The 274188-nt window shown below is 52.1% G+C and overlaps 15 protein-coding genes, 2 long non-coding RNA genes and 5 other non-coding genes across 104 annotated transcripts in view; 14 read left to right on the forward strand and 8 right to left on the reverse strand.

Annotated features, from left to right (window-relative positions):
- Positions 1-16527: 16527 nt before the first annotated feature.
- LOC128085286 (uncharacterized) lies at positions 16528-27308 on the reverse strand. 3 transcript variants are annotated; one of them, XR_008208878.1, is made up of 3 exons: positions 25927-27308; positions 24057-24192; positions 16528-17025 (listed from the first exon to the last, which is right to left on the reverse strand). It is a non-coding gene; the product is annotated as an uncharacterized LOC128085286 (long non-coding RNA). The 3 variants fall into 3 exon arrangements; XR_008208877.1 differs by having other exon boundaries at positions 16528-17022; positions 24057-27308; XR_008208876.1 differs by having other exon boundaries at positions 24057-27308.
- Positions 27309-30323: 3015 nt separating this feature from the next.
- Positions 30324-64849, reverse strand: CCDC12 (coiled-coil domain containing 12). Its single transcript, XM_052692448.1, has 7 exons — positions 64698-64849; positions 43049-43119; positions 33723-33802; positions 31915-31976; positions 31798-31832; positions 31344-31420; positions 30324-31092 (listed from the first exon to the last, which is right to left on the reverse strand). Exons 1-7 carry the CDS (start codon positions 64818-64820, stop codon positions 31013-31015), a joined length of 528 nt encoding a protein of 175 aa, XP_052548408.1. The 5' UTR covers positions 64821-64849; the 3' UTR covers positions 30324-31012.
- Positions 64850-65275: 426 nt separating this feature from the next.
- NBEAL2 (neurobeachin like 2) lies at positions 65276-91472 on the forward strand. Its single transcript, XM_052692450.1, is given in 57 exon segments — positions 65276-65491; positions 69839-69927; positions 70175-70318; positions 71208-71289; positions 71615-71727; positions 71800-71882; positions 72383-72468; positions 73160-73433; positions 73525-73631; positions 74123-74206; positions 74290-74373; positions 74502-74600; positions 75334-75905; positions 75975-76107; positions 76177-76296; positions 76648-76975; positions 77063-77145; positions 77602-77694; positions 78148-78319; positions 78845-78978; positions 79056-79215; positions 79293-79395; positions 79882-80035; positions 80180-80338; positions 80419-80578; positions 80735-80820; positions 80928-81031; positions 81219-81351; positions 81354-81620; positions 81700-81878; positions 81968-82127; positions 83039-83176; positions 83269-83574; positions 84241-84390; positions 85188-85345; positions 85426-85550; positions 85626-85746; positions 85822-85979; positions 86288-86421; positions 86540-86647; positions 86761-86856; positions 86938-87062; positions 87135-87275; positions 87358-87488; positions 87563-87672; positions 87749-87866; positions 87932-88029; positions 88113-88229; positions 88301-88390; positions 88468-88577; positions 88698-88870; positions 89016-89110; positions 89216-89332; positions 89413-89574; positions 89657-89805; positions 90002-90137; positions 90929-91472. Coding segments are annotated over 57 exon segments (8067 nt in total). The 5' UTR covers positions 65276-65440; the 3' UTR covers positions 91034-91472.
- An 830-nt stretch (positions 91473-92302) lies between these two features.
- Positions 92303-98822, forward strand: LOC128085287 (D-threo-3-hydroxyaspartate dehydratase-like). 18 transcript variants are annotated; one of them, XM_052692445.1, is made up of 9 exons: positions 92425-92495; positions 92944-93625; positions 93730-93946; positions 94042-94322; positions 95673-95859; positions 96952-97073; positions 97143-97338; positions 97405-97510; positions 97578-98822. In XM_052692445.1, exons 3-9 carry the CDS (start codon positions 93798-93800, stop codon positions 97665-97667), a joined length of 1131 nt encoding a protein of 376 aa, XP_052548405.1. In that variant the 5' UTR covers positions 92425-92495; positions 92944-93625; positions 93730-93797; the 3' UTR covers positions 97668-98822. The 18 variants fall into 18 exon arrangements, with proteins under 18 accessions (XP_052548406.1, XP_052548407.1, XP_052548398.1 ...); XM_052692429.1 differs by having other exon boundaries at positions 92944-93092; positions 93531-93625; positions 97405-98822; XM_052692432.1 differs by having other exon boundaries at positions 92944-93092; positions 93546-93625; positions 97405-98822.
- Positions 98823-99390: 568 nt separating this feature from the next.
- On the forward strand, positions 99391-103982 carry LOC128086739 (death domain-containing membrane protein NRADD-like). The gene is given in 6 exon segments (XM_052695630.1): positions 99391-99592; positions 99595-99686; positions 101213-101348; positions 102106-102304; positions 102371-102516; positions 103465-103982. Coding segments are annotated over 6 exon segments (1080 nt in total). The 3' UTR covers positions 103770-103982.
- Positions 103983-104413: 431 nt separating this feature from the next.
- On the reverse strand, positions 104414-159038 carry SETD2 (SET domain containing 2, histone lysine methyltransferase). Of its 2 annotated transcripts, XM_052696962.1 has the most exons (21): positions 158897-159033; positions 146250-146265; positions 139043-143433; positions 137253-137384; positions 136266-136394; positions 133916-134039; positions 132792-132869; positions 132390-132487; positions 130127-130253; positions 128757-128891; positions 128138-128266; positions 125731-126366; positions 119139-119187; positions 117863-118040; positions 114455-115130; positions 113143-113277; positions 112443-112582; positions 111274-111385; positions 105615-105695; positions 105431-105532; positions 104414-105057 (listed from the first exon to the last, which is right to left on the reverse strand). In XM_052696962.1, the coding sequence occupies exons 1-21, from the start codon at positions 158932-158934 to the stop codon at positions 104896-104898; spliced, it is 7668 nt and encodes a 2555-aa protein (XP_052552922.1). In that variant the 5' UTR covers positions 158935-159033; the 3' UTR covers positions 104414-104895. The 2 variants fall into 2 exon arrangements, 1 of the variants encoding a protein (XP_052552922.1); XR_008209840.1 differs by lacking the exons at positions 104414-105057; positions 105431-105532; positions 105615-105695; ... (2 more) ...; positions 113143-113277; positions 114455-115130 and adding an exon at positions 122971-123138 and having other exon boundaries at positions 118009-118040; positions 158897-159038.
- A 2153-nt stretch (positions 159039-161191) lies between these two features.
- Positions 161192-184426, reverse strand: KIF9 (kinesin family member 9). 4 transcript variants are annotated; one of them, XM_052696964.1, is made up of 21 exons: positions 184327-184426; positions 181912-182008; positions 181174-181339; positions 180974-181080; positions 180106-180330; positions 178363-178446; positions 178149-178241; positions 177465-177612; positions 176896-176960; positions 175784-175861; positions 175118-175186; positions 174619-174723; positions 173467-173522; positions 172232-172322; positions 170998-171122; positions 170169-170351; positions 167879-168087; positions 166033-166212; positions 164245-164360; positions 162010-162114; positions 161192-161404 (listed from the first exon to the last, which is right to left on the reverse strand). In XM_052696964.1, exons 2-21 carry the CDS (start codon positions 182005-182007, stop codon positions 161297-161299), a joined length of 2409 nt encoding a protein of 802 aa, XP_052552924.1. In that variant the 5' UTR covers position 182008; positions 184327-184426; the 3' UTR covers positions 161192-161296. The 4 variants fall into 4 exon arrangements, 3 of the variants coding, with proteins under 3 accessions (XP_052552924.1, XP_052552925.1, XP_052552926.1); XM_052696965.1 differs by lacking the exon at positions 161192-161404 and having other exon boundaries at positions 162000-162693; XM_052696966.1 differs by lacking the exons at positions 161192-161404; positions 162010-162114 and adding an exon at positions 162580-163337.
- A 30-nt stretch (positions 184427-184456) lies between these two features.
- On the forward strand, positions 184457-205895 carry KLHL18 (kelch like family member 18). 3 transcript variants are annotated; one of them, XM_052696967.1, is made up of 10 exons: positions 184457-184725; positions 193173-193303; positions 193652-193792; positions 196013-196211; positions 197005-197165; positions 197610-197746; positions 198746-198983; positions 201009-201113; positions 201401-201512; positions 203887-205895. In XM_052696967.1, exons 1-10 carry the CDS (start codon positions 184582-184584, stop codon positions 204271-204273), a joined length of 1755 nt encoding a protein of 584 aa, XP_052552927.1. In that variant the 5' UTR covers positions 184457-184581; the 3' UTR covers positions 204274-205895. The 3 variants fall into 3 exon arrangements, with proteins under 3 accessions (XP_052552927.1, XP_052552928.1, XP_052552929.1); XM_052696968.1 differs by having other exon boundaries at positions 198761-198983; XM_052696969.1 differs by lacking the exon at positions 184457-184725 and having other exon boundaries at positions 193188-193303; positions 193623-193792.
- Positions 205896-206006: 111 nt separating this feature from the next.
- Positions 206007-209709, forward strand: LOC128087415 (cathelicidin-3). Of its 4 annotated transcripts, XM_052696974.1 has the most exons (7): positions 206007-207211; positions 207296-207406; positions 207477-207560; positions 207640-208786; positions 209173-209280; positions 209363-209446; positions 209544-209709. In XM_052696974.1, exons 4-7 carry the CDS (start codon positions 208619-208621, stop codon positions 209637-209639), a joined length of 456 nt encoding a protein of 151 aa, XP_052552934.1. In that variant the 5' UTR covers positions 206007-207211; positions 207296-207406; positions 207477-207560; positions 207640-208618; the 3' UTR covers positions 209640-209709. The 4 variants fall into 4 exon arrangements, with proteins under 4 accessions (XP_052552934.1, XP_052552933.1, XP_052552932.1 ...); XM_052696973.1 differs by lacking the exons at positions 209173-209280; positions 209363-209446; positions 209544-209709 and having other exon boundaries at positions 207648-208620; XM_052696972.1 differs by lacking the exons at positions 209173-209280; positions 209363-209446; positions 209544-209709 and having other exon boundaries at positions 206007-207406; positions 207640-208620.
- A 624-nt stretch (positions 209710-210333) lies between these two features.
- On the reverse strand, positions 210334-212042 carry LOC128086286 (cathelicidin-2). The gene is made up of 4 exons (XM_052694671.1): positions 211840-212042; positions 210864-210971; positions 210708-210791; positions 210334-210475 (listed from the first exon to the last, which is right to left on the reverse strand). The coding sequence occupies exons 1-4, from the start codon at positions 212005-212007 to the stop codon at positions 210371-210373; spliced, it is 465 nt and encodes a 154-aa protein (XP_052550631.1). The 5' UTR covers positions 212008-212042; the 3' UTR covers positions 210334-210370.
- Positions 212043-212264: 222 nt separating this feature from the next.
- On the reverse strand, positions 212265-213432 carry LOC128086285 (cathelicidin-B1-like). Its single transcript, XM_052694669.1, has 5 exons — positions 213329-213432; positions 212824-213184; positions 212655-212747; positions 212472-212552; positions 212265-212387 (listed from the first exon to the last, which is right to left on the reverse strand). The coding sequence occupies exons 1-5, from the start codon at positions 213430-213432 to the stop codon at positions 212265-212267; spliced, it is 762 nt and encodes a 253-aa protein (XP_052550629.1).
- A 1091-nt stretch (positions 213433-214523) lies between these two features.
- LOC128086287 (cathelicidin-1) lies at positions 214524-215635 on the reverse strand. Its single transcript, XM_052694672.1, has 4 exons — positions 215443-215635; positions 214949-215056; positions 214783-214866; positions 214524-214685 (listed from the first exon to the last, which is right to left on the reverse strand). Exons 1-4 carry the CDS (start codon positions 215608-215610, stop codon positions 214599-214601), a joined length of 447 nt encoding a protein of 148 aa, XP_052550632.1. The 5' UTR covers positions 215611-215635; the 3' UTR covers positions 214524-214598.
- A 1317-nt stretch (positions 215636-216952) lies between these two features.
- TBRG4 (transforming growth factor beta regulator 4) lies at positions 216953-226844 on the forward strand. Of its 4 annotated transcripts, none has more exons than XM_052694665.1 (11): positions 216953-217047; positions 217617-218085; positions 219106-219423; positions 220800-220971; positions 221941-222098; positions 222507-222617; positions 223423-223567; positions 224221-224463; positions 224855-224966; positions 225426-225540; positions 226712-226844. In XM_052694665.1, the coding sequence occupies exons 2-11, from the start codon at positions 217657-217659 to the stop codon at positions 226811-226813; spliced, it is 1905 nt and encodes a 634-aa protein (XP_052550625.1). In that variant the 5' UTR covers positions 216953-217047; positions 217617-217656; the 3' UTR covers positions 226814-226844. The 4 variants fall into 4 exon arrangements, with proteins under 4 accessions (XP_052550625.1, XP_052550628.1, XP_052550627.1 ...); XM_052694668.1 differs by lacking the exon at positions 216953-217047 and adding an exon at positions 217058-217081; XM_052694667.1 differs by lacking the exon at positions 216953-217047 and adding an exon at positions 217072-217096.
- LOC128087437 (small nucleolar RNA SNORA5) lies at positions 219929-220070 on the forward strand. Its single transcript, XR_008209852.1, has one exon. It is a non-coding gene; the product is annotated as a small nucleolar RNA SNORA5 (small nucleolar RNA).
- On the forward strand, positions 223852-223989 carry LOC128087436 (small nucleolar RNA SNORA5). Its single transcript, XR_008209851.1, has one exon. It is a non-coding gene; the product is annotated as a small nucleolar RNA SNORA5 (small nucleolar RNA).
- LOC128087440 (small nucleolar RNA SNORA5) lies at positions 224592-224726 on the forward strand. The gene has a single exon (XR_008209854.1). It is a non-coding gene; the product is annotated as a small nucleolar RNA SNORA5 (small nucleolar RNA).
- LOC128087439 (small nucleolar RNA SNORA5) lies at positions 226484-226619 on the forward strand. The gene has a single exon (XR_008209853.1). It is a non-coding gene; the product is annotated as a small nucleolar RNA SNORA5 (small nucleolar RNA).
- A 1168-nt stretch (positions 226845-228012) lies between the features above and the next one.
- NACAD (NAC alpha domain containing) lies at positions 228013-236202 on the forward strand. 50 transcript variants are annotated; one of them, XM_052694098.1, is made up of 13 exons: positions 228013-228209; positions 230138-233214; positions 233260-233355; positions 233404-233538; positions 233584-233628; positions 233674-234262; positions 234462-234710; positions 234791-234879; positions 234961-235044; positions 235337-235483; positions 235564-235695; positions 235862-235984; positions 236064-236202. In XM_052694098.1, the coding sequence occupies exons 1-13, from the start codon at positions 228164-228166 to the stop codon at positions 236076-236078; spliced, it is 4827 nt and encodes a 1608-aa protein (XP_052550058.1). In that variant the 5' UTR covers positions 228013-228163; the 3' UTR covers positions 236079-236202. The 50 variants fall into 50 exon arrangements, with proteins under 50 accessions (XP_052550058.1, XP_052550062.1, XP_052550063.1 ...); XM_052694102.1 differs by having other exon boundaries at positions 233260-233316; XM_052694103.1 differs by having other exon boundaries at positions 233260-233313; positions 233401-233538.
- Positions 236203-236563: 361 nt separating this feature from the next.
- On the reverse strand, positions 236564-262686 carry CCM2 (CCM2 scaffold protein). 2 transcript variants are annotated; one of them, XM_052694144.1, is made up of 10 exons: positions 262444-262686; positions 246119-246292; positions 245384-245467; positions 244675-244858; positions 243505-243641; positions 242700-242835; positions 242018-242075; positions 241259-241397; positions 240583-240721; positions 236564-239191 (listed from the first exon to the last, which is right to left on the reverse strand). In XM_052694144.1, the coding sequence occupies exons 1-10, from the start codon at positions 262471-262473 to the stop codon at positions 238911-238913; spliced, it is 1362 nt and encodes a 453-aa protein (XP_052550104.1). In that variant the 5' UTR covers positions 262474-262686; the 3' UTR covers positions 236564-238910. The 2 variants fall into 2 exon arrangements, with proteins under 2 accessions (XP_052550104.1, XP_052550105.1); XM_052694145.1 differs by lacking the exon at positions 262444-262686 and adding an exon at positions 248172-248322.
- A 220-nt stretch (positions 262687-262906) lies between these two features.
- LOC128086635 (uncharacterized) lies at positions 262907-264947 on the forward strand. Of its 2 annotated transcripts, XR_008209450.1 has the most exons (5): positions 262907-262948; positions 263360-263412; positions 263738-263796; positions 264249-264439; positions 264593-264947. It is a non-coding gene; the product is annotated as an uncharacterized LOC128086635 (long non-coding RNA). The 2 variants fall into 2 exon arrangements; XR_008209449.1 differs by lacking the exon at positions 262907-262948 and having other exon boundaries at positions 262955-263412.
- Positions 263455-263586, forward strand: LOC128087442 (small nucleolar RNA SNORA9). The gene has a single exon (XR_008209856.1). It is a non-coding gene; the product is annotated as a small nucleolar RNA SNORA9 (small nucleolar RNA).
- A 651-nt stretch (positions 264948-265598) lies between the features above and the next one.
- The window catches only part of MYO1G (myosin IG), a 9237-nt gene continuing 647 nt past the window's right edge, over positions 265599-274188 (forward strand). The window contains exons 1-21 of the mRNA XM_052695174.1: positions 265599-265748; positions 266234-266442; positions 266521-266614; positions 266959-267124; positions 267213-267266; positions 267768-267863; positions 267940-268056; positions 268661-268867; positions 268941-269086; positions 269786-269900; positions 270099-270269; positions 270346-270416; positions 271190-271264; positions 271418-271550; positions 271947-272113; positions 272184-272391; positions 272983-273206; positions 273291-273435; positions 273509-273613; positions 273691-273804; positions 274173-274188. The exon at positions 274173-274188 is cut by the window's right edge and continues 139 nt beyond it. Of these exons, the coding sequence (XP_052551134.1) occupies positions 265654-265748; positions 266234-266442; positions 266521-266614; positions 266959-267124; positions 267213-267266; positions 267768-267863; positions 267940-268056; positions 268661-268867; positions 268941-269086; positions 269786-269900; positions 270099-270269; positions 270346-270416; positions 271190-271264; positions 271418-271550; positions 271947-272113; positions 272184-272391; positions 272983-273206; positions 273291-273435; positions 273509-273613; positions 273691-273804; positions 274173-274188 (2728 nt within the window). The 5' untranslated portion in view covers positions 265599-265653. The remainder of the gene's footprint in view (positions 265749-266233; positions 266443-266520; positions 266615-266958; positions 267125-267212; positions 267267-267767; positions 267864-267939; positions 268057-268660; positions 268868-268940; positions 269087-269785; positions 269901-270098; positions 270270-270345; positions 270417-271189; positions 271265-271417; positions 271551-271946; positions 272114-272183; positions 272392-272982; positions 273207-273290; positions 273436-273508; positions 273614-273690; positions 273805-274172) is intronic.

Consider the following 274188-nt stretch of genomic DNA (forward strand, 5'->3'; position numbering starts at 1 on the left):
ATAACCAACATAATAGCCTTTTCTGTGTATAGATTCCATTTTGCTTCAATGGTCAGGTCACATTCTACATTTTCTCCCTCTTTCTTAGCCCTCACATAACCCTATACAGAAATATATTTGTGGTCAGATCCATAATAACTGCGGTCCCCTCCAACCTTAACAGATTGTGATTCTGTATTGCCCTGGTGCCCAGGTTATAGGCACTGCATATGCAGAATCTGTTAGGAAAATGAACAAAAACCTTTTTCTTGGATTCTCTAGGACATTTAAATAGAGTCAACGGGATGTTAATACTGTGATCTGGAAGCAAAAATGCAATAAAAAGGGAAGCTGAGAACAAGCAAGGTGGGAGCTGGGGCTGAATAACCTTTAAAGCAGTTACAATGGTCCCCCTTGTCTCGCTGCTGGAGTCTGGCCAGCAAGGTCATGAACAAGAAACTGCTCATTCCTCGGGTAAGGTATATTATTTCTTCACTTGGTTTTATTTAATGTGGCAATAAATTCACGTATCCTACATGACTGGAATGGTCTGGGGTCTTGCTTATTATAACAGTCTGACCACCTAAAGCTGCTGTTGTAAAAATGAGGACCCAGCCATTGACAGACATTTCACCACCACTGCAGTTGAGATAGAGACATTCAGAAGGTGATCCAAGGTGCAAAATTCTTACCATACGAACTTCTCCATGGATTGCAGAGAGAATCTTGAGGCTAAAGTTGTCAGTGATGATGCTGGTCCTAAAAACTATTAATCATCAGATCAAGTCACTTTTGAGGACATGGAAGATTGACTTTGCAGCTGGTAAGGGTCCAAACATTTTAAGTCACATTATTGGGATTTGGGGAATGTGTTCAGAAGGATTCATTTTGATAGACACAATTGTTTGACACTTTGCTATTTTTCTGCAGCATCCCCAATAGGCACAGGACCCTCAAAGTTCAGCGTAAGTCACGCTGGTGGAGAAGTGTGAAGTATATGCTCTTAAAAGCTCCCAAATATTAAGTCTGTCTGTATTCAGCTATTTTTTTGGAGGACATATTCTGATCTTCAGTTAAGAGTGGTGATGCACTGGCACAGCCACCCGGGGAGGTGGGGGTTCACCATTCCTGGAGATGTTTGAGAACTGTGGAGACGTGGCACTGAGGGATGTGATCAGTGGGCATGGTGAGGTGGGTTGAGGTTGGACTTGGTGGCCTTAGAGGTCCTTTCCAACCTTACTGTCTCTATGATTCTATGATCCAGCCAGGCATCGAAACTGAGCGATCAAATAGAATTTCATCAGAAACGAGCAGGGATGTGAACATGTCAGTAACCTGTTGGATCGACTCCATCGACTGAAACCCTCCTGCTAATTCTACAAGTGGTCCAGAAGAAGAAGAAGAAGAAGAAGAAGTAGAAGAAGTAGTAGAAGAAGAAGAAGAAGAAGAAGAAGTAGAAGAAGAAGAAGAAGTAGAAGTAGAAGAAGAAGTAGAAGAAGAAGTAGAAGAAGTAGAAGAAGTAGAAGAAGTAGAAGAAGAAGAAGAAGGAGAAGAAGTAGAAGAAGAAGAAGAAGAACAAGAACAAGAACAAGAGCAAGAACAAGAACAAGAAGAAAAACCAGACAACTCATATCTTATTTGTGCTTAAAAAGGTTATGACCTGTGAAAGTTTATTGATAATGATGATGATGATGATGATCCAGGATCAGGAGCAGGATCCTTGATGAGACACATGCAGTTGCCCATAGGAAGCCTAAGAAGTGGCATTCCAAGTTAATCAGCTCTCTCAGAATTGCCACGTGTCCCACAAGTTGTGATCTGCCATCCCTCATCTGCCAAATCAAGCAAGAGATGAAGACATCACACTGGAAGGCTGCCCTATCTTACACGCCCAGGTGCATAAGCACATCTCAGCACTCCAAAGCTACAAGGCTTTCTATGTGTCAGTGCTGATGAGCCAACTCTTCTCTGAAACACGTGGATTTGGAGTGAGCTGCTGGAAGGATGGAGCAGTTACTGTGTGAGGTGGTTGAGCTCATCTGACGTTCAGCGTCCATAATGTGGGCACTGTTGGGGCAGCTGATAGGGAAGGCTGAGAGGACCCTTCCTGGGTGTGGTGAGCACCTCTGCAATCATCATGTCCTGCAGGTCTGTTTTTATTGGGGTTTAAGAGGGAAATGTGGGAACAATCCTCCCCAGAGCATAGATAACGTGGCCACTTGTGAGATTAAGGCTTATAACATAACCCAGGCAAGAAACCTGGTCCAGAAATCAAAGCAATGTGATGAGAAACCTAAGGCTTCTAACCCTCATCTGTTGTAAACCCATAGTGATGGGTTGACAGATGGAACAGATGATCTTAATGGTCTTTTCAAATCTTGCTGATTCAGTGGTTTTATGAAAATTCTCAGGTCACTTCTCTTGTGCCTCAGTTTCATTCCCTTTTTCTCTGTTCAGACTTCACATCACTTTAGGCTGTGTGTTGCAGCAACAGCAGACCCTGCTTTTGTTTGTAGACCTCTCCTACCAGCTGTAACTCCAGTGAGGTACATATAATTTTATAGTAATACAACATAATGTAAGACACCGTTATGTACTAAACCACTACTCTAAAAATGATAATATGTTGTACAAAGCATGCAGTTGCATGCCAAAATGCTGGCTTTGGTGTTTCCCAGAGTATTTTAGTGACACACTGGGTCACACCGGTGTTCCAGCTCTGGACAGTGGGCTTGTTTTACCAGCTGTGCTATTTGTGAGCAGTGTCTCCTTCTCTTTGTTCAGTAGAGCTGCCACAGCTCTCCAAGCTCAGCATCCTTTTGTTGTGAAGCACAGCTGAGCCGTAGCACAGAAAGCCATTCCTGGCAAAGGTTTGTGCTGAAGCTTTGCTTTGTCTATTTGGCTTTTCCAAGCGAAATCTAATCTGTAATCTTCTCTGCTACTTGAAGGATATTACTTGGTGGATGTGGTTTAGGACCTGATCCAAAAAAAAAAGTAAAATCCGTAGGAAAGCTCCCATGAGCAATTTCAGCAAGGCTGAAAAGGAAAATCTCTTGGGGGGTTGCCATAACCTCCCATCCACCATGAGCAGCTATGATTCTACAACTCGATGGAGCTATTTAAAACCTCCCTGTGATGGAAGAGAGTATTTTCTTGCATTTTCCAGCTTCAAACTTGTCTGTCACAAAGAGACACTCCAAACAGAAGGAGAAGCTGTCAGCTCTATCTCGGATCCCCATTGGGAAGGGAAGGTCAGATTATTTTGGTCCTGTCCCTGTCTGTGGAGTCGCATACCAGCACGTGCATGCTTCAATTTGCAGATATCTAAGCTATGTGTGCAGAGACACACTGGCAGTAGCAATGTCTGGAAAGCATTTCTGGGGGCCCCGAAGCAATGGATATTCTTCCAAGCTGCCAGCTTTGGTATGGATGGAAGAAAAATTCTGACTCTGGACATCAGTGCTTCACCACTGTGTATTTTGCCCTTGTTTATCCCAGCATAAAATGAAGAGTCATTCTACCTGGAACCATGGTGACAGCACGCAAATGGGTTCCAGTCACTAAAATATCCGTCATGTTGCCTTGTTGATGACAAATGGGTGGAAGGAATAAAGCAAACTAAGCCTCACGTTCTTTGCAAAAAAGGTCATCACGTTCCTTGCAAAAGGGTCATCAAAATGAAGTTCAACTGTTTCCAATGCACTTTTGGGGTCCAGCTGCCTCTCCTTACACACTGCTTGATGCTCAAAAACCCAGCAAGGATTTCAACTAATACAGGTTGAATACACTGAGTGAAAAGATGAACTAACCCAGTGTTTCTCCCGCTCTCTGGCTAAAATGTGTAAGAAAAATACTTGGGAGCTGCAAGATTGCAGTGAGAAGGCTCCTAAAGATTCCAGCACTAGCAAACCTAAAGCTTTCCCTTTGAAGTATAGAATTATAGTCACAGAATCGGGTGATTCAGGTGAAGTCCTCACTGAAGAGATGCAGCAGAACAGCGGGACCTCAGGAGGTCAGGAAAGCAGTTGTTGCTCTCCCACACTTTCTGAAGACCTCAGAGCCAATCTTGATGCAGAACATAGGTGGAGAAGATCTGGGGAGCAACCAGCCAGACTTAGAATCATAGAAGCATGAAGGCAGGAAAAGACCTCTAAAGCCACCACATCCAACCCCATTGCACCCCACCATGCCCACTGACCGTGTCCCTCGGTGCCCCATCTCCATGGTTCTTGATCCCCTCCAGGGATGGTGACTCCACCACTTCCCTTGCATGGATACGGGATTTTTTTCTTCTAAACAAGACCTGGAGAACTGATGTTTGAGCTGTGGTTTCTGCATGGGCTCATCTGGTTTCTTTCACTGGGCTACAACATGAAGCATGGTTGGAAACTTGCCTTGGCGTGGCTGTAGGAGCAGCAGATCCCTGGACAGCAGGACCAGCCTGAGCTGCAGTAACTTCTGCAGCTCTCCCAGGCCCCTTTCAAGGATGCTTGGGTGATATTTTCCAGAGAGACCCAAATTTGTCCAAAATGGGAAAACTCTGATGGACTGGCTTTAATTTGTTCATTAAAAACAATGTGGGAAACTATAAAAATGTCAAAATATCTCATTTCTAAATGAAGATGCTGAGGACTGAATATTTGCTTACAAAATTTTGGAACCAAGTTTTCTGCTTTCAGTTTTGAAACAGTATTGATATTCTTTGAAGTGAGTTATATATTATGAAGAGTTACCAAACAACACGACAGAACAAATGTGTTGTTTGCTGTTTTGTGCATTTTTATTTTGTTTTAATTTCAGGCAAAGTGAAAAGTTTCAAGGTGATCTGAAATCAAACGTATTGATTTGCTTTATTGTCGTTGGGGAAAAAGACAGCAAGATGCAATATCAAGAGCTCTCCATCTCTCTGTCACATTCACCTGTTGTGTTTTATGCTCCTATGACAAGCTGAGCCAAACCCCCACTTGTGACACCGCTGACTATAAAGGAGGAGGGCTGGTTCACCATGAGATACTCAACTGGATGCTCATGATTATTCTCATGACAGAGTCTGGTTGCAATGAGCTCCAGGTTAAATTCAAACCCAGTTTGACTGGGCCCCAGTCCCAGATCTCCCAGATGGTGCCAAAAATACACCTGCAAAGTACCCAAACATCACCAAGATGAGGAATTCTGAATTGATCAGAGCTCATTTGGGGGATATTTCCTTTCTGTTTTATGGATGTCATCTGTCATTTCTTGGCTTCAGAAATCTATACCAGCAAAAATCTGACATACTCACAGACTTCTGATCCCCTTGGGATAATGACAAGTTGTATCTTCAATGTTCATTGATCCTCCATTACTCCTGGCACAGAGAAAGCACCATGGGATTGTATCCATCTAAAGGTCCTATATGAGCTTCCCACTCATTAAGACTGTGGCAGTCAAAACTCCTGTTCCGGATTTGTTCTAGTGAGTGAGAAGCAGAAATCAGCTGATCTCCACATACATCAGCATCTCCATGTCATGGGATGGTGTCAGTCACCCTCAGGAAATTTGGGGAGGTTTGGGAAGCCTCCAAAGTCAAACCCAGCCACTGATAGTTGTATTCATTTGGAAAACCTGGGAAAGAAGAGTCTAGGACAGAGATTTGACTTTACTCCTGGATCTTCTGAAGAACTCAACAGCCCCTAAGACACGTGGGAGGAGTAACTGTGAAGTTTGGTGGGGAAGAGGTTGGACATGGGGTTCGTTACCCAGAGGCACCCAAGGAATTGAGTTCCCAAAGGAACTGGCTGTGGGACATGCAGTCTTTGGAATGACATTCGTAGAGAATCAAGAGCAACTTCAATCTAATTAACTCCTAATGTGAAATTGAGCAAATCCAAATGAAGGGGAGTTTGACTGTAAATGAGACCATCTGGCTGTGATTTCATGTAGTTCAATTCATTCATCGCTTTACATGCATGCCTACCATGAATTTGCATCAGTTTTCCTAAGAACTCCCATAGTGATGGGCTCCATGTCACAGACCATAGCCAGGACCTGGCAGGTCTGAGCTGTCCTGGTAGAGGACAATCATAGAGCTGAGAGGGGGAATTTTGGGATGGGGACTCCATCATCACTTCCCTGGGCAGCCCATTTCAACACCTGACCACCTTCTCCACGAAGAAATTCTTCCTAGTATTCCATCTAAATCTTTCCTGGTGCTCTTTGAGATGTACAGAGCCCTGGGGTTGGAGGGGGGTGGAAAAAAACAGCAAAGCCCATCAGCAGGGAAATATCTGATGGGGACCAGGCAGAGGAGGCAGATGTACAAACAGAAGTAAGAACTGAGTCAGGTGTAGGGAATGGAAACATTTTTGGTGTTTATATCAGGGCAATCAGGTTGCAATGAACCTGCAAGCACAGCACAGCACACCTTAAAGCAGGTATTCGTATTTCAGCATTTTGTGCAGCCCTCCATCGCACTGAAATGTGCAGCATTTATTATTCTCTGATGCAAATTCTATGGTGAAGATGGAAAACTCAGTAACTCCTGCATGCTATAAATTCAGCTGAGCGTACGCCACGTTCCAGCCACAGGGAGGGCAGCTCCTGCTGCCTTCTTCCCACTCACATTCCCTCTTTCCCTTCCTCTAGCTTTCTTCTGATCCCTCTTATTCCCCCCCTACAGCTGAAACCACTCCCACTTCCAACTCAAGTAATTCTAAGATCAGAGATCTGTCTTAAAAGATAATCTTTACAAGGTTTATGCATGTTTATTTTTGTAAAAATGAGGTGAGATGATGAAGGAATCACTCTGTCCCAAGGAATCCATCCCCATGTTAACTGTAAGTGCAGATTCATCCCAAAAATCCCCCCACAACACGCAGTGCACCCAACACCCCATGCCAAGCTGTTTGGAGAAGGGAAGCACTTGGTGTGGGAACCATCCCCTCCTTAATGTGCATGAGAAACCTGATTAAGCATGCAAGCTTCATGGCAGGGGCTATACTTCATAGTAGAGCTGCAGCAGAAAGAGCTTTTTCGTGGCTGAGATTTTGGTTCAGATTACAGATGACTGGGATAAAGCTGTGAGATGCTTCTCACCATTTCAGCCCCTTTTTGTAGCTCTGATAGATGTTGGGAACTAGGGTTGGTTCGACTTCAGGAAGTGTTGCTCAGCCTGCTTCTGTAAGTTGAACTTTCTGGGGTCTCGATATATTTCCATTGTGCTTCCATTTCCACGTACTTGACTCCAATCATTGAACTGGATGGAGGAAATGGAGTTGGAAAATGGAAAACTGAGTTCTTTGGTGGGGCAGCACAGGATTTTATTCCCTGCAGGAGTACCCAAATACTCCATAAAAGGAATCAGAGAATCATTAACGTGGGAAAAGACTTCTATGATCCTCAGCTCCAGCCAATGCCCACTGCCCACATCCCTCAGTGCCACATCTCCATGGCTCTGCACATCTCCAGGAATGGTGAATCCACCACCTCCCTGGGCAGCCTGTGCCACTGCAGCACCACTCTTTTGGAGAAGAAATTGTACTTAATATCCCACCTGAACCTTCCCTGGAGCAACTTAAGGCCATCACCTCTCGTCCTAAATCCCCTCTATCTTCTTATTTTTTCCTGATGCTAAAATGCAAAGAAAAAGATGCCCTACAGCAACAACTTACTAAATATGTTAATATTTCTAGTTCCAATAATGATGTTAATATTTATAGACTCCAAATTTTGGTGAGATATACATATGCAAGTACAGTCTGCTTTTCTCCTGCCATTCATTTCCTCTTCACGCTTTGCCTGGGCACAAGCCAACAACAGGTGCCTTGCGCTGGGATTTGCCAGTCCAAGAGGAGAAAAACTCCTTCAACAGAGAGGAGAAAGCTTCTTCTCTCCATCTCAGCCCACCCCATTTACACATGGAGCAATGGTCGATGTCTCATTTCACGTGTGACAGCGATGAAGACGTAGCCACTTAACAGCAGCACATGGCGCGTGTTAAGCGGTCTTCCTCACTGTTTTCCTCCTTGATAAAATGACTCTCCTGATAAAATTCACTTTCCCATAGTCGTAGATTTTCCTTCCCAAAGACAACCCAAAACACCTCCATCACCTCTTCCCATTCCATCCCTGGACCAGTATGAGCCACAGGAACGGATGCTGCCTTCTCCCAGGCAGCTCACCGTAACGTCTGAACCTCCACACGTCTCCAATATTTAGCACTAACGTTTCACTTGCATCTTAATGCCTCAGATTTTATTACCCTGCGATCATAAAACCCCAGCTGCCGATCATGGCCCTGGCCTTCTTTATTTTACCCTGCTGAATTCCTGGGACGAAATCCAGGGTTGCTCAGTATAGCCAGGCGCTCGGTTGGTGTGTGGAGACAGCCCTCTACAGATTGTTGGCTAAACTCATTCACACACACAAAACATTCAGCTTGGCTGCTTTCCTCCTGCATCTGAAATCCCCAGGGCAACAAGGACTGGAGTATGGGTGGAGAAAAGACACCATGATCAGGTGCCCCAAGCTGGACCAGCTCCTGATTTTGGCTCAGGATGCACAGGTATTTGATGGCTTCCCTTAAATCCTGCTGTTCTGATGCCTCACAGGTGGCCAGGGGCAGGGTGGTCGCATGCTGTGCTGTAGAGAGCCCTGCTGCATCCCAAGGCCAGAGTTCAGGCTGCAGGAGAAGCACCCACTGCATCTGTTGGGTTGATCCCCAACAGCAATCAACCAGCGTAAAAAAATTTGTGATTGGATGGCAGCTACAAGAAAGGAAAAGAAAACTGCAGCCCCTCGTGGAAGTACTGATCCTTAATAAATCTTCTGTCTGAATCTATGTGAATTACTACCCCTGCTACTCAGGTACACAATTCAGCTGACTGCAAACCCAGCTGACCCACAGCTGAGGAGAAATGGCAAATGCTGATTGTTGAGTTGGAGGTAGATCACCTCACATAGGGCAGCATGGGCTCACAGCTGGGCAGGATTGTGATAAGGAACATTGCAGGACAGCAATGCAGATGTGGTAGAGAACACAGGGAACCCATTCCAGGTGTGTGTGTTGTTTCTCTGCCAGCATCTGGGCAGCCAAGATGGAGAAATTACCCAGAAATGGCACAGCTTTGCACACAGAAATGCTGGATTCTGTAACAATTGCCACTGTAAGCGAGCACTGATTTTCAGAAGTCTCTGGGAAAGTCATAGAAATCCCCCAGAGTCATGTTCTAGATTTCCCAAGTGATCTGGGGAAGGCCGTGTGAATCCAGCTTAAAAGGACAGAACTTTGGAGCCTGAAGGGAGACTTGATGTGAGCATGCAACGCCCCTTCTGTACTGGCATGCTGGATAATCTCACACAATCCACCCTGTCTCCCAGAGCCTACAGAGCTGTGAACTAAAGGGATGTGTGTCTTTTGTCTGACAAAAGCGTGGGCTTGTCCCTCTCCCCCATCTCTCCCCCCCCACCAGCAGCCAGCTGAAGTCTCCTGCCGCCGCTCTCAGTCCTTTCCCTCAGGTTTAGACAGCTCCATGCAAACCATAACTCAGTCTCCTGATGGAGAGCACGGAGGAGAGGATATGTAGAGGTGGGAATTATCCTCTGTACTGCAGAACAGTGTTGGCCACAGGGTGGTGGCACAAATCCATCTTCAGCCCGTGTCTCTGATGTCGTTCATCTTATCACCCTTTGCTCATAGAGTGCCTGACCCAAAGAGCAGCCTGGTACTGGAGATCCCCAGGTGGACCCTAGATGCAGAACCTCTCCACTGCATGTAGCTGGCCCAGCTGTCCACCTGGTGGTCCTTCAGTCAGCTGCTGAGTGATGTGACCTCCAGATCAAGGGAGAGTGGCTGAGCCGCACTGCAGTGAGCCCACAAAAGGTCCTGATGTGGAAGAAGGTGCTCGTGCAGTTGACTGAGGTCCAGCAGCGTGGCTGAGGTCAAACCACCGACTTCACACAACCCACAGGAAGGAGTGAAGCACAGGGCAGCTGCTGTCAACCCAGACCATGGCAGGAGGGAAGACCTGGAGGCTGCCATTAGATCCGTCTCTCTTCCACTAGATCTCTCATGTGACAAGAGATCTTTAGAGATAAGGAAGCTCCGACCTCTGTGGGCTCATCCTCTCATGAAGGAGATTGGACAACACCTTGACTTGGAAGAGACACATGGATGGCAAAGCATTAGGCCTTAGGAGGCAATGTGGAGCTGATGGAGAAACAGCCACTGAGGTCAGCAAGCTACCTGAAAAGCAGTTTTTCTGCAGCCACAGATACTAATGAGGCAGTTCATGGCTCCCTCCTCTTGGGTATGGATAAATGCTGGCTGTGATTGCTAGAGCTGCTAGAGCTGCTGTTTCTGATCCATTTCTCTGATAGCTTGGCAGCAATCTAATTAAAACACGGGGCTGATAGACAGCTTTTTTGCGCTGCCAGTTTTAGTGAAGAAGGGTGATTCAGATGTGCTGAAGCATGAGCCAGCCAGGAAATACAAACTGCATCCTGGAGAAAAAGTGGCCAGGGAACTGAAGGAGGTGTTGTTACCTGCAGATTGGACCCAAGGGGGGTGAACTGAGCTATGTGAGAGTGCAGTATGGACTGGAGCATTCCAGTATCCTGCCACTGGAGACCCGTCTGAGAGAGGGTGCAACCCTGGAGCTAAATGAGTCATACCTGCTTTTTACACCGTGGATTTTTTAGAACAAGATGCTTTCTTGCTGCTTGTTTTATGCAGAAATCTGAGCTTCACAGAGAGCCTCTGAGCTCCTCCTGTGGGTCAACAGCACAAAAGGTCCCCTTCAGGGAGTAAGTAAATGCATGAAAGATCATGCAAGAAAGAGGGAATGGGAGAGGAGAGGAGAGGAGAGGAGAGGAGAGGAGAGGAGAGGAGAGGAGAGGAGAGGAGAGGAGAGGAGAGGAGAGGAGAGGAGAGGAGAGGAGAGGAGAGGAGAGGAGAGGAGAGGAGAGGAGAGGAGAGGAGAGGAGAGGAGAGGAGAGGAGAGGAGAGGAGAGGAGAGGAGAGGAGAGGAGAGGAGAGGAGAGGAGAGGAGAGGAGAGGGTTGAGTTGGGTTAGGTTGGGTTGGATTGGATTGGATTGGATTGGGTTGGGTTGGGTTGAAAGGGACCTCAAAGATCATCAAGACCCAACCCCTCTGCCATGGTCAGGGTTGCCAACAATTAAATCAGGCTTGCCCATGGCTCCAAAAATAGAAGAGAAGCTGCAAGACGAAGAGAAAGGAGGAGGGCATTGAGGTCATATTGCACCCTTCTTCCCTGCCCTTTCAGTCATTGGTAGAACTGCTGTATTTGCTCTGAGAGCTTGTGTAGAGAGAATTTTTTCGTGTTAGCAGCACAGAAGGCTTTTACACATAGAAGCTGAGAGCCTGAATGGGCCATTCAGAAGGGAACAATACAGATGGTGAACCACCCAGAGAATTTCAGCAGGGTGGCAGGGGAAATTACACAGATTTTTCTCGCCAGGATATTGTGGATGTGTTTCTTGGTACCACAGTGTTCAGTTAGTGGTATATAATAGCAGGACTAGGGGAAATGGATCCAAGTTGAGGGAGGGAAGATTTAGGTTGGATGTTAGGGGGAAGTTCTTCACAAGGAGAGTAGTTAGGCCCTGGAACGGGCTGCCCAGGGAGGTTGTGGATGCCCCGTCCTTGGACGTGTTCAAGGCCAGGTCGGATGGGGTCCTGGGCAACCTGATCTGAATGTGTGTTTGGTGGCCCTGCTAGGCAGGGGGTTGGAACTACATGATCCTAGAGGTCCCTTCCAACCTGGGTGATTCTGTGATTCTGTGACTGCTGTTCATTGCTCACATGAAGTATGATGGAGTGGGTCTAATCTCAATTTAGGAGCAGATCAGTAGGTGTGCTCTTGTCATTTTCTAGCTGTTGCATAATCACAAATGACTGAACACAGAAGCTCCAGAGGAAGAACAACGTGCTAAAGGCAGAAAGTTCTTCAAAATCTCATCCCTTCCTTGTACCAGCATCATTTCTGACACACCGCAGCCTGTGAGTCTCATCAGTGCCACTTAGCATAGGGAAGCCAAAGGAGCGTGTTCGTTATATCAGGCTCTTCTAAAAGTTTGCTTCATTTCTCCTTCTGTCTCCTCAGCTATCTCTGCAGCTCCGGGCAGATGCTTGAGAATAAGATAGGAGGCTTTGAGTCTGGAGGATTTTCTGGTCAGAAAATCTGGCTGAGTCTTTTTTTTTCACATGAAATAGTGAAGGCAATAATGAAGTCGTTTAGTGTTCACTGGATTTCTTGCTTCTGCATTTTATCAAAGAAACAGACTGTAAAACCATGTGTAGGCTGATGGGTCAGTGGGGATTGGGCAGATAGGGGTGGGAAGATCATGGGCCCATTGATAGGAATGGATCTGTTTGCCCAAGGGCTTGCAGGACTTGACCTCTATTCCTATGGAAAGGAGAGAAGCCATCTCTATCTGATGCACCAGGAATGGTACCTAACTACTAATACAGATATGATTAATAGCAAGGAGTCTGGAGCCAGCTAGGAAAGATTAATAGTTGAAGTCGTTAAGATTATTTCTGCTGATGTTAATTAAAATGACAGGAGTGGAGGGAGAACTTCAGTTGCTTTGTAAGGTCAGGCTCCCTCTGGAAGATCTTGAATAATGAACACAGCTCTTAGTTGTGCATTATGTCTATGAGTGCCTGTTAGGCTCAGTGAGGATGTACGAAGAATTCATTTTAAAAAGAGGACTTTGTGGTTTGACCCTTGTTGACTGAATTCTCTACAGCCATCACACTGTATTATTAACAAATAGAGATCAAGTCCATCTCCTCCTGCCAAGGCATTCAGCAGCATGAAGAACAGTTCATTCATATGCTTTAGTTTTTAGTTAGATATGAAGTCATCAGGCAGTTGGATAAGGTGATATCTTTGGATAATCTTTGTGGTCCTTTCTAACAGAACTATTCCATTCCATTCCACCCCATCCCATCCCATCCCATTCCACCCCACCCCATCCCACCCCATCCCATCCCATCCCATCCCATCCCATCCCACCCCATCCCATCCCATCCCATCCCATCCCATCCCATCCCACCATCCCATCCCATCCCATCCCATCCCATCCCATCCCATCCCATTCCATCCCATCCTTTCCCATTTCACCCCATGCCATTCCATTCCATTCCATCTCATCCCATTCCATCCCAACCCTGAACATCACAGCACACATCCCACATCCCACACCAAATCCCATATCCCATTCCACCACCCCACTTCACACTACAGCTGAAACCTCCTGGCTCCCTTTCAAGTGCTTTCATGCTCTTCATGTTGATATGTAACCTATATCAGAAGATGTACAAGATGAACCCAAGCCCCATTTTTCCCAAATTCTCTTGACTTCCATCACTGGAAACTCAATTAAAATTGGAGAAAGAGATTAGATACACTCCTGTTTATTAAAACCTCTTTGAGGAGCATATGCTACCTTCTGAGAAAAGCAGGAGAAAAAAAAGCAGGGAAAAAATGACGTGGAAAAAAAAAATAGGACAATTTGTCATTGTTTAACTTACAACCACTTATCTCAGTGGGTGAGATGTTGTCTCTGGAGGGCCTCACAGGCAAATTAGTTCAAGCCTTGCTGCTGAAAAACAAACCTTTAAAGCCAATGAAGAGTTGCCTCCTGGCTAGGAACTCCACAGGGTTTCTTGTTGCTGGAAGGCGAGGAGAGCCCTGGAAGAACCCATTGAATGGCAGCTCCCTGTCTTAGCACCAACCACCCCTGCAGATTCCCAATGGGTGCCAGTGGGAACCATGCTTGCTCACCCTTCCCTGCTGCACAAAGTCCAAAGGGAGTGGGAGAGAGAAAAATTGTCCCATTGAAAAGGCTTCAGTGGCTTTTCCTGAGGAGTGACATCAGAAGCTCAGCCTAGGGCACAGTTTGAGATGTCTGAGGAGAACTGGGATTAGATTAAATGACTGAAGATGCCCCTTCCAACTCAAATTGTTCTCCAGTTCTGTCCCACTCTGCTGTCCCTGAAGGTGTTCCACAACAGTGGAGATGTGGGACTGAGGGATGTGGGCAGTGGGCATGGGGGGGTGGGTTGGGATCAGATTTAGTAATCCTAGTGGTCTTTTTCAACCTTAATGATTTTGTGATTCTGTGTGCCACTGAGAGCAGGAAGCCATGACACCCTGAGAACAGGTGGACATGGAGCAGAAGGAAAGAGATGAGGAGGGGCTGATGGAGAAGGCTGAGGCAAGAGGAGGGTTTGGGCATCTAGGAAGAAAGGATCCATCACCCACTTGTTTGCTGGTGTGTCAATGGCACAAGTGGTGAAAACAGGAGAGAGCTAAATAAATATAAAATCATAGAAACATTTGAGTTGGAAGGGACTGTTGAAGATCGTCCAGCTCCCATGCAATGAACAGGGATGCCTACAGCCTGACTGGGAATATCCAGAACATTAGAGGGGGTTTTGCTGAAGTCTGTGCAAGGCCTGGGTGCACCCTACTGCAGGGTCCTTTCTAACAGAACTATTCCATTCCACCCCACTCCATCCCATCCCATCCCACCCCATCCCATCCCATCCCATCCCATCCCATCCCATCCCATCCCATCCTACTGCAGGGGATGTTTCTTTGCCTGAAAAAGTCAATCAAAGAAAAGTAACCACTTCTGAAAACATTACAGCAGATGGGAATCAAAGACTAGACAAGGATTCATGCCATTCAGCTTCATTTCTACTAGCTGTAGACATCAAAACCCTGTTACTGACCAAGACCTACACTCCACAGATCAGCTTTTAGGGTTTTCTGGGGTGAAAGTCTCCTTCTCTCCCATTGAAGCTGTTCATAGAGAACTTTGTGTTCCATTGTGCAAAGAAGCATATGGAAATGATTGGGCTGGAGCTGCAGAGGATGACTACAGGATCCTACAGGACACACACAGAGGGTGACTGCAGCTGAGCAGCTACAACACTCAGCAAGACCTGAATACTTATCCTGTCCTTAAATCGACATCAGAAAAAAAGCTGCAGTAATTTGGGGGCATAGAAACCTTCCAAAGTTGGCAGCAGTCCTACCAAGAGGGGTGTTGAAACGTTGGTGTTGACCTTGGTCTTCTGGAGAACCAGTTGTGTGCTCACAGCCAAGTGCAACCGGGAGCAAGGCAGGGCAGAATGGCAGCATCTCCTACAGCAGCTTCACCTAAGCAGTACAGAATAGCTTACAATGGGGGAATGAGGCAGAGAACCAAAAGCAAGAACATTTCCAGCTCTCCCAGTAGCTCAAACTGGTGATTATCTCCACAGGTTGAGTGATGTGGTCTAGAGCAGCCATAGGCATGGATTGACCGTTGGACGAGGTGACCTCGGTGGTGTTTCCAGTCCTAATGATTGTATGATTGCATGATTCAAAGAGAGGGGAACTTCAAGTTGAGATCGTATATGAATCCCCATCCCCAGCATCTCTTGGCAAACAGCCTCTGCACTAAAGGTTCTGCTGTGGTTTTGCACAAAACTGCTTTGAAATGGCATTGCAGCTGTGCAGCACGAGAGAGGTGTGCTAGGGCCCCAGTCCCTCCAAGGGAGTGGGACTGCTCAGTCTAAGAAGTGCCTCCAGAAAGGTTCCATTTCTCATTAAAAGTCACTAACGAGGAGCCAAGCTGTGTCAGGACCCATGCAGTGCTTCAAGCTACCAGTGGGATTTTCTTGCAAAGCTAGATTGGATATTAAATTGGATATCAGGAAGAATTTCCTCATGGAAAGGGAGGTAATGCATTGGCACAGCTGCCCAGGAGGTGGTGGAGTCACTGTCCCTGGATGTACTTAAGGGATGTGTAGACATGGCACTTGGGAAGATGGTGGGCTTGGTTGTGTTGACAGTTGGACTTGATGATCTTAAGGGTCTTTTCCAACCTAAATTATTCTATTCAACAAAGACCAGGTGTATTCTACCTAGGTTCCCAGTTCAGACATCTCAGCACATCAGTAGATCTCTACCCCAGGGGTTGGTGTCACTCACTGCCACACAACCCAAGACCTTACCCACTAAGCAGCCTTTCATCCCGCGCAGAACCCAAAACACAGCAAGGACAACACAAAAGTTGTCCTCTCCTCCCCTCCTGCTCCAGGTCTTCTTCCACTGCCACCTTCTCAAGGTGCTGCAGCAGAGTGCTGAGCGAATTCCAGGACACACAACCCACACAGATTTGCAGAAGCACAAAGTTTCTGTCCATTGCAATGCTGCTAGCTCTGGAATCTTCTGCTTCTCCAGTGTACACAGAGTGACTGCAGGGAGGTGGGAAATTAGGCTGAAATAAATAAATTAAAACCAGCAGGAGGGGATCGGCATGCTGCTTGAATTAGTGTGGAGAGTAATTGTAAACAACTGGAGAAATGTGCCTTAAATTAATTTTTAGGACCTAATGGGATTTTGCTTGGACTATAGTCAGGAATGAAAAGCCTTCAATGGCAAAACAAGGCACTTTGCATAAATTAGCAGTTATGACATTAGTGAAGCTGACTCTTTTTTGGCTGGCAATGGAGAGCATGTGTGCGTATGTGCACGCCTGCACAGAGGGCTTGGGATTTGTTTTATTTATTATCGAGAGCTCGTTTAAAGGAGTTTAGCAGGAAGGGGTGAATCTTGACGCAGATGCTTAAAAGCCAGGGCTCTTGGGCTCTGTCTGCATGGGGAGAGAAGACAAGTCTTCAGTCTTCTACTGCCATAGGTTGCACTGGGGTGGAATTACTCTTCTTCAGAGAGCCGTGTTGGGCAATGTGACATCCCAGGACAGACAGAAAGGTTTCTCTGGAAGAAAGGATGCAGCAGCTTCAAAGAAACAATAAATATCATCCTTAGAATTAGTCTTCAGCCGAAAAAAAAACGAAAAAAAAGCCCTTTAAAAAGCTCAAAGCTCACCTGAACACGTGCAGAGATTGACCATGAGACCTCTTGCAAGCAGCGGAGCCAAAATGGTTCATGGCTTTTTGGCTCAGGTAGCAGTGAGGGCTTTTGGGTTACACATCCTCTGGGGGTCCATCTCCAGCTCCATGCCCAGTCCTACCAGTGGCTCTGCTGAATGAGGGTCTTTATTTCAGTATTCACACTTCAGCACTGCAAAAGCACGAACTTTTTTTGTACTTTTTTTAGTTGTTGGTTTTGTTTTTCTTTTTAAACTGTGGTCACAAAAGCAAGCAGGCGCTTTGCTCTTCTCTTGTGCTGTCTTCCTTAAGAACCACCTTTCTGGTCTTTGGTTTCTTTCTTCTGCTATGTTCCCTGCTTGGTGAAAGTGAAGGAAATCTACGCCTCCTTCGTCCAAACCCACCATAAACGTCATCGCCCACCACGAGGGGCTGCCTGTGATCCACTGGTCATGAAAATGATTTATTTTTAAGATGGTGTAAAACAAAATCAAATGTTTGGGGTTTGCTTTGCTTTGTCCTCTGACATACAAGCAACATCCTAGAAAGTGGATCTCCACATAACAGATGTCAAAATAACCCTAAAACAGAGACTAGAACTGGGAGCAAGGGATGGCTGTCCACCTTCACACCAAGTGAAGATCAGGGCGAGATCCCCTAAATGATATGGTAGCTCATAGAATGATAGAATGATAGAATGATAGAATGATAGAATGATAGAATGATAGAATGATAGAATCATAGGATCATAGAATCCTAGAATCATAGGATGGCCTGTGTTGCAAAGGACCACGATGCTCATCCAGTTCCAACCCCCTGCTGTGTGCAGGGTCACCAAGCAGCAGCCCAGGCTGCCCAGAGCCACATCCAGCCTGGCCTTGAACGCCTGCAGGGATGGGGCATCCACAGCCTCCTTGGGCAACCTGTGCCAGTGCCTCACCACCCTCTGGGTGAAAAACTTCCTCCTAATATCCAACCTAAACCTCCCTTGTCTTAGTTATTAGTTATTAGTGAAGCTCATTTGTTAATGTCCTTGAAAATGCCTTTAAATAGAGCTACTGGGATTCATTGTGCTCATGAACTGAATACCGCCAAGTTTAACAGGCCCAGACTTCCTTAACTGCAGTTTATGGAGGCTCCCACAACTGCATTTCTCCCAGTCTTGGCTACTCCATCACATAAGAAAGTTGTGATACTTATTTAAAAAATGAGTTTTCACTTTACTGCTTTCACATTACTAAATCTGTACTTAAAGTAAGCTTGCTATGAGGCTAATTTACCTTCCACCCCAGCATTCGCTCTGCTTGGAAATGGGATCCAGATGGACAACGTTTCAGAGTTTAATTCAAACTCATTAAAGGCAGTGGAAGTTTATTTCCACGAATTTGAAAAGGCTCTGGCTTTGGCCCCTTTATCACTTTGCAGCAAGATGCCTGGCTGCAGTCTCCATCTCTACAAAGCCAATAGCAATTATAAAAGCTGCAAGAAGGTTAATATTCCTTCTGGTTTTATTATTTCCAAGGAATGAAAACAGAGTTTTATTCTCAGTGGGGGCAATAAAGCCATCTCCATTTGATCAGCGGAGCGTATGAGTGCTCAAACGCCACCTCCTGCCAAGCCTGTAGGTCCTCCACCAGCCAAACTCCTACTGATATCAGCAAGACATCGCCAGCATCTACACAAAGCGGAGCAGCGTTTCCATGGGACGTCAGTATGAAGTTGTCTTCCAGTATGACCTTCAGAGCATTCATTGGGACGCTGGGAATGCTGGCATTTTCCTTCCCAAGAAACTGACATGTGATGAGCCCGGCTTCCCTGGAAGTGGCTGAGCATCTTCCTGCAGCTGGGCAGTACTCCACGCATTCCTTGCTTCGCTCTGCTTGCGCGTGTGGCTTTTGCTTCACCAATTAAACTGCCTTTATCTCAACCCATGAGTTCCTGTCCTATTCCCTCTCCAGCCCTCTCCCCGTCCCACCTGAGGACAGGGAGCAAGTGGCTGCGTGCTGCTGAGCTGCCTGTGGAGCTGGAGCACAGCATCAGCTCTCCGGAACTCCTCTTGATTTGACGTGATTTATTCCCAGCTCCAATGGAGACCAGCTGAAAAGCTTTTCTGCAACCCAAGTGTTGACAGGCATGGGAAGGCTCCTTTCCTTACATCTCCGTGCAAAACGCTTGGCGCTCCAAAGAGATATGCTTCATGCAGAGAGAGGGACAGGTCCTTAAGAAATTTTGCACATTAGCTGTTCTACAGTTTTCTGAAGGACAAAGTCTCAGTAGCATCAGTGCCTCAAGCAAGCATTTCACAAAATATCAAGCCGTGGTTACTTCTGCCAGGCACTCCCAGGACGTGAGCCACCCTCAGCTTACAAACAATAATACTCTTTCTTCTTTTTCTCCATCATTATTTTAGCAAACAATAGGTCAAAATCCTGCAGCCAGGCAGCTGCAGCTCAAACGCTCCCTCAAGAAATCGTGTCAAACCTTTGCTGCTGGATCTGAGGTGGAGTGATCTCCTCCGACCTCCACTTTGCAGTTTCTGAGATACCCAAGAGGTAAAAATCATGAACAGTAGAAAGCGTCCGTGGCTATTGGTTGGGTAGGTTGCTCCAAAAGTAATGCCTCCTGCTTATTTCCATGGAAGATACAGTAACAGTTGTTGATACAGCCAATTCTCAGCTACCAAGCATTATTCTTTCAGGGTAGCCACCACCACTAGCTATGCATTTTTATCTGTGATGAACAAGAGCCTGCATGCCACACTTGTAAATATCTGCACCAGCAGAGTTGATGCACTGTTTCACAGCTGCTGTGACGGCATCGTTGCCTACACAGTCCATCCTTCATTGACCTCAACAGATGGAGATCACAAGGTACCAAATCTGGATTACCCATGGGTGGGGTAGGATGGTCCAGCCAAGACTGGCAGCGTGCTCCACAGCCTTCAGACTGGTAGAGGGCCTGGCATTATCGCATTACAAGAGAAATGTCGTCTTCTCTTCTGGCCTGGCTGGAAGATTGAGTCACCACCACTAGGTCAGAGTTGATGGTTTGTCTGGCTTCCAGGAAATCCAGAAGGATCACCCCTTTCCTACCCCAAAGGACAGCTCACATCACTTTACCTGCTGAGGGCTCTTTCTTGAGCTTGTTCTTCAATGGGGAATTCACAACGGACTTGTTTTGATCCAGCTTGTAGTGTCACACCACCTCTCACCACCAGCAATGATGCGATCCAGGAAACTGTCACCTTCAGCTTCATTTTGGTTCAGTAGGTCCTGACACACTTACAGTGTTCCTTCTGTTCCTGTGTGAGCATTCACGGGACCCAACCTGGTGCAAACCTTGCAGAAATCCAACATTGCACCATCATTTCCAATGCACTGAAGCTGATATCCAGCTCTGCACACAGCTCCCTGTTCACAATCTGCTGATTTGCACAGACGACCTGGTTGAGAAGCTCTTCATTCATTTCATGGTACGACAGCTGTGCATGGCCATCCAGAACGTGGCTTATCTTTCATAGCAAAATACTGGTGGGAAGGCTCAACTTCTGCTGCCATATCACCAACATCTGCCTCTGACACCATGGGCCAACATCATAAAAATAAGAGGCATTATTTCTGGAGCAGATCTGGTGCATTCACTGTACCCAAATACCTTTAAGATGTTGTTCTATTGAACGCAGCTTCATCTGCTGCAGACACAGGCTGTAGGTTTTCCCGTTGTTGAAATCTGTCTTTTACAGGACATTTTCAGCCCTCTAACAATCACGTAATAAATTCAGCAGGAGTTTCATTAGAGCACTTGGGGTATTTTTCTTTCAAATATCGTAATATGAAAAAAAGATAGAGAATTATAGAGAGCTTGAAGCACTTCCTGGCTCCCTTTTATAACAAGATAGTTGAAAAGGGAGAGCTGCTCAGAAGAGACAAGGTGACAAGCACTGTTTAGGAATTGTCTCACTGGGCCAAGAGAATGGGGTTTGTCTTCTGCAGTAAGTTTTGCATCCTTCTGCTATAGAGGGTGTTTTCTTCACACGTTTCTGGAATTTTATTCTGCACTGTCAGGCTTTGCAGGACACATTGCTAAGCAAGGGTTTATTGAATACCAAAAGCTGTGCATGTGAAGGATTACCTTCTGTTTGCCCACCTCATACTTAGCCTTGAACATAGAATTACAGAATCACAGAATGGCGTGTGTTGCAGGGGACCTCACAGCTCATCCACTTTCCAATATCATCTGCTTGACATTGGTTACAGCAGGTCACTTGGAGGACAGAGCTGGTTTTCTGGCTGAATGAGGACATCTTTATGTTATGAAGTCCTCCAGATATACAAAAAACACAAGGAGCTTTGAGGAACCTCCATTTCATGGATCCTTTCAACTTCAAGAGATGGAAGCTGGACATTATTTCTGGTTCCATGGAAGCATGGAACCAGAAGCATGTGGAAAGGCTACAGGGAAAAGAAAGGGAAAGATCTGATCATTTTCACTTTCTCGTACCCCCATGTCCTGTGGGATGGGAATAGTAGACAAACCAAGGATGGATGGATGGGTGTGTGGATGGATGGATGGATGGATGGATGGATGGATGGATGGATGGATGGTTGGATGGATGGATGGATGGATGGATGGATGGATGGATGGATGGATGGATGGAGGAAAGGAAGGATGGATGATAAGCTTTCTGTTATTTCTTGATCAGGTATCCCATGCTATATGAAATACCCCGTGAGATCCCTCCACACTTCCACCTGCCATCACATAGGACCACAGATCTCCCAGAGTGCTCAAATCCCATCTGCAAGCCACTTCCACAGCATCTCAGATGGCGCTAGGAAGCATGCAACCATTCCTCAAGCATGGCAAACATTTAGGAAACTGAATTTGGTGGGCATGGTGTTGATGGGTTGACAGTTGGACTGGAGGATCTTAGTGGTCCTTTCTAATGTCAATGATTCTGTGATTCTATGAGTTCTGCACTACAGCCTCTGCTCAGTTTTGTAAGATGATAGTGGGGGGAAAAAGAATATTTTGAAGAAAATTGCTCTGGGGACTTGAAAACCTGGTGAGTCACGATGGTACGTCACCCAGAAGAGGGATTTTTTGTCTACCAAAAGCAGCAATGCTCCCAATTCTCCAGCCCAGGGGGCAGCCAGCAGAATCTCTCATCTGGACAGAAGTCTACCCAGAGACATCACAAAGGGATTTTTTCAGCAGCTGTCAAAAACTGGCCTTTTGCTTTGATGTTTCTGCAGCAGATGAATGCCTGAAACCATGGCCTCATCCATGCTCCTTGTACAACCAGCAGAAGGGTGTCACGTTGCTGTCTGCTATGTCACTCATCAATGCTGGGGCACAAAGAGCTCAGAAGTGAAGCCAATTAAAAGAGGCAGGAGCTGGCATTTCTAATGAGGGGGAGAAACATCACGATCAGAAAAAGGGCACTGTGTTGGCTGAGGATGAACTACACCAAGTGACCAGGAGAGTCCCATGGAGATGCACTTCCCATCCTTGCCGATTTTGCAGCATACCAGCACTTTTTGCATTGGTAAATGGCATCAACCAAGGGAAAACTGACCGTGGCACATTATTTAAGAGGAAGGCTGGGAGAGCAGCAGCACCAGCAGATGGTGTTTGCAAAAAACAGAGCCAGAGGTGGAGGTGTGGAGGCATCCCATGAGATGCCATCATCAGGACTCAACCAAGATCTTGGGCCCACATTGTCGTGGTGAGGGAAAGCTCCCAAAGCCTCCCCAGCATCTGGAGCAGCAAGACCAAACCCTACTATCTATCTAGACTCCAAACCCTGTGCAGAAAGATGATCCTTATAAAGGGTTTCTCTAACTTTGCTGTGGAAGTTGATTTTTGCACCAGCTCTTTGCGGCCAGGAAAGCCTTTCCTCCAACCAAACATTGCATCTTGCTCCTTAACCTTGCTACAAATGACTGGGATGCCAAACTGCTGCAAGGGGGCTGCTGGAATGCAACCAACAGATACATACACCTCTCCTGCATCTTCCGTGCACTCACTTTTTGTATTCATTTATAGATGGGTTTGAGGTAGATAAAATCTACCTATAGGCAGACAGTGTGCCCCAGAGCTTGTTAGCTGAATTCACCCGCATGGAAGGTGTACGAGAGAATTTCCCAGCTCATGGCTCTCCCTGTAGCAGGGAGCACTTCCACATCAATTAGGGCATCCCCAGCAGATGCACCCAACCTGCTGTTCCTCCTCCCTGCTGCACTGATGCGCCACCTCCAGCTGCCTGCAGGGCTGCAGAGCAAGCTGTGCTATTAGCCAGCTATGCATCAGGGTGAAAGAGCAGCCAAGCAAAACATGAGCAGAAAGAGCAAGCTTTAAAATGCTTTGTTTTGTTTTGTTTTTCATATCCTTCTGCATTTTGCTGAATTACCATGCACGTATAAGCAAAGTGTTGGCAAAATCCCACTTAAAATCTCAGCAGCTTAAATATAACTCCTGGATCCAGTCCAACTGCATCTCATGGCCAACACTTCTCCCCTAGTCACGTTTCAGCTGATTATAACTGACAGGCCAGGCAATGGGGCTGAGCCACACTCTTTCATAGAATCACAGAATCACAGAATGGCCTGGGTTGAAAAGGAGCACAGTGCTCATCCAGCTCCAACCCCCTGCTGTGTGCAGGGTCACCAACCAGCAGCCCAGGCTGCCCAGAGCCACATCCAGCCTGGCCTTGAATGCCTGCAGGGATGGGGCATCCACAGCCTCCTTGGGCAACCTGTTCCAGTGCCTCACCACCCTCTGGGTGAACAACCAGGACCATGAAGCCCAGCTGACCCCATGCAGATGTGCCCCAATGCACACAACCTCATCCATGAACAGCCTGAGCATCCATCTTATTCCGGGCTTCACCTCTGAGTCCCAATGAGAAGTGCTGAGGCTTTATGGTCTGGCTGTGGATGGGGCCAGAGGACGGCCTTAGTGGATCCTCTGTACAGATACTGTCCTCTCTGAATGCCATCATCATCATTACCACCATCATCTTCTTAGATGGCACATCAGGAGGGCCGTGACTCTCCTGTACCCAGATGATTCACCTCCACCATTTCCTGACCTCCCTCTTCACATCCTCAAATTCCCCAACATTACCAAAATTCATATTTATTTCGTTGTTTGCCAACCCTCCCCATGAACCCAGAACTCAACCATGATGGTTTCCATTCTTCACAGCAATGCCTGCAGATTCCCAGATGTCTTCAATCACAGCAGTGGATGGAAGAGCTTTCCCCAATTTTTCGGGCCCTGTCCTGAGTAGAAATTCAAAAGTTGACCTCAGGAATACCTGTGTCCAAGAGTGCAAATGAGCTCAAGCTCTGCTCTCAAAGCAATCCAGCCCAAACCACGTCAACCCACTGCTCCCATCCATGAGTCCAAGGAGCCATAATTTGATTTATGTAACTCATTCCTAAAATAAATCAGCCTAAAACAAATTCAGGCCTCTTTGGTTCTGAAGGCTCATCTACCCAGAGACACTGGGGAAAATTAATCTGAGTTAATGTACGCAGCATATCAGTTAAACTGCATTAAGACCCTGCGAGGATGTTCTCATTCAGAACTGAAGTGGCTTAATTTGATTTAGCTAAATTCACTTCCCAAGCCACTGCGTGGTTACTAAATCAAGATGCACTTAATTACACAGATGGGGCAGTGATGCTGCTAAAGTGTGTGGGGCATTCAACAGGTCATTCCTTGGGTCCTCCAGGGAAGACATCCTTGTGGTTCATGCCATGCTGTCCCAAGGCTTTGGGCATCCTTCTCTTCACACCCAATGAGCCATTCTGCACTGGCCAAGGTGGGTGATGAACCACCCACTTTCCCTCTCAGGCACAGCCACAAGTGGAGTAGCAGGAAAAAGGGATGCTGTTGGCCAGCCAGACCTCATGTGTACAGCAGAACCTTTCCTGGTTTAGCAACCTTAGTCCCATTCCACCAATACAGCCCCAAACTGGGATCTAGTAGACATACTTCTGCGTGTAAGACATAGAATATGGGAGGGTGGATAACACTATAGAGAGAATCACTTTTTCTTTCCTGTTTCATAGGGTGTATGGGAGCAAGAATTAAGTTTCCCAGTCTACAGCAACCTTCAGAATGATTCTGAGGCAGAGCTTGTGACCTGGAAGGAAAAAAATATGCATGGTACCAGGCTATCCATAGCACAATAAATCTGCCATGAACTGCTTAATTATCTAAGGAAAAATACCCCATTGGGAAGAGTAATATTTGATATATGGTGTGCCCTTACCCCAAGGGGTACTTTGCTCCCCAGTGATGAAGGAAAAAGAAATATTATTTCCAAGAAATAAGGAGACATTAAAAAAAAAGCAATTTGTGCATCAACCGGCATAGGGGTACATTGATGGTTTTCACCTCCTGGTGCTGCTAGGATTCCCCATGAAGCACAGAGCCCTAGATTGTCTGAGGTGGGAAGGTCCATCCTCTGACCAGCAGATACCAACAGCCAGGTGCTCAGGGCTCCTAATTTGCTAGTTCCTATATTCATAACCTGAAAAAGAGGATCCCCATCTCACAGCGGAAGTCAGTGGTCACCCAGGACAAGTATCTGGGGCTGATCTCCATTAGAGTGCAGAGCATCTTCTCACAGGGATTTGTAACCTTGGTCAGGCCAGATGCAGCATAAAAATGTCAGGCTGGATGGGATGTGGGGCAACTTGGTCTGGTGGGAGGTGCTCCTGACCATGGTTGGACTGGAACCAAATGATATTAAAGGGTCCTTCCAACTCAAATTCTACCATTTTATGACTATGGGTCTATGATTCTACTATAATTCATGCTTAACTCCATTGATGTACCATACTGCTTGTGTTGGTTGCTATGTAATCCCTTCTCCCCTTCCACGTTCCCCATGTCCAGAGTGAATCTGTGCACCACCCAGCAGCAGAAGCTCTGCCTCCACCATGGATTGGTTTACTCTGGACACTGGGAAAGACCACAAATGCAATGAGAACAGCCCAGCCCAAAGCTCAGAGGATCACTGCAGCCCCAGGGAGCTCACCATAGGGAAAGTAGGATGTAGTAGCAGCAGGATGGGACAAATCCAGTATTCAGTGTCTGCACCAACTTGGGAAAACTGCAGCTCACAAGGATACAGTTATTTCAGAGCTCAGCTGAGCTGAGCTTGCTCACAGAGAGGTCTGAGCACTCTTCAGTAAGAAGAAATAACATTCCTTGGGTCTGAAATCACAGCTTCTCCAGCACTCCCATAATGTGGCCGAATTGCTCCTGCAAGAAGCAAAAACCAAACTAAGAGTTTGATAGAGATGGGTTCTGGCACTGGCAGATCACAGAGAGCACAACTCAGCTTCAGAACGGCATTTTGATTGGCCCAATATGATTGTTTAATTTTATTCTGTCTTGCGGAGAGCTTTGAGTTTGGTTTGGTTTGGGGAAAAGAATCCAAAATCATGAGATTTCCCACAAAACAGGAAGAAAACCCCGTTTCCTACCGACTTCTATTATTCAGCCATGAAAGCTGACTGCTTCTGAAGGATCCCAGTCTCATTTGAAAATCTGCCCATAAATATTCACAGTTTATTTGCAGAGGCTCCTGCTGAAAGAATAGGGCAGAAATGTGACATCCACAAGCCACAAGCACTTCACAGGCAAATTTTCACAGCAAATCCTGAGTTTTGCACAGCACGGCCAGTGCATGGGACACCAAATGCAATGTTCTGAGTAACACCACCTCTCTGGGAGATGTTCCTACAGCAGTGTACACTGCAGGGCACGTTCAGGTTACGGTATGATCTACCTATGGCAATGTCATGTCCTGGAAGCACTGAATTTTGCACATTTTGGTGCACACTGTTAAGGAAGGTGCAAGGCGTTTGGTCATCTCCATCATCTCCAGACCTTGGCCACAAGGCTGCTTTCTGCAGGCAACACTTCTGGACTTGGGTTGCCCCAGGGGATGGGTCCATAAGCAGGTTAGAAACTCTCACCTGCTGACCAGAGGCACGGTCTCCTCCAAACTACATCTCAAAATCATGCCACGAACCTTCTTGCATGGACCTTCATGGAGCAAGGCAGGAGATAGAAGTCACCAAGTGGAAAACCATGTAGGTTCAAGCTGTGTAGTGGGATCATGTTCTGGGATACAAACCACCAGAAGAGCTCTCTCAACAAGGGCTTTGCTGGTTGCACATGGTGGGACTCCCTGTGCCTCCTAACATCCCCACATGCACTGCCCAAGGAGTGCTGGTGGGAAGATGCACTGAGATGCATGATCCAAGATCATGAGAAGGGGCCAAAAGAGAAACAGGGACAGCTGAAACCCAAAACCAAAGCAGATAGAAGGAGTGGGGCTGGAGTGAGAAGAGACAGACTGCTAAGGGTGTTAGAACTTCCAATCCATTCTGATTCTAGGAAATCCTATGATTCTATTCTAACAAGCCCAAGCCTCTCCAAGCTCAAGGTCCAAGTCTTGTCCTGAGACCTGTGCCTGCTACTAACACTAATAAGATTCCTGCAAAAAAACAAGAGCAAACATATGTGTAACTAACACAAATATATGCATACACAGACCAAGAATAATGCACCAGAAACTACAAATAATCACTGAGGCATCTTCCAGCGTGGCCAACTTTAATGGTCAAAGATCCATCTTGGGGGAAAAAAACAAACAACTCACAAAACACAACTCCCTGCAAGAACAAGTAAAGCTCATGGAGAATTAGGACCCCCCAGGATGGACACCCAGCAAGGGATCTTCGCTTTGGGCTGGCACTGGGGGAGCACCCAACCACTGCAGGCTGCCAACGTTCACACCAGCATTGGGCTGTGAGGAGCAGCCTCCAAAAAACCCCTCTCTCATGATGCCTCCCCCCAGCTCCATCTGTATTCAGGGCTTAGTCCTTTGTTTTTCATGAATATATAGGAAGATATATGGCCTATAGAATATTAAGTCGTAATTGAGATAGCTTGCTAGCAGGGAGTGCCTGGGTGGCTGAATTTCATTACATTAACAGATGTGTTCAACTCCAGCTATGGGATGCTAAGAAAGCTTTTTTTCTTTCTTTCAGCATCCCCAGTTCAGAAAGCCTGTTTCCCTCCAGGCCAGTCACAGGCAGATGCTGAGATGGATGCCACCTGACTCCAAGAGCTACACTGGTCAATTTTCTGCTTTTATAGAAAGAGACCAAACTGTCACTAAAAGTGAAGCAAAACTCCTGGGGCTCACTTCTTAGCTTTCTTCTTCTTTAAGAAATTGGGCTCCTGAACCTCAGCCTGCAGCTGTTTGATGAAATTGCTGCAAGCTGCAGCACTCCCACCCAAAAGGAGGTCAGGGTTGTGTGGTGTTCTCTTGCTGAGACAGCAGATCCCAACCCACTTGGGAAGGACTGACTGAGGACAGAAGTGCTCAAGCCTGAGGAAGGCAGAAGCAATGCAGCATGGCTGCACAGGCCTTCAAAGAGCCACTGTCTCCAGGAGTGGGATGAGGTCCCAGCTCCCACGTGCAGGTTTGGTGTCCATGATTCACATGGTCCAGTTGGGATCCAGCCTCTCCCTCATCCCAGCCCAGGAGTCTGGGCTTGATCCTTGCATCCTTTGAGCTGGGAATAGAAGCAGAAAGTCAAAGTGAAAATACTTTCTTTTGTCTTTTCCTAGAAGAAAAGGTTTTGAATTTTCAATTCCAAATGTCATTTTCACTGAAAGCTGAAAGAGAAAACAACTCTTGGGAGAATGGCTTTGACCTGAAAAGCAGGTTTTAATTGCTTTCATTTCGTTGCAGGGGGGAAATAACTACTTGAAATGAGCTCTTCCTCCTGCAGGGGAAGAGCAAGAAGGGCACTTCTGCCATCATACAGTGCACAGGTTTGCCCAGAGCTTAATGGGAATTTATATCCCTTTAAAGTCAACGAGGCAAAATTCTTCTGCTGTACAGCACTGCAAAGCAGAGGGCTGTCCCCTGTTCCTGTTTCCAGGTCCTTGGATGTGTGTGGCAAAGCATGTGCCACTGGATCCTATGCACACAGTCCAGCAGCTGGAAACAGCTGGGATGCAGTGCAGCTCTGCATGGAGATTTGCTGACATCTACAGGGCATCTCATAGGGAAGAGGCTGTGGCTCCATGGGGGACGTGAGATTCCCATTTCCTCCCCAGTGAACTACTGCACATCACAAATACATGCTGGCCATGGTAACTGATAACCACAAATGCACACAGATGGTGGAGCTACCATTAAACACTCATCTTGTTTATCAGCAGGGAAGGTCACGAGCATAGCAGACAGCTCTGCTTTGAGAATGGAGAGGCCATCCCTCTCATAAGTTGGTGGGTTCTGTTCATTTTCAAGCAGGTCATGCTCCAAGAAGCATCATCACATGCTCTGTCCCACGCCAAGCATGGCCCCACATCACCGTATCCACTCCCATTTTTCACAGAATTACAGCATATCCAAAGCTGGAAGGGATCCTTAAGGACCACCGAGTCCAACCTCTGGCTCCACACAGAACCATTCCAAACCTTAGGTCTGAGAGCATTGTCCAAATTCTCCTTGTAGCTGTTCACCTAAGCAGCACCTTCACAGTGGTGGAAACCTTCTGGGATTCCTGGCCAGAAAGAGTCTGGGCAGAAGCATGAAAGGCATTGGCGCTGTCTCCTGCCAAGAATGGGACAAAGCAATAAAAATGACCTAAAAACATCCCATGGGAAGGTGGTTGGGCTTTCATCCCAGTTGCTTTTCTACCACAGAGCCCAGAGGGAGCCCACAACCACACACCAACGTTGGAGATCACTGGGTGCCTTCTGGTCCAGGGGTGTACAGATCTCATTCCACACTCTGGGCACAACATTTGTCTCCTTGTTAGGCTCACTTGACCATCCATGTGGATGACCTTGTCATGTGCAGGGGCCTGAGTTTAACCCACAACAATCGTGGTAAGAAATGCAACCCCCATCTCTCACAGGCTGCTGCTGCCCACTCAGGCCAGGAGCCACGTTAAGGACCTCTCCCCCCAGCAGGCTTTTAAAAGATACATGCATTAGCAGGGACAGCTATTTTTATCACAGCTTAATTCTTCTCTAAACACTGCCAGCAAGGCTGTTCCATCTCAAGGCAAAAAATGCTTTCCAACCAAATGCAGGACAGCTTGGGAACCCACTTTGTTGGGCACCCAACCTGCAACACATCCAAGCCCCCCCGCTGCCAAGAGACAACAACATGGGCCTGGTGTCATCCAGAGGTGCAGGATCCACAGCACAGCTCAGACCCAGGAGTTCTAGGAGCAAAAAGTACAGCTCAGCCACCCCAAACTGACAACAACTGAAGCTGGTCCCCATCCCCAGGGCAAAGAGGGACCAGCAAATGGTCTGAAGCCACCACAGATGCGAGGAAGATGAAGTGAGCTGCCTCTGCACAGACCTCTGCAAACAGACCAAGCAACAGCTTCCTCCAAGGCAGGATAATTTTATTATGAAAATACTTGTTACAACAAACTTTGTCAATTATAAAACATCCAGAGGAATGGTGCACGTTGCACAGCCCGGAGGGTCTGGAAGCTTCAGCAAACAAAAAACACATGTTAGCCTCTCAGGTGGACATTTCTCCCAACACAGAGCAGCCAACAGGTCCTGAGCACACAGCACTTCCAGGAGAGTCATTCTGTACACGCTGGCTGTGACCATGGGGGAAAATATTGAGCAGATGTTTTCCAGACCCTGTCGTTCCATGTAACAGTGACATCAGTTTTCTGCAGAAAGGAGCACCCTGACAAAAAGCAGGGCCCCTAGGGGATGCTATAGGCTGTGTGAGGATCTATTAACCAAGAAAGTGAGAGGAGAGTTTCCTGGATGTTTCTCTTGCACTTGGCCCTTTTGCTCACATCTTCCCTGCCCCTGCCAAGTTCAAAGCAAACTGGATGTCTGTCCCACTCAACCCTCTGTAGTCCTAAAAAGTGGTCTGTGAAACAAGCTTCATCCACCAGCCACAGCCTCACAGAGGGAAGCACTGCTCCTCAGATCTGCCCCTTTCCTCCAGGACTCATGGGCTCCTGGCAAAATGCTGGTCAGCAGCAAGGCTCCTCTACCTGACAGTGATGGGATCAGTGTTGCTGGTAGAGCCCATGCCCAGATGGAGCAAATCAGTCCGAGTCACTTCCATCCTGCTTTGCTGACCCAACAGCTGCTGCCAACTCCTCCTCCTGCCCTTTCAATCGCTCTCCTGCAAGTGAGAAACAGCAGTTACTTAGCAATTCGCCCTCTGTACTGGTAGAAAAGCTGAACTGAAGCCATTATGCCTGCAAAGCATTCTTCCTTATCATGCAAACCTTCTCCCCTGGGAAGGGAATGAAGCTTCGCTACCCCTCCCTGCCCAACAGTAAGGCTCTGAGCTCCCAACAAGGACTGTTGGTGTGTCATCCCTCCAGGACAATTGGTGACCCCATACTCCATCCCCATGGTATCACCACGCACGGATCAGTTCAGCAATGGCTCTCTGAGTCCTCTTTTCCAGCTTCTCCATTTTCTTGGCTACGTCTCGTTTTAAATCCCTAGGAAGGAAAATGATGACATCAGCACACATCCGTGACCAGTTGTGAACACGGCCACGTTGCTCCCCTCCTAGCAGGAAAGAAACTCCTTTGCTCTCCTATGAACATCATGGAACAGAGCAAAACAACGCAGCTCGTGGGCAAACCAACATGATGATTCTGGCACTGAAGCCACCTTGCTGATAAGTACCTCAAAGGGACTGGCAGAACCACATGATATAAACAAAGAAAGGAGAGGACAGTCCCATGCCACGTGTTTCCCAACAGGTTTCCCATTTCTTGCACTTCTAGCCCAATTTGGACAACTTCCACGGAATGGCAACACGCAGGTGATGCAAACACTCCTTTCCCAGGAGCAAAGCTCAGCAGACACTCACCAGTCTGGCTTCCTGGGGGCCAGGTTTGTCAGATCCTAGGGACGAAGAGGAGACATGCAGTGAGAGCTGGAAGCAACAGAGATGTGTGTCCAGCACAGAGCAGCTCTCCATACGTACCACTTCGTCAATGATGGTCTCTGGCTTAGCTGCCTCCAGCTGGTCCTTCACCTTGTCTTCCACTAGATGGAGAAACAGGATCAGCATCAGCACAGCGGGACACCAAGGGGACAAGGCATGGGGAGACCCACCAGAGCCCTTGGAAAAGCTTTTACAAAAGCCCAGCTTGAACAGCATCACTTTTAACAATACAGTACCTACATGTGAATCCACGTGGGCACACACATTCCTTCACCACCCAAACTCTGGAGACTTATAAAAACTACCTGAAAACAACGTAAAACTAAAAATTAAACATAATAAACAGCAGCAGGAAGTCTATTGGGTTCAAATCCCATGTTAGCAAGGGCTGCATCCACCATCCATTCTGCATGTCCATAGGACTTTAAGTTGCAATTTGACTCACTATGATTCATTTATGAGGCCATGGTATGAAACCATGCCCCAGAAGTGACCAAGCTCCAGCCCAGCCCTTACACAAATGACTCCAGATATTGGGGAGCTAATGGCAAAGTATGCACTGGGAACAGCCCTCCGTCCATCAGTTCCAGCTCTGTGCAAGGTGACAGTGTGGCCACCAAGGATAGGGCACATCCATCAGGAATGAACAAAATCCTGCTTCCAGCATAAGCCCGATGGATAGGCAATGTGAACCCACTTTGGCACCTGTTTCCTGTCCTCCTCCCTGCCCAAAATGCCCAGGGTTACCCCAGACACAGGGAGCTGCACTACAGCCCCAAACAGGCTGGCAGAGAACTTGGGTTTTACTGGAAAGAGTCACAACTGCTGTTCCAATTCCAACCCACACACAGGGGAAGAGCTGAAGAAGTTTGAAACTTGAACAAAAGGATAAAGAAAGCGCAGTGTCAGCATTCCTACCTAGCAGATCACTGCCAAAGACAGTCTTTTTATTTAGGGCATTTTTAAAGAGATATATTCCAGGAGGACTTAATATCTCAAGATCAAGGGAACTCCTACCCTTTGCCTCCCTTTGTGCAGCAGTTCAGTGCTAGGAAACAACAGACTGAACGTCCTTAGACTCATGACTAATATTTGTTTAAAGGTAATTCAAACAAAACAGCCCCAATCTCCTTGAGAATCGTGCAGTGAGAGCCTGGCTCTTCCGAGCATCTGCCCTCTCATTTGGGCTGGACTGTGTGTGCTCAGACACACACCCCACTTGTGCAATGCAGGGTGTGCAACCCCACGGGGATGATGAAGCAACGGAGCCTGCAAGCACCACTCTCACTCCCAACATGGCTTGGGCATGCAGACACATCTCCCAGAATCTGAAGTCAACAGCTGCAACCAGAATACATCCTGGTGACTCTTCAACCTGGGGCTGGAGTTACACCCCAGGAGCACAGAGGTTTCCCAGATACCTGATTTTGGAAAGGAAAGGTGTAATTCATTCATTTGGCAACAGGCTGGCTGGATAGAGAGCACTATGCTGTTTCATATGCTCACAGCACCATGAGGGCTGGTGGGAGGAATGCTCAGGAGTGGGACGGGATCAGACCATAGAAACACTTGAGTTAGAAGGTCAATTTTCAAGTTTCAAGGTCATCTAGTTCAACTTCACTGCAGCCAACAGGAACTCCTACAACTAGATGAGAATGCTCAAAGCCCTGTCCTGCTTGATCTTGAATGTCTGCATCTCTATGGAGCATTAAAGTGCACCTCTGCAGTGCACACCTGCAAGGCGCTCTGCATGCTCTCATCCTTCCTGAGGCATCAGCATCATCACAGCAAGTGCTGTTGCTCAGCTCTTCCCTCATTTCCACTCTCAGGTTCCCACTCTCACTCACCTGAGGCTGGCTTGGCCGGGGGCAATTTCCTCTTCTTCAGCTCCTCATCTTCAGGGTCATAGTTTCGCAGTATAAGCTCCCTGGGAAGGAAGCATAGAGTAATGAGATCTGTGCATGCTAGCCAGAGACCAGCCATGACCAGACACAGAAATCCCAATATGGGAAAGAGGGGACCAAAACATATTCCTGGGTAGATGTTAACAGTTCACTGGAGATGCTTCTGGTCACGCCACAACTAGGGCAAAGGAGCTGCAAAAGGGGGAATGCAGGTTTCTGTGGAAGTGATGGTGACCTAGAAGCTCCCCCCAGACTGCACAAAACACAACACAACCATTTCCTCAATGTATACACCCCCCCAAATTCAGATACTATTTCTGCCCCTTCTAAAGGCTGTTCTTTTTTCACCTGGGTCATTTCTCTGCTAGACTATATGCATGGAGAAACAACAAGGTATCTGCTTGTTCTTTGTTGAAATATCATTTAAGGCTGGTGCCTGAGGTGACTGACATTTAACAGAGCTGTTTCAGAACACACAAACGCATGGATTTAAGCTGCACACCCTACAAATTTCCACAAAGGGCAAACCTTTGTCATTTGCTCTGCCACCATACCCAGAGGCAACATCTTGGTTTTCTTTCTGCCTCATTCCTACCTTGCCAGGTGTTACTGTTGAGCTCCGCAGTGACATTCATCTCATCTCAACACCTTTCCAGCATCCTGCACTGAGCAAACCCTGCTTGCCAGCACCCTACAAGCTCCACCTACATGCAAAGGGTCTGACCCACAGAGGTGGTGAGAGATGTGGTTGGATTTTATGGGTTGCTCACAGTAGTGGGTTCGTGCAGCTGAGCCCTCTGCAAATTTGGCTTTGCCACGGTTTCATAGAATCATAAAATCATTAAGGTTGGAAAAGAGCTTTCAGATCCCCCAGTCCAACCCCAGCCCAGCCCTCCATGCCCACTGAGTCCCATCTCCACATTCCATGGCCAGCCCCAGGGATGGTGACCCCACCACCTCCCTGGGCAGCCTATGCCAACGCCTGACCACACTCCTTTGGAAAAGCAATTGTTCCTAACATCCAACCTGAACCTCCCCGGCTCACTCATAGAATATTCTTTGTTAGGATGGACCCACAAAGACCATCAAGTCCAACATGAGTATAGTTGTTTCTCTGGTGTCAGCCCCCCACCACCTCACATTCTGTTCTGGCAGTCCCTCTGCAAGATATAACTCAGAGAAATGCAACCAGCAGTGGGAAGCAGGACCAGGCAGGTTAGGACATTGCAGAAATTCCTCATGTGTCAAGCTCTGGTTGCCCAATCCTCCACATCAACATAAGCCACAATAGCCCACGTTTCCCCAGCACTGTTAAAAGGAAGGAGGAAGCAGTTGCCCTGCATTGTGCAGTTTTATGGGTATTTTTATGTAAAACTGCCCTGGGAGAAGGCATTTATTACACTAACCTGGACTGTCGTCACTCCCCAGCCAGCATGGTGGCTCTGGTCTTCTATGATGCATAACTGCTTCACTGGACAAGCAAAGAGCCACTGATGTCATCCATTTGGATGTCAGTAAGGCCTCTGACTGCTGATCTGTTTTGATGGGATGACAGGAAATGGTTTCAAACTAAAAGAGGAGGATCGAGACTGGATATAAGGAAAGGGTTTTTATAGTAGGAGCGGTGAGGCACTGAAACAGGTTGTCCAGTGAGGTGGTGGATGCCCCATCCCTGAAGACATTCTATGATCTTGGGTGATGGAGTGGCACGCAGAAATCCTGGTTATTCCTTGGTTTTACAGGCTCCAATCAGCAGGACTGAGTTGGTAAGGAGGGAGAGAAGCGGCTAACTCACCCTGGAGGTGATGGGATGTCAGGCAGTGATGTTGGCCATCTGGCCACAGGCTGCGTCCTGCTCACTGGGGAGGATTTATCATACCAAGTGACAACATCAGAGCCTGCAGAAAGCAAACTTGCAACCTCTCCCACACTTTCTGCTTGTTTTAGCTCACGTATAGAAGGATTTCCCTGCAGCTGAATAGGAAGCAAAGACAGCCTCCCCTAAGGTCGGAGAGCCTAAAACAAAAGAGCTACGAGCTGAGCTAGCTGTTCTCAGCTCAGCAAGATGTTAGCACTATACCTTGAGAGGTGATATTTCACACCCACCATTTAGCACACGTTCTGGCGGCTGCTCAGTCACACCAAAGCCTCGCTGCCCAGCACTGCTCGTGCTCACTTGAGATTTATCCATGAGATTATAAAAAGGGGAGGAAAAAAAAGCATAATGCACAACTTGGCAACAGCAGCAGAGCAGAAGGGAAGCAGCCGCTTGCAGGGATGAAGAGCAGAAGTGCTGCACCCAGGTCCCCCCCCACCCTCCAAGTTTCCCCTGGTGCTTTCAGATCCTTATTAAAGCCATGCCCAATTGCAGGAGCAAAAACAAACACAGATTGATCCCTTTAATTAAATGCACGATGCAGGAGAAACTCTCACACCTGCCTCCAGTAATTGCTGGTACCCAGAACGCCCATGGTTGCTCCTTGGGGGTTTTGGCATGAGTGAACCCAGCAGAGCTGTGCTCCCCAGAAGCAGCAGAAGCTGCTGCCTTGGTCTCCCCATTTCACTGTGGTCTCTGCCATTTTCTCTGCATCTCTGAAAACGAGCAGATAGATGAGGAGCTAGCAGTGCTACACCCCTAACAATCTGAAGGAAGACAGGCAAGGGGTTAAAAACACATATTTAAGGAGACGTTGCTGGCCTTCCACAGAGTGGGTTAAATAAAGTTCAGGTGTCAGCAGTTCTTCCAGCGCTGCGTTCCACAGAGACAGCCCAGCATGCTTCTCAAATTATCAAAGTTCCCACGACAACAAAGAAAACAGAGTTAACAACAGGCTCTGTGCACAACGAGCACACAGCAGCCAGGTTAGCAAGAACAGCTTGTAGGATGCGATGCTCCAGCAGTAATGGCTTGGCTAAGAAGGAACACAGCACCCCACATAGAAAACACAGCATCCTGCATCCTCACCCAGGACCAGCAAGCACCAAGCTGCTGGGACATCACAAGCTTCAGGGGAACTGCAGGGTTTGCAAAGGGAAGCGATGCACAAACCTCTCGGTGCCTCACTGAAGCCCTACAGTGGTGGCAGGTTCCCTGTTTCAGACTCAGGAATGCCTCAAATCTGCTTCCCGTTGTGGTTCATAATGGGACACGTGTGGTGGGGAGTGGCTGAGAGAGCTGAGGTTGTTCAGTGAGGAGAAGAGGAGGTTCAGGGGAGACTTCATCACTCTCTGCAACTGAGTGGAGGTTGTGGTGAGGTGGGGGTTGGCCTCTGCTCCCAGGTAACAGCGATAGGATGAGAGGTGATGGTCCCACATTGTGCCAGGAGGTTCAGGCTGGATACTAGGAACAGTTTCCTCTCTGAAAGAGTAGTGATGCAGTGGCGCAGCAGCCCAGGGAGGTGGTAGAGTCACCATCCTCAGAGGTATTCAAGAACCATGGAGATGGCACTGAGGGATGTGGTCAGTGGGCATAGAGGGGTGAGCTGGGGTTGGACTTGGTGATCTCAGAGGTCTTTTCCAGCCTTAATAATACTATGATCAGTCCTGGGAAGAAGGAAGGACATCAGCCTTTCTTTGAAGCAGGAGTGTTGGAAGTGGCAGGGCACGCAGGTTATGTGTAGAATGCAAAGACTTATCTCACTGCAAAGCAGGACACTCAAAGCTAACTTTGAAGTTATTTCTGCTTTACTCCTTCAGCCTCGAGGGCTTTATGGAGCAAACACTGTTTTTAACTGATAAGAGGACTTCTCCAGTCTGGCAGTGAAGCACACGCATGCTGATGACCAGCCACTGGTGAGGATGCTTCCTCTGCTGCAGCCAACCCACCATCAAAAAAGAAGCCACTCTTAACACCCAGATCCCCAAAAAGAGACTTTTCAGTCTTTGGAAGCAGTTCAGGGAAGTGCTCCATCCCCACCTTGGCAGGTTTGAGTTATTTTCTTCTGAAGTCCTGGAGAAATACCATCTGGTCAGACAAATTGTTGACCTTTGCCCTTCTCAAGCTGCTCCAAAGCCTTCTACTCTTTTTTGACAACTACTTCAACTTGCTTGAGACCACACAGCCTGGACAACAATTTCCATTTCGTCCTTTCAAGAGCAACCACGGCAAGAATTTCATTTAATTTCTCAGCTTCTCCAAATTCCACTTACTGCTGGGTGGTCCTGAGAAGCACTGTTTGAACACGTTGTGAAGGTACTGCTACAGAAGACACGGGTGAGGTCCCAAAGCCTTGAAGAAGTGATGATTTATGGGACCATCCCCCGCTCCTTGTGCCACAGCGCCATCACCCTCCAGGAGCACTGCAAGACTTACTGTGCAGCACTCACCCATCCTGGTACAGATTTCATTTCACAGACCCTTCTTTTTTACACTCTCCATTCCTGCAGATGGCTCTGACATCTGTTCCTGGATATCTGGGAGCATCCCTTCCTGCTGCAGCCTGCCTGGGAGCTTCCCTACAGCTGGGCTAGCTCATAGCAAGATCCATACATTCTCCAGGCTGCCTCTTTATGCATGGTGACCTTTCTAGAAGTCTGCAAGGCAATCTGCACCTCCTCCAAGTTAGAAACAAATAAATAATTTCCACACCCCAAGCATTTGGTGAAGGCTCCCTTAAATCATCCTGCAGCAGGATCGAGGCATCTCCATAGAACACAACACAGAAGTCCAAAGCTGTTGTTTGGAAGCAACTGGATTCCTCACTTGGGGCTGAAAAGGAACAAGCAACAAACAGAGGCAGAGAGCAGTGGTTCCCACCAGCACCCACCTCGTGTGCTGCTCCTGCTCAAATAGCTGAGCGTGTTGGAGCACATCCTGCTCCTCGAGTGGCTGCTGAGAGGCACTTGAGGAATGCCAAAAAACAAGCACTCCTCTCCAAGCCCCCAACAGCTGGTTTCTCAAGATGTGCTTCTCGGGGCCGTATCTCTGGGTGCTGCATGAAGAAAGCTGTGAAACACCTGAAATGCAAGCAGGTGCCACGGGGCTGTCTGGCCTCCCACGCAGCTTTAGGAGGCACATGAGCATTTTCCAGGCTGTATATTCGTAAATGTGATGAGGAGGAAGCCTACACTCAAAGCTGCAGAACGGGATGCAGCACCAGGAGCTTGGTGATGGGCCCTGCAGCTGGCACAAGAGCTTTGTCCATATTTATGGGGTTTCTCCAGCTCCTTCAGCCAGTAGAAGGTCAGGAGCAATCTGCCATCCTTGAGGCTCAAGTCACAAAGAGGTCCTGAAGGTATTTTGGGAGCATCTGGGTGATTACAGGATGCTGACATCCCTTTTGTTGGCCTCCAAACAGTGCCGAACTCTGCAGCTCTGCCCTTCCTCCTTCTCCAGCCCATGAGCATGAGCCTCCAGCATGATTGAAGCTGGGAGGCTCCAGCTTCTCCCCTGGCCACCTCCAGCCCTGGCCCCTGCTCTTCCCTGCTGCAGGAGAAGCACCTGATCCCTCAGTGACACACAGTGACAACACAGCCTGACTCACCACACAGCTTCCACATCAGCCCAAGTCACAGGTTTGGCTGCTCATGCAGATTTCTATCAATAACACCACATCATCACATACATGTCAAGCTTAGCCTACACAGACAACTGCTTTTACCCATACACTTATTATTTTTTAATCTCTCCATACCACAGGATGTATGGAAGCTCTGCACAGTGGTTATCCATGCTCCTGCCTTGCTGCCCTGCCAGGCCAAGCCCAGCACATTCACTGCTGTATTATTTTTGTTACGCCAACACTGGAAGAAAAAGCCTTAAAAAACAAACAAAAAAAAGGAATGATCTGCCCCATGACATTCCTCCTATGGGGAAGAGCCCACATTTCAGAGCCCTGCCTCCCCCTCCTCCTCCTCCTCGCACTTCACCTCCGCAAGCAGCACTACATGGAGTTGTAATTTTAAAGGATGACTGAGCATTGAAATACCTGCAGCTGATTAACTGCAGTTTGCTGCAGCTTCGTTTTTAGTTAAAAAGAAGATTTTGGGGTCTCCTCCTCCCTCTCCAAGCCCTACCCTGGCTATTTATTGACATTTTTAACATCCCTGACGAGCTCTGCTTGCAGAACTGTGGCTGAACTTCAAAGCTCAGAGCAGAGCAGCTCATTTTTCCTGCAGGAATCAGGCAGAAGGGCCGAAGTCCATCCACACCCTGCAACAGCCAAAGCTGACGGCAGGCTGCTCCACAGCAGGAGGCATTTCCTGGTCACTGGGTTGAGCAAAACTGGTTAAAAAAATAATAATAATAACCCAAGCTCTTAGCAATTACAGACATAAGCTCCCCTGAGAGGCAGATGAGAGATATCCGGAGCTGAAATTGCTGCAAGCAGATTGCATTTTTCAGAGGGCCTCGTCAGCACTTGTTCCTGCGGTGGTATCTTGTAGTGTGAAAGATAAAAACAAGGAACAACAAAAAAAAAAAAGGGTGGGGAGCTTTGAGCAGGTCAGAAAAAAAAAAAAAAACAACAGGAAGCTGTTGAAAATTGTTTTGGTGCATTGGCAGCAAGAAAATATTCAGCTGTGCCTGCAGTGCAGGGTGTGAAGTCCAGTCCCCAGCATCTCAGCTAGGTGAAAACCAGCCCTAAAGCCAAGCTGCAAAGAGGTGAAGCAGCAGGCAAAGCTGTTCCTGACCTCAAGAAAGTCAGAAACAACTTCCAGGTCATCTGAAGTCTACATATGGGCCACAAGACTACTTATGGGTTTCACTGGTCTTGTGTTCGTGGTGGTTTTCAGGTTGAGGAAGCAGCAGAGCCAGCAGGGAAGGCACGTTCAGGCTACCAGAGCCCTTTGTTGCTCACATTAGCTCAGCTTACCTTTCACCACCAGCACACAAGGCATTAGTGCAGAGCAGTTCCCTTTTTCAAAGGGTTGAGAAAGCTCAGCTTTGCTACCAGGAAATGAAAATCTAAGATGAAATCAAGTTAGCAGCTTGCTGGCATTCTGCTTAAAAACACACATCCAATTTCAGCAAGAGAGAAAGAGCATTCAACAAGGAAAGCAGAAAGCAACAAAGTCCCTAGATGGGATGGAGTTCAGTTGTAAACCTAAGAATTGTCTCAGCCAAATTTGTGATTCAAACATTTCCTGCAAAGCAGATCTTGCTCTCATTTGCCTTGCAAATAGATGTTGAGATCCTGACAAAACACACAGCAGTTGGATAGAGCTGCAGGCTCCTGAGGAGAAATTGAGCTGGAAAGGGAACTTTTTGCCCCAAAAGTTGCTGCCCTCCCTAAAGGTGTTATTCCCACATATTGTGGATGCCCTGCACCCACATCTGCATCATGTATCAGTACAAGGCTGACTGGAAATAGAAGGTTCATACCCAACAATCTCCAATCTCTATAACCTCACTGAAGCTTCAGGGCATCTCCCACGGGCAGAAGAAGGCTTTGCTGCAAGAGGAGAGCTCACCAGTGTGCACTTGTTACAGGAAGTGACCTCCCAGCTTGGCACCAGTGATGCTGAAGATTTGGGATGACACTGCATCACCTCTGATACGCTTCAGCATGCTCAGCAGTGGTAAAAAGAAGCAGCCCCCATGCTAAAAATCAGTCCCAGTGGAGGAAAGGATTACTGTTGGGATTTCAGTGACCAATTCACACTTCCAGCTTGGGTGCAGGAGTGTCACTGCTAGCTTGGTGCTCCTCAGCAGAGAGCCATGCAGCGTATCAAGTGGCAGGGCTGGAAAGCAAGAGCTGATGATTCATTATTCATCATCGTTTCCAAGATCTTTAACACCTCTTACAGCCTAGACCTTCCAGCACAAAACCTTCCAGGTGTGCCAACGGTAAGAGCTCAGCTTAAAAAAAAATCAATCCAGAGTTTTGTTCTCTCCCAGAATAAAATGGGTGCTGGCAGTTTGGAGAAAGCTTGCAGCTTCTGCTGAGAGTTATCCCCTCAAGCAGGGGAATAGATTCTACTCCACTTTTTCTCACAGCAGCAGCTCTCATGCACAAACAGATGCTGTGATGAAAAACAGCAATGAGGAAAACCTACATCCCAAAAGTTTTAAGCAAACCTCACCCCCCTGTTGTCTCCAGAGCCGACCTGATAGCATCAGTAGAAACAGGAAACCAAGCGCAGTCAGCTGGTTCCGACAGGAGCAGCACCCTGCCTAGGTTAGCTTTGTGCTCACATTTTCCAGTGACAAGAAGGAACAGCAGTGAGCTGCAATTAAACAGCCATGTGCACATTGCAAAGCCCACAGGTCTCTGTTCACAGAAAAAAAAAAGTGCACTTTCCAAACCGTGCATGTGTAAGTGACAGAAAGCACAGCAGTGTGCCTGTGCTGCCATACAGAGAATCCTGGGCAGGCTGAGAGTTGGGCAGAGAGGAACGTGGTGAGGTTCAACAAGGGCAAGTGTGGAGTCCTATGGCTAGGGAGGAATAACGAGACACATCAATACAAGTTAGGAGCTCTGTTGTGAAGGAGCTGGGTGTTCTGGTTGACCAGCAGTGTGCCGTGATGGCCCAGAAGGCCTGGAGTGCCTTGCACAGAAGCACGGCAGCAGGGTGAGGGTGGTTCTTCTCCCCTCTGCTCTGCACTGGTGAAGCCACGTCTGGAGCAGTGGGCCCAGTGCTGAGCTCCCCGGTTCCAGGCAGACAAGGAACTGCTGGGGAGAGCACAGTGGAGGGCTGCAGAGATAGGGGGGGCCTGGAGCACTGCCTGGTGGGGAAAGGCTGAGAGCCCTGAACCGTTCAGCCTGAAGAAGAGAAGGCTGAGCAGGGGGGATCTGATCACGCTTATCAGCATCTGAAGTGTGGAGGCCAAGAGGATGGGACCAGGCTCTTTTCAGTGCTGCCCACCAACAGGACAAGGGACAATGGGCACAAAGTAGAACACAGAAAGTTCCACACAAACATGAGGAAGAACTTCTTTACTTTGAGGATGACAGAGCCCTGGAACAGGATGCCCAGAGGGGTGGTAGAGTCTCCTTCTCTGGAGATATTCAGGGGGGTTGGACTGGAAGATCTCCAGAGATCCCTTCTGACCTCAATGATTCTATGATCCTGGAAATGGCTCTCCAACTGAGGGGAATCTGAACTGCATCTGTCCTCCAGGTGTTTCTGAGAACATCACCATGCCCTTGCAACACTCTGCTGTAAGCCAGCCAGAGCATTCTCTTCATTCCCCTATCTCAGACTATTTGCAGCAAGTTATTCACACCAAAACGAAACAAAAACTGCATTTTTGAAGATCCTAATTAGCAAACAGGTGGGCTGTACTTGAACAATATACGAGAGAGAAGTCAGAATAAATAAATAATTACCTGTGCCTGACATTCTCCTCCTCCTCGTCTTCTTTGAACTGCTTGGCCTCAGGTTCGCCACTGTTCTTATTCTGGAAGGATGAGAAGTTATGTGTCAGCCTCAGCCCCCGGAAATACCATGGAGCAAACAGGAGCCCAGCACAGGAACCCTCCCCATGGCAGGCAGCAACACACAGCCTGAAGTTGTGGCTCAATTAGGACACCTTGAAATTAAGCCTGCCTTCCTTTTTCCTCCATTTCACCTGTCCAAATAGAGTGTTAAACGTTAGAACTGGCAAGGAGAATCAAATCCTCCCCTCAGAGGCAATCACACCATTCAGCTTTGATATTGCCCTTATCACTGAGCAACCGCATCAGTTCAGGGAGAAAACAACAGGTTGCAATCAATGACAGAGCTCAGGAACCTCATCCCACCTCCGCACTGAAACCTCGCAATAAAAGAAGAGCAGAGAGATGGGGGCCACCAGGCAAGGCAGAGGAGAGCCAGCAGTACCCTCAGGAGTCACCGTGGCCATTTTAACAGGCTGCAAAACAAATGGACAGAAATCAGAGAGCGCTCAGCACTGCAATGGGTCTGATTTCAGCCCCTGAAACTCTGTGCTGTAACATAACCAGATTTCTCCCAAACAGCACAGCAAAGAAGCACATTTTGCACCATTCATACTCCACCAGCAGCTCACCAGTCATGCTACTAGCTCTATTATTACCCAGACAAGTACTGAGCATTAACAATAATGAGTTTTGTTTGGCCTCCCACTGATGAACCAATTCCATTCAACTGCTGAACAAAGTTTATACGGTGGCAAACATCTACCCATGCATTACACAGTACATTGCTATAGGGAAGGCAATATAAAAGCTTTAAAATTCTGTTCTGCAACCTGGGTAAAAAAGAACAGACAACACTGGGAGAGGAGTCAGGCTTGGTTTGCTTTGGGCTCATCAGTGAATGGAGCTGTTCAGGTTCAGCTCCTGTCGGAAGTACAAGAGAAACAGTTCAGCCTTTCTAAAAACAAAAGGTCATTCCTACCATCAATATCCCATTCAGTTTACTACTCCTACAATCAATATCCCATTCAGTTTACTCTCCCTGTTTGAATGCAGGCTTTAGATTTTCCAAAGCCCATCCTAACTTCCCATCACTTGTGCAGCCATTGCTTGTTCAATGAAGAGCTCTGCTGAAGGAAAGCAAGGGCAGCGTGCAGTGGCTTCTTGCTGTCAGCTTGTGCTATGCCACGCTCAGCCAATGTTATTTCAAGGTGTGGGAAGTGCCTTCTTTCACTTTCTCATCCCTTTCATCTCCTCACACTCTGTACACACACACGTTCAGCCTACATCCTCCTCATTCTTGTTTGTATTTTATCTGCAAGGTTTATAAGCACATCCTGAAATACTACAGAGACATTTGGCAACAATATTCACACCAAGCAGTGGCTGTTCTTCCCACCACAAGCCTGCACGTCCCACAGCACTGCGTATCTTTCTTTTCCCCATAAGCTGAAATAACTTCTTATTCCCTCCTCCCCAGCCATAGGGCTTTACACCTGCTTTTGCTGAACCTCATGAGGTTCCCCTCCAGTCCGTCTAGGTCTCACTGAATGGCAGCACAGCTGTCAGGTGTGACAGTCACTCCTTCCAACTTCACATCAGCAGCAGGATGATAACCATGAACCAGCATGGCTCAATGTAACACTGCATCTCCAGCTCATCCCTCACACAGCTGCCCTCTGAATTTTACTCCCTGCCATCCGCTGCTGCTGAGGAGGCTCCATCAGACAGATCACAATGAAAGCACAACACAAACGAGGTCTGAACCAACCATCTGAAGTCAGGCCTCCCCCCCAGCACAACAAATTCATTCTGCCTCCTCATTTGCAAAGCTGGCTGGAAATGAGATTTCAGTTTCATAGCACGGTGATGAAAAACCCAGCGCTAAGCCACAGGGTAGAGTGAGAAACGTGAGCAGGGGAACCCCAGCCTCTGTGCAAAGGCAGTTTGTCACAAGAGTCACCCATATGGGTTGGTGTGGAAAGGCTGGATGGCTGCTGCAGGGCTGGACGGCGGCTGCCCTTCCAACTGCCAGCAAAAAGCTCAGCATTTCCAGCTGCACTCAGTCCCTATGCACAGCTTCTTGGGATGCCTTTGAACTCACGCAAGCTGAGAAAAGGCAAAGTGGTGAGATAAGGGAGGCTTACACCCAGTGCTGAGTGCAGGGAGCCATCATGGGTTTCTAAATGTACAAATTCAGGCTCTGAATCCATAGCTGGTTCAAAGCAATCCTAATGTCTTTACCTAGGAGCATGAAGGGAAGATCCCTCTTGGCATGAAGGCATGATTCCTCCTTCCTCACTTTCTCTCCTAAAAACCAGCAAAAGGCTGGAGTCACCAGAGCTCAGTGTATAAGCAAGCCAAACTCCAACAGAAAGAAAAGAGTGCAAATTCTTAAGGGAACAGCTACCTGAAATCCTTGGATCTGCATCTGAAGTGTTTCACACCATGACTGCTCTCACGCACAGAGCCAGCGGGCACAGCTGTACCTGCCCATCTGTTCCAGCACAGAGACAGCTCAGGCTGCATTCACCACAAATTAACAGGGTTAAGGTGTTAAGCTTCCCTGTTCACAGCCCCTTGTCTGAGCACAGCTGAGAGATGGCAGGAGCTAGAGGCTGAGTGGGGAAATAGCATTCCCTGGGCATTCTGCATAGTGCTGAATGACAAAGCCACTGCTGCAGGAGCAGGGGAGCTTCAGGGTGGGGATGCAGCACTGCAGCCAGGGCTGCACCAACAGGGAGCACAGAGAGCTGGAGGGCAGCAGAGCTAGCAGCACGGCATGGGACTCAGCTCTGCAGCCATGTGCTGTGTCGGATCTCATTACCACAATCATTTATTGATACAGACACAGGCACTCAGATGCATCTTATCTCACAGCTCTGTGTTTCACTGCCACCCCAGCTCTCTCCTTTCTTCTCTGCCCTTGAAGGATCGGTCTGACAGCTCAAAGGACTTCAACACAGCTGCAATGTCTTTGGGGTTCTCTGTTGTTCTTGGAGACCTGCCCCTTTGCCATCCCCCTTCCAACCCTGCTGTCCAACAGCTGTGTCACAGCCTTCATTTCTTCAGACAGGAAGCACTCCTCCTGGCACAGAGCTCAGCCTCATCACCACCTCCTGCTCCAAGCATTTTAAAGCATTTCCCTTTGCTCACTGGTGGTTGCTTCTCCCAAGTTTGCACCAATTCAGCTTTCACTGCTTTTCGCTTTCTACTTTTTCTGATTTAAAACCTCAAGGCCAAAAAAAGGGAGCTGAAAACAACCCCCTGGTCGTTTCACTCTCACAATTCCTCTTTTCAAGGCGAGGTGTTTGCTACCAGCTGCACCTCCCAAGATTGGAGACCCAGCCGCGCTCTGTGAGAGTGTTTGCCTGCAAACAAAGTCACTCCCACCCTTCAGTCTCTGCAAGGAGACAGTCATAAGATAAAGCTCCAACATTAAGAAGCTTTCTCTTGCTTGGAGTCTCCCAGCTATTTAATTTGCAGACATGGCAACTGGCAACCCCTGCCCCGTAGCTACCAACCTGCAGACTTCTGCTTGCCCGATTCCCACTCTTCACAAAGAGCTCTGAGATGAAAAGAATCTCATCCCCTGCCTGTTCAAGGCATAAATCCAACAAGATTTGCATCAGATTGTACAAAGGAGGGTGTCAGCTGCCTCCTCCAATACCTGCAAGGCACAGCAAACTTGACAGGGGACAAGTTAGAAGGCCAGGCTCCCAGCTTCTTCCCAATTCTCCCAAGGGTGAGAATTATGTGATGCCTGCCAGGCTGAGAGCCTGGGTCCTGCACAACACAAGCCATGGTGTTTGGTCAGCATAGATGCATGGTTTGCTTTCCTCCTTGCCAGCAGCAGGCAGAACAAGGAACGCATCTGATAGCCTCATGCAGTCAAGATGGATGCTGACAGCTCAGTAGAAGCACTCTGTAAGCACAGACAAGCATTACACATAGCATATTCATTTTCCCTCCAGCAAAACCAACCCTACCTGCAAGAAGCTTCTGCTCTGAGCAATCAGAGAACGTTCTGAGAAATGCTAGGCTTCCCCCTGGGCTTCAGCACATTATCATGACTTTTCCCTTCCTGGTAGGTGTCTTCACAGCCCTTTGGTTCATTCTCCCATAATAACAAGGGAAGCAATTTGCTTTGCATCGTGTTTAAGGATTTAAGGCCAAAAGGGATGTTCAAGTTGCCTAGCCCGACTTGAGAACACTTCTGATGTGGGAAGTCTCACCCAGCCATCCCTCCTCATCCCAAAGACATCAGGAGGAGCAGCTCTCCTTCCTGCAGCAGCTAGATGAGCAATGGGAATACTGGGTACACAAGTCACAGGCCCCCAAAGCAATGCTTCTGCTGGGTGACAATCCTCCATTGACAGCCACGGAGCAATCAGTATCAGTTACTTGTTTCAGAGCTGTAATTTTGCAGCAGCATGTTGTGCAATACCACTAATCCTTCACTAAATCACATTTACATGACAAAAATGACACTCCCTTTTTCCTCACTCTCCATTAAATGCATTGCAAATCACTCTTTTCATCCTTCTGCTCCACACTGACAGCAAACTGCCTTCACCCAACTCACCCATTTATTTCTAAGCAGTGGTGTTTTATTAGCACTCTTCCAGTCCTTTGAAACTTTTCCAGTATTCAGAAAAAGATTTAAATCAAAACACAGCAGGCTAACAATCTCTTCAACTGATGATTTTAGGATTCCTGGGTGCAAATTACCTACAACTGCTGATTTAAGTGTTTTTGCTGGATGTCTAACATCCTCTCATCACGCTGGTCTGGAAAGCAGCTCATCATTCCTCTATGAGGCAACCGTGTCACTTAACCCCTTCCCAAATAACACTTGATAAAGTCAAGCTTGTATTTGTTTCTTTCTTTCCTTTCCAATGTCTTTTCAAAGTCTCTGTCTGAAGGACTGCTTCCCCCTCTGATCAGACCTGGTCTCTCTCCCACATTCCAATAACCATACTGCAATGGTCTGATACCTGCCTGCATCTTCCAGCACACCCAATCTCCTTTTCCATTCCCCTCCAAGCCTCAGAAGAGCTGTTCTTCTGAAGCCCCCAGACTACTCAGCTGGCCCTGTGCACCCACACTAAATGCAATCCAGCAAACCTTCAGCAACCTTAAAAGTCAACAAAATGACCTCACAGTTTCTCCTCTTCCCAGAGAGGAGGGAAGATGCCTACCAACTTATTTTCCACAGGGATTGACCAGATTACTAAAGACCTCCTTATCTTTCATTTAAGGTCTGGTCATGTTATCATAGAGTGGCTTGGGTTGGAAGGTACCTCAAGGATCATTAACCAACCCCCCTTCCATAAGCAGAGCTGCCAACCTCCACATTTAATACCAGCCCAGGCTGCCCAGAGCCCCATCCAACCTGGCCTTGAATACCTCCAGGGATGGAGCATCCACAGCCTCTCTGGGCAGCTGTTCCAGCACCTCACCACTCTCACAGTAAAGAACTTCCCCCCGACATCCAACCTCAATCTTCCCTCCTTCAACTTAAAACCATTTCTCCTCGTCCTGCCATTATCAACTCATGTAAAAGTTGACTCCTCTCCTGTATGTAGACTCCCTTAAGTACTGGAAGACTGCAGTGAGGTCACCCCGCAGCCTTCTTTTCTCCAGGCTGGAGAAGCTTTGGAGGAGTTCAGTAAAGATCAGTGCTGGAACAAAGCAGGGTTGACCTCTCAGTGCTCAGCCAGCCAAGCTGGTGTTCAAAGCAGCCCATCCCACTTCTCATTCAGCTGGGAAGCACCTAGGTCTCATTTTCATTATGAAAACATCACCCAGGTACCGAGCATTCACCTTTTTCATGGTTACAGTCATGGTTTTCCTCGATTTCTTCAACCTCTGCACACAGTGGTCAGGTCAGCTGCACAGTGAGGATTGAGTCACAGTGTTCTGCTGGGAGCACGGCACATGCTGGTACTTTGTGCTTTCTGCTCAGCCAAGATTGCAGCTGAGATGTCCTTGAAACCTGGCAAGGTAACCATGCAACCTCAGTGCCCTCTCGGGATGTTTAATGCCAGCAGCCCTACGAATGCAAAAAGCTACGTCACAAAACACTCTGCACGTCACCAAGGTTTCCATCAGTGATAAAGCTTAAAAATGAATGCTAAAAGGATCTAATCAAATTGTGCAGCAAAAAGTTCTGAACATAAAAATGTCATTACAGTATATTCAGAACCTGAGAATCACCAATGTTTCTCAAAAGCTGTTTGGAAGCCAATTGCTCACAGCAATCTTCATGGTAACTACATAAAACCAGGCCTGAGCTCCTCTGACCCTGCAGCTTTTTCCATAGTGAAGCTTTAATCCTGGTTCAGCCCCAGCTGGTTACTATGGGAATGGTTAAATCAGCACAACTTCACGTGAGAAACAAACACAAGGAACAAAACTGCCTGAAAATTAAACACCTTCTTTCATGACCTCGTTGTGGCCTTCCAGTGCTTGAAGGGAGCGTATAAACAGGAAGGGGAACGGCTGTTTACGAGGGTGGATGGTGATGGGACAAGGGGAATGGTTTTAAAGTGAGACAGGGGAGGTTTAGGTTGCATATGAGGAGGAAGTTTTTCACCCAGAGGGTGGTGAGGCACTGGCACAGGTTGTCCAAGGAGGCTGTGGATGCCCCATTCCTGCAGGCATTCAAGGCCAGGCTGGATGTGGCTCTGGGCAGCCTGGGCTGCTGGTTGGTGACCCTGCACACAGCAGGGGGTTGGAGCTGGATAATCATTGAGGTCCTTTTCAACCCAGGCCATTCTGTGATTCTACAACAGTGCCTCCAAAATACAATTTTATTACTTTTTTTTTTTTTGCAATCTATAATTACATTGTTTATGCAGCAAACAATCGCAAGTATTTCCTCCCTTCCAATACGCCACAACAACACTGAAGTGGCTGCGGTTTGCTATTCAAAAATACACCCATTTTGACAATTTCAGACCCTGTGTGTTTGCACTTTGAGTGTGGCTCTTAGCCAGCAGAGCTTGGTGAATATTTCAGGCAGCAAACTGCTGTCCCCCATGAGATCGGTGTCACAAATGCTCCCCCGAGACCAGAACCACAAACCTTGTATTGAAGACAGCAGAGCAAAAACATGAGTCTCACAGTTAGTTAGATGCAGAAAGCTTCAACAGTAAGAGCACTCCATTGCAAAGCTGGAGCCCTCTTCCAGGCAATGACGAATCAGAAAATTGCACATTAACTTCTCCATCCCAACACAGGAGGAACATTGCTTCTGCTTCCCCTGATCATAAAGGTTGGAGAAGAGCACTGAGATCACCACGTCCAAATGTCACCACTATGCTCACCAATCTCCTACCAGGAGATACATCCAGCCTGGCCTTGAATGCCTGCTGCCACCTTCCTAGGGATGTCCATGCACCCTGGCCTGCATTAGGTGCTCACCCTTTACTGGGAGCTCTCTCTCAATCTCTATGCCAAGTCCTACTAGCCCCAATGCCAGGCTTTCCTTCTTGTGTGTGCATGCTCATGGCAAAGCTACATCCCTGCTGATTTACACAGCATCTAATAATTGATATTGAGAATTAAAGCAATGCTTTGAGAATGTATGAACCTGAAGTCGCTCCCCAAAAGGAAGCCTCCACCAGAATCATCACTTCAAATATTCATTAGGGATAACTTAGTATCTTGCATGCAATGGCACTGGAAACCATCCATCCTCTGCGTGGATACAGGAATGCAATTCAAGTATCTGGAGATGCTTGAGCAAAGCCCAAGTCCTGGTAACAGAAAGTTTTATGGAGTTTACAGAGGAAGCACTCATGCACTGCAGCTATTCCTCCTGGAACAGCAGGGCTGGCACCAGGAGAAGAGCCCATCACAATTCATTCTGCCAACAACAAAAACCCCTCCACGTGAACCTCGTCTATCAACTACATATTTGCAAGGCTCCTCAGCAAGAGCTGCTGATGTACAGCACCTAACACTCAAGAATCATCAGAATCTCTCCAAACAATAAAGCCTCTTAACTCAAGAATTAATTCTCCCTCTGAGTCCCCATCACGTCATCTTTGCTTGCTCACTGTGCGACCTTTCTACTGCACAGAAGAGGGGAAAAACCTTTAAAAAAGAAACAAAAGCACCTATTAGTGATATTCAAGCTACCTGTAGCAGGTTTGGACAATGCTCCAGTTATCTTGGAGAACTGGATAGGTTTTTTCCCCCGACAAGGGAGGGAAGAGAAAGCCAGGAGGGCTGGCCTGGAGTTGAGAGACATTCCAGTGGGTTAATGTGTCACCTCTGTTGTTCCAGAACAAAAGCAGAAACAAAACCAAACGCTACACATGAGCGGTTTCATTTCTCCCAAGAAGCAGTAGAAACAAAAAAAGAGATAAAGACCACAGCCAGGCTCATGCTTATACACCAGGACCCTGCTGAAGGAAGAACATCCATGCATTAATCTTTCCAGTTCCATATTTATACCAAAAAATAAAATCAAATCAGCAGGCATTTTCACAAATGCAAATCACAGCTCTGCACACGCTAATTACGCAGTGCTGCTTGGGTGCAAGACAAACCTCACTCTGCATTTTTGCAGTTGATGATTAACCTATTTTCTGGAGTCTGTTTTTCCCCTTCATAAATTAAACAAGGAAAAACAGAAAGGCAACACCAGCAGCACAGGCACCACTCCCCAGCCATGGTCTTCCCTGCACCTTGCATCTGACTTTGATCTTGCAGGCAGAAGGATGCTGGGGGAAACACACTCATGGAGATCACCAGGACCACCCCTGTTAGTCTGATAAATTGCTTGGAGGCTACAAGGTACTAAACGATGTTTAAAAGAAAACTTTGCTATTACTGAGCAGCAGCCTAATGTACAGATTGCTAAAAGATGGCCCAGCAACATACAGACATTCATTCGTGCTCTTTACGACACGTTATTCCAGCAATGAGATTTTAATTTCCCATCCATGAAATCAGGGTGTTTCAGTACTACTCCAGAGATATTGTGAGGCTGAACAAGCACAGCCTTATCAAATACTGATGACATAGGAGGTGCAACCCAGGTTTTCACATCTAGCACAGGAGTAATTGGGCATGGCAGGGACATGAGCTTTTAACAACTGTAGTTCTGTTCCATGCTCCATGCAAGGTCATGGTCAATGGAGCCCCTCTAGCCACACACGTAACAAAATGCTGAACTGAAAAGTAAGAGTTTCTTGCAGATATCCTGGCACAAAGCTTTCTGAGGTTGTTATGGGGCAGTGGTGAGCCCCCCTGTGTCCAACACAACAGCTTACAGTCCATAACTTGCCTGGAAATTCAGTTAAAGGAGATTCTGGATTTGGATGGATGTTCAGTTCAGGGTCTCAAGGTTTTAAAGAAAGGTATATGGAAAAATGGAGCTTCTGCTCTTCTCCAAATTCTTCATATAGCCACAAATGAGCTGAAATCACATGGGAACAAAGAAAGATTCCTCTCCTACCTGCATCCAAGAATAAGGCTGCAGGATGAAACTAACCCACTGCAATTCCCCAAACCAGGCACAGGCTGGTGAAAGCTCAAATCGTGCAGAACAAAGTGTTTCCTTCTCCCATACACTCCTGTCCACCTGCAATATTTGGAGCACTGTACATAATGGATCAGTACTGCTGTTCTCTTCTTGCTGGAGAGCTTTTAGTTAGCCATCCACTAGCTTTTCTATCACTGCTATCAACTGCAGCTTTAAGAGGGTGGGTTTAGATTAGACATCAGGAAGAGATTCTTCACCATGAGAACAGTGAGGTGCTGGCACAGGCTGCCAGAGCAGCTGTAATGCATCCTTGCCCACAGTACCCAAGGCCACAGATGGGGCTGTGAGCACTTGGGCTGCACAGGGGCTGGGCAGACTCTAAGGTCCCTTCCAACCCAAACTATGCTGGGATCCTGCAATAATCCCATCGCATTCCATTACTTCTATGTGGGTTCTGGTTTAGAAAAGAAACAAGTCACCTTTCCACCACACCAAGCCCAGCCCCACCTGCAGAAAAGCTCAGTTCCCACCAGCCCAGCTCAGACTGCTGCCCTCCAAGGTGACCATACCACCACCACCCATGTCCCCATCCAGCCCCATTCATTTCTGCTGGCCACACCTCACCTCGCCCCATGGGAAACCACTTCAAGGACTTGCCCTCCCACAAGCCCTAACCCAAACAAATAGAACAAAAGGAGACAAAAAAAGCCTCTTAGCTTCCTGAACCAGTTCGTACCAGGGTCACACACAGGCTATCAGCTGGAAAGGTACAACAGGTCATCAGACCAAACCCAAAAACCACAGTTTCACCAACGCACAAAATCCAGTGCTTAAAGGTAGGCATCCTCCCCACGTGCCAGGTCCAGGAACCAAAGCAGACAGAAACCAAGCATTTCATATTCCTGCTGGGTTGGTTTCCACCCAATCCCATTGATCTGAAGCTCAGTTCCCCAGCCCAGCACAGGACCTAGCAGAGCTGGCTGACATCTGCACAGAAACATCTTGGGAATCAGAGCAGAAGCAAAGAACTTGTCTTTATTTGGATCCCTTGCATAAAACCTGGCAAACAGTGCTCAGAGGAGCCAGCTATTACTATCACTGTTTGTCACAGCAAGGAGCTGGCAATAAGCAGACATGAATTTTTGACTATGCACATTCCTATGGGAAACAGATGCACTTTCCTATCCCAACAAGTGCTCCTCGTTCCACGGGGCTGACAGCAGAGGTGTGCAGACAGAACACTGCTCAGCTTCAGGGCAGGACAAACAAAGTGAGATCTTGAGAATACGCTGCTTTTTTAGATTTCTCTATTCACAGAATCATCCAATTAGGAAAAGACCTCCAAGATCACCTAGTCTAACCACCAACCCACCATGCCAACCACATCACTCAGTGTGACATCCACCCTCTTCTTGAAAACCTTTGGGGATGGTGACTCCACCACCTCCCTGGGCAGCTTGTTGCAACAAACAGCTCTGTCTGTGCATAGCAGGAAAGAAAGAGCTGCCTGCAGTTTGCCTTGCCAAGAAGCAGTTCCAGCAAGCTCCAGATCCCAGATAATTGCAGAAAGGCTTTGGTTGAAAAGGAATCTCAAGTGTTTTCCTGTTCCAACCCACTTGCCACAGACAGGATTGCCAACCACTACATCAGACACCGGGCCAGGCTGCTCAGGGCACCATCTAACCTGACCTTGAACACTTCCAGGGATGGGACATCCACAACTTCTCTGGGCACCTCACCACAAAACAGTGCCCAAGCCCTGCTCACTCTAGAGATGAGCAACAGTTGCACAGACCCTGAGGCAGCCTGTGGATGACCTGCTTCTCTCCACGTGGCATATTACAGCAGTGCCTATAGCAGCTCCAGAGACAAGAGGGCTGAGGAGCGTTTCCCAAAGCCATCCACCCGCTCCCAGCTGCCTGCCTATTTGTGCATTGCTGGTGGAAGCACGATCATTTTGTCTGCAGGCTTCCATCTCCAGCCATTCGAGCACTGCAGCGATAGTTTATTACTTTCCTAATAAAGCCTGAATAGAAATGAAGCCTTTGTAGCCCTAAGTGTGTGCTTTATTCTCGCTGTAATAACCTTACTACGCTCTGTTTCCACAGCAACTGTTTTCTCAGCCACTTCATCCCTCTGCTTCCAGGAACGCAGGCTGCTCGCTCCACTGACATAAAAGCCCAGCAGAAAGCACGAGGAGGGCAGCAAGCCAAGCTGTAGGGCCACAGACTGTCCTGGACAGGACCGTGAACCATTTGGTCACTCATTGGCACTCATGAATTCACCGACCCCAGGAACAGCAAGGATGTGACCTGCAGGAAAAGGAGCGAGAAGCAAGGGGAGGTAAATCTCTTTGGTGCAGCCCTGCAGAGGAAAACGTCAACCCTGCAGCCTCCCTCCTGCCTCCCTCGTGAGCCCATGCAGGCGTGGAGGGGCAGGGAGCCACAAACCGAAAGCAACGTTGAACAGAAACAAAGGACTGGGTGTGAGCCAAGCTGATTTTTTCAACGTGATGCATGACACAGCCACAAAAGCTTTAGTAGCAGCGTGGGGATGCAAAGAGAAAAGCAGGTGGAGGTGCTTCCTTCCCCACCACATGCAGTCTGAATGCTGTAGTCCCATCGGGAAGGCTCTCGTTTTTCTCCCTCTGGCTTTTCAAGCTCTGCTTGAGGCTTTCTGGCCAAGACAGCAAAATAACAGCTCTGTGGTTGTCACACTTGTTTGGTTTCCAAGGGCTCAGTGGAAAGGCCCCTGCCCTGCTCAGGTCAGTCCATACATTACCTCGCAGGCCAGGTTGCTCCATACAGTGTACCACTTTACTGATGGCTCCCTCTGGAAAATGAGTGGCATTCCCTTGTGCCACGACAGCAGATATTCTGCTCTGAAAGGATAGGAACAGGCAGGCCATTTAAATGGGAGATTATCTCAGAGGAGATCCCTGGCGTTTAGCTGCAATAATAATCAAACACTGCCTGAGAAGAGTTTAATAGCTGCAAAGCTAAACACAAAAGGAGAAAAGCCTGCACGTCCATGGTAGCATCTATCCACAACTGTAAAGGTCTCTTTGCCTCTTCTCTTCGTGCCTTCACACAAAATTCCCCACAGTCCCAAGCAGGATCCCTGCAGCACAGCTGAGGATGCATAGCTGGAGCCAAGGTATCTCCCTACAGGCACTGCTGCTGCTCCCCCCCACACCTTGCTTTGCACAAAGCAGTGGGAATAATCTGAAGCTGCCACGCATTGCAGCTTTAGGCACAAAGCCATAACTATCCCAAGAGAGACAAGAACAAAGGCAAAAGGAAGAGTAGTGTGTCTTGTCATACGTGCTGCACAAGATCAAATTGAAAAGAGCCATCTGTGTGGGTAAAATCTGGATATTTACAACATTTTCTTATTTCAGCTTGTCCTTAGCTTTTGGCTGGCCTTATATCTCTGCGCTGCTTTCACTATCAGCCCTGATTACACCTTCCAAATGCCTTGCTGCTAAAGGTCACTTGATTATTGCTTATTAAAGTGTCCTCTGCAGCTGCCCCAAATCCACTGAGGAATGCACTTGCTGCTTAGATCAGCTCTGGAGCCTCATTTCTGAGCCATGACTGCAGCTTAAGGGCTGTCTGAAGTTCGGATACGTTACTTTTCCCGTCGGCATTTGTATTTCAAATCATTTTCTTCCAGCTGAAAACACATTACCCTTGAAAGGCTCCCACTTTGTGCCAGACCAGCTGAATAGCAAGAAGATTTGCATTTGTTGTACTTCTGAAACAGAGGGCATCGGGAAAACAAGCATCAAGCCCCAGGTGGAAAAAAAACCAACCACCTAAATGAAATTGTGAGTTGTCAAAGGAAAGAAAAGCTTTGGAAGCACCCAAAGAATCCAAAATGGAATCCAACACTTCCATGGAAATACAAGTTTCCAACCGGCCTTTAACTACATTATTCTTTTTCAGCAAACACCCCCTTGAATTCAACCACCATTTTAAAAACTTAAGAGCTCAGGACCACACTTAGGACTCACCCAGGGGGTAGTGATGCACTGGCACAGGTTGCCCAAGGAGGCTGTGGATGCCCCATCCCTGCAGGCATTCAAGGCCAGGCTGGATGTGGCTCTGGGCAGCCTGGGCTGCTGGTTGGTGACCTGCACACAGCAGAGGGTTGGAACTGGATGAGCATTGTGCTCCTTTTCAACCCAGGCCATTCTGTGATTCTATGAAGCTTCATTCCCAGTAACACATGTTCTTTCAAGAAGAGATGCCAAGGGAAATTCCTGCAGCAACTGCTGTAGGTTTACATTCAGCAAAAGCAGGCAGGACTGCTTTCCTTCTGGATTTGTCTCATGGGTAACTGAAGTACCTACAGAACAAGGAATTTAGGGATGAGTTCATTTATTTGAATGTTAAATGAGATTTCCCCAAAGGAGAGTTTACACATGGTTTTCCCCAGCCACATTCCAAGCCAGTGCCACAGAGCAGCACATCCCTCTGGAGCTCCCACTATCAGCTGGAGATGAAAAGAGGCTCCATGTCACTCAGCATTTCCAAGGAGCCATTCAAAAGCTTCAGTAAAAAAAAGCCATAGCAGGAGGCACAGCTGGGACTCCTGTGCTGCAGATTAAAGGAGCCAAGCTTTCAGCACCGTGGTTGGTGTTGAAAAGGAACAGTTAATCGTTTTTCCTTTTTTCATGGCTTGAGATGAAAAGAGAAAAATTATGTAAAAACCCTCTGTCCATTACCATGGCAATGCAAAAGTAACTCAAGATTAACGAGCACCAGGGAAAATCGGAGCTTATCGACTTTCTGCCCCTTCCTGCTGCCTCGGCCTGAGCACTTCACACTCAGCTGCCTCCTGCTCTTCGTGGAGGCCAAACGCTGCACCCCACAAGCTGGATTTCCATGGGGGAAAAAAGCACTATGAAACCTAAAATCTGGTGGAGAAAAGCAGAGGAGCAAAGCATCTCTCAGCACGTCCATGGAGCTCAATTCACCCAGCCAGCTCGCAGCCGAAACCTCTGTTCACAGTGTCACAAAGGCAGTTGTAGGAAGTTTCCTCTCAGCACTGTCCCTCACCACCCAAATGAACACAATAGCAAATGTGCCACAGCATTTCCTCTCGTTTCAACAAGCAGGAATTATTTCGACAGCTCCAACAGAAGAGCAAAGCCAGGTTACATGCAATAGCCAAGACAGAGCTCACCAGCACTCCAGTATCTACAGCTAAAAATAAGCAGCTGCAGGGAAAGCACTCGGCTCCTTGCAAGAGATAACGCGTGGGCTTCTTTATTTCACTAATTCTTTGCTCTGCTGGTGCTATGCAAAATGCCCTTCAAATCCTTTACTAACTATATATAGACTTCATTGAAACTAAACTCCTAAGGTAAAAGCATTTGAGACACTGCATGAGTGTATTCAAGCCAAAAGAGAGGCCTGAGATCTTCCCTCTCCCGTCCCTTGAGCTGGACTCAATGATCCTTATGGGTTCCCTTCCACACTGCACCAGTGTCCACCTAGCTCCAAAGCAGCAGATGTGGACACATCAGAGTGCTGGTTTCAAGGGCAACCTGTGGGTAAGCGTTTCATAAATACAAATAACTGCAGTTAATTATCAACTAGTTTAGCAGAAAGTTGCTGGTTTTTGCATGCTAAGGTGTGGAACTGCTACAATCCTCAGCTTTCCAGATTCAGAGAGGTTCAGGAAATCAGGCTTCTTTGTGTTCTGCTTCAAAACAGATCCTTGGCTAATGGTAAGAAACAGCTACTTACCATTGTATTTCACGTCTGTAGAGTGAGGTCAAAGCTCAAAAAAATCAGCAAAAAGAGGGGAAAAAGTCTGAGAAACATAATGTTCTAATCTGATTTTCAGCCATTAGGCAAGAAAAAAAGATATAGGAACCAGCAGATAATCTGGGTTTACTACACAATATGAGGATAAAGCCTCAGCTTTAGGTGATATCAGCACAAGTCTCAGGCAAACAGAGCATTGCCAAACCAGTTCAATGCAAACCTACATTCAGCAGAAGTCTTCATTTCCCCCCCTGCTGCCCCTCAAGAGCTGGCATTGCTCGTTTCTCACTCCCTTCCAAACCAAAAAACCTTATGCCGGGAAAGACCAACGTCACTGCGTGACTTCCACAGAGCTCCCAGCAAAAAGAACTTGGTGGGGTTTTCCTGTTCATTGAAGGCAGCAGTGAAAACCCCAGCCAAGCCTGGACCGTGGAACTGGCCGGCTTCAGAGAGCTGTTCAAACATTCCAAACTGGCAAAAACATGCACAGCTCTGCTCAGTGCTGCACAACTTCCCGGCCCGCTTCCTCTTCCCCAGCACAGAGGCAGAGTTTACCTTCATGACAACTCCCAGCAGCTTTTCCCATGGCTTCCTGCAGGCTTGCAGATAAAGGCTGCTGGGTTTGTTTTCCCTCGTTTCGCCTTCCTCTGTTTCAGATTTGTTTGGGTGTAACACAGGGATGGACAATCCCAGAGCTGGCAGAACTCTTTGAGATTCCTTCCTAAATCATCCCAAAGCCAGCCTGCATGACATCCTGACACCCAGGGAAGAATCCAAGGGCTCCAAAGTACCAAACGAAGCCTTGCTGCCATCCAAGAAGGTGAGACAGATGTGGAAACTTGGGAGCAGCTGCTATGAGACATTCTGATCTGACTTAGGGAGGAGAAAAGAAAAAGAAAAAAAAAAAAGAGGAAAGCTTGCAAAGTAAAGATTTCACTCAATTTGAAACGATATTTCTTTGCCAGAACAGGAAGTAATATTCTGTATGCCAACAAGTCAGAGCCACAATGTGATTACGTGTGACTGAAAGCCAATTCAATTTAAATTTAGGAAGGAAATGACCTCTCTGATGCTGTACCTGATTCTGTGTATTACCTTGCAACTGCAAACTTTGCTGTTGCCAAGGCTGGGCATTTAGTCCGGAACTTCAGCATCACCTTGTGTGCTATTTTAATCACATTTATATAAGCAAACATCAACTGACACGAGCCTCACGTGGAAATTATGCCCAGAACCCAAAGAATCCCAATTTTTATGGAGTAAAAAGAACATTTCCTGGCAATAAATAAAAAACACAGTGCACAAGAGGATGCATCAGGCTTTGATACGCTTGGTCATTACCTCATTCATTTCCTCACTAATTGGGAAAAGATGAGCATCACCTTCAAGCCAAAATGGAGTGCACTGAGTAATTTACAGAGCAGAACAGGAAGAAGTTCCTTGTTTGACCTCGAGCAACGTGTGAATTGCAGCACCTGCCGTCCTGAGAGCCCAAGCACTGCACCATCATGGCAGGAGAACAGCAGCAGTTCCCATCTTCTCCCCTTTCAGGGTTTGGGGGCTGCAGAAGGCATGGGAAAGGCACGGGTGGTTTGAGGACAGCACTTGCAGGCAAGATGATTCACAATGAAATCCAGCAGCAACTCAAGTCTTGCAGAAGGGTTTTACAAGGACGCATCACTGAGCAATAAGGCAACAAGTGAAATTCAGAGCCTGATGTACAGCAATGCACAGGGGGTAAAAATATATATATATCATTCTGGCAGCACTTACACAGGGAATGGGTCCCCCAATGAGCCTTGCTGTTTGGGAGGTGCTGGGACAGCTGAGGGGGAACCCATGCAAATGTCAGCTCAGTGCTGAGCAGCAACCAGAAAAATCACATCAGGATTGCACTGAGCACTCATACGTGTGCAGCCAAACAGCCTGGGCAGTAAGGAATGCAGTGAGGAGAGGTGGGATCTTTTACACAGAGGCTGGTGGAACTGGGAAAGAAAAGTAGGCATGCCCTGATAAATAAAACTAGGAAATGGTGTGCCAGCACTGCAAACCAACACAGCCCCCACATGCTGAGCACCACACACAGTCACAGAGCCCCTCTCAGCAAAGGGGCATCTCTGAAGTCAAGAAGATACACAGGAATATCATAAAGACAGTTCAGAGATATCTGTGTATGAAGACAGACCCCACAGACCCCAATTTGCATCTGGATGAGATGAACAGTGCTATAAGATCATGAAGACAAAACAGCTATTTCATGTTTCTCATTAGATCTGCAAAAGGAGCATCCCAGCTCCTCTTTAGATGAGAGTTGTGAAAACTCTCATCTAATAGGTTTAACAGGTGAAGTTGGGTTTTTTTTTTTAAATTAAACTGCAGAACTCTGTCTTGGGATGCTGCAAAAGCCAAGTGTAAGCAGAGACTTAAAGGGCTTGGATAAACTCAGCAGGACAAGTCAACCAAGAGCCACTAAACACAACACATCTCCGGTGTGACTAAGGAAGTGTCTACCTTCCCTCTGTAGGAACTCGCTCCTCTCTGCTGCAAGCAGGCTGCTTCTGGCAGTTAGGAGCTCACCCTGTGGATCCTGCCTCCCCTGGTCCTGCTGCAGCAGCAGCCACCTGTTTTAGACTCTTCTGAAATAATTCAGAAGGCTCTCAGCCACCAGCTGATCCCTGTCAGCAAAATCAAGAAGTCACCGTTTAGCTCACACTCATGATGACCTAATGTGGGCTTATTTACCAGGATACATTTCTCAGGAAGCTCTGCTCCCTCTAAACTTGCCAGAAGAAAGGAAGGAGCCTTTCGTTTCAGTAGCTTTTCTTCCCAGTGAGGCTAAGAAGGGCAGCATCCCACTTTGCCCCTGGCCTGTCCACACAGCTTCTATTGGAGCTATCAAACCCCAAAGGAAATAGACACCCTCCCACATTACTGGACTAACCCTGATCAACAAATTGAGGATGATGTGGCAGAAGGGGAGCAGAGCTCACACCTTAGTAGCCTGAGAGAAAAAGAAATAACCAACACAAGGGCTTGCAGAGACACACTGAATCACTGCAGCCTTGCTTGGTATCACCGCTGAGGCACTGGCTGCCAAGTTTCTCCCATTTGCTGCATTCTTCTTTCATCTGCAGTAAAAATCCCTATTTTGAAGTAACAAGAACAGATATCACACAGGACAGAGACCCAGAGACACCACTGGGGCTCGGCAAGAGGGTTTGGTCACACAAGAGGTAGGTCACCAAGAAAAACATGGCACAAGCATCCCCACCACGCCTGCTTCTCTGCTCCTCCCATCCCTGCATCCAGGGACAAAAGGCTTCACTCCAGAGCACTGTGTTGCTCCACACCATCTTTTCCCCTCAGAAAGCCCTGGTACTCCTCACTGATCTGCAGTGAACCCCAAATCCCACCCCCTCCCCCACTGCTTGCATCCCCTTTTATCAAATCCTTTCATTCCAGAACCCATTCCTCACGCTGAGGATGCCCTCTTAACCCATTCTCTGTAATCTCCACTTTTCCCCTCCTATCCCAAGCTCCCTCACTACTCCTTCCCCACAATCATCCCTTCACCCTGCTCTCCTCCTTACCCCCCACGCTCCTAAAAGCTGCCTGGCCACCTCACACAGCCTCAGTCCCACTACCACTCACAGCTACACTCCAAGCACCCTAACAAACCGCCTGCACCAAACACCATCATTTTCCCCTAAACACGACACAGCCTCCTTGCTTACCCATCCTCTGCACTCCACAACTTGAACCCTCAAACCACAGACTCAAAAGCTTTTCCACACAATGGAACACAAAGCCTTCTATGAACAGCTCTCTTTACAAGGAGCCGCTGTATCTTCACCACTTGTGTCTTCTTCTTGCTGATGCCACCCCAATGAACAAGTGGCTAATACATCTTTTCTTCCTAGACACCAAACCCTCCTCCTTGCCTCAGCATTTTCCATCATCCCTCTCCTCATCTCTTTCCTTCTGCTCCACGTCCACCTGTCCCCAGGGTGTCATGGCTTCCTGCTCTCAGTGGCACACAGAATCAAAGAATCATTAACACTGGAAAAGACCCCTAAGTTCTTCAAAGTCCAATCATCAACACATCCACACCACCCCACCAAGCCATGTACCCCAGTGCCACGTTTCCAACAGTTCTTGACCACCTCCAGTGACAGCAACTCTACCACTTCACTGGGAAGCCTCTTCCAGTGCCTGACCCACCCTTCCTCCCTCCTTGTTCCTCCACTGCTGATGGAGCTCTCCCAGGTCTCCATTTCTCCCTGTCCTATTTACAGAATCACAGAATCATTAAGGCTGGAAAAGACCAGTAAGATTATCTAGTCCAACTGTCAACCAATCATTATTATGGTCACTAAACAATCTCCCCAAGCACCACATATCCATCTCCAGGGACAGTGACTCCACAACTAGAATCATAAAATCACAAGGTTGGAAACGACCCGCAAGATCATCTAGTCCAACCGCCCTCCCATTACCATTGCTACCACAAACTGAACTGTATCTCCTCATCCAGCCATCTCCTGAACACTGCCAGGGACAGCAACTTTTCACCACCTCCCTGGGCAGCTTGTTCCATTACCTCACCACTCCTCCTGAGAAACTTTTCCTCATACACAACCTGAACCTCCTGTGGCATAACTTGAAGCCATCACCTCTTGCTTTATCTACCATGCTCAGTGGTAGAGTCCTGGGAGAAGCTCTGCAAGCCTTGTTAATCACAGAATTGACTCCCTGTTATGAGGCTTGCAAAAGCATTGACACTTCTGAGGTTTACCTTTCCTGGAGTAGGGTGTATACAGGCCTCACTCAGACTTCAGCAAAACAGCTTATTTACATTCCTCCTTATTGTATCTTCACCACTTGGTGGTCTTCCTGCCATTACCAAGGAACAAGTGGCTAATCATAGAACCACAGCATCATAGAATGGGTTTCATTGGGCTCCATCAAAAGAGGGGTGGCCAGCAGGGACAGGGAGGTGATTGTCCCCCTCTATTCTGCTCTACTGTTGTGAGGACCTATCTAGAATACTGCATCCAAGTGTGGAGCCCCCAGTCCAAAAAAAGACAGGGAGCTGTTTGAGAGGGTCCAGAAGAGGCCACAAAGATGATCAGGGGACTGGAGCATCTCCCCTGTGAAGACAGGCTGAGGGAGCTGGGCTTGTTCAGCTTGAAGAAAAGAAGGCTGCGGGGTGACCTCATGGCAGCCTTTCAATAGCTAAAGAGACCTTCTCCTGGCTGGTGCCCATTGTGCGCACGCTCATGGACCAGTGCTACGAGACACTGCAGTTGCAGCAGTTCCTGCCCTCGTTGCCTCCCACCAATGGCAGCCCCACGTTCTATGAGGACTTCCAGCAGTTCTGCACCACCCTTGAATGGAGGAGCTTCATTGAGAAGCACGTGGGTGCCGTGGGGTATGGGGTGGTATCGCTGGGGGTGTTGGGGAACCTCTCTGAAGCTTAAAGAGGGTCCAGAGGAGGGCTGCAAAGATGATCAGGGGACTGGAGCACCTCCCCTACGGAGATAGGCTGAGGGAGCTGGGCTTGTTCAGCCTGGAGGAAAGGAGGCAGCAGGGTGATCTCATTGCAGCCTTTGAGTACCTAAAGGGAGCCTACAAACAGGAGGGGAATCAACTCCTTGAAAGGGCAGATAACAGCAGGATGAGGGGAAATGGTTTTAAGTTGAGGGAGGGAAGATTTAGGTTGGATGTCAGGGGGAACTGTGAGAGTAGTGAGGTGCTGAAACAGGCTGTCCGGAGAAGTCGTGGATACCCCATCCCTGAAGGTGTCCAAGGCCAGGTTGGATGGGGCCCTGGGCAGCCTGGTCTGGTATATAATGTGCTCCAATAAATGTGGAGCTTGGTGGCCCCGCATATGGCAGGGGGGTTGGAGATTCGCGATCCTTGAGGTCCCTTCCAACTCTGGCCATTCTGTGATTTTGTGAAAGAATGGCTTGGGATGGAAAGGAGCTTATGGATCATTAAGTTCCAACCCTGTGCCACACGCAGGGCCACCAAACTCCACATTTAATACCAGACCAGGGCCCCATCAACCTGCCCTCGAACACCTCCAGGGATGGGGCACCCACAGCCTCTCCAGACAGCCTTGTGCCACAGCATCACCGCTTTTCAGGAAAAAAAAGTTATTCTTAATATCCAACCTGAGCCTCCCCTGGCACAATACGAGCCCACCGCCCCCCAGGACAGATCCTTTCTCCCCCCACCCTCCCTGGTTACAGGCCGCAGCCAGGCCCACCTCTACAAGCCGTACCCCGGAGCCCAGCCGCTCCCCCGTCCCTCCACCTCCCACCTGCATAGCTCTCTGCCGCAAGGCTCGCAGCCTTTCCTGCCTCCGCCGCGCTTCTTCCTCCAACCGCCCCAAGACGGGCTCAGCCTCCTCATCCTCCACGCTCCCTCCGCCGGGCGCCGCCATCTTGTCTCCCTCCCTCCCCGCCAACCCCAGTGCGCATGCGCGGCACTCGGGGGGGGGGGTGGGAGGGGGAGCAAAAAGGGGGGGGGGGGGTGTATTTGGGGGGGCACCCTTAAAAATTCAACATTAATAAATAATAAATAAAAACAAAGCAAACATAAAGATGGTTAAAAGGGCCCCCAATCTCTCTCTTCATTCAGTTGGGGGAGGGAGGGGGGGGGAAAGCTCTGTGCTGCGCTGGGGGAAATATCTTCTCCTTTACCCCCACCCTCAGAGATCTGCGGAGTGAGAATGGGGAGGAAGGGGGAATGGAGAAAAAGACGGGTGAAAAGCGCTGCACCCGCCATCTCTATAAGCTGCCTGACTGCCACCTGCAGCCTATGGGGGGGGGGGGGCGTGGAGGTGCCCCCCCGTCGCTGGGGGCGGTCCCGGCTGTGGGGCGGAGCTGAGGGCTGAGCCGTGCCGAGCCGTGCCGGGGCACCGCCGAGCCCCCTCCTACCCCTTACCTTAACCCGTCCCCCCCCCCACCTTCCCTTTCCCCCCCCGAGTCCCCGATCCCCAGTTATGCCCCCCCCGGGGGCCGCAGGGCCCTGAGCGCTCCTCCCGGCCCGGCCCGGCCCGGCATGGCGTCCCGGGAGCGGCTCTACGAGCTCTGGATGCTGTACTTCGCTAAGGTGAGACCCCCCCCCCCCCCCCCCTCCTTTTCCCTCCCCCTCCAATCCTCCTCATCCTCAGTTTCGGGGGTCCTGCATCCCCCCCTCAAAGCCCCTTCTCCATGTTAGCTCTCATTTTTGCCAGCTGTATCTCTACCAATTTGGGGCTCTGGATCCTCCATATTCCACCCCCCCTCCTCCCCCAATTTAAGAGCTCTGAGACCCCCCTCCTTACACCTGCAATCCCGTATTTACAGCTTTGAGACCCCCCCCCCCCCCCGTCCTCATCCCCAATTTGGGGGCTCTGCATTCCCTCATTTGCACCTGAGACTCCTCAAGAGCCACCCACCACCCTCAACCCCCCCATTTGGAAGTACGTGTCCACCTTTCACCCCCCCCCCCCCATTTTGGAGGCTCTGTGAACCCCCCCTGCCCCCTATACCTTCACTCCATCGATTTGACCCCCCTCCCTTCACCCTTCCATACTTTGAAGGCTCTGAAATCCCCTCCCCACCGCCCCAAACCCTCATCCCCTCTTAATTCAGCTCCTCTCCCTGTATCCTTCCAATATTAGGGACTCGGTGACACTCCCCCTGCCCAAATTCCCCCCCCCCCCGCAAAAAAACTCCAAATCCCCCTCTATCCCCACCCCCATTCAGAGCTTCAATGCCCCCCTCCCCAGGAGGGGACCATTCCTGCCCAAGGCGGGGAGCACACCCCCTTTTTTTTCTCCCCCCACCCCATTACTCACACTTGGGGAAGGCTCCATAACCCCCCCCCATCCCCCTCTGCTTGTGTCTGTCCCCCCCTCCCAGCAGCAGGTGCGGCCGCGATGACATTGGAGCCACGTCCTGGGCTCATTGCTCTCCATTGGAGCAAGCAGTGGGGGGAGGGGGATCCTACACCTTTGTGGGGGTCGTACACCTTGGGGAGAGTTCCACTCCATTGCGTTCTCACCCCCCCCCCATGCATCAGATTTAATTCCTCTCAAGCTGCCAAAGCTTTGTTCATCCCCACATGGCAGGCATCCCCAATGATTGGAGGACAAGGGGTTCCCAACCCCCCCAAAGCCACCACCTCTGGGGATCCCTTCAGCTGTCCCCACCCACCCCATCCTCTTTCTGGGTCCAAACGTTGGGTGGTGGTGGCATCGCAGCGTGGCTTTTAAGGATGAGTGGTGAAGCCTTTCGGTCTCACACTGGTGTCATTAGGACCGAGGCTTGTTAGGTGCAGGGGGGGCTTCGTCTGGTTCAGGATTGTCCCTGCACAGAGCTCCGGGGGTCTGCAGGTTTCCCCTCTTCCTCCCTGCCCCCCAGTAGCAGCGCTGTGAGGAAATCCTTGAATATTGGCAGAAAAAGGGATTTGGGAACAGTGAAACACAGAGGAGGAAGTGGTGGCAGTCAGTAGGGGAGGGGACCAGTTTGGAACTGGGAGGTGCTGGGAGGTCAGGCTGGGGGATACATGGGGACGGGTGCAGTGCTTGGGGGTGTGCATGCACATTTGTATGGGGGCACGTGCCGTGCCATAGGGATGTGCGTGCTCTTATGGGGACAGGTGCCATTGCCATTGAGATGTGAATGCTCTTAAGGGGACAGGTGTCACGCCGTGGGGCTGTGCTTGGTTCTGTGGGGACTTGTGTTATGCCATTGGGGTGTACAGACCTTGTATGAGGACTTGAGCCGTGCCATTAGGATGTGCATGCTCTTATAGGGACGTGTGCAGTGCCTTTGGGATGTGCACTATGCTGTGCTGTGCCATTGGGGTCTATGTGCTCTTATATGTGCTTTTGTCATTGGGGTTTGCACTCCTGTCTGGGGACATGTGTCGTGCCTTCGGGGTTTGCATGCTCTTTTGGGGATATGTGCCATGGCTTTGGGTGGTTGTGCCCTTGTGGGAACGTGTGCTGTGCCATCAGGGTGTGTGTGCTGTTATAGGGACAGGTGCCATGCTGTCGGGGTGTGCATAGTGTTATGGCAACATGTGCTGTGCCATCGGGGTGTGCACAGTGCCATCCTCACACTTCTGTGGGAACGTGTGCCATGGCATTGGGGTGTGTGTGTGCTCTTATGGGGCCATGTGCCATGCCAGCCAGTGCTGTTAGCCCCCCCAGGCAGGTTGTCCTTAAGCAGCCACCCTGCCTGCCACCCATGGATGTGTCCTTGTCGAGAAGGAAGCTCATTAATTACCAAATCCCACCTGCTGAGCAGGGGGACTTTGTAGAGGATGGGATCTGTCTCTTGGTGGGCAGGGGGGTCATCATTAGGTACCAAATGCCAGCGGCATCTCAGGACCGCTGGGGTCCAGACCCTAACCTGAACTGCCGTGGGGACCTAGCTGTAGGATGCATATGGACACGGGTCACCCCTCGGGGACAATGGCACAGAGGTGCTGGCGCTGAGAGCTCCGTTCCCAGGCGGCTCCGCGCCATGAGCCCCAAAGCCACCCAACAGGATCTGCCAGCGGGGCGGGCACGGCGGGGGCGAGCGGCGCACCATGGGACGCCGGCATGGGGACAAGGGGCACGCGGTAAGGTGACAGTGACAGCCGGACAGGGGGACAGCAGCAGGGTGCCACCGAGGTGAGATGCTGAGAACGGGCCAACTCGCTGCACCCGTGGGATTGGGTGTCCCCAGGGCGGCGGTGGCACGGCGGGATGCTGCCACAGCCCCGTGTGCGGCGGTGACAGTGGCCCCGCGTGAGCCTCCCCCGGAGGAAATGTCGTTGGGGCCACGAGTGACTTGGCATTTCCTGAGTCTCTCGTATGTTTTAAGCAAACTGAAGGGGAGGGTGGAAGGAAAAAAATAATAACATCACACACACATACACACCCCCCCCCACGGGTCCCGTCACTGCATGTCTCCGCGCGCGTTTCCGCTCCTCGTCCTCGCTCCGGCGGTGGCGGCACCGGGGGCCATGGAGCCGTGCGGGTGTCCCATCATCACGTCCCCCCCACAGGTAATGGGGTGTGAGCCCCCCCCCCTGCCCCTGGGGTGCTGGGGAGGAGCGCTTCTCTCCTCTAAATGGGGCTGCGGAGGGTTTGTGAGCTGCTGAGGGGAGAGCGGGGCTTGCGGGATGCTGGGCTTTGGGGGGCTGGTGCCAGGGGGGGTGTAGACCCACAGGTGGTGGTGGAGGGACAGTCCCTGCCAAATTGGGGTATGTGGGAACAGGGTGAGCCCAGAGTGCTCCGTATGGGGTGCACAGATATCCAAGGGTGCTTTGGGGGGTGCACAGGGGCTTGGACATTCCACAGTGCTTATGGGGTGCAGAAGGATGGGGAGATCCCATCCATGAGATGCATGGGAACAGGGGTGACCCCAAAAAGCGTGGGTCACCCTGAGGTTCTGCACGGGGCTGTAGTGCTCCGTGAGGTGCACAGGGACGTGGGTCACCCCAAGGTGCTCTGTGGGGTGCACGAGGGCATGGGTGATTCAAATGTGCTTGCTGTGGTTTGTGGACACCATGGGGTGCCCCACTGGGGTTATGCATCGTTCCAAAGTGCTCTGTGGGGCACACATGGGTTTGGGTGATCCCATAGTGCCTTATGGTGTCCGTGGACACCCAAAGGTGCTCCATTACTCCCACAGAAGCATGGCATGACCCCAGGGTTCTGCATGGGGTGCAGAGGTGCCTGGACACCTCAGGCCTCTCCGTGGAGTGCATGGAGATGTGGGTCACCCTAAGGTGTTGCTTGTTGTGCAGAGGGATCAGGTGACCCTATGGTGCTCTGTAGGGTTCATGGAAACCCAAAGGCATTTTGTGGGGTGCAGAGGGACGTGGGTGACTGCAGAGCGCTGTATGGGCACAGGGACATCCAGGAACCATGGCTGTACAGCGTTGGGTGAATCACCCCTTGCACAACCCCATGAGGAGTGGGGCCCGCACGCTACCTGCTGATTGGCTGCACCATCCTATAGGGCCAGGTGCTGTTGCTGTTGATTGGCTGGTAGCTAGGTGCTCTGCTTGCTGATTGGTTGGCAACTCTACAGGTTTTGCTTTTGCGTGCTGATTGGTCAATAGATCCACAGGTTGTGCTGTTCTGCGTGCTGATTGGCTGATGGCTCCAGGGGTGTGTGGCCACTTGCTGTGCTGATTGGCCAACCGTTCTGGGGGGATGGGGGGGAAGGGGTTGGAAGGAGGGAAGGATTTGGAGGGTTGTGATTGTTTTGCATGTTGATTGTCCAGTCTTCATGGCACTGGATCCGTGCCAGGCATCCATTGGCCAACAGTTCCCAGAGGCTGTGCTGATTGGCTGGAGGATGGATCCCTAGCGGGAGCTGATTGGCCACTACCCAGCTGCCCTTCGGGAGTGGGCACTACAAGGGTGCCCCCACCCCAAAGAAAAAACCAACTCAAGCCTCCCTGTTGCAGAAGGACCTGGCATACCTGCAGCAGTGGCTGGAGGCCTTTGTCATGAACTTTGAGAAGGTCATTGCCGTGCCCTCGCTGGAGCCCCGCAGGTGAGGGTGACCCCCCTTCCCCCTCAAAAAAAAGAAATTAAAAATCCACCACTTCCCTCTCCCTTTCCTCCCTCCCCCACCCAGTCAGAACTCAGCTCTGGGGTTTTGCTGCAGCTCATCCGCTGCGGTTTGCAGCCATCCGGCCCCAGATGGGAGGTTTTTAGCACCGGGCTGGGGTGGGGGTAAGTCCCATCCTGTCGTTTCCCCCTTCTCTGTTCACTTATTTTCCTCCCCCCGCCCCCATCAGGCCAGAGGAGGCAGTGTCAGAGATCCCAGTGCTGCCACGAGAAGTGCTGCAGGTGCTGAGCCAGAGGCTGGCACAGTGTGTGGGGCAGGGTCCCCGACTCGGGCAGGCACTGCTGCTCCTCAAGTTCTTCATCATCATCTGCAGGTGGGTGCAGGATTCCCCCCCCCCATGGACAGATCCCAGCTGCACCCCATCCTCCCCCCCCAAAGTGCATCACTCCCTCACAAAAGTACATATTCCCCTCTCAAAAGTCCACTCTGAAAGTTCATTGTGTCGTGTCCCCCCCAAAAGAGTGCATTGCGTCCTCCCCATTCCCTGCCCCCAAAAGCACAGTCTCCCCCCAGCACGTGCTGTACCCCCCACATGCATCATGTCGCCCCTCAGTGACATTGTCCCCCTCAATACACATCACATTCTGACCCCTAAAAAGTGCATCGTACTCCTCTAAAATCTCACTGAGCGTTGTGACCCCCCAGAAAAGAAGCACCAGTCTCCCTCCCTGAAAGAAAAAAAAAGATGCATCTTGTCCCCTTACGTTCCTTGTGCCCTCCCCAGGTGCATCATAGCCCCTCAAGTGCATTGCATCCCCCACTCCCCCCCCTTACTCCTTTCCATTAAGCAGCCACTCCCTGCCCATTCCTGTTCCTCTCCCAGGGGGGGCCCTGTGGTGGCCGTCTGGCCCCTTCCTGCCTGCTGCTCTCCTGGCGCCGCTGCCTGTACACCGCAGATAAGGCTGTGCTGATGGCAGCCTGTGCTTGCTCCCACCCAATCCCTGGTTGCTGAAACATCCCTAGAGGCTCCCCCGGCAAGAGGACTGTCCTTCTGTCCCCCCTCCCAGCCACCAAAGCCTTTATATTTAGCACTGGATAGGAGCCAGGTCCTGAACAATGGGGCTGCACTGGGCTTTGAGGTTTGGCTGCGTAGCGTGGGAGGATGGGGTCAGCCCAGGACGTGCCCTTGGTCGGCAGTTATCCACCTCTCTAGGTGTGTTATTCCCCCCCCACCCCTTCCCCATGGCATTTGCACCTTGCAGAAACCTCGAAAATGTCCAAACCGACAAAACCCCCGGCTTCATCCCGGAGGTGCTGGCGCTGCTGCGGATCTGTGCGAGCAAGGTGAGCATTGCCATCGTCACGACCCCAATCCCCAGTGCTGGGAGGGCAGATATGGGGGCAGGATGAGGAAGGGGCTGTTCTGTACCCACCTGACCCCAAATCGTAGCAAAGAGGAGGAAAGAAGTGGGATGGGAGCAAGCGTTTGGGCACCATTTTGGGGTGCAGGCTTAAATCCTATTGGGTACCATTTGGGGGCAAAAGGATGCTTGGGTACCACTTTGTGGCATCTTTGTGCACAGGGATGAATCCCAATTGGACAAAGCTGGCATAGGAGGGTATTGGGGATATTATTTGGGATTAATCTTTCTCTGCCTGCCCCTGGCAGCTACGCAGTGGCCAGGAGGATGGGGCACAGCTGGAGAGCGTGATGCTGTATGCCCTGCACCTCTGCGAGTGCCTCTTCGACCCCTACCAGACCTGGCGCCGGCAGCTGAGCGGGTGAGCACCAGGGGCATGGATCCCTGCATCCTGTACCCTTCTTCTCCCTGCTCCTCATTCCTCTCCTTCCAGAGAAGTTGTCAGCACGAAGGAGAAGAGCAAATACAAGTTCGCCCCCGCCGCTTTGCCCCCCGAGTTCGACACCTTCTTCCAAGGTACAGCCATCACTGCTCCCTGCAGCCCCCCTGCTTTGTGTGGTCTGGGCAGCAGTCCCTGAAAGCTGAAGTCTTTTTATTATCCTGTGATTAACCCTGAGTTTTAAATCCATTGGTTACCCACCATGGTGTACAGTGCTGGGCCTATTTTATTAGCACCTGACAGAAACACAGTTTGGCTGGGGAAGCTCTGAAAACCCCATCACTGACCTGTGAAATAGAAACCCTCTCTGGGTTAGGGGGCTGCAGAAAGCACCTAAAGTCCCAGCAAGCTGTTAGTGGTGCTGGCTGTGAATCCCCATTCCCCAGCTGAACCTGATTTTAGAACCAAAACCTCTAGATTTTACAACAGCAATCTTCCCGTGCTGCAGCCAAAGCTGAAAATAGCTGAGGGGTTTGCACTCCCTCCCCCCTCCATCAACAACAAGGTCAAGGTTGTGGGATGGGTAGAGAGGGGAATTTCTGCCTTTTATTTTCTGCCACCTCTCTTGTACTTGCAGAATGTTTCCAGCCTGGTGGGCAGCTCCCCGACGAGCTCCAGCTCCGGCTCATCCACCTCTTTGGAGCCATCCTCTCCGGGGCCAAGGTGGGATGGGGGCACGGGAGACAACACTGCTCTGCCAAACCTTCACTCCCCAAACTGTGCTGAGACTAAACGGCAAAGCCTTATTTATTACAAGTGAGATGCTTTGCTGCAATTAAACACCTTAATTCTGCAAAACCTTATAGAATCACAGTTAAAATTGCAAGCCAAAATTCATGGTTTTACCTTTAAAAAGCAAAAATTAAGTTAAGGAGATAACTAAACTGAAACTGATCCAGAAGAGCTTGCTCACCAGCAATAACATGTTCAAATCTGGGATGCAGCTGAGAGCATCTCAGCTGGAAAAATCAGTGCTGAGCACACGCAAGTTCTAATCAACCCGGTGCTTAAGAAAGCAGAGCTTGATTAACAGCTCTGAAATGTGCTTGGAGTTAATTTGCATATACCAGAAGCAGGCAGGAAAGCAGCAATGCATTGTGCAGATATCATAGATTCTTAGAATCATAGAATCACAGAGTGCCTTGGGTTGGAAGGGACCTCAAGGATCATGAAGCTCCAACCCTCCTGCCGCAGGCAAGGCCACCAACCTCCATATCTAAAACTAGACCAGGCTGCCCAGGACCCCATCCAACCTGGCCTTGAACACCTGACCTGACTTAAATATGGGATTTTATGCCAAATTAAAAAGAGATTTGTTTTCTTTTCTTTTTAATTTTCTTTTTGTCCCTGACAGTCCAACGCGCTGCAAGCCATTACGCCGGCAGCATTGGAGGTGCTGCTGGGAGTGCTGCGCCGGGTGAGCTCAGGGCCCCCGCCGTGCTTTGGGCTGCTGGGTCTGACACTGAGCAGTGTGGTGGCAGCAGTGCATGCCCTACATGCCAGCAGCCCTGGCCCTGTGCCCCTGCGAGTGCTGCTGGATGGATACTTCAGAGTGCTCAACGCTGACCCCACCACTGTGTCACCGGAGGCGGCCGGAGGGCTCATCGCGCTGCGGGTGCAGATGTTGGGTAAGTTGGGGTACGGGGAGCAGGGTTTGGGAGCATGGGAGAAGGGTGGCAGGGTGGGTGCTGAGCCCTGTTCCCCACTCTGCCATTGTAGATGCCATCCCGGCCATGCTGAGCTGTGATGACCGGCCGGTCCTGCAAGCCGTCTTCCTGAGCAATAACTGCTTCGAGCACATCATCCGCCTCCTCCAGAACAGCAAGGTACCAGAGTGCTGCAGTATGCCTGCACACAGCAGGGTTGGGCTTTGAGATGAGGCCGTGGAATGAACTACAGAATCTTAGAATGGTTCCAACCTTAAAGCCTATCCAGTACCAACCCCCTGCCATATGGACACCTCCCATAGACCAAGCACCTGAAGCCCCAGCCAGCCTGGCCAGGGATTACAGCTGCTTTGAGCAGTCTGTGTAAAGAATTTACTTCTAACATCCAACCTGCATTTCCTCTCTTTTAGTTTAAAACCATTTTCTCTTGTCCTATCACTATCTGCCCATGTAAAAAGTTATTCTTGCATGCACTGCAGCATCCTCACCTGCACCATCCTCAGCCTCTGTGACTGTAAACACCCTGAGCAGTGCTGGGATGGAGCCACTCCAGCACCATCCCTGTACCCCAGAGCAGGACAGGAATGGTGCATAACCCTATTTTTAATCTCTCCACCACCCGCTATTGGTCTCTGTCTTCCTCGCCCCAGCTCTACCTCAACAGTCCACAGGACGCAGGTGAAGCCTACAACAAGCTCTCTGTGCAGCCACCAGCCAGCAATGGGCTCCAGCAGGTATTCTGAGAAACTACCCCTCACTCAGCTGCCTGGTAGGATTAGGGGTGATGCCCACAGCTGACCCACCACCTGTCCCACAGGTCTTCGACAGCGGCTCCGATGCCATCGCAGTCCATGCCATCAGTGTGCTCACAGCCATCATGAGCAACTCACCCTCTGCAAAGGTGGGAATGGGAGGAGGATGTCCCCAAGCACAGATGGGGTTTGGGTTTTTCACCCCAAAGAAATGCCTTGGGGTGATGCAGCTCGTCCTAGGGCTTTTGTAGGACCTCATGTACGTGCATGCTTGCAGGAGGTGTTTAAGGAGCGCATTGGCTATGCCCATCTCTACGAGGTGCTGAGGAGCCAAGGCCAGCCCACGCAGCGCCTGCTTCAGGAGCTCCTCAACATGGTAAACACTCCCTTGGCTAATCCAGAAGCCTTCCCATCTCCCATAAGCCTTCTTCTCCATCACTCTAAGCAAAATATTCTGTGCTGGCACCTCGGTGGAGCAGCTAGGCTGATCTCAGCCCTCTCTCTCATCTCCAGTCCCTTCTGGGTCCCCCTCCTAATGTGGTCACACTGTCTTCAACTTTGAATCATGCTCAGCTTTGGGGAGATTCGAGCCCATTTGAATGCTGTGCTCTTTGCTCTGGGACTGCTGGGTGGGTATGTGGGGGTCTTCAAGGTGCTTTATGCAGGAGGTTCTCCCCAGGTGCTTGGTGCACAGGGTTGTCTGTCGTTTGTTGCACGAGGGTCTCCAGGAGTCTTGGTGCAGGGGTTCCCCAAAAATCTTGGTGCACAAAGGGTTTTGCTTTGCAGAGGGTCTCCAAGGCACTTGGTGCAGGGAGGTCTCCCAGAAGATTTCATGTACGAGACTCTCAAGATGCTTGGTGCATAGGGGTCCCCAGGATGCCTTGGGAAGGGGAGTCTCCAAGATACTTGGTGCATGAGGGTCTCCAACACACCTAAAGCATGGGGGCCCAAAATGATGTGCACAAGGGCCTCCCAAGACACTTGGCTGACAAGGGTCTCCCAAAGTGCTTAGTACACAGAGGTCTCCACCACGTATCCAAAATGGCTAGGAGAGGATTCGTCTCTCCATGTGGTGAGGACCTCACCAACCATCTTCTGTATTCCGACAGGCAGTAGAAGGTGACCACAGCTCCTTCCCAGCACGCCCCATCCGCAACGAGCAGCCCCTGCTCCTGCTTCTGGCCTGGCTTCCAGCACTGGCGTGCCGTGAGCTGCAGCTCTTCCTCTCAGAGCGGCTGCGGCAGCTATGCGAGGCCTCTCTGCCCAGCCGCCTCACCTGCGTCAAGGCAGGCATGGTGGGCAGCCTGCTGGCTGCTCTGGCCTCAGAGCCAGCACTTCCACCTGCCTGCTCTGAAAACCTGCTGGAGCTGCTACGTGTGCTGGGCAGGCTTTCCATCCGGCCTGGGGAGCTGCGGCAGCTATTGAGGCTGCTGCGGCGTGAACGGGGCCGGGGCCCCCACCCCTACACAGCTCCAGTCCTGCGGGTGCTCTCAGGAATGGCACGGGCTGAGGGACCCCCACGGGCACTGCAGTACTTCGACCTGACACCTGGCATGGCAGGGATCATGGTGCCTGCCGTCCAGAAGTGGCCTGGAGGTGCCTTCGCCTTCCATGCTTGGCTCTGCCTCAGTGAGGAGGAGTTCGAGCCACCGTCGAGACCGAAGAGGAGACAGCTTTACAGGTGAGGATGGGGTGGTGAGGGTGAGGATGGTAAGATGCGACTGTCCCCACTGCTCTGTCCTCTCTTCAGCTTCTTCACAGCCAGTGGGACGGGCTTTGAGGCTTTCTTCACCACCGACGGCATGCTGGTGGTAGCTGTCTGCACCAAGAAGGACTACATGACGGTGGCACTGCCGGAGGTGGCCTTCAACGACTCATCCTGGGTGAGTGATGTCCCCATCGCCGTCCTCGTGATGGGGAATACCCCTCACACCTCTTGCTTGTCCCCACAGCACTGCATTGACGTTGTCCATGTCGCTGGCCGCCGGCCTTTCGGCCAGAATGTGGTCAGCATCTACGCAGATGGACACCTACGGAAGACAGCGCAGCTCCGCTTCCCATCCCTCCACGAGGTCAGGGCCATCCCCAGCACTGCACCATCCTTCTCTGTGACACTGACTGGGAACTGGATACTGCTCCTTAACAGGCTGCCCAGGGAAGTGGGGGAGTCACCATCCCTGGAGGTGTTTAAGAACTTAGGAAGAACTTCTTTACTGAAAGGATTGTGTAGAATCGGAACGGGTTGCCCAAGGAAGTAATTTGAGTCACCATCCCTGAAAGTATTTGAAAGACTTGTAGATGTGGTGCAGAGGGAGCTATTTCAGCTATTTGAGCTAGATTTGACAGTTCTGGGTTCACAGTTGGACTTGATGACCTTAAAGGTCTTTTCTTGAAATGATCCCATGATCTCTTCTCCCATGCAGTCCTTCACCTCCTGCTGCATTGGCTCTGCGGGGCATCGCACCACCACAACAGCCTCCAGCAGCAGCCACCCACCGCCATCCCATGGGCTGGAGCTGACCTTCCCCCCACATCCCGTGCTCTGCCGCTCACAGTCCTTCCCTGCCACCCTGGGACCCCACGTCTGGACCCCTCTACAGCCCCCCACCGAGGGAGTGGTGTCCACCACCGCAGCTGGCAGCCAGGATACTGAGTGGGGCACCCCTACTTCCCTTGAGGGCCACCTGGGCTCTGTGGCTATCTTTTGTGAAGTGCTGCAGCAAACCCAGGTCAAGGCACTCTTCTGCCTGGGTACGTAAGGGCTGCACACGTCCGTGAGGCTTCTGGTGGCAAATGCATCCCCAGCCCTTCCCCACTGACCCCTCTTTCTTTGCTCAGGTCCAAACATCGCGTCTCCATTTACACTGGAAGGTGACCTTGTGGAGCTCAGCAGCAAGCTTCTGCTGTACTACACCCCACAGGTGAGGACAGATCCATGAAGAAGCTCTCACTTCACCTGAACTCACCAGGATCTTTCTCTGTGTGGGGGATGTTGAGCCTATGTCCATGCCTTCCCATCTTTTCCCACTGAGATTTCTTGATGGGTCACACACTGATCATATCATAGAACCATAAAATCACAGACTGGTTTTGAGTTGAAAGAGCCCTTACAGCCCATCCACATCCAATCCCTGCCATGGGGAGGGTCACCATCCACCAGATCAGGTTGCCCCAGTCCCCAGCCATACTGGCCCTGAGGACTGCCAGGTGTGGGACATCCACAGCTTCTCTGAGCAACCCGTTCCAGTGCCTCACCACTCTCTGAGTAAAGAATTTCCTTCTAATATCTATTCTAAACCTTCCTTATTTTAATTTCCCTCTTGTCTTGTGCCCAGCAAGTGTCCACTGTCTTCATAGATTGGGATGCTCTCTTCTAGGCCTGCAGAAATAACATCTGCCTGGACCTCTCTCCCAGCCATGGTTTGGACGGGAGGCTGACGGGCCATAAGGTGGTCAACTGGGATGTCAAGGTATGTTGGGTGCCAGGTGGCCCATCCTGACCCCATGACCTAGGGTACCTTTGGGTTCAGGACAGGACTTTTGTGAGGTGTTACATGGCCAAGGTGGTTCCCCAGCAGGGGAGCTGGGGGAGTAGATGGTATTGGTTCCAGCAAGGACCTACGGCTCCACCGAAATCCAGCTTATTCCATGGCCCTCCCAAGGACCTCTGTGCCTTGTGGGCTCTCAGTGTCCAGACTGGGCTCCATGAATGGTCACTGCAGGGGAACACATGCTTCTGAGCAGCCTGTTGGAGGTGTGTGTTGTAGGATAGGTCAAGGCATATTTCACTCTTTGCTGGCCTTAGGGCCTTGTCCCTTGGGCAGGATAGGTCCTGTGGGTGGATATGCAGCTGCCTTCTGTACACGACCATCACCACGCAGCACTCAGGAGCACACAGCAGACCTTCTCACCTCTCTTGGCAGGACGTGGTCAACTGTGTGGGTGGGATGGGTGTCCTGCTGCCCCTGCTTGAGCAAGTGGTGACCAAGAAGGAGGAATCTGAGGACGAGCAGGAGACCAATGACCTCGTAGGGCCAGAGCTGACGTCCTCCAGGAACGCCCAGGGCATGCTCATCCCACTGGGCAGGTCCTCAGGTGAGGACTCTGAGGGGGATGTGGGGCAGGAGCCACACTGCTCAGGTGGCTGGAGGTAACCCCACTGCCACATAGATGCTGCCTACGCCTGGCTGGTATTGTCTTGCCCAGAACACCAAGATTTATAATGTTACGGAGAAACCTTGCTGTTGCTGACGTATTTTCAGGTTATTATGACCAAATTAGTCATAAGTGAGAAGTTCTGGGAAGATGAAGGTGATTCAAGCTTGCTGACCTCCGTTTTGACTTTGCTTTTAGTCTCTGATGTCTTATCGTACACTTAGGTTCATGCAGAAGCCTTAGCCCCCATAGGAAATGAGAGATTTCTTCCTACTAACTTTCAGGGAGCTCAGAGCAGCTGAGGTTTCCACTCAGTTAAATTGGAGGGAAATGGGTGAATGGGATGGCAAGTATATGGAGAAAAGTCAGTGACAGGGTCACCAGGATGCCCATCATGGTCAGAGGTGGGAAGGAGCCCGCAGGGAGCAGGGCTGATGGCTCCCAGCTCTGCCCTGTGCCTTGCAGAGAGCAGGCTGGAAAGGAACAGCGTGGCTGCCTTCCTGCTGCTTGTGAAGAACTTCATCCGCAACCATCCAGTGAACCAGGAGAGCCTGGTGCAGTGCCACGGGCCGGCCATCATCGGTGCGCTGCTGCAGAAGGTGGGGGCTGCCACAGCTACCAGGCTCCGTCCTGGATTTCTCCCCATGCTACAAACCTTCCCTCTCACCCTGGGCAGGTGTCCAGCCCACTGCTGGATATGAGCACGCTGATGGCCTCGCAGATCCTGATGGAGCAAGTGGCCTCTGAGGGCAGTGGACTGCTGCTGCACCTCCTCTACCAGCATCTCCTCTTTGATTTCCGCATCTGGAGCAACAGCGACTTTGCTGTCCGCTTAGGTGGGAGCAGGGGCATCTGCAGGGATCTCTGGGATGGTGGTGTGGCCACCAGGGCCGCTCACGGCCTCTCCATGCAGGTCACATCCAGTACCTGGCCAACGTCGTCAAGGACCACAAGCAGCGCATCCGCAAGAAATACGGGGTGCAATACATCCTCGACTCCATCCGGACGTACTACGGGTGAGCTGCTGCTTGTAGCTGGGGCATCTAGCCCCCAGGCACCAGCACCGTGGTGGGCTTGGTCTCTGGGAGCTGCACATTGGGTTGGATGCTTTTATTTGGGATTATATTCCCCCTGCAAGCATATCAAGGAAGCATTGCCATAGGCGCTTCTGCGCTCTGTGCCCTGTCCCTTCAGAGACCCAATACATGGGGTAAATGTTGTCTTGTGAAGGGATGTTCACTGTCCAGGAGTTGCTCAGGCTTCATGTTGGGATTTGGGGTTGTGCTGATGATGAGGGACAAGAAGAAAGAGGGTGGCTGTGGACTACCCAGTGGGAGTATCATAGAATATGAGTTGAAAGGGACCCCTAAAGGTCATCTGATCCAACTGCCCTGCAGTGAACAGGGACACCTACAGCTTGATCACGTTGCTCAGAGCCCCACACAGCCTGACCTTGAGTGTATGCAGGGATGGGGCATCCTCCACATGCATCTCTTCCTCAGTTCCTCCAGGGAGAAGTCCACAGCTACTGATGACATCAAAACGGTACAGACATCCCTCTTCAGCCTGGTGAAGGATTTTTTCTGCAGGAGTTTCTCTGGGGAGGAGATGCAGAGCTTGCTGAACTATGTGGCCGCAGCACAGGATGAGCAGCAGGTATGAGTTCAGGCCATCCAGGTCCCACCAAATCACCCTAAACATTGTCCCCAGACAATTAGGGCTGCCCCTGCTCTTGGCAGTGGTCAACAGGCAAGTGGGGGTGCATGGAGGACAGCATGCAGCCGTCCCTGTTGCCTGTAGGTCTGCGGAGCGCTGGAGGTGATACACAGCCTGCTGAAGGGCTCACCCTCCCAGGAGCAGCTTTTTGCCTTCCTCTTTGAGCCAGGCCATGTGGAAGTCCTCTTTTCACTGCTGGTACAGAAGAAGTTCTCAGATGAAGTACGGGAAAGAGTCTTCAGGGTGAGATATGTCTCTGGTATTGTCCCTTGGTGCTGGGGGTGTCCCTACAACAGCATCACCATCCCTCTCTACCTTGCCAGGTGCTCTACAAGATGCTAAAGTACGAGAAGGTCCCTGAGCGCTGCAAGAGCCGCCTGAAGTTGAAGGACATTGGGTACCAGGGGCTCATTGCCTGCCTCAGCGACATCCCCAGTTCCATGTTGCTCTTCCGCTGCCTCTCAGAGCAGGTCCTTGGGGCAGGTACCGTGTGTCCTGCCCAAGTCCACCCTTGTCCCATCCTGAATCATACCACAAAGGCCATCCTGTTGGCTTACCACGGGGCTCAGCTGGCTGGGGGTAAGCCTGGGGACCTTTTGTCTCTTTGGGAGACAAAAAGCCCTCTCTCTTTGCCTGCAGATCCTCCTAACTACAAGGACCTGGTGGCTGTGGTTTACCTGTCCCACCGGGCTGACCTGACTGTCCGGCTTGATATCTGCCGCAAGGTGAGCAGAGCCTTTGGTGGTCATCCATCCCCAGCCATTCAGAGGGTCCAGCTACCCCAAGAAGAGCTGAGGTGACTCCATTGGATCCCTCCTCTTCTCCTTTGCAGCTCTTCCACTTGATCTACGCACAGCAGGACATGGTGAGGCAGCTGGCCAGGCTGGCGGGCTGGCAGGACACGCTCACCAAGCTGTATGTCAAGGAGTCCTACGAGTCCCGCCAGCACAGCCTCAGCCACTCGGGCAGTGGGGGCTGCCTTGAGCTCCTCCGCTTCACAGACCACCCCAGCAAGGAGACTGAGGTGGGCAAGGACAACATGGGCAGCATGAGCCCGCTGCCAGCTGAGCTGCAGGAGGTGGACGTCTTCCTGCCACTGGGATACGAAGCCTCAGACCAGGAGCTCTCTGAAGGCTTCTCCGACCACTCCATCTCACCCAGTGGTCGCACCAAGTCCTTCCACTCCTACAACTTCAAGTCCTTCGACTCCTCCGACCGGGCAAGCCGCTCTTCCTCCAACCCCGGCGATGTCCCCTTTGATGGGGTCTACCACCCACTCTCACCTTTCTCCACCTCACCCTTCGACCTGGGGCTTGACCTGGCCAGCACCAGCTCCATTGCCACAGCTGAGAGTGGTGCACAGACACCTGCCAGCGGCCCCGGAACCCCTTCACCCCTGGAGAGCTTCAAACCCTTTCCAGGAATGCGAAACCGCAAGAGCTCCAGCCTCTCCAATGTGCTGGATGAGAGCAGCTACCAGGATACTCTGCCCAGTGACAACATCTCCAACACCAGCAACCCCCAGGTGAGCCCCAAATCCATAGCACTGCCCAAAAAGGTGATACTGTTGGGAATCTCTAATGCTTTTCCCCCTCCCGTGGTAGCAAACACCTGAGGAGGAGCTGTGCAACCTCCTGACCAACATCATCTTCTCGGTGACGTGGCGCGGGGTGGAGGGCTGGGATGATGCTGCATGGAGGGAGCGTGGCCAGGTCTTCTCCGTCCTCACCAAGCTGGGCACGGCGTGTGAGCTGGTGCGGTCCCCCGATGAGATCAAACGCAGGTTTGCAGGGGGAATACAGGCTCTGTGGGTGTACTGTGGGGCTGTTCCTGGGTGGTGGCCACCCTGCAGAGCCACCTGCTGTCCCACAGCTTGCTGGAGATGATGCTGGAGTCAGCGCTGACGGACCTGAAGGAGTCGGGGCCAGCTGCCCTGCCCGGCCTCACCCACAATGCACTCAAGCTGCTGCGACTGCTCCAGGACTTCTTGTTCTCCGAGGGGCACAACAACCAGGCCCTGTGGAGTGAGAAGGTGCGTGGCTGCAGCCAGGGTCTCAGGTCGAACCCTACACCTTTGTGCTACTCTCTAACCCTGGAATCAGCCCTGACCCTAAACCCAGCCCCTAACCTGTAAACCACAAGCCTAACCCTAGTAAGTAACCCATGGCCTAATTCTGAAACCTAGTCCATAACCTGTAAATCCAGCCCCAACCTCTAAAACTAACCCTAAATCTAAGCTCTTGCCATAAGCCCCAGCTCTAACCATAGGTCTTAACCCTAAATCTAACAGAACACCCTGTTGTAAACCTAACCCTAATGCTAACCACTAACCCTGTTAATCCTTGACTCTCAAACCTGCCATTGACCTGTAGCCTATAAACCTCATCTTAGAAACTAACCCATGCTTTAATTCCAAAACCTTGTCCTAGCCCATAATCTATAAATCTGACCTCTTAACCTGATTCTAAACCTTTACCCTAACACTATACTCTAACTGTTAACCCCAATCCTATAACCTAGCCCTACACCCTCATCCTAACCCCTTAACCTTACACAACCACCATGTGCCCAAACCCTATATCTAGTCCTATCTCTAATCCTATACCCTGTCCCTCATTTAAAACCTGTAATAAGACCCATAACCCTACCCCTATATTCTAAACACTAACTTAACTTATAACCTGGAAATCTAATCAGACCTAATCCCAATCTTAACACTTAATCTTAGCCCTACACCATTACCATAAGCCCACACTCTAAGCCCCGACCTGCTACCCTGATGCCAAACGTGCTTTCACCTAATTCCCTGCCCTAACCCCAACCCTCATCCCATCCCCTACCCATAACCCACAGCAAGCAAAGTCAGTGAGGTCTGGGAGCTGGGGACAGACCTGCTGACTTTGTGAGGACTCACTGTGTCCCCCTTTCTCCCCCCATCCCAAGATCTATGAGGGGGTGAGCAGCCTTCTGGACAAGCTGGGCGTCTGGTACCACCCAGCCAATGGCACCTCTGACCTCAAGGAGATGGCCCAGACAGGGCTGCGCATCCTGGTGGGCTACATCCTGCTGCAGGACCCCCAGGTAGGTCACCCCTTCCCTGGGCTCCGGAGCAGACTTCAGTGCTTTTGGGTGGCTCCATCTAATGCCCCATCTGTGTGTTTGTGTCCTCTAAGCTGCACTCACTGGCCTACGTGAAGCTGCACAGTTTGCTGCAGACTTCCACAGCCCCCAAAAAAGATGAAGCTTGCTACCTGCTGGGCAAGCTGGAGACCCCACTGCAGCGTTCACTGGATGCCAAATCAGAGACCTTTTCCTGGCTGGTGCCCATTGTGCGCACGCTCATGGACCAGTGCTACGAGACTCTGCAGTTGCAGCAGTTCCTGCCCTCGTTGCCTCCCACCAATGGCAGCCCCACGTTCTATGAGGACTTCCAGCAGTTCTGCACCACCCTTGAATGGAGGAGCTTCATTGAGAAGCACGTGGGTGCCGTGGGGTATGGGGTGGTATCGCTGGGGGTGTTGGGGAACCTCTCTGAAGCTTAAAGAGGGTCTAGAGGAGGACTGCAAAGATGATCAGGGGACTGGAGCACCTCCCCTACGGAGATAGGCTGAGGGAGCTGGGCTTGTTCAGCCTGGAGGAAAGGAGGCAGCAGGGTGATCTCATTGCAGCCTTTGAGTACCTAAAGGGAGCCTACAAACAGGAGGGGAATCAACTCTTTGAAAGGGCAGATAACAGCAGGACAAGGGGAAATGGTTTTAAGTTGAGGGAGGGGAGATTTAGCTGTCTGGGGGAAGTGGTGAGAGTGGTGAGGTGCTGGAACAGGCTGCCCTGAGAAGTTGTCCCTAGAGGTGTTCAAGGCCAGGTTGGATGGAGCCCTGGGCAGCCTGGTCTAGTAATAAATATGGCAGGGGGGTTGGAGATTCGTGATCCTTGAGGTCCCTTCCAACTCAGGCCATTCTATGATTCTGTGATTAACATTGAGTAACATGTTGGAGCTGGGTTCCACCGTTGCCACTGGGCTGGGACAGCACAGTTCCATGCAGAGTTGACCTCCAAAAAAGAGATGCTGGTAGCTGGATGAACAATAGATTGTGCTGGTGCCAATGTGCCCTGCAACATCTCTGTTTTCCCTACTTGCTCTTCAGGTGCAGCCCACCATGGCCCAGTTTGAGATGGACACATTTGCCAAAAGCCACGACCACATGTCCAACTTCTGGAATGCCTGCTACGATGCCATGATGAGCAGCTCCCTGCGGAGGGAGCGGGACAAGGCAGACAGCAGGAAAATGTTCCAGGTGCTGCCTCCTCCTGGCCCCAGGGACTTTACCATGGGGCTGGGCTCCTCGTCCTGTGGCCGTGGTCCTAAACCCAAGGATGTCATTCTGTGGGCATGCTCCTTTCCCTCACCCCAGGGTCATGCTCATCACTTTGGGAACGTAATCCTGGAGACGTGCTCCTCACTCCAGAATGTCATCCTAGGGTTGTGCTCCTTACCCTGAGGGCATACTCCTCACCCCAGGAACATGCTCCTCGTCTTGAGGACATGATCCTTGAGATGTGCTCCTCATCCCAGAGATGTTATCCTGGGGACGTCCTTCTCATCTCAGAGATACTGTCCCAGTGATATGCTCTTCGCCTCTGGATGTCATCACAGGGATGTCCTTCTTATCCTGGGGACATCATCTGCAAGACATGCTCCCCACCCCAGCATCGTGCTCTTCACCTTGGGGACATGATCCTGGAGATGTGTTCTTCATCTCAGGGTTCTCATCATCCCAGTAATGTACTCCATACCCCTGGAGCACAGCTGCATGATGATATCCCTGACCCTAGGAACATGCTTCTCACACCAGGGACATCATTTGAGGGTCACCCCAGAGTCATGCTTCTCACCATGGGGACATGATCTTGGGCATGTGCTCCTCATCTCAGGGATGTTATCCTGGAGGCATCCTCCACACTCCAAGAGATACTGTCCCAATGATATGAATGTTATGCTCTTCAGCTCTGAGATATCATCCCAGAGATGTGCTCCTTGCCCTGGGACCTCCCCAAGTCCCATCTTTACCTCACCCTCCCTCTCCCTTGGCAGGAGCTGGTGCTGGAGCCAGTGGCAAAACGCACCAAGGCTGAAAATGCCCGGCATGCCAACGTGCTCAAGCAAGCCAACAACCACCACAGCACAGTGCTGAAGCAGTGGCGCTCCCTGTGCCGCCTCCTCACTTCACCTCGCTCCGCCTGGGCTGACCGGTGAGCACCCATTGTCCCCCCCTTGGATGCAGGGGATCACAGATGGGGGCCTGGGCTGCCTTACTCCATCCCGCCCTCAGGAACCCACCCGAGGTTCGCTGGAAGCTGTCAAGTGCTGAGACTTACTCCAGGATGCGGCTGAAGCTGGTGCCCAACCTGAATTTTGACCAGCATTTGGAGGCCAGCGCTCTGCGGGACAACCTGGGTGAGGCTCCTAGGGGCTCCTTGACCCCTTATTCTCCCTGCCAGTGTGATGCTTACTGACCCCTCCGCATTTCAGGAGCTGATAACCTCCACAATCCTGCTGAGTCCCTCCCACTTGCCATGGCCAAGGAGGCTAAGGTGAGCGAGCTGGAAGACGACCAGCTGGCTGAGGAGGATCTCCCCATCCTGGACATCCAGTGAGTGTCCCCATTCCCTTCCATTACACTTGGTCCCCCAGGCTGGGAGTGTTCTCACCACCCTGTGTCACTCAGGGCCGAGCCCAAGGAGCAGAACCAGCGGGAGAAGCTGGTGGTCTCAGAGGACTGCGAGCTCATCACAACAGTGGCTGTTGTCCCTGGCCGCCTGGAGGTGACAACCCAGCATGTGTACTTCTACGATGGCAGCAGTGAAAAGGAGGAGACAGAGGGAGGTAACAACATGTGCCTGGGAGAGCTTGGGATGGGGTGACTGAGGCTCAATCTCTGTTTAATCACTGGTCTTAGAAAAGTTAGAGTGGGTCCTTGCTCCTCAAGTGGAATGAAGATGCCTCTATCCATCCCCTGTCCCCCCTGAAGTCCATCTCCATGCATGCTGACCCTTTTGGGGTGCTTTCTTTGATGTGGGCCAGGCCCAGGCTGCTCCCTGGGGTGGTGCTGTCCCCAGTTTCTACCTCATCCCCTGCCTTGTCTCCGTGCTGTGGGTCATTGAAGCCTGTGGTGCTCTGTGCTGTCCCTGCAGGGATTGGCTACGACTTCAAGCGCCCCTTGTCCCACCTGCGTGAGGTTCACCTGCGCCGCTACAACCTGCGCCGCTCTGCACTTGAGCTCTTCTTCATCGACCAGGCCAACTACTTCCTCAACTTCAAAAAGAAGGTGACAGCACCCCAGATCCCCTAGTCTCCAGCCAGGCACCTCCTCAATGTCCTAGGGCTATGTTAATGTCTGCGTGGGGACCTTGAGCTCACCAGGGCTCCTGTCTCCATCCCTGCAGGTGAGGAACAAGGTCTACTCCTGCATCCTGGGTTTACGGCCCCCCAACCAGATCTACTTTGGCAGCCGCTCACCTCAGGAGCTGCTGAAAGCCTCAGGGCTCACCCAGGTATCCATATACTCCTGAGAGAGGGTGAAAGGTTGCCCCTAGTGGGGACAGCTATGGAGTTTGTTCTATCTTCTGCCCCCACATCCACCTCTGCCATCATCTCTTTGCTCCAGAAATGGGTTCTGCGGGAGATCTCCAACTTTGAGTACCTCATGCAGCTGAATACGATTGCAGGACGCACCTACAATGACCTCTCACAGTACCCCGTGGTGAGCACTCTGCGTCCCCTCCCCAAACTGAACAGTGGCCCTGGAAGCCCCCCAGCCTGACTCACTTCCTTCCCCACCCAGTTCCCTTGGATCCTGCAGGACTACGTCTCGGAGACGCTTGACCTCACCAACCCATCTGTGTTTCGGGACCTGTCCAAACCCATTGGGGTCGCCAATGAGAGGCATGCACGGGATGTGAAGGAGAAGTGAGTGGCTCCAGAAAAGAAGGACCAGGGGATCAGAGCTCCTAGCCTGACACCCCTGCTTTGCCACCACAGGTATGAGAGCTTTGAAGACCCCACAGGCACTGTGGACAAGTTTCACTACGGTACGCACTACTCTAACGCAGCGGGCGTCATGCACTACCTGATCCGTACCGAGCCCTTCACCACGCTGCACATCCAGCTTCAGAGCGGCCGGTGAGCACCCAGCAATGGGACCCAGGGCCTGGGGCAGAGCCACTGCCACCCCCAGGGTCCCACAGATGCCCCGTGCCACCAGGTTCGACTGCTCGGACCGGCAGTTCCACTCGGTGCCAGCAGCATGGCAAGCCCGCATGGAGAACCCTGTGGACGTCAAGGAGCTCATCCCTGAGTTCTTCTACTTCCCCGAATTCTTGGAGAACCAGAATGGTGATGGAGGGACCGGGATGGGGATGGGGACAGGATGGTTGTAGCCTTGACTGCTGGCTGTACTCTGCCCACAGGCTTCGATCTGGGCTGCCTGCAGATGTCCAACGAGAAGGTGAGCGACGTGGTGCTGCCACGGTGGGCACGCTCCCGTGAGGACTTCATCTACCAACACCGCAAAGCCCTGGTGAGATGCTGGAGTGGGATTGTTTTGGGGAGAAAACGGGCATTCCCAGCCCTGCTGACACCCAGTGTCCATTCAGGAATCAGAGTACGTCTCAGCTCACCTCCACGAGTGGATCGATCTCATTTTTGGGTACAAACAGCGAGGCCCAGCTGCTGTGGAGGCCCTCAACGTATTCTACTACTGCACATATGAGGGTGAGCCAGGGGGACAGGGTGGGGGGGGTGCCCACTGGCAGCCTCACTGACACCCCCATCCCCAGGTGCTGTGGACCTGGATGCCATTGCTGATGAGACACAGAGGAAGGCTTTGGAGGGTATCATCAGTAACTTCGGGCAGACACCCTGCCAGCTGCTCAAGGTGGCTCATTCCTTCCGAAAAACCAAAGCCCCCTGCCTCGTTTGAGGAGGTGCTACCCCGTTTTCATGGCTCTCTCCCCCCAGGAACCCCATCCTGCCCGGATGTCAGCTGAGAGTGCAGCCCGAAGGCTCGCACGCCTGGACACCCGTCCACCCAACGTCTTTGAGAACTTGGACCAGCTCAAGTCCTTCTTTGTGGAGGTGGGAACAGGGACATGGGGTTGCAGGGGCACCAATGAGGAAGGGACCCACTGACTGTGTGTTCCCTGCAGGGCATCAGCGATGGTGTGTCCCTGGTGCAAGCTGTGGTCCCCAAGAACCAGGCGCACTCCTTCATCACTCAGGGATCCCCCGATGTCCTGGTGAGCAAAGGGGAACTGGAGGATGCTGGTGTTGGGTGTCCCTGGGCCGTGTCACAGCTGTCACCACCTTTGCCCAGGTCACCGTGAGTGCCAACGGCTTGCTGGGGACCCACAGCTGGCTGCCCTACGACAAGAACATCTCCAACTACTTCAGCTTCACCAAAGACCCCACTGTCTCCAATGCAAAGTGAGCCCGCACGGATCTCCTCTGTCCCTGGGTTCCTTGGGTCACACAGCATCGTGGGGTGCTGGTGGTGCCATTCACCTGCCTGCGTCCTTGTCACCATCCCATGTCCCTCCACTCCAGGACCCAGCGTTTCCTGCAGGGCCCCTTTGCCCCCGGTGCTGACCTGTGCTCCCGCACTCTGGCTGTGTCCCCCGATGGGAAACTGCTCTTCAGTGGGGGACACTGGGACAACAGCCTGCGCGTCACCTCGCTGGGCAAGGGGAAGGTCATTGGGCACATCACCCGGCACATAGGTACAGTATCCCCCTCCACGGGGTGCCAGGACTGTGCAGGGACATCTCCACAGACCCCATCTCTGCGTCTCTCTCGGTGCCACCTGATGCTGAGACACCTTGGCACAGGAGCAGCAGCTCAACGGTGTCTCCCTTCATGTCACAGATGTTGTTACCTGCCTGGCACTCGACCTGTGTGGCATCTACCTCATTTCTGGCTCCCGGGACACCACCTGCATGGTGTGGCAGGTCCTGCAGCAGGTAGGGAGCTGCACTTTGTGCCAGCTCTTAGCATGAAGACAGTCACTGCTGGGAGTGTGCAGTGGCACAGCAAGGTCCTTGAGGTCCCTGTGTGCCCTCCAACAGGGCGGGTTTTCCAGCGGCTTGGCCCCCAAACCCATCCAGGTCCTGTACGGCCACGATGACGAGGTGACGTGCGTGGCCATCAGCACCGAGCTGGACATGGCTGTCTCAGGCTCCAAGGTCAGCCAGGGCAGGTGGCGTGGCTCATCTCTAGGTGTTGGCAGCACCAACCACGGCTACCTTGTCCCCTTTCTCCTTAGGATGGCACCATCATCATCCACACCATCCAACGGGGGCTCTTCATGAAGTCCCTGCGGCCTCCCTGCGAGAGCTCGCTGCCCGCTGCCATCACCCACCTGGCTGTGGGGCCGGAGGGGCAGATTGTCACCCAGACCGCTGTGGGTGAGCGCGCTTCCCTGAAGGTGAGGTGGCACGGCAAGGCTGCTGTCCCCATGTCCCCCACTCCCTCCTCTCTGTTATCCCTCATTTTGCTCTCTTTTGAAGGATAAATTCGCGCTGCACCTCTACTCAGTGAATGGGAAGCACCTTGCCTCCGTCCCGCTGGACCAGGAGGTGACGGCCATGTGCATGACGGAGGAGTTTGTGGTGCTGGGGACCATGCAGTGTGGGCTGGAGATCCGTGACCTCCAGAGGTGAGGGGGAGAATAATTGAATTGTTAAGGCTGGAAGGGACCTCTCACATCACCAAGTCCAATCATCAGCCCATCACCACCGTGCCCACTGAACCGTGTCACTCAACGTGACATCTGATGTCACTGTGCCCGTCCTGCTGACACCCCCTTGAGATTCCCATAAGTTCCAGTCTGCCACATCTTCTCTTCTTTGCAGCCTCCAGGCAGCAGTGCACCCTTTGCCCATGCGAGTGCCCATCCACAGCGTGTCAGTGACCAAGGAGAAGAGCCACATCCTTGTGGGGCTAGAGGATGGCAAGCTGATTGTGGTGGGGGCCGGGCAACCTGCAGAGGTGAGCACAGCCATAGGGATTGGGAGGTCAGGGCAGGAGGTGGAGGGGGGCCACAGAGATGCACCCCCTGTGCTCAGCTGGATTGGGGAGCTCTGCTTGTCCTCATCGCTCCCAGAGCAGGGAGGGATGGGGATGGTGATGGGGTAGAGTATGACTGGATTGGGAGGGAATGGGGTGGGTTGAAATTGGTCAGGATGGGATGGGATAGAATGGATGGGTTGAGGTGGGATGAGATGGGACAGAATTGATAGTTTGGGGTGGTTTGGGGTGGAGTGGGGCAGAATGAGTGTATTGGGTGAGGATGGGGACTGTTGGGTTGGGTCAGAATGGTTGGGATGGGATGGGGCATGACAGAATGGATGGGTTAGATTGGTACAGGATGGGTTGTGTTGGGATGGAATGGATTGGGGTAGGACAGACAGGATGGGTGAGATGGGGATGGGAATGAGGATCCACCCAAGGGTAGGGTGTGGGGTTTGGATGGAAGTGGGAGAAGAGAGAGAGTTGTGGGTGGGGTTGAGGAAAGAATTGGGGATAGGGATGGGGATGCAGATCAGGAAATGGATGGAGAAGATGGAGGAAGGACTGGAACGGGAACTTGGAATGGGATGATGGAGGGGTGAGGATGAATGTGGAGTTGGCGGAAGAAATAGGAGACGAAGATGGGGACGGAGTTGGGGATGTGAAAGGAGATGAGGATGGGCTTGGAGCTGTGGAAGAGGGTGGGAATGGAGATATGGAAGGGAATGGAGATGAGCTGTGGGGTAATTGCTGACCTCCCCCTCCCCTAGGTGCGCCCCGGCCAGTTCCACCGGCGGCTCTGGCGTTCCACCCGCCGCATCTCCCAGGTCTCAGCTGGCGAAACGGAGTACAACCCCACCGAGGGCAAGTCCTAGGCTGGCAACCCACAGCCGGCCCCAATGGCCTTCCTACAGCACCCGGCCCCTCCTGGGGGGGCACGGCATGAAGGGGGACACCGATCCTCCTGCAGCAGCGCCCCGAGCCCCTTGCGAGCCCGGGGGGGTGAGGATGAGGAGGGCTGAGCCCCACGGGGGCTGCATGCTCGGCCCCATGCCGTGGCCTTATCCAGCCCCATTGGGATGGGGGCAACAGCACGTGCACGGGGGGTGAGGAGGTGCTGGGGGGGGGACCCTTGCTGGGAAGGGGGTACCACATCCCCCCCCCTCACGCTCGCTGGCCAGGAGCCGGCTCCATCCCCCCCCTTCCCCCCCAGAGTTTTTTTCTATCGATTTCTAGCTCTTTTACAAAAAAAAAAAAAAAAAAAAAAAAAAAGAAAGAAAGAAAGAAAAGAAAGAAAAAGAATAATATATCTGTCTATAAGAAATAAATGTGCACAAGGCCTTTGTCTGCCCCGCGCTGTCTCTGTTAGGGACATTCGTTCCCCCCCATGCAGTGTTTTTGGGATGCCGTGAGGGCACGAGGCCCTTCTTTTCTTCCTGCCCTACATAGCAGGGCTGGTCTGGCACTGGCTGTGCTCCGGGCGGGGGGCCAGTGGCCCCATGTCCCTGCAGGCTGTCTGTGCTGTCCCCAGCCTGCCTGGCACACGGGTGCACGTGGCAGCCACCTCCTGTCTCATGTCACAAGCTGGGGGAATCTCAGCTGTGTCCCCACGTGTCACGGGCATGGGAGGTCTCAGCCTGGTCCCCACATGTCACCATCGTGAGGTCTCAGCAGCCGTGTCCCCTGGTGTAACGAGTGCAGGGGGTCTCAGCTATATCCCCTCATGTTGTGAGTGTTGACGGGGGTCTCAGCTGTGTCCCTCTGTGTCACAGATGTGGCAGCCTCCGCTGTGTCCCCTTGTCACGAGTGAGGGGATCTCAGCTGTGTCCTCGCATGTCATGAGTGTGATGGATCTCAGTCCCCACATGTCATGAGCTTAACAGCCACATCACTGCGTGTCACCGTCACAGGATCTCCGCAGCATTGCCCCCACTGGTGTCATGAGTGTAGGGGGCTCAGCAGCATTGTTCCCATGCGCTAGGAGTGCAATGGATCTCAGCCACATGTTACAAGCATGCGGGGTCTCAACTGTATCCCCACGTGTGCCCAGCACAGGGGTCTCAGCAGCAAGGTCCCCGCATGTCACAAGTGCCCAGGGTCTCAGTGACCCCGAATCCCCACCTCCTTGCTGGCATCCTATCCCCATGCCTGTCCCCAAGCACTGTCAGCGCCCGTGTCCTCCCCTGCCCCTGCCATTGCCGGGGCCCCACGGCTGGCAGCGACCTCTGTCCCTGGGCAGGGCTGGCCGCGGGTGCCCACGGCATCACGTGGAGCTGCACCAGCACAGCCACGGCCAGAGGCCGCCGGAGCCGCGCCGAGAGCAGCCACGGCAGTGAGGTAAGGACAGATGGACGGGAGGGCTTGGGGTGCTGCTGGGATGGCCTTGGTGGGAGCCTGTGGGGAAACTGAGGCACGGGGCGCTCCCCGAAGGACGTCAACCTCTGCTCCTGCTCCTGCAGGGACAGGGAGAACCCCGTGGCAGTGCCAGGTGGCACTGTCCCCGTGTCCCTGAGGCCAGGTCCTGGGCCCGGCTGTCCCACTGTCCCATAGGTCCCGGTCCCATAGGTCTACGTTCCAGGTGTCCAACTCCCAGGTGCTCCTGTTCGCTGGGTCCCTATCCCGGATTTCCCTGTCCCAAATGTTCCCCCGTGTCCCTGTTCTCATTATCTTAGGTATTCCTGTCCCAGGTGCCTCTCTAACCTCTAGATGTCCCTGTGCCAACTCTCCTGTCCCCAGGTGTCTCTGTTCCAAGTGTCCCAGCTGTCCCTGTCTCCGTGTGTCTCAGTCCCAGGTGTCACACACTCAAGTGTCCCTGTCCCAGATGACTGAGGTGTTCCGTGTGTCCTGGCATCAGAAATCCCAGTCCCAGGTGTCCCTGTCTGCAAGTGTCCCTGTTTCCAATGTCCCAGCTGTTTCCAGGTGTCCCTCACCCAGGTGACCCAGGTGTCTCTGTTCCCTTATATCCCCATTCTGCTGTCCTTGTCCCAGGTGTGCTGTCCCTAGGTGTCCCCGTTCTTCATGTCCCAGCTGTTGTTGTCCCCAGGTATCCTAGACCCAAGTGCCCCTGACCCAGATGTTCCTACTCCTGTTATCCCATGTGTCCTCATCCCAGCTGTCCTGACCCAGGTGTTCCAGGTGTTCCAGTCCCACATGTCCCTACTCCCAATGTCCCACGTGTTCTTGTCCCAGCTGCCCTATCACCCAGAGTCCCCATTCCCAACCTTCCAGGTCACCCAGGTGTTCCAGGTGTCCCAGCATCAGGAGCCCCTATCCCCCAGCATCCGTTTCCAATCTTCCAGGTTTCCCACAACATCCCAAATGTCCCTGACCCGGCTGTTCCAGGTGTCCTAACATCACATCCCTCTCCCTCAGTGTCCCTGTTCCCAGTCTTCCAGGTGTCCCCGAGTGTCCCAGTGCCACAGCTGTCCTTATCTCCTAATATCCCAGACCCAGGTGTTCTAACCCAGGTAATGCAGGTGCTCCAGCTGTCCTTATCCCAAATATCTCTGCTCCAAGACAGCCAATTCTCTCACCCCTGCCATCTGGACCCCTCCTATACACACACCCCCAGCTTGCAGGTCGAGAGTGGCGACCAGCAGCCCCGGAACCCCCTCAAAAAGTGTCTCCAGAAGAGTGGCCATGTGGTTGGGCGCCCGCCTGGACACACTGCCCACCCCAGCACTGACCATCGACCGCAGCACGGCGCGTCGCAACGCTGAGCGCATGCGGGAGCACTGCCGGACCCTGGGCGTCCGCCTGCGACCCCACGTCAAGACCCACAAGACGCTGTGAGTGCCACCCTTTGTCCCCAGTGTCCCCCACAGCCCCGTTATCCCCATCGTTCCCACCGATATCGCCTCGTCCCACGGATGGTTGCCTAAAGGGAAGGCGGTTTGTTGGCCACCGGCGGCACGCGGCGCGGCATCGCCGTCTCCACGTTGGCCGAAGCGCGTTTCTTTGCGGACGGTGGCTTTGATGACATCCTGCTGGCTTACCCATTGCCCACCGCGCGGCTGGAGGAGTGCGCAGGGCTGGCGCAGCGCCTCGAAGCCTTCCACGTGCTGCTGGACCGCCCCGAGGCGCTGGCCTGCCTGCGGCAGCGGCCACTGGCCCATGGCAAACGCTGGCTCGTCTGGCTGAAGCTCGACTGCGGCAACGGCAGAGGTGGGGATGGCGATTGGGGATGGGGTGGGGGGTCTCCAAGGCCTTGATTCCCGTGGGTTGGGGAGGATGGGGTGGGTCAGCGTCTCCTAAATATCTTTCTCACCATTCACGGCAAGCTCACCTTGTAGTGAGCTGGGGGTCGGCCTCTTCTCTCGTGTCGTTAGTGATAGGACCAGAGGGAATGGCTTCAAGCTACGGCAGGGGAGATTCAGGCTGGACATTAGGAAGTATTACTTTTTAGGAAGGGTCATCAGGCACTGAAATGGATGCCCAGGGAGGTGGTGGAGTCACCGAGCCTGGGGGTGTTCAAGGAAAGGCTGGATGTTGTGTTGAGGGACATGGTTTAGTGGGAGCTATTGGGAATAGGTGAACGGTTGGACTGGGTGATCTTGAAGGTCTTTTCCAACCTTGGTGATTCTATGATTCTATGATTCTATGCTCCATGAGGAGATGGCCCACGTTCCCCCAAAAGCCCCAGCGGCTCAAGCCAACGTGTGCCTATTAATCCCCAAAAAAGATTTCATCCACCCCAAGGATCTTCCATGGAGAGATGTTCCGTGCGTCCTCAAAGCCCCCAGCCCTTGTAGCACCGTGTGTCCATGAATCCCACAAGCCCCATTTGTGCCCACTCCAAGGCTGTTTCGTGGAATGATGGTCCACGTGTCTCCAAAGCTTCCTCTAGCTCAAGTTACTTATGGGTCCATCAGCCCCAGAAGCCCTATTTATTTATCCAGCCACCCCAAGGATGGTCAGTGAGGAAGGGAAGTCCCTTGTGCCCCCAAAACTCCCAGCTCCAGCTTACCAATATAGGGCCGTCAACCCCAAAAGCTCTATTTGCATCCAAGCACCCCAAGGATGGTCAGTGAGGAAGGGAAGTCCCTTGTGCCCCCAAAACTCCCAGCTCCAGCTTACCAATACGGGTCCACGAGTCTCAAAATCCTCACTTACACCCAACCACCCCAAGGGTGGACGGTCAATGGAAGAATGATGTTCCCAGAGCCCACAGCAGCTCAAGCCAATGCGGGTCCAATAATCCCCAAAAGCCTTTTTCATTCACCCCAAGGATGCTCCATGGAGAGAGATGCCCCGTGTGTGCAGGTTTAGGGTTAGGCATTAGGATTAGGGTTAGTGTCAGGGTTAGGGATTAGGGATAGGTTGAGTTAGGCATCAGAATTAGTGTTAGGGTCATGTTAGGGCCAGTATGAGAATATAGGGTCCATATTTATGTTCCATGCAGGAAGGACATACCCAACCTTCCCCATCCATCACAGAACCCCCAATCCCACCCACCCCGTAGCAGCATCCCGCTCCCATCCTTACATCCCCATGACCCTGTTTCCTTGCTGGCAGCTGGCGTGCGCCCGACGGACCCTGCAGCCCTGGAGCTGGCCAGGGCCATCGCCAACGATGCACCCAAGGAAGTGACATTGGTTGGGGTCTATGCACACTGTGGGAACACCTATGGCTGCAGTGGGGCAGACGCCATCCAGGCCATCGCCAGGACCACCACCAACGCTGTCCTCGGCTTTGTGGCTGCGTGAGTGCGTGCCCCAATAGGGACCCCATTGTACACAACGCCCGGCCCCAAACCTGGCTAGAATTAAGGGGAATTTTTACAGGGGCTGAGCCCTTTGCTCTGTCCATCCCATAAAACCACCAGCCCCAATGTGCTGGTTGTAAATGCAAATCGCCCGCTTCCTGCCGGCCCCATAAAGCGCGGCCCCACAAAGCCCTGAGCCCCAGGGGGCCGGAGGGGATGGCCCCAAACCCCTTTGATGTGTCCCGTCCCCAGTCTGCCCACCTCCCTTTTGTCCCCCGGGGGAAGAGCTGAGTGGGGTTTCACATCCCAGAGTGAATTGCAGACGGATGTTTCTCCCTTCCCTTGAGGTCAGTGGGATCTCTGGGTGCACGGGGACGTTCTCCAGCTCAAAATACCCTAAACATTCAAGGAGTTCAAGGCCAGCTGTGTGGGGTTCCCCTTATGAGCCCCCATTTTTCAAGATCTGGGACATATTCCCCTAAACCCAGCTTCAGAATGCACTGTGCCTGACACATGTGGGGTGCATCTGGGGGGGGAGGGGGGAATGAAACCCAAGAGGGAGACCCCAGGCACAACGTGGGGGCTCCCTGCACATTGGAATTTGGTTCCTGCACAATCTGGAAAGATGCTGAGCACATTAGAGTGTGTGCTCTGGCACATCTTGGGATGGTAATTGACCTTATCTGGGTATCCCTTGTAACAGTCAGCTCTGGGAGGGGTGAAAACCTCCACACTTGGATGGCCATGGCACATCTGGATTGTCCCTTGGCACAGTTGTGGTTGGGAGGGAACTTCTTCCACGTCAGGATGGTGCCTTGGCACGTTTCATGGGGGGACCTCTTCCACGTCTGGTTGGTGACTGCACATCTGGGTGGGCCCCAGCACATTGGGGGGGGAGGGGGGGGTGTTAACTTTTCCACATCTGGATGGCTCTGCCATCACACCTGGACGGTTCCCCTTCCACACCTGGATGAGACCCGGACTCCCTTGTGGTGTCGTTCCATTGCGCGGGGGGCACATTTGGCCCCACTCGATGGCACGACAGCGGTGACACCCAATAGGTGACATTCCCCTTTTCCCCCCCCCCAGGCTGAGGCAGGCTGGTGTGCCCTGTCCCCACGCCAGCATCGGCTCCACTCCCTCCTGCAGCCACCCCATCCCTGAGATGTCCCAACTCACCGAGCTGCACCCGGGCAACTACATCTTCTACGGTGAGTGCCCACAGCACCCCGCTGCCCCACCGTGTCCCAGCACAGCCCCGACCCCACGGCTCTCTGCAGACCTGCAGCAGACACAGCTGGGCTCCTGCCAGCCCCAGGACGTGGCCATCCGTGTCCTCACGAGGGTTATCGGGCACTACGCGCACCGAGGGCAGCTGCTGGTGGACTGTGGCTGGACAGCACTCAGCCTGCACGGGGCAGGAGCAGGACGGGGCGCCCAGGGCTGCGCTGCCATCGATGGGCACCCCGAGCTGCGGTGAGTGACGGGGTCAGGGACGGGGTTGGGATGGTGGCCCAGGGACATGACGGTGTGACCTTGCAGGTTGGTGGGGCTGACGCAGGAGCACGGGCTGCTGGAGCACGCTGATGGACAGATGGATTTTGGGAAGTTCCCCGTGGGCAGCGTGCTGGCGCTCATCCCATACCACGTGAGTGCTGTCCCCCATCCCCTTGTCCCCAGTGTCACCCCGTGTGTCACCCTACTCTCCCCCACAGGCGTGTGCTACGGCGGCCATGCACCCTGTGTACTACGTGCACGAGGAGGGGCAGGTGGTGGCCCTATGGCACCCCGTGCGTGGCTGGTAGGGCCCCATCCCACTGCCCATAATGAGGACCTGCGCCCACAGTGAGATCCTATAGCCATAACGAGGTCCTGTGCCCACGATGACATCCTACACCCACGCCGAGTTCCTGCAGTCACACCGAGATCTTGCAACCCTGCTGAGATCCTCATGGCCAGCACGAGATCCTGCAACCACACTGGGATCCTGCAGCCGTGCTGACATCCTGTGAGCATCACGAGGTTGTGGAGCCATGATGAGACCCTACATCCATGATAAGAGACCCTACACCTATGATGAGAGACCCTACACCCATGATGAGAGACCCTACATCCATGATGACACCCAACACCCATGATGTGATCCTACACTCATGACGAGATCCTGCACCCATTATGAGAGACCCTACACCCATGATGAGACCTTACACCCATAATGAGAGATTCTACACCCATGATGAGATCCTACACCCATGATGAGAGACCCTACACCCATGATGAGATCCTACACCCATAATGAGAGATCCTACACCTATGATGAGACACCCTACACCCATGATGAGATCAGATCCTACGCCTACATCAAGATAATGAAACCACACTGAGATCCTGCGGCCCTGATCATGTCCTGCATCCATGCTGAGATCCTGTGCCCATCTGCAAGTCCTACACCTACACCAAGATCCTGCTGCACTCACGCTGAGATTCCACACCTACACCAAGATCATGGAATCATGGAATGGTTGGGGTTCGAAGGAACCCAAAGGATCATGAACTTCCAACCCCCTGCCACAGGCAGGGCCACCAACCTCCACATTCAATACTAGACCAGGCTGCCCAGAGCCTCATCCAACTTGGCCTTGAACACCTCCATGGACGAGGCATCCACAGCCTCTCTGGACAGCCTATTCCAGCACCCATGTTGAGATCCTACACCCACACTGAGATCCTACACCCATAACAATGTCCTGCATCCCTGCTGAGTTCCTATACACATCCTAAGATCCCACACCCAAGACCCTATACTCACATTGAGATCCTACAAACCTATGCTGAGATTCTACGCCTACACCAAGATCCTACACCCACGCTGAGATCCTACAATCATGCTGAGATCCCATATTTGTGCTGAGATTCTGCATCCACTTCCTCAGGAGGGGTCAATAAAGTCGCTTTTCTCATTTCTGGATGCTTTTCGGGGGAGCACTGGGACTTTCTGGGGCTCAATGAAGGCCGTGAGGACGACATCCTACTTGTCACCCTATAACTGCCCTGTTGAAATCACCTGGCCCAGGAGGCTCAGCCGTGGGGCAGGGTGGGTTGTGGAGATGGTGATGGGCATATGGGGGGAATGGGGATTGCTCCATGGGGTCCTGGGAGAACAGTGGGGTTGAACTGGGACATGCAAGGCCACATGAGCCTACAGAACCCGGGCTGAAAGTGGGGGGAATTGGGTGAGCTGGGATGAACCCGGCTGAATGGGGCTGAACTGGGATGAACCCGGCTGAATGGGGCTGAACCAGGCTGAGCTGGGCTGAACGGGGCTGAAGCGCGCAGGACGCCATCTGAACACAATCGGAACCATTTGAACTGGGCCGGACCTGAGCTGAACGAGGCTGAACTGGGTTCAAACAGTCCAAAATGCTCCGGACCAAACCGAACCAGCTGAGGTCCGACCCGACCCAACCCACCCCCGCCTCCACCGTCCCGAACCCCGTCCCGAACCGCTCCGGACCGAGCCGAGCGGCGATGGGCGTGGCGTCCTTTGGCCCCGCCCACACACATCAGCCAATGGCGTGGCGCCGCGCCCCTCCCTGCGGGGCAGCGCCGAGCCGAGCCGGGCCGAGCGGAGCGGAGACGAGAGCGGGCGGAACCGAGCGGAACCGAGCGGAGCCGAACCGCGCCGAGCCGAGCAGAGCCGAGCCGGACCGAACCGAGCTGAGCAGCGCCCCGTGGGGCCCGGCCCCGCCATGCGGTGGGGCTGCGCGGCGCTGCGCCTATCGCGGGCGCTGTGCCTGCTGCTGTCCGCGCCGCTCTGCCCGCAGGTCCGCTCTTTTTTTCTCTTCCCTTGTGGCGTTATTCTGCTTTCTTTCTCTCTGCCCTATTCAAGTTTGTTTTACTTTCCGTCCTTTCCCCTTTTCCTTGCGTTACTTTGTCGCATTCTGCTTTCTTTCGGCCCGTGTTACTCTGTTTCCCTGCACATCGCTGCGCTTTCTCCTTCGTTTTGCTGCCTTACTTCGTCTCGTTTTACTCTACTGTAAATTTTGCCCTATTTTCCTTATTTTACCATATTTTACTGCACTTATTCTTAACATTCTTCACCTTTCTTTACAGTATTTTAATTTATTTTTACTTATTTTGCTGCATCTTGCTCTATTTCTCCTTATTTCACAGTATCTTACTGCATTTTACTTTATCTTATTTTACTTCACCTTTTTTTACTGCATTTTGCTTTATTTTTCCTTTAATTTCCTTAATTTTCCTCTATTTCCCTTCGTATTCGACTTTATTTTCCTGCATTCTTTATTTTCCTCATTAATTTCCTATATTGTTTTCCTCTGTTGTTTTGTTTTACATCATTTAACTTTCGTTTATCTTACTTTGTTTTGCCACACTTTGCCCTATTTTGCCCTATTTTGCCTTATTTTGCCCTATTTCCCCACATTATTTCCCTGCATGTTCCCCAACCCCCTCCCTCTCCCCCTCTCCATGCATGGGACCTCCTCCCCCTCCCCTCCCCTCCTTCCACCCCATCTGGCTGCAAGCTGAGGGCCAGGGGCACCGTGTGGGACCCACATGGGACTGGGACCCCCCCGACCCTCCCCATCTCAGCCCCACTCAGGATACGGCCCCACACAACCCTGGTGGGGCCAACTGGGTTTTTTTTTTGTGGGGAGAGGTAATCTGAGCAGCCCCCAAATTGGGGAGGGGAGGGGGGGGGGGGTTTCTTTGGTGGGGGGACAGATGGAGGAGTTTGTGGGTTTTTGAGTGGGGGATGCAGTTAAGGTGGTGGGAAGGGCAGAGTTAAGGGGGTATGGGGCAGAGTTAAGGGGATGGGATGGGCAGAGTTTTAAGGGGATGTGCTGGGCAGAGTTAAGAGGATGGGATGGGCAGAGTTAAGGGGATGAGATGGGGAGGGTTAAGGGAATGGGATGGGCAGAGTTAAGGGGATGGGTCACAGTCGATGGGGTGCACAGAGTTAAGGGAGTGAGACCGGGCAGAGTTAAGGGGATGAGATGGGGAGGGTTAAGGGAATGGGATGGGCAGAGTTAAGGGGATGTGCTGGGCACAGTGAAGGTGATGGGATGGGCAGAGTTAAGGGGATGCAGGGCAGAGTTAAGGGGATGCAGGGCAGAGTTAAGGGGATACAGGGCAGAGTTAAGGGGATGCAGGGCAGAGTTAAGGGGATACAGGGCAGAGTTAAGGGGATGTGCTGGGCAGAGTTAAGGGGATGTGCTGGGCAGAGTTAAGGGGATGTGCTGGGCAGTTAAGTGGACGTGGCGCTGTGGGTTTGGGGAAGCTGTGGCCGCTTGCAGGACGCCCCACATGACTCCCCCATGTCTCTGGGCAGGTGTCGGCCCGCAGCCCGCCGTGCCCCAGCGGTGCCTGCACTCAGTCTGGCGAGTGCTGCTCCTCCTGCCCTCCAGGCTTCGGGGCGGCCGTGCCCTGCGGCCTCACCGACACCCAGTGTGAGCCCTGCGCCCAGAGTGAGTGCCACCCCAGAGCCCCACGCCTTCCCCTGTTGCCACCCACTGCAGCCTGGCTGTGAGCCTGGCCAAGTGATGCACCGTGCGTGCAGCCGCCTCTCCAGCACGCTCTGTAGCACTGAGGCGCGCTCCTCGCTCTTAGGGTGCACAGCAGAGAAAAAAGGAGGTGCATTGTGCCACGGGGTGACCCCAGAGCTCCCCTTATCCCCACATCCCGTACTCTGAGCCTCCCAAATCACTAAGGTTGGAAAAGATAAGACCCCCGAGTCCAACCCCAGCCCACCTTCACCATGCCCATTGACCACATCCCTCGGTGCCACATCTCCACTGTTCTGGAATATATTCAGGGATGCTGACCCCCCCCTCCCCCCAGTCCTGGGCAGCCTGTTCCTGTGCATTCCCACTCTTTCGGAGCTCTGAGCCCCCCTCAGAGCCCCCCACCACCCACATTCCCCCCTCTCCACCATCGCCAGCTGCTGCCCCATGGCTGTCATCACGCCCCGCATGCAGCAGATGCTCCCGGCGCTGCCGGCATTGGGGCTTTGATGTGGTTGGGAAGGGATGGGGGAGGTTCGAAGGGAGGGGGCACCTCTCCCTTTAACCCCATAGTACTGGATCTGATTTCCTCCCATCCCAAGACCTACTCTGGTCCCACCTGGGGTTGCCATTTTGGGTACCCCCACCCCATTCCAGGGGGAAACCGAGGCAGCGGCATCAATGGGAGCATGAGGGGTTTTCTAATCCCTCATTCCCACAGAGAAGGACCCGCATATCCCAAAACGGGCCGAAGGAAACCTCCCCAAGGAGAACAGCACAGGCCCCACCGCCTCAGCCACCTCCGCCTCCACCTTCGTCCCTCCCCTCCCTGAGGACGTGGGGCAGAACATCATCCCCGTGTACTGCTCCCTCCTGGCTGCTGTGGTGGTGGGTCTCCTCGCCTACGTGGCCTTCAAGTGGTAGGTTTGGGCTTTCTGGGGGTGGGGGGTTGGGGGTGAGGGGACGGTGGGTTTGACGTGGCGCAGCTGGCACACGTGCAGGCAGAAGCAGCAGCTGGCCAAGGCACGAGCAGCCGAGCTGGGGACGGCGGCCGAGGGCGAGAAGCTGCACAGTGACAGCGGGGTGTTCCTGGATACACACAGCCTGCAGGAGCCACACCAGATCGGCAAGGGTGAGCATCACCCATAGCTGGGGGGGAGTGTGTGTGTGGGGGGTGGGGGGGTGGGAGTGGGCTGTCCAGTCATTTCTTTGGCTGTGGTGGGATGGGGTGAAGGAGCACCCCGTGTCTGGAGGCATCTAAGGGAGATGGAGGTCTTGTGGAGAGATTGGTGCTGCCCAAATTGGGTTGGGAAGCATCCGTACCTTTGAGATCACGCAGGGAAGCACCTCATCCTTGGGGATAATCCAAATAGGGCTGCGGAGCACCCATACCTTGGGGATCATCTGTTGGGACTGGGGAGCACCCATGTATTGAGGATCATTCTCATAGGGCCGGGGAACACCCATGCGTTAGGGACGAGACTGAGGGCCAGCCAATGCTTGGGAGCCATCTAATGGGGTTGGGGGGCACCCAGACCTTTGGGGATAATGCTGACGGGCTTGGGGAGCACCCACACGATGGGGATCATGGATTGGGGTTGGAGAGCACGCATTCCTTCCTTGGGGATTGTCTGGATGGGATCGGGGAGCACACGGTACTCGGGGATGATCTGGATGAGGTGGGGGAGCAGCCATACCTGGGGATCATGTCCATAGGTTTGGGGAACACCCGTACTTTAGGGATGATTTGGATGGAGTTGAGGAGCGCCCATGGTTTGTGGATCATGTCGATGAGGTTGGGGACCTGACGAATGATCCGGATGGGGCTGGGGAGCACCTGTAGTTCGGAGAGCACCCAGATGGGGTCGGGAGCACCCAGATGGGATTTGGGTACGCCCATCCCTTAAGGAGCATCCGAATGGGGGGTGAGGGTGCACCTTTGCACAGAAGGACACTCAGTTAGGGTTGGGAGCACCCATGCAGGGAGCAGGGGATGCCACAGGAGCGGCAACACCATGGGGAGGCTGCTGGGGTCACCGGTGCAACTTTTGGTGCGTCAACGCTGACCTTAAACCCACAGCGCCCCGTCTGGAAGCTCGAGCCTACAGCTCAATCCCACAGCAGCGACGGGAGGAGGTGGAACGGCTGCTGGAGAGCGGTGGTCCCAGCGGGGACTGGCGTGGGCTGGCCGCCCGCCTGGGCTACGGGGATGAGGCCATCGGCACCTTCGCCCGCGGCCAGGCGCCCGCCCGCACCCTGCTCGCCACTTGGGCAGCCACAGAAGGGGCCACCGTGGAAGCCCTGTGCCTGGCTTTGGCTGCTATGGGACGGCAGGACGTGGCCGAGTGCCTGGCGGGGCCGGGAGATGCCAGCTCAATGGTGTGAGCCCAGCCGGGGGGCTCCTGGTGCCTCCGCGGGGTGAGGAGGAGGAGGAGGATGGGAGGCGGGGATGCGCGGCCCCGTTGGGTGGGTGAGGCTTTGGCCACCAGCAGCTTTATCCTGCCGTATTACTCTCGGGTTGTTTTTTTTTTTAAGTCGTTTTTGTACTTCAGGGGGGTTGGGGGAAATGTCCTTTTTTGTATTTTTGGGGTCCCAGCGTGGGGTCGGGACGTCGCGTGCCTGCTGCCTTGTGGTCTTTGCATTAAACAGCCGACGTGCCTTCGTGTCGCTGGTTTGTCGCGGCCGCTCCATCCCACGGTTCCCCACTCCCTTCGTGGGCCTTGCTTTGGGGACAGCCCTGAGCCCAGCAGCGCACAGGGACACAAAGGAGCACTTCCAACCCCCCAGCTGCCAGCGAAACCCAACTCCCTTCATCCTGAGGGCAAAACCAGGGCGGATGGGGATCCCAACCCCAAGCGAAGGGCTGCTGAGGATGGTGGAATACCTGGAGTTGGAAGGGTCCCATCGGGACTCGTGGCTCCACACAGCAGCATCCAAAAGCCAAACCCACCCAGCTCCACACCGTGCCATCCACAGGTCCATCCCCAGCCCCATCCTCTGCCCAATACCCTCCCAGGTCGGACACAGCATTGATTTCATTTTATTTTTATTTTTTTTAATTTTTTTTTTTTTTTTTTTTTTTACATAAAAAGTTCAGTAAAAATTGGATAAAGTAAAATGATTTAAGCAGTAAAATCAATCTTATCAACATAGCACAAGGCTGCCAGAAATTCAGGGGCAACCCGTTCCGGAATATTTACATGAGAACAGATTTAAACCTCGCAGAACAAAAACAAGAAAACAAAACAAAACGAAAGGAAATAAAACAAAACCCCCAAAACTATCCTTACAAAGTGTTCCCGTGATAACAGCACGTGTTGGGCTAAAAGCAAAAAGGAAAACGAACCGACGAACGAACCAACGGAAAAGAAAACCCTCAATATATTCACATATAGGTTAAAATATAATACACATCTCCGTGGTGGCTGGGCGCCGAACGGGGCCCCACAGCACAGCACCCCCAGCTGGGGGCAATGGCAGCGCCGGGGGGGGTCGGTCGGGGTCGAGGCGGTCACTCCAAATCCGTGTCCTCTTTGGGTTTGTAGATGGCCCCGAATTTCTGCATGTATTTCTTTATGTACTCCTTCGTTTTGTGTTTCACATTCTCGTTGCACTCCAGGTCCTCTGGGTTCTTGCAGTATTTCAGCTCCTTGTTCATGACGCCGTGCGTCAGCTGGGCAACGCAGGGGTTTGGTCAGAGAGCACAGAAGCACAGGATCACACCACGGTTAGGAAAAGACCTCTCGCATCCCCCAGCCCTGACCACTGACCACATCCTCAGTGCCACCCCTCCACACTTCAGGAACACCTGACCCCACCACTCCCTTTGCTGCTGCATCACCCCTCCCCTGGAGAAGCAGTTCCTCCTCAGATGCAACCCCAACCTCCCCTGGCTCAGCTCGAGGCCATCTCCTCTCAGCCCAAGCACCCCTTTCCCTGGTATTCCTACTCAGCCTCCCTCTCAGAAACCATCCCTACTTCCCTCCCCTGCTCCTCGACGACTCCAGAGCCCCACAGCCACCCCATAACCCACGGGGTGCCCTCACCTTCCGTGCCAGGTGCTTGAAGTCCTCGGTGGTGGTGATGCGGCCGACCTTGCAGTCGGGTTTGCGATAGGGGTTGAGGCACTGCACGATGAACTGAGACATCTGCAGGAGAGGCACAGAGCTCAGCCCCAGCCCTGCCCAACGCCGTGGTGCTGGGGCTGGGGGTTCGCTCAGGATAACTCACCTCTTTCCTGAAGACTTCCTTGCTTTTCTTGGCAAGCTCGCTCGACGTGTCTGCTTCCGCAGTCTTGGGCTTCTTGGAAGACTGGAGGGAGGGAGGGGAGATAGGAAGAAAAGATTGGAATTAATGAAGCAGCTTTGCTGTGTCAGCTCTGGATTGAGAGAGGAGGGCACACCTCACCCCAACCACCTCCTACACACGGCGGACATCACAGCCATACCCCACACCTCCCCCCTGGGGGATGCCATCCCCTGACCCCAATAGAAACACAGCAGCCAAAAAGTGTGACTTCAGCAGCACCTGCATGCCCAAAGGTTTCACCAGCAAGAATGTGTCCACAGAGCCACACACAGACCCTCTACCAAGCCGCCCAAGAGCCCACCCTGCATGTCACCACTGCTGCCATCTCTTGTCTCCTCCCTGCGCTCCAACAGCACTGAGAGGTACAGGTGTGCTGCCCACCTGCCCCAATCCACCTCTCCCCGATCTGCCTCCCTAAATTCACCTCCTCAAATCCACGTTTACAAATCTGTCTCCCCAAACCCCCCCTTCCCAAATCTCTCTCAATTCTCCTCCCCAAATCTGCCTCCACAAAACCACTCCTCCAAACGCAGCTCCCCCAAATCCACCTCCTAACGCCGCCCTAAATCCACTCCTCCAAATCCATCTCCTGAGATCCAGTTCTCCAAATGCAGAATCCCAAATCCACCTCCCCAAATCTGCCTCCTTAAATTCACTTCTTCAAATCCACCTTCCCAACTCCGCTTCTCCAAACCCACCTCTCTAAATCTGCCTCCCCATATCTGCCTCCACACATCCACTCCCTTCAAATCCACCTCCCCAAATCCGCCTCTACAAATCCACTTCTCCAAATGCAGAACCCCAAACCCACAGTCCCAAATCCACCTCCCCAAATCGACATCCCCAGACTTGCCTTCCCAAATCAAATTCTCTCTGTTCGCCTCCCCATATCTGCCTCCACACATCCACTCCTCCAAATCCACCTCCCCAAATCCACCTTCTCTACATCCGCCTCCCAAAAACCCTCTATCTAAATCCCCCTCCCCAGCCCCCCTTCTCAAACCCAGCCCCTCCACGCCGGAACGAACCCAACAGGAGGAGCAGGGCTGCAATGCCCAACTCTCACCCTATTGTTTTCTATGGGAAAAAAAAGCAGAATGGCCAGAGCTGCTTCTGGGGCTGCTTTGGGGAGGGAGGGGCCGAGCGCTGCGGTCGGCATTAGGAGTGCTGAAATATGTTTAGCTGGAGGCGAGGGGGAGGAAAGCAGAGCTTCCCCCTTCCCCGTTTATTTCATGCCTGTGAAAGCCTAATTATGATCCATTGGCTTCATCCTAACAGCCAGCATGGCTCGGTGGCACGGGGGTTTGGCTATGCTGGGCACCAAGCTGGGGTGACCACAGAGCCACATCTTTGCTAAGGGATGGGGAAGAGCAGCAGAGCTGCAAAGTCCCACAGTAAAAGCAGCTCTGGGCTTCAATAAAACGCTCCCATGGAAGTTTTATGGCTGAGAGCAATCCCTGAGTGGAGTGAATTAGGGCCGGGGCGTCCCTGCTGGCTGCACATCAAAGCCCTGCGCCGGGTACCTCCATCAAAGGGCCCTAATGGGGAACACATGGCTCTGCACCACTCCCTGCGTGCCACGCGGGGTCCCCTCGGCTTTGGGGATGGGTCCTAAAAGGGGGAGGCAGCTGTGGGGGTGACTTCCTGGGAAAAGTGGGGGACGTGAAGCTGGGAGCGACAGCTGGAGCAACAACTGGGGTCAGATCACAGAACGTGCCCAGTTGGAAGGGACCCCCGATATCCTGAGTGCAAGGGGACAGCAGGATGGCAGCATTAGGATGGCAGCATTAGGATGGCAGCACTAGGATGGCAGCATTAGGATGGCAGCGTTAGGATGGCAGCATTAGGATGGCAGCACTAGGATGGCAGCATTAGGATGGCAGCACTAGGATGGCAGCGTTAGGATGGCAGCATTAGGATGGCAGCGTTAGGATGGCAGCACTAGGATGGCAGCATTAGGATGGCAGCACTAGGATGGCAGCATTAGGATGGCAGCGTTAGGATGGCAGCATTAGGATGGCAGCATTAGGATGGCAGCATTAGGATGGCAGCATTAGGATGGCAGCATTAGGATGGTAGCATTAGGATGGCAGCACTAGGATGGCAGCGTTAGGATGGCAGCGTTAGGATGGCAGCACTAGGATGGCAGCATTAGGATGGCAGCATTAGGATGGCAGCATTAGGATGGCAGCATTAGGATGGCAGCACTAGGATGGCAGCGTTAGGATGGCAGCATTAGGATGGCAGCACTAGGATGGCAGCATTAGGATGGCAGCACTAGGATGGCAGCATTAGGATGGCAGCATTAGGATGGCAGCACTAGGATGGCAGCGTTAGGATGGCAGCATTAGGATGGCAGCATTAGGATGGCAGCACTAGGATGGCAGCATTAGGATGGCAGCAGGGAAATGGGTTTCCCATTCAGCCAGGGTTTATCCATGAGCCCCCAGGAGTCTGGCAGTGAGTTTCTAACCAAGCCAGTGACACCTTACAGAGGAGAGCACTGCGACGGGGTGGTTTGAGCCAACCCTCCCCCACTGAGGACCCAAGGCTCCTTGATTGCTGCTGCTTTTCCTCTGCCCAAACCCAGAGGGGAGTGCAGCCCATCCCCTCCCTCTTCCCAGCCTGGCCACACCGGTTCCTGGAGCTATGTGCAGCTATTTTGGAGGCACAGCTGTGAGCACAGAGGCCGCAGAGTGGGGAGCAGCCAGCAGGGCCCCGCAGGGCTCAGGGTGCGAGCTCCAACAAGCCTCAGCTCTGCATTAACAACCCTCACGTGAGCCTCGTACCTCCAGGTTCTGTTATACCCCCAACGCAGCCAGAGGCAGACAGAGGGAGGCCACAGCTGATTTCCAGAGCAGCCACAGCAGCGTAGGCACATGGGAGCAAATGATGGAAGACAAAAGCCAGCAGCATCACCTGGGCAGCCCCAACCCTCTGCCCTCAGCCTGGCTGTGGGTCCCAGGGCTCTGGCTACAGCTGGAAGGCAGGGATGTCAGATCACGAATGGAGAGCAGCACCAAAGTCAGCCAGGAGAGCACAGCCCAGTGCAAGAAAACAAACTGAGGCCCAACCCCACTGACATCCCAAGCTCCCACGCTTGCCCGGGTCAGAGCTCTGTGCTGCTGCCATCCACCCACACTCAGCACTGCAGGCTGAGCCTCTCTGTGCAGGTCAGTTCTGCAACAAGGGGATTTTGATTTGGCCCTTGGGGAGCCCCAGCGACTCGCATTCATTGGGTGGCCGAAGCGGAGCCGGATGATGCGTTCATGGAAAAATGACAAACCTTTGGTTGTCTGCTTTGATGAGAATTCTCAAGTTCAGCGTTTTTTTTTTGCCACTGGCTGAGGCAGGATTCCTTTCCCTTTCCACGGAAAAAATGATGGGGTGAGCAACCCCAGTGCAGAGGGGAAGCCAATGCCTTGCCAGTGGGTGTGTGGCAGGGCAATCCCCAAGAGACAGCCGTGGTGCAGTGTCAGCAATGGTTCCTTCTCAGGAAGAGCACAGACTGCCCAGGGAGGTCGTGGTCACTGTCCCTGAAGTGTTCAGAACCCTGGAGATGTGGCACTGAGGGATGCAGGCCCGGTGGGGGTGGGCTGAGGTTGGATTCGGTGATGTTGGAGGTTCTTCCCAACTCGGATGACTCAATGGCAACGCAGGCACTGAGCAGCCAGGGGCAGGGATGTGGTCCTACGAGGGGCTGTGCAGGCACCCCAGCTGATTTCCCAGCTCAGGAGAGCCCTGTGAGTTGTGCAGACTGCAATGGTTACCTCTGAGTTAGAGCACACTGGAGGATGGGAGCTTAACACTGCCCTGCAGGGGGGAATCCCTGTGGCATCAGGGCAAGAGTGAAGACAAGAAATGCTTAGCTGCTATTGGTATAAGGGTGATAATTTCTGCCTATGCTAAGATTAATCTTGATTTCAGCCTTACTGAAAGCTTGCTGCTCGAGAGCTGCACTTAGGACAGAAGTACAGTAGCAATGGGCTTGCAGTGCAATGACAGAGAGCTGTGGTTACCATTACTCAGAGATTGTTCCAAGGCTTTGGCCTGCCCTGGTCTGACCACAGCTCATTCCTCTGAGTTTCTCCAAAGCACTGCTGCCTGCCAGGAAAACTGCAATGCAAGGAAATGCAAAAAAATAAAGGCACGCAGTGCTTTGAGGACATCCATAATGCGAGTTTCACTGCCCTACAGAAAGGCTGCAGAGCAGAGTTGGGCTGGATGGGACATGGAATCACAGAAGTGTAGATTCATTAAGGTTGAAAAAGACCTCTGAGGTCCCCAAGCCCAACCCCAATCAACCCCACCATGACCACTGACTACATCCTTCTGTGCCACTTCTCCAGGGATGGGGACTCAACCCACCTCCCTGGGCAGCCTGTGCCACTGCATCACCACTCTTTTGGAGAAGAAACTGTTCCTCATATCCTACCTAAGATGCTAGGGGGTGGAAAACCATGCTGGGGATGGAATGGGAAGGAGGAAGGGAGCAAGAGAAATCAGCCAGGGGGAGATGCAGTGGAAACTCATTGCATAGTACTGAATGTGTGCCCCAGAGGACCTAAAAGCTCAGCAGCCTTTGCAGCCCCAAGGCATACGTGTGCCCATGTAGCTTTGGGGATGTGACTGTTCACTGTGCTCCTCTGCAGCAAGGTCCCATGGCTCCCAGAACAGGCAGACCCAGGGACAAAATCCATTAGGAAGCTCCTCTGGACCCCTCTGCAATGTCACAGAAGCAAACACTCAATGGCGGAGGCATCGTGTGCCAGGCCTTCATTCGTTCTCTAATTAACATTTTTATAGGCAGATAAATATTTGCAATTAATATTGCTTAAGTCAGCTCTCCAAGAATTCCAACTGAAGTGCTTGGAGGCATTACACGAATTGAATTAACCCTCAGCATCCCAGCAAGGAAACAGAGTTGGGAAAAGTGACTGCAGCAGAGCAGGGAGACGTGGCTTTGTCAGCAGCACAAAGACTCTGCCCTGTAACAGCATGGCTGGAGAGGATGGGGACTGCTCCCAGAATCACAACCCAGCAACAAACCCTCTCTCCACGGCTACTCTCTGTGCCCCACAGTGCCCCAGGGCACACCCACAGCATGATTTAGCTGCCTGGAGGATGGCAGTGGGGTTTAACACCTGGTTTGGTCCTTCCATCCTCAAACCTATGGCCAGACACGTGCAGTGAGGCAGCCAGAGACATCCTGCCTGCAGATGGGATGCCATCGAGGAGATGCATCTGCTCCCATCTCAGTGCCAAGGAGCTTCTTCAGATCCAACACAGAAGATACCCCAGACCTGAAGGGAAACCCCCACCTGACTGCAAAAAGCACCACGTGCTGAGAAAACAACAGAACTTCCTTGATCCTACAGCATCATTTTGAAGCCCATAAAGCCTATGGCCAGCACAGCTGTTATGGCTCATCTTGGGTCGCTGCTGTCCCACTGTCACCATCCCACAGCCACCACTCTGCAGCATGCACACAGGCTGCTTTGGCAAGCTGGCAAGCCCAGGATCATCCGTGTGGGCCACCAAGATGTTGGCAGTGAGCTTCCCTCGTTGACTCCATGCTTACCTTCATTGGGTTTTCATCATACGTTGGGGTCCCCAGGTCCATCTCAGCTTCGTGTTCCAGGCTGGCATCATCCCCTGGGCTGTCCCACGTCGGAGGGTCCCACTGGGTTTGCCTGGAGAAGAAACAGATCACATCACCCTCAGAAAAGGAGCCATTTGAAAAAAGAGAGTTGTACCATTTTCTGCCACTGGTAATGCTTGCCATGGCACCAAGGGCAGCTGGCCATGGACATGAAACACAGAATGTCCATGGCTGGTGAGAAAAGGCAGGAGACATCCCATCAGGACTAAGGGATGGGTTTAATGTCTGTTTCTGCAGGATAAAAGGCAACAACACCTGAAAATATCTCACAGCAGAAAGGATGCAGAGCAGAAGTCTTGAGAAAAGCCCCAATAAAGAACCTGCAAGGCTCAACACACAGATGACACTCAGCTCGTCTGTGCATCAGGAGAGCATCACAGCTTGCTCTGACTCTCAGGCCACCTGAAAAGCAGACTGAACAAAAGGGATGGGAAGAGCCCAGCCCTGCAGCAGCATCTTTAGGTACAGAGGTGACCTCCCACAGCAATTATTTCCCAGCTGTGAGCTCTGTAAGGTGGGACATGAGCTCCTCTGCATCGAGTCAGCGCTCTGAGCCTCTCAGGTTTGCTTTCAAGGAAAAGCAATGGGATCGTGCCTGTTCCAAGCAGCTCTGTGTGCTTCAGCACAGCACTTAATTCTCCAGATGCTAATTACTGTACATGATGTCAAATAACTACCATTCAACTGCTAAAATGAATAATTCAAATATGGAAACATATATACAAATAAGAAAATGCATGGAGAAGTCAGATCTCCTTTCCTCTACTGGCCCTGTCCAATCTGAAGATATGCCAAAAGAAGGATTTATGGAAATCTCCCAGCATGTGTTCCTCTAAAAAAGTTCCAGATTCACTGCACTCAATCAGCAATTTCTGGTGTAATCGCAGAGGAATGATGAAGGAGGCACTCCTCACTGACAGGTAAGGTTGGACTCGATGATCTTAGTGCTCTTTTCCAACCTTAATCACACTGTGATCAAGCTCAACGTGTCCCCATGTCACAGAAAGACTCAAGCAGAGCAGCACCCCACCTGGCCTGTGCACCCATCTGTTCCCCACCCACCCAATGCTTACCTCATTATCACTTACCTCGTTACCACATGGTAGTAGTAGATTTTCCCCTCGGGGTCTCTGGCTGTTTTCCAGTTGGGAGGCAGGACAATGGTTTTGGGTTTGGGAGGGGATGGAGGAGGCAGGTCCAGGAGGTTGTTGGTCACCACAAGCTCTGGCTGAAAACACACAGGCAACAATGTCAGAGGGCAGAGCAGAGCAGTCTGACAGCTCTGTCTCCTTGCAACAAAGCCTCTGTCGAAGGTAAAACTCAAAAAGGACATCAGCATTGACCCAGGAAGTGACAATAGATCATTTCACCCATTTCTATCCAATGGTAGCTATTTGTTCACATCCTGACCATATGAATACAAGCACTCTGTCAGAAGGGCTCTTAGATAGCAGGTGGTTGGGTAGAAGGTTCTATGAAAGATCACAGAACCAAAGAACAGCTTGGGTTGGAAGGGTCCTTAAAGGTCACAGAACCACAGGATCACAACGTGGCTTGAGTTGGAAGAGATCTCAAAGCCCATCCAGCCCCAACCCTGCTGAGGGCAGGTTGCCACCCACCAGATCAGGCTGCCCAGGGTCCACCCAACCCAGCTTTGAGCACCTCCAGGGATGGGGCTTTGGGCAGGACAGTTCCCCAGTCCTTCTGCCAGCTGCCTGTGCCCCAGTCCATGCAGAGACGAGCAGCTCAAACAGTGCCATCCATTCCCAACCCCAGAGTGAGCCATACCTGCTGGATGGGCTGTGGCTGCCCGGCTGCCACGATGGTGGTGACGGCAGGAGGGGGCTGGACGATCACTCCCTGCGGGTGGGCTGTGTAGATCTGCTGCCCCTGGATGTACTGCAGGCCTGGCTGGGCATAGCTCTGCAATGGAGAACAGGGGTTGGGGTCAGCATCCTCCCCTGGGGTAGCCAAAGAGGCTACAGAACATCCAACCTACAGCTTTCAAAGGAAATCACTTGCACAGGACAATTGCTCCATCAACAGTGGAAGAAAGTGCAATGCTGAGCACAAAAGACTATTTCCCAGTGTGTGTACGATGGAGAAATCTTCTAACACATCAAATGAGAGTGGATATTTCACAGCTTGTAAAGCAGGACAGCATCAGTGCTTGCCACTGGGACACAGCCTGTATCCCACAACAGACCATGAGGTCTGCCCACAGCTGGAGTTAGGACAGAACATGAAGCAGCTGGCAGTTCTGCATCCTCCTTTAGGTAAACCCCCACCTTTACTGCTTCACCTCACTCCCAATGTGCAACGATGGTCCACAGACAAAGCAGAGCAATTCTGATCGAAGTGAGGTTCTCTGTGAAATCACTGGGAGGCCAAGAGAAACTCAGAACAAAAGGATTTCAGCACTCCACTCAGCCTCACTGCAGCACCTCTGGGTCTGCACTCATCCAAAATTCAAAAATCCCCTAAGGTGGCAAAATACAGGAAAGGTAAAAGAGAGAACCCCAAAATGCTGGAAGACATGGACATTTTCCTTTCCAGGCACTGAGATTCAGAACGTGTCTCCTCCATGAGAGGTAGGAAAGTGAGTTTGGGTGACACTGAGCTTCAGTGCTCAAAGCCATCAACCAGGAAGAATTCCAGACCAAAAGAATGGCAAAGTTTCACTTTCGTTCTTTTTAAAGCAATCTGTGATGCCCCTCACTGGAAAGAAGCTAGCAAGATGTGCAGGAACATCATCACTGGATAATCTGAAATGAAACTTAGGTACACCCTAAAAGAAAAAACTGATGGGGACTGATGGGAGTGATGCACCCATCAGGGGGAAGGAACCCTCACATGCTGGAGGATTTATGGGAGATCACATCCCAACCAAGCAGCAGTAACCACAAAGCAAACCTGTGCTTGATACAGACTCTTAGATGGAGTTATCTCAGCAATGCTGCCCAACACTACAGCACATCAGGATGGCCCCTGGCACACGGTGAGCACGCACAGCATTCCAGCTGCAGGCTGCCTCCCTTCCTTCTGCGGGTGCTCCGTGCCACACTGTGCCTGAAAAGCTCACCCTTCCCCCATGGGTTACCTGCACAATCGGCGGGGTCGTCTGCGAGTAGGGGGACGTCACCCCATAAACAGTCTGACAGGTCTGGCCTTGGTAATATATGGCAGGCTGGGACTGGGCTGGCGAGTACTGCTGCTGCACGGCCACAGTCTGCTGGCTGGAATCCCACACCCCGTAGCTCTGCCCCTGCACTGGTCCTGTGGTGGGCACGGGCAGGACGGCCACGTTGGGTTCCTGGTGGACCACGGCGTCGTTTTGTGCTACATACTGAGGAGTCGTCACCTCCATCGGCGTTGCTACATGTTGGACTACTGGGACCGGCTGGGGAGTGGGCAGGGTGGCTTCGACTGTGTGCCCCACCATGGGCTGAGGGTGCTCGTATGCTGCTGGGGAGCACATAGAGTCCATGCTCGGGGTGGGCAGCAGCACCTTGCCCGCGTTGGGGTTGCTGGGGTCCACGTAGGCCTGCATGGGGTAGCCGGGCGGGTAGCCGATGAAGCTGTGGTGCGGTGTGCCGTAGCCCATGGAGTCGTAGGGAAGGGGGGAAGTTATGCCCAAGTTCTGCAGTTGTTGTTGCTGCTTTTGGGCCTCTCGTTGGGCCACCTCCTGCTCAAAGAGCTTCCTGCGCTCCTCTGTCGACAGCTTGTTGCGGTCCTTGAGGCGGACTTTCTTCTTTGAGGATGCTGGCGTGTCATACCTGCAACAGAGAGAAGAGGAACCTCAGAATCAGAGAACAGCTGGGTTGGAAGGGACCTTAAAGATCACAAATCATGGAATCATAGAATCATGCAATGGCCTGGGTTGAAAAGGACCATGATGCTCATCTGGTTCCAACCCCCTGCTGTGTGCAGGGTCACCAACCAGCAGACCAGGCTGCCCAGAGCCACATCCAGCCTGGCCTTGAATGCCTGCAGGGATGGGGCATCCACAGCCTCCTCGGGCAGCCTGTTCCAGTGCATCACCAGCCTCTGGGTGAAAAACCTCCTCCTAATATCCAACCTAAACCTCCTCCCCCCTGCAGTCCCAACCCCTGCCATGGGCTGGTTGTCCCCTCCAGCTCAGGCTGCCCAGGGCCCCATCCAGCCTGGCTTTAGGGAGCACCAAGGATGGGGCACCCACCACTGCCCTGAGCAGTCCTACGACTAACAGAACCCAGAGATGCATAGGCAACAGCAGCAAGGAGCCCTCAGACAGGCTGGGTACCACTGCTTCAGCCTGCGCTCAATTCTCCACTCCAGGTTCCAAAAAGCAGGAGCAAGGCACTCCAAACATCCCACAGCTTTATCTCCTTGCCTCAATTCATTCAGCTTCCAGGTGGACATCACCCTCTGAGCTGTGCCATGCCGAGCCCCCGCATCCCCCCCACTGCAGTCAAAGCCCCAAGCACACAGAGCCATGTGCCCTTCCTGTGCTCCAGACAGATGTGCAGACATTACTAAGAACAATGGAATTGCAAGCAACACGCTGCAGTCGAGAGTTTTGCTATTTACTAGACCACAGTTTTAGCTTGAAAAAAATATAATAAAGTGTGGATGGATTTTTTTTTTTTAAAGAGTGAGAATTTTCACCCTGAGATGCAGAGCAGCTGCAGGGATTTTTCCAAGGACTTAAAATATTACAAAAAAAAAAAAAGAAGCCTAAGGACTTTGATCAGACCTCAACCATGGAAAACTTCAGATCAAAGGTGGATATTTTGAGAAGTTACGAGTGTGGTAAAACAGGGATTACAAGCAGAAATGTTTTGCAGCCCTAAGAGGAGTGGGATTCTACAAAGCATCCCATATATTCTTAATATACTAACTTGGAGTTCATGTGTTCAATTTACATATCAAAAGCACATTGCTACCAACACTTAAGAAGTTTCCTCACATTCCCAGAGTAGCTGCAAGCATCTGTTAATGTGAACCTTATTGACATGAAGAGCTCAATTTAAGTAATTAAAGTCTTTCCTGGCACTGCCTCAGGAGTTTACATGGGAGGCAGCTGGCGAGGAAGGACAGACAGAGGAAAACTGAGGATTAAGCACAGAGTGAGTCGCAGCGTTCTGTGTTCATGCAATCCTTCTTCTTCTATCCTGTTTTCTGTTTCGTCCAATTCTTCATCCTCCTTTTCCATCCCTTCCTCCTGCACTCAGACTCCCATCACTGCGGTTCTGCTGTAAGCCTTCTTCACAAATGTACCTAAGGGAGAACTGAGGCAAGCTTAGGGAAAAGGCAGCACTCCTGGGACTGCTGGGAACTCCAGGCGTGGGCTGCAGCTTCCCAAAGCTTCTGCTCACATCTTCCTACCTTGCTTGTTGAAGAGCTGCTTGTTTGCACCCCTGCAGCCTATTTTCCTTCACCTGAGCACGCCACTTTCACCCAGAGGGAGGTGATGCACTGGCACAGGTTGCCCAAAGAGGCTGTGGATGCCCCATCCCTGCAGGCATTCAAGGCCAGGCTGGATGTGGCTCTGGGCAGCCTGGATTGGGGGTTGGTGACCTGCACACAGCAGGGGGTTGGAGCTGGATGAGCATTGTGGTCCTTTTCAACCCAGGGCATTCTATGATTCCCTCCATCCTTTCTCCTGTCTCCACAAACAATGCACTTACTCAGCTCTCTCCTTCTGCCCCCAGCCCTCCGTGATGTTTACATCCTCCAAATGGGTAATTACAGTATTGTAGATTTCTGGCTTGTTTTTAATGCAGACATCTCAAACTTTCCCACTAGGAGGGAAAAAAGGATGCTGGCATGGCTGACTCACCAGCAATTGTTCCCTAATTGCTATGTAGCCTTAGATCCTATTTAAGAGGGACAATGGAAAGCTGACTTCTGTAAAGGAGATTCCTTGGTACTGCCTTTAATACGATTTCAAGTCTCCCTGAAACACGAGACATGTAATACATCCTTTCTCTTCATGAACAAGGAGTAAAAAGAACACAGGAGAGAAACAATGAAAATGGCAACAGCAGAAGTGCCACTGGGGGTCGTCTGTTCTGCTCAAGGAGATTGGTTTGTGTTAGAAATCCTTTTTGGCTTGGGCTTGCTGCAAGTTGAATTTCAGACCCAAGTGGACTGGCAGGGGAGAAGGGCAGAGGCTTAGGGTTTAGTGGGCACGATGGGCTGATGGTTGGACTTGATCGGAGATCTTTTCCAACCTCTGTGGTTCTTTGCATGCCAGTGATGGCTCAACGGTTGGACTTCATCACCTCAGAGCTCTTCTCCAACCTTAATGATTCTGCAACACTGAAGACCCCTTTACACCTTTGCTCACTGCAGCACCAGAAGCCACAAGAAGTACCACGAACACCCAGGAGCAGCACAACTCCCAGCTAACACAACTCACCGCTCAGAATTCAGCCAAAACGCTCTCTTCCCCATCCCTGCGTGTTTGCAGAGGCCACCCGGGCCAATTTCCCCCTGTTTTGACCCTTGGCAGGGCCCAACTTGCCTGTCCTCAGGCCTCTTGGTGCCCCGCTCATAGGCTGATGCCGGAGGGGACAGCGAGTCTCGCCTCCTCTTCTTCTCCTTGCTCAGGCTCTGCCACTCGGGGTCTGTGCGGCTCAGGACGGGGTTCTTCGGTGTGGGAGTCTGATCCCTGAGGCCAGCTGCCTCTCTGCCTCGGTCAGCTGTTGGGAAAAATGGGTAAAAAGAGAGAGTTTTTATAATTCAGAGTATATTCCCAGCTCCCTCTTGGAGTTTCAGTGGTTCCTCTGTGTCGGCCAACAGAGCGCCCATTCAAACAAATTACAGGTTGTCCAGAATCAGCCTCAGGACTGCAAGTGAGGTTGAAATAAAGCTTCTATTTTCACTTCTATTTTTAGACACTACTCCAACTTCTGAGCTGTTACCTAATGGATGAAAATGCATCACTCGTTTCATTCGTTTCCCCTCCTCCCATTCTATCAGCAGGAAACCTATCTGAGAGTGGAAAAGACTCCAGACCTTAGCACAGATCTCCTGTAGTGCTCTGACATTCTGAAACCTGACTGTAAAGCAAGAACTTCCCCATGCTTACTGTCATTGACACAGAGTCTGTACTGAAAGACATGGAGCTGGAGGGCTCAGGCCTCAAGAAGCAGCTTTTAGGACGATGAAAAACCCCAAATGCTCTCTTGCATTCTTGCTTCCAGCCTCAGAGATAACTTTAGTTTTCAACTCCAGGTTCTAAAGGGCTCTTCTTCCCACAGCAAATGCATTAACAACCTCATTACTTCCTCCTGATTCTAATGATGGTTCCTGGGCATGTTAACACTTCAGTGCAGAGATGTGCTCCAAGGGAAGCCCCAAGCTTAAGAGAACAGCAGGACAAGACCTCCGTCCGTGCGTCCTGCATGTGGGTCACCAGGTGTGGGGCCAACAGCTCACGACTGCCCTGGGATCACTCGGTGCCTTCCCAGGGTTTGGCTGTGATACAATCTGTTCTGGGTGCAGCTCCATGGGTGATGCTTGTCCCTCCATCAGCCACGAGACCACATGAGACCACAGCACAAAGCACAGGGAGAAGCCTCCACCTCAGAGCTCCTCTCTGCAAACCAATCTCACCTCCTTTGCTAGCAGCTGCTCATGCATCAGATGTTTTAGGGATTTAGGGAGCAGACTGGAACAGATTTAGGGCTCCGAGGTGGCATCAGCAGCTCAGCTACCAATTGGGAACCTCTCCTGACATCACACACTGGGAAAATTAATCTGTTTTTTGGAATACATGGAAAAATGTGAGTACATACCACTGCTCTCCTTCTCCGCTTGACTCTTCTTTGGGATTCGGTACACCTCCTGTAAAACAAGCCAGAGGACAGAGTCAGGTTTTCAGCAAAAACATCCCTGAGTCTACAGGGCTGCAAGAATCAGAACTCATCATTCTAGCAATTCAATCACAATTTTAAACCAAACACCAAGAAATGGTATTTGGAAGCAAAGTTTTAAGCAAGTCACTGTGGTGCTTTCTATATATTGTCCTTCATCACCAATTTGTGTCTGTGGAGTCTATGAGGCTTTTGTGCCAAACAGGGCAGCTGTTGATCAAGGACATCCCACTCTGTACACACTTGGATTTTGGCTGAGTGTTGCTTTGCTAAGCCCCATTTTAGAGGTGCTACATCACTAAAAGGTGTGACATCACTTCTAACGGCTCAGTGCCTTCCCAACAGCCCAGCAGCCCTGGGTTCCTGACTCCTGCTCCATGGCAGCAATGCTTTGTTTGCTAAGTATCATTTAGTGCTCAACAGCAAAGCCCAAACCTGAGCAAAGCCACTTTTTCCATGAGCAGCATTAGTCCTCTGTACCTAACCCAACAGCACAGGCAGCAGCAGCACCATGATGCCTCTGGGGGAAAAAGCACCACGGTGCCTTCAGTGCAGCAGCAAAATCTCCTTTAATTCAGGGCATGGATGTTGCCTGTGCAATTCCCAACCCTACATAATCTTTAGTTTTGAAGAAATACAGGGATGAAATAACACCAAGGTCAGGTCTGAGGCTGGCAAACCCGTGCCTGTTTCCAGCCTGCTTTTCTAAAGGCTCAGAGAAAATCTCAGAGCAAAACAAACCATTTTCTTTCAAAATATTAACCATCAACCTTGATTTGATTCAAGCTGGCTGGAAATGACACGACCACTCCATGGGGTCACCCAGCTGCAGCATGTTGCATTAGCTACATCAGTTAATGAGAGCCCAGGTTTAGGTTCCACCTGTACTGTTTTAACCTCTGTGCCCCATGGGCTGAAAAAGCTCAACTTTCCTTTAGTGAAATGAAGGAAAGATAAGAAAGCCCATTGTGGTCTGGCCACAAGGCACAATCACCTCAAAGGTGCTGCTGTAGGTTGTAAAATGTGATAGAAGCAGAGATGATTCTTTTAAATAGGGTCTCATGCCTATTTTGGTTTTGAAAGGAAGGCACAACCCTGTGTCTGTTCAGCCCCAGTCATTGGTGATGGGCTGATGGTTGGAATTGATGATTTTGGAGGTCTTTCCCAACCTCAATGACCCCTTGAGTAGGCATGGCAGTGATGGGTTGATGGCTGGACCAGATGATCCTGGTGGTCTTTTCCAACCTTAATGATTCTATGACTCTATTTTCTCTCTTGCTTGTGCTAGGAGCTTCCACAGCCCCCAAAGCATCCGAAGTGCTGCATTTTTCCCTCTTATTTTCTTCCCTCCTGCACCACCAGTCCCTGAAAGCTCATCTTCAGAGAGCAGCATGCAACAAAACTGAAGCTGCTGGCTCCCAAGTAGCAGCACCACACTGAACTGGAACCAGTGAGCCAACCCAGACTGCTCAAGCATAAAGCAGCATGCAAGAAGAGAAGAGACATTAGCTAAAACAGTCTTCCCAGCTCCAAAAGAGAATTCTCCTATTAAACAGCAGAACATGCAACATGAAACTACTGGAAAAAAAAAACGATCCGAGCTAATTATGAACTGCTGCATGGCAGCCAGTTGTTTATTTCTGGACGGCGGATGCAGAGTGCCAGGATCAGGCTGGGGAAGAGCAGATGCAGCAGAGCCTTGGGAAGAGCAGCAGGCAGAGGGATGTGTCAGCACCGTGCTATGAAGAGCAGATGGGGGCCAAACAGACGCTCTGAAGAGCCTGGTTTATTCTGGGAAGCGGAAGCTGCTCGCTGCTGCATTAATCAATGGGAGCACTGCTGGCACAGCCCAGGGGGCTCTGCACCTTTGAGAACCATTTTTAATGAATTACACACAAAACGAGATGCAGAAAGTGAAGTGATGTGGGTGTTACAAGCATAAGGAAGGAAAAAATCCCTGTTGGGTGCACACACACCATCCTTGAGCCAAGAGAGAACTCTCTAGTCTCAAAGGACGCAATGGCACATGGAAGGGAAGAATGGGCTTAACTCAGCTTCTCCATTAGCTCTCAATTATTTCTGCTCGATGGAGCTGAGCTGGAGAAATCCAACTGCTACAGGGCAGAGAGGCTCATCCCAAGAGCATGCCCAGAGTGCTGTGGGTGCCCATTCCATCCCTGGAAGTGTGCAGTGCCAGGTTGGATGAAGCCCTGAGCAACCCGACCCGGTGAGGGCAGCCAACCCACAGCAGGGACCTGGAACTGGGTTATCATTAAGATCCCTTCTAACCCAAATCATTCTGATTCTATGACCTCCAGCCCTGCACACAAGCAGGAAGCTATAGGATGGTGCCAAGGTAATAAGGACTGACCCCAAAGCCTTCCTTATGTAAAGATCAAAAAAACCTCAGTTCAAGCAACAACCTGGCTGCTCACCAATGCCTATTGTTTCCACGAACTGCTGGAAGTTATAACAAATATTCTCATTAAGGCATATGATGCACGTGCCAGGATGGGAGCCAGTCACTCCAGGATGGCTGTGTGGTGTGTGACTGGGAGAAGAGGCCACCCAAGCTCTGCTATTCCCATCAGGCTAATAATTATGCTCACAGAAAGAGTGTTTTGACTGTAAAAGACAAAGTCCACCTTGCCAAAGCCAAACAGTGGGGCTATCACCTTAGCCCTGAACTGCTAAATACTCATGAAGCCAAAAGCGTTCCACTAAAACCCATAAAATTCAAGTCATTTGGATCTCTCAACAAGTTATTCTTAAAAAAAAATCTTCTCCAACTACTAAAAAGAAGGTTTGCAGAGCCTCAAAGCTATGACTGTTTGGAACAGGCTGCCCTGAGAAGCCCTGATGCCCCACCTTCCCAGTGCCCAAGGTCATGGATGGGGCTGTGAGCACCTGGGCTGGGTTGGGTGGGCTGTAAGGTCCCTTCCAACCCAAACCACCCTATGATTCTATGACTCCTATCCAGCTCTGGTTCTCTTAAAGGATAGATTTTAGATGTGCAGACAGCAGACCATCACTGGATGTCTAAGGAGAGGGACATGGAGCTGTTGGATCTGCAGATCAGCTTTGGGTAAGCGGTGATGGAACCCAATAAGCAGACAGCCCTCAAACTATCAGCACACTTAACACCAAACGTGCCTCCTGCCCCTACTGAGATTTAAATCTTCAAAAGGAGAAAAGCTTCACGACAGGTTCTTAACAGCTTAGATCTCAGCCACCAGAGATGTGCAAATCCCCTTTGTGGTGCCAACCTTACTGAGAAGGTGAGGGTGATGCTGGAAGATGTTTTGAGATGCTGAGAGGGGACAGCACCAGAGCCCTCCACCATCGCAGCACGTGTTGCTCTGCTGTGGGTCTGACTGCTGTCCTTGAGGCCTTACCTGCACAGGACCACAGCACAATCCTTGGGGTGCAGCGGGGTCTGATTTCAGCCTAGGTAAAGCACTCACCACACGTTTGGAGAGCAGGGCACGCAGCCCAGGCTGAAAACTTCCCCCGTGGGACGTGGTGGGTGTGTGATGTGGTGGATGTACGGCGGTGGCATTGCTCCTTGTGGGGCAAGGAGCAGCCCTGAGAGCCAAGGCAGCTGGCCTGTGTGTAGAGGTATAGAAAAAGATAGCTCACTTAATCCTTTCGTGCCAGGGGTGGGGATTTTCTCGGAGCGACGTCCATTGCCGGCAATGGACGCACCAAAATAACGTCGGCATCACTGAGTTAACCACCTCTGTCCTCTTTTCACCTATTAAATTGCTCATGCACCATCCAGCTTCCCAACCATCTTCCCGTTTCTTCACAGCACGCACGCTACGTTCTCTCCCTTCTTCAGCACGGAGTTGAAAATGGAGTTGAGAAAAGGTGACACATGGTCAGCTGGTGATGTTAACAAGCTCCTCGCTGCCCTGAGAAGCTGGATGGAAATGGGTGAAATTACAAAGGGGGTCATCAGCACCACTGGAGAGGACAAAGCTTAAGTCCCGAGGTTTCAGACCCCCCTCCCAACCACCCCAGCCAGCTTCCTTTGGTCATTTAGGGCTGCACCACCGTTAGCATTGGGCAGCGTCCCTACAGGTGGAAGGCGGACAGAAGCAGTTAACTCAGAGTGCCACGATGGGGATATGGTTTGTAGGAGAAAAATGACTTTTTTTGGTATAATGCTGCTTGAAACACCCTCACCCCGAGCACACGCTGCAGTGGGTTGGTGGCATCCTCACAATCATCAATCCCTTGCAACAGACACAGAGGGGATGCGAGTCCACATCCCAAACTGACAGCTGAGGACCCCCACTGTGCCCAACCTGAGCTCCTCCTGGCTCCAGAGATAACTCAGGCTGGGATGCAGCACGTGGTGGTAGCATGGCAGAGCAATATTCAAGGGAAGTTCCTCCTTTTATGCAACTTCCCACTTTTTTTCTGAGCACTTTTGAGCATTGTTTGTCTGCTGCTTGAAGTTTAAACGCTGCAGCATGTAAAAACCTCTGGCTGCAATTAAAGGATTGTATGGGTGGTCCAGAGCAGGTGCATCTCCAGCACAGCAACTAGCTTAGCTCTCAGTTTCAACAACCCCAAGTATAGTGGTGAACAAGAAAGGGCTCTGTTTCAATGTAACCCCAAATTTAACCTGACAGTGTCACTTCAATAACCCATGAGGCACACACAAGGAGTCTGCAGGTTAAAACCTAGGGAGCAATATGCCACAGATCGACTTCGTGTAGAGGAGAGGGGAAGGAACACGAAGCACAGCATAACTTCTCTGCAGATACACACTTTAGTTCACATTCTATATGGTAAAGGCTTACTTCTTCCCCCAGTTAGAGGAATGATTATGAATCACAGAATCAGAATGGCCTGGATTGAAAAGGAGCACAATGCTCATCCAGTTCCAACCCCCTGCTGTGTGCAGGGTCACCAACCAGCAGCCCAGGCTGCCCAGAGCCACATCCAGCCTGGCCTTGAATGCCTGCAGGGATGGGGCATCCACAGCCTCCTTGGGCAGCCTGTGCCAGTGCTCAAACAATTCTTCAAAACTTGAAGAGCATGAGATTGTTCCGAAAAATTCAGAGATTAAGGTAAGATTGATCTTAAGTAAAACTCAAGGTATGTTTTACAGATGTTAATGAATGCACCTATGACAGCTAAACAACATGAGTGAAGGTTCAAGGACCCAAAGCTCACTGTAGTCTCCTCCACCTGCACATTATGGGCACCAACCATTTTTATCAACCTAAATCATTTTGCATTATCCATTTCAATAGGCAAAGAACTCTTGACCCAACTGATGCACTGTAAAATGTAAACGTGCTTAAAGATTACTGATTAAAACTGGGCAGATGCTTGATTAGGAGAAGTGCAGAAGAGCTCCACCAAGACATCCTCATTTGGTCTGGCAGGGACTCAGCTGCAGGGCAGCAGCACTGGGAAACTGCAAGGGTCCCTTTTTTCTCACCTGACTTTGGTGACGTTGGTGAGGACAGCACTCAGAGCCTCGTGGCAGGGAACTGCCTTGGCTTTGCAGGGTCCTCAGCAAATGCTGCTTTAATACTTACAAATTAAAGCTCCCACCCTCTTTGTTTTCCCACGAAATACAATCCTATAGAAACAGTTGATGGATGAAAGCTCTCAAAGACCTAATGAAAGCCCCAGAAAATGCCTCATGCACGGAGTGGCAAGTTACAGATCTGTGTCCTCAACCTCATGCAAGATAGTTGTTGACTACAGCTGTTGAGCTGTTGGAGTGGCCAAGAAGGCCATCTACAGTGCTCAGGGACAGTTGCTCAGTCCTGGAGAAGGCAACCAGTAGCCCTCAAACCCTTCTCTTGAGTTATCTGCTCTAAGAAGAGCTCAGTGGAAGCAAAACGGCAAGCAGCTACCTTCAAAGGCTCAGACTAACATCCAAAAATCTAAGTATTCACCTGATCTAAACACCAACTACAAACACCTAGAGGAGAACCCAGCTTTAAGCTGCCACCAAGAGAATGGAAATTGCCAACCAATGGTTTCTGGGGGCTTTCTACATTGCAGATGTGAAACAGATGTTTGCAGAACAGGAAACACTGACCATCTTCTGATAACTCGAGAGCTGATGGATGGTCAGTTTCTATCAGCAGTGATGGATACTGGGCCATGCCAACCAAAAATGCTTGTGGCACTGTTGCTAGCCTTTTTCTGACTAGCTGAGAACTCAGAGCTGCCCTCTCCCTAAACAGTCTAAAAATTCTAACTAGGTGGTTAAGATGCCTTTGTGGTGGCCATACTAAGCTGCTCCTTTCAGAGCGCAGCACAGAAAAGCCTACTGTGAATCACAGACAGGGTAGCTTGCAATGAAAGGCTACATACAGAAAGCACCTGGAAAAGCTCATCACATAAAAGTGGCAATCCCAGTTGTCAAGGTTTACCAACAGAATGCACCTTAGCCCTGCGTGCGCTCAACCACAACAGCGCTGCGTGCTGCTCAGCAAGGACAGAGGTGCTGCAGATGCAGGTGCAGCAGGGTGCTTCTTACCTTCAGGTCTTTCCAGCTGTCGAGCAGCCTGGTGGCCAAGTCGCTCACATCCACAATTTTGTCTGTTTGCTCTTGGCTCCTCTCGCTCTCGACGTCAGAAACGCCTTCCTCTTCGTCCTGAGATGGCGTTTCCATCGTGATGGGCTCCTCCAGCTTGGTGCCATTGCTCTCCTTGACCTCTGCTTCAGGCTCAGCCTCCAGCTCCTGAGGCTTGCTGCTCTCCACCGGTGGATCCGTGGCCATTTTCACCTCCTGCTGCGCCTGCTGCTCCTCTGACACCTCCGTCGGGGGAACCTCCAGCTGGTCCAGGTCCTCTTTGCCTTCCTTCCCCTCCAGCTCACTAGTTGTATCCGAGATGGCACTGTCCATGCTGTTCTCACTGATAATTTTGAGCCTCCGGAACACCAGTTTCTTGGGGGTATCCGTGTCTCCCTCAGCACTCTGCTTGGCAGACAGCTCTGGCGTGTTGAGCGGTGTGTGAGCGCGCGACGTGTTCTCACTCGAGTATCCATCGCCCTCACTGAGCTGTGGGATGGCACTCTTGGTCTGAGCCCAGCGTTGGATGATGGGAAGCACCTTGCTCTCCTCCAGCATGTTTTTGGTGGGTATGGGCAGCAGCTCCAGCGTCTTCATGATCTAATTGCAAAGGCAGAGTCACCGCTGTTAAGAGCTGCAGAATTCATAGCTCCCTCACACCTGGAACAATTCCCCTTTCTCAAGAAATAACTGATGTGAACAGGATCATAAAACAGAATCACAGCATCATTACAGTTGGAAAATACCTCTAAGGTCACCAAGTCCAACCCTAACCCACCTCACCATGCCCACTGACCACGTCCCTCAGTGCCACGGCATCACCACTCTTTGAGAGAAGAAGTTCTCCCTGATACCCAACCTGGTCACAAGCTGGGGACAGCAGCGTCTCTTTTTTCTCCACTTTTTTGTTGGAGAGCAAGCAAACCAGAAGCAGAAAGCAGTGAGCACAAACAGAGTTGCAATACACCACGTTCAAAGAGCTCAGGACTTACAGATGGCCACAGCCATCCTCAGGACAACCAGCACAGCTCAGCAGTCGCTGGTCAAATGTGCTGCCACGTGGCTGGATGGGCACTAAAGAAAATCTCAGAGACTTCAGAACATACACTATAGTGACTTCAGCAGCCTCTCTCTCAGAAGCAGAGGTCAGATCCCTAACAAACAGGGATTTGAAGATTTGATTCTGAAGCAAGACACAGCCATGCTTTTTCCAGCGCTTGAAGTTGCCCAGCTTTTCGACTTGCTCCTCCTTAAAAATCAGTCCTCCAGGAGCAAAGGACAGAAGATACTCTTAGGGCACTGTGCTGGTTTCTGGCCTTGGGAAGCTGGTGACCAAAGACCAACTCTCTTAAAACAATGTAAAAACTAAAGGAGAAAAAAAAAATGCAAAGTGTGACCTGACCTTTATCACAGCCTCACTTGTTAAGAATTGCACAGATTTTAAGAGTATATTAAAGCCATAAAACTTAAACCTGTACAGTCAGCATGGTGTGATCAGATTCATGAAGAGTGGAGACCAAGCCACCAATGACACAGTGACTCAGATGCCCTCTTACACTCGTGGGGAGCAGCTCTGGCTTTGAGAACAATGATGCTGAGTGCCTGAATCTACTCTAATGCAACAGGGCAATCAAATCCTAATCTGAACAGTGTGCTGGATACTTCTGAAGAGGAGAAGCATATGGCTGCCAAAGGTGGCTTGCCTTCAATGCCATCTCTTCAGCAGTATGGGGCTGTCAGAAATCATTCCTCTTGGGATCAGGAGGATGGCACAACTCATTCAGAATGCTGAAGGAGAAAAACCACGCTGAGCTAAGGAAGAAGAGCTGCCAGGCATTGCCACCACCTCGGGGACACGAAGCAGGAGTGACTGATAGGATGGGCTCCCTGAGCTCTGTTTTCTGTCCTTGGCCTCAAGGCTGGGCACGCTCTCCGAAATCCACAGCAAAGTTCTGTAGATGCATCTTTAAGAAAGGAACTTCCAGATGGTTTTTTTGCATGCGATGCTGAAGTGCACATAGAAGACAGAAGTATTAAAGTTCCACTTCAGCCCATCAAAGCAATACCTCAAACTGCCTCTGTAGTTCAGTATGGAATAAATAAAGATTGCTGCCACTGCTGTTTAAGTCTGGCTCATGTCACTAACTCAGAAATCTAAAAAGAACCACAGAAGCAAATCCTTCCATGTATTCAGAACATCCTTTAAAGCAGGAGTTCCACGCTGTGGCTGCGAGGATACCTGCAGTTTGTTTGCACCAACACTTGGTGTGCAATACTATCACATACATAATATTTAAATGGACGTGCTGTGAGCAATTAGCAAAATCATTAGGAAAGCTTCCAACCTGACAGAATTAAGGGAACCACTGACCTCCAGTTGCAGCTTGAGGTTGTTGGCGGTGCTTCCCCTGCTGTCGCCCAGCTCTGTCATCCAGATCCACAGCAGTGACAAGCCGTGGCACTCCAGGAAGGACTTCAGGCAGGACTGTGAATGCGTGTTCTGCGTGGGCCAAAGTGACACAGAAGGGTCAGCAACTCACCAGCAAAGCCTACATTTGTTATCCACACCCTGAGGTGGCCAGTGCTGCCTGTCAGACTCACTGCCACATGAAACACAGAGCCAGAGCCAAGACTGGCACGTGTCTGATGCAGCTCAGCTGGACATGGCTGCTGCTTTGGGGGCAATAATGCATGCAGCAGAAGTTTATGACTATTAATGAGTGGCTCATGCTGCAGAATAAAACTTCACAAGGTAACATGCTGCCCTGTAGGTGGGCTGCAGGTGACTTGCACTGATTCAGAGGAATCACAAAACCAGGCCAAGCATTACACACCATCTATCAATGAAGCAGAGCCGCTCTGCTCACACTTGGGGTGCTGGCACCACTGAGACACCCTTTTCATCTTACTTTCTCCTTCTTCTTCGAATGATGGCTACAAGGCACTGCTTACCCAGCAATTCCCTCCCACCCCAGCCTGGAGCTGCTCACCTGGATGAGCTTGAGGCAGGTGAGCTTCTGCTCCAAGGTCTCGATGCGCACCATCAGCCGGGACAAGCTGAGAACTTGGTTCTTGTCTGAGAGGCCCTCCCCGTTCTCCAGCAGTGCCTCCAGCTCCCCATCCACCTACAGGGAGGACAGAAAGCCATGATCAGGCCACCCTACATGATGCTAAGAGCTCCTTCCCTTGGCCCTGAAGGGCAGCTCAAGTCCCTCCCGATTCATTCTCACATATTGTAAGACAGAAGTCTGGTTTTAATTTGACTCAGTTGGGTTGCTTTTATCTGGAATATTACGGGTTTCATTCAACATTGTTTAGACCTGAAATACCATACAGAAGTGCAGTGTTCCCATCAGCTCTCTTTACAGCACCCCAAACGGAAGGCACAGAGGGTAGTCTGTCCTGTAACTGTACCTGCACGCAACACCAAGGCATCCCCAGCCCTAACGAGCATTTCTCCTAATGAATAGCACATCTGAGATGCAGATATACATCCGTGCCATGTGCACAGTGCTCTGCAGGGGAATTTCCAAGCGTGTGCCCGAAATGCTTCTACTTGGAAGTTTACCTTTTCACATAGGAAAACAGATGTGCACCAAATGACCATAACTGTTTAACTGCAATGATTCCTTAAACATCCAATTCACATTTATAGCCACGACCAGTGTTTGCACTGCTCTCCATGCAGACACTGAAACACTGACCTTCCCTGTTTAGCTCGCTGCTCAGTGGCACTAATAAGCATGTTAAAACCACTTACAAATGACTTCTGATTTCTTGGCTTCCTGACTCTCAGGATTTCAGCATGCGAAAATGAAGCTGGCATTTTCAAAGGCAGCACCTCCCAAAGGAGCAGGTAATAAATGCTACTAGTAGGAATGGTGCTTTCTTTCCTCAGGCAGAGAAAAATTCTGTTTTGTAGGAGCTAAAAGGAGTGCACATCACTTCTTCCTGAGTGCAAAGTGCTTCTAAGAACTCGTCCTGACTGCTTCCTGCATTCATAAATCCATCAGTGCCATTCAGGGCAGAGAATAGGCTCATGTAACCACTTGAAGAGGCTTATATGCATGAGGAGCTATAAAAAGGCTTTAAAAAGACTGGATTTCAATCCCTTATTTCATTCACATCCAGCTGCAGACACAACTGGAACTAACTCAGAGAGAACACAGTGCTTGTTCACACAAGCTCCTCAGCGCTGACTTGCCTCTAGGCCAAAGCAATTAGAGGTTCAGATTTCACATCCCAGCTTGAGGATGGCAGCATTTTAGCTGTCCAATTTCAGGTAATGTCCTCAACAGAGCTGTGTTTCAGTGACAAAACCAACAAAAAAACCCCAGACACCCAGGTGAATCCCACTCACCGAATCCTTCTTACGGGAGCGTTCCTTCTTCATCTTCCCCCCTGCAGCCCGGATGCTGACCCTGTTCTCTCCTCCCAGGTAGCCCCGGCAGTTGGCTGAGCCACAGAAACATTTCTGAGCTTCTTTGCTGTTTGGGGACAGAAGTAACACACAGTTATATAAGGAATCCATTGCACTCACGGCCCGCTGTCGTATCTTAATCCTGATACTGCAGTGAGGAAAGACCATTAACCACATTGCCTTGACACTTCTGGCACTTCTTTGTCTCTTTTCTTTCCATTGTTCTTCAAATTCCTGCTAAGCAGCTAGAAGGAAATATGGAAAACATTCACATCCCATCTTTGCAGATGGTTTGCACTGTCTTGCAAAGCAAGGCTGCCCAGACCCAGACTGCTACTTCCCCAGCTCTTCGCACAGTTCTCAGCTCCATGCCTTCCTGCACGGCGAAGCCTTTCATTCCACCCACTAAAAATTCAAATAAACCCATCAATTCTTAACCAGCTGTTGTGATTCCCTGTTGTTTCCACAGAAAGCCAAAGCCTGGTACACTTCCAGGCCAGGTCAAGATGTAAAATCCAGCAAGGAAAAGGCTGGAGAGTTGGATCCATTAACCTCACACCACACCTTGCAATCAACCAACATTGCACAGTGGTGGATGCCCAATGCCTGGAGACATTCAAGGTCAGGCTGGACAGGGCTCTGAGCAGCTTAATCGAGCTGTGGGTGCCCCCTGTTTGTTGCAGGGGAGTTGGACCAGATGGCCTTTATGAGTCCCTTCCAACTCAATGATTCTGTGATGATTCTATGATATGCCAGAACTGCTCGAGAGCATGTCTTTTGATTGGAGTAGTGGGGATGGGCTGATGGTTGGACTTGGTGATCACAGTTGATCCTTTCTAGCCTTAATGATTCTATCATTCTGTGTGACATGCAGAACTGACTGCAGGAAGTTGGCCGTGCAGTATCAGCAGTAACTAACAGAGAAGCTGCAGTGTCTTACATGAAGCAGAAGATGAGGAAGGAGACATGTGAGACGAGATCTAAAAACTCCAATGAGACAGAGACTAGAGAGACTGACCTCAAATACAGGAGATACCAAGTCAGCCAATACAGCAAAAGACCAGACCAGGTGGAAGATGAGTGCAATGAGCAGCCACTTGGAACCTGGGCTGATTGGGCACTTGGCCACCTACCTTTAGGGTAAGACCATCAGCCCCTAGCAAGGCCTAGCCCCCACCATTCACAGCACATAGCTCCACGATAGCTTGCAAGGGCTGATGCACTTTCTGATAAGCAAATCCAGGCAGACAAATCCCACCTGGGGATTCTAAAGAGCCATCAGGCCTGTCTCATCTTCAGAGATCTGAGCTTTCCAAGAAAGGAGCACATGTGGCACTACCAGGCATGGGTGAGTGGGCATGGTGGGGATGGGTTGGGTTGATGACCTCAGAGGTCTTTTCCAACCTCAGTGATTCTATGGTCTATGCCTGACTGCCACCTGGAACAGAAAACTACATGGCAGTATCTGAACCTTAGCACAAATCAACCTACAACTAAAAACTCAGTTCTGATCCTTATATTGCTGCAGAAAGCAGGATCTAGAAGGAAGAAACACTCAAAAAAAAACAACAGTATTTGGTAAAGATGCCTAGGGATTATACAACAGATCTACAGCTAATCTCATAATTGCACGTTTCAAAACAGCTAGATGCCATTTTGTGCTAATCATGTCAAAGAGAGTGAAATACTTTGCAGGATGCCTGGATGAACAGCAATAGAAAATACTGAGCTCAAGTGCACGAGAGCAAAGCCCACGCTGCACTCTGCACATGTGCAGTCAGACAGAGAGAAGGAATGTGCTATCTGTTGGGCTTTCACAGCTCTTGCAAGTATTTGCAAAGTTGTAAAACAGTAGTGGGTGGGAAAGAATGAAGAGGCTTTATTTAAGAACATGGCAAAGTCTAAAGCTCAGGCAATTAATAGTTAGATTGAGGAAAGAAACAGTCAGATCATTATCTGGGAAGTTTCCATTGGGGAGAGATGGTATAAAGTGGGAGAAAAAGAAAATAAAGTGATTTCAAATCTCTTCTGTTTGAAACAGAGAAACTTTATCCAGGAAGTATTTCATGCAGTTGAATTCCCATTGATTTCTAACTGTTCTGCTAGATGAGGCTCTGCTTTGGAGCATGATTTCTTCACTGCATCAATGCTCACAAAAATTGTAACTTGCAACACTTGAAGCAGAGGGAGAGATGGAACCTACCCGTATCTCTGGAACTGGTAATCAAAGGTCAGCTCGGAGCCCGAGGGGACCAGCTTGGTGGTGAAGAACCCAACTCTGAGCTGCCCATTCACAGTCCACTAAGGCAAGGAAAAAAAAGTGACAATGGTTATTGAAACAGCCAGGCTCGGCTTCTTTTTTTGCATGAAATTAGCAAGACAAATCCTCAAAGCAACAGTGTTACATTTAAGCTTTGCTAACTGAGCCCGCCATACTTGCCCATTTCAATGGTGGCTGTTTATATTTGACTAACAAGAAGCTACATCAAAAAAAAACAAAGAGACAGAAAGATAAAGGAGAAATGCCTTTCACTTGGAGCTTGCTAAATCACAGGGCAGCCAAGTGAGAGGCAGCAGCAGCAGCAGCTTTGATCCAGCACTTTACCTTTTGTGTCTCACAGTTCGGTTCACAGCTGTGGTTCATAAAACGAGAGCAGTTTCCTTTCTGGGTAGCATCTATTATCTGGAAAGGAAATAACAAATATAAGAAAACAGACTGCCCTCCCTAGGCACGAGGCAGAAATATGGAGCAGCATATCTGGAAACACAGCACGGCTGAAGGAGAACGTGATCACTGTCAAAGTCAGCACCCTTTCCTCCTGCACTGTTAGCATTATTTAACTGGGAGAGAATGGATTTCATAGGGATAATAAGTGCCCCTCAAAAAGAAGAAATGGTACGTGGTTCTTAGTTCTTGTCACAGATTGATACTGAGTTCTTTGGTCTGGTGGGGATTCTGAGTTTGCAGCATCAGTTTCTGACCCTCTGATACAGAGTATGGGTATCAGGGCTGGTGGAGCCCCACAGACTGTGCTTTAATGGGAAGACTGCCCCATGGATCACTGTGCTCTTCCTTTCTTAACTGGGCAGGACGCCTTGTGATCACATCACAATCCCATGGCACCTACCAGAACTGCTTACGTGGAGGGCAAAAAAAGGAAAAAGAAAAAAAAAAAAGAACTTGGGAGTATTTTTAGTTCATTTACTGTAAAAATCCCAAGACCCAAAAAAATCTCGACAGAAGTGATGAGCAGAATTGGGTATTGCATTTCTATTTATATCCCTTGTTCCCAGCGAGCCAGAGCTCAAGGTAGGCAGTGCCACAGCTCTGCATCACAGCTCCATCACTCCACAGACCCCAAACTGCTGATAAGCTGAAGTACATGAAGAACTTCTGGTGAGGACTCTACTGGCTCAAGGTGGACCAATGAAGTTACTTCTGTAAACTGGGGAAGTAAGAAAACTTGGATTCCTGTTGATACGTCTCTTAGACTGGTTTATTTTGGTAACAAATAAGTAAATAAATTCAGTTCCAAGCACCTCACAGAGGTGTGGTTTCTCCCAGCAGAGCCCATCGCTCCATCCTTTCCAAAGCTGCTGGACAGAAAGACAAATTCTCTTCTCCCACAGCACCTGCTCTGAGGACATTGGGTGCTCACACTGAGCTGGATCTAAGCCCACCAGCCAGCCCCTCTGGATGCCCAGCATTCTGGTGGGCTCCCTGCTCACCTCGTCGTTCTTCAGAGCCATGAAGTAGTAGTGGATGTTCTTGTTGCGGGCGTATTCCTTCACACGTGCCTTGAACTCTTTGTGGTCCAGCACCTCTCCGCAGTACTCCAACACAAAAGTGTTTCTGGAAAGCACAGGGGGAAAAAGCATCACTCATTAGCACCAGAGAATGGAAATTAACTGCTCCTGAGACAAGCTTGTCCTCTTGGTACAGCACTCTGTACCAGCTCTCATCTCAGGCCGTTCAGATTAACTCATTTTTGACACTCGAACCACCAGCAGCATCAGAGTGAAAGGCCCAGAGGCAAGAACAACACTTCCCTACAAGCAATGATTGTTCTCTAAAAGAACCAAATTTGGGGGGCAACATGCAGAGGACAACAAAGAAAGTTAAGGAAACACACTGCTGCTGGATGGTTTTCCTAAAATGAAATGGAAAACCTGCCTGCACCTTGTTGATATGGTGGGCAAAACGTGGGGTTGATAAAAAGCCCTTTTTGATCCTAGGAAAGAAGAAACTTCAAGCAGAGATGGAGGAGCACAACCAGTTACCCCAACCCCAGCCTATCACAACGCACTGCTAAGCTACTTGTCCTACATTTTCCCTTGCTTAATGCCACCCTGAATCCTTCAACTCTCTTCCCTTGTGCTTAAACAGCAGAAGGCAGCAGCCCCTGCCCAGCTCCCAGTTGGATGGAGCACTGCTGCCCACAGAACTCCAAGCCTGGAAACCTGAGGGCAGGAGGAGAGCAGAGCAGAGCTAGAAATGTCTCTGACCACCCCCAGCCAGGTGGCAGTGGTCTCCTTCTGGCCACATCACCCCTCTTTGGCTTTGAGAGCCCCCATATCTGCCTTCTGCTGCTAGGATTCTCACTGTCTTTGCCCAGGGAAATGGTGAAGTCACCACTCCCAGAAGTGCTCAAGAACCATGGAGATGTGGCACTTGGGGACACGATCAGTGGGCATGGTGGGATGGGCTGGGGTTGGGCTTGCTGATCTCAGTGGTGTTTTCCAACCTAAACGACTCTACGATTCCATTAATTAGTCTCACGTATTTAATACAGCAGTAAAAAAAGATCTACATGAGATCTACAGTTTTCCAAGAGTGCCAGAACCCAATCCTGGATTCCTTACCAGACATCTGTCTTTCCCTGAAGCAAAAAAATCAGTCTCCAAGGAAACTCACTAAAATAACCTGAGTTACAGAAAACCTTTGCACAATTAAACTCTTGTCTTAAAGATCACAGTCCCTCATGCCCTTGAGACTGAACAGGCTCACCATGCCCATCCCACAGCTTTCTGAAATGCAAATCAGAGCCTGGTGAAACTCCCAGAGCACAGCACTGCTTCTCACAGCAAGGTGAGCTGTCCTACAAAGCCTTTTGTTACTCATCTGCTGAGCTTCACACCTGATTCCTGCACGACAATTCCAGAGTGTATCCAGGCTCAGACATACACGCTGCTATTCTGTTTCTGGAGGCCTTACCCAAAGCTCTTTTTACTGCTGTGATGATATGAAGGCACCATGGCAAAGGCTCCCAGCACCTCCTCGGTCTGTCCTACCTCTCTCCCATGCCTGTTCCCTGCACCACACCTGCACAGGAAAATGGGCCTGGCACTATGCTTCCTCCCACTTAGCTTTGGAGTGTGCCAGGTTCAGAACAGAACTGGAATTCCAAAAATACTGGCATCCATTCTGCTGCCAGCCTAGGAGGAAGCAGATGGGTTCATCCACACTGCAACTTTCAGCGTGTTCAGGCCCTGGTAGTTCTTTTGTGTCAGACTCAAGGTAACAGCATGCAGCCAGCCATGGTGTGCGAGTTAACATCTGGGGTCAGCTCCACGTAGACAAGTCAAAACCAGAGTTGGACCTGTGAGCACCACCAGTGTAAAACAAGCACTCAGAAGAACAGCAGTTAGCTAAGGATGGACTAACAAGGGAGGAAAAGCCCCACGGGTTCTCCATGTAGTCCTTCATAGAAGGAAGCAGACTCAACAAGAGGGTAAGCTTAGAGGTGGTGAAGAAAATGGATGCAAAGAGAACATGCTCCTCTTAAGCCAAGTGACAGGGAGAAGGGAACACACTAAATACATGAGGAAGGTAGAGGCAAGCCTGCCAAAAACCCTACTGAGAACTGTAGTAAACTTTGGTGGAAGAGAGTAAAACCAGAGTGGGTGATCCAATGCACAGCTGGGACAAATACGTGCAGGTAACTGAGAGGAACCCTTGACAGAGCACGAGGGCAGCATGTAAAACTGCAAGGATAACATCAGCAACTTATTTCCCATGCACGAGGGAATCAAAGGAATCAAACAACACAACTACATCATCCAAAGAGCAAAAGCTTACGATGGGAGATCTTTGGCAGCTCTGAGTCCCCAGCCTTTCTTCTCAGTAAGGATTACTTCGACATCTGCGTGCTGCTTCTTCTGGAAGCGTCGGTTGGAACAGAAGTCACCATTTGGGCACCTGGAAGAACTAGGAGAAGGAAATGGAACAACTCAATTCTCATCGTCACAACATGGGCAACAGGAACAGCTGAGATGGGAAGGAGATGCCATGTAACCATAATAAACTCAGTGTAAAACTTTCAAATGTGTTTTGCTATAAAAAGTATAACCATCTGACTGTCAACATGTAAATGCAGACTATTTCTGGAAAGATAAAAACATTTCCAATGCAAATGCCACTATGCTTGTACATTGTATAATCAAAGTGGGCTGAACTAGCTAATTCTCTCCATATTTCCATGAGTTCTCATCTCATGATCTCCCATTTCATTGTACCTGGGCTAAATTAACTAAGGGCAGCTAACTTCTACCCTTCCACCCAGCTTTATGACCTGCATGCTGTGCCTACCAACCTCAGCCCCAGGCACCCATCCCTGCCTCCTCCTCATGTAGGCAATAGCTCCCTTGGCCTTCCAATCCCAACCAGGAGGGGAAATAAGATGATAGCAGTGGCCTGCATGGCCCTGGGGAGAGCACAGATGCACAAGGAAAAATGAAAGAAAATTAGCAACTCACAGAGAGCAGTACTTGCATTTCTGACACTCTCCCACCAGCCATGCTTACAACCAGGTCGAATTAAGCCCCAGGAGCAGAGGACTCCAGGCCTTGGCAGTCAGTTTTACAGGAGAGCACTAAGAAAAATACTCAGTTTGGAAGACCTAAGGTCAGATGTAAATGCTCTCTGCAGGCTCTGAAGCTGAATCCACACTAGTCAGTGAAAACAGGAGCACGACGACAGCTTGTGGCCAGCAACCACAAAGGTGTGAATTCCTCCAGGTGCTCCCAAGTCACCTCATGCTCCACAGAGGCTGACTGGCCAACTCACCACTCGATCATGAGCAGGCGGTTCAGGCAGTCTTCTCCACAAGCAACCTCCCCCTGGGCTCGTTCTTCCTTGGAGAGAGGAGGGCATTCACACAGCATCCGCTTAATATCCCGGTGGGATTTGCTCTTCTTTCTGTTGGAGACAGGTCATTGACAAAGAGTTAAGACATTATTCAGGTACAGAAATTAATCTTTTATCAATCGTTACTGAAGGAAATGAATGTATCCTTCAGAAACTGGACTTCTCTTTGGACAACCACAGAGAACCTCTGGGTAACTACGGCCACGGTTTGAAGCAGGAGGTGATGGCTTTCTGATCACGTCAGGTTGTTCCTCAGAAAGCCATTCCCAGGATATTTAGCTTTCACTTATCCTTAATGTACACAACTCAGTTTTACTATCAACATAGATGTGTACACACACACCCCCACACACAGAGGCTGGACTAAAAACCCTTTATTTTGTCTTACGAGTGAAGAAAGCCAAGCTCCAGGGAAGCCACTCTTGATTCTTACAGCTAGATTTCTCACCACATGGGACAAATTATAAGGTTTATATTAGAAAGATAGGAGGCTTTGATTAGCCTCTCTTGAAATACTATATTCTATCAGCATAAATAATGCCATGAAGACAATCTCCAAGAGCTCCCTTCCAGTTCAATGCTCTCTTTGGTTTCACTGATACAAAGCCAGGAGAAAATCTATGTTCTATAATTTTAACATATAAACCACTGGAGAGCACACAGATCATTTTAAAACAGATGAATTTTAACACAGCAAACTGAATGGTTTAGCTAATTAAATCTGTTTTACTGTCAAGTAAGATGATGTTAAAAATGCAAACGTTTTAAATGGGCATGAATTATCAGAAGGGCTGCACAAAGAATAAGACTTGGTTACAGACTTGTTAAGGACTCTTACCTGTATTCTAACTCCAGAGGGAGTATTTTTTGGCACAGATGGAGGTTGCTGAGCTCTGAAGCAATGCTCCTATTGAATAACCCCACAGTTCTGAACTAAGACTTTTCTTTCAAACGGTCCCCACCCTGGTCTATATTCCCACTAAAGGATAATCTACGATCATTACCCTCTGCTAATTTAAATCACAGCTGTCAGAGCTGAACTAACTTGTCTGAGATGACAAATCATTACATGCAATTACCCAAAGCTTTTGGAAAGGCACATATCCAAAATACATATCCAAAACTTTTCCCACGTCCTGACTTCCCTTTGGGGACACTGAACAGATGCAGACAAGCCCAGAGATGATGCTTCTATACACTGCTCTGGGCTCTAACGTGGTCTCACCTTGTTCACATGAATGAGAGAGCAGAGAGAGCAGCAAAAAGAAGGAAAAAAAAAAGGAAGAAAAAACTGGAAGAAAATCACTTCTGCAAATTAGCATGGGTACAAGAACAAAGTGTTTACTCAGTGCTGATGGCAGGAATCTCAGGTGAGCAAATCCCTCCTGCAACCCTCATCACAGGAACTACAGGGGATGCCACGTGGAACAAGATACACAGTTTAGAAGTGATTCTTCTCCTGCACTCTCCCATCCCCAGCATCTCTCTGGGCCCATCACTGGGAGAAGATCCAGCGTGGTTACAGCTCTGGTACAGCATCTTGTCCTCTAAGAGCAGTGCTGAGATGCAGGAAATGTGACGTGCCTCTTCCCTGCTGTACCAATTGCAAGCATGGCCTTAAGAACCCTATCACAGAATCTAACAGAAGTTGCAATCTAGAACAGTTATATGCAAAACTTAACAAAGAAAAATAAAAAATCTCCAGTTACCTTTCAGTCAAGTAGACGTTTTCCTCAATGAGGTCGAAGTAACAGGGCATTTTCCCCTGCTTGGCAAACTCCTTCCAGCGCTGCGGGTCGCGGAAGTCGTCCATGATGCACGGGCGGCCGACCATGGAGGAGTCCTGCGGTGCCACCTCCTGCTCACCCTCCACCTTCACCTTCTTCCTCTCCCTGGAGTCTGCATCGCTCTCAGAGTCACTCTCCAGCTCCTGCCGTCGTTTTTTGGGAGGGCCTCGCTCCTTCACGTCGTTCTTTTCCAAAGACTTCACCTCCTCCTTTTTCTCAGCACCGGACACCGGCTCCTTGCTCGAGTTGCTGCTGATTTCATGGGCTTGCACGGAGCCCGTCTCTTTCTGCCCGGGAGTGTGGAACTTACTGGAGGGGCTGGGAAAGCCAGCCTTGCACTCATCATCCCAGCGGTCATCCTCGTACTCCTCGTGATCCTCCGTTAGAGAATCCGGCACTTGTCCTTGAACTCGTTCATAGCTGCCTCCAGCAGGCCGCCCAGCAGACCTCACATCCCAGTAGCCATTGCCCTGCCAGCAGTTCTGAGAACTGCTGTAGGCTCCTGTGCCTGGCTGGTACACATAGCCCGAATAGACCCCGAAGCTGCTATCTGGCTGCTGATAGGTGCTGCTGGGCTTCTCTGCCTGCAGCTCCCAGCTCACGCCACCCATTCCCTCCCCTGGATGAAAACCGTCCTCCCTGGAGCAGTCTCCGAGGCCAGACTGATGGAGACCCCCACTCCCCTGCCAGCTGTCTGGCTTAGAAAAGCTCATCTGATGGCAAGACTCATCAGTGCCCTCAAAGCTCTCAGGCACGCAAAATGGCTGCTCCTCCTGCCGGCCAAGCGGCCGACTGATGGACATGAGCTCATTAAGCATTCTCTCGTCTGGGTTGGGTTTGCCTTGAGAATCCACCGCCAGGTCTGCCTGGCTCGTGCTGTCCACGCCATCACTCTGCGCCTGGCAGACGTCTGCCCGCAGCTCTTCGCCATCTTTCCTGCTGAGCTCAGTAGATGAGGCCGGACTCTTGTCCATCCCTCTCGGAGAGCACCTGCTCTCAGCCTGGGACCCGTTGTTACTCACTGTAGCCTCTGGCCTGTCCTCATAGTAGGGCCTGCTTGGTTCTGGCCTCTCGACATCCCAATGGTCGGAGTAGTGCCGCGTGCCCTGGCTGCTCCGCGAGGAGCAGGGGCTGCTGTCCTCCATCACAATGCTCGAGTTCTTTGGGACGACCACAACGGACTGCAGCCGCTTCCGTGGCACGCCATCATCTGAATCAGAATCCTCTGTCTCACTGTCGTCGCTGCCCGGCTCGCTGTCGCTTTCAGCCGTGTCAGAATAGTCATCATGGGGGGCGGGAGCGAATTCGGAGGCACCACCACTGCTGTCACACGTTGGGGTTTGCGTTACGGCTTCTGGTTCTTCCGCAGCCACCACAACATCACAAGATGGAAACGAAGCGCCTGGAAAAGCTGAAGCCACCAAGGGCTCATTCCCTCCGTCATCCTCGGCAGACGCTCCCTGCCCTTGCTCATTCAGATCATCAGGACCAACTCTCTCCGTAGTAACGGCCATTTCTTCCACTGCCTCCTCTCTGCTGCAGCGTTCCAGTGGCACTTGGGAATAATAGGAATGCTCATCCTTCAGCGACAGCTTGCCCTGCGTTGAGTTCAGGTCAACGTGCCGAACGTCCAACTCCAGCATCTCCCCAGCGCCCGAGCAGCTCGGCGGGGCCCTGTCCCCCTCGGAGGGGATGTTTTCCTCCAGATGCTGAGTAACAGGACAGTCCTGCGTGATTCCGAGTGAATAGCAGTCCTGGGCAGAATCCCTGCTTGAACTATCCACAGCTAGGCCAGCTTGATGGGGTGGGTTAATGTGATACTGCTCCTCTTCGCATGCAGACTTTGAATTCGGATCCTCTGTGCTTTCATAGTCGCACGTCACCGTCTGCGGTTCAACGTGCAAGTCCAGAAATGCCTCGGAAGTCACTTTTACATCTGCTGGTTCAACTTCGATTTCAACTTCTGAATGATACAAAGAAGGAGCGGCATCATCTGAAACGTAGCAAAAAACTGGTTCTTTGGTTTCGTCACAGGGAGCTGCCTGATCATCCAGCTTCTTCACTGACATTTTGGAATCATCTACATTCACAACTGGTGAAGGCATAACTTCACTTTGTTGCTCCAGGACCAGAGCCTCTTCCTCCTTGAACAGGCTGCTACACTCGCTGGACTGTATGTGAGAATCATCAGGCTCGTGCTCTTGAGGGGCGTACGTGCCCTCAAATCCATTCGACGGCAGCGGATACGAGCTGCTCGTCCTCCCAGTGTGTGATGCTTCCAACCTGCACAAACTATCATCAGAAGATACTGCGACATCCTCTGCTTTGGAGGCACTGGGAGCTGCCACATCGTCAGAGCTACCCTCTGGGGACCCATTTATATTCATTTCTATAGGGAAACATGTTCTCGGTTGCTCGTGCTTTACCCTTACTAAAGTCTCTTGTTCCTTAACACTGTCACGGCATTCGTTGCCTGCGAGTTCCTCAGACCCTGAGTGAGGGAAAGCAGCTTTTGATTCATCTGTCTTTTTAAAAGTGGGGGAATCATTTAACTGATTTAATGGAGAAAGCGTCTTTTCCCTTTCCAATCTTTTTGCAATGGACACTCTGATCTCACTGCTTTTTAAACAAGAGGTCTCTAAATCTAGAGAATTAGACTGCTGTTTTATTTCTTCAACTGATTCTGTACAACAGAAAGAACTTTTAAATTTATCAGGCTTTGGTGCAGGGGTCTTTGAAGGGGTGGACTTATAACGGGAAGAATTCACATTGCTGTCAGGCTTAGAATGGGAAGTCCCCTTTCGATACCCGAGCTCGTTAAGGGGAGAGCACCTTTTGGTTACTTCACTTTCTGAAGTCCGTTTTGAATCTCTATCCGCTTTTGAAGAAGACTTTCCTCTCCTCTCCACGTCAGCATGAGATGACTCTACTTTGCTGTCCCTGTCTGACTTCGAGTAAGAAGTCCTTGACTCTCTGTACGAGGAGGAGTGGGACGACGTCCGCCTCGAGTCGCTGGACCTGGAATGCGTCCTTCTGTACTCATCCTCCGAATCAGAACTCTCCCTCCCCCTGGAGTCTGCGTACGAGCGCGAGTACCTCGTCCTCTCTCTGTACGGGGAGCTGCGGTGATACCTGCGGTCGGATTCGTAGTAATGCGAGCGCTCCGACCTCGAGTAGGAAGAGCTGGTTCGGGAGCTCCGATCCGAGCGGGAGCGAGAGTGGGACCGGCTTCGCCTTCTCTCTCTGTCTGACCGCGATCGGGAGGACGCATACCGCGAATCTCGTTCTGATTTTGAATAGCTGGAATACTTGTCGTCTCTGTCCGATCTGGAGCGTGAGGAGGACTTCAGTTCTTCGCCTCTGAGAGAGGAAGAGCTTTTCCTGGGATCCCTCTCCTTTTCTGCACTGGATATCTTCTGCTCATGCGAGCGCTGGCTGGAAGAAGTCCTCACAGAATCTTCATCAGACTCAGAGCCCAGCAACGTGCCATCGGACTGGGAGAACTTCCTTTTGGAGCCCTGTTTCCTAGAGCACAGAGAAGCACCCTTGGAGCTTTCTGAAACCTCATCATCTTTCCCAATATGGGAATCTTCCTTCTGTGGAGTTACTTCCACCTGCTCGGCCACGTGCTCCTCCAACCCGTGCGATACCACATCCTGCTTCAGGTCCAGCTCAGGAGCCTCCTTCGTGACGACGTGACACAGCTCCTTCGAAGCCGGGACTTCTGCTTCCGCAGGCGGTGACAGCAACAGCGCCGACATGAGCGTGACGGGCAGCTGCGGCAAGGCTGCTGCAGCAGGGACAGGCATTGGTGCTGCTGGTGATGCCGTTGGTGGAGGTGCCGACGGAAGGTCGGCGGCCGCTGCCACTGGTTCTGTGAGCGGTGCCAGAGCCGGTGGCGGCGGCAGTAAAGTTGCTGCTGCAGCTGGCGGGAGGGGTTTGGTTGTGACACTGAGTAAATGTTTCTTAAAATGGATTTTCCCCAGTTCTACCTTCGGTTTTGGAGGTGAAGACTCCTCCGCTGAACCAGCAGCATCCCCAAGGTCCATTTTAATTTTGGGGTTAAAATCAGTCTGTGTGGGTACTGCTGCGGAGTTCGGAGTTTCATTTTGTTTTTCGTTTCCCAGACCGGGCAGAAATCTGTTCGGTAAGGTTTTCTTGGTTAAGCTAAAGCTGAAAGACACCTTTTGTCTTCCTTGCTCCTCAAGGTTAACCTTCGTTTTGGTGCCTTTGGGCAAAAAACGACTAGAAGCAACACCTTTGAACACTGGGCCTTTGATAAAGCCAGCTTTCTGCACGGTTTCAGTCTTGCTCTGGAAAAAGAAAGAAAAGAAAAAAAAAAAGATGCCATTAGTAGAAATGTTTATTTTTAAATTCTGTTCTACGCAAGTACTGAACAGTTTTCTTTCACTTGGTGAATTTTTTATGATGATAAAATAGAAATTGATATCCTGGGCTGAAGTCTGGGACAGCACAGCCATACGGCCTGCCTCTCTTTTAACCAAAATCAATTATCTGCTCCTTTCGAGTCTCCTTTTGGGAGACCGCCTTTGGGATTCAGGCTGAGGCTTTTTAACTGACTTATTAATAACCAAACTCAAAGAATCAAAGCTGGGTTTTTTTTCTTTAATAAGAATGAAAAAAGAAAAAAAAAAAAGAACAATAGGGTTCAACACACAAAATTAATTGAAGAGAGACCGCTACTTTATTTGTTCTGTTTCTGTGGTCTCTGGTTACAAAACATCCTATGCTTTTAAGCTTGACATGTGTTCTCACATTTAGGATACTGTACCTGGGTATATTTGGTGCCTGACCCAATCAGGTCACTGAGACCTGCTGCTGCAGCCCTAAGTCCCATCCAGGCTAACAAGGAGGTCACATCACGCACTGACCAGTTGTCATCACTGCCAGCAGAACTTCCACCTGCACTCAGCCACACGTGACTGCCACCTCTGAGCTGATGGACCCTAATGCCTTAGATATGCATCTCACCTAAGGGATCCGCTGTACTGCTGAGGAGTTCTTCCCAGCAAGCCTGACAGTCTGGGACACCACTGAGCTGAAAGCCACCTCCTCTAGGACACTCACAACTGAGATGTCACTTTGGGCATGGCACAAACCCAGAGCAACAAAGCTCTTCTCAACATGGGAGCTTCTTCCCTTTCAGAATGCATTTATCAAAGCCCGAGATTAGCAGCTTTCAGAGCAAAAAGCACAGTGTGTTTGTTTGTCTTGGCACGTGCCCACTTGTTTTTAAGCTCTGGGCTTGTCTCTGCACAGACTCTATCACTATCTACCGCAGCGTAACGATAGCACAGTCCCTAAGGATGAATGTTGTCCCATTGTGTTGAAAGGGTGTTTCTGTCGATACTCCTTATCCCCACAAATCCAGATTGCATTAATGTAATGACTCTTTGTGCAAGCACAACTTCAAGCAGTCTGAACAGTGTATACAGTAAGTTCTACTCCACAGCTATTGCATGAACACATCCTTGGCTGCAGCAGTGGCTTCCTGCACCCACTCTGAAGGATTATGGACTTTGTTATTGTTTAACTCTTGTAAAACAATGCAGAGTTGCTAAAGCTAAAGGTACCGTGGTAAATTATTAAGTAAGATGTCAGCAGAACAGAAACTCCCCCCCATGCTATTTCTACTTTTTTTTTTCACCAAAACTCTGACTCCTTTAAAATGGGTGCCACTTTGTGAGGGCTTTTAAGTGACTGCCATTGCTGAAAGGGCATCCAAATGGCGACCCTGCGGACAGGACACGTCCACACCATCTCTTCTCCAACGCTGCCCCATATTCAATAGAAAGGCTGCTGAAAATAATCTCTGTTCTCAGAAATGATCCATTTTTTTAACCTAACAACAGTCTAATACATAAATGTATAGGAACAAATTCACTGGAGCACAAAGGACAAAACCAAGCGTTCTGTCCACGTGGCAGGAGCTTGGAGATGTTCAATGCTAGAGGCCAGCCTTCCATAACATGCTGGGCACAGTCTCCCAAATAACAAGGCAGTGTCATTCTGTGAGTGTGTTGGGTTGCTTATTAGCCCTACACAACCAGAAAATTCAAACCTTTCTACCCCAACCAGTACATCAGCACTCAAAGAGTTTTCTTACTAAAACTTCTGTGAAATTATTTTGCGTGCAAAATCACCCACAGTTATGAAAATATGTCAGTGTTTCCATCAAAAACTTCCTAGCTTTCAGTGCAGCAGAGCTGAAATCTGAGCTTACAGATGAATAATGGGGTTTGGATACATCCACCTGTACAAGAAACAAAGGCTGGAGGGGATGCAAGAGCTGCTAAACTTCCACTCCTCTGCTTTTCATATCTATTCAGCAGGGACGATGCCTTTCAGAACAAATGTTTCAATCTCCTGCTCAGCCTTCCAGGGATTTCTTCTTAAATAACACCAAGCTGAAAAACTACAACTTCCATAAATTTAAAAAATATCCCACAGGTAGCTTTTGAAATGGAACAGGGAGCAATTACTGGCGAAACAGTAGACAAGTTCTCCTTGCTTTAATGTTTTACAGGCAGCGAACGCTCCTCGGAACGCTGCTGTGAGTGTTGTGCAGCTCAGGGTAGGCAACAGATGCTCACTCTGAGCCTTCAGCAGGGATGATTGAGCACTCCTGCAGCTTTCCTATCACCGCAGCAGCACACACAGTAAGCTCAGTCAGAGCAGAAATGGTCCTACCACATCAACAACTATCAGCAGCACCATTCTGCAGGCACTCGCTGGGGTATTATCAAGTGTTCCTACCCCTGGAGGTTTTCTCCTTTCCCCTAACATTAATTGGGCCACACTCAACGAAACTCCTTTTTTCCCCAGATGAAATCCTTAAACATTCTCTTGATCACAATGCAGGAAGCAGAATATCCCTACACCTGATCAGCTGCGTGCAGGTGGCATCAGCAGTGCCAGGCATGTTCCTTTCCCTCCAGACTTCATCACTGCCCCAGGGACACCCATAGGAAAACACTGGATTTGTGAAGATGCCTCGTGCTGCTGCTCAAGACAGCTTCTTGAGACATGGGTCCAGATAAAATTTGTTGGTGAAGGTAACTACACACATCTCAGGAGCAAAACAGGAAAAGGATGAAATTTCACTCACCTCATTTTCTTCTTCTCTATTGCAATCCAGCCGAGAAAACATGCAAAAGAAAACAGAAAGAAGGCGTAAATATCAGGCAGAAACAAGAACACACCCACAAGCAAAAAGGGCTGTACAGGTAGCCCTGTGCCACCGGTGTCACCCGTCCTGCTGTCACCCACTGCACAGGGACACAGCACTGATGGGAAGCTCAGAGCCCTGGGTGCTGGCACTTCTGCAAATCCTCTGAGAGCAAACGGCAAGCACAGTGCTGACGGCTGGCACGGCAGCCAGGAGTCATTTCAACAGAGGTGATGTCGCAAAGATACTGCAGGTATCAGCCAGAAAACCAGGTGGAGTTTAGTGTGTTCCTTAGGAGATGGAAACAGTTTGCTGCATCGTCTTTCTAAGTTCCCCAACGCTTTCACAAGCAGCACGATGAACTCCTCACTGCTGTGCTGCTCTGCCCAGCAGCCCCAGCTAACACGTACCACACTGCTCAGAATTCCCAAATACTCCTTGGCATTCAGCCTCTCCCCAACAAGCTGGTGCTGGGCACTGCCATGGAGAGCACCAGTGAAATTTTTCCTCTAGGAAACTACATGGAACAATACAAAAGCTTCCTGCCCATTGCTCAGTGGTTACTGACACGGCTTAATAATAAAAACTCATCTGACTCTGGTATTTCCTCCTCAAAAGCACACTGTAACCTCTCTATTTGCACACAGGCAGCCTTTTCCCTCTATATCCTACAAATACAGAGGAGGTTTTCAACAGGACCTTTGCTGAATTTAATGAGCTTCTGACTCATAATACAGTATTGCTGTGCTGACATGGTCAAAGCCATTGCACAGAAAGGCTCACAGATTGGCCCTCAGGCATCAGTTACTCCAAGAACCAATTTCTGGAAAAGAAACTGGAGCTGTAGGTTAGTGCAGCCCTGCAGGGACCCTACACAACGACGGCACAGCAGCAACCAGGTATGCCCCCATTTCAGCAATCATCAGCAAACAGAATGAGGAGCAACCCCCTCAAAGACCTATCACCAGCAGCAATACACTACCATGCTCGTGTGCAAATGATAAAGCTTAGTAATAGCTAATAAATTATTCTTACAGCAGCAGCAACCGGGCTTTTTATCGAGGAAACACGAACCATGAGTTTAAATGAGCTGTGGGAAACACGAAGGGCACATACATGATTTAGTGGGGTTGGGAACACTGTGAACTCAACACAAAGCAATGCAGAAGGCAGGAGTCCTTTTAGAACAGCGCAATGATGCGAATTAGTGCCCCAAAGGCTTCATTTTTAGGATCACGGGAACAGAGGAACTGAAGTGGGAATTTCCAAACCCTTCCAACCCCTTCCAAGTTCCCTTTTAACCTAAGCCATTCTATGATTCTGCAATCAAGACTTCTGGGACACCATTGTTGCTGATGTTCATATATTCTGAGTTACACTGAGTGCTGAAGGGGTGAGGACAGCACTGAGGTCAAGGATCCGACGTGAAAATTTCCATTGCATCAGTAACCCAACGCACTGTGACACAGCTCAGGATAGCAACCAGAAACGACTCTTTGCACTTAAACCACAGATGTTAAGGAGGTATATGCTGGGAGATGGGTGACAGAGCTTAGCATTCCCTATCCCAGAGAAGATGTGGATGCCTCATCTCTGGAGATGCTGAAGGCCAGGCTGGACGGTGCCCTGGCAGCCTAACCTGGTGTGTGATCTAGTGACTGGCAACACTGCCTATGGCAAGGGGGTTGGGACTCAATCATCTCCGAGTTCCCTTCCAATCCAAGCCATTGTATGATTCTATGACAAAGGTAAAGGAATTAACAACGCATTTTTGCTCCTCTTGCCGGAAAGCTGCACAAAACCAGCATTAAGATGCTGGAGAGACACAGAGCTTTTAGTTCAAGCAGAAATTTCTTCCTCTGTCTTGTGATGGTACTGCAGAAGAGGCAGCAGTGTTGCAGAGAGAAGGAAGATCTCTGTCCAGCCTCTTCCCTTCCCATCACCTCCTGCTTTGGGACAGCAGGGTGGGAGCGCAGCGCTGGGATGGAGCAGGGCTACAGGCTGCTGTCTTAGAGCCAGAATTTGGCCGGAGAGAAGCCCACCTGATGACAGCAGAGAGCTGGAGGAAGGACAAAGCAGAATGAGGTGCTGTGTGAATGAAGCCGCTTGTTTCAGGAGAGAACAGAGCACGCAGGAGCGGGGCAGGCATTACGTTACAGGCGGTGGGTTTTGTGCAAACACCGGGCAGTATTTCAGGCACCACTGCCTCACTGCAGGCTGAGGGTCACGTTTCCACGTCCTGCCTCTTCCTTTGCCCCGGATCAAATACGTAAATAGATTTCCAAAATTAGGCAGTGTGTCACTCCTCGCTCAGGAGCCAATCGAAGCGCAGTTACAAAGAGTAGCTGTGCTCCCCCTGATTGAGCACCGCTCAGTGATGGGTTTGCACGCACCTCAAACGCACAGTGCAAGCAAAAACCAAATCCCCACATCATGCACAAGGCTCTGCACCTCGTCCTGGGCACGAGAATAGAAAATAAAGGTACGTGCAAGGGTTTAATCATGGTATCATATAATCATGCAAGTTGGAAAAGACCACAAAGATCACCAAGTCCCGCTGTGAACCCACTCCCACAATCATTTAGGTTGGAAAAGACCTCTGGTCCAACATCTCTGGCTTGTCCTGGGTACAGTAAGAAATAAAGGTGTATTTTTCTTCTGAGGTTCAGCACCTCTGAGTGCCTGAATGGGCTTTTATGAATGAGACTGCTCTCCTGACGGTGCAACCCCCAGCAGGACCTCCTATGCTACAAAGGCAAACAAATAAAATGCCCTCAGGGTTACGAACTCTGCATGACAAACACTGGGTTAAGACAAAACTTCTCCTCACCTCCCACACGCCCCTTTTTTTCCTTTTTCTTTTTTCTCTCTTATTTTTAAGACAGAAAATAGGCAGTCTAAAGCTCTTTTTATCTAAGCATCTGCAGGGCTAACCATCTCAGAAGAGCAAAAAGCCTCCCCCTGCGCTCTCAGCACCCCTAGCTCCAGGCTGCCCATTTGCAAGCGTTAACACTGGGCCATCTCAAAGCCTACCTGGTTGACAATTACTTTCTTTTCTTAGGGAAATAAAATGCAAAACCCAAATCCCCGACCTGGGCACTCAGCAGGAGGAAATGCAGCCCTTAAATTGCTGCCTCAAAATGCAAAATCCCATTGTAACCTCCAGATCCTTGCTCACCAGGTATGGTAACAGTGCAGGCAGCACAATGAGGCTTGCCTGGAAACTCATTCCAGCAGGATGGTGATGCCAAAGACAAAATCTCCAGGCCAAAGACAAAATCTCCAGGCCAAACCACAGCTACAGCTCTGCACGGGACACAACACTGCTGCTGGCACAGCTGAACTCAAATAGTTCCATAAAACCTTATAGGTCTGAAGCGTCAGCACACACTTGGTTTATTAACCTCTAATACATCCAGCTAGGGATTAAAAACTAGGACAAATTAGGAGCAGTCCCTGCATTAACTGAAGCAAACGTGGTGCTCAATTACTGCCAGCTCTTTTGTAGCACTGCGCTTTTCGTTCCCACGTGTCCCTGCTGCCATTAATATCACACCACTGGGTAACGTCCGACTGCAGAAAAGCAGGCAGTTAACAGCCAGCTCCTTCCCCCAAATAAACCTCCTGGAGGAACAGCTAAAGCACATCCAGGCGGGAAGGAAGAAAAAAAACCAACGAAAATCAAACCTTTTATTTGAACAGAAGCTTGAAACCAAGCCAATCCGTGCAGAAAATGAGGTCAGTGCAGCTGTAGGCATGGACCTGTCCCCTGCTCACATCCCTGCCTCCCCAGCCCTGCTCTTACTGCTTCCACGATGCTGTGACTCTGCTGTTTTGTACTGTTGTTTTCTGTTTGGATGCTGCTGCCTGTGGTCGGGGGCACGAACCACTTTTCCTGTCCTGAAATATGAAAAACCACTGAGAATTCACCAGGCCAGGTACACAAGAATCCCATAAAATAAAGACGTGACACAGACGAAGAAAGTTCCCCCACGTCACCCAAAGAGGAGCAGGTCCAGGAGGTGCCTGCTCACAGTATGATGGAATCACGAAGGTGGGAAAAGATCTCTGAGTCCCCAATTGCAACCCAGCCCACCCCCACCGTGCCCACTGATCATGCCTCTCAGTGCCACATCTCCATCTTCAAGGACGGCCACTCCACCACCTCCCCAGGCAGCCTGTACCAATGCATGAGCACTGTAATTGTTCCTAATATCCAACCTGAACACCCCCTGTGTGTTAGTTAGCAATGCCAGCACATTTCAGAGAGTCTGTGAACTTTTCCTTTAGGAATTAGACCCAGTGGAGAAGAAAACAATTGCCAGCATTCTCCAGCTTTCTGTTCCAATGAAAGAACCTAGGTCCCTGCTTCTGCCCCCAAATCCACCCTGCAGCCACTGAGCTCACAGCCCCATCTCTGCCCACTGCATTCAGCACAGGGCACACCTAAAGAAATCCAGTGTTAAAGTTTTACACCGTGACAGCAATCATCACAGGCAATGCTGTTCCCATGGCAGCAGTGTGAAGGATCACCAAGAGCAGTGGTGCAGGGAGGGGTTAATCGCCACGTGGATGGCAACAAAAGGGGGGGGAGGCAATGGGATAAGGTGTTGAGGGGCAAGCTTTGCTCTCGGCCACAAAAAGAGGGCACAAGCCCACAGCTTCACCCTAAAATGAGGCATCTGTGCAGTATGTGGGAGCACCTGTCCTTGAGAAGCCTCCTGCTCCCAGAGCAGGGAAGGAGGGATTTGTTACCAGCTTTTAGTTGGCATCCTCATCAGCAGAACTAACTGGGATCTCTGTTAGATAATCCCTGAAGCAAAATCACCTCCTTGGAACGTTAGCTGGTAATGCACGCTGCAAGAAAAGGGAATGTTTTCAGCAGGCAGAGTGCTCTTCGGTTGTGTTTTCCCAAAGTGATGCAATTAACTGTGAAAACGGGAGAGTGTCCTCAGGCAGTGAGTCTGTCCTCCAAGCACACCGCCTGTCTGTTCACCAAGCACGATGCACGGCTGCCCATGGCTGCCTCCAAGCAGGGTGTCTGCCCATCCAGGGCTGCACACGTTTCCTTCGCCCCCATCCCACCTCTCCTACCCCCCACACTCCCCAGCACCCAGCCATTCTCTGCCAGCCTTCAGGCAGGTTCACTGCCCTGGCACAACCAGGAGCACGGTTCCTTCCCCCAGCACAGAAGCTGAGCTCCTGCTGCCCCTCTCACCACCACTCCCGCATGCCAGAGGGTAACAGCCCTGAGATCCTAAGCTGCACCGCACCCAGAGAAGCAGCAAACACCTCAGCAGCCCAGTGCAAGCCGACAGAAGTGCCCTCTGATTTCATTCACAACACGGAAGAAACCAGTGAGGCCATGTACTGGGCAGGATAGAAAGGCTGGCTAAGCACGTGCTGAAACGATCTGCTTTCAGTGAGTTAAAAGGTGCTAGATAGCAGGAAATGAACTGCAGCGGTAAATCCTGCTTAAATCAAGTCACTACATCTCGCTCCTGAGCACCATCAGCACAAAACAACCCCACAGCTTCCCCAGAGAGCCCTGCTGCAGCAGAGGAGGGGGAGGAACCTGGAATTAAAAACAATGATCACAAAAATAAACCAAGCTCAAACTTCTGTGCTCACTTACACTCGCTGCTACCGGCTCCACTGTCGGCTGCCATCACGGGGTCGGCAGCGTGGGCACCACGCAGGGCTCAGCACTGACCGAGCAGCTCCACTGCACCTCACCGCAAGGAGGGCTGTGAGCTAAAAGGGGGAAAAAAACAAAAAGGAAAGGCGGCCCCTCCCCTAGAAGGCCGGCTTCTGGGGCAGCCCCGCCAGCAGGGGCTTCCACCCCTGCTCCTCCTCCTCTTTCCCTCACTGGAGGGCTCATAGACCTGCTATTTGCAGGCATCCGGATGCTGCTTCCCATGCACGCCCTTCACCTGCAGGGAGCTGAGCAAGGCCAGTACCATCCTCCCCACGTGAAGCCATCACATCCCCACTTAAGTCATCCTATCCCTACCCGAGGTTGCCAGCATGGCATCCTACAGCCACGAGTGCCACGTGGCAAGCAGAGACTGGTGCAACAGGCTGTCGTTATCACCACAAATATCTCACAGGTAAATATCTAGCTCTGGTGGCACACAGACTGTGCTTGCAAAAGCCTGCAGCCAAGTCCCACTCCCCAGACCAACTGGTGGTAAAGCTCTGAGGAGGCTGAAATAAAGGAGAAAGCTCAACTGCTCAGCACAGATGAGACATCACATGCTAAGTTTGGCCCCATCTCACACATCAGCAACTGAAGTACCTACATCTGAACTGCATGTCACTGCAATCCATCCCGCCACAGCAGGCTGGGTTCAACACTCTGGGTGCAATTCTGCCTCCTTTGTCTGCTGCAGAATGATTGCGCTGCCGCTCTGCTGGTGGTGCTGGCAGGTCCCCGAGCACCAAACCTGCCTGGTGGAACTTCATCAGGTGAAAACATCAATGCTGCCAACACAAAGGTGCAAGGCAGGGAAATGCCACCTGTGATTTTCAGAGTGGAAATACATCACCTTGTGCTCCCCAGAACCAGCACGCGCCTCCTCTCCCGGCAGAACATCTGTGCTCACCTCAAACCAGAACCATACGTGATGAGGAGGTGCTTTCCAGATGTCCCTAACCTCACACAGCAGGGACGGCGTTCTGCAGGAAAAATGTCAGCCCTTACCACGCCGTGTCCCACACTGCTCATTTTCCTTGCACTGAAAGCCACGTCAGCTCCAGCCCTCCTTTTCCCTTTCACTGTTCTCCATCCCATCACACGCTGAGTGCCTGCACATCTCCCTCCAGATGCAGAGCAACCGCCTCTCCTGAGCGACGCCTTCTGTTTGCAAACGGGGTCCAAAGGGTAGGAATCACATCTCTTGCCCTGCAGCCCAAAAATACTGCTGTTTCAGTGGTATAGCTGAAACACTGCCATACAGGAGACAAGCTTAAGTGGACACTCCAACTGGGAATCCTTACTATGTTTATTTCCTATGCCACTATAGGTGAAGCTTAATCTTCTGTGACAAAACCTACCCAGCAGGTTAAGTTAGCAGCGAAAGATACTTTGAAAGCCACTCTCCTGCCCTAGGAAGGACCATCAACTCAATACAAGAAAAGAAAAACAAACTCTGGAAGAACTGAAGGCTGTAAATCAAACTGTTGGGAATAACCTGAATGCAGCACAGAGAAGGAAGTATGGCCATAACCTGCAGCCCTCCAACTGCTCCCACTGCCTGCACCATCGCAGCTGGTTGCTGTGGCGATGACAAACACAAGCCAGAGCAGATAAACATAACCTGCATCCTCCTCGGAACAGAAACTGGCAATAGAAACATAAGCTGGAAGTGAGCTGCTCCAGCAACCTCCAAACATGCAGCTCTGAAGTTCTCCTGGCAGAGGAAGAAGCACAAAGAATGGCTTGCCATTAATTCAGGAAGACGCAAACGTCTGCAGATGCATTTCAAACCTGAAGGCACTCATGCAGCAGTCACACGGTGCTTGAGGAGCTGTAAAACCCTTCAGTACAACCACAGAACAATTGCTTGCAGTCCTGGGAATGGCACTGAACCCACTGCACCCAGCGGGGTTTGCAAGGACATGGCTGCAGAAGAGCTCAGCTATTCCTCCCTCCTCTCCCCAGACTCACCGCTGCCTCCTCCTGCTCCTCTCACTTTATTATTTCCATCAATTTCTTCTTTATTACAGTTTCTATTTCACTTCATCCTCGCACTCTGCCCTCTGAACAGTTTTCACCATGAGCTGGAGCCCTGCAATTGATCCCAAAAGAATAAAACCTGGTGCTGAGAGGCACCTGCAGGGACGGGGCACCTTCTGAAGAGGTCAAAGAACCATCAGAAGCCATAAAATCACACAATCCATTGCAGCAGCATCCTACCAAACAGACAGAAAGAACAGAGCCAGACTTCTGTCTTCTCCAGGCTCCTTCTCAGAGAAAACAACCCTTCTGGTCAACAAAACTGAGAAGAAAGGAGTGTTTGGGACAGCATAAAACAAACTACAGACACCAATCACAGCAATGGGGTTGGAAATCGATGATCCTCGGGGTTCCTTCCAACCCCATCCTATGATTCCAAAGTCAGCCTCTGTCCAACACATGCACAAGGATGATATATTTAGCACTCCACTAACATTCTCCAACACAGGACATTGCAGCGACAGCCACGTCACGTATTCATTTTTAAGTGTGCTTTCTTTGACCCGCTCCAAGGGAAACATTCAATTGCACAGGGCAAGAATTAAAAAGAAAAAAATTAATTACGCCAACCAAACTACCTGAAAGTCTTCTCAATCCAGTGCCAGGGTTCTGGGTGTCCTCCCTGAGCTGTCACCTAGCTGCATTATGCACAGGAGCTGAGCTTAGATCCTAGTGCACTTGCACAGTAAGCACGGAGCATTTAATATCCACACGTGTGCAGGTGACTGAAGGTGCATGGGACTGTTTTGAGATGTCCTGCTGGGCAGCCTGCAGCTGCTGCTGTTCCCTGTTTCACACTTCGCAGCAGAACATCCCGAGGCTGCGGGTCTCCATCTCATCCACACGTACTGCTCAGTGCAGCTTCACCCACATCTGGTCCGTCCCTGAGCAGCACTGCTCACCCACAGCCCTCACACAGACAGCTTGGAAACTCACAGGAAAAGAGCATTTCCAGCACGCTCGTGCTGCCAACTCCAGGCAAAAAACACTACTCCTATTAATAGGAATCTGAATTGGCTGAAAACACAGGAGCCTCAACTGACCACAGCCAAAGCGTGTATCTTTTGTTGGAGGTGCTTTTCCTTTTTCACTGTCCCCTGAAGTTACACCTGAGGAAGAAAGACAAGGCAAGAACCAAAAAGTCCTCAGAAATCACAGATAACTAGGTCATATAACCTCTAATGGCAGTGCTGTTCATCCTGGCTTGTGTTCTACCCAGCAACTCAGCATCAACTCCACAGGTTGGCGACCCTGCACACAGCAGGCGGGTTGAAAGCAGGTGATCACTGCGGTCCCTTTCAAGCCAGGCCATTCTGATTCTCAGACCTGCTGGAGCTCAGGGAGCAGTGGGACACCACTGGGGTTGGGTGGTGCTGCATGGAGCCACGAGCTGGGTCTGGTGATCCTGTGGGTCCCTTCTGACTCGAGATGTGTGACCGTACGGCTCTGTGGCTGTGTGGGAGCTCCTGCTGTCCCTTCTGCCCTGTAGGCAGCCCTACAGACAGCACAGGGCCACACAATGTGCACAAGCAGCTGCCTTTTCAGCAGGTAGACCTGAGTACTTAAAAAGCATTATTCCGTGAACAAGCTGACTTTTCAGAAGCACACATAACGTATGAATTCACAAGCACATCACTTAAAAACTCTCTCCCACACCCAGACAGCAAAACCCAAGCTCCTCCTTCAGCACTCTCAATTTTCTACCCCTTGAGACCAACATTAGTCTCCTCCATACAGGAAATGCAGGTGTAAACCCAAGCTCCCAGCCCCACTATCAGCTTCCTGATGGATTTCAGCACGCCTGAAGACCTGAGTTTGGATATTTAACCACATTTTCCTCATTTGTCTGCCAGCAGCATCTGCCCAGCGCTGAGAGTATGGGGGTCACCGACTGTTCTCCCCAAAGACAAGCAGAAAATAGAAGCCTACTGCCTATGGGAAGCAAAAAAAAACACAAACCAATCAAGTCCCAAAGTAGAATCATAGAATCATTAAGGTTGAAAACGACCTCTGAGACCACCAGCCCCTCACCATGCCCACTGACCACGTCCCTCAGTGCCACATCCCCACCATTCTGGAACACCCCCAGGGACGGTGATCCCAACACCTCCTGGGGAACCTGTGCCACTGCATCACCACTCGCTGCTCTTTCTGCCCACCAACAGCCAAAGGCCTGAGCGTCTGCAATCGTGACATAGCAACAGCCACAATAAACCCTGAAATTTCAGACTGCTTGGATTCATTTCAGGTACACTGATAAAACCGTTTTGGTGTACAAACAACAAGCCCTGGCCCTGCCAAACCACCTGGACTAGTGTCCTCTGTCCCCAAGTGCCACCAGCCTCACAGCGTCTGCCCGCAGCGGCTGAGGACAGCGTCGCCCCAAGAGGAGCTGACTTCATGTAGGTGATGCCTATCTGTAGAGGAAAGCAAAGCAAGAGATGGGTGCAGCACCACTGCAGCACGGGGACACGCTGTGCTGCTTTCTGCTTCTGAACAGGAGGTGAGGGCAGCCACAGGATTCAGGGTAACTCACATCACCCCACACGACAGCAGCCCCGTAAAGGGTCTCTCTCCATTTAGCCTTCTGCTGCTGTTGGCATGCTGGGACCAATTTCCATCTCTGGATCAGCTGTGCACCCAACAACGCGCCCACCACCACTCCAACACAACCAACACATGTCCACATGGTCAACTCTGGCACCAGGACAACTGGGAGAGTCCCTGGCACTGCTGCCCAAAGAGCTGTGGTGCCCCATTCCATCCCTGGAGGTACGCAGAGTCAGGCTGCACGGGGCCCTGGGCAGCTTAAGCTGGTGGGAGCAGCCAGTGTACAGCATGGGATTGGAGCTGGATGACCTTTAAAGTTCCTTCCAACCCAAACCATTCCATGATTCTAAGATGCCACGATTCCTGACCCCAGGAGGGGCTGGCAGTGCTGCTCATGAGAACCTGGATCCCATTAGCCAAGCAAATGCCCCGGTGCCAGCTCACCAGAACCTCTCTGCTACCATCAAGACTCCATCACTCACCATCAGCACGCACTCGATGCATCACCTCGCCAGCCACCCAGTTCCTACCCCAGTAGCTTTCTCCTTGTGCAGCCAGCACAAAGTACAAACACCTCCATGCCTCCAAATGGCTTTCAACGTCTCAACCCGGAATAATTACCCCAAAAAGCTCCGCAGTGCGATTGTTCCACGAGGAGTGCTTCTGTAAAGAAGCTGTTACACAAATGGCTCTGGCTTCTCCAAGCAGCCCACATCTGCAATGCACGGGGATGGCTTTAGATGAGAAGCAAAGGTGTCCTAGAACTGACCTGCAGCACAACGCTTGCTTTGACACCAAATGTCACATGTCTCTCCAGCCTCTGGGGACAGCATTTGATTCACTCTAAAGTATTCCAAAATGCAAAACACCTGGAGTTAAACTAATAGAGCCACTCGAAAGCAAGAGCACCTCCCTGGGCTGCTAGGGACCAGGAAAGCTCACAACAACCACAAGCGTGGTGCCCATCTCCTTCTTGCTTCTTCTCCCAGTGCACGGTCATGTCTTGGGAGAACCCCAAGAACCACAGCCAGCAAAATCCAACCCCAACCCAACATGAAACCTTCTGTCTCTCCGTAATTTTAGCCGACTCAAATACAGACATCACTCAGCCAGGCACTGTTTCAGCCAAAATAGATCCAGAGGGTGGTGATGCACTGGCACAGGTTGCCCAAGAAGGTTGTGGATGCCCCATCCCCGCAGGCATTCAAGGCCAGGCTGGATGTGGCTCTGGGCAGCCTGGGCTGCTGGTTGGTGACCTGCACACAGCAGGGTGTTGGAACCGGATGATCACTGTGGTCCTTTTCAACCCAGGCCATTCTATGATTCTATGATTCAGAACAGGAGCACGGTGCCCACTGCGCTTCTTTCTCCCACCCCACAGTTGTGCCTTGGTAGAACCCCAAGAACCAGAACTAGCGAATCCAGCCCCAAACCACGACAAAATCCCCCAGCTGTCTCTAATTTTAGGGGATTCTAATGAGGGCATCGCTCAGCCGGGCATCATTTCAGTGCAAAGAGACCCTCAGCCACTCGAGGTGGGCAGGCACCCAGGCTTTTTGCTCTGCTGTCCTTGCCCGAAGTGCCATTCTCAGCTCTGCCTCCATCTCACAGCAGCTCGGGGTGCCTGTACCGAGTGCTCCCCTCCTTCCAGCCCGGAGCTGAGCGCCCATCAGCACCGCTGCAAACACATTTGCACGGAGCGTCCCGATCCTGCAAGGAGGAAGGCTAAAAAAATGCAAAAATATCGTTCAGAAACGACAAGGAAAAAAAAAAAAAAGAAAAAAGAAAAAAGAAAAAAAAAAAAGGGAAAAAGGAGACACTGCTACCAACTACTGAACCACTCCGTGGGACGCAGCAATAAAACCGTGACGTGGGGAGCGGCTCCCCGGTGGGGAATGCACAGACACAAGGCAGCTCCCCTCCTCCTCCCAGCGCGGCTCGGTGACCTCTTCCTGCCGTCAGGAAACGGGGTGAGGGCTGAAGGGACAAAAAGCGCAGAGCTCGGGCCCCGTTACACCCGCACACCAACCCGAAGGCCCCGCCGGAGGCCCGGGACACGTCCGCACCGCCCCGGCCTCCTCGGCCCAGGCCCCGCCGCGTGGCCCCGCCGCCCGCACCCCGCCAAGGCCGCGCCGTCCCCGTCCCTCCCGCCGCTCCGTTCCGCCCCGCCGCCTCGCGCTCCCCGCCCGGCCTCCCCCCCGCCGGCGCCCGGCCGCGGCGCTCACGCAAGGCCGGGGATGCGCGGCCTACCGCCTCCCCGCGGGGCGCGGAGCCCCGGCAGGCCGCAGGCCGCGCTTACTCCGGGGTCGGGTGCTCCGGGTCGTAGAAGTCCCCCATGGTGGGACGGGCGACGTCGCGGGGTCGGGAGGGCAGCGCGGCCCCTCCCGCGGGCAGGGCCGGGCCGGGAGCCCCTCTCCGCCCTCCGAGCCCGGTGGGGCTCGGCTCCGCGGCCGCCGCCTCACATCCTCCGTGGGGCCCCGCGCTGCAGCGGCCGCCGGCGGGGCCCCGCCATCCGCGCCGCGCCGTGCCCTGCCCGCCCGCCGAGCGCCGATCCGCCCCGGCCCGGCCCGGCTCCTCCCCGCCGCGACGTCCGCGCCGCCGCCGCCACCGCTGCCGCTCCCCCCCCCCGCTTCCGAACGGGGTTGCGGAACGGCACCGGGATCCGACGGGACCACCGGGATAATCGGGACCCGGCGGGACAACCGCCAGCCACCCCCCACCCGGGCAACCGGGACAACCGGGACCCAACGGGACAACCACCCCCCATCCGGGACAGCCAGGGCCCGATGGGACAACCGGGACCCAGTGGGACAACCATCCCCCACCCCAGGCAACCAGGACAACTGGGACCCAACGGGACAACCAGGACCCAACAGAACAACCAGGGCGTCACTGGGCAATCTGGACAATCAACATTCATTGGGACAGCCGGTACCTAGTGGGACAACCAGGACTAAGTGGGACTGTGCATCTACTGGGACAGCTGGGACTAAACAGGACAGCCAGCACCTGCCAGGATAACCTGATACCAAACAAGGCAACCAGAACCTACTGGGACAAGTGTTAGTACCAGGACCCAATGGGACAACTGGGACTCAACAGAGCAACCAGCTTCCCTTCGGGGCTGTCAAAACAACCGGGACAACCAGTGCCCAACAGGATAACTGGGGCCTTTGGGATCACTGAGACCCCCAGGATCAGCACCGCGACTCCGTCGCTCCTGGGATCACCAGGAACACCAGGATCACCACTGGGACACTTGAGATCAGTGGGAGCCCCGGGATCAGTATCAGGATCCGTGGGATCAACGGGACCTCTGGGATCAGCACCTGGACACTGTCACCCCTGGGACAACCAGCAATCCTGTGATCACCCCCTGGGATAACCGAGACTTTTGGAATCATCAGAAATGCCAGGATCACCCCCTGACCCCAAAACAACTGTCAACCCCCTGGATTACCTCCTGGGATCAGCGCTGGGGTCACTCACACCCAAGGATACGAGACACAAGCATCCCTGGGACAACCAGCACCCCAGGATCACTGGGACCCCCAGAATCACTCTGCAGGATCTCCAGGGATCCATCACACCCGTGGACGTTGGCACCACAGGGCACAGCACCCCAGCACACGAACACCCCAGGATGGCTAAAAGCTGCTCTTGCCCCTTTCGGAGATTATTTTATCTCTCCCTGGGGGAGAGCTCATTTTCTTGGGAAATTCTGCATGGGCTGAACTTCCAGCTGCTTTATAAGCCTCTGGAAATTGATTATTACAAAGAAAAGGCTGGTGTACACACACTGTTATCACTAGCCCTTGGGCTGAGCAGGCGATATTACAGCAACAAAGTAAACTGCAAGGAATTAAAGCCAAGCAAAGAGCTTGGATTAATTAATTTTCCCAGTGTTTCAGGTGAAAACCCCCAGCTCAGGATGCTGTAACTCACAGTAGGTGCAGCAGCCCACAAAGCTTCAGCAAGGAGCAGGTGGAAGGAAGAAGAGCTACAGCAATGGGCTGTGCGTCGCACTGCAGTGGAGATGTCCCACATCCAGGTCATCCATGCAAACCAGAGCAGGCTGGGGAGGAGAGCTTGCCCTTCCCAGCCATGGTTCTGTGTGGGATGAGGTGGCAGCAGCCTGGCAAAGCAGCACAGTGCTCACCACAGCTTTGCTCTCATCCTGTCCTGGGGTGGGGAGGCTGCTGTAACTCAACACTGCCATATCTAATGCTCAGCAACTGGTGGAAATGCTTCCTTGTGTGCACCTATCTCCAGAGCAGGCCGCTGGAGCCATGGGGCTCAAGGGGTCTCATCAGCTCCTGCTTGTCAGGATCCACTCTGAGAGCATGGAGCCAGCACATATGTGCCCTGATGCTCACACAGGTGAGAATAAGGCTGGGAGGCTCTGTCCCCAGGATGAAGGAGGGCAGGAGCAGTGCAGGGTGCCCATGACACCCCTCTGCCACCACACTGCGTGGTGCAGGGACACCCACAAAAACAAGCACTGCTGTTTCAGCTCCCTGCCTTGCATCCTGGCCAAGCTCTGGGTCTGATTACCAGTAACTTGTTCTAGCTGCACGAAAGCAAGTTGTTTCTTTGCTATTTTTTTCTTCCCTTCTGTTTATTTTTGATAAACCAGTTGTGAAAATAAAGTGACATTGCTCATCCCCCTTGTGCTGAATGCCAGGTGAGCCCCAGTCTGCTATGTGACATGCAGAAACGGCAGGGCTCTGTCCTTCCCTGCAGCTGTGATGTGCCCAGGTTTCTTGTGCATTAGTTTGAGGGATGACATGGCTCTGTTGTATGTGTGCTGGCAACAGAAAACAAACAAAAAACCAGTTATTTTCAGAAGTCTCATCAGTAAAAGCATTTTCCCTGCCAAAATAAACACCCTTTCCAACCTTCCCAAGTAGGGCTGCCCAAATAGGAACCATGAAGGGTGCAGCTCCGTCACAGCAGCGTTGCTATGCTGGTGGCAAATGCCATCAAGCTTGAATGAGGGCACAAGAAGCCCTTAGGACTCAGCCTGGGAGCTTCTCCTCACTGCCAGAACTGAGGCATTGGTTTTGTGATGTTCTCTTAAAAAACACACGGTGATTTAACGGTGCAGCTCTAAAATCTTTCTGAAGTTCCACTAAGCTCTTGGCCTCTGGTAATTTATGGTGAGCCTTTGCCAGGAGGGAAGTAGTGGTGAAAAGTGCTGGGATTGCTTTTCAGCAATAGGATGGGGCCCGTACATCAGCCAGTGGCAATGAACATCTCAAGGAGCTCCGCTGTGCTGGAGAACCCATCCAGTACGGTCCAAAGGGCTGTGGCCAAACTGCAGCAGGCCTAGAGGAGCCCTGCAGCGAGGCACAGAGCTGCTCGCTGCACACATTGGCAGTGTTACAGGGAGCTGTGCCCAGCTGACATCACCTTTTGATCAGTTCTCATTTTTGCCTTGTAGAATGCGACAGAATCCGGCCCAGCGGGCAGCATCGCCTCCTGCATCCGCTCGAACCTTTCCTGCTCATCTTCCTCCTGCCAGCAGAAAGACAGAGCCACGTGAAAATCGCACGTTGTGGCTGATGCCATTTGTTGCATTGCTCTCAGAAGCCTCAGGACACGGGCTGGGAGCGGTAGGTGCCCCCTTTCCCTTCCTTAGCTGAACAGATCTGGGCAGGAATTTATGCAAAGGCCATCTGCAAGCATAGAATCTTGGAGGGAGTTTCCTCAGCTGTCTTCTCCAGCTGTATCTACCCATGGGACTGTCTCCACTGCAGGGTGATCTCCCAGCAGAAAGAACTCTGAGCTGCACGTTGTCCCGTGCCCACATCTCTCCAGGCAACGTTCTGAACGGCGTGAGAGCACCAAGGAAGAGCATGGGTGGAATGGAAGCACAATGTTTTAGAGTTAGAGAATCGTGGAATCAGGTATCAGCCAGTGCATCATGTGTCCATGTTTGAGGAGCGCTCTGGCAGATTCTTTGGTCACCTCCTGATCACGAGCAGCTTGCAGAAGGTAACAGTGACTTTGTGGTGTGATAAAAGGTGAATGGCCAAACTGACTCAAAGCACGAGGAAAAGGTGCAAACCCTGATGAGAGCAATGGGGAATCAGTCTGGAAAAGGAAAAAATGGTCAAAAGGAGGAAAGAAACCTTTGCAGGAATAGCAGCACTGCCAGTGGCACTAACTGGGAACCTCAGTGACCTGCTCTCAGGGAAAGCAGAAAGAGAAACCAGTGCTGAACAGCATTCCAAGGGACATTGCTTAACCTCTGTGTGAAGATTTCTGCCTGTGACATCATCAGCTTGACACAGCTGCAAAACATTGCTAAAAGGCACGTTTCATTCATCTTTTGGGTTTTAACTGAGGTGATGATAGCAAATCCAGGGCTGGAAAGCATTGAGGGAGTTTCTGTGAATACACTGAGTAACCCTGGTTGGTAAAAGTGACTGGTGATGGGTTTCCTCTTTTCCCCAAAGAGTGGAACCCTGGAGCAGTGCAGTCAGTCTCCCTGCTGACCATCATCCAAAGGGGTTTGGGTTGCTTTTTTCCTTTGGCTGGGGCTTTTTAGGCTCTTCTCTGCATAGAGTTTACATCTGCAGTTTTCCAGGCTGATACATCACAGCATTCTGTTTAAAAGCAAACTTATACATCTTTTCCTTACATAATGTTTGTTATTCATAATCTCAAGGGAACAACTTCAGTTAGGATAGGAGGAATCTGTCTATGATTAGCTTCAAAACTCTTTGCATGCCTTTCTAGGAGAGAATAAAGAAAATGCTTCACTGAGATTTTCAGTCAAAATAATCAGACATACGGAGACAAAAGAAGTCAATTTCAGTTTTCCTTCTTGGGAACTAAAGCCACCCTGCCCCCAGTGAGAGGCAGGCTAGAAATAAGGCCATGCACTTAGGGAGGGGGGTCACACAGTTATGCCCCATTTACAGTCCTTCCCAGTTGGCTCCTGCTCCTCCTGGGACAGATGGATCTACAGCATGTCCACACAGCTGCCCAGAAGGGATCTGCAGCCAGGCAGTGGTGATGCAGACGGGGACTAATTCAGGGTGGGATGCACCCCTTGCTCCTGTCAGAGTGGAAGCCTTGCCACCACGTTCCTATCAAACAGCATTAAGGTTTCAAGCGTGACATTTAACAGGGAAGGACTGGAATAACTTCAGTGGAGAATAACGCAAAGAAGTCTGGTGAATAAAAGCTTAAGAGAAATGTCCATTGTCAGGAATGACAGAAGAGGATGGATATCCCAAAGAGTTGGTTTCTAAGCAGAAGGCTAGCTAAGTGCCAGTTGCCACAACATGAAACACAGTAGTTTAGCTGTAAACATTACAGATCATGCAGTTTGGAAACGAGCCTCCCCGCTGCCCCTCGCACCTCTGGGCACTTGGCCTGATTGCTGATAGTCAGCAGATGACTGGGTGCTTCAATCACTCTGTCCTATTTTAGCCTCGTCGTGGCAAAGCTGACAGGAATGCAAGAAGCACCTCCAGATAGCTGCTCTCTGCATCGTGTCAGCTAGCATTTCAGTGCCATGCTGCTTTGAGAAAGGGGCAGAGCTGCCATGCCTTCCTCCCACAGGCTTAGCTGAGCCCTCATTACCACGCAACATAGGGGTAGCAAGAAGAAGCAAAGCTGCCAGGAAAAACTCACCAGGCACATAACTCTGTTTATGGGAATCATTCCAGGTCTGATGTTGCCACTGGGCTTCAGGGCATTCTGCACATACGTGGGGATGAGGAAAGACTCACTGTACCAGATCTCAAACTCTGCAAAGCAAAGTGGGTTGCGATAAACAGGGCTGTAGTGAGCAGAGACAAAGGTGGATTTCTTGCAGCTCCCTGCCCGTGGGCCAGGCAGGACCTCAGTGCTCCAATCTCCTAAGTTTCAACCTATTAGAACAACTCGTTAATAAAGACAGGGCACTGTTAGCTGGCAAAGGCTGCTGCTCGTGAGGACCTGATGGCCCTGGGGACAGTGTGAGAGAGGCAGGCCACCAGGTGGCACTGGTCCTGCACAAGCCGCTTGGGAGCAGGGAGCTGGCAATTTGGAGTGGTCAGGCCATTTGAGGGTCGGATTTCAAAAGCAAATGCTAAGGAAGCACAACCGAATTCCATCCCATAATAGCCAGTGATAACACACAACAGGTGCTGCCATGCAGTGGGCATGTTGTCTTTATAACACTGGGCATTTCCCAGCAAGCAGCTGCACTCTGCTCTGATCCCTTGGCACGTTTCCCCACTCCAGGAGCAGCTCCTCACAGGCGGCATCCCTCAGTACGACCCACTGCTCTATGACACAGGAGTAAGGAGTAATTAGCAATATTAAACACAGACCCTGCAGTGCAGACACTGTGGACATGATGCAACACTGCTGACTTTTCACCCTGGTTTCAGCTCTGAGCTGACCTCTTCGATCTGGGATGACACAGATGTTTGTCTGAGTGGGTCTGTGCCTGAGCATTTAAACAGCAATCATCTGGAGCACCCCAAAAATACCAAACCCAGGTCCAACAGAAACCAGTGGCAAACTTACTGTGCAATCATTATTTGACCCTGTGTACCTGCCAGAACAAGCCACACATTTCTTTCAATGTGGGATTCCCTGATGGATACAAGCTGTGCTCTGGCAAGTTTGTAGGAGATGAAGTGTTGCTATGTCCACAGCATCCAAATGTTTGGGACGCTGGCATTTGTGCACCTACTGTTTTCCATCACAAGCACAAACCCGGGCACACAACAGGACCACCCTCTTGGTCCTGCAGACTTAAACTGAGCAGCCTGCAGTGGAGCACACCACGAATTCCCAGATCATGCAAAGCAGAGGTGTGACTCATCAGCACGAGGGCTGTGCTCGTGTGAAGAACAGGCTAAAAGGACTGAGCTCTGCTTCCTACTGCAGTGCTGAAATCTGAGTAATGCTCATCTCCCAGGGGTACAGAGGAGACAGCTGCAGCTCAGAGCCAAAGGCAGGTGTTGTTCCTTAGCCACCATCTATATTAAAAGAAATCAAAGGTGAGAACCAGGGCCATCAGTGAGAGCGTTACTATTGACTCTTACCCCACAGGAATGCATCTAGTGGCATGACCAGGGAGCAGTGTGTCATTATGTGTGAGAGAGAATCTACAGAAATCCAATGGTATGGCAAAAAAAAATAATAATTAAAAAAAAAAAAAGAAGATAAAAAGATAAAACATAATTATCATCAACAAAAAAACAAATCAGGAAGGCAATGAGAAAAACCACAACAGAGAATGACAGGGGCTTGTTGTATATGCAACAAGTCATCATCGTCGTCGTCATAGAATGGCCTGGGTTGAAAAGGACCACAATGATTATCTAGTTTCAACCCTCTGCTGTGTGCAGGGTGAAGTGCTGAGATGCTTTTGAGCACTCCAACTCTGCTGAATGCTGCTCAGAAGCTGCCCTGGTGTGCCAGTACCTGAGATGAGTTTGTTCCTGCACCGGTCCACCAGGTGCTGGCAGTACTGGATTTCTGCCTTCAGGTCCTGCAGTTCAGCATAGCTACATCTGTACTCTTCCTTCAGGTCCTTTAACTTCATGATGAGTAAAAACTCCTTCTCATCAATGATGAGGCGTCCTTTCTCATCAACATACTCTCCTGGAGGGTGAGAAAAGGAAATTAAGGTTTCTTGTGAGGGTGGAGAGGGACGAAGCACAGTCATGATGCTTCGAACCACACGGTAGTTACCCGGTTATACTGAGGTTAACCACACAACTGATATTTCCTTAGACATGCTTTCTACAAAGACAACGCTGCAGTGGTGTGGGGCAGAAATCATACCTGAACTCCTGAACCCACTCAGCCATCAGTCTCTGTGAGATGCAGGTGAGGAGCACGGAGTGGACCTGGCAGCCTGCTGGGAGCTCTCACATAAGGCTGTGGGGGCTCTTACAACAAAGACTGTCCCCCACAAAACCCTCAAACCCCTCCCCATGGCTCCTGCGGTGTCCCCTTCGGGGACAAAGGGCTGATCAGCTCTTTGGACACCATTAAGCCAAAGCTGCTTCCCTCGAATAAACATCTTTAGTTCTTGGTTTCCCTCAGATCGGTTTATTCTTGCAGTTTCCAGACCCCACGAGTTGGTGGATGTCCTCAGAAAGAGCAAAGGCTCCAAAAAAGTAATGAGTCTGTGAAAAGAGAAACGCTCACTCTGATACAGCTTCAAGCTGACACTGCTCATCATTTAGCCAAAAGGGCTCTGTGTTGTGCAGGGTCAGACCCTATGGGAAGAGACCGCTCACAAAGCACAGACAGAAGAGCTGTTTTGCAGGAAGGAAAATGGAAGCCAGCTGTGCATTAGGAAGTCTAATGCAGGGGCCATGGCTCACTGTTCAGGGCCTTCTTGCTACTGACCATTCCCTTTCTCTTTCATTCCCTCCCTGCTGCAGGTAGCACAAAATCTGACAAGCTTTCTAGGCATATTCTACCTAGCAAACATCTCAACGCAGCAAAGTATCAAGGAACCTACCCCCATTTTTTCCTCTAGCACTTTGCAATCTGGGATTTTGACTTCCATAAGCCAGACACTAACCAAGATGAACTCAGACTGTAGGGCACTGGCACTGCTGCTCAGATAAGCTGTGGATGCCCCATCCCTGGAGGTGCTCAAGGCCACATTGGCTGGGGCCCTGGGCAGCCTAAGCTGGTAGAGGCAACCAGCCCATGGCAACGAGGTGGAACTAGATGAGCTTTAAGGTCTCTTCCAACCCAATTGTTTTATGATTATATGAGATGCAATAAATCTCCACCACGGTAAGGCCTCCCCATGACTCAGGGAGGAAAGATTTAGGTTGGATGTCAGGGGAAAGTTCTTTACAAAGTGAGTGGTGAGGTGCTGGGACAGCTGCTCAGAGAGGTTGTGGATGCCCCGTCCCTTGAGTTGTTAAAGCCAGACTGGATGGGGCCCTGGGCAGCCTGGTTTGGTATTAAATGAGGAGGTTGGTGGCCCTGCATGTGGCAGGGAGGTACGAGATTCATGATCCTTGAGGTCCCTTCCAACCCTGGCCATTCTGTGTCATGTTTCTGTGACTTCTGCACTGTACTGACCTGCATTTGTCAGCATCAAAGCACAGAGTGAGGAGTGCTGAGGACTCCAATGCAGGAGGAATCAGGTGGCAAGCCACAAGGCCAGCTGCACAGCTAAAGGCATAAAAGATGGCAAGCAGCAGCGAGGTGTAGTGGTCCCACCACTGAAACTGCTCTGAAACCAGCAGCTCCCTCTCCTACCAGGTTCTTACTGGCCATTCTCCATGCAGTGACTTACCCTGCTGCGACCGCTCCTGCTTCTGAGCCTCCAGAGCCTTTTTGATGTCCTCCATTTCCTGTTTGATGATGTTGATCCTCCGGGCAACCGTACTGCTTCTCTTCCTCCTGGCCAGGAGGATGCTTTTGTTCTCTTTAAAGATCCTGTTGATCTCACTTCCACACTCCTCCTTAAATTGCTCAAATGCCACTGCCCTCAATGGAGGGGAACTGCAACAGAATTCAAAGAAGGCACATGGAGCTGTGGGGAGCTCAGTGTGTTCTGCCCTGCAGTTAGACCATGGGAGTGGCCATCACTGAGGTTTGTGGATGGTATTTCAATGGGACCTTTGAGGATCCCACTGTACCAGCTGCATATGGTACCATCCTGTGCCATTCCTGTCCCACTACATAACTCCCTCAAGAGTTATTTCCATGGAAATCACATTCCTCAGATGTCTCAGAATTGATTCTTTCCTGGAAAGAGGATTTCTAACGGTTTGAATTTTCAGAAAAACAACTAATCTCGTTCCTCCCTATTGTTGAACAGAAATGCTTTTGTTCTTTTCTTGCTGGATTCACAGCACAGCCTGGCAACGTCTGCCAAGCAAAGCCCTGAGCTGCATACAGTTGGCTGCTCTACACCGCTGCCTCCCATGGCCTTTAAGCTCAGCCTGTTTTGAAAGACTGAATTCAAAGTGGCATTTGTCAGTCCTGGCTTCTCTCTGAAATAGCTTTGAGGCAGATGTGCCCCCACAAAGAGCACCTTTTACTTCAACACAAAGCACACACAGCAAAAGGAGAGTGTCTCACGAGGCCCTTGGCACTGCAGGAGGAACACCATGCTCCAACATGCTGCTGCTCTGTGCTGCTGGTTGTTCCTGGTCAGTGGCGTGGGTCTGGTAGCAGAAAGGAACTTAAAGTCTTCATATCCCTCAGTCCAGCCTGGTCAAAGCAAAACCATCCGCTGCTTTTCACGGGTTGATCTCCTAAGGGCATTTTCAGGCATTTCAGAGGCTGCATGAGACTGCTTTCCTGCCAAACTGCTGGCAGAGCACTGCACAATGGCCACTGGGCAGACTATACAGCTTTGGCAGCTCAGCTCCAGAGCTGAGCCATTCTACTTGGGGTTGTGCCATATGCAGCTGGAGCAGCAGCCTTCCCTGTCAGCCACGGTTTTCAGAAGAATACTAAAATACATGCAGAGGGCATGGAAGAACACAATAGAATCACAGAATATCCTGGGTTGAAAAGGAGCACAATGCTCATTCAGTTCCAACCCCCTGCTGTGTGCAGGGTCACCAACCAGCAGCCCAGGCTGCCCAGAGCCACATCCAGCCTGGCCTTGAATGCCTGCAGGGATGGGGCATCCACAGCCTCCTTGGGCAACCTGTGCCAATAACAAATTAAGGTGCTCCAGGAGCAAACTCTCCTGGGACAGCTTCACCCTGAGATGCTCTCCCCAGCTGCAGGAACAAGGAAAAAGCAGTCATCTTCCACAAGGGCAATGGAGATACTCCTAATAATTCAAAGCTGCACTGCTTGCTGGGAGCTCTTGGCAACAGCAGATGGAGATGGGAAAAGTAGTGCGCAGGCTGGGTTGTGTGGGGTCCTGGCTGAGCTCCTGGGAGCTGAACAGCTGCATGCACATCCTCACAGAAAGCATCTTTGGTCTCTGTACCCTGTGCATGTTTTACCCCGTCAACACCATCAAGAAAGAAATGCAAACCAGTGCTGTATTTCTGTTGTTGTGCAAGCAGATGATGAGCACACTGTTGTGTTTCTGGCAGTTCTCCACAATTCCGCCCTGATACGGAACTTCCTGCCATGACCTCATGCAGATATTGCCCTCTTTTCATGAGTGTCTGGAGTTTGGTGGCTGGTCATGAGGTCTCTCTGCACTCTGACCAAGAGGTGACAAGTACTGTGATTTTACATGGGACCGACTGGAAATGTAATGCAATGGCAGAAGGTTAAAGCTGCAGGCGTGTTCCAGAATATCCAGAGAAAGGGGGGAAAAAAAAAACATGCCAGCATTTAAGTCAGGAACTGACTCTTGGTCAGTAAAGACCTCACACTCAACAGATTAACTGTGCAGCACAGAGCTCAAAGCAGATGGAGAAGATGACAGGCACCAGCACACTTTGGTACACTGCTACGTGACTGTGTACTTCTGCATCCAAGCAGTGAACATCTCTGATTCTCCCATTTACTTTGAAGCAGGTAGCTGTACTAGGGAGACACAGTGCCACCACCCTGGTGTAAACCATCCTCTGGCAGACAGGCTAAGCACCCTTTAAGGAGAGGCTTACCTGGGCCGCTGGGAAATCTCCTCAGAGACTGGCTTTGAGGGCTGTGCATCATTTTTTGCTGTATTCTCATTCCTTGCTTTCTCTTTCACATCCAAATTCTTGGTGGGAATGATTACCTGACTTTTTGATGGTAAGTGAGCAGCCAGGTCTCTCCCAGAAAAGAAGCTTTTAGTTCCTTCCTTCCTGATGGAGGGGAAAAAGATGAACCAGATTAATTTCTCTGTAAGAGGGCACTGGAACCAAGGCATGCTGTAGGTGTTAGGTTTGCCAGTTCAAAAGCTATCCTCTCTCAGCTCTCCTACATAAACACCAGCCTGGTCTACTTGGGATAGTCGGTGTGACTTCAGAGAGACCAAGGAAGGTGTTCACCAGACCTCTCTCCATCTTCCCAGAGAAGAACTGCACAGAGAGGTCCCCCATTTCATGCAGCTACTGAAGCCTTGGTGGTTTATCTCTGTGTTTCCTCAAGGATTTAAAGGAAATGTCAGGGAGGAGCCAAGCCACAGAAGCAGTTGCAGAAATTGCCCTCTCAGGGACACCACTCCTATAAATTCTAATATCTTTCTTTCTGCTGTTCCTCTTCCCCTTCACAGCCTCTTCTCAGTTTCACTCCATACCTGCTGCTCAGTCTGTTGCCCCCTTCTCTTTCCACTTGGCAGATCTCATTCTACCCAACACTTTAAAGATAACCTTCATGTTTAACGAGTCTCCTGATGCCATCACCAGCCTGTTCCCTTCCTTGCTCCCTCTCTGCCTCCATCCACGTGTGACAACATGTTGTCCAAGAGAAAAATAAAAATAAGGAGAGTAGTTTGGCTGCTGAACTCACTTGAACTGCTCACTGCTTGTCCTGAATTTCTTCTTCTTCTCATCAGGTTTGGGTGAAACTGGGGTAGGTCTGGTCTCCACATCTCGTCTCTTCAACAAATGGTGATCCACATCAACTATACCCAACTGAACATGGGAAGAAATAAAATATGGACCAGGAGGAATAGCTCTGCAGCTGTCTAGGCCATGATATCCAGCCCATACCCAACAGTGACTTCATATTGCTATAGAACCTAATCTGGAAATCTTTGTTCACTATGTGAACATCTAGAAAGTACAAATTAAAAACCAGAATTATCTACAAATTCATATGCTGAATGTTTTACATTCCTAGAGGGTCTCATGTCATGGAAATAAGTTCAAGCTTTTACTACAAATCTCCCCCAAAACTTTAGACAGTTGTAGATACTGAACGATTCAGAGAGCATCCATAGTGTTTTACTGATGATATAAGCATAACACAAACAGCATTAGTAACAGTGCAATTAGTAACAGTGCAATGGAAAAGCAGCCTCAGAAGTCTTCATTGAGTGTAAGAGAATCACAGTTTTTATACTGTCTCTCATACTGCCCCACTCATAAAACAGGAAGAGATGTTAAAATCTACTTCTCTCAAGGTTTGGCTTTGTTTGTCAGTTCTAAATAGAGACTTGAATAGGCCCATCGTGTGTTTTTTTGTTAGGCAAATACTTCACATTTTCCCTTGGGCTTTTTCTCCCAAATATTCAGAGCATCCACAGTTAAACCACAGAACAAGTAGATGCCCTGCAGAGCAGATAATGATTGTTTTATCCCCGTTACTGGGTGAAAGAAAGGCAAGGAAATAACCACTTCAGAGAGAAAGAATTTTGTGATGAAAACTATAGGTCAGAGTCGACAGCTGCATTTATGGTTTCCATAGCATATATTGCTCCTGAAATTATAAGGGTTAAAAGGGGCCTCATCAGATGCAGGTGATCTGGGCCTGGCTGACAGGCAGGTCGCCTTCTTAGATCAGCTTAGACTTTCTCCCCTCCTACCTGGTAAATGATTCTCTTCAAATAATGGGCCAAATGCTCAGCTGACAGGAATGCTACTTCGTTAGCGGTGCCTGCTGAGAGCACTCACCCATCACACCAGTAGTTCTGAGTTCAGATTTCAATGGGAAGTTCTCAGCTTGAGGCAATTCAAGGTTCAGAAGCAAAGAAGAGAATTCCACATTGGGTTTGGGGCAGGACCTAAGCACCAGCCATTACCTTCTGAGCAGCAGCAATAGCAGCAAAGTCGTTTTTGTCTATCAGAACATACTTGCTTCGTAGCCTGGTTTCCACTTCACCTTCCTGTTGTCTTTGGGGGAAAAAAAAACAACACAACAGCAGCCCCTTACCGTTGCGTTGAAGGACTGTTTCATATGCCAAAAGCTGGAATACCTCCTGACATCACGTTTCCAAATAAAGTATATTTTACCTGTGATCTCATACCCAAGCACCCTGTCTCGATCCTTCTGCTCTTCCTCTGAATGTTGTAACCTGTTCCCATTCTCCTTGTCCTTTCTTTTTTCAGACTGGATAGCCTATGGAAGCTTTTCATGGATACTTAAATACTTAACAGAGCCTTTTAATAGTCTAAATTAAATGATATCACATCTCTTCAGGCATGTCACTCAAATATCAAATCTTACCCTAGCATGGAGGTTTGCAAACAGTGATTTTTTTTGTTCACTGAAAGGATCAGGTGAAGCACTGTCCATGGGATTAATTATTATCACTGTTCAACTAATCAATTCAAATCTGCAAGTTAAAAAGAAAACAAAACCCCAAACCTGCTGCTTCAGCACAATAAAAGGAGTCTGAAGTTCAAAAAACCCACAACGATGGGTGGAAATGTTACCACTTTGGTCTTTGGTCCCTGAAAAACCAGACTGCCTGGTCTGATGACATTACCACAGACAGCTGAGTTAAGACAAGTTTCTTAAGAGCAGGCAGATTTTCTACAGCAGCATCCTGCTGTCGCTCTTACAGCAGAAAAATCTAATTAGGAGTTGGACTGGATGATCTTACAGGTCCTTTCCAAGTTGGAATAACGACTCTGTGATCTGCTGCCTCGCCAGACCATGGTTGGTTATGGAATGGTTGGTTGGCTGCCCTAACAGCCTCATCCCTCTTTGTTCTCTGCTGTTTCATGACATGGAATCTGCTTGCCCATTTTTCCCAGCCTGCCATTTACATTCCCTCATTCGGCCCAAAAGAACATCTCTCCTTACTCACCAGTAAGACTTGCAAACAGACACTTCCACCCTTTCTCACCTCCACACCACTTGGACAGAGAACACTTCCTTGGAAACAGCCACACCATTCTTATCATGCTCCTCAATATTTGCTGTACTTCATAATACTTCATGATTAATTTCCACCCATTAAGTAAGTGTGATATCCCAGTTGATATGGTTCCTAAACCTTACTGTGAAATACATCAATCCTGAACATCTTACCTTACAATCAGCTTGAACTGCCTAAATACCTCCTGGACTTGCCTGCAGTTCATTATCTGAGGAAAAGATGCATACAGTGAAAACACAAGTAAGCATTTCCATGCTGTGATCAGCTGCACCAATTCAAATATCTCAGCTTGTGAGGGCTCTGCTTTCCCATATGTGGGTATGAGCACTGAAGGAGAGACACCTTTATAGTGTACTTGGCTGGAGGTGGATAAGTTGCTTGTTCTGAGAGAGGAATCTGATAGATTGTGATCAATTCCATGGGGTGCACAGTCAGCAAGGTAACAAATTATCAACAGCAGTTTTACAAATGGCACAAAGGGCACCTGCTGACCCACCTGCAAATTATGAAGCCACTTCTCACTGCTGTCCAGGACTGTGTTAGAACTAGCATCTTACCCACGATATCAAAGAAGTGTCATTGAGCCACACTGTCTTTGTTTTAGTGGAACACAGGCAAGTAATGAGGAGTGCAGCTGAGCAGGAATCTGCACTCAGGTCTGCCACGGTCTAAGATTCTAGACTTCAATGTGAAATGCTCTTTAGTCTCACTCTAAAAGATTCTTTAGTCCCATTAAAGACTCTACTCCCTGTGTGAAACTCCTTTGTCCTCTGCCTTTCCTGCTCCATGCCCACCCACATCACATGTTGCAGCCCAGGTAAAACAGACCTTCACATGAACCTTTAGTCTGCTCCATTCCTGCCTGCTGGAGGGAGAACAGAGATGTGGAGAGAAGACAGTGCTCACATGAGATGAGAGGGAGTATCTCAAGCTGTTTCATTTACAATCATAGAATAATAGAATCGTTCAGAAAAAGGAAAAGACCTTCAAGATCAGCAAGTCCAACCATCAGCCTGACCTACCAAGTTGACCAGCACCCCCAGGTTCTTCTCTGTCAGGCCATTTTCCTGCCATATTCCCCCCAGCCTATGACTCTGCTAGGGGTTATCATTAAGTTTCCAAAAAAGCAAGAATTCTATGAAAACAAAGAGACAGACCCTAACAAGACAAATAAATATACACACGATTCTGTAGCATTTCTCAAGTTAATGACAACCTCTTCAGAGGTTTTCTTTGCTCCTGCCTTAGAATAAAATGGGAAGGAAGCAGCATATAAGTCTTTTTCTACTTAAAAAGCTACTTACATCAATTTCATCAATGGTTCCCTGTAGATATTTATGGATTTGAGATTTAATCTCTGCTACCTGGACATCAGTCAGAGGGCTATAAGTCACCAAAGAACGATTTACCTAAGACAAAAGGCAAACAACTGAGTGTCAGTGGATTACAGAGACCTCAGCAAGTGCCAGGCTGACATTGGTCTCCTCGTGTTTAATTTCTGATTGTGACTTCTTGTCAGATCAAGGGGCATGGAAGCATGCTGAAAGCAATGCATTCCCTTTCACACTTTAACCAAACAAGAAGGTGGCTTCACAAGTCTTAAACAAAAATCTGCACTGGATGACAAATGAAGCTACAGCACAGTCTCAGCACAGAGCTTTGACTAAACCCCATCAGATTATGCTGAAGGCAGAAAGAAGAATTCAGTCACGTTGGGTACTGAATGACTGATTCCACAGCAAAACAGTGATCACGACAAAGCCCTAATTAGGACCATTGATGGTGGTGCAGCCTGTTCCTCACCAAGCTGTCATGCATGGCCAGCTCCTGCTTCAGAAGACTGATTTCCTTCTCCAAAGTCTTCACTGTTCCCTAGAAGGAAAACAGAAGGGTAAGTAAATGACCAAATGCTATCAGGGAAAAAAAAACCCAACCTGCTGAAAAGCAGCATATCTGAGCTGCTGTGTAACATCACAGCTGTGTGCCAGCTCCCCCAGAGTTGGTTGTCAGGTTTGCATCAGTGAAATAGTGAGTCTGAAAACATTTTGCCTTTGATTGGCTTCCAACAGGACAGCTTCTGTTGTGTCCTGGGTGGACTGCCTGCAGAGCCAGCCCAAGCCATCTAGAAAAAGGCTACCTGCTTATTAACTTGCTGCTTTCCTGCTCTGGTGCTGTAGGGGTTCTCAGGTTCAGGACACAGAAATACTGTCTTGAAAGCAAAGAAATAAGCAGTGCTCCACTCTGACCATTACTGAACTCTGTAGGAGTTCCAACATTAACTTTAATAGAGGCAGGAGTTTAAAATAATCTATTTTTTTTTCTGATATACCTGAATGTAGTCAGTCTCAGGCTGGCTGATGAGTGGAATTTCGTTAAACTACCAAATCTCTCTCAGGTTCTTAAGGTAATTATCCTAAATATTAATGAAATGAGAAAATATAACCCCTTTCATTGCCTTTCTCTACGTACCTCTGAGTCGTAAGTCACATTAATGACTGGCTCTGTTGTGATCCATTTCATTCTGGTAGCAAAACGAAGAGAAGACAACTGAAAAACACGTTTTTTCAGTAACTGAAAGATATATTGGTGAGGACACGATGTTCATAATCCGTTATTATTCAATTGTATCAGATCCCAGTCCATAGCAAAGTAAAATGTGTGTAACTCCATCCAGCATCACAGAGTTTGGGATTCCAGGAACGTATCTTCCAGTGCTCATTGGCTGCTGTGTGATGAGCCAGCTTCAGCTGATGTTTTGTCTCTTCTGTTTTGTGTGTGGACAGTTCTTTGTGTAACAGACTTATCCCCCATCTCACTTCTCATTCAAATAGCACATCCTAATATCCCTGAGACATACATCAGAGCCTTTCAGGCTTAATTCCTGCAATTGTTGTATCTTGCAAGCTGCAGCCAGAAAGTCTTCCCATTTCCTGGGTAATTTTCCTTGTTTCTAGATGCTACCACAGCACAAATAGGAGATGAACAGCACTCTGCCTTGATCACAGCCACATAGCAGGTGACTGTGTTTCCCCTTTCTGCTCTTTAAAAGGCTCTTGGCAAAGAGAAAGATGATTCCCTTCTCTGTGTCACAGATGTGGTTAGGATGATCCATTTCACACAGTGAGGCTTCTGCCAATTTTATTCTTTCACAGCCTTACTGCTAGGATGCTACTCCTGGTTCCAGTATCCCAAGAACCAACTGAAAGCCAGCTCAGTTCTGACATGAACTGGTGCCATTCCACTGACTCTGTGACGTTACGTACCTTTCAAAACACATTTGCAGAGCTGAACCAACAACAATAATTAATACCATCCAGAGTGCTTGGATTTTTGCTGTTTGGACCTGCCATCATTCAGGCTGCTTTGCACAGTTTGCATCACGAAGCAGATTGACTAGAGCAATCTGTTCTCTGAGCCATTGAGATAAGAGGAGCTATCCAAGTTTTCTGATGGATGAGACAGGATGTTTCCCTGGGACTCCTGCCACAGCCCTCCAAAAGATACTCCTTAACTTATGGCCAACACAATTGCAACAGCAGTGTGAAAAAGACTTCAATTCTGCAGAAATAAGCTCTACTTACAGTCTCCTCTACATGCAGAGCTTCCCCACAGATATTGGCCACTAGGACAGTATTGCATTTTCCCCCTGAAACAATAGATTTTAAAAAAAAAAAGACAGTAAAGAATTTAATTTTGTTGTTGCTTCCTTTTGTACAGAAAATAATACATCATGTGCTGATAGAGAATAGAAAATAAAAGAAGCAACAAGGACCACAGCTGGTTTGTAAGTGCCCCTCTAAAGTCCCAGATACAGAATGACTTAGAAATGAAGGTGAAATGTTTTTTACCTCTTGATTGTGCAGTAAGGAAATGAGAATACAAACTGTAAAGGCTTGAAACTGGATAAATCAGAGCAGAGGATTTTTAAAACCCTTGGCCAGTACAGGATAATCTGACAGGACATTGCCACTGCCTCCTGTAAGAGCAGGGCAAGACTTCCCAGAATCATGGAATCACTTCTGCTTGCAATACCTCACACATCCCTCTGAGTTTATGTGTTTATGTGTAAGAATCTTCAGCGCTGACAGGCTCACCGAAACACTATTTTCTAGGCATTCTACACGGGGCTGCTGCAAGCCACAGCTTTTACCTAAGGCGTCCTTGAGAACGTGGGTAAGCTTGCTCTGCCGGAAGGGGATGTGCTCCCTCTTCGGGTCAGCCAGGGCAATGATGATTTGCTCAAGGAATGACAGAGACTTGTTGATGTACGCGGCTTCCTTCAGCACCCGCCCTTCAGACTGCAAGGGAAAGCAAAAAGCAGAGCTTCCACGACAGATGTTTCTGTTTGAACTGCAGAACAGGATGGCGATCTCATTCAGACCAACCCGGTTTGTGATGTCCTTTCAGTTTGAAAACAGAAGTTTGCAGAGACTTCATTACAAGTCTACCAGATCTGCTAGATTCCTTCACGGTGAGGAAAGGCTGTATTTGTAACACGGGATTTGTCCTGTGATCAATACAGAACGTCACATGGGACCTGCAGAGGTCAGTGCTGAGCTCTAAGAAAGTTTCTGCTCTAAGAGTTTGCCTGCTGTGACCCAAGGCTGCAGATTTGCACTGCGGCTCATGGAACAAAGAGGAAAATCATGAGCTCCTTATCAGGGCTGATGGCTGTGGCCCCTTCCCTGTGTGGAGAAATGATAAAAAGCAGGTAAACTAACAGAGCCTGGGTTACAGGCTGAGCCCTGTTGTGGAAAGCCCTGCAATTTCACCTCCAACTTGTTGATGACTGGCCTGCCCACCCCTGGACTGAAACATTTCTTCCACTACTTACTCCGGTCTTGCTCAGTCTCTCGGAGCCTGCCAAGTCTATCAAGTTGATCTTAGAATGAATGCATCTGGTATCTGAGAGAACTCTGACACGAGACTGAAGGGGAAAAGAAAATAAAGTGCACTTAATAGCAGGCAAAACTGACACACAGCAAGAGCCAGACATGTAAAGATCCTCAACCATTAGAGTCCCTAGAAAAAGCTGCTGGAGCTCTTACCTCAATATAGATAGTAAAGATGCAATGAGATCTGGATGAATTTTTATTCAGCGAGTGTTCTGCTATCACTCTGTTGGTCTCACCCTGCAAATGAAGGCAGAATTGAAGATGGTGTTTCCAAGCTTCTGCACCAGTGGAATAAAGGGAAATTAGAAATAGGAATTTGAAATAAGAATAGTGATGGTTCAGCCTTTGTTCTGCAGACTGAGATTCAGTTGGTTAGAGCAGCACGTGGCATTTGCTTCACTTTCTTATTCAAAGGCTTCTGAAAGCATTTCTGCAACACTGCTAAGGGTCAGTTCACTGTAACTGTGCCTTTTACCAGAAACCACGTTGTCTGTATTTCCACTGTTATGGCTTAGCTCACAGCTGTGGCTTTGTAAAGAACAGTCGGTAAGCCTCGTGGAGACTCAACACCTCCCTAGCTGTTTCAGTTTCTTGATGAGAACCAAAGAGCTCCCCAGGCTTTAAATGTGACAGAAAACCACATCTATGCTAGCCACAGGTTTGTATAATGCTTACAGAAATAAAAAACAAAACAACACTGCAAATTATGTTGCAACTGCTTGATAGGACTGCTAGTCTACCTGGTGAGGGCCAGAAGTGACTGGCACTGCACTACAGTCTAGATTCAGGAGCAAGAACTAATGTGAAAACCTCTACACAAATGCAGGCAAGTTAAGCTGTGTTACCATCTTCCCTCTTCTCTTTAGAAGGAAAACAGAAGCTGTTGTGAATCACAGGGCCCAGCTTATGGCACTGTGCTTCCTTTAATAAAAAGGCAAGCCAAAGATTTTAAGGACACCAGATGGCTCCTGGTAAGAGCACAATTCCTGCAAACAGAACTAATGATTTACTCATGTTTTCCTTAGGAAATAAAGCGCTCCCATGGAAAGAAGGATGCAGCCACGAGTTAAGCAAACCTCCTTCACAAATATAACCCATGGTGTGAACATCCCTGCTGTAAAATCTTATGGGTGGACCTGTGCTGTGACCAATCCAAAAGTGGCTCTGGAAAGGCTCTTTTCTTGAAGCACTGTCCTAGCACATAGCTAGGCCAGACAGGCGTGTTGTTTTTCAGGAAGAAATTCCAGTGCAGGTCAGCTGGTGGATCTGAAGGGATCCCAAATATTCCTTCATGTTGAGGCACTCACTGACATCTTTGTTGATGATCAGGGAAGTTTCAGTCTGCTGCTATGTCAGACAAGTCTGATGACATGAAGGCAGTCTCTGGCTACTTGAACCATTTTGGTGCGACCTGAAATCTCCAAAGCTACTTTTCACGGCCTCACCTCTAACATATTTCCTCCAGCACTCAACTTACCCTGGAATACACTAAAACCAGGGTTTCTCTATAGAGATCTTTCAGAATCTCTGCACAAGGGACATTTTCCTTGCAAGAACGTGTACTACAAAGCATTACCAGTTCTTCTACCCCTTGTAAGAGAACAGAAAGGGCTCAACCTTTGCCCTGTCCCTGGAGGTGTGCAAGGCCAGGTTGGATGGGGCCCTGGGCAGCCTGGTCTGGTATTGAATGGGGAGGTTGGTGGCCTTACCTGTGACAGGAGGGTTCATGATCCTTGAGGATCCCTCCCTTCTAACCCTGGCCATTCTGTGATTCTGTGTGATTCTGTGAACCTCCCTCCAGCAGTCCTGACCACCCACCCCCTGCATCACTGACTTCCCTCAGCTAAGCCAAGCAACATAACCAACAGATGAGGCGTAATACTGGTCGCTCCTTGCCTCAAAAAGGAGATTGAGAGCATCCTCCTCGTCGCTAACAGGATGTATAGATAAGCCTTTCACATAAACACCCTGTGGGCAATCCACTACAGCCATCTGCACGTCACTGGCCCCACTGCTTGTCGTGGTGGACAGAAGGTCACACAGTGTCTCGTTGTAGATTTCCAAGTAGGATATCCTGACAGTGATGAATGAATCAACAGAACACGCGATTGCTTTGAAGACCTGTACAAGGATGAAGAAGTAGTCAGTGGCAGGGCTAGCTCACAAACAGAGCTACCAGCTATTTATGGCTTTACAGAGAAGCTATTTATGGCTTTATGAACAGCTGGAAGTTCATCTTTATGTGCAGAGCTAATTCAGAACTGTGGTTGCCTGAGGGCTGACAGGGTAAGGCAACATTTTTAGTTGACTTTAGTTTAGTTTCTCAGAACAATGATCTTGAAAACAACTCTTCTGAAGACCTTCTCACATTTGGGAAGCAACCCATTGTGTGAACTAGAAGAATCAAACAGGAACAACCTCTGTGAATGACAATACAGCATAACTGCTTGATTCCTCCCATTTTTGTTTCAGGCTGTATCCTTAACACCCCCACACTGGTTTATCACTCCATCCTGCTCTGCAATATCACTGTTATCAGTGCACAAGGTCACAGCACAGTAAAATGAAGGTACAACGTATTTTACAGGATCCTTTCTCTCCTTAATGATCATCGTTGAGATAAAACAAAGCAAAAAGGAGTTGGTGGAGATCAGATGAAACGTTTTCACCGTGTTAAAGCACTTTTAAGAGTATCAGCAATAACTGATACGAGTGAGTTGCTATCATTTCTTTCAGTCTCTTTCCCCATGCAGATACTCTGTACCTGCTGCACAGCTCGGGGTATGATGCCTCGATGCTTGTACTCTGCAGTCGCTCCAGTCATTGTGTAAGTTTTACCAGCCCCTGTTTGCCCATAGCACATTATTGTACCTAGAAAAGATTCAAAGCAAAAGAATAAACTCAGGAGGGAATCTCTGCATTTCTCAACCACCACACCAAATAACAAAAAGAGCTGCAGATTACCATTATAGCCAGTTAAAGCTTCAGACACCAATTTCTTAGCTACAGTCTCATACGTCAGTTCCTGGGAGGTATTGTGAAGGACACCATCCAGTCTGAAGGACCAGTCGGTCTGTTTGTTATTCACAATTCCCTTCTTGGCATCTTTTTTGATGTATATATCTATGCTCTGAAACCCAAAAAAGGAATTAAAGGTGACTTCAATAGCCAGGAAAAGATTCAGGAGATAGCGTCCAAAAATTATCCACTCATTGAAGAGCTGAAAGTGAGCAGAAAATGGAGCTCAAATGATGTGTTTTTACTGACCCTTGTGGCCATACTCTAGTCATAGCTGTTCTGAAAAAAAAGGAAACGTGGCTAGGCTCATCTCTCAGTGATGTGTCTGGGTTGGGGTGCCAGGGAAATGATTAGTTGAGCGAACAGAGGTCTGTATTGACAAGGAAGGTCAAGTCAGGAACTTGCATTTGGGGACCAGAAACAGACTGCACCATAGGGAAACCTCTTAGGATGAAATGGTGGTTACCACAGGGCACTCCTCAAGGATCAGACACAGCCCTCTGCAGGATTTCCATTAGTGACTGCATCACAGGAGGCACGTGAACCACCACCACGTTTGCAGATCCAAACTCAGGAGGTCATCAGCCAAAAATTCTGTATGACTTCATGGAACGGAAGAATTTCTTTGAGAAACATTGGAATCAAATTTCAAACAGTTTGCACTTGCAATCCGTTTCTATCTACCTTGTTGTCTGGCCCAAACTTGATCACATCTTGAGCAAAATGAGCTGTTGGCTTCACTCGCACAAAGGCACGGACTTTCTTTTCAGCTGCATGCATTCTGAACAGAGGAGAAGAAAAAAGAATAACCAAAAGTGTTGCTTTCCCTAAAATGTATTATTGGTTACCAAAAGAGGAGTGATAGAGTAGTAGAGCTCTAGAATAGAGTCTTGATGAATGTTCAGCTGCAGTTTCTATCCTTCATGAGGAGCAACTGTGGGCAAACGATTGCAGGAAATTACTTCCAGCATTGTTCTGCTCGGAGAACTGGGCACAAATTCCTCTTGTGCATCAGTCCTGTTAACATCCAGCAACTCAAGCTTGTCCTCCCCTTAGCCCTGCAGAGCAAAATCACTGCAGGAACACAAGATGGAATTTCTTAGTTCCTAGCAAGCACCTGGTCTTCAGGTTTCCAGAAGAGAAGCACACGTCTGACAACTCATGGCAAAAACTCATGGCAAAAATCCTGTGTATGGAATCATGAAGGTTGGAAAAGACCACTAAGATCACCAAGTCCAAGCCCAGCCCATCACCAATAATGCCCTCAGTGCCACATCTCCAAGGTTGAACACCTCCAGGGATGGTGACCCCACCACCTCCCTGGGCAGCTGTGCCACTGCCTGACCAACAGCTGTAGCATTGCATGGGGTTGATGCGACCAACACGAACCAGAGAGAGAGAAAACAGATTCAGAACGAGGGGAATTTTCCTCACTGCAACAATGCAGTGCCCATTGTTCAGCATTTGGAGAAAGCCATTATTCCTGGAAATATTTGCTTCCATTGGAAGATGGGAAGGAAACAGCCCGACGCCTCTCTGGCATACTTTTAGCCAACAGAATAGAAACACAATATCCTGCAGCTCATTAGGAATAACCAGTCTGATTTTTAATTGGCTTTTGCCTGCAGAGGAACTTTTATTGAAGCACTGTAAAGCAAACTACATATTTGTTGGTCAGCTAGCTGTGTCTATGGCTGCTTCACCACTCTAAACTCCCTCCCCCTTTGAACAATAAATACTCAAAGGAGAAGGGCAGCCAGAAGGTCAACAGCTCTGTTTCACAGGTGGTGTCCCCAGGGGTTTGTCTTGGGATTAGTCATCTTCAGCATCATTATCAATGCCATAGATGATGGGATCGAGTGCACCCTCAGCAAGTTTGCAGGCAATACCAAGCTGAGTGGTGCAGCTGAGGCAATAAGAAGGGATGGCATCAGAGGGACCTGCACAGCCTTGAGAAGTGAATGTACATCAACTTCATGAGGTTCAACAAGTGCAAGGTGTTGGGTCAGAGCAATCCCAGCTGTGAGTACAGACTGGGACAAGAACTCCCTAAAAGCAGCCCTGTGGAGAAGGACTTGGGGTCCTGATGGACAAAAAGCTGCACGTGAGCAGCAGTGTGAGCCTGCAGCCCGGGAGGCCGACAGCAACCCGGGCTGCATCAGCAGAGGGGCGGCAGTGGGGACAGGGAAGGGACTGTATAAATATTCTGTTCTGTGATTCTGTGACTGCCTCGTGGGGCCCCGCATGGAGCGATGCCGGGGGAGGGATTGGAGCTGTGGGAGCGCGTCCAGGGGAGGGCATGGGGATGCTCACCTCTCCTATGGGGACAAGATGAGAGCTGGGGGTGTGCAACCTGGAGGAGAGAAGGCTCTCGGAATCACAGAATCACAGAATGGCCAGGGTTGGAAGGGACCTCAAGGATCATGAAGCTCTAACCCCCTGCCACATGCAGGGCCACCAACCTCCCCATTTAATACCAGACCAGGCTGCCCAGGGCCCCATCCAACCTGGCCTTGAACACCTCCAGGGATGGGGCATCCACAGCCTCCCTGGGCAGCTGTGCCAGCCCCTCACCACTCTCTCTGTGAAGAACTTCCCCCTGACATCCAACCAAAATCTCCCCTCTCTCAACTTCAAACCATTTCCCCTTGTCCTGCTGTTATCTACCCTTTCAAACAGTTGATTCCCCTCCTGTTTGTAGGCTCCTTGAAGAGAAGGGAAGACTTCACTGTTGCCTTTTAGTACTTAAAGAGGGTTTATAAGCAGGAAGGAAACTGAGTTTTTATATGAATAGGTAGTGATAGGACACAGGAAAGGCTTTAAACTAAAAGAGGAGAGATTACATTAGATATTAGGAGGAAATTTTTAACTCAGGGGGTGATGGGACACTGACAGGGCGATATGGCCCTGAGGAAGTGGACGAGGCCCTGAGGAAGGGGTGGCGCGGCCCTTAAGGTGGCCGGGGCCAGGAGACGATGCGGAAGTCACAGGGCCTCGAGGATGAGACGGGACCCTGAGGAGGGGGCGACAGAGCTGTGAGCAGGACACGGCCTTGAGGAGCAGGGCAAGGCCCAGAGGACGAGGTGACACGGCACCTACCTGCACCCCCTCAACAAGGCCAAACCGCAGCGACCCCGTTAAGGCGGCGCGGAGCTGCGTGCAGCGTTCCCATAGCAACACATACTTCCGGCCGCCGCACCGGAAGTGGCTGAATGAGGCGGAAGCGGGAGGCGGAGCGTTTCCTCCCGCGGGGCCGAGGCCGCGCTACGGCGGCCGGGAGGGGTCAACGTGCGGGGGAGGCGAAGCGAAGCGGATCGGAGCGGGGTAGGGAAGCGCGGTGCGGCGGTCAGGACGATGCTGGAGGCGGCGGCCGCAGCCGAGCCCGAGTTGGACCCCGAGGACCTGGTACATTTCTCGGTTGGAGACCTGCCCAGCCGTGGCTACGGCGTGATGGGCGAGATCCGGAGGCAGGGCAAGCTGTGCGATGTGACCCTCAAGGTGCGGGCTTGGGGAGCTCCGGGTGGGGGAGAGGGGTTTTCGTGAGGTTGGGGGTGCGGGGTCCCTGCGTTCCTCTGGGGGGGGAGAAGGGGGAGCTGAGGGTCCCCGTTTGGGGAGGAAGAAGGGAGATGAAAGCCTCGTTGCTCTCTTTAAGGGAGGAGAAAGGAGGAGGTGAGGGCACCCTAAATCCCTTTGGTGAGGCGAAGGGAGAGCTGAGGGCCCCAGTTTGGGGGGAGAACCCCCATTTTACAGGAGGAAAAGGGGGGCTGAGGGCCCCCACTCAGGTCCTTTCAGTGAAGAGAAGGAGGAGCCGAGGGCCCCATTTTGAGGGGAAAAGAGGGGCAACTAAGAGCCCTCATTTTGGGGAGAGGGTGAAGAAGACGAGTATCCCCTTTTATGGGGAGAAAGTGGGAGCTGAGTGCTCCCCTTCAGCTATTGTGGCGTTGAGGAGCGTGGGAGAAGGGTTCCCTCCTCCCCATCCCTTTTGGAATCAAGAAGGGGGGCAGCTGAGGACTCCAGTATGGGGGAAGAAGCTTGGAGGGATAAGGGGGATGCTGAGGGACTCTAGTTATGGGGGAGCTGAGCAGCTTCCCTGGCTATTTCGGTGGTGAGAAGTATTACAATTAGGGATATCCCTTTTCCATCCCTTTTGGAACAGGGAAGGGAGGAGCTGGGGGCCTGAATTTTAGGGAGGTGAAGAGGGGAGCTGAGGGTCCCCCCTTCAAGTGATAAGAAGGTGGAGCTGTGGGACCTCTCACATCTCTTTGCTGATGAAGATGAGGGTCCCCTTCTTTAAGCAAAAGAAAGTGGGGACTCGTCCTTCTCCCCCATCCCCCAGTACTCTTTGGTGGGAAGAAAGAGAACCCCCATTTTGGGGATGAGAGGCAGCTGCAGGCCTCCTCCAGCTGTTTTGGTGTTGAGCGTATGGAAGCAACGATCCCCATTCCCCATTATTTTTGGAACCAAGAGGTTCCAAGTAGGTGAGAGCCAGGATAGGATAAGAGGTGATGGCATCAATATGGATTCGAGATGTCAGGTTGGATATTAGGAAGCACTTCTGAGAAAGAGTGGTTGGGCACTGGCACAGACTGCCCAGGGAAGTGGTGCTGTCACTGTCCCTGGAGGTGATCCAGGACAGTGGAGATGTGGCACTGAAGGACATGGTCAGTGGGCATGGTGGAGTGGATCTCAATGGCCTTTTCCAACCTTCCTGATTCTGTCATTCTCTGCAGCAGCATGGTGAGGCTATGGCTGCCCCAGAGCAGGTTTCTCTCGCTCAGTTGTTCTGCTTTGCTTCATCCAGAGGTGGACAAGAAACAGTGTCATGGTCCTGGGGTATCTCAGATAACACCTCAGTGTTGTTCTGCAAAAGTCACTGGAAATAGTTTTCTTATCAGTAGTTTTACCATCTCAGAAGTACTTCTTTTGGTTTGTCTTATCTTTATATCTTCCCTTGCAGAGTGGGAAATGTAAAGAATAATTAAAATCTGGTTTAAAGAGATCTCCAGTGCAGCTGTCAGAATGCCTGTTGTTGCTGTGCTGGGCAGCTTGGTGGCTCAGGGCACCGTGTTGGCCCCCACTCCTTTTTCATATTACATTTTCTCACATCAACCGTCGTTGTCTGGGCAGGGTGTGAAGCCTTTCATTTCTGCAAAAGCTTAAAATGTATTTAACAGCATGCCTCTGTCTTCCTTAAAACGAGTCTTAATTTTTTCCACCACCAGGATAATTTGTAATTACACCCAGGAGACATCCCAGCACCACACGATGTGTTTGACAGAGGGCTGGCGGGGCGTTTCCACATTGGTTTGAATACCAGTCCAGCTTTCTTTGTACACCATGCCCTCAGAATCCTCCATTAGTAGGATGGCTCGGGCTGTTCTGAGCCATCATGTCAGAATTTTCTGCCTCTCTCTCTCTCTCTCTTTGAATCAGATTGCTCAGCCCTGGCCAGTGCGTCTTGTAGCAATTGAATTAGTGCTGCTGCTGTATGAGAGCCAAGCCATCGCTCAGTACAAGGTGTCTCCTCCAGCTTGCTCAGCACGCACTGTTGTGTGTTGGGAGGGTAATTATTCTTAGCTGAACTTGGGAAGTGTCTTAGAATCAGTTTGCTGGGCGCAGCTGACGTAAAAGCTGCTTTGCCTTGACCTTGCTCAGGAACGCATTCTGCATCGGATAAGGAAGCTGAATCCTGCATAGGAGCCTGCAAAGGGAATCGTCTGCCAGGGGCAGAGTACTGAACCCAAATAGGGATGGGATGCAGCAGCATTTCAGGTCGGTACCTGGAAGAGCCTGCAGTGGATCCCAGTGTACATTGCAGCACTGCAGTGGGTCTGTTGCCTTATTTTCACTCTGCTTCTTCTAAACCATCGGCTTAAGAAAGAAAAACACCTGCCCAGCACTGCTGTGGGTCAGCAACTGGTTTGGGATGTGACTGGCATCCCAGCTCGCAGCTGAAACAGGAACCAGCAGTGCTTTTGTGGCATGGCTCTGTTTTTTGGTGGCCTCTTTCCTGCTCTCAGTGTGGGCTCAACCGTTCTCAGCAAGAGAAGTGTTTGCTGTACAAATGGGCTTCGTGTTATTAGGAATCATTGGTGCTCCTGCTTGTTTGTTGGAATCATTTCCCCTTGTAAAACCAGATGAGCATTCGTTCATCCAGATGGAGGTGCAGAATTGGGTCTCCTTTCTCAGAAACTACACTGCCACTGTTTGTGCTGCTCTATAGCAGCCTCAGCATCAGGCAGTGTGGTTTATGTGGATTATGAAGAAGTGCTGATGTGCCTGGCTCTGTCAGATCTCTGATTACTCCAGCTCAGCCTTGGGAAATCTGCTCCTGGTTGCCCATGTGAAAGCAAAGCATCACTGGGCAATGGCTGAGCCACGTGTCTTCCTCAAGGCTTAGGAAGTGTGCACCACCCAGAGCCAAAGCTCCTACCCCTTGTGGATGGCTGAGATTACAGACTGGAGAAGCCTTTCTCCTTCCTGCCTTCTCAGTAGCTGCAAGTCAGCTCCTTCTACAGATGCTCCGTGCAAGCATCTGCCCTTTCAGTCTCCCTTTGGCAGCACCCTGAAAGCAGCTTAAGTGTTTACATAAAGGATAATTTTAGGATGATTTGGAAGAAACAAACGTGAATAAACAGAGGGAGAAAACAGAGGCACACCTTATGCTGTGGTCACTGTTAATTTTCCTTTGGTGAAAGCAGGACTTTGCTTACTAAGGCCAAATTTCTGCTATTGCTCCATTCTTTTGGGATCCAGGTCTGGGGACTCCTGAACTCTGTCTCAGCACAGCTGGTGGCAGGTCGTGCTGGTAATACGGCTGAAAATCCTCTGCTGTGCATGTGGGATTTGTGTCTCTCCTCATCCTACATTGCTGTTACAGCAGAGCTGATTGTGGGTGTGCTGGTGATGAAGTGCCAAGCACGAAGCGCTCCTAGCACATGCAGAATGGAAGCTTCTCTCCTGCACCATCCTGGGTCCTCAGGCTTCATCACCTGGGGGTGACAACACTTGCCTACCTTTAGAGATGGGTTAAGGCTTGGCATGCCATCTCTGCCCATGGGGGCATCTCCAGGTGTCACCTGCTGGGCTGGTTGGATGTGACTGCAGTCACTTACTTTTTGGATGCATCTGGGGAGCTTGGATTTCTGTTCCTATCCCTTTTTTTCCCCTGGAGGTAAATACAAAGCAGTTTCTCAGGAGATCTTGGGGTTATTTTCAGACTGTGCTGCCATTCAGGTTCTCTCTGGAGCTCTTTGCACCCGAAGCATTTCACACTTAGTACCATTTTTTTTCGCAACACAAAGCTTTGAGTGTTATTTCCACTACCAGCACTGCCATTGGTTTTATCTTATTGGGAGAAATCAATGAGCTTTCTGCTAAGCCAGCTGTTTTATCAGAGCCCTGCATTAAAGAATTGGGTTCCAGAGGGTCCCAGAGAGCCCCTGTAGCTCTGCACGTGTGTGGGCACACTGCTGGGACCACCAAGCACAACGAGCCCAGGGGCAGAGAGTAGCTCTAATAGGAGCTGCTCAATTTAAAACCAGATAATCTTTCATGCACGCGAGACCTTCACAGTAAGGATCTTAAGGAAATCTTGGATCTTAAGGAAATCTGCAGAAGTAAGGAGCTGCTTTGGATTACAGCTGGAGTCGTTTTCTCTCTTCTGTCCCCACGTCTCAGCTGCTCTGGGCTCTATTCCCTTATATGAAGACAAATATTTTTAGCGCTCCATGTAGACATTAAACCTGAAGTGTTAGCAGAAACCACGCGTTTCTGCACTGAGTTTTGTGCTTGGCTTCCTTGTGCATAGCAAGCAAGCTGATTTCACAGCGTGCTTGCACTGCTTTCATTTACTTCCCCTCACAGAAAGCCACCAGCTTAATTCCTACAATGTCCTCCTGAGTCTGGAGTGCCAGTGCTGTGCCAGCTCAGGAAAGAAGTGTGTTTTTAAAGTGATCTCTGCAGCAGAGGGCTCAGGAGACATCTCAGCTCTGCAGCGTATTGTCCCAAAAACAATAGCTGCCTTTAGTACACCTACACCATTTTTCAATGGAGAAAGCTTCTTTGTGCCCTGGAACTAGTTAGGATTTCGTGGGAATGTAAGGGAGAACACGCCTTCTGTTAATCAGCTAGAGAAAGGGATTCTGTCATATCTGTGGTTGAAGGATGCTTTGCAAGCAGCAGTTCTGTTCAGCAGAACTATACACTGCCAATACATAAGGCAGTGTATTTTGCCTTAAAAGAAAGGCCCTGTTCTTTTGTAGGAGAGAGAGCATATCATAGAATGGCAGAGTGGCTTGGGTTGGAAGGGACCTTGAAGATCAATTCCAAGCCATGCTGTGGGCTGGTTGCCTCACACCAGCTCAGGCTGCTCAGGGCCCCATCCAGCCTGGCCCTGAGCACCTGCAGGGATGGAGCACCCACAGCTCTCTGGGTAGCCTGGATGCAGCACTCTCAGTGCTCAGAAGTCAGGCAGTTCTTCTCCCAGTCTGTACTCACAGCTGGGATTGCTCTGACCCAACACCTTGCACTTGTTGAACCTCATGAAGTTGATGTGCATCTACTTCTCAAGGCTGTGCAGGTCCCTCTGGATGCCATCCCTTCTTATTGCCTCAGCTGCACCACTCAGCTTGGTATTGCCTGCAAACTTGCTGAGGGTGCACTCGATCCCATCATCTATGGCATTGATAAGGATGTTGAGGAGCACTGGTACCAAGATGAACCCTGGGGGATGCCACTCACGACTGCCCTCCATCTGGATACAGAGCCACTCACCACAGCTCTATGGCTGCAACCATGGCAACTCTTTATCCACTGACTCGTCCACCCTCCAACTCACATCTCTCCAGTCTGGTTGTGTGGGACTGTGTCAAAAGCCTTGCACAAATCCGGGTGAACACCAGTTGCTCTTCCTTGGTCAGCTGATGCCAGCACTAAAAAACCAACAGACAAACGCAGTGTTTTGTGATTACTTCAACAGGAATGCTCAATTCCCAACCCCATCACAGGTGTTGCCACAAAATGATCTGCTGCTGCCAATGAGAGCTTTCCCATTCAGCTCAGAGCCGAAGCTCCCCACTGAGATCCTGCTTTAGATGCCAGTCCTGTGATGCTGCAGAGTGAGGGAAGCTGAATGCTGAGTGCCAGCCTGGTGTATACAGAAGTGCCTCAGTGGTTGGTCTGTGCCATTAGGTAGGCAAAGAGACCCTGTTAGCAGCAGGGAGTGCTGCTGCAGGAGGTGCCAGCTGTGCCTTGGCACCACGCTGCCTTTTGGAAAGGGTTTGTTGTCCTCTGGAGCGCGTGCAGCTGTATGGAAACACAGAACTAAAAGGAAAACCGTTCCTTTGAACAGAAAGGGCAGTCAGCTCCAAAGGCAGCCGGGTGAGAGCTGCTCTGTAAGATCAAAACAAGAACTGAGCAGACAATCCCTCTGCTGCACGAGTGCTTGGCAATGACAGGAGTGGGGTTACTCAACCCAAGGGAGCCTTTTTTGCCTTTTTTTAAATGTTCTGCTGTTGCTTCTGGAATTAGCAGGCAGGGCTGTGATGGATTTGGAGCAAGTGGAAACCTGCTGGTGGACAGAAGTTGGACTTGATGATCCATAGGAATCCCTCCTAATTTGGGTTCTTTTGTGATTCTATGAAAGGAAGAGGCAAGGAGAGCACAAACTGTCATCAAACTGCACTGTGACTGCATTGGGTGGGCAACACATGTAGGAGAGCACGCTTCTGTGTTCAGAGGGGAGGGAGATGGCTCGGCTTTGGAGATGGGAAGCGCTTTTTGAATCATGAGAGGCAAGCATGAATTGAGAGGGCATGTGCTGTGATCATCCTCAGAGTATTTTTCACCTCGTACAGGAAAAACAGGTATTGCCATTTGCCTGCAGAAGTTGAGCAGTTCCTTCAGGACTTGTCATTAAGCACTGATGGTACAAACATAATGATGGATTCTGGACTGGAGATCCCTGCTCGTAAATCTCCTCGAGGGCCTTTTATCATTGCATGAGCAAATTAAGAAAAATAATAAATAAAACAGGATTGCAAGTCTTATCTTGCACAGCACCTCTTGGCTGGTGGCGATGGCAGCACGCAGCTGGCCCAGCTGTTTGCTGATGCAGCCACAAAGCTCTCATCCTCCCTTTCCCCTGCTAAGACAGCAAAAATGATTCCCTTTTTCACACAGCTTGTTTCTGTTTCATTTCCCTGACCCACAAAGTCAGCATGAGGGAAGTGTGGATGGGGATGCAGGGCTCAGCTCTGTGTGGGGACTCAAGGTTTCTCTTGCAGCAATTAGAACCAGCCCTGATGAGCTCACAGCCCGCCTTGCTGGTGCAGGATCATCCCAGTGTTCTCACTCTGTTAAATGGGGCATTCCAGAGGGTGAAACCCTTTCCTTAAAGAAGGGTGAAACCCAACCAGGGAACACGCCTGTCCCTGGGAGCTGCCGAGCAGCTGGGTGGTGCTGCCCAGGACAAGGTATTTCTTCCCTGTGATGATACAGCTCTCATTAGCCCAGCTGGAATCTTGCTGTGTGACTGTAAGTGATGGCTTCTGCAATAACCAGGTGCATCATTTCTAGGGAGGCGTTGCATCGTGGGGTGGAACTGTGGCTACGCATCCCTGAAGCTGTGCCACCCTTGGGATTGGAGTGCAGGGATTTGCTTGGAGAGCACAGCTCTGCACAAGTGCTCAAGCATTGCTACAGTCTGTTGTAATTGCAGCTGGAGGATAAAGTTTTTCACAAATAGTGTAGAAGTGAGATTCAGTTCAGATGTTCTTGCACCCTTCAGTGGTTGCTCAGGCACATTCTGCCCTGCCCAGCTGGGAGCTCTCCTCCAAACCCATCTGGTACCTGCTAACCCAACGTCAGTGCTGCAGGTGGGCTGGAGCCATGCTGTAGTGCAGCACTTGCTGTCTGTAGCTCTATTAGAGCTGATTCCTCCCTCCCTCCTAAGGAACACCATCCTCATCTGCCAAGCCCAAAAGACATCACATTCCTGCCTCTTTCTGCATTGTAGTCAGTTGCCACAGTCATCTCCTGTAGGGTGAAGTTAGCAGAGCAAGGAGAGAAGGGGAAAGGCCTATCTCTTGCTTACATGTGTTGTGCAGTGCTCAGTTCCTCTTTCTTTTTTCTGAATGCTGGGGATTTTGCTTTCTAAACTCCCAGGAAGTCATATTGACAGAGTGCAGTAGATCTGGGCTTAAAGGAATACACAAGGCACTGGGTTTGATTTAAGCATGAAACCCCAAATGCGAGTAACATTTCTGCTAATAAACTGCCTGGACATGAAAAGGCAACGAAGCTTTTTGCAGTGAGGTGCATAAGAGAACAGGAGGATTCTTGGCTGACCTGGAGAGCAGAGCACCCACTGTGCCAGCTTGTTTGCCGTGCTGAAACAAAGCTCAAAAGGGAAAATGTTGCTGAAGTGGGAGAAAAAGGCAGTTCTGTACAAGCTCAGATAGGTGTAGACTAGCCTGAGTCAGGTTAGTGTGGAAAATGGGAAAAATAACAACTCTGACCTAATGTAGAGGAGTCATCAGAGCAAAGATTGGTGTAATTTTGCAGTGAGTAAAATCTTTTCAGCATCTGCAGTGAGAAGTGGAATTGGAGATGCAAGAACCTCTCCTTGCTTCCAAACCTCTCTCCATGAAGGCTTTTAGAGGATATAAATGTGAGCTGGTGCAGCAGATCCTATGTAGGCTGAAAGGGGATGAGGTTGTGGTAAAGGTGACTGGCTTTCTGTCTATGGAACTGTAATGCCATCACAGTGGTAATTAGGAGGCCGAAAACCAGATTCAGAAGTTCAAGTTCAAAAGACAGAGTGTTCTTTGCAGATTGAAATTGTCTTTCAGCCCTCAGGCTGTGCAAGAGGGAATCATGTGGACTGTGTGACTGGTGGTGGATGGTGCTGACCTTCTCTCCTGCTTTTTTTCCTCTCCTTTTAGGTGGGGGACCATAAATTCAGTGCTCACCGGATCGTGCTGGCAGCTTCCATCCCCTACTTCCATGCCATGTTCACCAACGACATGATGGAGTGCAAGCAGGATGAGATCGTCATGCAGGGGATGGACCCCAGGTAAATTCCCCAGGCAGCTGTGCAGGGTAACGAGTCCTTTGCAGGACTTAGTGTTGCATGTGCAGGGCTTGAAGGCCTGCCCTCCATGAACTGCACTAGGAAGGATTTTCTGGAGGGATTTTCAAGGAGGCTGTGGATGCCCCATCCCTGCAGGCATTCAGGACCAGGCTGGATGTGGCTCTGGGCAGCCTGGGCTGCTGGTTGGTGACCTGCACACAGCAGGGGGTTGAAACTGGATGAGCATTGTGGTCCTTTTCAACCCAGGCCATTTTATGATTCTGTTAGCAGTGCCCTGTTTCAGGTTAATTGAATTCAGTAGATTTCCCACTCTTTCTCCCCATTATTCAGTGCACTTGAGGCTCTGATCAACTTCGCCTACAACGGGCACCTGGCGATCGATCAGCAGAACGTGCAGTCTTTGCTGATGGGAGCCAGCTTCCTGCAGCTGCAGAACATCAAGGATGCCTGCTGCACCTTCCTCAGGGAGAGGTAAGGGGCTGCCAGTTCATGTGCTCACTGCTTGTCTTCTGCAGAAGTCATTTCTGTGGCTTGGGTTAAGCCAACACGATAAGAAGGTCTCTGTCTCCTGAGGCTCACCGTTCTCCTTGTCTATAAAATACATTGTTTGCAAGATGCTGCATCTGGGGACAGCATAAGGCCTTGGCCAGCTGTGGGAATTATTATCTACAGCAAAGCTGAGTTTACATTTCCCTTGTTCAGGGTTAGCCAGGTACCCAGCACAATGCTGCTTCTCCATTAACAAACCCATCCTCCCAGCAGCTCCCCTTCCTGCTGCTGACTGTATGGGAGGGGAGGAACAAACAGACCCAGAGTTGGATAGGAAGCAGTGGCAGAGTTAATTGATTCCAGTTTTTCCAGTCCTCTAGCTGATGTTTGGCTGTAAGATCATTCCAGCAGCATGATCTGGAAAGCAAAAAGCAGGGTTATTCCTTGGAAACATACCACAGCTTCAGGCTGTGCCAGGAACCTGATGTGCTTCTCTTCCCCCTCACTCCTCAGCCTGATTTCTCTGCAGCTGCTCTTTGTATTCCGTGGTGGGAGATTAAACACACGTACTGAATGCAACTCCTCTAGTTGTTACATCACTTCTAAATAGAATGAAAACTATGGATTGAGGAGAAAAAACTGTTTCCTCTGTTTCAGGATGTTCCAGTTTACTGATCCACATGAATCCCGAGTTTCTGTTTTAAAATGAGGTTATATGAGATTGTAGAGTATTCATTTTTCTTTCAAAACCATTTTACTTGGGGTTGTGGATGTGACAAAGTTGGAAAGAGGAGGGTAGTGGTTGATTTAGAAGCTCCTTCTAGCTTTAGGTGGCTAGATCTAGATCTGAGCTAATCAAGGTTGTTTGGTTTGCCAGAAGTTTGGCTGCCACATTTCTCCCAGGTCTGGAGCAATGGTGTATTGAGTGAAGTCCTTGCTTTGAGTGCTTGGCTGTCACTCAGTAACAAGAAGCCTGGTGTACTCTGTCCATTCAGAAGAGCTGGAGCACGCACACCAAGCTCTCTTTCTTATGTGGGAACACGACTGGGATATTTCACCTGTGCTGTGCTGTAAGCAGGCCTTCTCTGGCTGTTATCTCAGTTCCCAGGGGCAGACCTAGAATGGACACTGCTGTGAGATGCAGTCTGTCCCCCACATACAAACTGTGTGAGCTCAGCCTGAGGGTCTGTGTACGTGTAATCTGGGTCCAGAGTAACTGAAGTGTCAAAGAGGAATGCAAAAGCATGAGCTTCGGACCTGCATAGATTGGAGTGCATGGGAATGCAAGGGGCAGAGCTTTGTAGAGTAGCTGTGTGAGCTTTGAGGGTCATCCTAATGTGAAAGTTCCCCTCCATCAGCACTGTGCATTGCTTTTTAGGGCAGTTTTAAATCAGGGCATTTGCCCCTGAGCGAGTACAAGTGGTTTCACATCCTGTCCTGCATCTGGACACCACTGCCAATAACTGGGCCCCAGTGTTTCCCCATGTGAACAGCATGTTCTTCAGTATCTGTTGATCAGTGCCACAGACCATCACAACTGGTGGCTCTTCTTGAGCAATGACATGCCAGTGCTGGGCAGGGCTCCTCGTTGGGATAGAAGTGTCCAGGTCACATTGCTGCCTCTGTAGAGCATCTGCTTGTGGTGAGTATCACCTTTTCCAGTTGTTTATGCTGCTGAACAGCTCTATGGAGCTGTTCTTGCTCCAAACTGTAGCAGTGCTTCTCACCATGTTATCTCCAGCTGCTAAGGCGTCTCTGGTGAGAAAACCTTCACATCAGGAAATGGCTTTAAGAGGATGTAACAGGTGCTGTTCTGCTGTATGCATACCTACAATCAATACCTGGTTACACTTTTTGTGCTTTGTGCTCGAATGCAGCTTTGTCCAACACTGGAGTTACAGAGGTACACATGTAGGAGGCAGAGATAGGATCATATACATATACATATCATATCATATCCTACAGATAGTAGGAGGGAGAGGGATTGCTGGGCATGGCCTCACACTTCCCCCAAACTCACAACCCATGACCTTAGAGCAGAGCCAGCAGCCTGCCCAGTGCAGCTTGGCAGGTTTAAGGGGAAATTTTAGGTCGTGATTTCCATCCTTTGGGTCTGCTTGCAATTGCTGCACTGAACCCATTTGCTATTTTGTCATCATTCTGTTAAACTGAGGTTACTTTTGCTCTCCCTCCCCTCGCCAGGCTTCACCCAAAGAACTGCCTGGGCGTGCGGCAGTTTGCCGAGACGATGATGTGCGCAGTGCTCTACGATGCTGCCAACAGCTTCATTCACCAGCACTTCGTGGAGGTGTCCATGTCTGAGGAGTTCCTGGCTCTGCCTTTTGAGGACGTCCTGGAGCTCGTTTCTCGGGATGAGCTCAACGTCAAGTCTGAAGAGCAGGTGTGTGTGTGGGTACGGCGCTCAGCAGAGCCACTTGTTTCCTTGGAGGATGAGGCTGAGGGTATAGGCAAAAAGAGCCTCCTTCCAGCCCAGGACTTCTCTGGAGCATTTTATAGTTAATATTCCACTGAATTTGCCATCAAGAAGCTCCTCTGGACAGGCTGAGCCGCTCTGGGATGTTTCAGCATTGTTGAGAATCTGTCAGTGTAAGAGAAACAGAGCCTGTCTTTGAGCCAGAAAACCTGTCCTGCTCCTTCTGAGGAGGTGACTAAAAAGCAGTTCTACCATGTAGGATAAGAGAGGGCTTCTTTAATGGATCTGTTTGAAGTGGCCCAGCAGACAACCCAACCTCAGCTTAGAGACAGTCCTGTGAGTCGAGAGTGTGTGTCCCCAGGAAACCAGGCTCCCTTTGTAACCTCAAGTCGGGAACACAGTGCATCTTACTGCAAAGCAGCCATCCAAAACAGGGCAGATGAATGGCATTAGGATGAGATCTGTGTCTGCAGTGATTGTGGAGGGAGCCTAGAGAGACCAGCTCAGTGTTTCACAGGGGTAGATAGCTGTTACTGCAGGCTGAGTCAAGGCAAGGCTTGGCCAAAGCCAAGCTGCAGGAGAGTTCCCTGGTGCAGCAAAGAGCATCACTGTTCTCTCTTTAAATTGTCCTCTGAGATGAGGAGAAGATCACTGTCAAAATGTGGTTTCTTTTCCATCAGACAACTGGCAGCAGGAGGAACTTGGGCAAAAAAGCAACAAACAAAACCAACTTCAACTTCCCTTGCCTCTATTCTGGCAGGTGTTTGAAGCTGCTCTAGCATGGATTCGCTACGAGCGAGACCAGAGGGAGCTGTTCCTGCCTGAGCTCCTCTCCAAAATCCGCCTGCCCCTTTGTCGGCCGCAGTTTCTCACTGACAGAGTGCAACAAGACGACCTGGTGCGCTGCTGCCACAAATGCAGGTGAGGCCTGGACATGGGCTAAGAGGACCTTAGGGTGGATAGTGGCATCAGAGCACGAGTGTGCTTCAGCAGTCCTGGAGTCTGAAATTCTCTCTGTAGGTTGGAAAAGACCTTTGAGATCCCCAAGTCCAACCAGTGACCCATCCCCACTGTGAATGGACCCATCCCCACTGTGTCCACTGGAACACATCTCCACAGTTCTTGAACCTCCAGTGCCCACACCACGTCCCAGGGCAGCCTGTGCCACTGCATTCCTACCTCACAAAGCAAAATGCAAAGCACCCTCCCCGTTTTTAACCTGGCAGCAGGACTGTGTTGTACTCCGAAAGAATTGGCTGTGGTAGCAGAAAATCAGTTGCCTAAAACTGAGTTAAGACAGTCGGTTTTCATCACAGGAGGCACCAGGATCCACCAAACTCTGTAAATATCTCACTTTGGTTTCAGAGATCTAGTGGATGAAGCAAAAGATTATCACCTCATGCCAGAGCGTCGACCGCACCTGCCAGCATTCAAGACCCGTCCTCGGTGCTGCACGTCGATTGCAGGGCTGATTTATGCTGTTGGAGGACTTAACTCAGCAGGTACCTTGCACATCCTCTCCCCACAGCGAAGAGAATTATGTAGTTTGCTGAGTAAGACTATGGAATCGTGAAGATCCCATTTTGCCCTCGTACAAACATAGAATTGTTAACGCTGGAAAAGATCACTAATATCTCCACGTCCAACCCCAGCCCATCCCCACTGACCACATCCCTCAGTGCCACATCTCCACAGTTCTGGAACACCTCCAGGGATGGAAAGCCCACCACTTCCCTGGCCAATCTGTTCCAATACCTGTCCACTCTTTTGGAGAAGGATTTTTTTCCTAATATCCAACCTCACATGAAGCATTGGAGAGTTTTCTCCTTGCTGTGCAGGTCTCTGGCCTGTGATGCTCAAGGTGGCTGTACCTATAGTTTAACATCTTCCCTCTAGAAATTCTGTCTTTGTCAGGCTTAGGACAGCTGTTCTGGTGTATCTCAAAGAACCAATGTATTGAGAAGGTTGTCCATGCCCCTAACAACTTGCAGAACTTGGAAATACTAGGCTGACGCTGATGGGATTGCAGGATCACAGCTGCAGACACAGTGAACTTGTGTGACATCACTCCAATTATGATAGGGGGCAAAAAATATTAAACAGTCTGCTTGGGAAATGTCCACTGGGGTTTTAAAGGTCTGCCAAAGAACAGCTGACTGAGGTGGGATCTGAGTAATGGGTGCGTGCTGGGCACTGCCCTATGGGATGGCTGTTCTTCCTTCACACCGCAACGTGGGTGACTTAAAGGGAAGCTGTACTTCCAGAAAGCAGAAACACCAGTGGATGTGGCATAGTGTAGGTCTCTGCTGCCCCTTCGAGGCTACGGAAGGCCCCACTTGCTCAGCCTAGGACTCATCAAGCCCTGTTGCACAGAGCAGGCAGGGTTTGCGCCGCCGCAATCCTTTTAGCATCGCACAGCGCAGCTGAGTTTCCCCCAGCGGCTCGCTGCCACCGTGCAGCAGAGGCTGAAGAAATGGGTCTCCCCCTTTTAATTTGAGTAGCAAATTTTTATGCAGGTGACTCTCTGAACGTGGTGGAAGTCTTTGACCCCATTGCCAACCGCTGGGAGAAGTGCCAGCCGATGACGACGGCGCGGAGCCGCGTTGGTGTGGCCGTGGTGAATGGGCTGCTCTACGCCATCGGGGGGTACGACGGGCAGCTGAGGCTGAGCACTGTGGAGGTGTACAACCCTGAGATGGATTCCTGGTCCAAAGTGGAAAGCATGAACAGCAAACGAAGGTATACAGGCTCCCTGAATGTATGGCTTTGGAGCTGGAGGGATAAAAGTGAGGTTGTAGGAAGGCTGGGGGGTGATGGCGGATGACAAATGAGGGGTCCTTGCGTGGGACAGCAGAAAAATAAAAGGGGAGTAAAGGAATGGGGTGATACAGAAGCAGGAGAGATTTCCTTGACCACATCTGGGTCACCTGTGCTGCTTCTTGCTGGTAAGAAGGGACAACTTTAATCAACTCAGCAATACAGCATTGATTTACAGGGAAATTGATCGGCAAGTGAAAAGCAGCTGAGCAGTAATTAGTGTGAGCTGTTAACTACAGAGGTCTTTTAGTTCTCATGACATATAGGAGTGAAGTCAAAAGTGTTTGTTAACATTCTGTAAGGATTTGAACTTGAGTCCCAGGGAAAGGAGTCAGAGCTCCATTTCTTCATACTGTGATACTAGATGGTAGGCAAAGCACTGGTGAGCACAGTGTAGGAAATTCTCCACTGCTAAGGGTAAGAATAAACCTGTTTTTCTATCTCTGGCCACTGCTAGGATTGTCTTTCCCTACCAGAAAGCACAGGAGAATCATAGCTCAAAAAGAGAGGAAGATTTTGGTAGCCCAGACAGAGACATTTACAGCTAAGCAAAAGGTGCTTGGCTTTGACCAGAGCTTCCACAGTACATGGCCACCCTAGGGATCATTTTGTGGTTGGTTTGCCCGTGTTATTTTGATAACCCACCTCCTAAGCTGTGTGATTACTGTCCTCCCCACCACAACACGGTGGCTGCTTCCGTCTTTAAACACACTCCTGGCTTCCATGGGTTTTGCTGTGGTTTTCATCACACTCATGCCTGGTCACTGAGAGCTGCTAAATTGCTCGCTGTTCTGCACGCTTTGCAGTGCTTGTTTATCATCATGGTTTGTTTGTTGTGGTCTGAGACGTGGATTGCTTGGGAAGATTGCACTGCAAGAGGCTGAGTATGGGAAATCTGAGGCACGAGGCTCTCAGTGGTGGCATCCCTGTGACTGCTGGTGCCACACTGCTTCACAGGAGCGTGTCACAGGAACAAGTCCTGGCTGCTGTGGTTCTTAACCAGAGCTTCATGTCTGGCTCAGAGGCAGAGTTCATCTAAATTCCTAGAACCATTTCCATCCTGTGAGATCACCCACATTTATAATTTGTAGCAGAAAAGCTCAGTTTTTCCATAGCGTTGAGGCTCCTGGGAGCTTTTCTCACAATGGGAGGCGGATGCTCTTCCATGTTTGGGTTTCTCCATGCCAAAGCCAAGCAGGATGGATGTCAGATGCCCTTGTGTAGGGGAAAATCATAGAATCATAAGAATGGCCTGGGTTGAAAAGGACCACAGTGCTCATCTAAGTGCTCCCTACTGTGTGCAGGGTCGCCAACCACCAGACCAGGCTGTCCAGAGCCACATCCAGCCTGGAAAACCTCATCTGCTGTATAAATCCCTTGGCTCTTGAAGTAGGGCTGAGGTTCTGCCTTTGAGAATTGTGTTTCCAAGGTTCTAGAAAGAAGTTTTTTGACTTCACTTTCAAAAGTGGGATTCTAGTCTCTTACTTGAAGCATCCCATTTGGTAGCCTTTTGCACACCCAAATAGGCAACTTAGAAGGTGTTGTGTGATGGTGTTCCAGCGGGGTCAGGCACCTTCACTGAGCCAGCTGTACATCTGACAGCACCTCCTGTGTGTTCTGAGGCTCTGTGGCAGTGCCTCTGGCTGCAGAAAAGAATCATTAATGTTGGAACAGATCACTGATAGCACCAAGTCCACCCCCCAGCCTAACCCCACCATGCCCACTGACCACATCCCTCAGTGCCACGTCTCCACTGTTCCTGTGCACCTCCAGGGACAGACACCTTAAGCCCCATTTAGTTCGAACCCCAGATCAGTATCTTCAGGAGACCCAGCGTTGTAAAGCTGGTGATTGTAGACAACAGATGAGGCAGATTGGGGTGGATTTGGCACGCTGTGGGCTGTAAGGCCATGCCAAACCATCTGGTGGCTCTGCTGCTTGTTGCAGTGCGATGGGAACGGTGGTGCTGGACGGGCAGATCTACGTTTGCGGCGGATACGATGGAAACTCCTCGCTCAACTCTGTGGAGTCCTATTCTCCAGAAACAAACAAGTAAGAGCTCTGTGTGCCATACAGCTTATCCTCCTGCTGCTGCCAGGGGTGTGCCATGCACGATGTAAGAGAGCCCTGTCAATAAAATAATCATCGTGAAGTTAGGTGGAAAGCATTCCGTACGATGTCCCTCCCAGCAGGAGGTGCAAGCAGACTAAACCCATGATTTATGTGCAGTAAGAAGTGAATGGAGAGGTACTGAAAGCTAGCACTGGAAAGGCCTGCAGAGCTGTGACAGCCTGTGGAGCAGCTGCTTGCTGTGCTAACCTGTCTCCTCTCTTGGCAAGGTGGACAGTGGTGACCCCCATGAGCTCCAACCGCAGCGCTGCTGGTGTCACTGTGTTTGAGGGCAGGATCTACGTGTCAGGAGGGCACGACGGCCTGCAGATCTTCAACAGTGTAAGTGCATAGAATCACAGAATGGCCTGGGTTGGAAAGGATCAATGCTCATCCAGTTCCAACCCCCTGCTGTGTGCAGGGTCACCAACCAGCAGCCCAGGCTGCCCAGAGCCACATCCAGCCTGGCCTTGAATGCCTGCAGGGATGGGGCATCCACAGCCTCCTTGGGCAACCTGTGCCAGTGCCTCACCACCCTCTGGCTGAAAAACTTCCTCCTAATATCCAACCTAAACCTCCCCTGTCTCAGTTTAAAACCATTCCCCCTTGTCCTATCACCATCCACCCTCACAAACAGCCGTTCCCTGTTCATGCACTGAGTGCTTCTTCCCTGTGTATCCCCTGAAGCAGGGTTTAGTGCTGGACAGACAAGGCTCATTCATCTGCCTGGGAGTGAGAATGCAGGAAGCAGTACCTGAACTGGGTTTTCATTCATGTGCTGCCCTCAGCAAGTTGTAATTAAGGGATTTGCAGGGAGCAGCAATAACTATTTCCACCTCACCCAAGTGCAGATGATTGTCTGCAGCCTGAAGTAACGCAGAGCCAAGATCTGCAAATCTGCTTGTCTCAGCTCCTTCCTGAATTGGATGAGTTTGAAGCAGTGCTGAAGTTCTTGCAGGAGGGGTCCATCTAATGGTCTCTCCAGAAACACAGGGGATACAGAATGGTGTTGATTTGGGGGGAAGTTGGGGGTTTCTGCTCCACTCCGCTCCCCTCTCCTTTCCTTTTGTCTCCTCATGGAACCACTGCAACGTGCTGCGAGGGAAAGCAGGGGGTCTCACTAGAGAGCTCTTTGAGGACAGCTTGAGCACACAGCCTTTGGGTCTCACAGCTTTGGTTGTTTCTGCTCTGGGGCACCCACATAATTAAGGTTGGAAAAGACCTGTAAGATAATTTAAGTCCAGCACCAAATCACCTCACCATGACCTCAGTGCCACATCTCCAGATTTCTTGAACACGTGGGACGGTGACTCTGCCACCCCCCTGGACACCCTGTGCCACTGCATTACAACTCTTTTGGAGAAGAAAATTTCCCCAATACCCAACGTGAGCCTCCCCTGGTGCAGCTTGAGGTTCCTGTACCTCTTTAAAACACAACCTGGAAGCTGATAAATAGGGAAGGAGGCAAAGGGAGCTGCATTTTCTGTGGTCTGTGCGGCAGTGGCTGGCGGCACCCAACTCATTAAAGAAGTTGAATGGCATTATGGAGTTGGAGCATATGAAATCAGGGAGCAAGGTCAGGCTGAATGGGGCTCTGAGCAGCTGATGGAGCTGTGGGTGTCCCTGTTCAGTGCAGGGGAGCAGCACTAGATGGCCTTTAGAGTTCCCATCCAGCTCAGATTCCCTGCTAACGCCGTTTTCCCCTAGAGCTTGAGCTGAGTAACCTCAGTAAATTCGCAGATGACACCAAATTGGCTGGAAGTGTGGATCTGCCTGGGGGTAGCGAGGCCCTACAGAAGGATCTGGACAGGCTGGAGAGCTGGGCTGAAGCCAATGGGATGAGTTTCAACAAGGCCAAATGCCGGGTCCTGCACTTCGGCCACAACAACCCCAGGCGACGCTACAGGCTTGGGGCGGTGTGGCTGGAGGACTGCGTAGAGGAAATGGACCTGGGGGTATTGATTGATGCTCGGCTGAACATGAGCCCACAGTGTGCCCAGGTGGCTAAGAAGGCCAATGGCATCCTGGCTTGCATCAGAAACAGCATTGCAAGCAGGAGCAGAGAGGTGATTGTTCCCCTGTATTCAGCACTGGTGAGGCCGCACCTCGAGTACTGTGTCCAGTTTTGGGCCCCTCACTGCAAGAAAGACATGGAGTCCCTGGAACGTGTTCAAAGGAGGGCAACAAAGCTGGTGAGGGGTCTGGAACACAGGGCTGATGAGGAGAGGCTGAAGGAGCTGGGAATGTTCAGCCTGGAGAAGAGGAGGCTCAGGGGAGACCTCATTGCTCTCTATAACTTCCTGAAGGGAGGCTGTAGTGAGCTGGGGGTCGGCCTCTTCTCTCGTGTCATCAGTGATGGGACCAGGGGGAATGGCTTCAAGCTACGGCAGGGGAGATTCAGGCTGGACATGAGGAAGTGTTACTTCTCAGAAAGGGTGGTCAGGCACTGCAATGGATGCCCAGGGAGGTGGTGGAGTCACCGACCCTGGGGGTGTTCAAGGAAAGGCTGGATGTTGTATTGAGGGACATGGTTTAGTGGGAGCTATTGGGAATAGGTGAACGGTTGGACTGGATGATCTTTTAGGTCTTTTCCAACCTTGGTGATTCTATGATTCTATGATTCTATGATTCTGAGCAAAGTGTCTGCTGTCTCTGTGCGTTGCTGGATGCCTGCCTTGAGCTTCCCCCTGATGCTGTGCCATCCCTGTGTCTGTAGGTGGAGTACTACAACCAGCACACGGCCACCTGGCACCCGGTGGCCAGCATGCTCAACAAGCGCTGCCGCCACGGGGCGGCGTCGCTGGGAAGCAAGATGTTTGTGTGCGGGGGTTACGACGGCTCTGCCTTCCTCAGCATGGCTGAGGTGTACAGCTCTGTGGCGGACCAGTGGTACCTCATCGTCCCCATGAACACCCGGAGGAGCCGAGTGTCCCTGGTGGCAAACTGCGGCCGCCTGTACGCCGTCGGGGGTTACGATGGACAGTCCAACCTCAGCTCGGTCGAGATGTACGACCCGGAGACCAACCGCTGGACGTTCATGGCCCCCATGGTGTGCCACGAGGGGGGGGTCGGCGTGGGCTGCATCCCCCTGCTGACCATCTGAGGAGGCGGAGGCGAGGAGCTGCCTTGTCACCGACAATCGTGGGAGAGCTCCAGCCGGCGTTTCCCGCTCTGATAGCCAGAGAGATCCATCTCCAGGTGCTCAAACACACACAGAAACTTGACACGGCTACCCCCACCCTTGGCTCTTGGGCCGAGGCCCCTGAAGGAGCGACGTTTTCGGGACTACGATGCGAGGTGTGAATGTGCTGCCCTGAGCAAGGAGCTGCCCTCCTCCCGCTTTCACCTCTGCGCAGAGCCACAGCTGAGCAAATCCTTCCTCTCCCCAACAGCGCGTCGGTGTGCTTTGGCCAACGCTGGGAGGTGGTGGTGTGGGTTGGGAGGGCACAGAATTGCACAGAACGGCTGCTTCCGTGACTTGAAGAACACCTGCACACCTTCTGTCAGCAGCAAGGACCCCGGCATCCCAAGAGTTTGATCAGCAGGGGTCTTTTTTTGGGTTGTTTCAGCTTCATGCTGGCCACGTTGAGATCTTACCCGGTCTACCAAAGCAGGCAGAACCTACCAATGTAGGCCTGTAAGACCATATCCAAGCTCTGCAAGTTCGGGTGCTTCTTGCACAAGCCACTGCTGGTTTCTCCAAATGCTTTCTTCAGCTTAGATGGGGAAAATTTCTCCACAAGAGCCACACGATGGAGAAACTGGGGGGAGAAAAAGTCGGTTAAACCATGGGAGCGTTTTAGCAAACATGGGAGGAAGAATGCCAAATGTCAACCACACTAAGCAACAGCCTTAGGATTTCAACAGAGGAGGCAAACCGAGGTGTGAATTGTCAGGATAGCCCTTAATGGTCAATAGATGTCTCCAGAAATAAGCTTTGGCTTTTCTACGTTGGTATGTGAGAGGCAGAGTGGTTGGGATCTTTAAGGAGGAGAGGGATCACTGCCTCTGTTTGTGACAGCACAGGAGGTCTGTGGCTGTGTTGGGGCAGCTGCAGTTCAGCTCTGAGGAGCAGAGAAACCTGCAGCAGCCTCCCTGCAAGGCGCTGGTGGGAAACCACACTTCCCCAGCACGGGTGAGATCAACGTCTTGGGGTTTGTGTGCTGGGAAAGGTCTTGGCAATGTGCTTATTTCATGGCTGCCACGCAAGGAAACTTCCTGTGGCCAAACTGTGGCAGGGCTGCAGGTGCTGCCCCGTGTCCCTGCTCGTCCCGTCGGGCTCAGCACCGCTTCCAGCCCTTCTCCCTTTGCTATTTTCAACCCTATTTTCACTGCAGCCAAAGGGAGCTGCTGCTGCTGCCGGCTTGCTCCTTCCCAGAACCAAACCCACCGAGCACCACTTGCCTGCATCAGCCCTCCAGCATTTCCCCTGCATGAATGTGAATGGTGAGAGCCACGGCTCCCTGCCCACCAGCACAGCCACAGGGCAGGGAGCCCCTCAACACTACGCCCACTGCAGGCAGCGGGGGGCTCGCTGCTGCCCTGTGTTTCCAGGAGCTTTGGTGTCCCCCCACCCAAACCCGTGCTTCTCCTTCCTAGCTGACTCCCAGCTCGGGATTTTAACTTTGGGTGTATATGTGGATGTCTATATATTCAGGTACTGTGTATATTTTAGGTATATATAACGAGCATATCTGGCTATAAATGTGGTTTTGTCAGTATGTATTTCTTCTGTATACGGACGTCAGTGGATGGGTTCACTTGGTGAATTCCCTGCTGCTAAGACACTTTAAAAAGGAAAAACAAAACAAAGCACGAGTATTGCAATGGAAATGAAGCTGCTTTGGCATCCTCACCTTGCTCCTGGGTGGGAGGGGGGGGGGGAGGGGAGCTTTGGGCAGCAGCTTTAGCCCTGGATCTGCATGATCCCCTCCCTGCCAGGAGGCTTGGAAGGAAGTGGGAAGGCTTCCAGCTGGGAGCTGCCTGGCTGCAGGCTGTGGCAGGGAACAGTTTGTTTGTACAAGCATCAGCTCCTAGCTCTGAGCAGAGCGAGGGGGACTCAGAATAACTGTGGGGCTCCACATGGGGTTTTGCTCTCTGCATTTGGGAAAGTGAGACGTGGGCAGGCTGAGAGTTGGGCAGAGAGGAGGACGGTGAGGCTCAGCAAGGGCGAGTGTGGGGTCCTGCAGCTGGGGGGAGTTACTGCATGCATCAGAATAGGTCGGGGGTGAGCTGGAAAGGAGCTCTGTGGGGAAGGAGCTGGGTGTTGTGGTTGACCAGCAGTTGGCCAACCATTGACCACAACTGTTGTCCATGGTCACCCTGTGTGCATTGCAATGGGGCTCTGGGGGGTGCAGTGCGCCCAGTGCGGCCAGCAGAGCAACGGAGGTTCTCCTGCCCTCTGCTCTGCCCTGGTGAAGCCGCATCTGGAGCCCTGGGGCCAAAGCTGGGCTCCCCAGTATCAGGCAGACAGGAAACTGATGGGGGAAAGGCTGAGAGCCCCGGGTCTGTTCAGCCTGGAGAAGATGAGAGGGGATGTTACCTCCTCTGGAGACGTTCAAAACCCACCTGGGTGCTTTCCTGTGCGACCTGCCCTAGGGAACCTGCGTTAGGGGGAGCGGGACCAGAGGTTCTATAGAAGTCCATTCCAACTCCTGTGCTTCTGGGATTCTGCACCCCACACAAGGCAAAACGTGCAGCCCCAAAGCGAAGCCCTTCTAATTCCCACCGCCTCTCCAGCTGCCCAGGGAGGAGGATGGGAACAAACCCCACAAAGCTTCGCTGCGGCTCTCCAAGAAAAACAGCAGCAATCCGATCCCTTCCCGTGCCGCCCAGCCCTGTGTTTGTCCTGGAAGCGGAGCCCCATGGCTGTGCTGCTGCTGGCTGTGCTGCTGCTGGCTGTGCTGCTGCCCACCGCCCCGTCATCCACCGCCCCACTGCCCCCCACACCACGCGAGCTGGCCCGCACCGTGCTGGAGGCGCACGGGCGCGATGCGGGCAGCGGGCTGAGGCTGCTCAAGCTGCAAGGAGTCACCAGGACGGTAGGAGCCTCGCTCGGGTTTCCCGCTGGGTTTTGGGGAAGAGGGAGCTTCCTTGCTGTGCCAAATGCTGTCGTTCCCTTGCAGAAGTTTGACTGGGGCACGCACTTCACCATCAATCTCACCGCCCGTGAGATCTCCTGCCCCGCCGGCCCCACGGCGCCACGCGGTGCTGCATGCAGAGCCCGGCCGGGCCAGGTGGGTGCGGGGCACGGTGTGGGACCCCCTCCCAGCACTGCTCCCTCCTGATCCCCCCATCCTGCAGCAGATCCAGCACTGCGTGGCCCAGATCTCCGTCTTTGCCTTCCTGCCTGACGTGCCGCTGTCGCTGCTGGAGTGCAGCCGGCAGACGGTGAGGGCTGCATGAATTCCTCCTCCCTGCATCCCTTCCACTTTGGGGCTGAAGCCCACCCCCATTTCTTATCCTTCAGCCCAGCAGCTCAGGGCAGCCCCGCTCCCGAAGCCGGCACAGCCCTGCAACCCCACGAGCCGTTGGCCTCAGGGAGCCGGCGCCGTCCTGAAGCCCATGAGCGCATCCATCCTGCAGCAGGGGACGTGCAGACCTCATCCATGGAGCCTGTCCCATAGACCCAAGGGCTGAAATAAAGATGTTCCAGGGCTCTGCTGCATGTGTGATGCCTCATCCCCATCCCGCCATCCTGCAGTAGAATGGGATTGAGGTTGCACAAACCTGCAGCTTTTGGGTCATGGTGGGGCGGCTGCAGCCCCACATGCAGCATCTCCATCCCAACTGCCAATAGCACGTTGGCCAACCCTTGGGCTGATAACAGATGGCAGCACACAGGGCTGCTCCACGTATCTGGCTCAGAGCCTGGGGGCTGTTGCAGGGGATAGGAGGGGACCAGGGCTGCTGTATGGGGGGTACTTGGGAGTACAAGCCATGTGGTCTGGGGACAGAACGCTGTGGGGATGATGGGGAGTTGAATGGGAAATGGCTTGTGGGAGTGCGTGGGTCAAAAAGCCTTCACATGGGGGTGGGGACGGGGATGGGAAGGAGTTCTTGAATCCAATGGCAGCTGTCCCATGAGTCTGGGGGTGCCTGGAACCTCCATTGTCATCGCAATGCGATGGAGCCTCATCCCAATGGGATGGAGCCCGATCCGTCCGTCTGTCCCAGCTGGGCACTGCCAGTCTGCTCCTTGGGGACCATTTTATGGCTACGTGGCCTCTCAACCAGAGCACCCCATGCCCTGCAGCACAGCCAGGGATGTGGGATGCAGCCTGCAGCGGGACAGGGCAGCCCATGGGCGCAGCCACGTCCCCACCACAGCTTTTCCCCCCCAGATAACTGCCGCGCTGTGGCTGCTCCCCCTGGGCCCGCGTTTCCGCGTTGCCCAACTTCGGGGCCAATAAAAGGCATTGGGAGCGACGAGCGGGCACGGGGCGAGGATGGCGAGCTGCTGGGTGCTGGTGCTGGCGCTGCTGGGGGGGGCCTGCGCCCTCCCGGCCCCCCTGGGCTACCCCCAGGCTCTGGCCCAGGCTGTGGACTCCTACAACCAACGGCCTGAGGTGCAGAATGCCTTCCGGCTGCTCAGCGCCGACCCCGAGCCCGGCCCGGTGAGTGCATGTGGGGACAGCGTGGGGACAGCACGAGGACACCATGGGAGATACTGGGGACGTCGTGGGGAAGGCGTGGGGAGGTGTGCAGGCATCATGGGGACGGCGTGGGGACACTTTGGGGAACATCCGAGGAACCTCGTGGGAACGGCATGAGGACATGGGAGGGACAGCGTGGGGACACAAATGCCGAGGACACCTTTGGACATCAAAGGGACATCATGGGGAAACCCTGGGGAAGGCATGGGGTCGGCATGGGGCCGTGGTGGGGCCAGCCGGGGGACGTAAGAGGGGAAGCAGAGCTGCTCCCCCCGCCCGGCTCTGAGCCGTGCCCGGAGCAGCCGGGGCTGCCGGGTGGCTGCCACCACGCTGTGCCCTGCCCCCAGAACGTCCAGCTCAGCTCCCTGCACAACCTCAACTTCACCATCATGGAGACGCGGTGCCAGGCGCGCTCGGGCGCCCAGCTGGACAGCTGCGAGTTCAAGGAGGACGGGGTGAGCGCCGTGCTGGGCTGGGGGGCGCCGGGGGCTCCCGGGGGGAGGGACGGCCCCGTGCTCAGTGTCCCCCTGCTCACAGCTCGTCAAGGACTGCGCTGCGCCCGTGGTGCTGCAAGGCGGCCGCGCCGCGTTCGATGTCACCTGCGTGGACTCCATGGCTGACGTGAGTGGGGACACCATGGGGGTGGTCCCAGGGGTGCTTGGGACCCCCTAGGGCCAGGCTCCCATTCCCCCGCTGATGACAACGCTTCTCCCCACAGCCCGTCCGCGTCAAGCGCTTCTGGCCGCTGGTGCCGGTGGCCATCAACACGGTGGCTGCGGGCATCAACCTCTACAAAGCCATCAGGAGGAAATGAGCTGTCCCCAGAGCCGCTGTCACCACTGTCCCCCCACAGCCCCCCACTCAATAAAGCTGTTTTCTGGCCATGCTGTGTCTTTGCTGTGTGTCGCCTCTGAGTGATGCTGATGGGGACAGTCCCCATGCTGTCCCCACGGTGCCACCCCCATCCTGTCCCACAGCATGGGTTTGGGACCTGAGGACACCCAAGGAGACCCCAGATGTGGACTGAGCATGGGGAGACTGCAGTATGCAGTGCTTGGGGATTGTGTGAGTCCATGGGGCCTTTGTAGGGGACGTAAGGGGAAAAGAGGGGACAGGAGGAGGATGTCCTCAGGGCCCTGCTGCAGCCACAGTCCTCCACCTCCAGCTCCCATGGCATGAGATCCCCATGCATCCCTATGTCCTCATCCTAAAATGCTAGTGATGGCCTCAGTGGCAAGGCTGGGGACAGCACTGGTTGCTCCTGGACAGGGCTGCGGCATGGGGGTGGCCTCAGGTTCAGGACCCCAACATATGGGGACAATGATACAGTGATGGGTTGGATGGGAAAATGCTCATCAGGGCTGAGAGGCTCAGTAACCCTCGTTACAGAGGAGAAGAATGGGGCCCTAATGGCATCACTCCCCTGGTAGGGGCCGTGCATGGTGACTGTGGTGACCTCCAACCCCGTGCCTCAGTTTCCCCATCAGGCAGTGAGAGGAGAGCCCAGGTGACACTCGGTGGCCACGCACGGCCCCATTTATTCATTCAGCCAAAGCGCGCGCTGCCCTGGATGGTGATGCTGACCTTGGGGCGGAAGCGCCGGATCTTTCTCAGGAAGCGGCCAAATCGACCCCGCTGGACGAGAACGGGCTGTGGGGTGAAGGCTGGTGTCACTGGGGCAGCGGGAGCCCATCTCTGGGACCCCACATCTGGAGCCCCACCGTCGGGGCCGCGCACACGCCTTCATCCCTTTCTCCATCATCTCCATCACGGAGACCATCAGAGCAACGCCAAAGCTTGCTGGGAACGGGGACCCCTCGAAGCGCGGGGCAGGATGAAAGGTGCCAGCGTCAGCATCCCACCCCACAGACCCCACACTCACATCCGATGAGGCGTCTCTGCAGCGCAGGTCGATCTCAGGAGTGTCCTGCAGGAAGGTCACCGGCCCCGAGCACTCCCTGATGGCCTGAGGACGGGCACCGTGTCACCTCACGCCCCCCAGCCGCCCTCCCCATCATCACAGCCCTCCCATCCTCACCCCGTTCTCCTTGAAGTCGCAGTCATCGATGGGCGTCTGTGCCCTTGGGATGCACTCTGTCTCCATGATGGTGAAGTTGAGCGCCCGCAGCGTGTTCAGATCGACGCCCTGTGAGGAGTGGCCGCCACGGGGTCACGTCCTCCCCATGGAGCAAAGCCCCCTGCAACCATGGCGCCCCCAAAGTGTCCTCACAACATCCCCATGGCGTCCCCATGAAGTCTCCAAGGTGCTCCCGCAGTTTCTCCATCATCTCCCTGTGGTATCTCCGTGGTTCTCTCAGGGTGTCCCCATTGTGTACTCCAGTTGTCCCCTTGTCATCCCAACAGTGTCCCCATGATGTCCCCAAAGTGTTTGCACAGTATTCCAACTGTGTCCCCAGAGGGTCCCCAAGATGTCCCCACTGCGTCCTCCTGATAACCCCATGCTACCTCCACGCCGTCCCCATGCTGACCCCAAGATGTTCTCATTATGTCTCCATGCTGCTCCTAGGATGTCCTCAGGATGTCTCCAGGCTGACCTCAGGATTTCCAACCCATGTTGTTCCCCAGAGTGTCCCCATCCTGTCCCTGTTGTGTCCCCATGCCTTCCCCAGGATGTCCTCAATATCTCCCCTTAGGGTCCTCATGGTTTCCCCATGCTGTTCCCTGCTTTCCCCAAGGTGTCCCCACTATGTCTCCATGTTATCCTCAGCATGTCCCCACAAACCCCCATGCTGTCCCCAGGATGTCTCCATGCTGTCCCATGTCTCCCTCAGGATGTCCCTCAATACCTCCCCATAGTGTCCTCAGGGTGTCCCCATGATATCTCCATGCTGTCCCACAGTTGTCCCCACGGTGTTCCCACTACTGTCCTCACGTTGTCCCCAGGATCTTTCCCAAGGTGCTCCTACAGTGTCCCCATTGTGTCTCCATTCTATCCCCATTCTATCCCCATGCTGTCCCTCTAATCTTCCCACGCTGTCCCCACATGCACTCACCGGGCCGGGCTCGGGGTCGGCGCTGAGCAGCCGGAAGGCATTCTGCACCTCAGGCCGTTGGTTGTAGGAGTCCACAGCCTGGGTCAGTGCCTGAGGGTAGCCCAGTGGGGCCGGGAGGGCACAGACCCCTCCAAGCAGCGCCAGCACCAGCACCCAGCAGCTCGCCATCCTCACCCTGTGCCCATCCTGTGCCTCCAATGCCTTTTATCGGCCCCAAAGTTGGGCAATGAGGAAGGAGAAGCCACAACGCGGCCGTTATCTGCAGTGGGGACGTGGCTGTCCCCGCAAGGCACAGGGCACGTCCCCTGCTTTGCTCCGTGCCCCTCTCCCTTTGGGTCATGGCACAACCACAGGGACACACACAGCCACAGCAGGCAGAAGGGACCTTTATTGGGGACGCTTGGTGACAGCCACGCTGGGGCTGCTCACGGCCATGGAGTGCTGGTGATGTTCAGCCGTCCACGCACAAAGAAGGGGCCGCGCTGCCGCAGGCGCTTCCTGATGCCATCCCACCACTCCCGGATGCGGGTCCACCAGTTGCGGATGGGCTGCAGGGAGAGAAGTGGCTTTTGTGACCCTCGGGGTGACGAGGGAACCTTGGTGGCTCCATGGTGGGGGATGAGGTCTCTCACCTGCACCCGCAGCGGTCCGCAGCGCAGCTCAGCAGTGGGCTGCCGTTCCATGGACACGGTGCCCACGCAGCGCTGCAGGGCCTGTGGGGAGCGAAGGGTTGTGTGGGGCAGACCCCCAAACATGGCCACGGTTTCCTTCTTGGCCACCCACCACCCCTCAGCCCCCATGGGATGGGTCCTCACCCCTCGCTCGCAGCTCCTGCAGTCGACCCCAGGTGGGCATGGGGCATCCTCCACAAGGAAGCTCACCTCCCGCCGCCGCTTCAGGGTCCCAGCCTGCGAGGGGATGAGGACCAAAGGGATGGGATGAGACCCAGCCCTCAGCCTTGGGATCCAACAGCCCAGCACTCACCCAGCCGGGTTGGGGTTGTGCTGCCCGCAGTCGTAGGGTGCATGGACCCGAGATCTTCTGGTTGAGCAACCGCACGGCTGCCAGGATGGCATCCAGGTAGGTGGTGGGCCAGCGCCAGGGCCTGGATGGTGAGATGGAGCCATCCAGCTTTGGGGTGATGGGTCCATCCAGCTTGGGTGTAATGGAACCATCCAGCCCAGTTGGCGTGGATCCATCCAACCCTGGTGGGATCGATCCATCCAACCCTGGTGGGATCGATCCATCCTGCCCTGGTGGGATTGATCCATCCAACCCTGGTGGGATTGATCCATCCTGCCCTGGTGGGATCGATCCATCCAACCCTGGTGGGATCGATCCATCCTGCCCTGGTGGGATCGATCCATCCAGCCCTGGTGGGATCGATCCATCCTGCCCTGGTGGGATCGATCCATCCAGCCCTGGTGGGATCGATCCATCCTGCCCTGGTGGGATTGATCCATCCAACCCTGATGGGATCGATCCATCCAGCCCCGGCACAGCGGACACATCCAGCCCCGGTGTGACGGCTCTGGATGACCCCAGCAGCAGCAGCAGCAGCAGCAGCACCTCGGAGGGCCGCATCCTGCTCATGACCGCCTGCAACCTCCTCCTCTGAGCGCTGTGCCGGTGCTGCTGGAGCCCCTTTATGGCCATCCCAACACCTCGGGGCGTTCCCAGGAATCCATGCATTCTGCACCTGGGGGCAGCCCAGCCTCTAAGAGGGTCAACAAACCCCCCCATCTCCACCATGGCACCGGGGATTTCCAGTGCACGAGGATGTTTGCGGCACAGGAGAGGATGGCCAAGTCTTGCATCAAGCCTACTGGGTCCACGCCAGTCACACTGGGTGGTGGCACATCGGGGAAGTTCCGCTGAAGGCCATAAATCTGTCCAACAGCTCTGCAGGAGCCACCCTGCAGCACGGCACCTCTGGCTCCAGGCCCAATGCATGGTATGGGAACAGCCTGGGAACATCGTGGGGACACTACTGGATGTATGGGGGACAGTGTGCGGGCAGCTCAGCGACAGAATGGAGACACAATGGGGACAACAGCTTAGGGACATCCGTGGGACATTTTTGGGATGTCTAGAGGTCAGCCCGGGGACAGCCTGGTGACAGCATGGAGACATAATGGGGACACATGGGGATGTGTTGGAGACATCCCGGGGAAGGCATGGGGTAGCACAGAGATATAATGGAGGCACCATGGGAACACGCTGGGGACATCTTGGGGACATGGAGAGGACATCTTGGGAGTGTCCTGGAGACACCATAAAGACATCATGGGAACTTCGTGGGGACACAGGGCAGACACGGTGGGGACACCTCGTGGACATTGTGGGAACACTCTGGGGACAATATAGGGACACCAAGAGGAGAACAGGGTGAGGATGAAGGGGCCGTGGCAGGGGGCAGCTGGGGAGCATGAGGTGACACTACAGATGATGGATAAAGGGACCAGGGGGGTCTTGGACACGTGCAGGGGCCCAGATGTGGGGTTCCCAGAACGAGGCTCCAAATGTGGACTCCCAGCTGCCACATCTACATCTGAGGTCCCCTTGGCTGTCCCCAGAGCCCAGCTCGTGCTTAGGAACACCATGGGGAGCAGCTGGCACCACGGGGCTTCCCCCAGACATCCCAAGAACCCCATCAGCATCACTCAGAAGAGACACAGAAAAGATAGAGTGGCCAGGAAACACCTTTATTGGAAGGAAGGCAGCAAGGGGGCAGCGGTGACAGCGGCTCTGGGGACAGCTCATTTCTTCTTGATGGCCCGGTAGAGGTTGTATCCTGCAACTACAGTCCTGATGACCAGCGGCCAGTAGCGCTTGACGCGGACGGGCTGTGGGGAGAAGCGTTGTCATCAGCAGGGGAATGGGAGCCTGGCCCTAGGGGGTCCCAAGCACCCCTGGGACCACCCCCATGGTGTCCCCACTCACGTCAGCCATGGAGTCCACGCAGGTGACATCGAACGCGGCGCGGCCGCCTTGCAGCACCACGGGCGCAGCGCAGTCCTTGACGAGCTGTGAGCAGGGGGACACTGAGCACGGGGCCGTCCCTCCCCCCGGGAGCCCCCGGCGCCCCCCAGCCCAGCACGGCGCTCACCCCGTCCTCCTTGAACTCGCAGCTGTCCAGCTGGGCGCCCGAGCGCGCCTGGCACCGCGTCTCCATGATGGTGAAGTTGAGGTTGTGCAGGGAGCTGAGCTGGACGTTCTGGGGGCAGGGCACAGCGTGGTGGCAGCCACCCGGCAGCCCCGGCTGCTCCGGGCACGGCTCAGAGCCGGGCGGGGGGAGCAGCTCTGCTTCCCCTCTTACGTCCCCCGGCTGGCCCCACCACGGCCCCATGCCGACCCCATGCCTTCCCCAGGGTTTCCCCATGATGTCCCTTTGATGTCCAAAGGTGTCCTCGGCATTTGTGTCCCCACGCTGTCCCTCCCATGTCCTCATGCCGTTCCCACGAGGTTCCTCGGATGTTCCCCAAAGTGTCCCCACGCCGTCCCCATGATGCCTGCACAGCTCCCCACGCCTTCCCCACGACGTCCCCAGTATCTCCCATGGTGTCCTCGTGCTGTCCCCACGCTGTCCCCACATGCACTCACCGGGCCGGGCTCGGGGTCGGCGCTGAGCAGCCGGAAGGCATTCTGCACCTCAGGCCGTTGGTTGTAGGAGTCCACAGCCTGGGCCAGAGCCTGGGGGTAGCCCAGGGGGGCCGGGAGGGCGCAGGCCCCCCCCAGCAGCGCCAGCACCAGCACCCAGCAGCTCGCCATCCTCGCCCCGTGCCCGCTCGTCGCTCCCAATGCCTTTTATTGGCCCCGAAGTTGGGCAACGCGGAAACGCGGGCCCAGGGGGAGCAGCCACAGCGCGGCAGTTATCTGGGGGGGAAAAGCTGTGGTGGGGACGTGGCTGCGCCCATGGGCTGCCCTGTCCCGCTGCAGGCTGCATCCCACATCCCTGGCTGTGCTGCAGGGCATGGGGTGGTGATGGGTCTGGAGGGCAGGATTGCTGAGGGGCAGCTGAGGGCGCTGGGTTTGTTCAGCTCTGAGCAGTGAGGCTGAAGGGATGCCTCATGGCAGCCAGGGTTTTGCCATCTCCAAGCTCATCACCACTGCTTTCTCACAAGAAAGAGAATAAGAAGGGTGGCTGGAAGCCAGTCATGACCCAACACGGGAAATTTTCTTAAACATTTTATTGAGAGAGGGTTCAGCAAAGGGTCAGGTTCCCACAGAGGTTGCAGCCTGGTCTCCTGTTTCATAGCTGCCACCCGTAGCAGGAACGAACCCTAACAAAGATCACAAATTACAGAATCGTTAAGGCTGACCCCTGAGATCCCCAATTCCAACCCCAGCTCACCGCCCACGTCTCTCAGTGTCACACCTCCATGTTTCTGGAACGCCTCCAGGGACGTTGATCCCACCACCTCCCTGGGCAGCCTGTGCCACTGCATCTCTACTCATTCCAAATAGAACTTTCCCCCGTTACCCAACCTGACCCTTCCCTAGCACAACATGAGGCCATTCCCTCTCATCCTATCACTATTACTGCGAGAGGCTGACCCCCACCGCAGTTCGATCTCCTTCCAGGGAGCTGCAGGGAGCAGCAAGGCCTCCCCTCAATGGCTGGAAGGGCCCTCACAGCCCATCTGTATGCACACAGCGTGCAGGGATTGCAGGGATCTCGTCCCACAGCCCCGTGCCCACATCCAGCCCGGCGCTGAGCGCTGCAGGGCTGTGACACCCGCACACACTCCTGATGTCGAACCCCAATGTCTTCTCTTTTCATGTAAAGCTCTTCCCTTTGTCTTGTCACTCCTCAGCTGAGCAAACAGCAACGGGGCGTGCCTAGTACATAAATCTCCTTTTATTTGCCTTCCTCCCAGCGCTGCCAGTGCACCGCCCCGGGCTCTGTTTGGTTTCTCCGTTCCCACAGCCGGGCTGGGGGTTGCGGCCTGGCTGACCTGAGCGGACCGAACCCGGCCAGAGCCGCGCGCCCAAACCCGACCCGCCGCACACCACCCGTCATAAAATGGCGGCGCCCGTCAGCCACGAACCGGAAGTGCTTCCTCTTTCGCGCTCGATTCCGTCAGGGGAACCTGGGGAGCTCAGCCAATAGAAAATGGCTGCGCTTTGATGATGTCATCATGCTGCGCCGGAGCGCATGCGCACTTTGTCTCATTGCCGGGCCGGCGTGCGGCGGGGCCGGGCGAGGTCAGCGCGGATGGCTGCGGTTCCGCGGCCCGGGGTGATCGGAAGCGGGGTTCGAGTTCTCGGGGAGCTGCGTGCGGGCCAGGGTCGGGATTTCCTAAGGGCTACGGCCTCTGAGGCCGCTGCGAGTTCGGCGCAGCCTCCGGGCCAGGAGTTCGCCCTGTTCGGCTCACGGTGCGGGGAGGCCCGGGTGTCAGGATGCGCAGGGGGAGGTTTGAGTGGGGCGTTATGAAGGATCTAGCGTTGTGGAGCGTCGGAACGGGCTGCCCCGGGAAGTAGGGGAGTCCTTGTCTCTGGGGATATTTAAAGGACGTGTGGATGTGGTGCCGAGGGACGTCGTTTAGTGATAGGCATGGCAGCGCTGAGTTAATGGTTGGACTTGGTGAGCTTGGAGGCATCTCCCAACCGAAGTGATACCGTGGGTCTGCCCACGTGGGTCCCTTCCAGTTTTATTCTGTGGAGGTATTCATAGGGATGCTCTGCGCTTCTGTGACTCGCAGCTTTAAACCTGTTACCTCTCCTCTTCCCCCCTGAACCTCCCCGTTCCTAAAGCCTTTCTTTTCCTCCTCCAGCCTCCCCAAGATGCAGTGCTGAGCCCCTCAGATCCCCGCCATGGCAGCCCGGCTGGTGCAACGCTGCTGCTGGCGGCACCTCATCACCTTCACCTGCGCTCCTGCTGCTGCCCCGGCTGCTCTGCTGCTGCCCAATGGGAAGCTGCCAGCAGCCAGAGCCCTGCCACACACACCTGTTGCCTCTATCCACACCTCCGTCCCCTCTGCCTGGAACGCAGACAGATTCTCTGTCAAAGAGCAGGTGGAAGAAAACAGTAACTCAGAGCACAGAGCGATCCTGAATCTCATTGAGGCAGCCACAAGTCCTCAGGAACTGTTCCAGCTGGGTGAACTTCACTCTCTAAATAGCAACCAAGCTTCGCTGGTGGTTACTCGACTTTCTTGGCTTGCAGTGGAAAAGAACCTGGAAACAGGGGACATTCTGCAAGATGAACGATTTCGGCAGCTTATTGAGATCGTGGATTCTCAGGTGAGTTCCCTTCTTGTGATGGAGGCAGTTTGGAGAAAGAATGGGTCTGGGAAGGCTGGCCTGGAGCAGCGAGTGCTGCCTTTTCCTTTCCCTTGTGAATTTTCACAGCTGGTACCTTCTCTGCACTTGTTGGCAGAGATGTATCAGCATCAGGTCACACACACAAAAAAAGATGCAGGTGTCTGTGGCTCAGCAGAGAGGGTGGACTTCAGAGCTAGGAGAGCCAAGCTGCTGTGCTGGGAAAGCAAGAAGCTGAGCAGCATGGCCTTGCTCCCAAAAGGGAAGTGGATAAGAACACCTCTAGCTGGGATATAATCAAGCAAAGTCACTGCAAACACAATTGTTTCTCTCCAGAGAGCTGTTCCTGCAGTGTGCAGCTAACTGGATGTAAGAAGTCATTGTGTAGATGCACGGGGACTAGAAGTGTTCAAGGCCAGGTTGGATGGGGCTGTGGGCAGCCTGGTCTGGTATGAAATGGGGAGGTTGGTGGCCCTGCCTGTGGCAGGGGGTTGGAGATTCGTGATCCTTGAGAGCCCTTCCAACCCTGGCTTCTGTGACTAAAATTAATCGCCTTGCAACATCCCTGTGTCACCAAGTTGGAGGATTTGAACGTTAGGCTGAAGCAGCACACAGGGTCAGACCAGGGAGAGCAGTCTGCGTGGCTGGGACACCAGGAGCTCTGCCTGCTTTCTCGCTGCATCCTGCTTTGGGATTTCCACTTCAGGTGACTTTGGTGGATTACCCTTAGAGCACTCAGGTCATTCTTGCACCCAAGCATTGAGCCATCCCTGAGTTTTAGGATGTCGCAGGGCTGGAGTTGGGGCAGGCAGGGCAGTTAAAGAGTCTGTTTGCTGGAGGCCACCTGGTCCATCCTGCCCTGAGCATCATTGGCTGTGATTCTGCCTCGTTTGTTTCACTGCTCGCTGAGGTCATATTCCAGCCACGCCACAGGGAAATTTAGGTGTGTGCACCTCCAGAGAAGGGTAAAAATCTACTTAGATATTTTTACTTGCCTCCCAGATATCTCAGGTGTGGAATAACACCTTGGTGGGCCTCCTGAAGAGCCTGTACTCGCTGGGGATGGAGAGCAGCAGCAGGGAGGTGCAGTCTGTGGAGCAGGAGGTGCTGTGGCGGTTGCGGCGCCTCACCTTCCGCCAGCTCGCCTCCTTGGCAGAGTTCTTGGCTGTCAAGCAGGGCAAGGAGAGCAAACTGCTCCACGAGGTCATCAAGAAGCTGGAGCTGCGGTGGACAGAACTAGAGGGCACCAGAACCGTGGTGATGCTGATTGCCAAGGTTGGGCACATCTCCTCAGTGCTGATGGACCGGTTAGAGGACAAGGTATGGGCTTGGGCGCTCCGTTCCCTTTGGGTGGGACATCTCCTGGGGGCAGTGACAGTGTGAGGGACGTCCTGTGTGGGCACTGCTCCACCAGCACGTTCCTGTCAGCCTGTCTTGCAGAGGATGCAGCTCGCTTCCCATGTGCAAAGGTGCTCAAAAGAAACCTTTTCCTCTTTGGAGCCACACAGATGAGGAGTTCGCACGTGGGAGCTCTCAGACCTGCGCTGGTCTGAGCTGCTCAGAGGTGGACTGAGCTGATGTGCTTTGCCTTGCAGCTAGAATTACCTTATCTGTGTGGTAGAATTACCTTAGCTCAGCTGGCGGGCGGTAACTTGCAGAGGCAGCAGAAAGTCACTGCCAAAAGCATTGTCCTCTGGCTCTCTGTGAAAGTCAGGCTGTGAGCAAGGAGTCTGCAGGGAGGTCTGTGCTCCAGCAGGTCCCTCTTTCTGTCACTTCCAGGAGTAGGGAAATGTCTTTTGGGTTGAAACTGCCACGGGGCCATGACTGCAGCTGCGTCAAATTCGGTCCTTGTCCAGCCCCGCGCTGGGGACCGGCCAAACAGCTGCCACAGCAACAAGCCCTGCAGCTCATGGGCCCCACTGTTGTTCTCCCTCAACTCTGGGGATAAATAAATGCTGCAGACATTGCACATGGCAAAGCAGGATGCCGTTGTGGGGTTGTCAGCTTATGCAGAGCTGGAACTCCAGGTGGCTGAAGTATGTGCAGCTCTTAGAGGGGGTCCAGAGGAGGGCCACTAAGATGATCAGAGGCTGGAGCAGCTCTCCAGTGAGGAAAGGTTGAGGGAACTGGGCTTGTTTAGCTTGGAGAAGGCTCTGGGGAGACCTCATCCTGGCCTTCCAGTGCTTGAAGGGAGCATATAAACAGGAGGGGGAACGGCTGTTTGTGAGGGTGGATGGTGATAGGACAAGGGGGAATGGTTTTAAATTGAGACAGGGGAGGTTTAGGTTGGATATGAGGAGGAAGTTTTTCCCCCAGAGGGTGGTGAGGCACTGGCACAGGTTGCCCAAGGAGGTTGTGGATGCCCCATCCCTGGAGGCATTCAAGGCCAGGCTGGATGTGGCTCTGGGCAGCCTGGGCTACTGGTTGGTGACCTGCACACAGCAGGGGGTTGGAGCTGGATGAGCACTGTGCTCCTTTTCAACCCAGGCCATTCTACATTGGGCAGATGAAAACAGGAGTTACAGTGGGCAGCAAGGCAGCGATTCAGCAGCATTTCCTGCATCAGTTGTTGCGTGACAGCATCAGGGTGTATGGAAACCCTGCAGTCCTTGGAGGGGCTCAGCCAGCAGTGTCCTGGAGGGTGGCACGTCCCTTGCTCTGTGCCTGTCTCTCTATGTCTCCATGTTTCTTACCAGGCTCTGGAGCTTGCTGAGCAGTTCAGCCCTGAGGACATAAGGAAAATCACGCTGGCTCTGGCGTACCAGAACCGACGCAGCGTGCCTCTGCTCCGTGCCATGTCCTACCACCTGATTCAGAAGCACTCAGAGCTCAACCTCAGCGTCCTGATGGACCTGATTTTCGCCTATGGTAAGCAGCTTGGTTGTATCGTGACCCTTTGGGTTGGGCATGACTGTGCTTGCATGAGTCAGAGAGCCCTCTGTGTGGCAGCACTGTGCTCAGTGTGGCTCTGTTCCTTGCTGCTCTCACCCCCCTGAGCCCCTTTAGGGCTTCCTTCCAGCACACAGGGCAGTGGCATTAAAACAATTGGTTTCTTTTCACCCAAGGTGTCCAAGTGGCAACGTGATTAACATTTGAGCAGTGGCATGGTGCCTTAGGTGCAAGTGCTGCAGACTGCCAGCATGGTGACAGCCACCTTTATTGCGTTCCTGGCCGCAGGGTTGACCAAAGCCTTCAGATATGGGTGGTGACAGACCTGGTGCAAATCAGCTCTGTTAGCCTCTGGCCACCACTAACTGATAATGTGTGTTATCATCCTTGGGGCTTTGGTTTTTCTTCTTTCTGTGCGTTTCCATCTGCTCCTGTCCAGAAATAGGGATGAAGCTGCTCTTCATTTCACTGTCTGGTTTCTGGTGGTGGGAACAGATCTGTCCAACACTGGGGTGGTGTGGTTGTCATGGGTTGGATGTTCTTATAAAGAAATCAACCTGCTAGACCTGGCTCTGGAAGGAGCTCGTGCTTATTGTGTTGATGTTACCATCTTGCTATTCAGTTGATAAATCTGGACTGAGTTTGAAGGGAAGTAAGGGGTGGATGTTCCACGTCACAGCCTCCAGATCCCTGCTGGATGTCCTTCTGGGACACAGTGAGGCCCAGCAGCCCTGTAAATATCCCCAACATGGAGAAGTCCAGTAGTTTGGGAGCTGTACTGTCTCTTGCAGGCTCAGGCAGGGCTGTAGCAGCCCGGTGTTGGGAATGTTGGATTGAGAGCTGGTGGGAGCAGCAGGACCTGGCTGGATGAGAAGAGGCAGGGCCATGTGTCACAGCTCCCATACCGGCTCCGTGTCAGTGGCTGCCACTTTCTTTTGCTCCTTTAAGGAAAACTGAATTTCCACCAGCCCCAGGTCTTCCAGAAGATAGCCACTGACCTGCAGCCCCACGTTTCTGCAATGACACCCGTCGAGGTGACGCGCTGCATCCGCTCCTTCGCCCTCCTCAAGTGGCTCAGCTTGCCTCTGCTTGAGGCCATCTCTCAGGTGAGGAGGCAGAGGGCCTGGGTAGCACCTGCTGATATATGACTGGGACACCCAGAACAATTCTTCTCTTACTAGAGATGCTCCACTGCAGTCAGCAGTCAGAATCCACACAGCTCTGGGGTCAGCTTCAGCTCTTTCTGAGCCTCTGCTCCAGAGTGCTGCATTCCCCAGGCAGCTCCCAGTTCTGATGCCTGCACCTGGGCCTGTAGCAGGGAATATTACAGAGCTCTGCGTCCACTCACAGCTTTCCCTTGCACCAGGATAAAATCCTAGGGAAGCATTGAAAGATCCTTTCCTTCTTGTTCCCGTCTTGTCATGGGTCTGGGCATCTCCTTGGATGATGTTTGCAATCTTTTTCTGTCAGTACTCGTTTCTCAACCTCTGGTTTTGCTCTCTCTTGTCTTCCAGTATGCCCTGGACAATGCCAAGCAGCTGTCCATTGCCCACCTGTGCAGTATCATCCTGTCTTTTGCCCGCCTTAACTTCCAGCCCAGCGGAAGCGAGGACTTCTTTAACATGGTAACCTGCCTCCTTTTCCCCTCTGTGTCAACCTTCCTCCTCTTTGGAGTCAGTGGGAAGGCTGCACGTATCCTGGCATAACCTGGAGCACGAGTGGGTGCAGGAAATGGAAATGGGGAGCCCAGAGCTCGAGCCAGGCTGAAAAACCCATACTGATGCCCTGTGGCTGTGTGCTGGCTGATAACCAAACTGGTTTGCCCCTGGCTAGCACCAAATCCCTGTAGGCTAGCTCTGCCAGCAGACATGATCAGCACGTGGTTGTTCAGGTGCCCTCCTGAACTCTGATTGCTGCAATTAGCTCCATAAGGAAGCCATAAATCACTCATTCTCAGCAGATCAGAGGTCTCCCAGCCCATCCAAGCCCTGGGTGTGGCGATGCTGGTGGGAAGGATGGAGGCTGCCATCCGTAGAGCTGTTCACTGCTGCCCTGCCCGGGGGCTTTGCAGGGAGATTTCTGCAGCCCAGGGTGAAGAGATGAGACCAAGTGGGGGGAGACCCTCGTGCCACAGAGATAGGGTTAGCATCCCTGGTTGGCAGTGGGATCTGGACTCTTTGCCAACGCTAATCACAGTCAGCATGAAGGGAGGTTTTGTAGCAAGTGCAAAACTTGATTTTTGAAGCATTGCAAAAAAAAAAAGGCAACAAACACACACAAAAAAAACAACACCAGCACCTGGAACCGTGAATCTGCAGCAAGGCTGCTGTAGAGCAATCCTGAATTCTATCAGCAAATAGCCCAGTAGAAGCACTGCAGAAGCAGGGCCATCTGCAGAGATGTGCTGAGCTGTGGCTTTGGCTCTGGCAGGCCCATGAGGAGCTGCAGGGCCAGCTGGACAGCCTGGAGCCCCAGCTGCTGATCGACCTGGTCTGGTCACTGTGTGTGCTGCAGCAAGCCAAGCCTCCCTACCTGCAGCGTGTGCTGGCACCCGACTTCCACGCTGTGATCCAAGGTAAGGTGGGACATGGAGCCAGAGCTCAGGGAGTGGGTGTACTGGGTCTAGTGCATCTACTTTTGGGCCAGCACAGGCTGTGAGCTCAGCTGTTGAGCTTGGAGGGGTTGGTCTACCCTGCAGTGTGCCTGTGGGGTTGAATCCAGCAGGCTGCCACGTTGCCTTCAGCTTTCTTATGCCTCAAGGCTCAGCTTTGTTCTTGGCTCCAGCGCCGCCTGCACATTTTCCCCAAGCACTTAGAAGTGAGGGAGGGCTTGGTGTTTCTTAGCCACTCATGGGGGAGGTGCAGCCCAGTCAAATTCAGTCTCTGCCTCCTCCATGGCGAGCACTGGCCATCCGGCTGCCACAGCAACATCTGTAGTCCATGGGCCCCGCGTCCCCTCCCATGGGACCTTGGGGATAAAATCATGCCACAGACACTGGGGGCTGTGCCCTCCAACAGGGGCTCAGCGGAGTCTCGCCCTGTGCTCAGGCAGTGCTGCCCCTTCTGCATGTATGTGGCGATCTGCATCTCGATGCCAGCACTTAGAGATCCATCCTGGTGGATTCTCAGGTCCTGTTTGAGCAGCAGCAGCGGGATTGGGACCAGAAATCCTGATTGGATGAGCTGAGCGAGCCGCAGGATCAGCTCTTTGTTTTCCTCCTCCTGCCAGGCGATCTGTCCCCCAGGGCTCAGAACTTGCGGATGAAGCTCATCCAAATCAATGCTGCTGCCAAGCTGGAGAGCCCTGAGTACCAGGGGCCGTTCCTGCCGGCTGGGATGCTGAGTGCTGCAGAGCCAGCAGCAGAGAAGGTCACCCTGCTGCAGAGCAGCTTGCGGGAGGCCCTGGCAGGCGTGCTGGGCAGCCAGGACAACGGGCGCTGGGACGTGCGCACCATCTACGGCTGGCAGATCGGTGAGCACAGCCTCTCCTTGGAGCAGCGGGGCTCATTGGGGTCTGCATGCTGCAGGGGGATCAACGTAAAGGCTTTGTGCCTGAGGTTATATCTCGTTCTTCAGCCTCACATCCCTCTGCCTCGCCAATGCAGTCCCGTCAAATTCAGTCCCTGCCCCCTCCGTGGTTGGGGCCGGCCATCCGGCTGTCACAGCACAGCTGTAGTCTGTGCCCCACGTCCCTTCCTGTGGGACTCTGGGGACAAAATGGTGCCACAGACAGGCTTTGTGCTGGAGGTGGTTGGGGCCCTGCCTGATGGATGCCGTGCCCCGTGTCAGCCCCACGGTGAGGGCATCCCCAACCTCCATGGAACAGCATCCTCAGGACTCCTTCCTTTTCCTCCTCCCTGCAGATGCTGAAATGGTGCTGAACAGCGAGAATAAACCTCTCCCCTTGAAGAACTTTGCAGCTCCACATCTGCCCCACTCAGAAGGGACAAAGCCGCTGCCGCCGGGTGCCAGGAGGTGGGTTTGGGCTCAGCTGCACCAGGCACGGTGGGAGGGACAAGGCTTTGCTGTCCCCGTGGCTGGCTGCAGGCAGCAGGGGACAGTGCCGTGGGGATGCCAGCGTGCCAAGGTCACTGTGCCCAGCTGCGTCCACTGGTCTGGACAGAAAAGGGGGTAGGACCGTGCCAAGCTGCCGTGGGTCACGTTGCAAGGGACAGGGCAGGATGCTGGCTGTGGCAGCAGCCTCCCCTGTCTGGCACGTCCTCCACAGAGAGCCTGTGCCAACTGTCTGCCACCGTTCCTGGCTGCCCACAGAGCCCAGGGGCCAAGCTGACTCCTTCCTGGCTGGGAAAGGCAACGTCTGCCATCCAGCGTGGGCTGCGGATCAACTAACTTTGAGCCATCCGTGCTCGAAGCTGCTCTGAGGCTGAGGTTGCCCAGCACCAGTCTCACTGCTCTCTTCCACCCCTCTTGCAGGGTCGCCTTCCTCAGGTGGGAATTCCCAAATTTCAGCAACAGGAGCAAGGAGCTGCTGGGCCGTTACGCCATGGCTCGGCGCCACATCCAGGCAGCCGGCTTCCTTGTTGTGGATGTGAGTATCCAGCCCCCAGCACCCGGTGCTGATCACGGCCCCGTGCTGGGATTAGCCATCATGATCCCCTCCGGGCCACCTGTCAGGCAGCCCCAGGGCAGAGAGGGGATCAGTAATGGAGGAGGACAGCAGACAAGGTCTTAGCACGCTGATCCCTGCGCCGCAGCGCTGCGCTCCGTTGGGGCCATGCATTATTCAGCCCCCGGAGGTAATTATAGCTGTGCTGGCAGAGCTGTGCAGCCGGCAGGGATGGCTCCAGTGGGGCAGGAGGGCGGCGTGCCACGTGTCCCCCAGCACTGTCACCCCACATCAAGCTCCATTCCCTGCAAGCAGCCCAAATTTGCATCCCCTCGCACGGAGCTGCCGCTCTTTGACGCTGATGCAAAGCGAAGCCCCTGCAGCCTGTGTGCACTCACTGGCTGGAGAGATTTCAGGTGGGGAGACAGGAGGAGGAGGAGGGAACTGCTTCCTTCAGCTCGAGCCTTGTGCTAAATATAGTGGTGGTGGGCGGTGGGATCCCCCCTGCCTGCTCCCTCCAGCGGCTTGGAGCCATCAGAACAAGCGAGCGCTGCGCAAACAGCGTTCATTCCAGTGCTGTTCCCTCCTCCTGGTTGGCTGCAGCTCGTCTCTGAAGAAGTGATGCATCTTCACCAGGCAGGGCTTGCTGTGCTGCTGGGCAGGGAGGCCGGGATGCGCAAATGGGAGCAAGCAGACCATGAAGCCCTGCACGTACTCTGCAGCTGGGATGAAAAATTCAGCGGGTTTCAGAGCTCTGAGATCACAACTGAAAGGATCCGGGCTCTGCCCTGGGCTGGCTGCAAGCAGTCCCCATAGCAGTGCTTTGTGCCGTCCCAATTGGAGGAAACGCCCCCTAGCAATGCTTTGTGCTTTGAGGAAACATCCCAATGCCACCGAGGCTGTGATAAGGGAACGGTGCCCTCCTTGCAGCCTCGTCAAATTCGGTGCCACCTCTACCGTGGTGCGCGCCGGCCCAAGGGCTGCCACAGCATCACCTGTGCTTCATGGGCCCCACATCCCTGCTGTGGGATGGCGGGGATAAAAACGTGCCACGTACAAGGCTGGCAACTGAGCACGTCCCCGTGGTGCTGTCCCCACATGATGTCCCCGTGGTGATGTCCCCATTGCTCACTGCCTCTCCTCTCCTCCCCAGGTCCCCCACTATGAGTTCCTGGAGCTGAAGCTGGAGCGGCAGCGGGCGGCGTACCTCCGTGACAAACTCCACAAGGTGGTGGCCAAGGAGCTGGCCAGTTAGCTGCGTTTCAATAAAGCCACCCTCTGCTGTACCGTGTCCCCTGTGTGTCCCCAGCCTGTGGGAGTGGGGTGGAAGAAAAGCTGTGCTGGTGGGCGGTGGGGTTTTATTGTTCCTAATGGGGTTTTTGTTGGCGGTGGTCCTGGGGTGGGCGGACAAGGGTGGCACAGATGCCTCCTAATGATGGTTTTTAGGTCTGGGGATGGGGGACAGCCTCCATCCAAGCTCTGAAGCTGGTGGCCCGAGCTGGGCAAGAGGGACACAGGAAAGCCCTCCTGCTGTGACGCACGGAGCTGGCTGCCAGGAAAGGCTTTGAGGGCGGATTAAGCGGCCATCTGGGCTACGAGCAAACGGATTTGGGCTGTGGGGGCATCGCTTACCCCCACTGCATCTCTTACTGCCCCTTCTGGCCGGTGCCCAATCAGCGCCATTTGGGGCCGCAGCCGGGTGCTGAGTCACGGCTCAGTGCCGTTCCTGGCACCGGCATCACGCCAGGGCCGGCAGCGCTGCGTGCCCGGGTGGGAGGCAGCAGCACGGGGTGTGCCATGGGGGGGGGGGGCTGTCCCTATAGGAGGGAGGGTCCCCAACCAGGATAAAGCGATCTGTGGGTGCTGAGCATCCCCTTTGTCCCCCAACCCAAAGTACATCCATTCAACCATCCGGGGGTCTCCCAACCACATGGCATGGGGGGGAGGAGGGGGTAAAGGTTGCCAGGGAACCCATCCCCATCGCCATGGAGATGGGAGACGGGCTGTTCCCATGGCAACAGCACACCGGCCCCATCCTGCTTCCCTCGGCGTGGGGGACCCCAATGTGTTCAGCATCGCTTCGGTGTGCGGGGGGGGGGGGGGGGGGTTTAAGTCCGCTGTGGGAATCGTGTTAGGGGGTGTAAGGAGCCACCCCAACGTCCCCAAAATCACCGCAGGGATGGGGCAAACGGAGGGACATCCTCCCCCTCCCCCCCCCCCCCCCCTCACCTCCCCTCTTCCCACCTCCCCCTACACCTCCACCGCACACCCGGCTGCGCTGCACCGCCGCAGTGCCTGGCACACACAACCCTGCTCTCATCCCGGGCAGGAAAAATAATAATTAAACAACAACAACAACAAAAAAAAACAGGCAGGGAAAGGAGAGAGGGGAAAGGGAAAAAAAAAAAAAAAAAACCAACAAAAAAACCCAACCCCACACACAGAACCTGCTGACATCATCCGGGCTGAGCGCCCCCCCGCCACGCTCTGCCTCGCCCGGCGCAGCCGCCTTCACCCCGCAGAGCCGCGCCGCGCTGGGCCGGTTTGGGATTGGGGTTGGGGTTGGGGTCCCCCCCCGGATTTGGGGTCCCCCAACCCCACCGTTATGCCTGGAGAGACGGCTACGAGTCAGGGGCTGCAGCTGGAGGGAGGTGAGGATGAGGAGGGATGGGAGGGGGGTGTGGGGATGGGATGCGGGGATGGGGATACAGGGATGGGGGATACGGGATAGGGGATATGGGGATGGGAGATACAGGGATGGGGGATACAAGGATGGGGGATACGGGGATGGGGGATATGAGGATGGGGGATACGGAGATACGGAGATGGGGGATATGGGAATGGGGGATGGAGGCTGCAGGGACAGAGCTGGAGGATGGGGGATATGGGAATGGGAGATACAGGGATGGAGGACACAGTGGTGTTGCTCGGGTTGAAGCTTTCCTTCACCCTTGGGGAGATGCTGGGGCCACCACCCCCCTCCCAGGACCCTGAGATCCCACTGTGCCCCCATCCCCATGTCACCCAGGGGTGACAGCAGTGCGTGTTCCCTCGCCCCTATCTCACTGCCTTCCCCCCCCCCCCCCCCCCTCCCCAGTCTCCCCCCTCATCCCCAGGGACTTTGGCCCAAGGTCACCCTGCAGCAATGTGCCCTGGGGGGGCCCCAGGCGGTGCTGCCATCCTGCTGTGTGTCCCCACGGCAATGGGGTGGGGGACACTTGGTAAAAAGGGGTTGGGGGGGGGGGTGCAGGAGGGGATGTGGGACTCAGGGCTTCCATCGTTCCCCCAGCCCCAGGCAGGGTGGGGTTTAATGTGGACCACTTTGAGTTGGGGAGGTGGGGGAGCAACACAGAGAGGGCTCAGCAATGGGGGGGGAGTCCTGTGTTGGGGTGTCCCCGTGGTGAGTATTTGGGTATCATCCCATAGGGGCACTAGGACAGAAATGGGCCCTAAAATCCTCATCCCCACTTGGAGGGCTCAGATTTAGGGCACAGCTCCCCTCTCCCCCCAAGCTATATCCTGGGGTATAGGGATGTCTCCGTATTGTCCTTGTAGCATACACAGCTTTAAGGGCCCCTATGTTCCCCCACAACCCTTGATCCCAACACAACACTTAAAGGCAGAACCCACCCTAACAGCCCCATCCAATCCACCCCCCTCCCCTTAAACACCTGGGGAGGCCCTGCCCTCTTCCCAGCAGCCCCTGGACCCTGACCACACCTCCTCACCCCTATATAAACCCCATAGGGCACATATGGGGGCAGTAGTAGGGTTGGTGTTTTGGGTGTTGTTGCTGGTGAGGGGTTCTGGGTGCTTCTAGAGTCCCTCCTCTGCCCCATGGAGCCACCTGAACGGACCTCAGGTAATGGGGGCTGAAGGGGGTGATGTTCTGTTGAGGATTTTGGGGTTGCTGCTGTGGTTTTGGGGCTCCTTAGACTTCTGGGGCTCCTATGGGTTTGAGAAGCAGTTTATATCCATGTTGCTCAGGGCTGATGGGGCTGAGTTAGGCTGAGCTCAGCGCCCTGTTGAGCAGTGAGGGGAGGGGGTGGGGGGTATGTGTTGGTTTCTGGGGTTTGGGGGGTTGGCAGTACTGTACTTTGTCCCTATAGGGGGGTTGTAATGCTTTAGGGGGGCTCTGGGGCACTCAATGGTGTTCTGCCCATAGGGTTGAGGGAGGAAGGGAAAGGGGAGGGGAGGGGAGAGGGTGTTAATTGTTCCTACTTATTCTTCTGGCACAGGCCCCTAACCCTGCAGTGCCCCCCCCCCTCCCCCAGCTCAGCCTTCCTTAATACTCCCTTACAGCAGGGGGGGCACCCATAATCCTGCCCTAGGGATGGCTGCCATCACCTCCTTGGTATGAGGGCATGGAGTGGGGGAGGGGGTCCTCAGCTCACTGATGGTGGCTTTGTTTGGGGGAGGGGAAGAGGGGTGTCGTGGCGAACTCTACATCTCTGTACTCTCCATTCGGTTAGGGCCGAATCCACGTGACTGTCACTGGTGTCCCCATGGGGGCGAAGAGGAAAGCTGTTGGGGGGGGGTCCCAGAGATGCTCTAACCTTCTCTCTCTCTCTCTCTGCAGCCCCCCCAGGGGACCCCGCTGCCCCCATGCCTGCCAAAGAGGAAGCCCGCCCGCAGCCGGAGGGGGCCAGCTATGATGCAGCCGAGCGCAGCCCCCCCTCCAAGGGCTGCCCCCCACCGCCGCCTCCATCATTGCTCCCCTCTGACCCCTTGGACACTCGCATCGTGATGGGCGAAGAGACGCACTGCCCCCCTGAGCTGCCCCCTAAAACACCCCCCCGGCATCCCGAGCTGCCCCCCGCCCGCCTCGACCCTGACCTCTTCTTCACAGCCCCCTCCACCCCGGTGAGGACGGGGGGACCCCGCTTGAAGCCTGAGGAGGATGGAGGGGATGCAGAGAGTGAGGGGCTGGGCTCTCCCCCCACTTCCCCATCTGGCTCCTACATGACAGCCGAAGGGGGCAGCTGGGGGTCCTCGGGCACGGCCAGCACGTCGCCCTCTTGCTCGCCCAACCTGCTGGCAGAGGTCCCTGATGGTGAGCCTGGTCCTGCAGCCTTCATCCGCCGCTCCTCGTCCTCCTCTTCCTCCTCGGAGGATGTGGCTGTGACCTCCATAGGGCAGGAGGAGGAGGATGAAGAAGAAGATGATGATGATGATGAAGGCAGCGGGCAGGAGGAAGGCTTCAGGCTGCCCCACTCCCACATGGCTGCCCCTGGGCTCATCCCTGCTGCACTGCTGCCCTTCCGTGGCAGCCTGCTCTTCGAGGCTGAGGCTGTGGAGATCACCCTGGTGCCGGCCCAGGCAGCGGCCGAGCCGCTCTCGGGTGAGGATGAGGAGGATGAAGATGAAGAGGAGGACGCCAGCACCTCAGCCTCCTTCCTGCGCTCGCTCTCCGAAACCTCCATCAACGAAGGGGTGGACGAGTCCTTTGCCTTCCACGATGACACCTCGGCCTCCTCTGACTCGGCCTCCTACGACGGTGAGGAGGATGAGCGGCTCTATGGCACTGAGCGCCACGCGCTGGGGGGACCTCAAATGGCCGCCGCCACCCCTGGGGACACCGAGCCTTCCTCAGAGGCCTCTGGGGACATCGAGCTGCACCTGCGCGGTGACACGGCACAGCTGGATGGCACTGGGGTGTCTGCAGGGGGGTCTGCACAGCATGAGGGGGCCCTGAGCCCCTCGCTTCTGGAGCCGACTGACGGCAGCGAGGAGGATGTGGGCATGGGGCAGCGTGCCGCCCCAGAGGAGGAGGAGGTCGCCATGGCGGCCCTCGCAGTGGAAGCTGACACAGAGCTGACGGGCCAGGCCCCCATTGAGCCCCTGAGCCCAGAAGTCAATGTGGAACCATCGGATGAGGCGTCCGTCAAGGCCCTTGCTGCACAAGTCAGTGTAGAGCCGGGGGTTGAAGCCTCCATTGAGGCCCTCGGTGCAAAGCCGGTGGCTGAGGCCTCCGTGGAGCTGATGGACGAAGCCCCCATGGAGGCCCTCGATGTGGAAGGTGATGCAGGTGAGACCTGCGCTGAGGCCCTCCCTGCAGAAGCTGATGTCGAACGGGTGGATGAGGCCCTCTGTGCAGAAGTCAACGTGGGACGGATGGATGAGGCCCTCAGCTCCTCCTCCTCGGAGATGGAGGAGGCTCCCAGCCTGGAGCCCGATACCACGCAGGAGCTGGACCCCATCCCAGAGGAATGTCCTGCACCGCAGCCCCCTGTCCCCACAGAGCCGGCACTGCTGGAGGAAGAGATCCTGCTGGAGGAGGAGGTGCCATCGGCTGCCGTGATGGAGGCCCAGCTGGAGGCTGAAGCCGGTACCCTGCAGCCCCCCTGTGCTGGGGAGACCAAAGACCCCCAACCCAATGGGCTGGGATGGGACACCCCGTCCCTGCCCGCTGCCAATGGTGACCGTGAGCTTGATGCTGTCCCGGCGGAGAGCCCCGAGCCTCTGTGTCCACCTGAGCAAGGTGATGACAGCGGGGAACCCCAGGAGGATGTGAGTGGCCATGGGGACGGCAGGACAGACGTCGTGCCTGCACCACTGGGGACCCCCGCCCTCGGTGGGGACGTGCAGGGTGATGTCATTGAGCAGCCCCTTGAGGACACGTCGCCCTGTGAGGACGGGGTGGCCTCAGGCAGCGAGTCCCCACGGGTGGCACTGAGCGATGGTGGCAGCGAGGTGACGCAGGGTGCGGAGGAGCCTCTCAGTCCTGCGCTGGGGGGTATGGATGAGCCACGTGCTGCCTCTGAGGATGAAGCCTCCAGCAAGGATGTGGAGCGAGGCCAGAGCCCAGAGCGCATCCCTGGGGAGTGGGATGCCACAGCTGCCTCCGAGGACTCGTCCCCAGAACTGCTGGACGCCTTGTGCTCCCACACTGACCCCAGCTTCTTCAACCCCCCCCAGGACAGTGCGGGGGAAGTGGCTGCCCCTGGGGTCCCCTCTCCGGCCCCACAGCCCTGCCTGGCCCTCTGCGTGCTGCCCCCAGCCCCTGCACCCCCACCACTGCACTTCACTGCTTCAGAGCAAGAGGTGTACGTGGGGATCCCTCCAGACCCCCTTGAACTGCTCCCACCACCCGGTGCCTTGTTGGAGAGTGCGGAGGACCGCCGGCAAGTGGCCTCCATGCTGCAGGGGGTCTTTGGGGACCTGCCTGCCCCAGGGAGCCCCAGCCAAGCCCCTGTGGAGCTGCCATGTCCTCCCTGTGCTGAGGATGAAGCTGCTGCACCTGAACCCAAAGAGACCCCAGAGCCCAGCGATGCAGGGAGCATCCAGTGTTCTCCCCCAGCCTCGCTGCAGCTGGACCCAGCCCCTATGCAGGGCCAGGAGCCCCCAAGCAAGGAGTCCCTGCTCCTACTCAGTGTAGACCCCAATGCCAAAGTCACGGTGGAGGGGGAGCATTCCCTGCCGCCCCCTGAGGAAGTGGAGAAGGAGGGAGTGAAGGCAGGGTCCAGCCCTGTGAAGGAGGAGGAAGAGGTGGTAGTGGTGGCAGGATCCATCCCTCAGGAGGAGGAGGTGATAATGGTGGCAGGATCCATTCTGCAGGAGGAGGAAGAAGAGGTGGTGGTGACAGCAGCAGGATTCAGCCCCATGGAGGAGGAAGAGGGGGAGGCGATGGTGGCAGGATCCATCCCTCAGGAGGAGGTGGAGGAGGAGGTGATGGTGGCAGGATCCAGCCCCAAGAGGGAGGAAGAGGAGGTGGTGATGGTGGCAGGATCCAGCCCCAAGAAGGAGGAAGAGGAGGTGGTGATGGTGGCAGGATCCATCCCTCAGGAAGAGGAGGAGGTGGTGATGGTGGCAGGATCCATCCCTCAGGAGGAGATGGAGAAGGAGGTGATGGTGGCAGGATCCAGCCCCAAGAGGGAGGAAGAGGATTTAGTGATGGTGGCAGGATCCATCCCTCAGGAGGAGATGGAGAAGGAGGTGATGGTGGCAGGATCCAGCCCCAAGAGGGAGGAAGAGGATTTAGTGATGGTGGCAGGATCCATCCCTCAGGAGGAGATGGAGAAGGAGGTGATGGTGGCAGGATCCAGCCCCAAGAGGGAGGAAGAGGATTTAGTGATGGTGGCAGGATCCATCCCTCAGGAGGAGATGGAGAAGGAGGTGATGGTGGCAGGATCCAGCCCCAAGAGGGAGGAAGAGGATTTAGTGATGGTGGCAGGATCCATCCCTCAGGAAGAGGAAGAGGTGATGGTGGCAGGATCCATCCCTCAGGAAGAGGAGGAGGAGGCAGGATCCAGCCCCAAGGAGGAGGAGGCGGTGATGGTGGCAGGGTCCATCCCTCAGGAGGAGGAAGAGGCAGTGGTGATTGTGGCAGGATCCAGCTCCACACCTAGCCTTGAGGATGAAGGCACAGAAGCCACTCCCAGCCTCTCAGCGGCTGTTCTGCCCTTGGAACCCCCTCCAGAGCCCAGCTCTCCAGAGGACCCCGTGCCCCAAGAGCCCACCGAAGCTGCAGTGCCCACTCCTGAGCTTGCGGTGCCCGCTGAGGCTGCAGAGCCCGTTCCCAAGGTTGTGGCACCGGTTGCCATCCCGCTGCCTGCTCCCTGTCCACAGCTCTCTAAACTCATCCAAGTGCCTCCTCTCTCCTCCTCGCCGCTGCCACGCTTGGAGGACACCTCAGGGCTCAGCGAGGCCACGCGGCCAGAGGAACGTCTGTCTGTCCTGCCGGCCTCCAGGAAGCTGCTGGAGGGTAAGAGCTGCCTGTTTCCATTGCTGTGTGTGCCCAAGGGGTGTGGGGCTGGGCAGTGCTGGGATCGGGGTGGGCATGGGATGGTGCACGGGAATCCCTGCAGTCCTATTTTGGGAGGTGTTCGATTGAGCACGCCGGGTTCCCGTTCACCATGAAGGCGTCCATCTTGTGACCTCAGCATCTCCCGTCCTCCCCGCAGCCCCAGAGCCATCCCCACAGAAGGAGAAGCCGAGGGGCAGGAAGGCACCGGCTGGCAGTAAAGGTGCACGAGGGCTGGAGGCAGAGGGGGGACCCCGCCGTGCGCCCCGGGGCTCAGTGCAGTCCGAATCGAGCTCCTCCAGTGAGGCAGAGCTGCCCTACCGTGTCCCCAGCCCTGCTGAGCACCTGCCTGCCATCGCTCTGCTTGAGGACAAAGCGGCACCGCGGCACGGTGAGGCCAACCATAAAGGTGAGAGGTGGGGTACGGGGGGGGGCTTTGGGGTGTTGAGGTGAGTGTCATCTTCACTGCGGCCCCTGTGTCTCATGTAGGATCGTGCAATGAGTCTGAGAGCAACGATGAGTCCATCCCGGAGCTGGAGGAGCCTGAGGGCGCAGAGCCACGGCCCATGCAGACTCAGGTAGGGCTGCAGGCTTGGGAACTTTGTCCCCAGGCACCTGGGAGACCATGACATCCCATCACCCAACGCTGTGCCCTGCAGGCGCCGCTCACCCACTCGCTGGGCACCGGGGAGGAGAGCATCAGTAAAGCCAAGCAGAGCCGCAGTGAGAAGAAGGCCAGGAAGGTGGGATGGGTGCTGGTTGTCCCGTGGCTTTGGGGTGGTGGCACTGGGGTGAAGTCCCCATCCCAACGGCGTGGGCAGGGAGGGGACGTGGGCTGGGGGATTAGCTTGGCAGAGGGCGTGTGTCCCTGAGGTCATTGGTGGCTGCCGTCAGGGTGTCCCTGTGCTGGGGGTGGTCTCTTCTTTGTTACCCCTGGGGACAGCACTGTCCCTATGCTGCGTCCTCCCAGTGCTGGAGGGCTGGGGACCCTGGTGACATCATGTACGGAGCTCAGCCTCGTGTCTCCTTCCTCAGGCCATGTCCAAGCTGGGACTGAGGCAGATCCACGGTGTCACCCGCATCACTATCCGCAAGTCCAAGAACATCCTCTTTGTCATCACCAAGCCTGATGTCTTCAAGAGCCCCGCGTCCGACATCTACATCGTCTTTGGGGAAGCCAAGGTGGGGCAGGGCTGTGGGTGCATCCTGGGGTCAGATGACCCCCGTGGGGAACCGTCCAGTGACCTTCCCTGTCCCTGCAGATCGAGGACCTGTCGCAGCAGGTGCACAAGGCTGCGGCTGAGAAGTTCAAGGTGCCCATGGAGCACTCCCCGCTGATCACAGAGACGGCGCCCGCGCTCACCATCAAGGAGGAGAGCGAGGAGGAAGAAGAGGTTGGTGGGAGGCTGCCGTTGAGGTTGGATTGGGGGATGGGAGGCAAGTGGTTTGGCCTCTGTCGGCAGGGCTGGCTTAGGGGCGGCGTTGGGTTGGGTGGTGGGAGGCTACTGATAGGGTTGGGCTTCTGGGTTGGGGATGACAGCACTGTCCCTGCTCCCGCAGGTGGATGAGACAGGATTGGAAGTGCGGGACATAGAGCTGGTCATGGCCCAGGCCAACGTCTCGCGTCCCAAAGCCGTGCGGGCACTCAGGCACAACAATAATGACATCGTCAATGCCATCATGGTGAGTAGAGCTGTCCTCATTGCTCATGGCTTTGGGGGTACGGTCCGGCCCTGCGTTGACGCTGTGCTCTCTCCTGCAGGAGCTGACCATGTAGCGGCCGGCCCCGGCCCCCTGTATAGGTGCACAGTTTTCCTTGCCCTGATGTCCCTCCTCGAGCCCCGTGCCTCTGCCTTGCCCGCCTCCTAATGCTCAATAAATGGCCTCATGTATCACTTGAATCGCATCCTGCCTCCCTGCCTGCTGATTGGGGCTTGGAAGGGTTCCTAAAGCTCCTGGGGCGCGTGGCCCACGAGATGGGGACCAGGTAATTGGGGATGTGGTGTTTGGGATATGTGGGGTGCTGGGACGGAGGCTGCAGGCGGTGGCATCTGCCCCTGGGATGGGGCTGAGCTCTGTTCCCTATCCTCATGGGATGCACTGGGCAGGGGGCTCCCGTGGGGGCTGAGCAGGGGCTGGTAGAGCTCAGAGTTCCCCAAACCTCAGACCTTGAGGCTTTGCGTGCCTCATGTTAAATTATCTGACACACTTCAGGGCACTGTGGAGAGGCAGGTGAGGGTTTTAACAAGGAGACAGACCACAGCCAGGTGCAGAGTTATATTTACCTGTAACAAATACTCCATACAGAAAGCATACATACAAAACACCCCCGGGGCGTCCCCGGCTCCCCCTGCGGTGCTCGGGGTCTTGGGCAGCACGGGGGCTTGTCGTGGTGGGGAGCAGCAGTGGGGTTTTTTGGGGGGGAAGCACTCGGTCACCTCAACAGAGTTCTGACAAACAGGTATCTCCAGAACTAAATCACATTTCCCAGTGAAGTATAAAAAAATACCACGAGCTGCTACAGCTTCTGCTAAATGCATCTCTGTACACAATCTTTTCAAAAATAGGGGTTTTTCTTTTCCAGATTTCCTTAAGCTGTCAGTGACTCAAGGGTCAGTTTGTGTCATTGGTGATGTTTTCTTCTTTATAAATCTGCATGTGTGTAAGAAGGCACTGAGGACTCAGCATAGCCAGGGCTCTGGAGCAGTGCTCCCAAGCTCAGTGGGAGCTCAATGCCTGTTCCTCCTGACTTGTGAGTTTTGGGGTTTTTTATTTATTTTTTTTCACTTTTTCTAACCCTGCTGGTGCAGGGGCTGCAGCTCTCCTTGCTCTCCTGCTTGTGGTCCAGCTGTTGACAGAGCAGCCTCAATGGCAAAGGGAAGAGTTGTTTTTGTTTTTATGGCTGTGATTTGCAGTGTGGAGCTGCCTTAAAAGGAAGTGCCCCATAGCAGGACACAAATGTGCACCTTTTAAAGATGAAGCACTGAGCTGTGGGGTCATTGGGGCTGCAATCCTGGACCGCTGTGCCTGCAGGAGCAGGGTAAGAAGTAGCCCAAGGGGCAGAGCTGAGAGAGGGGAGAGGATGCAGGGGTGAAGGCTTGGCTCTGGGCTCTGTCCCAGCTGCAAAGGGAGCGTGGCAGGATGGCATCCAAGTGGTGGATCCACAGCAGGATGGCAGAGAACTGCATCTGGTTAATGAGGGAGCAGCCTGGCACTGGGATGATGGTGGCAAGCTTCTGCATGGGGCTGCAGAGGATAAGCAACATTAAAGGGCAGTGGGAGCTCTGGGCTGTGTTACTGCAGTGGAAGCAGTGCAGCAGGACAAAGCACAGAGGAATGTGCTGGAGGGGCTGAATTCCCCTGCAAAGTGCTGAGCAAGTGTCTGGGGTTGGGTCCTGCAGAGGCCAGCCAGCTCCAAGCAAGGGCATGGGGGTACCTCTGTGTCCTTGTGCTATATACACCAGAGCCTCCCCTGCTCCTCACTGCCTTTGGTCCTTCTTCCATCCCAGCACCTTCACAGGGGGTGCTGGAGCTGCTTTGGGCAAGGGCAGGGCTCAAGGGGGTACAATGCTGAGCACAGCAGCGCTCCTGAGCATGAATCAAAACAGGGCCAGGCCTTTCCTAAAGGGGTTGCAGCCTGTGCTTTCCCTCGTAGCCACAGAAGTGTGCAAAGAAAGGGAAGCTCCAGCTCTGCTCCCTGCCCAGCACAGCTTGCCCAAGCCTGTGCTCTCTTCCTGCTGCTTGTGTTTTTGCACTGACTGTGCTTGCTCCTACCCCAAGCTCCTGTGCACCCAGCAAGCAGAGCTGCATGCCCGTGGGTTCTGCCAGCACCTCCCTTCAAGCAGGATTGCTTCCTGGGCAAGGGATACAGATTAAAAAAATAAGTGTGTATTTATAACCGCGTGTAAAGTATTTACAATATGTACACCGTGTGCTGGAGACCCCACTGTGTCCAGGAGCAGCTCTCACCTCCATGGGTGTGTGATAATGTCCTTTGGGACCTCAGGAGCCAGCAGAGGCTCTGCGCTACCTCCCACCACTGTGAACGTGGGGCAGGTGCTGCCTCCTTCCTGCCACTGCTGGAGCGAAGGCAAGGAGCGGGCAGATGGGGTTTGTAATCCAGGTTCCCTGCAGGACAGAAGCAAAAGCACAAAATTTGGGAGCCCAGCTGAGAGCATGCTGCAGGAGGATGGAGAGGAGGGGGGGAAGCAGAGCACCTGCAGGTCTGGCTGCGAAATGCTGTGCCAACTGCAAGGCTAGGCTTAAATAATTCACATTGTGGTAAACTTCATTCAAAAGAGGGGAGGAGGAGAGCAGTTACAAGAAGGACACCATGTGCAAAACTGTAAACCAGGGAGGGCTGTAGGCAACCTGCCTCCACGCAGGGCTCTCCCAGCTTCGCTCCCTGCGCGCTGACGGGACCAGGGAAGGCTGGAGGATGGGCTCCTCCTTTGCAGCTCCTTTGCAGCGTGCCTGCGGCAACGCACACCTTCACAGTAAGAGGGCACAGACAGCTGCTGACGGGAGAGTAACTACATCCTTCTCCACCCTGAAAACCTCTTTGGAAACGAGGGTCTGTTGGGCAGGTGCTGCCAAAGCCTGCCGGCTCTCAGGAGGAGTCGCGGTCCATGCTGCAGCCCAGCGCCTCGATGTCGTTGCTGATGTGTGAGATCATGCGGTCCCACTCGTCCTCCTCCGAGGGCACAGACTGCTCATCCGAGCTGCCGGCCGCGCCGTTGCCGTTGGTGGTGGAGTTGGAGGTGGTGCTCAGCGTCCGCCTGTACCTCCCAAAGCTGTCTGTGATGATGCCGCGGCCGTCCTTCACTCCGATGGTTTCCAGGAAGTTCTCAAAGTGTTGGCTGTCCTTCTCGGGAATGAAGGGCCGTAGGCCTTTCCCAGGGAAGAAAACACAAGGAGGGAAACATCAGCTGCAGAGTTTCACGTGGGTAGGGTTTGCTGGAGGAGCTCTGAGCGGCGCTTTTGGGGCCGCCGGTGCTCCCATCTCCTGGCTGCCCCGAGAAAGGCAGATGTGTACGGGCCAAGGACGACTCCTGGGGGCTGCAGTGGGATTTCCCAGCTCCAAAGGATCGTTTGTGACTTCATATTGCTGGGCTTTGCTCATCTCGTTAGTGTAACAGCATCAGCATGAAATTAAGGCCCCTGGCAGAGGGCGTGCAGAGCGCTTGGGGGCCATCTGTCCCCATCTCTGCACTCTGCTGCGGGGCCGGTGTCACGAGCTGGGTGCTGTCACCATGGGGGCACAGCATGGGGTTGTGGAGTGAGTGGCTGCATTGCAGCTCTGTCTCAGGCAGCTTCTGGGTGTGCTGCTGACTCTCCTCACCTCTCCCACCCCCACCTTTAGGGTCACAGTGATCCCCATCACCAAAGAAACTTGCACGACCTCTGGCAGGGGCTGCAGGAGGGAGTTAGAGCTCTGTGATTTTTAAGATCCCATCCAACTTAAGCCATTCTATGATTCTTTACAGGAAAGCCAAGTCCATGCTGCTTTTCAGCAGTGTGGTCAATATAAAATCAGCCTCCCAGCCCAGGGGTCGTGTTGTGCGTTGGCTTTGGTAATGGTGACATGAAAAGCAAGCAGGCTGTGTGCACAGGGATGAAAGCAAATGCTTTTGTGCTGGTGCAGATGCCTGACTACACTTCTGTTTGCCCAGGACAAAGGGAGTGGAGGCCATGCTGCCCCCCCCCTCCCTGTGCTGTTGAGTCACTCAGGCTGCTTTCAGCAGCTCTCCATCTAAATCAGAGCAAAAAAAAGGCACTGCATGCAGAAGCACCAGGCATCTGTGAGCGAGAGCTGGGGCAGGGCCCTGAGCTCAGCCCCAAGGTTCTTTTACTCCCTGCTATTAATGCTGTTTCAGATTATTAGAGCCAAAATCAAAGCAAGGAGCTTGAGTTGAGGGGCTGAGAGCCTCTGAGGCAGTTGGCCTCCTTTTAGTGCAGGGAAAGGAAATGGTCCTGCCTGCCTCCCACGAAATGGTGTCAGCATGTGCCTGCTGGCACTGTGCTTGGTGCACACCTTCCCTCCACGACTGTAAGGTCACACTGTGAGAGCACAGGTCCTCAAGGCATCCTCAACAAGCTGAACACCCAAACTGTACTGTCTTGAACTTGGCCAAGACCCAGCTTCAGGGACACAGGAACATTGAGTGCTACCACTAAGCCACCAAACCAAGGTGTTTCAGGTGCCGAGGAGCTCATCTGGAAACCAGAAGACAACTAGCAGCGGGCACAAGCAAAGCCAGACACAAAGGGAAGACACTCACCCAAGAGCAGGAACTTCCTACTGTCCCCATAGAGCTGCTTCAAGTTGATGCAGAACTCGTGTATCGAGGCTCCGTTGCGATATTCGTGCAGCAGCATTGCAAACTGCTGGATCTCTTGGGAAGAGAGCTTTGTTCGTAGCTGAGGACACAAGCACACCACAAATGGTGCTGATTTTCTTGGAGCACTCTTTCAGCTCTGATGAGATGGGAGGGAGAAGAGAGCGTGGGAAGCCTGGGAGCGGGGTTTGCTTCTATTCTGATGGGAGCCACTGAGCTGCGGCGATGAACCCGGCAGGATGGGATGGTGCAAACTGCTCTGAGCTGTCAGCTGTCCAGCTTTTGAACTAAGAAAAGCTGTGAGCATGCTGCAGAAGTGCAGCTCATGAAGTGATGGACATGGGAACCCTGTGTCCCACCACAGTGAGAGGGGGCAATCAAGTGCAGGTGCTTTAGCATGAGAAAGATGAGAGCCTGCACTGGTCTCCAGGCCTGGAAGGATGACGTGTTCCTATACCAGCATGGACAAAATCACATTACCTGCAGGGCCCAGACAATGCTGGAGCAAACAGGGAGGAGCTCAGACGATGCCAAGGGCACAAATGTGCTCCCATGAGCACCAAAATGAAAACCCTCCCACTCTTTCCCATGGGCAGATGCTGCCTTGAGGGCACCCTACCGTCATCATGTAGTCCTGGAGCAGCTCTGTGGCTGTAGTGCTCAGCTCGCTCTCGCTGATGGTTTTGATGTGTGGAGATTGTTGTGTCAAGAAGGAAGAGGGAGAGTTGTCACCTGCATCCAAGGTTTCTGGAAAGGAACTGAAACACAAATGGCTTGTGAGCTACCCAGAGCTCCTTAGGCACCTCGTGTTGAGCACAGCATGGGAGAACCTGGGGGAGCAGTCATGCACAGCACAGAGGGGTTGTCTCTGTGATCTGCTCAATAGAGAGCCCTACAGGGGAAGAGGTCTCCCCCACTTGCTTTCTCATTTCAGACCAGTGGGGAAAGAGGTACTCAAAGAGACCATATTCATAGTGTTCCATTTGAAATTCTGATCCTCAACACAGAACAACTGGTTTGGGTGTCAGGTTTTCAGCCCACAAACGCTGCTGCCATTTTCAGTGGTCACTGATCCAGGAGGAAGAAACATGACAAAGCAGACAAAACAGCTCTGCTCTGCACACACAACCTTCCCCAGAAAACTGCAGTAACAGAACAATACGGCCAAGGATGCTGAGGAGGCAGGACCACAGTCCTGCACAGAGACAGCAAAAATGCTATCAAATGTTCCAGCCAGGGTGATCAGAAACTTTCCAACGTGTGGACTGCAGCACTTCCTGCTTTTGGGCTTAAATCTGACAGACAGCAGGGCTGCATAAATGAGGCAGTGCCCCCAGTGCTGAGCTGTCACGTTTCACCACGTTCGCTTTCCACTTACACAGTGCTTGCTTCTGTTTCGTATGATTCTTTAACATCCACTTTTGTAGAAGAGTCATCTGCAAGAGAGACATTCATGATGTGGTGGTGCTAGTGAGGTAAAAGCTTGGTGCTTTTCCCAGCCACTGATTTGTGATGGGGACACACAGATGGTGTCGGAGGGGAACAGGCTGCCAGGCTGGTTACAGGCAGACCCAGCAGAGATGCAGAACTGCAGTAGCACAAGGCACAGCTTTATTAACTACCTCCACCCAACATGAAAAGGACACGCCAAGGCTGATGCCTTCTGGCTTCATATAGCCTGGAGACACCTGCAGGCAGGAGACAGCCCTCGTGCCACTCTATCCCCTAAGCAATTAAAAGAAAGGGACTTACTACAGAATCACAGAATGGCCCAGGTTGGAAGGGACCTCAAGGATCAGGAATCTCCAACCCCCCTGCCACAGGCAGGGCCACCAACCTCCCCATTTAATACCAGACCAGGCTGCCCAGGGCCCCATCCACCCTGGCCTTGAACACCTCCAGGGATGGAGCATCCACAGTTTAATTCTCAACATAGAGGTGACCCTGCAGGAGAGCAAGTGCCAGGCTGGCTGGCTGTTTGAAGAGAGGCAACAGACATTGGTGAGGATGGGAATGACTTGCAGAGGGGGGCAGAGCAAGCAGAGAAGGCAGGGACTTACCACTGTGCAGGGACATGTGCCGTGTCGGCGTGGACGCACCATCAAATATTGCTCTATCTAAGAAGTCTATTGTGGACTCAGTGTAAACAATCTGGAAGACTTGGCTGAGAAGTGAGCACAGCTCCTCTGCAGTCACCTGAGAAGGGAGCAAGATGCGGTGGTGAGAGAATGCAGCAGCTCTTCTCTTAGCTCCTACCATGTCCCAAGAGGTTTGCCTTGGTGCTAGGCATGTGTGACTTCTCATCACCCTTCCATGATGCCCACAAGCACTCCAGCTCTATTCCAGTTTGAGGCCATAGGTGATCAGAAGCTCCATCACCTGAACAATCAGCACACAGCTATTAGATAACATCCACACCTTGTGCTGATGCTCTGCCCTATTCTCCTGCTGTCTGGGACTGTGGCTACATGACCTACATCCCAAATAGGTGCAGTTGCTCTGAGGAACAGTACAGAAAATGCAGCTGAAAAGGAGTGCAAAACCTCAGCCTCGAGGCAAAAGGTTTCTGCTGGAGAAGCACACAGGTCAGATCAAAATCTCTGGGTTTGGGTGCTGGATAAAACAAATTTCCAGGTCAGCATCACAAAAATGCCCCAGCTAGCACAACCTATTGTGGGATAGATTCAGTTGTGTTCATAGATTTCCTGCTGCCAGAGAAAGCTCCAGGCAGCAGGCACCACAAACAAAGGAAAAGCATCTTCTGATAGCATCTGTGTCTGCAATCCCATTCCCAGTGCAATTCCAGAGTGACCCTGGAGACAACCACACCATGGAACAATGTGAACCGAGTGGTTTGAGCCTTACTTTGTTCTCTGTAGCCAGCACCACCAAGCAGCAAGCTTCCACTGGTACCACACCACTCTCTGACAGCGAGCCCGAGGTGAGAGCTTTGGAGCTCTCAGCACTGAGACTCTGGCTTGGGGAGATCCCAGGGTCCTGAGCTGAGAAACATAGAAATCATCACAGAAAGGCCAAGGCAGTAAGCAAACAATCAGTCCTTGCAAGCCAGACTGTCTTCCGAGCAGCTCACGACCAGTGTGCACAGAGCTGCTTTTGTACCTGCCCAGCAGAGGACTGGCCATATCAGGCTGACATGGTGACGTGGTATTGCCCCTCTATGGGCTGGGCACAGAGGTTTCTATGCAGTGAAAACACAAATTACAGAAAAGCTTTAGGGAGGTTTCTGCACACCAGTCTGGTCTCTAACCCTGCAGGGACAGCAAATCCTACAGAACAGGGGAGCACAGGATCCCACAGCCAGCAGAAAACACTCTAGAGGAGCAAGCATGTAGGAGATCCACCTGAGATAGAGAGATGCATGGGTTCAAAGCATTTGAATGAAGAACCTGTAATTTAAAGCAGGTTCCTGACATCTCCATGAATTGCTGGCTTATTTTCCGTGGCTCAGACAGCCTCAGGAACCCAACAGCAGAATTACAGCCTTGTAAGTCAGTTATTCATTCATTCTCTAGACTGTCCTTTGCTGTCACAGGGTTTGTAATCCAATAAGTCTCTGTCATTACATCTTTTAAGTAGCTCAGCCTTCCCCAAACACTTCAGTCCCAAACCATGCAGGTTTAATGAAGATAGAACTGCTGGGGACAGATTCCCAGGCCCTTCTCAGTGCAGACTGGACATTAGGAAAATATTCTGCACTAGAGAGTGGTGGGCAGGGAACAGGCTCCCGAGGAGACCAAGCTGCCAGAGCTCCAGAAACATTTGGATGCCACTCTCAGACACAGGGTTTGGCACTGTGTGGAGTCAGGAGTTGGCTTCAGTGATCCTCATGGGTCCCTTTCAACTCAGGACATTCTGTGATTCCATGATTACAAGACCCACAGCAAGCACTGTTGTCCTGCCCTTCTGGCTCTCAGAACTACTGCTCAGACTCACAGTCAGTGAGAGCAGGGCTTCTTTTCTCATTCCCACAACCCTACAACCAACATCTGGGTGCCCGTGTCAGCCCCAGTCTACCTGTTTTCAGCACAACCAGATGAGCAGAATCATCTCGAATGTAGGACACGGATGCAATGTCATGGATGGGGACCCTGAGGATGAGATCTTCTCCATCCCTCCACACCAGCTTGATGTTGTAGGCAGACAGACTGATCACAGCATCGTGCTCTTGGGTCAGCTGCCCCGGAAGCTGATGTGCTCTCTGCAACAAATGCATTTCCATTAAAAAACTGAATTGTTTTCCCTTTGGTGAACTGTCCCATATCTGGATGGAGGTCCTTCCCCTTTCCCCTCATCTATCTGCAGGACTTGTTTGCTGGGCCTTCCTGCTAACAGTAAAATCCCATAGCCTTCTGCCAACTCTTGAGGACAAAGGGGTGGCTGCAAAGTCCATAATCCCAGACGAAGCTGGCTTCACACAAAGCTATTCCAGATCCCCAAACCTTCCTACAACCTGGAGGAGGGAGATGCCCCTTCTTTCTCCAGTCGCCCCACAATTCTCTCTGAATCCCACGCTTCCTTGCCCAGCTCCAGCGGTGCGTGGCTGCAATTTTTTGTCCAAGGCTTCCCATACTTGTAACCTAGGGAAAGAGGGCCCCAGTCAGACTGGGACTCACCCCCAGAGAAGCCCCACAGGCCTTAGAATCATGCTTCATGCATTTGTTTGAGCTGGTAATGACAGGAACCAGAGCAGCTCGTTAGCAGCCTTCTGCAGGGCTGAGCTTACCTTCGCGTTATCTATCAGATGCAGTATTTCAGTGCGGCTGGAAGGATTCAGGTACCCTGGGACAGATGTGAGTTGGCCTAAATACTGCAAAAGAACAAAAGAACAAAATGTCATCATATCTCATCCGCACACCAAACAAGCCCCCGGAACCCTAGGAAAGAAGACTTCAACTCAATGCAAAGAGCACTGCCAAATGCCTGATGTACAGCCCCCATATAAGCTGCTAGATAGCACCCATACGTTCGAAAGATCTCTTGTGCTTTTAAGTAATCTTGATGCTTAATAGCTACATGGATCCACTCCTTCCTGCAGCTGCAGGGAGCTCACACACAGATGATCTCTCTCTCCCTTCAGCCCCTGCACTTAGCAGCAAGCATTCGTTTCCTTTGGGTTTGACCCCTGAGATCAGAGGGAGCATCTTCTCTGTGGACTGCAACACCCAATATTTCACAGGAGCTACAAAAAAAAGATGCGATCAGCCCAGAGGCCAGGAAGGAAAAAAGGCAATTTCTGCATTTCAGCAGTGAGAAAGCCACCCCAAAACCCTCTGGAAGTGCAGAGGAAAGCAACGTGGCAGCGCGCTGAGGTTCTGCACCTCAGAACTCTGCACCAAAGGCAGAAGAAGCTACAGCACCACAAGGGGATAAAGAAAGTGAAAGAGCCGTGCTGGGGGAAATGCAGCCAGCCATGGGGTCTGCAAGAGGGGAGCTCGGGTGTCAGGCAGGTAGAGAGTACCTTCACTTCCTTCTCGATGTAGTCATTCAGCAGGATGTCTGGCTCAACACGGTCAGGCAGTGACACCACGACGGTATGGAGAGGTCGTCTCTCCGTCACCTTCTCCTGGGCCTTTTTATCTCGTCCTTTTTCACCCTTCAGGAAGACTCGCTTGAAAGGGGACACGATTCCAGGCTGCGGGGAGAAAAGGAGACAGCGGGGTGTTAGGGTGAAGGGTTCCTGCATCAAATTACAGCAAACGAGCAGCTGGGCTGTGCCATGGGCTCCCAAAGCCTTCTGACACTGCATGGTACTGGTGCTGGAAAGGGACAGCAGAGACAGCAGCTCTGCAGTGCCCAGAAACAGAACGACCAGCGCATTTCTGCTCACACTGCTGTATGAACCCAAACCAGCCCAGAGTTGGACTGGGTCAGGTTTTAGAGCTACGAACTGCATTGTCTTCTGGTGGCCAGCAACAGCACACAAGCAAACAACTCATCTTATGAGACTGGGATTGGGTGATGCTTGCTTTCCATCCATCTCCCCATCAAGGGTTTCTTGGGCAATGCTTACGAGGTCTTTGTGTGAAGAGGTATCATAAATGATGCTGGAGTCGGCTCAGATCTGGAATAAGAGCAAAGCCAGAGGTGCTGGCAGATTCTGTAAGCAATGCTTGGGTTTCAGGAGCTCACCCTGCCCACACCTGAGCCCCTCCAGAACCTGCAAGACCCTCCAGATTCAGGCTGAACTTGTTGCAGGGGCAGGGGAACACCCAGGAGCATGAGGACAGACCCACAGACACCAGCCTCTACGGTCCCAAACCATTCAGAGGTCCTTTTGGAAGAGCTGGAGCCGATTTGCAGCCAAGAGCTGGCATTTCAGAGCTGCTGCTCACCCAGCATGCTGCATGGCTTCCCATAGGGGGAGCATCACCACCGCCACTTTGGGAAATGCTCTGAGCTGGGAAATCCTACAAACCTGGGAGGCAGCAGGGCTGAGCTGGGGCATGGGAGATGAGTGGATCTATGGTCTGCAAAGGAAGATGCTTTAAAAGTGAGTTCATTAAACATAAAGAGACCTTAACAAAAACTACAAACTTTGGCAACTTGAGAGAGCAACAGAGATGAAAAAGCAAAGCACCACGAAGAACTGCTGCAGAGCCTTCGTCGAAACCCACAGCTTGGTCTCACTGAGCTGTTTTTCTAAGTTTAGACAAGCAGAATGAGCTCTACAGGAACAAGTAAGATCAAAGTGAGACCTAAATAACTTGAAGCCATTATGCTAGGAGCAGAGGAAAGCTCCTGGTTGAGGAGTATTTACCAGGCTGCACCAGGCACTGCAAGGACGTCAGGGACAGCCCAGCCCTGCAACACTTCCCTTTGAGCAGGGCGTGCCAGAGAGACAAAAATAGAGGAGTTAGTAGGGCAAATGGGACTGCAGACAGCTTGATGGTACTGTGCCTCGCCTGGTGCTGCAGCTGTGCCTGCAGATAACACAGCAGCATGGTTACACCGGGCTCTGAGCAAGGAATGTCATCTTCCTGTGCCACAACACCCAGCTGGCTCCTGCCAAAGGGATGGGACACAGGTAACAGAAGAAATCCCCAAACAAGAAGCTCCCATGCGACAGGGAGAGACGGGGCTTGGCTACTGGAGCCCAATGGGCAGCAATGGGTTTCCTCAGCCCTCCTGCTGGGGTAGTAGCACAGAAAGAAACCCCACACCACGCTAAAAGAGCTCAATGTGAGGGCATCCAACCCTGAACTCAGCTGCCATCCTGGAAGGATCTCATTACAACAGTAACTTTTAGGAACTGGAGTGATGGCAAAACCTGCCAGCAGAACTGGGACTGTTACCACCCGACCCACGTTAAGCGCACGGATCCAACGCAAAGAAATTCCCACCACCCAATCGCAGCCCCCTGCACGGGGAAGCTCCCAAGCCCTACAGGAGATCCAAAACCTCTTCCAAGTAGGAAACAGCCCAGATGTTGCTGTCCAGGACCGGAGGTGTGATGGAGCATGGCACAACACAGAACGACCACGGCGTCTCAGAGCCATTTACCCAACACCTACCTCACTCTCCATGGAGCGCCCGGCTCCGGAGGAGATGCACAGGGGCTGCAGCTTCCCAAAAGCTTGTCCTGGCTGAGATGGGATGCCCCACTGGTCCCAGGGACCCCAAGCCCCGTGCTCTGTGCTGAAGCACCGGCAAACCTATGTGTGCTCATTCGCCTGGCCGCTCGCGTCCCGGAAGCGCGATAACCACAGCTTCCTTCTGTCACACACTGCAACAGCCAAAACATGCTGCCATTGGTGAAAGCAGGTTTTAAAACAGGGGGAAAAAAAGGAGAAGTGGTGAAGGGGAGGCATCTGTACGTCTGTGGGGGCTCAATTGGTTTGCAGGGCAGAACTGAGCTGCTTATGGGGCGGATGCTCAGACACCCCGTGGGTGGGTTCCCGCACCCATGGAACCAAAGGGGTTTGTGTGCCAGGAGGTGATGCTCCCAAGCTTTGCCTGTTTTCATACAACTTCGTACTCTGAGCTCTGTCTCCATCTGTGAGCCCAAAAGGTGCACTGCTTTATCAGGGTGTGCATTTCCAGCCCTTACACTTGCAAAAAGAAGGCTGCTGGCTCCTTGAAAATGAGGTTACGAGCTGCTCCCAGAGAGCATGTTGGGAAGGAGAGGAGCGTGCAGTGAGCCTGGCTTCAAGCAGGGCCCAGAGGAGTGACAAAAACAAGTCCCTAATTTTGCAGACAGAGAATCAATTAAAGTGCCACACTGGGTGATTTCCCCAGAGAGCATCACACGGAGCAGAGGTAGGAAAGAGGTCGGGTGGGGATGCACTCCTCAGCGATCCTTAAAATCAATGCAATCAAAGTCAGCTTGCTTTCTTCCCTCTTTTGCCCCAAATTGCAACCCCAGTGCCGTAGCTGAGTCCTGTTTACATTTCTTTAGAGAACCCACTCAATGCATGCTCACCTACACTTAGGACCAACTGGACGACAGTGAGGAATGGGGGACACGAGCACTTTGCAGAGCATCCCCAAGTCCCACAGGGTCTGGGGGGGCAGGGATGCTCCCAGATCCTCCTCAGGATCTGTGGAACTTGTGGAAGGGTTTGCTTGGCTCTTGCCAAAATAAGTCATTTAGGAAAAAAAGGACTCATGGATCCAGGGCATCCTATACTTTATTGGGTGTCCCATAGGCATGTTTACGCTGGTGGGACTCAAGAGGTACATTAAGGAGATAGAATCAGGCATGCAAATTTAGGAAGAGCTCACTGGTGGGCACTGAACAACTCAGAGCTTCTTGGTAAGCACAGCTGTACCCCCTTGAAGTTATGATACCTGACGCTGCACAGTGCTGAAGCTGGAGGCCTTTCTGATCCCCCTCTGCTTCAGCAGGGCCATCCAGAACACAGTGCCCAGCCTTACATCCAGGTGGGACTGAAGACCTCTAACAGGGAGACCCCACGGCCTCTGGGTCCTCGTGCAGGGCACAGCATAGGGATGCTTCCTGCTGGGCAGGGTGAGCTCCAGTTCGTGCCCAGTGCCTGGAGAAATGGAGATTCAGGGGGATCCCACCCATGGCCATAAACCCCTGCAGGGACTGAGGTGGACAGAGCCAGACTCTGCTCAGTTGTGCCCAGGGTCAGGGCACTGGGCTGGGGATTAAGGTGGTTGCAGTAGAGTGCTTGCTCGCCCCCAGTACAGAGATTGAGGCTGCTTTCACCAGCCTGGCTCTTTGTTTCCATCCAAAACTCACCGAGGCTCTGAACAGCCCCTTTAAACATGTCCAGTTTTCTGAGCTGAACACAAAGGAGAAAAAGCATCCCTCCTATTAGCAGCAGAAACAGCTTCTTAATCCACTTGAGTGGATTATCTCCAACACAGAGCAGTACAGCTAATTCTCCCACAGCACATCTGCACCGGGATTAAGGGAGCTGACAGCACACCAGGCTGGGCAGCAGATCTGAGCAGGTCAGAAACCAGCCCCAAACCCAGCAATGGTGCCAGGGATCACTTGGGTCAGGCCAAAAATGTGATGAGGCAACAGCAGAGCATGGAAACCAAACCAAGCCCAAAGGGGCTCTCGGTCACTCTGTGGTTGGAAATAATCAAAGAACAACAGCAGCACAGGTGGAGTGACAAGAAGTCACTCAAAGCTGCGTGTGGGACTGAGAGCAAAAACCACCCATTAAACGTGCTTGGTGTAAGTGCTTTCCTCTCTATGCTTCTTCCTTATGAACCTGGTTTGAAACAGTGCAGCAGCAAGATCAACACCCAGCTCGGCACAATTAAATCCTGCAGCCAAACTGGAGATATGTATGTGTATACATCAGTGGTATATACATAAATATAAAATACTAGGATGCTGAAATGCTAACCTGAACCATTATTAATGTGCCTTCTTGAAGCTGAGGTTCAGCCTTCCATCAGCAAGCACTACAGAAAGGATCTGAGCAGTGCTTGGGGTTGTGGTGCCAGGCATGGAGCTGCAAATGAATCAAGTGAAGCTGCAGGCAGGCAGCCAAGGTTGGGAGCAGAAAGGCAGCATGTGCAGCTCTGGCCTCTGCCAGTCCTGCCAGTCTGTTTGAGGAATCAGAGATGCAAGCCATTCCCCATTGGGCTCTGAGAGAAAATTGAAGCCAAACATGCAACAGCTGCACCTACACACAGTGCATGGTTGCAAAGCATCCTCTGCTGCCCTGAGCTGGCCCCTGCCAGGGGTGGAGAACATCAGAAACCGGATCTTGGCTTCCCCATTGGCAGACTGGGCTGGAAAGATGCAGGAGCAACGGGGAGAGGAAACATGCAGGAGCAACGGAGGCAGCGATGCTGGGCTTAGCATCTGTTTCATGCAGCTTCTCCAGCATAAGGAAGAGAACTCGCTGTAGGCTGATGTGGCTGCTTCCCAGTTCCATTAGTTACCCAGCCCTTCCTGGTCACCATAAATCCCATCCACAGCCTCTGGAGGGGATCTCATTGCCCTGCTCAGCCATTTCTGCTGGGCTCCAGGCAATCTGCTGTCATTTCCTTGGGGCTGGGAGGCCTGGGATAGAGACTGGACCAGGTGCAGCATCACCAGCACAGCAAGTAAAGAAAACAAAAATAAAATAAAAAAAAATTAAGATTCCTAGCTCAGCCAGAAACACTGTATTCAGTTTCAAGGTGTTCCTTCAAACGACAGCACGATTAAATTTAAGTAATGCAGAAACACAGCTCCCTTGAAAACAGAGAGCTAGTGCCCAAGTCAGCCTGAAGAAAAAACAAACAATGAAAAAGCTTCAGCCTAACACATCAGTGACACAAAACCACTCACAGAACAAGGCACAGCGCTGTGTTTTCGTTTGGGACTGCTGTGCCAGCCAGGCCTCCAGCCTCATAGACAGGACTTTCCTTTAAGGCAGGAGGAAAGGAATTTTCCCTGCTATTTTTAGCAGAGCCTTGTTCCTCCTCCTAAAGATTCCACCAGGCCTCCTCCTCCCGCTGCTTCCACCTCCCTGAGTGCATCCCAGTGAGGCTCATCCATGCTGTTGGCTCACTGCAGGAACACACAGGCTTCCCTCAGTGCAGCTCTGACCCTCCAAGCAAGCAGCCTTGTGCCCAACATTCCAAAGGCATCAATACAAGCTCTGAGTGAATTTGCTTCTTTGAAAAGCAGCAGTGCTTCCTAAGCTAGATTTCAGCTCCTGCTGTCCCACAGTGCAGCAGGAGCAGCTCATAGCTCTGATCTTGTGAAATATCAGCTCCTGGATTTTGGTTATCTGTAGCTGCCTCCTTCCCCACTTCACAAGCCCAGATGGGACTGGGCAGATGTATGGGGCTCATCCCTTGCCCACACAGCTTACCTTTGCATTCAGTGAACCTGGAACACATTGATGCTGGAGGGATCAGAGTGGGAAACAGCCTTCCCCATCACCAGCACTTCCAGCACGTGGCCTGCTGGGTCTCCATGCATTGTGAACCTTCCATCTACATCCTTCAGCAACAGTCGTGGGGGGGGGGAAAATGCAGTGAGACTGGTTTGTATGCAGCCATTCAGGAATGGCTTGGAGCACACTTTCAGAGCTACTATATTATAGTTCCACAGATTCCATGGGGTTCTGCTAATACTCAGAGATCAAAAGGGTTCCTGAGAAACCGCTGGAGTGCTTGAGACCAGGAAAAGCAGACTTCTAAGAACTAGGAAGTGCTGAAGCTGCCTGGCCACAAGAAGCCCGCTAATTTCCTCACAAAACTGTATTTTCTATTACTGTGCTTTCTATTCCAGCAGCTTGGCTGGCTCCAGGGCAGATCCTGATGATGTTATATCTTTGTCCCATCTCCCAAGGAAGAGTAACACACAGGTGAGAAAAGGAGGAGGAGGGTTCACCTCCCCCAGTCTCCTTCCACCTCCCTGGGTTTTAGCTGCATGTTAACACAGGACCTTGTTTTAGCAGTAGGTAACCTCAGCTCCTGCATGCCCTCCTCAGGAACCACACAGCTATTTAGGTTGAAAAAGGATTTCAAAAGTCATCAGATCCAACCATGGCAAGATACAGGTGGACACAAGCATGAGATTCATTGGAAGAGAGACATCTGACAGCAGAGCCACTGTGGAAGAGTCACACATTGCATGGCTGCATGCAATACCAGGAACACACAGCTCTTCCTCAGGGCAACCAGAGGAAGTCTGAACACAGAGCAGAAAGCATTTGGGAACACCAAACACCCCAAGTCCAGAGACACAGGAGTTGGGAAGGAAAAGATGCAGCCACAAGAACATCCTTGATGACACCTTGCAGAAAATTGCTCTTGTCCATTGCATGCAAAGCAAGGAAAGGTGAAACACCCAGACCTGCAACAGTGCAGGTCTCAGCAGGGAACCTCAGGTTGCTCTGAGCACCTTGAGCTAATCAGAGGTGCCCCTGCTCACCACAGGGGGGGTTGGACTAGATGGACTTTTAAAGTCCCTCTCAAATCCAATGATTCGATGAACCAATGCAAATGCGTGCTGGCTGACAGGCTTTTATGTGGGCTAGCAGGTGAAGATCTGAGGAACCTTCTGGCAGCAAGAAATAAGCTCTGGCTTGGTGTAGCACATCCTCTGGGACTCCAGTATTTTGGGAGAGTCACCAAACCCCACGCATTAAAACACGTTTGCAGCTTGGAGCATTTCTTTTCCTCTTTGTGCACAGACTGCAGTGCTGGGGGCACTAAGGATCACCTTCTCCTTTCTCTTAAAGCACACACAACAGTGATGCCAGCTCCTCCAGAAGTCCTAGAAGAGGAGCCCTCTGCCAGCCTCTGCAGTGGGACACTGCATGGAGCAATGCCAGATCTGCAGCTGGATGCGTGGCAGCTCTTGAGCTCCTCATGGGAACCCTGATGCTCCTGATGTACAGCACAATTAAAGGCTAGGAATTAATGCCTGCATTCTTCCAGCAGCCACCCCAGGGTCATTATTTTGGCCAGCTCGTTTGAGAAAAAGCTCTCCAGATCACTAGTCAGGATAGCTGTCCCTTCAGCCCCACAAAAGACTGGGAGGAATGTGTTCTGCAATTTGATTTTGCATCACTACTTAGGAAGTTATCACTGAGTTATTTAGGACACCCAAAAACCACCTTCTCCCAAAAGCCATCTCCCCCTGAGCACACTGACCTTAGCCAGCTGTCTTCCATAAGCTGAGCCACCAGGGAAACACTGCCACTACTGTCACTGAACACTGGTCCTGTGCAGTTCCTGCAAGAAACATCTCCCACAGTGACATCCTGGGAGCAGACCTGCTCCAGCTTCAAGTGCAGCTCTAGCTTTATTTAAAGCCTCCCAGAAGCTGCTTTAAGGACATTCAAACCCACACAGCCAGGCTTGCCTGTGTTAGACCATTGAGACAGGCTGCATCCCTCTCAGCAGCAAGCATCAAGAAGCCCTCAGCTGCAGGCAGGCACCACAGCCACTCCAGTCATGTGGAGACACTCTGGGGCTCCAACATCTTGCAAGAGGGCTTGGCAAATCCACCTTTCATGGTTCAAGTTCTTCCTCCTCCTGCTAATACGTAGCAGATCCTTCTGCTATGCTGAATACTCAGGGAGGCAGAGCCCACCAACACGTCAAGCTGCTGCATTGTAAGATTAACCACTTCTTGCACACTACCAATTTTTAGGTGACATGAAATGAGCCAACACGCTGTCCTGATATCATGGGCACCACCCAGATCACCTGTACCTTCATGCTGGCTACCTGTACACTAAGAAGCAGAGGTAGTAAACACTTTTTTCTGTACCAGGTGATCTGTGCCCTACACGTGTGCTCTGTTGATGTTAATAATGCTGCTGCAGAGCCAGCGAGACCACAGCTGTTGATTCCTGCAAGAAAAGGATGTGGAGTCCTGATGTTCCCACCCAAGAGCAACATGAGTAATCAGAGCTGGAAAACACTCCCAAGGAGAGGTCGCAGGAAGCGTGCTTTAAAAAACAAAGCCCAAGATCTGCCCTAACAGCAGGGCCCCTGCATCCCTGCAAGCAGCACCTGGGAGAAAGGGCTCAGTGCCACGTGTGGGTGTGAACAGGGATGGATTTAATCACCTACCTCTTGCCACCCAGAGCTGTTGCTCCTCTGCTCCCTGAGGAAGGTGGGGGGACAGCAGCTCCACAGAAACACAGCTCTGCAGCTTGTTGGTCGGTGGGCACGATGGCTGCATCCCACAGCTGCAGCTCATGTGAGCTCTGCCACGCTGCAGATGTTTTCCACGTTCCCTGTCTCTCATTCAAGCTGCTCTTCTAAGAGGGTTTACAGTGTATGACACTCAGGAGAAATTAAAGCAGGAAAGGTGGCTATTTCCTCTTCTCATTACAGAAGTATTTCACTGACCCAGTAAGAAATGACAAAACAAAGGCAGGGAAACCCTGAAGTTCACTTTGCCTCTTGCTTGCCCCTTGTAGCACGAAATGAATATTTTGTGTGTGCTTCAGGTAGGTAAATACAGTTTTATGCAAGTCAACTTACACACGCATAGAGCTCTTCTGAAGGTCCAGGCTTCCTAACTGTACCCTGTATTCTCACCTAGCCTCAGCCACTCAATAAGCACAGAGAAATGCAGCTGGCACAAGTAGCTGGAGCTTCTTGCTTTCAGCATGACTCCACACTGACCCAGGTTAGGAAGCAGTGAGCACACTGGGAGCCTCAGTGCTTAAGGACAAATGGACAGCCTCAGAATGGACCCAGGATTGCTCAGCTCTCTCTAGAAGGCACAGCAATACTGAAATGATAACAACTGTCTGGAGGCAGGCTTTGCAACCCCAGGCAAAATGAAGCACATGTCTGAGCCGGCCAAGGCCTAAAGGCTGCTTTAGCCACAGCTCAGCCTGATTTCTGACATCTGCTACAAGCCAACCAGGAATATTTATTTACTCCAAGTTCTGCCAAGGGGTGGAGAAAGCAGCAATTTAAGAAGCTTTTAACCACAGATATTTCTGCCCAGAGGAATTCAATTGCAGAGGGAAAATAAGATCTCTCATTACATACAGTTTGCAAATGGGTCAGCTGGGCTTTGACCTTTGTGCTCAGTGTACTCTGGTTTCTGCCATTATCTTGGCAGTTCCATTGGTTTCCATAAATCCATTTGTTTCCTTGTGCTTGCTGCCAAAGCTCACTTATTTCAGGCCATTTCCATAAGCTCTCTGCACTGAATACAGTCTGACCCACCTGCCAAGGCCTTGAGTTCAGTGCAGTGCTATGGGTCAGATGCACAGCCCTCCTGTTTCGTCCAGCTCAGCCATCAGAAATAAAGGCTACATCAAAGAAACCACACAAATTCTCTTCCATCCACTCACAGCAAGGCTGCAGCATAATTCAACCTACATTTCATCCCCACATCTTGCATTACCTGCCCTAACCTTGGACACAGGGTTAGAGCTGACATGCTGGATTTGTTATCCTACCCTGATCAGTTTTGGGCCCCTTGCTACAAGATGTTGAGGCCCTGGAGTGTGTTCAGAGACTGGCAACAGAGCTGATGAGAGGTCTGGAGCACGAGTGTGATGAGGAGGGGCTGAAGGAGCTGGGGTTGTTCAGTCTGGAGAAGAGGAGACTGAAGGGAGACCTCAGTGCTCTCTACAACTACCTAAAGGCTGTAGTGAGGTGGGTGTTGGCCCCTTCTCCCACATAACTAGCAACAGGACAAGAGGGAATGGCTCCAAGTTGCACAAGGGGAGGTTCAGGTTGGACATTAGGAAACACTTTTCTCCAGAAGAGTGATCAGGCACTGCAGTGGGCTGCCCAAGGAGGCGGTGGAATCACCAACTCTGGAGGTGTTCAATGAACATTTAGATGTGGTACTGAGGAACACGGCTTAGTGGGAACTATTGGCAATAGGCAGATTGTTGGACTGGATGATCTCAGAGGTCTGTTCCAACCTTGGTGATTCCATGATACTAAGAAGGAGAGCAACTCAACGCTGTCCTCCCTTGCAGAGCTGCTCATCAAGCAAAGCGCAGCATCCAATTCTCCTTCCTTTTCTCAGTAGGGCAGCTACAAGGTTTCTGTGCCACCAGTACATCTCAAGAGCTCCTCTCGCTCACCTGAGGCTTCTGGTCTTGATCCTATTTCTGGCAGACACCATTTAGCAGCTCCAAAGCTTCGCCAGACTTTTGGAGGGGGTTTGCCAAGCTTCCCATTCTGTGCCCAAGATGCTCTCAGGCTGTCATCACCTCTCTGTCAGTGCCAGGCTGCTCACAGACATCTGCAGCCTGGGGCTTCCCACTGTGGTCCCAGCCAACTCTGAGCATGAGGAATACACACACAATAATCACATAATGAAAGTCCTGAGACATGGGAGACCAGGATGTGTGTTATGAGGCTTTGTCATAAGAATGGAAGTGAAACAAAGTCATTCAAAACCTAAAAGGAGCTTTACAACCCGACGTGGATGTGTAGATCAGTTCCAAATGCTTTAACCTGCTCACCTTTGCCAGGCATATGGAAGATGGCTCCCAGTACCTTGGTCACAGCAAGCTCTTGAGACCCTTCTTAAGAGTCTCATCCCAACCATAACATCAGTTACAACTCCATGCATCATACAACCACCACAGCTACCTGTTCACCAGAGACCAGGATAACCCACCCAGCAAGAGCAACTGGCAGCACCAGAACAGTTCTCAGCTGTGCATGAAAGCAGCAAGCAGACTTTTGCTTCTAGCAAAGGCTTGCTGAAACCTGATTCTGGAGGGCTTGCTGCTGTGGCAGCTCTCCAGGCAGTCTGCCTTCCAAGGACCAAGCATTTCCTGCTGTATTTTTATCATGTTGTGTGGGCTGAGCTGCAGGTTCCTTTGTGGCAGTGGGTAGGGAATACATACACTGGTACAGACAGCAATTTCTGCTCATTACAGCAATGCCTGTTCAGCATCTGCCAAAAGATACAGCTCCACACCCCAAAGCACAGCTCTGGAGCCAGTGCTCAACTCTGGGGTTTTGCACTGCATGTTGTAGTTGTGACTCCAGGGGTCCCAAGCAAACCTGGGGGCTTCCTCATCATATCCCTGCAGATGCAGCAGCTGTTCAAGTCCATGGAGTCCTCCAGTCTCATCAGAACCATCCTGTACCATAACACTTCATGTGGCTTCACCAGCACAGAGCCAGATGTTTCAGAGGGACAAAACACAGAGACCTGCTTTATAGATGTTACACAGGACACAGGATGAGAACCAGTGCTCCAGATTGCTCTATAAAACAAAGAGGAATGAGGTAAGGGATGGCTCATGCTTTTTTTCCTGGGACTGGAAACCAGAATACAATGCTTCCATAATGGAAAGTTTAGCTGAGTGCAAGTTGCCTTTTCAGAAGTTGGTATAATAGCCTCAACTATTTGTGAGCTCTGTATTCTGTGACTTTGTCTGCCAGCCTTCACCAGACAACAAAGCAAGAATTTACCAAATTATACAGTGGTTATTTTGCACAGAGCAAAGCCCACAACAGTGAAAACTATTCCAAAGCAGGCAGTGCAAGCCCAGAGAAAATGTGCACTGCATGAAGCACTGCTGCAGGGTGTGCCCTTCCCCACATCTCAGCAGCAAAGCAGCACTGGTGCCCACTGATACCCTCCTTGAGGCAGGGTCTGCTTCCCAAACATTCACCACCCTGCTGCTCACACTAACAACAGCAGGATGCACCCTGCCAGAGCTGGGGTGTGATGTCTTGCTCCTATTTCCACAGATCCCCTCATCCCAACCATCTGTACGTGACACCCCAAGGCTGCCACCTGTCCTGGCTAAGCTGGTCTGCCCCATGATCGACATCCAAGTGACTGCCCTCAGCCACAGCTGCTCTTCATACCCAACCAGCACCAGAGGAATGGGAGAGAGATCCTGCAAAGCCAGACCTGGCCAGAATCTGAAAGTCCATCTTTGTGCTGGTACAGAACCCAGGAGCCCACACACAGGCCTGTTCTGCCCTTATCCTCTGGAAGGAGGACACAGATGAGGCAGCATTTACTAAGCACACCACACATACTGGTAGAAATGAGGACAAGGACAAAGCAGCTCCACCTGCAGCAGTGCTGGAGCAGGGCAGAAGCAGCACACATGAACACTGAGTGCTTCCTCCTGCCTATTTCCATCCTGGAAGACACCAGGTTTCTTGGTATCACCACCCTGATGCCATCTTTTGGGGATGGCATTGCTGGAAGATGCTGAGGACAAGGGCTACCACAGGTGCATAGCTCAGACCAATACTCTCCCTGCAGCCAAGTAAGCAGCTGAGGCAGGAGGAGCACCAAAAATCCTTTGGTTTAGACAAGCTGTGGATCTTGAGATTCTGGCTGCCCTATTTCAGGGATCTGCACTGCATGTGAGGTACCTGAGCAGTGCTGGAAGGTCACCTGCTGCACACAGCAAACCAGCCCCACTCTCACACCGTACCATTCCTCAGCTTCCCACTCTTTCTAGCTACCTGTCCTTGCTTTCACCCCACATTTCCCTGCTTCAAGCCTTAAGCCAAGACACACAGACCTTCACTCAGCCTCTGCTCCTCGTATCTTGATTATCTTCCACAAAAAGAGGCTCCCGTTCCATTCTAGCAAACAGGATGAGGTCAAAAGCAGCCAAGAACAGATTTACTCACCATTGAGCTTTTGAATGCAGGCAGAGATTCTGAGCAAGATTAAGGAAATGCTGATTTGCACTTGGGGTTTTCCCAAGCTTCAGCTGATACAGCCAGCACCAATGTTTGCATCCACAGCTAAGTTTAGCAGGACAGCAGTGAAATCAAGCAGTTCTCAAAGAGCCACACCAGGCTCCTTTGGTTGTTCTCACCTACAAGGCTGAACTATCAGCAAGGGAAGGTGAGAAGACAGGGCACGTGCTTTAAGCCTGCCATGGGACCAGGCACGACCCTCACAAGCAGCACATCAAGCACCACTAAAAGGGACACACCAGGAGCAGAGCAGCTTGCCCTCCACAGTTATCTTCAATATTTCCTAGAATGTGTATGTGCAGAGGTGGGAAAGGAGGTACATACTACTCATACCCTCAGTGCAGCCTCCTGCATGAGACACAAAGCACCCGAGGAGAAAACATGTCAAGCAGCTGAAGCCTGAGCTCTCACAAAGCATCCCAGCCCATCCAGCAAACTGCACAATGCCCTTGGAAGAGCTGGGGATCAGATGGTGGCTGCTGCAGTGGTCTTGGAACAGGAAAAAGAGTAATTGGTGACAGAGCTAGCCTGCAGGAATGCTCTCCATATGGTTTGCTGCAGCTGGAAATGCACACCCAGGGTAAGCCCTCCACGCTCAAAACCACACAGAGCCCAAGAAGTGGTGTGCTTCCATTAGTGTGAAAATTCCAATGGAGCTTAAAAAAAAAAAATAATAAATGATCTAGTATCACTGAAGTGGCCTGCATAATCTCACAGTGAAGTCATGGAGCAGCCACCCCACAGCCACAGACTCCCAGACAGGAATGCTGCCTTCTGAAAGCACTGCTTCCAGCACAAACACTGCATGCTCAAGACATGCAAGCAACCATCCTGTAGCTCCTTACCCAGCAAAAACCTGTCTTGTACCAGAAACTCTGAAGAGATGGAGCCTCCATCCCAGTCCCTTTGTATTTTTTATATTAGGGCAGGGAGCTCATACTGCAGCATCCAATGTTAACAAGAACCAGCCCCCTTACTTTTGGCAGACATTTTCCAATGATCTGCATGAGAAGGAATTGCCAACATCCTGCACACAAACCAGTATTGAAAGGCACAAAGAATTCAGCTCCATGGATCAGCTCTACAAGCAGATCTGGCAACTGACAAAGCAGCCCCACGCAACAGATCAACTCATCCCAGAAACAGGGGAAGCAAACAGACACCAAAGACCTGGGGTTTACTGGAGCCAGTGAAGTCAGAAAGATTACACTAACATCTGATACACGAGCATTTGTAAGATTTATAGAGTTCCAATTTCAGCCAAGACCTCATCTGTGTAAGCCTGCTCCTCCCCAGAGTGGGATTTTCTTTCTAATCCTGACCAAAACTGTCCTAATTCTACTTATTAATAGGGCTAAAGAAACTCATTTGCTGCGCTTCAACCCAGAAGGTCACTGGCTGGGGGCCAGCCACCTGCATCCTAGGAAGATCCACGTTGTATGTAAAGCATAGGGAAGATCTTTCCCTAAAGCTCCTGGGGCTGGGAACCACAAAGGCTAAGGAATGAACACAGCCAAACTAGCTATCTTCAATAGCAACTCAAGCTCTAAAAAGCTGCAGGGATATGCTTGAGGGTCATTTCACTTCATAGAGATGGAAAATCAGTGCTGAGAGGATTGCAGCCATACCCTGGCTTCAGCACTGAAATGAAGCCACAGATGCTTGAATCTGGGGACCAAATCTGCAACGTGCCAGACCTCTGCACACATCTGTTAGCCAGAGATATGCTTTGGCACTGAGCTGCTTTCACAGTGTTTCAGCACACTCCTTGAGCAGGATCACTGATGGCACTGTGATGCCAGCACCATGTCCAGTTTGATGTCACCAGTATGAGACTGGGATGTGCTGGGACAGGGTCTGGGTTGTGAAGGTGACAAAGAGAGTGGGGCAGCTGGCACAAGAGGGGAGACAGGGAGAGGGGGAGCAGGTCAGCCACAAGAAGGTTCAGTGGGATTGTACCAGCCTGTATACCAGTGGTGACAGAGAGAAGAACCCAGCCCTTTCTCAGTGGGACACAAACCAAACCACAGCAAATTCCACTCAAATACTTTGTATAGAACGAGGTTAAACAGACTGCAGGATCTGGACTGGATGGACTCTAAAGCTCCCTTCCAACCCCTAGAGATCTCCAGACCCATTGGGAGTCTGTCCCAGCATTCTGCTCCACTGACTCTAGAAAATCCACTTCTCTACAGGAGCCAGCTGCCTCCTCACTCCCTATAGTGAAGCAGACAGGAAAAGCTCCCTCCCACCAGATCTGACAGCTCTGTCTTCCCAGAAGCTGTCCTTCCCTTTGCCCAGGCTATACCTACACCATAATTCCTCCTTCAGCTCCCCCCAGCTCCAGATGACAGTAGACAGAACAGCAGAGCTCTCCCCCCAGTCACAGAGGGGCACACACACACTTAGAGAACGTAATTTTGCACTGCAGAATTTAAAGCTGATTTATCTTTTGCAAAATAACAGAAGCCTAGCATACAGTGGAGATGAGAACTTCTTCCAGAAGGGATCACTCCTCACGAGGTATTCCAGCCAAGCACCATCCTTACAGCTCATTCCTACATTATAGCTGAAGTTGCTTTGCAATCATTTACACCTTTGAGAGCGAGATTTCTTAGAGCAGAAAAGGATTTCTGAGCAAGGAAACATTGTGTACTGAGCACCACCCACACCACTGATCCCATCACACTGCACACAGCTCATAGGCATCACAGCCTTTACAAAGCCCTCCAGGGAGGACCAGGAGCCATGTTTCCTTCCCTGCACAGGGCAATGAGCACAATTCTTCTTATTTAACCAGAGATTAAGCACTATGGGTAAACCATAACAGGCCCCAACTCCTGCAGCATCCCACAGCCTCCAGCTGGAAGCTCTGCTGCCACCTCCCGAGGCCCCACTTACTGCAGCATCCCCAGCTGAGACAGCACCAAAAATAGTGCATTCCCCCACACTTATGTCACCAGAACCGCAGGAAAGATTCATCCTTCACACAGAGGTTCAGGCTTTGTTTCCCCTACATAAATAACGCAATAAAACGGGTCTGAGCAGAGGGAAAGAAACACAAACGTAAATCGACGAGATGGAGCAGCGCTTCCACCTCACGACGACGACACGAAAGGCCCAAAGGAGCGGCCCAGCCGCCTGTGCAGGCCGCACCCCCAGCCCCGCTCTCACCTTTTTGCCTTTCTTGCCCTCCTCCTCCATGGCTCCGGGAGCAGCGGCTGCAACGGCGGCCCCGGCCCCCTCCGGGGCATCCCCGCAGCGGCCCTGGGGCGGCGGGGTGAGGCTGCGCGGGGCCGGGAAGAGGCAGAGCAGCCCCGGGAGGCGGTCAGATGCCGGGCCGCCTCAGCTCCGCCGACCACTTTTCAATCCTGCCGCCATCTTGGGCGGCGGCTTCCCGGCGTGCCCCGCGCGGCGCTCGGAGGACTGACGTCAGTCCTCCTCCCGAGGAGAAGTACTGCGCATGCGCTACTCGGCTCGCCCTCACCCCACGGCTTATCTGCATAACCACGCCCACTCGGGGGTGCTGATCCCTCCCCTGCGCATGTACGTTGTCTGCTTTCCGCCTCTAACCGCAAGGGGGCGCTGCCGCAAGGGGGCGCTGCCGCTGCCCGCCGCAGCGAGGAGTGCTGACGTCATTCATCGGCGACCGCCCTCTCGAACATGGAGGTGATGGCGGGTAGGTGTGCGGTGCGGTGCGGTCTGTCGCTATCCGCCGCCATCCGCCGTCTGGCGGGTCTGGGAGGCGCGGTGGAGGCGTACGAGAGGTGGATTTCTCTGAACACTGCTCACCTCAGCCATCTGGGGTGCGATATGCGCTAGGAGGGGTGGGCTCGGGCTGTCTGGGTCTGCACCGTGGGGCCTGCGTGTGTTCTTAGGCCTGGTCCTGGGGACCATGGCCTGGTGGGTCAGCCGTGCCCGAGGGGTGATGCGGCTGTATCCGTGCACGTGCGAGGGAGCCCACGAGGATCCCACGGAGACACCGAGCGTCTGCACGATTATTAGCGATTGCTAAGCGATCCCAGTCCTTAGAGAAAGCAGGTGTGTCTTAGAGCTGCTCCTCCTGACTCACGCTGTTTTCTCCCCACAGCATCCACCACTTCTTCCTTTCTGTTTTCTGTGCTGCGTGCCTCGGCCCTAAAGGTATGAAAGGGGAACATTGGAATACTTGCCTTCAGCTGTGCCCCGCAAGGCTTCCAGCATGGTGGGGCCTGCTGTGGCCCCATCCATTCCTGCAGCGCTTGCCAGAGCAGCCCTGGGGTGGTTTGAGGCCTTCTTCTGTCTCTCAGAGGGAGGCTATAGAAACTCCATACACTCTGTCCCCTAGCTCCTGTTTCTCTCCTGGACTTGTAGAGCTGCTTTCTTCCTTCCTCTGTTCTTTGGGGGGTTGGACTCGATAATCTCTGGAGGTCCCTTCCAACCCCTACAGTTCTGTGATTGTATTTTGTAACAATACTGTTCTTCTCAGCTTGCAGTTCCCCTGTCTGATGGTCGAGACGGACACCTGATGCTGCAGGGAGCAGGCAGGTATGTTCACTGGGTGGCTCTGCAGGGGTTTTTTCATTCTGCCGTGATTAGTCATACTTTGCATAATCAAGTAGCTTCAGTGCCTTGTTTCCTCTTTGGCCCTCATCAATGAGTCCCTCAGGGCTGAGAGCTGCAGCACAGGGATGCAGCTGGGCTACTTCCTTTCCTGCAGCTAATGGGGCAGTGATGTGAGGCCATGTGCTCTGAAGCTCTTCTCCCTTTGTTGCAGTGTTATTCACTCCCTGCTCTGCCTACTCCATTGCTAGGTGCAGTGAGTGCAGATGGCTGCAGGGCTTCCCCTCAGCCCTTCTCCAGCAAGGCTTACTCACCACACGCTGCAGGTCTCTCTCATTGCCACGAACCTCCCAGCATAGTATGGCTAATAGGACTGTGGACCCTCAGGGCAGCACTCACCCTGCCTGCTCTTTCACTCACTGATACTTCTGCCACAGGTCTTTAAATCCTGGTTGAAAGGAGTGCTACCTCTGATGGTTCCAGCCCTGTCTTGGGGTTTCTGCTGGGCCCCACAGAGCTGCCTGCAACTGCCACTCAGTTCTTTGTGCTGAAGCTGTGAAGCTGCATCTGAAGCTGCATTTAGAAGAAATGTGAGCTCACGGGTGATGCTCTGCTGGATCACATGAAGGTAAGACAAGCCTAGGGGCTTCCTGAGTGCTTCAGTTCACTCTACAAATAGGAAGTACACCAGAGACGAGTAAAAGCCACCTGAGTGGGGCTGCAGGGCAATGAAATCTCCTTGTCTCTGTGATTAATGCAGCTCTTTGTGCTTTATCTTCAGGTGAAACGGTGCTGAGTGCCCAGCATGAAGTGTGCGAGCCCAGTGCAGCTCGGAACCCTGGGTGAACAGCCACAACTGGAAGTCTCCAACTTGCCTGTGTGCTCTGCGGTGCGGTGAGGAGCTGCTCAGCGCAGGATGGGCCCACAAGAAGTTTCCTGAGGAAGAGGAGAGGATTTGGGTGCATTTCCCCACCCTTGGAACAGGATTCAGCAGTGGGGGCTTCTGCTCTCCAAAGCACCCAGTGCTGATGAGGAGTGTTGGCTGTGTACTGATATTTTGGGGGTACAGTTGCTTGTATTTACTGCTGTACAAGCACGTGTCGCATCAATAAATACAAATCTCTGGTATTTTCACAGCTGTAGGCTCCTGTTGTTGCTCCTGGATAGGGAAACGTGGGCTTGAGGCCAGGCATCTGTGCTGCTGCACCTCGTGGGGTTTCTGTGAGCCCATCGGCACCGCAGTGCTGTGCCCTGAGGGCTGGCGGTGAGAAAACTGCATCCCATGGAGAGGACATTGGGTTTTGGTGCCTGTGGGGCAGGGATGTGTCCTCGGGGGACCTGCCCTGGGCTGCTGTGGTCCTTACTGGGCTCTGTGCCCAGGGTGTGGTGCCAGCAGTTCACCCTGGCTGCACCGTGTTTGGTGCACGCAGTGGCTGTCACGGCTGTCACTGCTGTCTCATCAGCCACTGTGTGGGTGGAGGCACCAACCCACAGGCTTGCAGCTTTCAGGGTGCTGCGGTGTGGGGCCGGATGAATGACTGTAACGTCGCTGCTACAGCGCTGCGTGCGTCCCTGGCTCGTGTCCCTGTGGATGATCCCACTGCGGGCACGTGGAGGTGCAGACTCCTCTATAGGACTGGTGCCCGAGTGCTTTGGAGCGTGGGGACAAATTCCCCACCCTGCCCTTCTGTGTGTCTCCTGTCACCACCACGCTGTTCCCCATGGGAGGTGACAGTAGGGCTGGGCCCCACGTCCCGCGCGCCTGCGCCGCTGCTTGGGCGGGCAGAGGTGCAGGAAGCAGCACGGAGGGGGGAAGTGGTGCTTGTGGGTGGTGGGCGCAGCATGGCGGAGCTGGAGGGCCCCGAGTTTGGCAAGGCTGACTTCGTCCTGCTGGATGAAGTCACCATGGAGCACTTCATGGAGAACCTGCGCCTGCGGTACGGGGATGCAGGGCGAGGCAGGATGGGTGGGGTGAGGTTGGGATGGGTGAGATAAGGATGGGCGAGGCCGAGGCGGGGTGGTGCAGCCAGGATGCAGTGCTCAGCAGCATGGTGATGGGGATACCACCAGCCCTGGGGACCCCAAATCCTTGGTGTAGGTCAAGGAATGGTCCTGGGGTGCAAACCCTGACCCAAAAGGAAACATCTGTGCTGGGCAGCGCCCTGCTGCTGGTTGAGGGAAAGGAAGGCACGGCCCTGGAGCTGAGTGGGGGGTGTCTGGGTGGGCGTTGGGTTGTGTGTGTGTGATCGTGCACAACAATGTGTCTATCTGTCCTGGTGTGTGTGCCACCCTGGTGCCCTGCACTTCCTGCTTGCACCCATGGGTGCTGCCTACAGGAAGAGCTGCTCCCCTCGTGCCCTGTATAGCCCCACAGCATGAAGCATGGGGACGCACCTTGTCCCACTGCTGCCCCTGTGTGCAGGTTCTCAAAGGGCCGTATCTACACCTACATCGGAGAGGTGGTGGTGGCCATGAATCCGTACCGGGCTCTGGAGCTGTACGGCCCCTCTGCGGTGGAGCAGTACCGGGGCCGTGAGCTCTACGAGCGCCCGCCGCACCTCTTCGCCTTGGCTGATGCTGCCTACAAGGCCATGAAGCGCCGTGCCAAGGACACCTGCATCGTCATCTCAGGTAGGGGACAAGTGAAGGGCACCCCTCGGAGCTGGGTGCCAATGGGTGCACACCTTGCCAGTTTCCTGCCTCTGCCAGGTGAGAGCGGGGCTGGCAAGACGGAGGCCAGCAAGTACATCATGCAGTACATCGCAGCCATCACCAATCCAACGCAGCGTGCCGAGGTGGAGAGGTGAGTCCAACCCAACAGAGAATTGGGTGATTGGGCACAGATCTGTCATTCGGGGTGTCCCCAGGGGGGCATTGTGCCCATTGGGGATGATATGGGGAGCTGGGGAAACCCATGGACACAAAGGTGTCGCATCCTGCATCCATCGGCTTCAGAGCTGGGATGCTGCACGGTGAAGTGCCACACCTTCATGCCTTGGCACACCTTCATGCCATGGCACACCTTCATGCCTTGGCACACCTTCATGCCATGGCACACCTTCATGCCTTGGCACACCTTCATGCCATGGCACACCTTCATGCCATGGCACACCTTCATGCCATGGCACACCATGCTGTGCTGGGCAGGGTGAAAAATGTGCTGCTGAAGTCCAACTGCGTCCTGGAGGCCTTTGGCAATGCCAAGACCAATCGCAATGACAACTCGAGCCGCTTTGGCAAGTACATGGACATCAACTTTGACTTCAAGGGAGACCCCACCGGTGGCCACATCTACAATTACCTCCTGGAGAAGGTGCAGGGGGCATGGGGTGGGAGGGCATTGCTGTGTGAGGGCTGGCCCATAGCACTGCCTGACACCCACCCACTGCCACCTCTTCCAGTCCCGAGTCCTCCAGCAGCAGCCAGGAGAGAGGAACTTCCATTCCTTCTACCAGGTGGGCAGGGATGGGATGGGATGTGTTGCAGTAGGGTGGGATGGAATGGGATGGGTTGTGATGGGATGGAATATGATGGAATGGGATGCAGTGGGTTGGGATGGAATGTGTTGTGATGAGATGAGATGAGATGAGATGAGATGAGATGAGATGAGATGAGATGAGATGAGATGAGATGAGATGGGTTGGGGTGTGTTATGTTGGGATGGGATGGAGATGGGATGTGTTGTGATGGGATGGGATAAGTTGCAGTGGGACGGGATAGGGTGTGATGGGATGAGACAGGTAGGAGAAGAGGGGATGGATGGGATGGGAACGGAATGTGTGGAATCTATAGGATGGAACATGATGGATGGGATGAGAGTGAATGGGATGGGGTGGGACAGAGTAAGTACAGAATGGCAACCAAATGGGGTAGGTTGGGATGTGCCAGGGCCAGCTGAGATGGAACAAGGAGTCCTGGTGCCCAGGGCAGGGTGCTGACATCCCCCTGTTCCATAGCTGCTGCTGGGAGCCCCCGAGGCACTGCTGGCCTCACTGCACCTCCAGCGGGATCCCACTGCATACTGCTACACCCAGCAGGGCACCCAGGGCAGTGTGAGTGGGGCAGGGATGACTGGGGGGTGGGAGGGTGGGGGTCTCGGGCGTCCTGTCCCTCACCTGCCTCCTCCAGGCTGACAGTGATGATGCACGTGGCTACCGGGCGGTGGAGGAGGCGATGGCAGTCATTGGCTTCACCCCAGAGGAGGTGGGCGCTGTGCGACGCATCCTAGCAGCCATCCTGCACCTGGTGAGAGTTCCAGGGAAGCCTCGTGGGCACCAGTATGACCCCACCAGTATGACCCCACCAGTATGACCCCACCAGTATGGCCATAGGCAGACCTGAACAGCCCCAGCCTCACCAACATGGCCCCACTAGTATGTTCCCATGCAGACCAGTCTAGTCCCACCAGTATGACCCCAGATAGACCAGTATGGCTCCATGCAGGCCAGTATGGCCCCACCAGTATTAGCACAGGCAGACCAGTGTAGCTCTGGGCACCAGTATGGTTCCATGCATCCCAGCACTAGTAAACCCCACAGAAACCAGTACGGCCCTGTGCACTGCAGCACAGCCAAGGCAAACCGGTACAGCCCATTAAATCCAATATAACCTGGTGTGTGAAGCAGCACAACTCAACACAATTCATCACGGCCCAGCACAGCCCAATGCAAACTAGTACAGCTCAAAGCAAACCAGTATGACCCCATATGCCTGAGCTCAGCCAAAGCAATGATGCCAGGACACCTTGAGAGTGATTTGGGACCCCAACCCATAGCAGGGCTGCCGATCCATGCCCTGTCGGCAGGCACGGTGCCATCCCCATCCCCTGCAATCACTACGATGTCCCCAGGGCAACGTGAGGTTCGTGGCAGACGGTGAGGTGGCGGTGCTGGAGGCAGTGGAGCAGCTGGCTGTGCTGGCCCAGCTGACAGGAACAACACCGGAGCAGCTCCGCCAGGCACTGCTGGCCCGCACTGTGGCCACGGGAGGTGGGGAGCTCATCACGAAGGGTCACAGCCCCACCGAGGCCGCCTATGGCAGGGATGCCTGTGCCAAGGTGAGGAGAAGGCAACGGAGTCCCACCATCCCACACCGTGCCCTCGAGGTGACCGTGGTTCCCCTGTCCCCAGGCCATCTACGAGCGGCTCTTTGGATGGATCGTAGGGCGCATCAATGCCAGCATCACCGCACGTGGCTACGATGTCCGGCAGCATGGCAAGAGCACCGTCATCGGAGTCCTGGACATCTATGGCTTCGAGATCTTTGATACCAACAGGTGACACGGGCCCCAGGCTGGAAGGGGACGGGGAATGGGGACATGTGATGGGGATGGAGGTACAGGTGGATAGGGTGGAATGTATATGTAAAGAAGCTGTGGGATGGGAAAGGCACATGGAGGAGACAACACTTGGAGGGGACATGAGAGGACTGGGGATGGGTTGGATGCGGTTGAGATGAGGGGACATCAGGGAGGGGCATGTGGAGGGGACGGGGTTTGGGAGTAACACATGGAGGAGATGGCTTGGGAAGGACACACAGAGGGGAAGGGATCCAAGAGGAACAAGTAGAGAGGACAGGGGGACGCCTCAGAGGGATGTATGGAAGGAACAGAGTTTGGGAGGAACATATGGAAGATGTTGGGGATGGAAAGGACATGTGAAAGGGTTGGGGACACTTGGGAGGGACTCATGAATGGGACAGAGCTTGGAAGGGACATGTGGAAAGGATTGGGGATGGGAAGGATGTGGGGAAGGGAGAGGGGACACCTAGGAGTGACACAAAGAGATGGCTTGGGAAGGAAATATAGAGGGGATGGGACCCAGGAGAGACACATGGAGGGCACAAGTCTTGGGAGGCACAACTGGATGGGATGATTTGAGAAGGGCATATGGAAAGATGGGACCAGTGTGGCACGGTGGCCAGGGGGCATGGTGTGGGGCCAGGTGACAGTGGCCAACCTGACCCCTGGCCCCAGCTTCGAACAGTTCTGCATCAACTACTGCAACGAGAAGCTGCAGCAGCTTTTCATCGAGCTCATCCTGAGGCAGGAGCAGGCGGAGTACCAACGCGAGGGCATCACCTGGCAGAACGTGAGGGGGAAATGGGGATACGGCAAAGACACGGGAGGGAGCTGGGGGGACACAGGTGTCATCACCTGACACAGCGTGAGGGGCACACAGCAACACGAGGGGACATGGGGAACACCTTTTGGCAGGGTGAGATTCGAGGTGCCAGGGGGCAAATGAGGGTGCATGGGGGGCAACCTGGGGTGCCCCCTGCCCTCCTAGATTGAGTACTTCAGCAACGAGCCCATTGTGGAGCTGGTGGAGCAGCCGCACCGTGGCATCCTGGCGCTGCTGGATGAGGCCTGCTTGGCTGTGGGGACCGTCACTGATGCCCTCTTCCTGGCCAACATGGATGCCCGCCTGGGCCATCACCCACACTACAGCAGCCGCAAGGTGATTTCTGGGACAACGATGGGGATTGAGGTGGGGGCGATGCCAGGAGCTGGGCCTGACACCCTCTGCTCCCCAGCTCTGCCCCACCGACAAGACCATGGAGTTTGACCGTGACTTCCGCATCAAGCATTACGCTGGAGATGTCACGTGAGGAGCCGTGGGGAGCGGGGGAGAACACAGGGGGTCTTATGGCCGTGGAGGACTTAGGAAGGACATGAGGGACCATTTGGGATCATGGAGGACATGATGCTGTAGGGGGTCTTTTTGGGATTTATGGTTGACTATTAGTGGCTCTTAGGGGTTTATGGTTGATCATGGGTCCATGGAGAACCATTGGAAACTGGGGGGGTGTACTGAGGAGTGGTGGTGGTGTCATTTGGATTGTTAGGAGTGTGAGTGGGGACTATGAGCATCCATGGGCGGCCTTGGGACCATGGAGAACTTTAGGCAAGCATGGAGGACCATCTGGGATGACCACGGGTAATAGTGTTTCTTGGAAGTCTATAGGAGTCTATGGTTAACTGTGAGGCCTTGGAGAACTGTGAAGGGTCTTAGCTTGTGTATGATTGACCACTGGACCTTGGAGAGGTCCTTGAGGAGCATGATGGGAGCATGGGGAAGCCATTGGGCTGTGGGGGCTCATGAAGAACTGGAGGAGACTGTTTGGGGTTGTAGTGGAACACAGACCTTTGGGGACCATGAGAGCCTATGGGGGGATCATTTGGGGCCATGGGGATATGAGCGCCCATCAGGAGCTATGGATATCCGTATGGGGTCATGGGGTCAATGGGACAAATCACCTCTGCGGAGACAGCCAGGGGCATGGCACTGATGCCTCCATCAGCCTCCGTGCCAAAACCTGTCCCCCAGCACCAAATGGTAGCAGGAGGAGCCCCCAGCAAGGTGTTCCCCCACCTCAGGTACTCCGTGGAAGGTTTCCTGGACAAGAACAAGGACACACTATTCCAGGACTTCAAACGGCTCCTCTACAACAGGTTGGGAACATCCAGGGACAGGGGACACAGCGGGGGGGCCTGGGGGTATGGCCAGGGAGACACTGCTATGGGGTGTGGGGTGGCAAAACTTGGGGCAGTGGGGAAGTGGGGCAGTGCCCAGCAGTGCCAGCCCCACACCAGCTCTGTCCCCAGCATGGACCCTGTGCTGCATGCCATGTGGCCCGATGGTGAGCAGAGCATCACTGAGGTCACCAAGCGCCCACTGACCGCTGCCACGCTCTTCAAGAACTCCATTGTGGCCCTGGTGGAAAACCTTGCTTCCAAGGTACTGACCCTAGGGCAGTCCTGCATGTCGCCAAACCATCCTGGTGTGACCCAGTATTAACGAGATACGCTCCCAAGCCAAATGGGCATGCTCCTTAACTGGCCATGTATGTGCCCAAGCTGGTCAGGCATGTCCTCATGCAGCAGAGATGTTCCTACGCTAGCTAAACATGTCTCCATGCCCGTTTTGTTGGTCCCCAAGCCAGTTGAGCATGTCCCAAATCCATGCAGGTTTGTCCATGAGCCACGTGGCTTTATCCCCAAGCCACCAAATTGCCCCGTCCCCGTGCCAGCCATGCCCAGTGCACTCCATGCCCCAGGAATCCTCAGCCCAGGACACTTGTGGGCTTGGGACCACTCGATGGGGCCACCACGTGTCCCCACATTGACATCCCAGGAGCCATACTATGTGCGCTGCATCAAGCCTAATGACCAGAAGTCTCCAGTGCTGTTCGACGAGGAGCGGTGCCGGCACCAGGTCGCCTATCTGGGGCTGTTAGAGAACGTGCGTGTGCGCCGCGCCGGCTTCGCCTACCGCCAGCCCTACGACCGCTTCCTGCAGAGGTATGGCCCCGGGATCCCCGATGATTCCCCAGCCCTTGCACCCCATTGTGTTGACTCTCGTTGTCTCCAGGTACAAGATGACGTGTGAATACACGTGGCCCAACCACCTGATGGCCACTGACCGTGAGGCCACGCAGACCCTTATGGAGCAGCATGGCTTCCAGGATGATGTGGCTTATGGCCACACCAAAGTCTTCATCCGCACGCCCCGCACTCTTTTCTGCCTTGAGCAGGAGCGGGCGCAGCTCATCCCCATTATTGTCCTGCTACTGCAAAAGGTGGGTGCTGTAGGTTTCAGCCCCAACCAGGCTGTGACAGGGCTCAGTAGAGGAGAGTGGAGCAGCAGGGTGCTGTGGGCGTGTTGTGTGGGGACTGGCATAAGGCTGGGAATGGGGGCAACACGATGGGGCATAGCATGGTGCAGAGCATGGGCATGAGCAAAGCACTGCCAGGGACATGGCATAGGAATGACATGAGGATGGCGTGGGAGTGACATGGGGGTTATATGGGGGTGTGGTGGGGCATCGCATGAGTGTGACATGGGGGTGTCTTGGGTCACCGTATGGGGGTAACATGGAGGTGTCTTGATTCATGGTATGGGGATGACATGGAGCTTTGTATGGGGCGTGGCACGGAGCTGACACAGAACATGGTATGGCATGTGACATGGGGTGACATGGAGCATGGCATGGGTGTGACAACATGGGTGCAGAGTTTGAACCCAGGGCACCACTTGGCACGTTTCTTCAGATCAGGGCATGGGCCCAGAGCAAGGACATGGAGGGAGTGGGACACACAGCCAGTCCCACAAGCACATTTTGAGGCAGGGTCGGCATTTTGGGGGCCACGTGACTACTGGTGTCTTGCAGGCTTGGCGTGGAGCCCTGGCCCGGCGACGGTGCCGGTACCTGCGTGCTGCCTACGCCATCATGGGCTACTACAAGCGGCACAAGGTGAAGGCATACCTGCTGGAGCTGATACGGCGCTTCCAGGGCGTGCGCTCCATGCCCGACTTCGGCAAGAGCCTGGCGTGGCCGGAGCCGCCGGCTGTGCTGGGCCGCTTCCAGGAGAACAGCCAGCATCTCTTCCGCAGGTGTGAGCACAGCCAGGGGGTCACCAGCCCATGGGGGTCCACCATGGCAGTGATTCCCAAATGCCTCATGCCCTCATCCCGCAGGTGGCGAGCGCGGCAGATCGTTAAGAACATCCCTCCCTCCGACATGGCGCAGATCCGGGCCAAGGTGGCCGCCATGGGGGTTCTGCATGGGCTGCGGAAGGACTGGGGGTGCCAGCGGGGCTGGGTGCGCGACTACCTGTCCTCGGTAAGGGCACGGAGCTGATGGCAGGACCCCAAGCCCCCTTCAGTGCCCCCATCTCACCCCATGCTCCCCACAGGCCAGCGAGAACCCAGGCTTGGCGCTGCCCTTCGCCCACCGCGTGCAGGCTCTACGTGACAAGGTGCACTTTGGCAGTGTCCTCTTTTCCAGCCATGTCCGCAAGGTGAGGGTCTCGGCACGGCCGGTGTGTTTCCACTGGCATCCCATGGCTCTGCCTCTTCACTCAGCTCTGCCCTACAGATCAACCGCTTCAACAAGAGCCGGGACCGTGCCATCCTGATCACTGACCAGCACCTCTACAAGTTGGAGCCCCGGAAGCAGTACCGAGTGATGCGGGAGCTGCCTCTCAGCATGGTCAGTGGCCCCACACCCATGTGGCAGAGGAGGTGACCTGCCTTGGGGAGCTGGTGACCCAACAGGAAGACCCCTCCATGCTCCCCATCACCACCTGACAAGATCTAGCTGCCCCTGTCCAGCATGAAGATCCCTTGGTGCTCCCCATGGTCATACAATTGGGTCTAGCTGCCCCTTTCCAGTGTGAGGAACCCTTGGTGGTCTCAATGTCCATGCCACGAGGCCTAGTCGCCCCTCTCCAGCATGAAGACTCTTCCATCGTCCCCATATCCATGCTGTAAATCTGCCTGCATTGGCACAGCAAAACTCCCTGGGACGGAGGTGTCTCAGTGTCCCCACACTGTGACACCCCCTGGTGACCCTTGCAGGTGACGGGGCTGAGTG

The sequence above is a fragment of the Tympanuchus pallidicinctus genome, unplaced genomic scaffold, assembly GCF_026119805.1.
Source record: "Tympanuchus pallidicinctus isolate F22 unplaced genomic scaffold, pur_lepc_1.0 scaffold3, whole genome shotgun sequence".
Taxonomy (NCBI): domain Eukaryota; kingdom Metazoa; phylum Chordata; class Aves; order Galliformes; family Phasianidae; genus Tympanuchus; species Tympanuchus pallidicinctus.

Excerpts from the sequence above, each read along its gene's own strand:
- LOC128086285 (XM_052694669.1), bottom strand. The coding sequence starts at position 213,432 with ATGAGCAGGATGCGGCCCTCCGAGGTGCTGCTGCTGCTGCTGCTGCTG. Across the intron at positions 213,185-213,328 it reads GTGTCCGCTGTGCCGGGGCT|GGATGGATCGATCCCACCAG; the intron begins GGATGGATCGAT and ends CCCACCAGGGCA. Across the intron at positions 212,748-212,823 it reads CACAACCCCAACCCGGCTGG|GCTGGGACCCTGAAGCGGCG; the intron begins GTGAGTGCTGGG and ends ATCCCCTCGCAG.
- NACAD (XM_052694093.1), top strand. The coding sequence starts at position 228,164 with ATGCCTGGAGAGACGGCTACGAGTCAGGGGCTGCAGCTGGAGGGAG. Across the intron at positions 233,047-233,085 it reads CTGTGAAGGAGGAGGAAGAG|GTGATAATGGTGGCAGGATC; the intron begins GTGGTAGTGGTG and ends CAGGAGGAGGAG. Across the intron at positions 234,711-234,790 it reads CGGTGAGGCCAACCATAAAG|GATCGTGCAATGAGTCTGAG; the intron begins GTGAGAGGTGGG and ends TGTCTCATGTAG.
- KLHL18 (XM_052696967.1), top strand. The coding sequence starts at position 184,582 with ATGCTGGAGGCGGCGGCCGCAGCCGAGCCCGAGTTGGACCCCGAGGAC. Across the intron at positions 193,793-196,012 it reads TGCACCTTCCTCAGGGAGAG|GCTTCACCCAAAGAACTGCC; the intron begins GTAAGGGGCTGC and ends TCCCCTCGCCAG. Across the intron at positions 201,513-203,886 it reads GCCTGCAGATCTTCAACAGT|GTGGAGTACTACAACCAGCA; the intron begins GTAAGTGCATAG and ends CTGTGTCTGTAG.
- LOC128086287 (XM_052694672.1), bottom strand. The coding sequence starts at position 215,610 with ATGGCGAGCTGCTGGGTGCTGGTGCTGGCGCTGCTGGGGGGGGCCTGC. Across the intron at positions 215,057-215,442 it reads CCGACCCCGAGCCCGGCCCG|AACGTCCAGCTCAGCTCCCT; the intron begins GTGAGTGCATGT and ends CCCTGCCCCCAG. Across the intron at positions 214,867-214,948 it reads GCGAGTTCAAGGAGGACGGG|CTCGTCAAGGACTGCGCTGC; the intron begins GTGAGCGCCGTG and ends CCCTGCTCACAG.
- LOC128085287 (XM_052692446.1), top strand. The coding sequence starts at position 93,798 with ATGTGGTTGGGCGCCCGCCTGGACACACTGCCCACCCCAGCACTGACC. Across the intron at positions 95,860-96,951 it reads GTCCTCGGCTTTGTGGCTGC|GCTGAGGCAGGCTGGTGTGC; the intron begins GTGAGTGCGTGC and ends CCCCCCCCCCAG. Across the intron at positions 97,339-97,404 it reads GATGGGCACCCCGAGCTGCG|GTTGGTGGGGCTGACGCAGG; the intron begins GTGAGTGACGGG and ends GTGACCTTGCAG.
- LOC128086286 (XM_052694671.1), bottom strand. The coding sequence starts at position 212,007 with ATGGCGAGCTGCTGGGTGCTGGTGCTGGCGCTGCTTGGAGGGGTCTGT. Across the intron at positions 210,972-211,839 it reads CCGACCCCGAGCCCGGCCCG|GGCGTCGATCTGAACACGCT; the intron begins GTGAGTGCATGT and ends CACTCCTCACAG. Across the intron at positions 210,476-210,707 it reads GCAGAGACGCCTCATCGGAT|CCCGTTCTCGTCCAGCGGGG; the intron begins GTGAGTGTGGGG and ends TTCACCCCACAG.
- SETD2 (XM_052696962.1), bottom strand. The coding sequence starts at position 158,934 with ATGGGGGACTTCTACGACCCGGAGCACCCGACCCCGGA. Across the intron at positions 137,385-139,042 it reads AACGTCTACTTGACTGAAAG|AAAGAAGAGCAAATCCCACC; the intron begins GTAACTGGAGAT and ends TGTCTCCAACAG. Across the intron at positions 136,395-137,252 it reads CGCCTGCTCATGATCGAGTG|TTCTTCCAGGTGCCCAAATG; the intron begins GTGAGTTGGCCA and ends TCCTTCTCCTAG.
- TBRG4 (XM_052694665.1), top strand. The coding sequence starts at position 217,657 with ATGGCAGCCCGGCTGGTGCAACGCTGCTGCTGGCGGCACCTCATCACC. Across the intron at positions 224,967-225,425 it reads CTGCCGCCGGGTGCCAGGAG|GGTCGCCTTCCTCAGGTGGG; the intron begins GTGGGTTTGGGC and ends CCCCTCTTGCAG. Across the intron at positions 225,541-226,711 it reads CCGGCTTCCTTGTTGTGGAT|GTCCCCCACTATGAGTTCCT; the intron begins GTGAGTATCCAG and ends TCTCCTCCCCAG.
- CCDC12 (XM_052692448.1), bottom strand. The coding sequence starts at position 64,820 with ATGGCGGCGCCCGGCGGAGGGAGCGTGGAGGATGAGGAGGCTGAGCCC. Across the intron at positions 43,120-64,697 it reads TGCGGCAGAGAGCTATGCAG|AATAAGAACAGTGGCGAACC; the intron begins GTGGGAGGTGGA and ends TCATCCTTCCAG. Across the intron at positions 31,093-31,343 it reads AGCCATTGCTGAACTGATCC|GAGAGCGATTGAAAGGGCAG; the intron begins GTGCGTGGTGAT and ends TCTCACTTGCAG.
- KIF9 (XM_052696964.1), bottom strand. The coding sequence starts at position 182,007 with ATGCATGCAGCTGAAAAGAAAGTCCGTGCCTTTGTGCGAGTGAAGCCA. Across the intron at positions 181,081-181,173 it reads AGCTTTAACTGGCTATAATG|GTACAATAATGTGCTATGGG; the intron begins GTAATCTGCAGC and ends AATCTTTTCTAG. Across the intron at positions 176,961-177,464 it reads CGTTCTCAAGGACGCCTTAG|GGGGAAAATGCAATACTGTC; the intron begins GTAAAAGCTGTG and ends CTATTGTTTCAG.
- LOC128087415 (XM_052696970.1), top strand. The coding sequence starts at position 207,035 with ATGGCTGTGCTGCTGCTGGCTGTGCTGCTGCTGGCTGTGCTGCTGCCC. Across the intron at positions 207,407-207,476 it reads GCAGAGCCCGGCCGGGCCAG|ATCCAGCACTGCGTGGCCCA; the intron begins GTGGGTGCGGGG and ends ATCCTGCAGCAG. Across the intron at positions 207,561-207,647 it reads TGGAGTGCAGCCGGCAGACG|CTCAGGGCAGCCCCGCTCCC; the intron begins GTGAGGGCTGCA and ends TCAGCCCAGCAG.
- CCM2 (XM_052694144.1), bottom strand. The coding sequence starts at position 262,473 with ATGGAGGAGGAGGGCAAGAAAGGCAAAAAG. Across the intron at positions 246,293-262,443 it reads AGGGCAAGAAAGGCAAAAAG|CCTGGAATCGTGTCCCCTTT; the intron begins GTGAGAGCGGGG and ends TTCTCCCCGCAG. Across the intron at positions 242,836-243,504 it reads TGCTGGCTACAGAGAACAAA|GTGACTGCAGAGGAGCTGTG; the intron begins GTAAGGCTCAAA and ends CTCCCTTCTCAG.